We start from the raw sequence: 288,358 nt of genomic DNA on the forward strand, positions 1-288,358 counted from the left end.
TAATGTATTGTATCACGTTGATTGATTTGCGGATGTTGAACCAACCTTGCAGCCCAGGGATAAATCCCACTTGGTCGTGGTGAATAATCCTTTTAATGTACTGTTGGATCCTATTGGCTAGTATTTTGGTGAGAATTTTTGCATCCATGTTCATCAGGGATATTGGTCTGTAATTCTCCTTTTTGATGGGGTCTTTGTCTGGTTTTGGGATCAAGGTAATGCTGGCCTCATAAAATGAGTTTGGAAGTTTTCCTTCCATTTCTATTTTTTGGAACAGTTTCAGAAGGATAGGTATTAATTCTTCTTGAAATGTTTGGTAGAATTCCCCTGGGAAGCCATCTGGCCCTGGGCTTTTGTGTTTTGGGAGATTTTTGATGACTGCTTCTATTTCCTTAGTGGTTATAGGTCTGTTCAGGTGTTCTATTTCTTCCTGGTTCAGTTTTGGTAGTTGATACATCTCTAGGAAATCATCCATTACTTCCAGGTTATCTAATTTGTTGGCATAGAGTTGCTCATAATATGTTCTTATAATTGTTTGTATTTCCTTGGTGTTGGTTGTGATTTCTCCTCTTTCATTCATGATTTTGTTGATTTGGGTCATTTCTCTTTTCTTTTTGATAAGTCTGGCCAGGGGCTTATCAATCTTGTTAATTCTTTCAAAGAACCAGCTCCTAGTTTCGTTGATCTGTTCTACTGTTCTTTTGGTTTCTATTTCATTGATTTCTGCTCTGATCTTTATTATTTCTCTTCTCCTGCTGGGTTTAGGCTTTATTTGCTGTTCTTTCTCCAGCTCCTTTAGGTGTAGGGTTAGGTTGTGTACTTGAGACCTTTCTTGTTTCTTGAGAAAGGCTTGTATTGCTATATACTTTCCTCTTAGGACTGCCTTTGCTGTATCCCAAAGATTTTGAATAGTTGTGTTTTCATTTTCATTGGTTTCCATGAATTTTTTTAATTCTTCTTTAATTTCCTGGTTGACCCATTCATTCTTCAGTAGGATGCTCTTTAGCCTCCATGTATTTGAGTTCTTTCTGACTTTCCTCTTGTGATTGAGTTCTAGTTTCAAAGCATTGTGGTCTGAAAATAGGCAGGGGATGATCCCAATCTTCTGGTACCGGTTGAGACCTGATTTATGACCTAGGATGTGATCTATTCTGGAGAATGTTCCATGGGCACTAGAGAAGAATGTGTATTCCGTTGCTTTGGGATGGAATGTTCTGAATATGTCTGTGAAGTCCATTTGGTCCAGTGTGTCATTTAAAGTCTTTATTTCCTTGTTGATCTTTTGCTTAGATGATCTGTCCATTTCAGTGAGGGGGGTGTTAAAGTCCCCCACTATTATTGTATTGTTGTCGATGTGTTTCTTTGCTTTTGTTATTAATTGCCTTATATAATTGGCTGCTCCCATGTTAGGGGCATAGATATTTACAATTGTTAGATCTTCTTGTTGGATAGACCCTTTAAGTATGATATAATGTCCTTCCTCATCTCTTATTACAGTCTTTGGTTTAAAATCTAATTTGTCTGATATAAGGATTGCCACCCCAGCTTTCTTTTGGTGTCCATTAGCATGGTAAATGGTTTTCCACCCCCTCACTTTCAATCTGGGGGTGTCTTTGGGTCTAAAATGAGTCTCTTGCAGACAGCATATCGATGGGTCTTGTTTTTTAATCCAATCTGATAGCCTGTGTCTTTTGATTGGGGCATTTAGCCCATTTACATTCAGGGTAACTATTGAAAGATAGGAGTTCAGTGCCATTTTATTGCCTGTAAAGTGACTGTTACTGTATATTGTTTGTGTTCCTTTCTGGTCTATGTTGCTTTTAGGCTCTCTCTTTGCTTAGAGGACCCCTTTCAATATTTGTTGTAGGGCTGGTTTCGTGTTTGCAAACTCCTTTAGTTTTTGTTTGTCCTGGAAGCTTTTTATCTCTCCTTCAATTTTCAATGACAGCCTAGCTGGATATAGTATTCTTGGCTGCATATTTTTCTCATTTAGTGCTCTGAATATGTCCTGCCAGTCCTTTCTGGCCTGCCAGGTCTCTGTGGATAAGTCTGTTGCCAATCTAATGTTTCTACCATTGTAGGTTACAGATCTCTTCTCCCGAGCTGCTTTCAGGATTTTCTCTTTGTCTCTGAGACTCGTAAGTTTTACTATTAGATGTCGGGGTGTTGACCTATTTTTATTGATTTTGAGAGGGGTTCTCTGTGCCTCCTGGATTTTGATGCCTGTTTCCTTCCCCAAATTAGGGAAGTTCTCTGCTATAATTTGCTCCATTATACCTTCTGCACCTCTCTCTCTTTCTTCTTCTTCTGGGATCCCAATTATTCTAATGTTGTTTCGTCTTATGGTATCGTTTATTTCTCGAATTCTGCCCTCGTGATCCAGTAGTTGTTTATCTCTCTTTTTCTCAGCTTCTTTATTTTCCATCATTTGGTCTTCTATCTCACTGATTCTTTCTTCTGCCTCATTTATCCTAGCAGTTAGTGCCCCCATATTTGATTGCACCTCATTAATAGCCTTTTTGATTTCTACTTGGTTCGATTTTAGTTCTTTTACTTCTCCAGAAAGGGTTTCTCTAATAACTTCCATGTTTTTTTCAAGCCCAGCTAGTATCTTTAAAGTGATGATTCTGAACTCTAGATCTGACATCGTACTAATGTCCGTATTGAGTAGGTCCCTGGCAGTCGGTACTACCTCTTGTTCTTTTTGTTGAGGTGATTTTTTCCGTCTTGTCATTTTGTGCAGAGGAGAATAGATTAATGAGAGAACAAAATGCTAGCAGGGTAACAACGTCCCCAGAAAATATACTCTAAACAAATCAGAAAAGACCTGAAGCAGTGGGAAAAGAAAGGGAAAGAGAGAAAAAAGAAAAGGAAAGAAAAAAAGAAAAAAGAAAAAGATAAAGATAAAAACAAACAAAAGCAGAACAAAACAAAACAAAACAAAAACAGAATGTGATCAAATATGATCAGGCTGGATTATAGATCAGTGCCACACACTAGATTTTGGGTGTATTTTGGTCTGTTAAAAGAAACTCCCTCCCAAAATTTTAAAGAAAGAAAAACTTATATATGTACAAAAATAAGGGTTGATATGATGAAGGGATGGAATATGACTGTAAAGATGGAAATTATAAAAAATTTTAAAAAAGGATTTGATAAGTTGTTTGAAAAAAAAAAGAAGAGGATTAAAAAAAAAAAGAAAGAAAGAAAAAAGGGAGAGAATGTGATCAGGCAGGGGAGTAGAAAAAAACCCTACACTAGAGATTTAGAGTATATTTTGATCTGTTAGAAGAAACTATCTCAAGATTTTAAAGAGAGAACAACTTATATATATATGCCAAAAATACGGGTAACTACTATGAAGGGATAGAATATGACTTTAAAAATGAAAAATAAAAATGTTTTTTTTTAAAAAAGGGATTGATAAGATGTTGGTTGAAAAAGGGAAAAAGAAAAATTCAAAAAAAAAGAAAAAAGGAAAAAAGAAAAAAAGACAGTTAAAAAAAATAATTAACTTTGAAAGACTAAAGAATCATGGTAAAAAAGCCATGAATTCTATGTGCAGTATTCCCCTAGCGCTGGAGTTCTGCCGTTCTCATTGATCGGTAAACTTGGTCTTGGCTGGCTGTTCTTGCTGATCTTCTGGGGGAGGGGCCTGTTGCCGTGGTTCCCAAATGTCTTTGCCGGAGGCAAAATTGCCCCGCCCTTGCTGGTCCGGGCTAAGTAATCTGCTCGGGTTTGCTCTCCGGAGCTTTTGTTCCCTGCAAGCTTTCCGTACAGCTTTGGAGGCGGAGAGTGAAAATGGCAGCCTCCCAGTCTCCGCCCCGGAGGAGCCGAGAACTCGGGGTCCCGCTCCTCAGCAAGCCCCCAGAGAAAAGCTGTCAGTCACTCCCGTCTCCCCGGTCTCCGGCCGCACTCCGCGCTCACCTGGCCTGTGACCGCGCCTTTCTATCTGGCACCCGACCCCGGGTGGAGTCTCCAAACCCAGCAGATCCCCGCGGTGCGCTCCCGCACCTCTCCTCCCGGGGGAAGAAGGTGAGTCTCCCCGGATCTGCCGTTTGTTGGGTCCCTGCTGGAGGAGCTGTGGCCCGACTGTGCCGCGGATCACGGTTTATAGCAGCCCCGAGCTGAGAGCCCGCGCCTGGGCTCCGTCTCTGCAGCCGGCTTCCCTGCTCCGATACTTGGGAGCTCTGCCGCACTCAGGCACCCCCGGTCTTTCTGTGACCCCGAGGGTCCTGAGACCACACTGTCCCGCGAGGGTTCCACCACCCACTTCGCCACCAGAGTGACGTCCCTCAGCGGAGTAGACTTTTAAAAGTTCCGATTTTGTGCTCCGTGGCTCTATCACTTGCCAGAAGCGGCCGTCGGAGGCCCCTCCCCCGCCGTCTATCCTCCCGAATATCGCCTCGGATTCACTTCTCCGCACGTCCTACCTTCCAAAAAGTGGTCGCTTTTCTGTTCAGAGAGTTGTTGCTCTTCTTTTCTTTGATCTCCTGTTGAGTTTGTAGGTGTTCAGAATGGTTTGATCCCTATCCAGCTGAATTCCTGAGAGGAGAGGAAATCCAGGTCTCCTACTCCTCCGCCATCTTGCTCCGCCCGCCCCCCTGTAATAAACATTTTGACCATCCTTTCCTGGTTTTTAACCTTTTCTGAATTAGAAAATACGTTTAACTGCCATAAAGTTGGCAGGTCCCAACTTCAAAATGGTAACTGTCACCTTTATGTTGAATTCTTTTCTACTTATCAAGACAAAACTTCCCTTTGGCTGTGATAATTTGCACTTGAGTGGCATTTTCATATACAAAGACTTAAGTTTTTAAAACTATTTAATAAATTGAGAATTCAAGTTGACATCCTGAAAATTAACATAAGTAAAATGAGTAATGTACTAATTTTTTAAAAAATTTGAATTTAAACTCCAGTTAGTTGGGGCACCTGGGTGGCTCAGTCAGTTAAGCGTCTGACTCTTGATTTCAGCTCAGGTTATGATCAGGGTCATGATCTCAGGGTCATGAGATCAAGCCCTGCAGGGGCTGTGCTCAGCGTGGAGTCTGCTTGAGATTCTCTTCCTATCCCTCTGCTCCTCCCCCCACTTGCAATTTCTCTCTCTCTCTCAAATAAATAAATCTTAAAAAAAAAATAAATTCCAGTTTGTTAACATACAGTGTAAAATTAGGTCAGATTTGCAATATAGTGATTTGACAGTTCCATACATCACCCAGTGCTCATCACAAGAGCAGTCCTTAATTCCCATCATCTATTTCACCCCAAATGAGTAATGTACTACTTTAATTAATAAAAAATAATGAGAAAAGACCAGAAGCAGACTTAATATGAAGATGGCGTATTTGGGCTAGCTGAAAGCCATAGGACATCATACTGGTAGTCATTTCAACATTTCACTTGCAGATAAATAGCAACAAGGATAAGAAATTTTGAATTGCAGTTGTTTTCTAAATGATGTAAATGACTTATTTCTGGTTTTTATCATTTTCTTTCCAAACTTTGTGAACTCTGTGTTGAAACTACATTTTAAAAAATATCTATAAAACACAGAGCAGATTTAGGTATTATTTTCTTGTTCCCCCAAATATTTGATACTTTTAAAAAAGTTACAATAATAACCTTACTTTTTTTTTTTTTAAAGATTTTATTTATTTATTTGAGAGAGAGTGAGAGAGAGAGAGAGCACAAGAGGGGGGAGCGGGAGAGGGAGAAGCAGACTCCCCGCCGAGCAGGGAGCCCGATGCGGGACTCGATCCCGGGACTCCAGGATCATGACCTGAGCCGAAGGCAGTCGCTTAACCAACTGAGCCACCCAGGCGCCCATAACCTTACTTTTAAGGGAATAAAATCAACTAAGAGTTGTCAAGTGTTGACAAGAAATAACAAATGTTAGTGAAGATGTGGAGAAAAAAAGAACCTGGATGCACTGTTGGTAGGAATGCAAATTAGTGTAATCACTGTGGAAAACAGTACAGAGTTTCCTCAAAAAATTAAAAATAGAAATACCATATGGGGGTGCCTGTGTAGCTCAATCATTTAAGCGTCTGACTCTTGATTTCAGCTCAGGTCATGATCTTGGGGTTGTGAGATCGAGCCCCCGCATCAGGCTCTGCACTGGGCATGGGGCCTGCTTAAGATTCTCTCTATTCTCTCCTTCTCCCTCTCCCTCCGCCCCTACCCCACCTCACTTATATGCGCTCTCTCTCAAAAACAAAAACAAAAACAAAAAAAACCATGTGACCCAGTAATTCTACTACTGGGTATTTATTCAAACAAAGCGAAAATACTATGTTTATTTCAGCATTATTTACAATAGCCAAGATATGGAAGCAACCCAATTGTCTATCAATAGATGAATGGATAAAGATGTGGTATATATGTACAATGGAATATTACTCAGCCATAAGAGAATGAAATCTTGCCATTTGCAATACCATGAACTGACCTAGAGGGTATTATGCTAAGTGAAATAAGTCAGTCAGAGAAAGACAAATACCATATGATTTCACTCATATGTAAAATATAAGAAATGAAAGAATGAACAAAAAATAAAGAGACAAATCAGAAAACAAACTTTTAAAGACTGAACAAACTGGCAGTTGCCAGAAGGGAGGTGGGTTTGGGGATGAGTGAAATAGGGATTAAGAAGTACAAACCTCCAGTTACACAATAAGTAAGTCACGGAGATGAAAAGTACAGCATAGGGAATATCATAAATAAGATTGTGATAATGTTGTTTGGTGACAGATGGTGACTACGCTTATTGTAGTGGGCCCTGAATAATATATAGAATTGTTGAATCACTATGTTTTACATCTGAAACTAATATAACACTGCATATTAATTATATTTCAATAAAAAGTTTTACAAAGAAAAATAGTTATCAAGTGTCATATCATTAAAAATTGATCTATAGTTTGGTAAAATGTGGTCTGATAATCTTGAATTTCAAATACAGACATGAAGTTTTTAATATTTTTATAACATAATAGCAATACACAGAGTATTACCAAAGTCAAATGCAAAAAGATTTAATATAGACTTGTACCCTTCTACAATTCTTTCTTTCTACAATTATATTTCATCAGAGATCTCATATCAGTATAACAACATCATCTCTCAGTTTAAGTTTTAATTACATAGAATTTTTTGGCATTTACTTTATAAATTGCCTTGGGTTTATATTTTTACTAATGCTATAAGGTTCTGGGATCCTCTAGTTGATGCTAAAAGCACAAAAAGTACACTGATTTCCATACTTATACCTATTTTAAGTAAAATTTAGGATTAAAAATTTTAAGCTAATAGTCAATAACCAAAGAGCTATTTCCCTTTAAAGGATCCATATATTACTCAAATTTGAGAAATCCTGGCGTAAGGTTAAAACAATTTTTTGAGTATATACATATACACGTATACATACATATATATGTATATATGAATTGGGTAGTATTCTCATGTAGGCAAGAGCCTCAAATAATTGCAGACTTCCAAACATATTTTACTCTGAGCATTCTTTTTTGAAAGAAACAAAAAATTATGTATATACATAATTATATTATGTATATATACACATACATAAACATATATATACATACAAGTATATGATTTTGTTTCTTTCAAAAGAAATGTATATACATGCATATGTGTGTATACATATTTACATGGTCTTTTTATATCAATGAAATCCTTCCACATATGCTATTCTACAATTGAATTTTTTCTGAAGATTTATCCATTTATTTGAGAGAAAGAGAGAGAGAGAGAGTGAGTGAGGGGAGGGCAGAGGGAATCTCAAGCAGACTCCCTGCTGAGCACAGAGCCTAATACAGGGCTCAATCCCACGACTCATGAGATCATGACCTGAGCCAAAACCAACTGAGCCACCCAGGTGCCTCTGTAACTTGAATTTTTACTTAATGTCACAGACCTCATTCTTTTTAATGACTATAAAGTATCCCATTATGTGACTGGTTAGCCAGTCCCTCCTTAGGACAATTTTGTTCCCAGATTTCAAACTCTCCTAAGGAATGTTGGGATGAACATCATTGTGCATTTTGTAATCTTGTGTAGGGTAATTTTATAGAAGTGGACTTGCTGAGTCAAAGTGAATGCATGTTTAAATTTTTGATAGATATTGCCCAATCGCTTTCCAAAAAAGGTGATATTAATTTTCTATCCAACCCACAGGGTATGAAGTTTGGCCACACTTTCATCAACAGAGTGTCACAGAACTTTTAAATCTTCAGAAAACTGATGCTTAAGAAGAATTGTGAGTAAACTGAGTCAATGGTATTTTAGGTTTCGAATGTATATAATGCTGCTATGATTGTTCAAATGCAAAATCATTGGAAAATGTTACTGCATTAACATATCATTGTGCATTCTCAGTAACAGCTACTTAAACCACTATCATGCAGGCGTTTATGATTTTGTTTCTTTCAAAAAAGAGTGCTCAGAGTAAAATATGTTTGGAAGCCTGCAATTACTTGGGGCTCTTGTCTACATGAGAATACTACCCAATATAATGCAGAGAAAATGGCAGAGCAAGGCCTGGGATGGGACAACTGTGGCAGTTGTCCTTAACCTTTGTCCTGCCACAAATACCACCTAGCTGTCCCTAGATTCAGAGGGGTCCCAAGGAAAGATCGGGTTCTTCTCTAAAAAGTTTTTTTTAAAAAAATTATTTATTTGAATTTTAGTTAACATACATGGCAATATTGGTTTCTGGAGTATAAAAGAAGTTTTTTCTTTTCTTTTCTTTTCTTTTTTACATTATTTATTTATTTATTTGACACAGAGAGAGAGAGAGAGAGAGAGCGCGCACAAGCAGGGGGAGTGGCAGGCAGAGGGAGAGGGAGAAGCAGGCTTCCCACAGAGCAGGGGGAGCCCGATGTGGGACTTGATCCCAGGACCCTGGGATCATGACCTGAGCCGAAGGCAGTCGCTCAACCAACTGAGCCACCCAGGTGCCCTAAAAGAAGTTTTTTCTTAAGTGAGGAAGAAAGATATCCTTTGTCTTTTTTGTTTCCAAGTTCCAGAGTCTTGATTTCCACTCTTGTGGAATCACCATAAGTAGACAATACCTTTTAAAAAAAAAATGCAACCCAGCTCATGCACCCAGATGATATAAAAGGCAGCTCAGTTTGTGCCGATGCACTTGAAGTTCTTTGATGGTATGCTATGCCCACTCCATCCTTGTGTCCCCCAGTGCCTGGCAGAATTCCTGGCATGCAAACGAATGAATGAATATCATGATGAGCATCCTTGTCCATTCTGTAAACCTGGGCAAAGTGACATGCTTTCTAATACCTTTATCATTCTCACTCTTACTTGGGTTTTAGCTTTTAGAGAAAGCCTTTTAGAAACTACTGGAATAGGTGCTTTTGATTTAGGCTTGTCGCTGGAATTGGTGACAAAATATTTAAAAAGACAACGACGAATTCTCTCTCAAAACACAACTAACTGACTTCTTAAAAGTGAAGCTTCCTATTGCAAGTGCAGAATATAACCTCCTACCCTGGTTCAACTGACACTATTCGAAGAAAAAGTTTATACCTCTATAGTGTTGTGGAGACTACGTTAACCACTGTTACCAATTTTACTAGTTACCTTCATTCAGAGAGGAAAGTTTTGATTACTAATAGCAACTCTGTTACTAAGTGAATTGATCATATCAAACATCAGATTTCTGCCTACCTTGAAAACTCCACAATTTAGGAGACAAAAAATAAAAAGCAAACCCAACCATAGCCAACTCTAAGAGAAGTCTCTCTGAAGTATTATCTGACTTCTCTTGCATTTTCGTTCCTTTAAAAATTTTTTAAATTGAAATATAATTCACATACCATAAAGTTTACCCTTTCAAGTGTAAAACTTAGTTGTTTTCAGTGTATTCACCCGTAACTATCATCTAATTCCAGAATATTTCATCACCCCACAAAGACATCCCCATCCTCCAGTCCCTGGCAACCACTAATCTACCTTGATCTTCTTTTATTTATCTCTAGTTGATAGTGTCTCTAGCCTGGGAGAGGCAGTGGCCGTTAGCATCAGAGGCCTTGGGAGAGTTCTGTTTCCCAAGATCCTTTTCTCTTTCTGCCACCATCAGTAAATACTATTGACCAAGCACAGACATCCCAGGGAATTCTCCATAGGGCAATTACTCTTTGTCATATATATAATAAAAAGTGTGGGGTGTGTGTGTGTGTGTTGACTGGGGAAAGATTAACTGATGAGCACATGCATTATTGCCTTTGCTGAAGTAGAGTATTGATTGTCATGGATGGTTGAAGATCACATTCTCTCAAAGAGATAACATAGCAGGGCAATTTCTTTCAGAGTTAAACAAAGACATTTGCCATCACAGAGTCCAAGACTGGGTCTTAAATTTGTGAACGTAATACAAAACTCTTAACTTGCTGACAATTTGTGTCTGGCATTTTGTCTGGAAATGGAGCAAGCTGGCTCAGGAAAGAACTACATAGGAAGGTGTAAGAAGAAAAGCAACCTCGAGACCCAGGAGTTGATGTGGCACTCACAGCTAGGTCTTGTTCTTATGTTGAACATAAACAATTTCACAGAACCCTAACAGTGGACAAGGCCATTCTCTGACCATGATGGATCAAGACAAAGACCAGAATACTATGTGATTATGTCTGAACATGGACTAAACATGAATGCTGCCCAGACTACAAAGATGGCCAAACATCCTCCTACCCTGGCTAATAGGAGTGCTGCTTCCTTACCACTCCCCGTTTTAGTTTACCTCCATTTGTCTCACCCTTGAGATAAGACTTATTAAAATGTCAAACCACAGAATTACTTTTGCTTTCTGACAGCATCCAATTCAGAGCAAGGCTCCACTTCTTTGACCCTCCTCAAAATCATATAATGCAAGCCAAATCCTATCATAAGTCCTTTTCAGTATCTTTTGCTGAGATGCCCCCACAGTTCTCCCTCATTGAAATGAGTAACAGACCCAACTTTTCATCTATAGATGTCTTCCTGTTGGTCTTTAGCTGAAGGACATTGACAGGGGTAATAGGTCATCTTCTACAAGGATGATTTTAGGGGACTGTACCAGGGCTCCTGCCTGAAACTATTTCACCTACTTACCTACCACAGGTAATACCTGAAATTCCACCATGAGAATTTATTCCTTTAGGTCAACACTTTAATGACTATTAAAGCAGAAATGCTCAGTCATAGATGTTTGACTTTGAGGAACCCACTTCCATATTTCATTTATTCTTTGAATTTCCTCACATTTTAGCCCCTTGAAATTAGGACATATCCTATGATTCATGGCATCTTAAATTCTCTAAAACATGGTGATACGTCTGATCTTCAGTTTCCTCAGTTGTGAGTTCTGGTAGTAGGTTAAACACTACTTCCCAAACCATAGTTATTTGCATAAAACTCTCACAATTTTTTCTATATGTGTGTGCTACAGTAATGATATTCATTTGTCTTTACAGCAACTCATTTGGAAAATTTAAGTAAATGTATCTTTCTCCTAATAGTATCTATGAAATCCTGGGCAAGATATGCTAGTTATAACTTTCCCTAAAACATACTAAAAACATAGAACTATAAAAAATTATAAGATGGTTGTTTATGTTCCATATCTAAACTCATCCTACTTATTCCCCAGGGGTAGCTGCACCATGCTTGGACAACCCTGAACTAGCTGATTCCTAAGGGACTTCTTGGCTCCTTTGTTTGATAGTTTTATGGTTCTAAGAGGGACACAGTCTACCCCTAATGTTTACAATCTAAGGGTCAAGACTGACATGAACAAATAGAAGAAAAACATACAATCATACATATTTTTAAACAAAAATAGGTCCTATTAACTATTTATATGGCTTTCAAGTAAGGATAATTGTGTTGGGAGTCCCTGAAGCTTTATACTGGCAAAAGCATCAGATCTCTTACTACCTGGAAACACACCTGACAAATTTCAGATATGATCTTTGTTTCAGATATTTTGGAGGAGGATATTGTTTGGAAAATAAAGAAAACAGCTTTGTTTTGGGTAGTCTGGGAAAGTCTCTTAAAGGAGAAAAGATTTTAGAAATGATACAAACTCTTTCTTTTATTACCACCAGCCCAAGGTCCTCTAAGCCCTTCTGACTCCAGGTAATGTTTGGCGGACATTGGCATGGCCTGGGAGCTTGTTAGAAATGCAGGTTCTCAGGTTATAACTGCAGGCCTGTTGAACTGAAATCTGCATTTTTCCTGATCCAGGAAGATTCATATGCATAGTAAGTTTGAGAAGCACTGCTCTAAACCACTCAAGACTACCTTAGGCACTGCTTATCTGAAAATGGTCCTTCAGTGACATATCCCAAGTCAGGTAGCAAGGAGACAAGAGATGCCTGATAGATGAAATACATTACATTCATGTGTTTCCCCTCTACCATCTTTGAGGGACACCGCATTACACATTAGACTTAGGAAGTAAACATTTATTTTATTCAGGGAGAAAAATAAACATCAGTTAAACTAAAATTAAAACCCTAAGCCATAACTTGTGGTCCTTCAGCTAACTCAGGCTAAGAATAAGATTAAAATAGCCCTCATCTACTTCCTTCTTCCGACCACTTCTACCATCTCACTCCCCTGCACTCATTGGCCCAGAACCCATCTGTCCTCCATTGTAGACTTGCAAGCCTCCGTGTGAACACCTAAGGTGATAAAGATCCATATAAAGGAAAATATTTATGGGTAAATTTATTCACACGAGAAAGAAAATGTCATTTTTTACTTGGGGTCGTCCCAGGCATTTCTATGAAAAAACATTTTCCTTGGAAAGCATTACCCCAGAGGACTCCTTCATTGATCACAAGATCCCTATTCCTTCCTTCATTGGTTGAGACAATAATCAACAAGTATTTATTGAATGAATGAATGAAATCATTTCCCCTCATGGGCAATGGTTTAGAAGGCCTCCTTCCCCTCTCAGCCTCTCTGGAAATTGGATTTTTGCCAAAGGCCATGTGATAGCATGTTTTCTGCCATCCCATCAACAGAATAAAATCAAAGGCATTTTAGAGGCACCTGGGTGGCTCAGTTGGTTAAGCGGCTGTCTTCGGCTCAGGTCATGATCCCGGGGTCCTGGGATTGAGTCCCACATTGGGTTCCCTACTCGGCGGGGAGTCTGCTTCTCCCTCTCCCGCTGAACCCCCCCGCACACTCGTGCTCTCTCTCTCTCTCAGATAAATAAATAAAATCTTTTTGAAAAAAAAAGAGTTTTAAAAATTTTTAGTGACTAAGCAGAACTTGTTTATTAAGAAGGCCAAATGAAATGAGCCAATCAGAAAACAAACAGCCAATGGCTGCACAGATTCTTTTTAAATGAGCTACGTGCTAATATTTAGATATAAGAGAAAATTGTTTTATTTTTAGTGAATTCAAATTCTTTATTCCTAGGTTTCCATTCTGAACCCAAATATACCAGGCTCTAATACTGTCAACGTTACAGTTCTCTGCCATATTTTATCAGCATATTCAAAAGTTTTCCCAACGAGCCTCTGTTTTCTGTTGGGGGGTGATAAAATATTATTGTCTGAATATTACCTCATGTAATTATATATGATAATGAACCTTGATATATCCATATGAATAAGAGGACAATCATTTATTTGAGCTTAAAGCTCCCTCGATATGGATATTTTGGCATGTACATTTCAAACCCTAAATATTCCTCTACTTTAGTTTTCTCCAGGTACTTTCTAGCAAGAAGGAAGAGTGAAAAGGAGTAGCCAATTACTGTGTCCCCATTCTGTGCCAGGCACTCTGCTGGGAGCCTGGTAAGAAATAAAGGTGAACAAAATATTAGAATGAAAGATATTGTTGGTGGTCTACTATGTGCCAGGCATTGTTTCAGACTTGAAGTGCCTAAGGCAGAAATTCTAATGTAATGGTTCTCAGTCCTGGCTGTATAGTAGAATCACCTGGAGGCTTTAAAAATATATAAGGATGCCTGGACCCCATTCCCAGAAATTCTGATGCAATTTGTTGGGGTGGGGCTGAGTACATCAGGGTTTTTTTAAAAAACTCCCTAGTTGATGTGCCTGTGGGCCAAGGATGCAAACCACTGCTTTGAAACATGTGTATTATGATACTATATTAATATCATCCATATGTAAATCAGAGTGGTAAATTGATTGAGATTTCGGTGTAAATAATAGATACAACATTTTTTAAAATGATTCTTGGGAACATGGGCCAGGTCTTTTATCTCCAGTACCTATCACAGTGTATAAAAAATAAATGTGTTTTAAAGATCTTAACACTGGGGCACCTGGTTGCCTGCCTGTCTTTGGCTCAGGTCATGATCCCAGGGTCCTGGGATCGAGCCCTGCATTGGGCTCCCCTACTCAGCGGGGAGCCTGCTTCTCCTGCTCCCTCTACCCCTCCCTTCGTTTGTGTTCTCTCTCTCTCTCTCAAATAAATGAATAAATAAATAAAATCTTGAAAAAAAAAGTTCGTAACATTGATGATTGGAAAGCTTCTTGAAGTCATACTCAGACTGCCTGGCCCAGCTCAAGCACTTAACATATGTTTATTAAATTTAAAAAAATGCTTCAATTAATGAAGGAATGATGATGAGATGACATGGTACCACATTACTTCCTGGAAATGAGGAAGACAGAAGTTCTGCTAGCTCCTGTTGCTAGCTCTGTGGAACTTTCACTACCCACGTCCTCAGCAGCAAATGGATAGCATGAGTTCTTCGCCACAGAGGGACTAGGGAGCCCTAGCCTGTCTCTTGGACCCTCCCTGCTTCATCGGAGGCTCCTCATTGCCAGAGTCAAGTTGTGATCAGGCAGGGAGATCACGTAAGGTGTGTTTCTGTGGGGGGATTAGACAGGGGCATTAGCACCACAGATGAAGAAAGAGTTCCATTGACTTGGGTAGCTAGTAACTGAATTCTGCTGTGAGAGTATCTCTTTTACTTTCTTACTTGGAGTCAAACATTTGTCCTTTTACAAATTCTTCCCTCTTTGATATAACTAACTACAGTGGGACTGAGCTCTCAAGCATTGAACGAGATTCAGAAGATCAAGGGATATTATGCATGTACGTGGTCTCTAAGATAGGCTTAAATGTCACCTCCTATGGAATGAGTCCTTTGAGCGATTTGTGATGCCAGAATCTAACATGTCTTGCTGCCTTAGTACATACCATGTAAGATGTATCATTGTGCTGTTCCCAGAGGAGCATCCCACTACATTATGATATTTTATTACAGTCTTGGGGATACATTGAGAATGAATTGTTTCATGAAGCCCATAATACTATAAAAGACATGTTCTAACACCGTCAGCCTCTTTGGTGGATGATAGTCTCTTTCCCCAATATGAGAACTGCCCACTATGGGACACTAATCTATGTATCTGGTGTGTGAGGCTCTAGGTAGGATATTCTAGGAGGAGGTCACTTGCTGCAGCACCAGCCATTGCAAATGTAATTAGAGCTTCCAATTGTCTCACCAGGGAAGATACCATCTCAAATGGAAGCATCCCCTGTGGGCTGCAAAGAGCAACCACTGGGGATACACACAAGGGCAGCAAGAATTTCCTCAGGATTCTGGGAGCCCTGACTACACACATATCTGTTCCATGATACCATCTGGAAAGGAAGTGAGGACATGGGCACAGAGAGGATTCACTTCTGGATGGTACAACTGCAGGAGAAGGATTCTATGAACAAATTAAACAGCATCTCTCTAGCTCTTGCCTCCTTGCTTGGTCCATTTCTCACAAATGCTCTTACCCAAACCTTCACTGTGTGTTCTTGATTACATCTAAAAATACACCTGATTTCTAGAATGAGGAGGTAGAAAATGAGTATGTATCTATATTATACAACATATAAAAATACATAGATCCAAACATCTCATTCTTTGAAGATTACTTGTTATTATGGTTCATGCCATTTCATGGCCGAATGCCTCTTTATCAACTTCTCTTCTACCACATTTCTTTACTCCTTCCTCTTGACACTTTCCAATAGCCATTCTCTTACTGTTCCAGCATCTCTAAAACCTTCCACCACCCGTTTACCAAACCAACTCTTTCCATCTCCCCCACTAATATTTAACTGCTACGGAATAGTTACGATGAAGAAAATTAGATAAGGTGCCAGCCATATGGTTTTCATTTTCCTAACAAATCTTTCCTGGGATTTTGTTTATAAAAGACTAACCACATTGTCTATAGTCTGATCTTTTTTTTTTTTTCTTTTCATTTCACATTCCTTCAATTTCTGTTTCTTTACTAAAAGGAGATGATGGCAATCACCAAGGGAAATATGTCTGACGTTAGAGTTGGACACCAGAGGGGATATAATAGTTTGCTAGAGCTACCGTAACAAAGTCCTGCAAACTGGGTAGCTTAAACAACAGAACCTTATTGTGTCATAGTCCTGGAGGCTAGAAATCCTAGATCAAGATGTTGGCAGGACTGCTGCTTCTAAGGGCTCTGAGGAATCTGTTTCATGTCTCTCTCCTAGCTTCTGGTGCTCTGCTGGCAATCTTTGGGGTTCCTTTGGTTTATAGAAGCATCACCTCAGTCTCTGCTTTCACCCTCAGATGGCATCCTGTATGTGTGTCTATCTCTAAATTTCCTCTTTTTGTAAGGACACAATCATGCAGAGCCCATCCTAATGGCCTCATTTTAACTGGATTACCTCTGTCAAACCCTATCACTAAATAAGGTTACATTCTAAGGTACTGGAAGTTAGGACTTCACATTTTGGGGGGATTGCAATTCAACCCTTAATAGGGGATTACTTTTTTTGTGTTGTGTATGGCTGGACTGGGCTATGTCTTGCTTCCTCAACAGCAGACTTGACAAGACAATGGGCAGTTACTCCCAGCTTCCTTCTGCCTTTTGACCACATGACATTGGTCTCACTTGGTATCATCCTTCAGAGGAAATAGTTTTCCTGGAGAGAGTGAAAATAGTGACTTGGTTTTAAAGAACCTGCCCATCATCCCCATGGGAGAACAAAAACTCATTCATACTCTGCACCTCCTTGTTCCTGTCCCTCCTCATCCCTCCCCACTGCCCACTCCTTCTTCCAAGCTGTAACCCCACCTGACATTTTCTTCTGACCCCCCCCTCAGAAGTCACTCTGGCTTAAGACACTACCTGCCGTTGTGCAGAGAGCCAAAGCGGCAGCCTAGCTGAGTCTCTGTCTCAAATAGCAGAACTGCTGAGCCTTCCTGCTGGGAGCGCTTTGTCCCTGTCAGCCATTACCACAGAGAAAGACCTTCTCTGACCCAGAGATCAGCAATAGGGCTTATCTGTGAGTAAAGAGTTCAGTGGGATGAGCTGAAAATGCCACACCTGGGGTTCAGTGGGCCTTATGCGTTTAAACAAAAATAACTGGAAGAGTCCACGTAGCCATCCAGAAAATCCGCCAAGTTTTGGATCATTTTCTCCCAGCCCCACGATGTTTCCTGTTGGCCTCCTCCTTCTTTCTGAAGAGAGCGTACCCCTTGGCCCTCTCTCAGGCCTAAGGGAAGGAAGCTGCAAAGCGGAGTAGTGGTTCAGATAGTTATGTTTTTGTTTTCCCAATAGAAAAGCTAGCACTTTGGTCACAACTAAACTATTTGCAATCTTTGTGTTCTTCTGATGCTTTGACATCAACTAAAATAAACGGTACTGTTGCCTCAGGGAAATTTGTAAGCTGAGTTACAGAGATCGGGAAAGCTTATTGAAAATCATCTCCCGGTACATCTGGGTATTAGACCTTCCAGAAAGGTGATTAGGAGGGGAGTCAGAGAGACTAGGGAGAGATGAAAGAGAGAAAGCACCTTTTGTTTGAGAAGGTTTTGACACAGGCCTTAACCTGGGTGTGGAGGAAAGGGTGACCGTTTTGGAGAAACGCTTCTTAACAACTCTGTGACTTAAACTCTCTGAACCTCACTGTGTACATTTAAACTCGCCAAATCAGGAAAATAGTCCTGCCTCACGGGTGAATATTGAGATGATGCAGAATTACAATGTCTTTGCCTCAACAGGCAAATTGGAGGCAAATTCTTCTGCCCATTTCACTAGAAATATCTCATTATAATTTGGATTCCAAGGCAGGAAAGGAACGGATAGGAAAGCAAGAGAAGGAAAGCAGTGCGGATGCAGAAGCATGCCTCTGTACGGGTCTTGCCTATGCGCCCCTCTTTAGCCGCCGCACCAGACTGGCCAGAGCCCGGCTGAGACACCGTGCACGCTCTCTGTCACACACTGCGCTGGCCTCAGGCTCCCCGTCCAGACTCGGTCTCTCCTAAAAGTGCGTTTCTGTGCACAGAAACCCATCCACCTGCAGGCACATGAATACGGACTGACAGGGAGACTGCATTATCGTTCTGGCGTGGGAGCGGAGGAGCAAAACGACTCTGGTGACTCCAGCTCGCTCTCGTGTCTCCCTCTCTCCCAGTGGTGTTCTCTTCCCGTAGTATGCTCCAACCGTTCCCTGTGTTGGCCCTTCTCCCCACCTGAGTGGAAGGCAGGGAACATGTCTTTTATTTCTCTTTTATGGACTGAAGCGCCACGAGGCCGAGCAGATAGTAGATATTTAATAAATGCTTTATTAACTGGATTTCCACTCGGGCTAAACAGTCAACTTGTATTAGGCCAACCCCGCTGAACACAACTAGAATAGCTGGATTTTTAAAAAAGATCCATCTGTTGGAAGTCATCAGAGTTACCAGTGCAGGCAGCAATTAGGACCAGGGTCCGGGAAAGAAAGGAAATTGTACGGAGGGGAGAACCAGCATGGGGCTCCTTGTCCCCTCCAGGCACTTGCTGAAGCACAGGAGGGATGGGGCTGAGAACTGAGGATACAATCAGCTGGGAGGGAACCCCCCCCTCGAATAAATGTTCCTAGAACTCTAAGAAGCATTTTTTTAAAGGAGTTGGCTAAGAGAGAAGCTGAGCAGTCTCACAAGGTTGAGGAAATAAAAATTGGAGCTGTGAACTCATCAAGGAAAAGGGGCCTGGGTAGACACTTCAGGCTCACAGTTGTGATCGCTGAAGGGTTGCACCAGGGAGTAAGGAAGAATGAGAAATAGCTCTGCTGTCGGCAAGACTGCAGCCCTATTCAGTTCAGATCAGTCTGGGTCTGGAGTAAGGCGGACAGCCCTATTCTAACTGCCTTCCAGAAGCAGAAGTAAATCCGCTCTGAAGGAAGATAACATCATCTGGAACTGCTATACTTTCCCATACAGTCGTTCAATGATAGGTAGATAGATCCAGAGTCGCATGTTCAAAGGTATATTTACCTTTATATACCTGCTGTATACTTAGCTTTCAAATCCTCCTGGTGAGGCATGGAAAAGGTATGGGGAGGCAGAAACCCTGGCCTCAGGTCTGTTTCCTTACTCACAGGGTGAGACAGGTTTATCCAGCTTTGAAGTTCTCTGTCTCTATGTGTGGAACTGGCCTCTGCCTCACCCTGCTCGTGCGGCCTCCTCTTTGAATCACTTCTTATTCACCCGGCTGCTGAAGGAGGATTCCTGCCGAGGGTCGTGGGAATGACTGAATAGGGGATACCCAACACACATCCACCCAGAGCCACATAGACTCACGGCTCAGGGAAGAAAGATGCTGCGTGCCATGCAGGGCCATACATGGGCTGCTCTTCGAACAGAGGGAAAAACCAGGGCTGTGAGCCATTCTGTGGTATTGAATGGGAGGAATGACCCTGGTTCCCACGGAAAGATGTGATTGGCTTGTTTGAAATGTCCCGTGGGCTGGTAGGGAACTGGAACCCACCTGTGAGGGATAAGCAGGAACTGTGCCTGGTCCCTTTGATAAGGAGGGCTGTTTGCCAAGAGAATCCTACCTGTGGGAGCAGAGTGCGGAGGGGAACTTGCAGTTGGGCCATTTGAGGCTCTCTCGATGTTACCAGTTGTCAAAGCAGCACATAACACTGAGTCTTCATTTCAGGCCTTACAGCACGCCTCCGAAGGAGACGGCCCTATACCCACACCCTGTGCCCGGCTTCTGCTCCTCTCCTTCACTGGCTGGACTTTTCACTTCTCCTTGTACCCCATACTCTTTCCTTGCATGCTGTGGCTCTCCCCAGACTTTGGGTCCTTGTTGTTTCCCATCTGTTGTGATAACATCATGTAATAGATTTCTCCGCCTCTGTTTTCCCCGATTGAATCTATTCTTGTCACAGCTGACACATTAATCTTCACAGAATACTACTTTAACCACGTCGGTTCCCAGTAGCTCCTCACAAACCTTCGATCCCTCCCTACTGAAGCTGTGATTTCGCGCCCCCGCTGTGTGAGAACACGAGTGGTGAGCACGATGGCAGGCCCGCTGGGCTAACTGCAATCCATGCGTGTCGGAGGCCAGTTCTCTGACTTTGGGTTGAAAAATTAGATACCTGCCTCTATGTTGTTACTTTCTAAACATGATCACATAATCAAACTTAAGAAGTTCGGTTAGTGCCAATTTTGTTATTGACATCTTTTTCAGTAAAATAGGTTATCCTGGTTATAGGAATATGCTTTTTGCTTACCAGAGTCCAAAAGGAGCTATTTTCTCTAATTTTTTTTGGAGGAGGGAAGTGCTTTTTATTTTTCATTTAAGTAAACTCAACCCCCAACATGGGCCTCGAAGTCACGACCCTGAGATCCAGAGTCGCATGTTCAACTGACTGAGCCAGCCAGGTGCCCCAGAAGGAGCTACTTTCATTTTGAATGATTAAAAAAAGAAAAAGATGTGGCTATTAAAATTTTAAAATTTTTAAAATTTTTCCTGAGTTGATTCTTTGCAAGAAAAGATTAGGGAAGATAGGCCCATCATAAAGACTTTCATTTTCCCTGCTTACTCCCTGGATGCATTGCCTGTCACAGGGTCCACACAGGATCCTCATCACATAAATCCATCACTCATTCATCTGGCTGCCTTTTTTGAAAATAGAATTTATTTTTTTAAAGTAATTTTAGGTTCACAGAAAAATCGAACAGAAATTTCGCACGGAGGGTTCCCATATCTGCCCTTCTTCCACACATGCACACCCTCCCCGTATGTTCCTCCTGCCCCACTGTGGCACATTTGTTACAACAGATGAACCTACAGTGACACATCCTTATCACCCAGAGTCCACAGTTTACATTAGGGTGCATACTTGGTGCTGTAGGTTCTATGGATTAGACAAAAATGCATACTGACCTATATCCACCATCCTAGTATCATACAAAATCGTTTCACTGCCCTAAAAAATCCTCTGTGCTCTGCCTACCCACTCCTCCCTCTCCACTAACCCTTGGCAACCACAGATCTTTTTACCGTCTGCATAGTTTGGCCTTTTCCAGAATGTCAGATAGCTGGAATCCTACTGTATGTAGCCTTCTCGGTTTGGCTTCTTCTACCGCATTTAAGTTTCCTCCACGTCTTTTTTATGGCTTGATAGCTCATTTCTTTTTAGCGCTAATAGTCCATTGTCTATTATTTACCCACAGTTTATTTATCCATTCACTTACTGAAGGACATCTTAGTTACTTCAAAGTTTGGCCAATTAAAAATAAAACTGCATCTAGCACACTTTTTGCTTTGTAAACAAACCTACCTAGGTTGTCCAGGCCAAATAGGACTGAGATGGGAATCCCAATGAACAGCAGCTTCATTAAGTGCTGCTGTATAATGGGCTTGTGTTCGAATGAGATACCTGCTAACTACACCTGTGCACAGGGCTGCATCATAAAATTCAGGTCTGGGTATTTTTCAGGGATACTGTATTTCCCCAATAGAAATTATTCGGTTAACCTCCACAGACGTTTATACTCAATGTTTGGGGTGAGTGGGGGAGCATAATGAAATGACTTAGATGACTGTCTGCCCTCAGGATGGCTTGCAAGTAGTGTAGAGAGCCCATGATGACCATAATGTCCATAGCAATAAACATTTATAGGGCAGGTACTAGGTGCTGGGCTCTGTGTTTGGTATTTCATTTAATCCACATAGTGACCCAGCAAGGACACTTTATATAACAGGGAGTTGAGGTTTAGGCAGATGAAAGGAAAGCCCCCTAGCTGAACTGCAGAAACTTGAAGAGCATTTAGGACAACCTGGATCTGCCCCTGTCCATTTGTTGATGTCCATAGGAAGCTGCTCCTTGGACCCTAAGGTCCAAGATTATGTTTTCTATTACTTTCCTTCTAAGCCAAGGGCAGATTCAAGGATGCATTGGAAAACCTCCTTCCTTGGATTCCACACACACACCAAAATCACAAAAAGCACAATAGGCCTCTTATCCTAGGAAGGAAACTTGATGCCTTCCTGACAAACTGTTGGGTGTCCCTGAATTGGAGCAAGATGAGGACATCTAGCCAAGAATGACTACCCACCTCAGCAGGTGAAGGAAAGAAGGGAAGTCATCATGAGCCTTTGGGGCAGACTCTGCAGACTCTGCAGTTTTTGGCCAATACCAGACCCTAAATCTTTCTGTGATAAGCCATTCAAGAGATACACTGATTTTTTTGAAAACGATAGGTAGGGAAATTCAGAAAAAGAACCACCACCACAACAAAATAACACAGCACTAAAGCAAATCAAGAGAAGAAATTAATAAAAATATAAAGAGAAATTAATGAACTGAAAACAGTAAAACTAATATAAATAAATGCAAAAGCTGATTATTGAACAACAATAAAAAATACAATAGGTAATCTATACTTCTACTCACCAGGGCTGGTCTAGCTACTGCCACTCCTGAATGTCCAACTACCCCAAGAGGAACAAAACTAAGTCCCTAATAAAACACCATCCCTCGATGGAGTCCAACCAACCAATTGGTGGTAAGCTGGTTACATTGGAGTCCTCCCACCCTGCAACGGTCAGTGATTCCTCTTGACTAGAATGGGCACATATTACAGATTTTGATTTGCCTTTACAGCATCACTATCCATCTACTGTCCTCTCAATGTTTTGTCCACTTACAGAATCTTGCATAGTATCACAAAGGATCAAGGGACTCACTTTACAGTCAGGGAGGCATGCTGTGGGCACATCATGGGATCCACTGATCCTATTACCCACCACTCCATCCAAAAGTTGTTAACCTGATTGAATAATGGGATGACTTAATGCCGAGGTGCCTCAGAAAGACCATCTTCTAGGATGCAGCATGCACCTTAAGATAATGACTGTTATGAAGGATTGTGTCCCCAGTAGGTAGAATTCATGGGTCCAGGAGTCAAGGGGCAGGGGGAGGGGTGGGAGAAGAGGGCTGTGCTCACCATCACTCCCAGTGATCCACTTGGGGATTTTATGCTTATAGCTCCTACAGCCCTCTGTCTGCATGTTTAGAGGTCCTGGCTGCCAGACAGAGAAACCCTTCCACTAGGAGTCACCAAAAAGTCCCACTCAACTTTAAGCTATGATGGCAGCTTGTTCACTTTGGGTTCCAGGAACAGATAGACCAGACAGCTTTTACACAATGGGGCAGGGTGGATTATGTTTGGCACCCAGATAACCCACTGGGCATCTCCTGATACTCCTCTGACCAATCATGATGGTAAATCAACAAGGTAGCAGCTCTGGCCAAAGGAGGACATGGCAACCAGGGACTCAGAAAACTTAGGGCTGAGGACCCTCATTCTCCCGCAAGAGGATAGCCACCTAGACTAGGAGAGGTGCTAGTGGAGGCTGCGAAAAACGGAGAGTAGACGGTAGGCAATGAGCACCAGTTATATCAAGATCAGCTATAGCAGTGGGGGTGTAACTTGTGCCACTAACCTTATTTTAAGTTTCCCCAGAGAACTGAGGAATCCTGGGGAGCAAGCTTCCAATGAGATGCGTTTCTTATGCTGAAGAGTAGATCTTAATGCACAAGGGGTGGACTGTAGCACGCTGCCTAGAATCCCCGTGCAGGGCTGAGGCCCTCACTCCACCAGCTGCTCTGGGAGGGTCGTTTGCTGAAGGCTTGGCTCTCACTTGAGTCTCTCCCCAAGAATTGCCCTTGGCTGAAGGGACATATCTCACCCACAGTTATGCCTCTTGCTGGTCAGCCAGGATCTAACTGACATGAGGGCCTCAATTTGAGACATCTAGAGAGCCACCCCAGCTTCAGAGCCGAGGCCTTCGTGGTGACTGCATCACAATACAACTTCTCTCTCTGTCATCCTGTTTCCTCCATTCCCCTACAGTGTTATTCCTGAGAGCATATTCCAACCACCTACCTGCTCACAAAGCTCCACCTCGAGCCTGTTTCCTAGGAAACCCAACTCACAATACTGGTGACTGGGACATTTTAGAAGCTGATTCCACCTGCTCTTTGCGGATACCCACAAAAGGGAAGCTGAGGGTGGGGAGTGCAGAGAGGCGACAGAGAAATCTCGGAGATAGCCCCTTGCATCCACGGCTATTGGGTGGCTCTTGTGGCTCTTGATGGCAACAGCAGCGGCCGGAGTGAAGCCAAGAGTTTCACAGGCTCGGACATTTCCCTTTCCTCTCATGGTTCTCACAGAGCCTGAAGCCAGGGGACCCGGCTCACTGCTCTTTTGCCCTTGTTATCCTGCCTTTCATGGCATCCTTGAGAGGCCTCCTGTTAAGCAATCAGCAAAAGAGCCAACTACTGCCAGAAATGAAAATAAAAGTGCTCCTTCCATTCTGTTCTTAAATGTCTCCTAGAAGAGAAACTAAGGGATATTTCCTAAACAGGATGTGGCTTAACATCTTCCTTTTTAAAATACATTTTTAGCAGCCTACACTAAAAGGTAGTCTTATCCAAAAAGAAGCTTTATCAACCTCAAAACCATCTCTTCAACTTTTAAAAATGTGTCCTTAAAGGCTATTAGTCATCAAAAGGACATTTTGAGCAGACCAGAAACAAAGTTAGAGAGATAATGAATGATTCAGAAGATAGTCCTTGTGGTTTGGGGGCCCAGCACAAAGTGAGAATTTGGCTGCCTACGTGTTAACAGATTTTCCCCAGTCCCAATGTAGAAGTCTCCACGTTTTAAGCTCAGCGCTGGAGCGGGCACAAACGGCAAGCCGAAGAATGAAACAATGGTAAATAGAGGGGTGCTGTGCCACCATACAGTCCTACAGGGGGACACAGAGGTCCGAAGACAGCCGGCTGCCGGCATGCTCTACCGCCTTCCCCGTTCCAGTGCCTTCTCTGATGCTCAGCCTGCAGGGCCGAGGAATCAAGGACAGGAGACTGTCCCTTGGTTTGGATTATAATTCTCTCCTCTCAGGCAGAAAGTAGGGGGTTGTGAGGGGGCGCCTGGGTGGCTCAGTCGTTGGGCATCTGCCTTTGGCTCGGGTCATGGTCCCAGGGTCCTGGGATCGAGCCCCACATTGGGCTCCCTGCTCAGCCAGGAGCCTGCTTCTCCCTCTCCCACTCCCCCTGCTTATGTTCCCTCTCTCGCTGTGTCTCTCTCTGTCAAGTAAATACATAAAATCTTAAAAAAAAAAAAAAGCAAGTAGGGGGTTGTGAATGCCAACTGGTAAGTGGAAGGGATGGTTGGAGGTACTTACTTCGGCCTCTCCCCGATGCCTGTCACACAGGGAAGGACGGATGCTGTCTGTGCCAGCTGAGATTAGTGACCAGTTCAGGTCACTAAAGGGCCAGTTTACCACAAGATGCATCGATGCAGCATTTCACTGGCTGCAGTCAATTTCCTAATAAGCCGACTCTCCTCCCCTCTCTTACAAAGACTGAGCTACCAGGTGCTCTTTTCCTGCAGCAGACGACTCTACATCTCAAGGCTGGAGTACGCAGTTACAAGGACAAGCACCAGCAGCGTGGAGCCCTGCCCTGCCTCCTGCCTCCTGCCTCTTGCTCTCCCTCTGTGGGGTCCCCAGCCTCGGCCCTCCTTTTTACCCCCTGGTATCATTCTCTGACTCTTGGCCGGAAGCTGGGGAGGGGATGTTTCCAGAAAGCCCAGGAGCCTTCTTTTATCAGGCCAGCCCCCTGGAAGAGTCCCTTTGTACCTATGAGCACTAACAAAGCCAGGATGTGGTGATGCTGAGAAACGCCACCATGCACAGTGCTCTGGGTGGCTCGACCAGGCGGTGTGTTCACAGACGCCCACGCTGCTTCCACCAGCTCACTGGTCTGGGCCACATTGGCCCCACAGGTGACATTTGCCACTGCCGCCCAGAAAGCTTTTATTTTGCGTTCATTTAGAAACTGTTTTAATCCTGAGGATGGTCACAGTCTAATACCATGCCCAGCCTTGGGCTCAGGAAGGTTTCTGGTTCAAAAGAAAAACAAAGAGGACCGTGATCCACTGTGGGCACAGATTTTTTTTTCGCGAACATTTTTTTCTGTGTGTTTACCTCATTTGCCACGTCCTTCCATCAGAAGCCTTTCCTGTGGGTCCTGCAATCTCTTTCAGTCTTGTGGCTTCAGTCAGCTGGCCTACGAAAGAGACGAAACAAGACCATGGCTGGGGTGGAATGGCTTGGCAAGGATCACTGTAATTAAGCTGTTTCTAGAAAAATCTCTCCACCTTGACAAACTTCTCTGTGCTAGTTCAGAAGAAGAAGATGGCTGAGAAGGCATGGTTCTCAAGTCCTGCCACTGAGGTCTGGCACAGGCGACAATAAAAGTGTGTACAGAGACAGCACGGAGGAAAACCGCACTATCCTTTCTCAGGTTTTCTTTCTTCTTCTTGTTTTCCTTTGAAGGAGAGGTGGTCAGGAAGCCCCATAGGGGAGACAGCTGTGTGGGATGTTAAAGTAGAGCCCCCAGAACTGTTGCAGCACTCACTGGAAGGAATATGACCGGCTGGGCCCCGGAGTCTCACATCGACGTCCAATTCTGGCTCTGCTGCTGGCTAGATGTGGGGCCTTGGGTAAGTGACTTAACCGCTCCTGTCGGGGTTACCTCAGCTATAAAACTGGGGGAAACAGAAGTTCCTGACTCACAGGCTTCTTGTGAGGATGAGTTAACACATGTGAAGCTCCTGGCACAGTCCCTGGCATGTATTTAAGTGCTCAACAAACAGTAGCTTGTAGACAATTTTAGGATATCTGCCTTCACCCTTCCTGTGACAAGAGTCTTTTCATCTGGCCAGGCAGATAATAGAAGTAGAGAAAAAACAGAACCCAAGAGATGGGGAGGGAAGAGGAGAGGACAAAAGATGGGGCTGGGAGAGGGGTGGGAAGGGGAGAGGCAGCAGGCTCATCCCGGAGGTGGACGGCTGGGGCCCCCACGGGCCTCTATGGGCTGAGTGAGAGGCTTCTCCCTGGAGAGGGAGTGACTCATATATTCCAAAGAAGATGCACTGCCCAAGCTTTCACAAGAACCCAAAGGAGATTTTTGAGAAAACTGAGAAGCTTTGAGACCACAACTGTAGAAGATATACACCCCACAATTTCACATGTCAGCCCAGGATCACGCAGTAACAACACAGGGAGAGAGGCGATCAGGTGCCCAGGGAAGTCAGTCCATGCACTTAACATTTGTTTTCACATGTGTTGTTAAATGATATACAGAATTTTCTTTAAATTTCTTGATGTAGGGTTGTCTGGGTGGCTCAGTCGTTAAGCGTCTGCCTTCGGCTCAGGTCATGATCCCAGGGTCCTGGGATCGAGCCCCGCATCGGGCTCCCTGCTTGGTGGGGAGCCTGCTTCTCCCTCTCCCACTCCCCCTGCTTGTGTTCCCTCTCTCACTGTGTCTCTCTGTCAAATAAATAAATAAATAAATAAATCTTAAAAAAAAATTTCTTGGTGTAATTATGACACAATGATCCAATAATTCATATATTCAAGAATGCTGGGGAAAAGGGCAGAAAGCACTGTCATCTGACTACATTCCATGCCATTGATGACCTGGTGGTAAGTGTATGTTTAAAAAAATGCCTTGAGGGAAGCCTGGGTGGCTCAGTCAGTTAAGTGTCTGCCTTCGGCTCGGGGTCATGATCCCAGGGTCCTGGGATCGAGTCCCTGCATCGGGTTCCTTGCTCAGCAGGGAGCCTGCTTCTCCCTCTGCCACTCCCCCTGCTTGTGCTCTCTCTCTCTCTCTGATAAATAAATAAAATCTTAAAACAAATTTAAAAAATTAAAAATAAAAAATGCCTTGAGGGGTCTCTGACTCTTGGTTTCAGCTAGGGTCATGATCTCAGGGTCCTGAGATTGAGCCCCACCATCAGCTCTGCACTGAGCTTAGAGTCTGCTTGAGACTCTTTCTCCCTCTCCCTCTGCCCCTCTTCCTGCTCGAGCTCTCTAAATAAATAAATAAATAAAATCTTAAAAAAAAATTCCTTGATGTGGGTACCATGGGGGGATGAAGAGGGGTTTCCAGGTAGATAAGCAGGAAAGGGACAGGCATACCAAGCAGGAGGAAGAATGTGTCTAAAAGTCCAAATATGAAGAACAGCTTGGAATGTACCAACATTAAAGTATTACCTGAGGATAAAGTGCAAGGAGAGGGAGATGAGGCTGAGAGCCAGGGCGAGGCAGGATATTGTGGGTCTTGCCTAGGCACTTGGACTTGATCTTTCTGAGCTGTGAGAAATCACTGAATGATGTTGAGCCTGGGAATATCAGCTTAGAACACAGTGAAGAATGGTTTCAAAGGGGCTGTGACTGGACAGTAGCAACAATATAAAGGGACCCCCTCAATAGTTCAAGCGGGACTGACGGACTGATGAAGGTCCGAGCTGCAGCTGGATGCCAGGGCATGGGGAATTTACCCTCTGGAAGTGCAATCAGTGGAACTTGGAGAAATTACCAGCAAGAGAAGGGATGACTCTCTGGGTTCTGGTTTGGGTGATCCAGGGGATGATGGTGGTTCAAGAGACAGTGGGGAAGAAAACATCCTATGTGGATGCAGGGTGGAGTGGAGGGGCTGAGCGGAGAGGGCAATGAGTGTAAATATGAGTAGGAGCAGAGTTAGTGAAAGTCGCCTTCCCAGGCTAAATGGACAAGACATTCAGCCTACTTGCTGTTTTATATTATCTTTGCCACCTCTCCTCTTCTTTAGAGAGGGAATATTTAAAGACACTCCAAGGGCAGAGCAACTAACATTCACTAAGTGCTTCCTTTGTGACTTCTTTGGGTGTTAGGTACTTTGCCTGTATTACTCCATTGATCTTCAAAGCAGTCTTATAAAATGAATATTATCATTTCTAGTTTACAGATGAACAAATTGAGATTCAAAGGGATTAAGTAAGGCATTAAAAGCCTCACAGATAATAAGTGATAGAGCTGATACCACTCTATAAGAATAAAGACAATTTCAGGAAAGAAGAAGTAAGAATTTTTCATTGTTCATATTTCTGAGGGCGGGGGAAGACAGGCAGATGAGAAATTTAGATGAACAAATGCACTTTGGCAATTTTATTAACACCTTACATTAATATGTTCATGCTTTCAAGACCTGATCTCAGATGTCTCTCAAAATGTCTAGATGAAGCAGCCAGGGAAGATGCTACCATCTCTATGAATCAATGAAGCAAGTAGCTAGTGAGCTAGTCTTTATACCGATCAATCTGCGGGGCATTGCAAGTCACCATACACAGGGTGTTTGCTGAAACTCCACTCATGGTCCTGCTCACAAGGGGTTTACCATCTTGTAAAGAGTTGCTGCAGGGGGCTGTAGGGAACACATGATAAGTGCTAAATGGAAAACCATTAGCTTTCAAAGGACATTCCCCAGATCCTCCTGCCTCTAGAGCAATGGTTCTCAAAGAGTGCAATGATTTTGCCCCCAGGGGGATAGTTGGTAATATCTCGAGACTTTTTGGATTCTCCCAACTTTGGGAGTGGTGGTGCTGCTAATCTCTAGTGGGCAGAGGGCAGGGATGCTGCTCCACATCCCACAAGGCACAGGACAGTCCCCGTGACAAAGAATTATCCAGCTTGGCGTGGCCGTGGTGCCAAGGTTGAGAAAGGCTGCTCCAAGGTAATACAATTACTAGATTTGAATTGCATTTTTAAAATTACATTTTATTTTTAAAGAGTAATAAAACAATAGATATGCTGAAAGTTATTACATACTAAATTTTAGCACATTGTGCTCACCAAAGGATTAACTTGTGCTGCCAAATTAAATGCTTTTGTGGAGACTTGGACTAAATCTTCCTGGCGTGGGGATTGTGAAGGAGAACGATTTAACATCACCTGCTATCAGGAGTATCCTACAATTTCCAGATAAGTAATTATTTTCTTTTAAAATGTAACCATTTCTTTTTTTTTTTTTAATTTTATTATGTTATGTTAGTCACCACACAATACATCATTAGTTTTTGATGTGGTGATCCACGATCCATTGTTTTCGTATAACACCCAGTGCTCCATGCAGAACCTGCCCTCCTTAATACCCATCACCAGGCTAACCCATCCCCGCACCCCTCTAGAACCCTCAGTTTGTTTCTCAGAGTCCATCCTCTCTCATGGAAAATGTAACCATTTCTAATTATGTGTATGTACCAGAGTTTTCTCAATAAAATACAGAAATAAATTTGGAAGCCGAGGCTGACACGAGACAAGCTGTCATCCACAACACTCAACTTCATATTTTTGTATTTATCAAACAGCCCAAGCGACTGACTTTGAAAGCAAAGGTTAAGTTTGAACTTATAAATTGGAATTAATGAAATACTGAGCTCAGTTGGGGAAAGAAACCAAAAGGCCTGTGTACTAAAAAGAAACCTGGGAAGCACTGGTAGGGGGCATAGGATTCGTGGCCAGGCCCTCAGAGCGCACTCCTCAGCCCAGCAGCAGCAGGCTCACCTAAGTAAAATGCAGAGTCTCAGGCCCCGCACCAGGCCCTCTGAATCGGAATCGACATTTTCAGCAAGACTCTACACACATCGGAGTTTGAGAAGCGCTGGGCTGTAGGACTTCACAGAAAAGGAATCGAGTAGGGCTTAGGGTAGAAACAGACTGCAGACAAGGTGGGATTTCAGCAGGGCATGACTCCAGTTATGGAGACAGGGGAATGTGGGGAGGGCCTTCCAGGTGGGGGAAGGGGCAGGACGAGAGGCCCAGTAAGAGACCGCCCTGGCCAGACGGAGGGTTCTGCGAACAGAACACTGAGGAACAGTTTGAAGAATTTGGGGGCAGAGGGGACCTTGGGGCTGGAGAAGGCAGGCAGCCAGCCAGCCAGCTCCCCTGCTCGGAGCTGCTTCTTCACGGGCTGCTTCGGCCCCCTTACCTTGTTGACAGAACAGCTCCGGTTGAATTCCGGGACAGGATCGCCAACCACTTCGCCACCATGAATCAATTAAACCTTCAATAGCCCCAAGAAGTTGGGGCTCATTATCTCCATTTTCTGGATGGGGAGCCAACCACTTCCGAAGCTGTAATTACTGAAGGTCAGAGGGCACCTGAGGCAGGAAGTCTGGTCTGTAACGGCACATTCTTGGCCCTCCCAGGTTCTCCCTCTCCAGGGGCACGGAGGGGGGGCGGCTCACAGCTGCTGGGAGCCCTTCCAGAGCTTAAGGGGCTTCAGGGAGCCCTGGCAAGGAGCAAAGGTGCTATTAACGTCTCCACTCAGGCCCGGCTCTGGGGAAAGAACAAGACTAATCTCGGGTCAGGAAGGGGGAGGCTGCTGAGAGGGTTTGCTGGAAAGACGCTTGGACACGGCAGCCTTGGGGAGTGAGGGGGCTGCTGGGGAGGGCGGAAGAGAGGCGGCCGCAGGGGAGAGGCCTGCCGGAGGAGGCCTCTAGTGGGGCTATTCCTGAGAGGAGCTGGAACCGTAATAGCCCTCCAGGCCAGCAGCAAGGAAACTGCAGTTAAGAATCACTTATTTTTCTTAAGAATACAAATAGTCTTCACCGAAGCCTAGTGTGTCAGCTGAATTCTTTACAGGACCACATATAAACCCTGGGAAATAGAGGGACCAGCTTGGCTGGTGGTCTGGAGTGTTGATTCTGACTGGGACCCCCCCCCCCCCCCCCCACCAGCCCTGGTTTTGCTAGGAGTCAGCTTTCTCTTGACCTCTTGAGAACCCAGTGAGTTTTCTAAGCCAAAGCAATGGACTCGACACTCGTAGAAAGACAAGTGCCCAAGGGTAAGGAGATGTGTCAGGGCAAGCTAGCCCATCCCTGAGGGCCCTCTCAGCCACCCTGTCCTGAGCATGGAGAACTTGGGACGACGCCCCTCTGCCCTGCCGCACACTGCTCGGGGCCATTTGTTGACATCTAGCAGGGGCCCCTTAACTCTGCCTTGAGGATGATTCATCAACTCCTGGAGGCTGAGTGTGTTGAGGCCCTGCCTCCCCCTGATGCTGCCCTTTGATTCCTGGTTAATGACTCCCAGCTGTGCGGTCCTGAGTTTGTTCAGACCTTCTGGGAAGAAACTGCTCTGAAACCTGAGCTCTTCACTAGGTGACTGCGGACAGGTTTGGGGACAGAGCAAATGCTGCTGGTCCCTGGTGGAGGTTGCCCTGTGGCCTGGGGCGTCTCCATGAAGTGTGGGGAGACAGAGGTGAGATTGCCTTGGGGGAGAGCAGAGAGGTCATCCCCACCTCCTGGCCTCTCAGGCCTACTGGACTGGCCTCAGGCACGAGGTGTGTCTAATCACAAGGAAGGGTCTTTGAGACAGGTCTCAGCCTAAAGAGCCTAGGACTTCACCAGAGCAGGGGGACACGGATTTCTTGCCTCTCCTCCAAATTCCTGAAACGGACTCGTCTGGGATATTAAGAAGCTTTCCTGATGGCTGCAAAAACCCAGGGAGGGGGTAATCTTAAGCTGAGAGCGCCTAACTAAAAGGAGCCTGTCTGGGACCTTCTGCAAGGTACACCTAGCAGAGAAGTTGGCAAGTGAGAGGAGAGTCTAAAGATAAATGGGGAGGCTCCAAGTTCATTATGCGTTCAGTTAAGGGTGACTTAGGAGGGGTGCTCCTCAATCGGGAGGCAGCGTGGGCACATGAGAATTCCAGGGGAGTACTTCAGGGTAAAACGGGGGCAGAAGAGAGAAAGGAAAAGAATAAAACCCGGGCGCCTGGGTGGCTCAGTCGGTTGGGCGTCTGCCTTCGGCTCAGGTCATGATCCCGGGGTCCTGGGATTGAGCCCTGCATTGGGCTCCTCGCTCAGTGGGGAGTCTGCTTCTCCCTCTCCCTCTGCTTGTGTTCCCGCTCTCGCTGTGTCTCTCTCTGTCTGTCTGATAAATAAATAAAATCTTAAAAAAAAAAAAAAAAAGGAAAAGAGTAAAACCCAAAGCTGAGCGGTGAGCCCAGTCCCAGGCCAGGTCCCGGTTCCTGCCTTGAAGAGGAAGACAGGCCTGGGGCTGGGCTGTATGGAGGATGGGGAGACCAGACTCTGTCACTGCTGACAGCCTGACCTCTCCAGGGGCCAGGGCGGCAGCGGGGCTGGGTGATTGCAAGACCTGAAGCCCTAGGCAAGTGTAGGATAGCCAGATACCCTTCATATAGAATTACATATATTTATATGTATGTAAATTACATATGTATATCTATGCTAAGTAGCTACTACAAATCACAGTACTCTTGAAGAATATTTATATGGGGAAATTCTCATGAGACGTTTGTAAGTGAAAAGAAGCTAGTACTACAAATAGTACATACAGATTCCACTTTCTTTGCCGAATACACACGTAGACACACGTACACACCGGAACTCCACCAACACATCCACACCGGTTATCTCTGTGTAGTAGCACTGCGAGGAGCATTTATTTTCTTCATGTTTTTCTATACTTCCCAAATTTTCTATAAGCAGCATGCCTTGCTTTTGCAAACAGAGAGGACAGTAACTGTTTACTTCCACGAGAACGCTGGTTCTGTTTAAACTGGCAGGTCTATATAAGGTGTCAGAGAAAAAACAAAAAGGGCGCCTGGGTGGCTCAGATGGTTAAGCGTCTGCCTTCAGCCCCAGTCATGATCTCAGCATCTTGGGGTTGAGTCCCACGTCCCATTCTCTGCTCAGCAGGGAATCTGCCTCTCCATCTGTGCTCGCGCGTGCTCTCTCTCTCTCTCTCTCAAATAAATAAATCAATAAAATATTTAAAAAAATAATAAAGTGTCAAAGAGTCGGGGAACTGTGAGCCAACGTGACGGGGCCTTAGTGGACACTGTTTGTTGCCTAAAAGACCATTTCCCCTCCGTCCCTTCTAACTCTGGCCAAATCAGAGGGAACCCAGGGGCTTCTCGGGCAGTTCCTTACTGCCGTGAGAGAGTCACCGGAAGAGATGGTCCTTCTGTCCCCCTCCTCCTCTGGTCTTGGGCCTGTCTGGGCACAATGCCTACAAGGGCTGGCGCTGTCAGCGAGTGAGCCGGCGACTCTGCTGGAAAGTGGTCCTGCTCTGGCCTTCCTGTCGTGTGAAATACCATATTTCCGTATGGCGTGTTGTGATTTAGGGCTATGTTATTAGTGGCTGGAAGCCTACTAAATGGTAGAGAATTAGATTGGTCATGTGTGACCTTCAGCAGGGTTGGTCTAATGGTTTAAGTGTCCCAGCACCTAATCAAAAAACTTTCAAAAGTTGAAAACTCTTGATAAAAAAAGTCATGATATATTCAATGTGCTTACACTTGGTTGTCAAATAGTAGGAAAGCAAAATGGGTAGAGATTTATAGTCAACCACCGTGTTAAACAGGGAGAGGGGCTGAAATAACAATAAGGTCAAACAAAAACAAATCTGTGTAACACAACTGGACAGTGAATTCAGCAAACAACTATGGAAACAGCTCTATGCTTGGCACTTAGCACAGGGGTATTAAATGGAATGAGACACTGGTCATTTTCCTTGCAGAGCTCATAGGTTATTTAAAAAAAAAACCATTTTTTTTCTAGGTTATATTTTATCCAAATCATGGAAAAATAAATGCAGAACTATCCCTCTAGCAATATTTGTACGGCTCACCTCTACTGCTCTTGATTATATACTCAGTAAGAAATGGACTGTTACAGTAAAAATGAATGCAATTCAGAGGCAGAAAAATAGGAAGGAATTTGATTCAGAAGGATCACATAAACAAAGTATGAGAACAACACCGATCTTTACCCCAAAATGCAAAAAAACTATGTTCTGCTGACAAAGTATTACTTGGAACTGTTACAGATATTTCCCAGGGCCCAGTTTGAAGAGAGCTGCTTGCGGCTTGGGGGGGCAATGATGGCGTGCCGGGCCGACCCACTACACTTCACAGAATAACGCAGGGAGCCACGGAGCCCTGTCTCCACCAGCTGACACCCCTGCCCCCTAATTCCAGGCCCAGGAAATAGATGTCCCTCAGTAAGCATAGAGAGTTCCTCAATCAAAAATGCTCCCACAAATGTGATAGTTCAACAGAGAAACTTTCCTTTGGATCAAGTAGGATGGCTCCAGAAACCCTTTTCAAGATTCTAGTACGCTTAGGAGGGGTATTCAAATTAATTCACAACACTGGCTGATTCAGTTTTTCTTTCTTTTTTTTTTTTTTTAAAGATTTTATTTATTTGACAGAGAGAGACACAGCGAGAGAGGGAACACAAGCAGGGGGAGTGGGAGAGGGAGAAGCAGGCTTCCCGCCTAGCAGGGAGCCTGATGCGGGGCTCGATCCCAGGACCCTGGGATCATGACCTGAGCCGAAGGCAGCCGCTTAACCGACTGAGCCACCCAGACGCCCCTGATTCAGTTTTTCAACAGTGCTCTGAGCGAATGGGACACCAAGGATGAAGAAGAGAGAGATTAAGAGACTGTCGTTTGGGACGTCTGGTACAGGTAGGACGTTCAGATGGGGGATCCCTGGCAGGCAGGAGGCTGAGTGAGGGGCCTGGAGACAAACCACCTGCTTGTTCCTCTCTCCAGGATCCTATTTCTCCTCTCTGCTTAGCCTTTCTCTTTTGAGGAATGCTTAAATAGAAGTCATCCTCAACCAGTAAACTTTTTCAAGTTTCGCTCCATGGGACACTGGTTCTACCAGATACCCTTAGAAAATGCCACGTGCTGAAAGTCCTCGGAGAGTTACAAATAGCTCAGCACATGGATGCCTCTGCCTCTGGTTCCTGAAGTGAGGAATCCTAATCTGTGAATATATAATCCAGCACTTTCCAAACTTTTTTTTGATCAAAGAAATCTTTAGTGCATGTGAATTACCATGACGTAGCAACATATTCCGAGAAATGCTTCTCTGATGCTCAATGGCAGTGTTTGTCACCTGAGTTTTCAGATAATCTAGCCCTATACTTCCTTCTTTTGCCATTTCCCTAGCTCATTGCATTGTGAGCCGGAAAGAGAAGAGGACAAATGCACACTGGACCCTCAGCTATTCCTTGTTTGCTTTCCTCGTAAACAATTTGGTTGGAATAGATTTAAACAATTCCTTACTTTAAAGTTAGCATATTAGCTACAGATTGCAATGATCTAAACTCTCAGTTCTTCATTAACCTGGAAGAATTAGAAGTTGGCTTTTACTGAGTTGTTCTCAGCAAAACTTGGCTTCTTTAAAAGCAGTAGCCTCCCTTAGTAAGCATCTTTTCATTATTCTGTAATCTTTGGAAAGAGCCCAAACACCTCTCCTCCCCAAGGAGAGCTGGTTCAAGAAAACTACTATTATTCCTGGACTGAACTATTTCAAATAGAATCATCACAGACATAACTGTGTATTCAGGGTGTTGCCTGGAAGCCACCAAACTACCAAGTATTTGGGACCATAAGAGACAGAACCAAGGGCTCACTCTAAGACTTTGCTCCTCAGAGTGGTCTCTCTGAACTAAATGCTGAGAATCTGTTAGGAATACAGAATCTGGGGTCCCACCCCAGACCACAGAAGCAGATTCTGGTGGTTCAGATTCTGAACAGATCCCCAAGTGATTTGTATCACTTGTCCATCAGAGTCTAAGAAATATCAGGACTCATCCATTTATTTCTCATTTGCTCATTCATTCCACAAGGAATTACTGAGTACCCCACTATACAACAGGCTCTCTTCTAGGTATTGAGGATGTAGTGGTTTAAAAAAAAAAAGCCAAAAATTTCCCAGTTCTCATGCAATTTACAGTCTAAGGGGGAGACAGACATAGACAAGATTAAAATGAAGGATCTCAGGAAGCAGTAAATGCCTGAAGAAATAAGCATCATGGATTAGAAACGGAGTGGGAGTTGGGGGTGAGATGAGTGGTCAGGGAGGGTCTGTCTGAACAGAGACCCGCACCGTGAGAGGGAGGGGCCTCCCCATGGTCTGGGGCAGGAACATTCTAGGCAGACGGCAAGTTGGAGCAAAGGCCCCTAGGAGAGTAGGAGCTTGGAAACAGAAAGAAAAAAGGCCAGTGTGGGTAACGCTTAGTCAATTTGGAAACTCAGAGGTCAGAGAGGTAGGGAAGGGCCAGATGATCTGTACCAGTGATTGTCAAACTTAGCGTCTGAATCACCTGGAGGAGGGCTTGTTGGATACGGATTGCTGGGTCCCAGCCTCGGAACTTCTGACTCAGCACCTCTGGGGAAGGGCCCAAGAATTCACATTTCTAACAAGTTCTAGGTGATCCTGATGCTGCTGGTCCAGGGACCACACTTTGAGAACCACTGATGTAGAGCCCTGTGGGGCCTCGTAAGGAGCTCAGTTACATTCTAAGTATGATGGAATGCCACTGGAGGATTCTAAGCAAGGGAGTGATAAAATCTGCTTTTCATTTTCCCCCATCACCAGCAGAAGAGGAGCAGACCTGGCTTGTCATCCATTATCATCTGGACTTGCATCCCTTTCCTGCTTTGCTCATCACCTGATTTAGTGGTTTGTTTTTTTTTTTTTAAGTTTTTATTTAAATTCCACTCAGTTAACATACAGTGTAATATTAGTTCCAGGTATACAATATTATCATCACCTGATTTGACCCAATTTCCCACCCTTCCCCTCTATGTCCTCCCAAACATTTCCACTGTGTCTTCTGGAACCTCCCCGTCCCCTCATTTCCTGATCTACACAATTCTTACACACGCTCAGCCTATAACTGCCTTCCCTGATACTCCCTGCCTTGGTCAGAGCCAGGCTGGCCCCACGGCCCCTGTATTCCTGCAGTTCTTTCTGGCAGAGGTGTTTGCTCTCTCAGAGTGCACAAGCTTCAAGGCCGGAAGGGAGAGCTGGGGCCTGCTTGTTCTCCATCGTTGTTCTCAGACATAACTCTTGTTCCCTCTTATAAAGCCCCTGTCTGTTAGAAGGTCCTCCTGCCTGACTCTACCACGAGGTCACATGTCCTTGTTCACTGAGGGCTACAGTCCCTGCTTCTCCACCTTCCTCTCCACACAGCTCCTTTTTGTCAACCTCAGTGAGGTTAACCAGGTTGATGTCCATTCCAGCACCCTGGCTTCTCAGTTTCCTTGACCTTTTCATCTCTAAAGGTCTTTTCTTCCTCCATTCCACCTCAAGGTTATAGTCTGAACCTCGTCCCCACCAGAAACTGTCAGTCCTCTGCAAGCCCACATGCTCACTGTCTTCCCCAGCTGCTTCTCCTTCAATGCACTGGCTCAATCCACTGCAACAGTTCTTCAGCTCTGTCGAGATCTCCTTTCCATTGGCTCCAACAATTTTTCCTCTCCATCAGCCACCTCTTCTGTTCAATCTTCTTTTCCAGCGTAAGGTTCATCATCGTAAACACTCCCATCAAAAACTCTCATCCGCATAATCCCCTCGTCTTCTAGTATAGAACCCTACAAAACGCCAAATGGATCCAACCGTCTCTTGCTCCGTACTTGCACTCAAGTAATTAAATGTTGCTATGGAAAACCATGTCTGCCCCGTAAGCAGACTGTTTTCACTTTAAGTTCATGATCACAGACCTCAAAGGAGTACTCAAAACTGCTAGGCGATATTACTGTTTTTCTGGTAAACCAGCATTCATATTTTGTATAGCAACTTTTTCATACCTTTTTTTAATCTTTAAAACTCCTACATCCCTTCCTGCTTCTTACTCTCAGCTGATGAACCCTTCTCATATTTCATTGAAGAAAGAGAAGCGATCACATGTGAACTCCCTCACTTCCCATTTTCCCTGAAATTGACACAAGTACCCTTGTTGGTCTCTTCTCTTTCCCTCTAGTCAGATATGTCTGCCCCATTAAAGGGCCACCAGTCCACTGGTACTTAGAGTGGCCTCCCCTCATTCATGCGGTCACCCTCCGCAGTGCTTCCCCCTCCATTGGATCATTCCCACTGGTGTACACACATGCTTTAGCATCTCCCATTTGTTTCTTCTGTGATTTATATCTGTACTTCTAAATAATACAACTATTTTTAGCTTCTTCAATTTTAGACATTTTCAATTGCTTTCCTGCACCCCCTGGTACACATTTCCCCTCCTTCCACCCCCCCAGTGTAGTTATGTCACCGTTTTTAGCTAAGTCAATGTTCAGTATTTGCATTACTGTCACTTAAGTACTCACAGTTGAACCATTATAAGATGTTATTCTTATATGGGTTGACTTTGTTTTTCTCGGGGTTACTAATTACTTCATTTTCCATTGCTTAGTTTTTAAAGTACCTATTACTAAGTTTTTGTACTAAACTTTCCAATCAAATTATAACACCCCTCTCATGAGTCACAGGTCACCAATCAAGATGGTTTCTTCAGTCTTGAGTCTGGAGCCTTGGTTGTTAGGGCTAAAGTACGCAAAGCTGGGACTGTCGACCCATGGGCTTACGTGTGGTCTCTCCAGCATGGCGGTCATAGAGTAGCTGGACTTCTCACATCATAGCTCAGGACTTCAGGAGTGAGTATTCTGGCAAACAGGGTGGAAGCCATATAGGCTTTTAGGACCTTGGTTGGGAAGTCATATTGTATCGTCATATTGTATTGGTTGATATAGTCAAAGGTTCACCCAGAGTCGAAGGGAGGGGGCATAAACCTCACCTCTCAGTAGAAAGAATGGCAAAGAATATATGTGGCTATACTTTAAAACTGTCACAGAGACACAGACATGCATTTGAGTAGAATGTCTTTGGAGGGAAGCACAAGAAATTGGTAAGGGGAGAAACTGGTTGACTAGGGAAAGAAGCAGGAAAGAAACTAACTTTGTCCTATAAGCCATTTTGTATCTTTTGAATTTTGTGTCATGTGCCTGAACTACCTTTTCAAAAAATTAAATATTGTTCACCATGTCACAGCTTTGCCTCGAGCCGCATCTGTCTCTAAAGGTCTGTCATTTTCTAGGGTACTCTCGACCAGTGCTGTTCAATAGAACTTTCTGTGATGGAAATATTCTATGTTTGCACTGTCCAATATAGTAGCCACTAGCCACATGTGGCTATTAAAATTAAAATTAAACTAAATTAAAATTTAATTCCTTACATGGTAGCCACATTTCAAGTCCTAACCACACGTGGGCAGTGGCTGCATATTGGATGTCCAGCTCAGGAGAATGGGAGGAGCTTATACAAGTGGGATGAGGGTAGGGAGCATGAGATTCCTTGGGTCAGTGGTCTCACTTTCACACGTGTACTTCCTAAAACAACTTTAAGAATATTTGTAATCTCTTGCAGAAATTAAAGTTGACATCTACATGCTTTACCCTTAGTTTAAAAGTTTATTTTTGTTAGGAGTTACAAAATATTCAACATTTTATAAGATGAGAACTAACTATAATTAGAATAAATATTTCATGAGATGGTTTGATAAGATAGGTTTAATTACTGAATAATGCAGACCGAATCCGAGAGAAATCGTGTAAAAAATTTAGCACCACTAACCTATCTGCTTTAGTTGTGCTAAATTTAGAGTATCTCAATGTGGGCCATGCTTCACCCTTAACAGAAATACATGCCAGACAGGGAAAGACAGGAAGTCCTAAGAGGCGAAGATGCCTTGATAAATCTTTAAAGAGACTCTCCAGAAAGCAATATATCAATCTTCCCTTTCTTTGGCTTGAGGAGGTTTTTATACCCCAGAGCAAAGCTCTTCGGTGAGATTATCATGGGTGAGGGGGACATGGGAACTTTTGTGAGGCAGTTTTAGAAATCTGTGCTTGGAAGTTAAGACTCTGGAAATGAAACCTCTTTGAATCAGTCACGAACATTTACCCCCTTGAAAGTAGACCCTCGGGTGTACTTGAACCCTGGCTTGCAGACAGCTGCCCTAGGAAGATGGAAGCTGGGCTTGGCACCCGGTTGCCTGTTGCTGTCGTGAAAGTTTCCATCGAAGCCCGCCAACGAGTAAAGATGACGACAGGTCCCTGGTGCCCCTGAAGCTGACATGGGTGGTCCTGTCGGCGTCACTGCCATAGCCCCCCTGCCTGCTCTCCAAGGCTTGCTTGTCACTAAGGCGGAATGAGTGCCTGGGTTTCTTCCACAGGAGCTCCCTTTTCTTGTCTGGAATCGTTAAGCCTGTTCCAAGTAGAAAGGGCCAAACTCACGGCTTCCCAGGCTTGGGAAGAATGGGCAAGGCCAGACTTAGTTTCTTTTTACCAGTCAATTCTGCTCCCACACCTCCCTCCTCACCACTGCCCCTCTTCCCCTCTCCCTCTAATTATTTCAGATGGAGTATAGCCTGGAGATGAACTTGGAGAATCACAGTTCACTAGAATAAGGGGAACAGGAACGGGGGTGGGGTACTGACCAGTGCAACAATGTGGACCGTAGTCTGAGGGCTGATGAGAGCATCTTCCTCACAGTGCTGTTTATCTGACCTGGGGGTTGCTCATAAGATGAAAACCTCACATAGTCAAAACTGCTCTAAAAAGTCTCTGAAATCAGCATCTAATAGAGCTCACACGGTGGTATTGACGTGCCATGCTGGAGATGAATACAGCCTCTCTCGAAACGTCCAGTATAGAAACCCCTTTTTTCTCCTGGCCAAGGAAGGAGAAATCAGTGTTTCTTTGTCAGTTACTAGATGTGTAACCGGCTTACACCTAAGAATTACACTGTGTGAAACATATATTTCCTTAAACCCAGGAATCACACCAAGTGTGTGGGGTGTGGACACCGTGAGAGGCCGGAGGGAGCCAAGACCCTGAGGGCAGCACAGAGCTCTGTTCTCACACCTCCCTCACCCCGGGGCAGATGAGCATTGCAGGAACTTGAGGGCAGAAGCACTGAAAGCACTTTTACGGCCATTTAAAAACCTTCCCCTGCCCCTCTTTCTTGACCCAGCAACCTGCAGTTTTGTAATTTTATAAGTCTGCATCTGTATATGGTAAGTCTCTACTGTATTCCCTCACTTCGGCACCATTTTTGGTCATCTCAGGAAGGTAGCAGGTACTTCTGGATTGCTGCTCCATGCCAGGCGCTGCGCTGAGCGGCCTGTGCCCATCTTTCAGACAGCGGCTAGGATGTGAGCCCCTCAAGCTCAGCCCCCCACACACACTTAAGGGAGACCCTCCTCTATCTACCTGCAGAGCCATAAAAGGTATGGATGACTAGGAAGACAGACATGTTTGGCCCACTTCCTCACACACGAGGGCCCCGAGACTCCTGCAAGTGGCGGGAATGTCAGTGAGTAAATGCTGAATGCTCCAACGAGAGGAATGGAGCCTGCCATGGGGGGTGGCAGAAGCTCCCAGACCCACAGTGGCTGAACAATTTGAGTTGAAAATGAAGACAGATAAGTGAAGTCTGGGAAAATGAAGGCCCTTCATTTGCCAACAGGGGTGACATCCAGATGATCTTCAGTGGAAGAAATTTAAGCCAGCAACATATTTCCTCTAGTTTTCTGCTTTGGGGTGACGTGTAAAACATCAATTAATAACTTCTACTGCATGCTATCAATGGACTTGTAAGTGTCATAAAGAAAAGCAATGGCCTACTGTGAGCATGCTTGGTTCAGTAGCTTGTAAGACTTGTCTCCGTTTATTCCATCATGTTAGTGTTGGTCGTGGATGCTCGTCTCCTCTTGGAAGTTGATTCCACAGTAACACCACCACGAGTTTTCTCTTGCTGTTTTCTCTTGCCGGAGCGCATCCCCGTCATGAAACTTACAATGTCCATTTCCCGAAGACCTGTGGGAAGCTGTGCTGAGGCAAGCTCTCAGCAAGGGCCCCCTTGGTCAACTACCTAAATAGCCGTCTCACCCTGCAGATGCCAGGGAAGAAACAAGGACAAAGCAGCCAGAGAGCAAGTGACGGGAGCTCCTCAGGGGAATCGTATTTCTGGTCCAACACTACCAATGACTGCTTCCTTGTATTTTTAATAACTCGGCTCTATTTCCTCTGTCACTGTATTTTATCTGAAGTACTCATTACCACACTATCAGGATACTATGTATCCGAGTAGAAAATAGGCTGGTGTTTCCCTCTGTAACTCGGAGCCCCGCCCTTCTGCCTCTGGGTCAGTGTCAGGGCATGAGAGTTCCTGAGTCAGAAGGCCCAAGCACCATCCATGTGGGCATGTCTGCCCTGGAATAATGAGCTGGCTTGTGCACTCTCTGCTCACATGTGGTCAGAACCCAACGATCTTTTAAACCTGTCCTCATGCCCAAATTCACAGTTCTGCTCACACTGTGTCCCTGTGAGCGCCCTTCCGCTCCTCTTCTTCCTCCAAGGCCTAGTTCTAAGCAAGGGCATTCTTAGCTCTGACACCCACCAACTGTTCTCTCCCTCACCCATGCTGACACCTTTCTCTGAGCTCCAGCAGTCCTTCCCAGCTGCCCAATTCCACAGCACCTTGTTCTGCCTTGGAGCTGCTAATGCATTCCTATGGACGAGTCTTAGCTTCCTAACCAGTCGGGCTTTCACCTTCTGCAGAGCACAGACTTTGGTTCATTTCTCTTGGTATCCCCCTCACGCTCCTTACCAGCATGGCTGGCCCCGAGCCTCACACAAGTAAGGGCTCTGGCCACTGGCGGAGCTGTGTTGCCTGGGCACCCCCCAGGGCCAGAGCTTGAGAGAGAAGAGACACTTCGGCCTCCAAGCATGCAACTTGTGGGGCTCCACAGCTCCTCCAGCCTTCAGCCTCCTGGTTCCATTCTGGAACCAAACAGATCCTCTGATTGTGCAGGCCAAGGTGACGCTTGGGGACCCCATGCCAGAGCATGGGGTGGCAACCACCTGAGTGGGCTCTGTCTATTAGGTGGGATCACATGGAGAGTCCACACTCGGGAAGCCCTCAAGCAGAAGGGAACTTGAGATCACAAGATAGAAAACCAGGGTAGGCCCTGCCTTTGCTCTATCTCTTACTTGAATTCCTCAGATAAATGAAAAACAATCTGTTTATTCCCTGCCACCTGACCGCTGTATTCACGTCCTAGCCCTGCCACCTTCCCTCGGTCCCCTGCAAAGGACCTTTAGCCCCTCCCTGTGAGAAGGGGTGGAAAGGTCTCGGTTCAGTTCTTGATTCAACAAAGGTTTATAGAGTGCCTCCTTTGTGTCTGTGAACAAAACAGACCCTGCCCTCATGGAGCTCCCCAACAAAGCACCTGGAATAAGGTAGGAAAACATATTTGGGCAGTGAGGGTCAACAAACCACCCCAGATTTCGTGTGTCACGGAGTTCCAACATCCGGACAATTCTTTCATTTACAGAAACATCACCCTTAGCAGCAATGAGGCGGAGATTTCCAGTTAGGAACTGGGAGCCTAGGAAAGCCCAGGGTCGGTGGTAGAAAAAGCGCACTCAGGAGTTCCTGGGGTCTTCCTGATGGTCTTTGTGCTAGTTTCCCAGGGCTCCCAAAACAGAGTGCATGAGCTGGCCAGCTTAGAACAACAGAAATGTATTGTCTTATGGTTCTGGAAGCTAGAAAGATGTGTTGGCTGGATGACGCTCCCTCTGAACATGTAGGGGAATCCTTCCTTGCCTCCTCCTAGTTTCTGGTGGGTCCTGGCCATCTGTGGGGTGACTCGGCTTGGAGCTGCGTGACCCCAATCTCTGCCTTTGTTGTCACAGAGTGTTCTTCCTGTGTTTCTGTGTCTTTACATGGTTGTCTTCTTATAAGGACACCAGTCATTGTATTGGCTCCTTAAAAGTAGGGCCCATCCTACTTCAGTACAATCGTATCTTAACTAATTACACCTGCAACAACTCTATTTCCAAATAACATTTTGAGGTACTGGGAATTAGGACTTCAACATATCTTTTTTAGGGGGACACAATTCAACCATAACAGCAATGGACTGAGGAGAAATAGAGCCAAAGGTAGATGTGCCCTCAGAGTTGGCAATCCGACAGGAGAGAGAGCCAGGGATGGCCACAGGACTCCCTTGAAAGTGGAAATATTTTCAGAAAGCAGTCACGAACACAAGGGCATGGGTTAGGAAGAAAATAAGTCTTGCAGAGCAGAGTGAAGGGGAGAGAAAGTAAAGCAAGAATAAGGAGAGAGGAGGTTGCGGGAAGGAGGGGGCACCTGAGTCCAAAAAGACACATAGGCAGTGAGAGGCATAGGAAGGGAGGGCAGAAAGAACATTCTGAAGGACAGGAAACCACAGACGCAGTGTAAGAAATCTCATCTTTGCAAGTAATTATGCTGGAGGTCATTAAGCAACTTCCTGCACGAAGCTAGAAGGGCAGTAGGTATTGTGTCCGGCGAGCTGATAATCTTGCTTCATCTTGGTTTAAAAGGTGGAAGAGCACAGGGGAGAAGCCCAGGATCATGGCCCTTTGAGCCAGTTCCCCTGAGCTGTGGACCCGAGACCAGGCTGACAGACACCCCAGCGAGGGGCCTGGCAGAAGTGCCTGGAGGCGCAGAGCCTGGCTGGATACTGCCTGCCCCGCCCCACAGCACGGAGGCCCCGCCCCCAGGTCCTCCCACTTCTCTCCACACCGGAAGAACGCCACTCCCAGCAGCCAGCTAGACTCCCCAGTACCACGTTGTCGGTCTCTGCTCCGAGGGCAGTTGGCTGTAGTTCCGGCTGAGAACGAATGAGCTGGGACGAGAGGAGCAGATTCCTCCATGTGGGGTTACAGGGAACCACATATCACCTCCTTCCAGACACGGTCTGTACAAGGCACAGATCTTTGTGGAACACTGATCTATTCTTCAGGGTCACCCCTCAGGTTTAGAAACGAGGTGGCGGTTCCCCCACAGCCTCCAGCCACCCAGCATCCTGAGCTAACATACGGGACTTCCAGGTCCTCATGGTGGGTTCTGAACCTGTCATGTCCCCCCCCACAGTGTCCCTCCAAATGTCCCTACCTTGCATTCTATTTTGTTTCCTAATGGTTGGCAAATATTTAATTTGATAAGGCAATGTTATAAAAGGCCTAACATGTTAATGGATTAATGTATTATTATTATCAACTGACTCTCTTAGAAATTTTGCTTGCCCAGAGCAGGAAGTGACTCTAGGCATGTAGTAAACATCACTTACAGAAAGGACAGGCAGAGCGTGGGCAGAAAGAATGGATTAGGCTGCTGTGGGAAGCATGGCTGAGCAGAGGTGACTCTTGGAAAGAGGTCTTCTTGGTTATCACCCCGGGGGCTCTGGATGCTTGGCACTGTGCTCTTGGACTTGACTAGGCTGTACTACCTGTGGATAATCTCCAGCTGGCCTGGGCCTCTGGTCCTGGGCTGGAGCATTTCGTTGGAGGACCTTCCTAGGTCTCTCCAGCTTTCTGGAGGTAGGGAAAGACCATCCATAAATTCAGTTTCTGTGGTAGAAAGTAGTGCCCTTTTTCCTATTTTAGGATTCTTCCAAGATAGGAAGAGTGTTCTATGTGGGCAGCTCAAAAGAACAACTGTCCACTAAAATAATATGGTGAATATTCAGAAGGGCCTCCCAAGACAACACCCAAATCCAAAAGAGTGCTTCTCCTGGAGATTTCAGGCACTACCATGGCGGATGGGGAGACTTGTGTGAGTGATGGACGGAAGCGCTAGGAGTCAAAGTTCATTTCCTCTGATTACAGATCCGATTGCTGGTGATGCACTGACCTCATTAAGTGCCTTGCACACAGCTGATGCTCAACCAATATTTGTTAAATGAATGAATGAATTGTTGGATCTCTCAGTACGTAACCACCTGCCCCAAATACATCAAGAAATGAAGCAGGGTAGAATTATCAATCAATAAAATAAAATCTGAGGGCCCTGGGGTAAGTTATTTCATTGCTCCCACACCTCACTCTCCTTATCTTGCAAGTTCAGAAGGTTAGCCGATCTCTAAGAATTTACCTTGGAACAAACTGAAAAAAGAATCTTTGTCATCTGTAAGACAATTAGGAATTTAAATACTGACCTGATAATTTGATGATGTTAAGGAATGACTGTTAATTAATCATTGTTTAAGAAGAGAAATGATGATAATGGTTTGGTTTTTAAAAGTGCCCTTCAACATGGATGGACTAAGAGGGCATCATGCTAGGTGAAATAAGCCAGACAGAGGAAGACAAATCCCATATGATTTCACGTATATGTGGATTCTAAAAAACAAAACAAATGAACAAACAATAACAACAACAACAAAGCAGAGAAACAGACTCATAAATATAGAAAACAAAATGGTAGTTGCCCAAGGGAAAGTGTTGGGGGGATGGGTGAAATGAGTGAAAAGGATTAAGAGGTACAAACTTCCTGTTATAAAATAAATAAATCACAGGGATAAAAAGTACAGCATAAAGAATATAGTCAATAATATTATAATACACTTATTGTGGTGAGCATTTTGTAATGTATATAATTGTCGAATCACTGTTATACACCCGAAACTAATTTTTCATGCCAACAATACTGCAATTAAAACTAAAAACAAAATAAAATAAAAGAAAAGGGTTCTTGTCTTTTAAAGATACATGCTGGAATAATTTTGGATGAAATGATACAATATTTGCTTAATATGGAATTTGCTTCATAATGAATTAGAGCAGGAAAGCAGGTTGGAAAATAGATGAAAAAGGCCCTGAGTTGATCATTGTCAAGACTTAGCAATGCGGATGTGGGGGTTGGTTGCACTGTTTTGTCTACTTTTTATATGTTTGAAAATTTCCATACTGAAATGTTTTTTAAAAACTTACAATTCTCTTTTCCTGCAGCTCCTGTGGTGCCCATCCGAGCCAGAACTCGTGGTGGACCCTGGTCATTGCTGTCCCAACATCTCTGGCTCCCTGGCTCTTTCTTACAAGAACCTTCAATTCTATCCACGTGTCCACTCTTCCACACAGCCCCTGTGACTCAAGGCAAGATGACCCCATCCCACCTCTAGCCCGAATTAGTCTCAACAGATCAGGGCAAGCCTGCTAAGTGAAATAAGCCACACAGAGGAAGCTATCTGACAACATTCTCACTAGTGAGTGCTTCTGGAAGGACAAAGGATGAAGGAGAGCTTTGCCGGGACTCCCAAGAGGTTCCTTCCTACTCCTCAAGGGCCACTGGAAGCATTTTTCTCCTGCTGGAAGGAAGCAGATGGCCCCAAATGCCCAGCAGCCAGGCTGCATCCTAGAGGAAACCAGGCCCAGGAAGAAGCCAATATGCTGAACAGCAGAGCAGAGAGATGAAAAAAACCCAAGTCCCTGATGAGCGTCTTGAACTGCTGGATCAAACAAGCCTGAAGTCCACCCTCTCTCATGATTCACCGTTATATAATATAATAAATGTTCTTATTCTTTTTTTGATTTTTACAACCAAGAGTATTTATAACCAAGAGAATCTTAACAGAACCAATGCTCAGGGAATACTCGTCTTGACAGTGCTGGAATGAGGACTGTGCTAAAGGAAGGGATTCCACCCCCCACCCCGCAGTCACCACCATTGTTTGGGATGCAGGAAGCAGTCAGTGAAGGAGAAAAAAGAAGAGCGGTGGTTGGAGGGGTCTTTCAGAAGGTGGAGACATTGTCATACCCTCTACCATTTTCATCCCAGATAAACTGTTCTTCCTAATGTCAGGTCATCCTGCTTTGAATGATAGTCCCCTAAAGCTGCAGACACAGATCAAGGGTCACCTTTAGGAAAGTTATGCCCAGCCCATGCTGCTGTGGATAGCCTTTGGAATATGATGGCGCCCATTCCTTGGCAGAACATTCATCACAGAAATTATGCAGATCTGCTTTTAATTGTCACGGGATGCAGAGAAGAGCCCCCTGTGGAAGGCTCTGCCTTTCCCCACATGTCAGAGATGGAATTGTGGGTCTTCTCCTCATCCAAGTGTTCTCTCTTTCTTCTCAAGTAGATTGAAATCCAGTGAATGGTGCCCTCGAATGGAGCCCGGCATGATTCATAAAGCAGAGAGTGTCTCCTCAGTTTCCAGTGGGAGCTGGTGTTGAACAGTTCCACCCTGTTACTCCTTGCTCTGTCTCCTGTTGATTCATCCTCCCCTTTCTGCCTTCTCTGCCACAGCCCCAGTGCAAATCAGCGCCACCTGTCACCTGAGCACCGACTGCAGTGGCACAACGTCTCCCTGAGTGGATTCCTGCCTCTTCCCGACTCCACTCTTCCCCCAACTGCTAGAGTGACCCTTTAAAAATGCAAATCTGATGGCATCTTTTCCTGTCCTAGAACCTGTCAATCTCATTCCACTGCCACCCGTGGTCTCCATGCCTCTGCCTCCCTCCCCTCTGCTCCCTCCCTTCTTTTCCACTCCAGAATCCTCGACATTCTCTTACCTCAGGGCTTTCCACGTAGGCTGATCGCCCCAGGTTGGAGCTGTCTGTACTCCATCCTTCCATCTCATTTGCACATAGGCAACTCCTTTAGGTCTTATCTTAATGTCACCTTCTTGGGGAGAATGTTTCTTACTCTGTCTCTTACCCCCAGCCAAGTTACATCCTCTTTATTTGCACCCACAGTACCTTGCCCTTCTCCCTCACAATATTCAATGTAATTGGAAACTTTGCTTAACATCTCTTTTCCCCATTAGACTTTAAGCATAAAGAGGGTAGAGATTTTGTCCACATTGCTCCACAGTCCATCCCAAGGACCTACCAAAGTATCTGGCAACATAATCAATGATTAGTAAATAAATATCGTTGGCTGCCTATCAGGTGTAGCCACTGCTGAGGTCCCCCAAAAGTACGGTCCCAGTGACCCCTGCGGACCCCGTTTGACCTCTTGTATCCATGGAACCTCACACCTACCAAGTTCCTGCTCTAGAGGACAGAGCACGGAAAGGGACAAATGTAGACAGACTAGAGTCCAATTTGGAACCTGAAAGCAATGTTGTTGCCTTACGGAGAAAATGGCTTATTAGAATTCAGGACATTCCCCTCCCAAGTACACTTGTTTCTTACTGTTTGCTCTAAAATGTTTTGTGTGACTCAGAGATACAGACTAAAAACTTGAAACAGAAAGTGAAGGCTGAGAGGAAGAAAAGTCAGAGCCATTTCCTGTTCATGGGCAGTACACACCACGGGGGAGGGTGTCCTTGTCCTCCTCTTGCCTTGGCAATAAGTAGAAGCCTTTAAAGTCTCCACATCACATCAGTGCTGTCTCCTGCAGAGAGCTGGTGGGAGAAGCCACAGGTATGATGTCCAGGGGGTGGGGACCACATGAAACACCATGGCTGGGAACTGCTTGTTCCTGTCCCTGGGACACTCGAGTAGCTCAACTTCCTGAAAGGAGATGTGACGGGGGTTGGGGGGATGCACTCTTCTTCCTCCACGCAAGGCTGTCAGGCTTCCCTTTTCTGGATTACATAAGCCTCATCTCCACCCTGGGCAGGAGAACACCCCATTTTTTTCCGAGTCAGCCACAACCACTAGAAATTCATTGCCAAGTGTCCCTCTGGGAAAATCATGGAGTCATTTTATCCCAGAGTCAGATGAGGAATGGTTGAGACTGTTCTGTCAGGAAATGGGTTTAGTTGAGGGTCAAAAGAATCCAGTGGCAGTTTCCTGGACCCAGCCAGGTGACTAAGGCATCATGGCTTCCTATAGGTGGGCTTGGCCTCAGGGACTCTGGAAGCCTGCCATACTGGAGATGGGGAAGGCCAGAAGGTGGGAAGCATGGGGATGGTTTTCAAAAGGTACAGTGGTGGTGAGATGCAGCAAGCCTAGGCTTGAATTCAGGCCATGCAACTGAGAGCTCTCCACCTCTTTGAGTCTCAGTGTCCTGTGATAGTTTAGGTCTTGCTGGAAACCTGAAGAGAAATGCAAGTGGATGCCGTAGCACACAGAAGGCTCTAGATTTGAGAGGCAACTTGTATAATTATTACACAGGGGCTGAGCTCAAAAACCTAACCTCCATTCCCTCCACCTCACCATGCCTCCTTCAAAGTGATTTTCCCAACACACGAGCTGACTGCCAGTCCTCAGTGAGGGAGCTTTCAGGGCCTCCCTGGGGTCCACATCAGAATTCTCAAACTTTTCTGCTAAAGTGTCCCTGACAAGAGTGAATGCATGCCTCAGAGCTGCACAGGTGAAATTTCCTTTAAGTCCCTCATTCCATTTTAAAAATTCATGAGAATTAGGGGCACCTGGCTGTACAGCATGAGACTCTTGATCTTGGGTTGTGAGTTCAAGCCTCACATTGGGTGTAGAGATTACTTAAAATCTCTTTTAAAAAAGTCATGTAAATTTCTGTATCTTAATTTGTAATATAGTCAGGCTTATTTAATATAAGTATATTATTTTCTTTAGCTATTCAATTAAAATGTACAGTTCTAGGAAGTTGCGGGGAGAAGGAGAATGGACAGTGAGGAAGTCAGGAGGACTTGACCCCTCACATCCGAACCCTTGTTTCATTCTCCCCATAATTTTATGAGGTAGAAACTTTTAAAAAAATCTTTATTTATTTGTTTGAGAGAGAGAGAGAGAGAATGTGAGTGGGGGGAGGAGCAGACAGGGAGGGACAAGAAGGGGGAAAGAATCTCAAGCAAACTCTGTGCTCAGCGTGGAGCCCAACGTGGGGCTCAATCCCATGACCTGAGCGGAAACCAAGAGTCCAACGCTTAACTGACTGAGACACCCAGGGACCCTGAGGTAGAGACTTTTAAAAAAGAATTAAAACATTACAGCCAGTACAAAGCAGAATGTGAGCATTCCCCACAGGGTAACTCCCTAAAAGAAACCCTCTTGAACAGTGCCCGTGGCATCTCTCTTTCCACTGGCCTTGCGTGTTGTTGGACGTCCCTGCCCCCTGCAGTCCATGAGGTGTGTCTCGATCGTACAGTCACTCACAGATACTGTCCCTACCCTGTCAAAGGAGAGCAGCAGTGTCCTGCCCAGAACCCATTCTGTTAACTCAATGTAAGCTTTGGCCTCAAGTTAGCTCTGTCAGAGACCAAGAGAAGTGATAGGAGGGACACTAACTTCTTCAGGCTCCTGCCAGATCTTTATTTTAAAAGTAGCTGAACCCGATGGGAACGTGCTGTCCGGTGGGTCGTGAGCTGGTAGCCAGCTACTCAGGGATCAGTGTACATAAAGAAAGGTGGTGATGTGGACTTCAGTTCAGAGCCTGGTGGGGAGAGGGTGGAGCTGGATGTCATGCCATCTGGGACCCCTGCCCTGTAGAGGAGGGGCTGGGATTGGAAAGAAGCTACGGTCAGGTCAATGACCCGCTTGCAATGGGGGCTTCCAAGACCCAGGTCCTGAGGACAAAATAAAGCACAGGGTTGGGATGAAGGTCTATCTCCCCATGTCTATAGTACATCTGGGGCTTCAAGAAGGAAGGCACTGCTCCCAGAGATCCTGGCCAAAATGGCCTCGAGTGGCTTCATGGGCAGCAGTCAACAGTGAGGGGCCAGGCAGGAGGGCCTGAGAGCAGGAACTGTTCTTTCACACAGAGAAGTCTCCATCAATACCCAGCAGGAGCTTTCCAGGGGATGCCAGGGCCCAGGCGATGGGCCAGTATAACTGAATGTTAATGCTTATGTGACCTAATAAGTATTCACATCCAGGGAAGGCTTGAGGAAATTCAGTTTAGAGAAGAATTCTGTTGACCAAGCATTTAATCATGGGATCTTTTTTGCCTATATATGTTTGAAAACATCACCAAAAAGAAACAAACTGGAACTTATACGTGGAATGAGTTTGCCCCTTCAAAGTGGTACCTCAGGAGGTTACACACACATTCTAAGATGCTCATGATGTTTGCAGAAATGATCTTTGGGAAGCGACTTCAGAGCCATCTTACGAGTGAGACCTCAGAGTCAGCTGGTTTGATCACTCAACTTATTCTTCAGGCTTGTCTTTGAATAATTTTTGATTCCAAAGATAAAATTGTTCATCAAATGATTACGCTTTTTTACCAAGTCTGTTTCTCTATAGACTGTAAATTTCTTAAACCAATAGAGTATGTCTGGTTCATCTTTGGCTACACAAGACCTGGACAGGCACTTGAGAAATGCTTGATCAATATTTAGGTCTGTGCTTGTTCACTCCACTCCATAGACCTATTTCTGCCACTGTTGTGTCTTGGACACACTGCAGACATCAAAACGTTTGACTTCTATTCTCAGGTGGCTTTTTGGTATTAAATAGTTAATATTTATTCCAGAAAAGGAAGGGTTGTTCTAAATCTGCACCCACCAAAACCCACAGTAGAAATGCCTTCTGGAATGAGCATCAACAACGTAGCTTTTTCTGTTGGTTGACGTCACAGAGAACAGTCTGTCAACATTTTTCCCTATGATGCTTTTCTTTTGGGGGGCATAGAATAAAGATGAAAAATCACAGCTCTGGGAGCACACAGAACAGAGAGCTGGCACTCGAGGGATTGATTATGTATTCACTTATTTATTATAATTTTTTAAAAAATGGCCCAGCTGCTTCAGCTTACACAAGCTGGGCTGAAATATTTCACTCGATAGTATTCTCATCTGGTGGTTATAATACTGGGTGATTTAATGCAAAGGTTTTTTAACCCTAGAAGGAGAAAATCAAAATTGAGTAAAAAAAATAATGTTAGTGCTTTGAACTGAGATTCAAACATTCAAGTATTTTCAAGAAATGGCCACTACCTTGCTCTCCCTTCCCTGTGAGTTGATCCATAGTAGCCACACTCTCCAGTGGTACATGTGGAAACCAGCTCACCTGGGAGAATTTTCCAGTTGCTCACATGTGTCTGTCACTTGTTCAGTTGTACCTTGTAAAATGCTCCCAGGTGATTCTGATGCAGACCTGTGGTTGGGAAGATGTGATCTCTAGCCATCTGACCACTGCTGCCCTGTTATTTCTCTCCTGTGGTCCCCATTATGCCTGATAAGTTATGTTTTGGTTAAATGATGGACTAGCTCAACTCTGTCTCAGATAAAAGGAGGAACTTATTGGCTCGTGTAACTGGAAAGCTCAGGGATGGTTTTGACACAAGACATTGCTTGATTCAGCTACCCAAATGGTGTCAGGATCAGGCTTCTCTCATCTCTTGGCTTGGCCCCCTCATGTTGGTGCTTTTCTCAGACAAGCTCTTTTGTGAAGGCAAGATGGCTGCTAGCTGCTCTGGCTTCATAACTTCCAACTCTATTGGAAAATTAGCCTCTATTTATCAACTGTTGGAATGAAATTCTGTGCTCTGACTCCCCTTGGTCCACTTGGGGTCCCAAGTATCCATCTCTTCTGTACCAGGTAGGATTCATTTGTAGAATATAGAAGCCACTCTAGATATTTAAAGCAGAGAGGGATTTAATTCCAGTACTGAGTGCTTGCAAAATTGTTGGATGGTCTGAAGGAGTGAGTTTTGTTTTATTTATTTATATTTTATTTATATTTATTCATATTTATTCATATTTTATTTATTTATTTATTTATTTATTTATTTATTTATTTATAATGGTAGCACTAGGGTTTATTAAGCTATGGTTTAGTATGGGATCTAGGGCTTGCCCATGGTGCTCTTAATGTATAAAGCCTGGATGTTCTGCCAATTCTTATTGAGCAGTGACACCAGGAAATTGGTAGCCAAGTGGATGTTGTACACAAGCTCATCATCTGTCATCTCGTGGCCATCAGCCACTGCCAGATACAGCACCTTCTTCATCTGGAATTTGATGAATTCCACTCTGGCTGCCATGTTTTCATTGTGGGTCAGCAAGGAGGGGAACTTGCCAGTGTATTCAGGCCTGGGCCCAGGATTTGTGGGATCTGCTTGATTGGAGATTCTGAAGCCAAAGAGGCATCATACTTCTTGGCTACCTTCTTGACTAATTTTTTATTCTTATTGAGTTTCTTCAGTGCCTCAATGTCCATTTGGGGAATATACACAGTCTTGGCCTCATCATAGTGCTGCTGGCCCCCCAAAACACAAATGGAGAACTTGGGGCAGGGAGTGGACTTAAGCCTGACAGTGCCTCAGAAGCGTTTGTCCTTCTGATGGTCATAGTTCTTCAAGCTGATCCGTCTTCAACCTCCACTGTCTGAAGAAGTGAGTTTTAGATTGAAGCTTTAGAAATGACTCCCAGAACACAGCAGAAATAACTTGCTGGGGAGAGCTATGACTCTTGAAACACTCAGGAAGGAAGGGGAATCAGGAGGCCACCATGAGAACAGTTGAATTCAAGACCACATGTCATATTTGCGATTTGGGGATCAGGAGGCCAGGAAGCTGGTGACATTGCCTCCAAACTGCTTCTGAAACCCAAGACGCAATTGACCAGATGTTGAACCATTGCTTCATGGGAAGTGTCCTTGAGCATGCGTGCCTACGGAAAATGTGAATGTCGTAGGGAGACTATCTCTTCTGCACTCTTGCCTTCCAAATCTAGTTTGGAAAATTTTGGATAATAATTTGCATTTATATCATTGCCTGTACAAAAGTCTAGAAAGGTGGTTTTTAGCTGTATAACCACTGCAATATGGATAGCACAATGGGGGGCAGTTGGAAAGGATTCTGAGGACCAGTCCACCACAGGAGGAGGCTGGGAGGGTGCAAGGCTCTCCTAGGGAAGGAGCCACACCCCCAGCTTCTGGGACTGTCCAGGGTCAAGTACACCTGTAGACCAGGGAGTAATCATGGGATCAAGTTAGTTGTCCAGAGGAAATTTAGGTTACAGGTTATGATTCAGGTTATAATATGTTGTTACTAGGAGAGGTAAAAGATGCTGGGTGACAAAACCCAAAGATGTCCCCTGCAAGGTATATGATGCTTTATCATTACAAGTACCTTCACCTACACTGTTCCATTTGATTCTCACAAAAACCCCATAACAGGAGGAAGGTGGCTGGGGGGTGGGTGGTTAGAGGGGTCCATCTTACAAAGGAGAAGTTCAGACTCAGAGGTTAAGAGCCTGCCCAAGCTAATCCCTTACAGCTGGTGAGAGGCAGTGCTTACATTCAGACTCAGTCTCCTGACTCGAATCCCATTCCCTTGGGCTAGAGCAGAATGTGGAAGAAAATTCTTTCTGAAACAATGGTTCCAACCCCCCCAGGCTTGTTCCAGGGGCCTTGAGGGAAAGCATTCCTCTGCTTTGGGGCAGCTATGGCCAGACTGGAGCACAGGGTCATGGAAGACAATGGTACAAGAGGAGAGGCAGGAAACTTGCACAAGCGCTTGGATGCTCAGCACCTCCCTTCATTTGGTCTTTATCTGAAGAATGAAACGGGGAGTTTCATGTTTGTTTGTTTAATGCTGGGTGTTCCAAGATGCCACAGTATCATTTAAAATATCTGAATTTAGGACATAGATAGGCTCACGTTTCTCCCAAACAGCAATATTTTTAGCATTAGCCATTCCCATGTAAATGCGAAAACTTCTTTGATAATAGATCAAAGCAAATCCCTCCTCCTAGCCTTCCTTGTGGGCTGCAAAATGACTGGGTTTGCATAAACCAGATTAGAGCCACGCAGAGCTGCTACCAGCATTACAAATGCCTCCTGGTGTCAGCACCCAGGAAAACCCCTGTTGCCATATCAGCAAGAGCTTCCTCCCGTGAGTCTCGGAGATTCAGGCCACCACCGTGACAGACATCTCAAACTGGACTGCACAACATCCTAGAGGCACCGCATTTCAAACAAGGGGACTTGCCTTGGGGCCGGTGGGTCACTAAGAATCCAGGGGCACGAAGAGCGAGCACCAGGGCCTACCCCCTGGAAGTTCTACGTCGAAGTCAGACCCCGTGGGGCCTGCGTAGCTGCTACCTGCAGACGGTTCCGTCCCGCCGGGCAATGCAGCCAAAACTGTTTGTGATCAAGGAGGTTCTCCCTTTACACACGTGTGGTTGGGTCATCACACTCCTAGAGTCCTCACCATCTGTCTTAGCTCAGGTGCTGTAACAAGTTCCCATAGACTGGGTGGCTGAAGGAACAAATACTTACTTCTCACAGTTCTAGAAGCTGGAAGTCCAAGATCATAATGCTGGCAGTTTCTGTTCTGGTGAGAGCCCTCTTCCTGGTTTGCAGATGGCCTTCTCATGTCCTCACATGCTGGAGAACAGAGAGAGAGCAAGCTCTTGTGTCTTTTATATATATATATAAAAACACGAATCCCATTCACGAGGGCTCTACCCTCATGGCCAATCACCTCTCAAAGGCCCTACTTCCTAATACCATCACACTGGCGGTTGGAATTCCAACATATGAATTTGAGGGGAATACCGATATTCAGTCCATAGCATCATCTTGTTATAGAGAAGGCTTTTGGTAGCAGCTGGTCTCTCCTGGGGTCCTGGCCCAAAGTGGCCCAGTTGGGTCAGTCTTCGCATCATTCATACCAGGTCTTGGTGAAGCCTTTATGACATTTCATACAGGGAGCTGGCTAGTTCTTTTTTTCTCTCATTGCTTCATTTTTAACAAAGTTAAGAAAACACTTCTGTTATGGGCTGAAAAATTATGTCCTCTTCCAAATTACATATGTTAAAGTCCTAAGCCCCAGTACCATAAATATGACTACATTTGGAGATTGGGTCTCGAAAGAAGTAATCAAGTTAAAATGAGGACATTAGGGTGGGTCCTAATCCAGTATGACTGCTGTCCTTATAAGAAAAGATGAGGACACAGACATGTACAGAGGGAAGACCATGTGAGGACACAGGGAGAAGTCAGCAACCTGCAAGTCAAGGAGAGAGGCCTCCCAAGAAAGCAGCCTTGCCAACACCCTGATCCTGGACTTCTAGCCCCCAGGACTGTGAGACAATCAATTTCTGTTGTTTAAGCCACCCAGTCTGTGGTACTTTGTTGTAGCAGCCCTAGCGGACGAATACACCTTCCTCCAGACCAACTGGTAGTATGATCTCCTGCCTCTTCTCCAGGCCTTTTTCTTGATAGCACTGCTGATAATCTGTCCTCTGGATGCAGAGATGGCAATGAGGCCATCACCAGTAGGTGTGTGCTTGGAGTCCTTTCCCAAGTATGATCATGGAATCATCCACTCATGCTTTCTTTCTCTGGACCCTCTCTAGGGCCGAGGAAACAGCAAAGGCTTACCAGGTGCTTCTGGCTGGGGACCATTTCATGGAGGGGAACTTCCAGGGGGAAAGGGCCCACATGTATTCAATGCACCTCCTTGGTCCCCACATTTACCCTTCTAGGCACCTGATGCACCAAATATTTATACCTCCATTTCCTCTCAGCATCGGTGGTTTAACCCAGTCGGACCTTGCCTTCCTAAGTTTATTTCCAGCTACATTGGCACAACACACAGACACATGGATTTCCTGGGTTGGCTTATGTTTCCTAGACAGGTTTAGTGCCTTGTCTCATGCAGGCACGATGGGCCCACACATGGGGACTCATCAAAATGTTATCGATGATGGCAGTTGATACACTGTCTTGCTTTCAGCCCTTTACGGTATAGCTGTGTTCTTGCTACAGTATGTTTGATAAGCATTGTGAACTCGTAGTTAGGAGAGTAAGGATTAAGCATATCACTAATGGTTGCACAGGTCACGTTGCCTCTCCCCCTCAAAAGTCTCAGAGGACCCAGTGTTTTAGCCATCCCCGTCATTCCATCTGCTCTCCAGACAATCATATTTGTATCTCCCGTGTCCTTAGCGATCGCCCCTTTGTGCACAGGCTCTTGCTGAGACTATCGACGACCTCCCATTGTACTCAGCACAAGTCCTGACATGCATAGGGGCTTAATTGATATTTCCTATAAGAATAAATTCTGCTTTTGATTTAGATTAATTTGCACTTATTAGTCATTTTAATTTCAAAGTAGTTCTCTTTTTTCATCCTCACTGTACCCATTGTAATAGTTAAGGAATCAGAGACATGTAACCCGATGTGATTAGCAAAGGCTTAGGCCAGGGTGCATAGAAAATATTAGAACTCCTACTCCTCTGTATTTTTAATTTTATAATTTAATGTATGTTTCACCTACATTATTAATGTATTATATGGTAGAGTGTATAATATACACATACCAATAAACAAATACTCATTGCAGGTGCCTGCTGGAGAACGACTAAAGGAGTTGGCATTTTCAGGAATGTTTGGAGACTGAGCCAAGACTAAGAACCAGCCATTCCTGCCCCTCTGAGCCTCATTTCCTTCCTTGTGAACCAGGACGTGAGGCAGGGCCTGGACCTGTGACCGGGGCACCCTCCTGGCTCTGCCAGTCACTCTGCACAGACTTTTCTAAGGGGCAGATTCCCCTGGAGAAAGAGAAGTTCCTGCCTCCTTGGATAGTTTGTGGACTCCCGCATGATGATGCATGTGATACATTAGCCCTGCTCCTGTCCCACAGAAACCCATGTGTGATCCCTGCCTGAGAGAGTATTATTCTGAGAGAGCCTCCGGAGCCTGCCTTATAGTCAGCACTAAATAAATGTTTGTTAAATGAACATGTGAGATGCTCTGAAGACCAAGTCCCTGCCCTGGTGCTCGAAAGGTGCATGTCCTCTGTACCCTGCTGCTTGGCAGTAGGACCAGGGGTGAGCAGGGCTGTGAAATCTCTAATTGGTTCATGTCTCCTTCTGCCTTTAGGGTCTGGGAAGGGCATGGGAGATTGAGAGTCTTTGACTTCATGAAAAGATGCAGAGAGAATTCTCCATTCTTCTTTTGCCTGATGAGTTGCTGATTTAGGGCATCCCCCTGGGATTTCTAAGGGTGGCACTGCTCTGCCTTGAGCCTGGCTGGCAGCAGGACCCCCGCCCCCTCCATCCCAGCCCCCAGTCTTGGTAGACAGAACTGAGGAATGAAAGTACTGCTGGGCTCTGGGGCCTGGAGGAAGCAGGGCCTGCTGTCTGGTACTCAGAGGTCCCTCAGGGTGGTGCTTGTTAGACCCCCTCAATCCATCTGGAGCTTGCTGGAAGGAGAGCTCTTTTCTGAGAGCATCGGCAGCTATAGAAACCTGGCTTGTAGTGACATCCAGAGGTCATGGAGAGAGGCAGCTGACTGGCAAGGGAATGCATGAGGGTGGCAATAGTTTAATCTTAATTTGGGTGCATCTACAGTTGCATTTTTAGCTGGATATCAACAAAAGCCTGGAGGCACAACCTTCCCTATGGGCACATTCCCAGAGTGCAAACAAATCCAGCTCGGGCTGCCGAAGAGAGGGGCGCCAAGGGGAAAGAGATCTGAAACCGAATAGCAGAGACAGACACACAGACACACACACAGCGGAACCAGAGAGTCTAGAGAGCTTCCTGCAGCTTTCAGACGTCAAAGTGCATCAGAATCACTTGGGCTGGGCAGCTTGTTACAGACCTAGGTTTTGAAGCCCCGCCTCAAGGATTATAGCTCCGGGGTGGGTCTAGGAAATTTGCAGATGAGTTCCTCAGGTGACGCTGATGGGGTGATCTGTGACCCACGCTTTGGGAAAAGCTTTTTTAATGCCCACTAATGAGAGTTTGGATTGCAAAGCCTGAGAACTAAATGATTTTGGAGGCTGGGTCACTTTTGTGGGGAGGCAGGTCTGTCCCCCACCCAATTGTTCTAGAACATCGGGTAGGGGAGTGTGGTTAAGGAAACAGGGTGCCAGGAATGAATGAAGGTGGGGATCCCAGTTTAACAAGGGAGGCAAAGGATGTAAAGACTGGCCTTCCTGATCCTTCCATGTGTACTGCCCTTTTTTACCCCCTCCTCTGGATCCTGGACCACTGTTGGGGGCAGCAGGGCAAGGACCAATCAGCCAGTCAACTGACTCTTTATAGAGGCCAGGCTGGCCAGCCTCCGTGGGGCCCCACTGCAGTGCTTCCTGCTGTCTGCCCTGGACCTGCCAGGCTCCTCTAGCACCCCCACACCTTCTCCCCTTTCCCCCACCCCAGTCTACATGGGCCTGCCCTACGTACCATCTTCTTCCCTAGGAGAGGCTTCAGTGAACACGTTTGGCCTGGCTCTCCTCTTGAGGACAAAGGCAGGTGGCCATCACTGGCTCCATCTCTACTAACTGCCCTCGGAGGTGATAATAAATCGTTTTCAAACCCGCTTTGGAAAGCCCCACCTTGGTGGGCAAGATTCTAAAACTCGCTCCTCCCCTTCGGATCCCAGCAGCGGAGCTCACACGTACCTCCTTTGTTTCTGCTTGCCCGCAAGGCTTCTTTTGAAGACAGGCTTCTCGTGGTTTAAAGAAAAATAATTTTTCAACCACAAATCTGGTGTGTCTGCCTCATTTTTCAGATAAGGAGGTCCAGAAAGTAAACTCTCACCTTCCTAGTTTGCAGTTTTGATTTGGACATTGGATATTTTCTTAAAGGGGGTCATATTTTTTTTAATCCAAGTTCCAAAGTGGAACCAAAAGAATAACAGGGTAACAGAGGTTTTTGGAGAGCCGAATTCAGGCCAGTGGCATTGGTGATGACGAGCAAACAAACAAGGAAGCGGCCGGAAACGAAGGAGGCACGAGTGTGAGCTGCTTCTCGTTGCCGTCCTTCCTCAAGTGCGTGCAGCTGGGAACACCAGGCTGGAAGCCGGTTTGCAAAGCAACCCAGGAGGCCCTGATTTCTCGTGTTAAATGTTTGTGTATCCAGAGTCTACATGTAGCCTCTAAACAGCACTCTGCCAGGTGTCCCCTGGCCACTCACCAGTCCCTCCGGCGTTGGACCGTGCGAGGCAGGACGGAGAAGAGGGAGAAACAGGAGGGCACACAGATGGGCTCTGCTTCCGGCGCCAGCCTCCTCAGCCCGTTGCTTGCCTGGTTGGCTAACCGCACCCCCGTCTCAGTCTGCTCGGGTGGCCGCAACAAAGCACCCCAGGCTGGGGGGCTTAACGAACACTAATTAATTTTCTCACAGTTCTGGAGGCTGGAAGTCCATGATCAAGGCGCCGGCCGGTTTGGTTTCACCTGAGGCCTCTCTTCTGGGCGTGCAGATGGCCACATTCTCGTCGTGTCCTCACATGGCCTTTGGTGCGGGTGTGCGTTCCTGCCCTTCTTCTATGGACACCAGTACTATTGGATTAGGGTCCCACCCTTCTGAGCTCATGAAAGGTGCTATGTGCCCGTCACACCGGGCAGTAGGGCTTCCGTATATGAATTCTGGGGGACATGATCAGTCGTAACAGTCCCTCAGCTCCTGAAGCGAGAATGCTTTGGGCAGAGGCTTACCCTCTCACACACCTTGTCATGTGTCACTTGAATCGGGCCCGGTACACTCTCAGTAGCTCTTTCAACAGCCAGCTATGGGCTGGGAACACGTGCCCCACAGAGAGCTGTTTCCTTCTATTCTGCTCTTGGAGATTCTGAGATCCTCAAAATTCAGCCGGGTGCTAAGAAATGTGCTCTTGTCTAAGGTGACCCACGTGGGACCTCCCTGCCCTTTGGAGATTTAGGTTAAACTTGGCTTGAACTCTATGTGTGTGGCCTCCCTACAATTTCCTTGCCTCATTTTCTCCAGCTTCTCTCTGACCCCTCACTAAATTCCTCGGGCTTCTTGGCCTCAGACTGGATGCAGGAGTCTGCCCCTTTACAGTTCCCACACACATCCGGACTCATGCAGCATTTTCCATGGTCACTTACTTCCCTGATTCCAGGCAGGGACAGAGTGAGATTATACCTGTAGGGAACAACCTTCTGCAATCCCCTCCTGGCCCCTCTCAGCGCCCCCTCCTTTCCCAAAGTCCAGGCTCCCCTGCCCTACTTGACCCCTGAAAAGTGGGGTTCAGTTCTGGTGCCTAGGGGATGCTCTGATGTACTGCCCAGATCTTTCCTTTCAGGCCTGAGTCACACATCCTCCATCCGCAGGGGGCGTTGCTTCCTGAAACGCTCGGAGCTGAGCCTCTCACCGGGAACTGCCCTTGACTCAGGGAGCTGCCTCACCTAACAGGACATCCTAGGCCCGATGACTTCTCTGTGGGGTGGGGTACAAAGGCGCAGCCCCATGACTCCATTTGGGACAACTCTGAAGAGCTCAAGCTCCCCATGGAATTGGCTGCTGACTTTGCTGCGACTTCTCCCTGGGCTCCGTCAGCAGCACTCAGTCCTCACAGGTGTCGCTCCTGAGCGGACTCCCTGATACACTTCCTGAACCCGCACCTCCATCTCAGAGGACGTCTCTGGGAAACCTGACCCAAGGTGCCAGGTCTGGCTGCCACAGGGTGATCTGCACCTTCCACGAAGTCCTGATAAGTCAAATTCTCTCCTTTTTTTTTTTTTTAAATCATCGTTCCCTTCTTATTGACAGAGAAACCAAGGCCCAGAAAGGAGGAGGCGTGCGAGCCCAACCTCACGCATTGTGTAAGTGGCTGAGCCCCCCAGAAAGGTACAGCCTGAATTACGTGTCAGTCCTGTTTGGTTAGTTAGCTGGCTGCCGTATGGCACTGTGGGTGCCTCATGGTCAAACCAAGCCATATGGTCCTGGCTATGGGAGATGGAAAGTCTCTCCCTTGCCCGAATCCCATCCCTCTGTGCTCCCCTGTAGGTCTGCTACATTGACACTCCTTTTTTCTAACATCCCTAGGCTCTCTTGCTTGGAAAGCCCAGACCTCCCCATCTGGTTTGGTTTGGGTTATTTCGGTTGCCAGGAGCTGAAACTCATTCTGGATGGCTTGGATGATCTCAGGAAATCCAATAAAATGAAAGTGCCTGAGCTTAGGAAGAGTTGGCCCCCAGAGGCTGCAGGGAGTGCCTCTCACCTCTCTTTTGAGGGGCGGTAATGCATGGTGGCTACAAGCAGGGAGTCAGCAGTCAGCCTACTTAGCTTTATATCATGGCTTTACTGTGAGTCATCTTGGGCACCACTTCTTGTGTCTTGGGTTCCTCATCTGTACAACGAGGATAATCATAGCACCCATCTCCTGGGATTGTTATGAGAAATAAATGAGGTAATATCAACATAAGGGACTTAGGACAGCGCTTGGCATATATGAAGCACCATAGTTTACTTACCGTTATCTCTTACTCACGGCTTCTCCACTTTTCTCCCTGTATCTGTTGTTCTCTTATTCTTTATTTCCCAACCACTTCCTATGGGCCTTCGTGACTTAGGTATGTACACTACCCGATAGTAGCCTCTGTATTCTCCTCTACTTGATTTTCAGCTCAAGCAGCCATTCCCAAGGAGCATCTTTCATCTGTACCTTTTAGTTTGGGGCTCCTTGAGATGGAATGTGATTGTCCCCAGTCATATTTTTGAGCCTGTCTATTCAAATGCTATGTCATTGGCAACTTAGATTGGCTCTGCTCAAATCAGGTGCCCACCTCAGTCCAATCATCTGAGGCTGGGAGCATGGGGCTAACCAATTCCCTCTCCCTCAGCAGATCCATGGGGCGGGGGCAGGCTCTATGGGAAGGGAATGAAGGAAGGGCAGAAACCCCAAATATGTTTGCTGCATTACCCTGTGAAACTGCTGCAATCTTTGATTTCCCGCATGACCACAGTTCCTCTCACCACACGTGTTGGAAGAGTAATGTTTTATGATGGCTTTGCTTCCTCTCTACCTCCTCAACCCCTTGCATCTGACGGTCCCCTCACCCACTCACCCGGAAGCAATTCCCTGAAGACTCTGCTCAACCCTTTTTCTCCTTGCAGTGCCTGCATCATTGAGCCTCCCGATCACCCCTCCTTTGTGAAATTCTCCCCTCTTACTTTCCATGCTGCTAACCAGCCTTATGGTCTTCCTGCCTCACTCATCAGCTTAGCCACTTCTGCTACTTTAACAGATACTGGGGCATCTAATCTTCTGTCTTGGACTGTAAGCTTCTAGAAGGCAGACACTGTGCCTTGTACAACTCCATATTCCACAAAGGCTTCCATACAGTAGGCACGTAGCTTACTTTACAAGTGTTGCAGTCAGCTTTTGCTGGGTTGTGCTGTAGTAACAACCCCCAAACCCTAGCGGCTTAAATCAACAAAGGTCTATTTCTTGCTCATGTTTCATGACTCTTGCAGGTCGTCTTCAGCTCCATTCTTCATGTCTCAACCACTGTGGGATTGAGAGTGAAGGAACACTCCTCATCTAACATCTACATTTGTGGATACAGAAAACTGCAAGAAACATGACAGAAACAATGACTCTTGAGACTCTTGAGACTCCTTCTTGGAACAGGCTCTGTCACTTCTACTCACAATCCATTGGCCAAAACTAGTCCACAGTCAAGTCTGATTATCAGCAGGGTGGAGAAGTAGGAAGATACCACAAGTATGTAACAATGAAGTCCTTTTATAGAAAGTGTGTTGTGAATAATTGGGGAAATGATACAACATTCTACAAAGCAATGAAACAGTACTGTTTAAGGGAACCTTGACAAGGAGAGACTTAAAAGTATTGCAAGGGAAGTGCCATGGTATCCACATTTCTATACAATGAGGGATCCATTTTAAGTTATGACTCCAATCAGAATATAACTAATCCCTTCCATGAGAAGGGGCATAAAGCCTTTGCTCTTATTGGTTGTTGCTATGAATGTTTATCTATCTCCACAGGGAAAACACAACAACCATCAGAGAGTACAGGTGCTAGTGACAGGAAGCTACAGAACTCACAATACCATGGCCAGATTTTTCAGAGCTTGATGGAGGAAATGGAAGCATTTTGGAGGAAACAATTGACACTTAGTAGTCAATGACTCTGTTTTGTGCCAAGGCTGAGACTTACCACCAAGAATCTGTGGAAAGAGGCAGCAGATAACCGTGGACAAGAACAACACAGGAAACCCAAAACTGGCCTAGATCAGATGAGCCATGCCTTCAGCTAGGCAGGTTTAGAGTTATTGTCACTTCCCTAATGAAAGGGAACTAGAGACAATCCTTGAGGTTCTTTGGTGTTGAGCACAAGGAATAACATTTATTTGGTTCTCACCACAGAGTGTTGGGTTAGTCTTAATGAGTACCTGGAGTTGGTTTCATAGACTTATTGCAGAATTGTTAGGTATATCTGGCCCAAGTGAGACCTACCTTCCTAGTAGATTCCTGGTAACCAGAGTGGGCAAAACAAGGTGAACAACCCCTCAATCCAGAATTTAGTCTTACTGAGGTCTGTTCATATCTGGGTATGACAAGTGCTGTAGGCACTTGGTAAGCATATGCTCAGTGAAGAAATTCATTCTTCCTGGAACAGATTGGGCTTGATGCCAATTACTGGGAAGGATGAAGAGGCCCCTAGTGGGACTGAAACTAGTTAATGAATTCCATCACTCTGTCAAGGACATGAACTACTTGTTATAGGGCACAATTTAAAAACCCAGAGGTTAGTGCCCTCCTTTATTAGCATGGGCTAATTCTGAGCAATCCATGATACAAAGCTCAGCCTCTAAACTAGCTAAAACAATAAATCCAACTCCACCAAACCTACTGTGATTTTTTGCAATTTCACTGAAGATTTTCAGAGGCTTGGGGGTGGGGGGAGTTTAAATAAGTCTCTTCTTCTAAAATCTTCTGATTCTCTTGTGGGAAATGGGGTAGGTTGGAGGGTCACCCTGTTTCTTTAACCTTCTTCCACACCGTCAATACCTCTTCCTTCAACAAGCTCCCTTCTGCCCAGCAGCCTGGCTAGGGAGGCTCCCTTTTGCCCCACAAAGGGGTTATCACAGCATCTTTCCCTCAAATCCAACCCCCTCCCTCCAAAAACCTTCACACAACAGTTATCAAGAAGATATTTTCTCCATATCGTTAGGAGCTGTACAAGTATATTTTCTTGTGTGAGGTTGAATACAGTTATACATTTACTTATTAACTTTGAGAAATTTATTTCATGTACCTGAAATTCATCTTCTATAGATAAAATAGAGACTGAGGAAAGGTTGACAGTTTGGCTTAAGTGACAATCCTGTGCTGGGATTGCCACTTTCTACCTGGGTACCATGGACAAATTACCTAGGATCTTCAAGTTTTAGATTCCAGAGTGATGAAATGGGGAAATAAGAGTACCTGTCCCACAGAAGAGAGGATGGTTTGTCATGTAACTCTTGCAACATGGAGAGGGCTTTGCATTCTTCCTGGCACATGACAAGTGCTCCAAAAACATTAGCAATTATTTTTTATCTTAGCAATACTTAACAGAGCAAGGAGAATATGTTCCAATCACATATTTTGTCCCAAACTTATGTAGTGGTTTTAAATGTGTCTGCCAATTTTTGTCACTCTATCAAGAAAGGCAGTTGAATTTCCCTTTTCAAGAATATGGGCTGGCTTAAGGGCCTTTTTTCTAACCAGTTAAACTGGGCAGAAGCAATGACATGTGACTTTGGAGGCTACGTTAGAAAAGGCAATACAATTTCCACCTGGCTCTTTCTTTTGTGTCTTGAGACATTTGCTCTTGGAAGCCAGACATAACGCTGTGAGGAAGCCCAGAGCACACAGAGAAGTCATGTGTAAATGTTCTGCCAACAGCCCCAGTCGAGGTTCCAGCTGATGGCCAGCAGCAATCAGCCACTGGACCTGTGGAGGGGAAGCCTTCATCATGACTCCTCAGCACTGTTTGACTACAACCAAGATCTCAAATGATAGCCATCTAGCTGAGGTCGGGGTAGGCACACACAGGTGATGGGTACGTGGTGGTGGTGAGTCTTGACAGGAGTTGCCATTTATGTTCTTTGTTCTTATCTCCTAGCTTAAAAACTGAGTAAGTTTCATAGATGTAGAACAACATATGAGTTTCATGTCATCATCTAAGTGGCATCATTTTCAGGCATGTTGACAAGTATACCACCATTTTGTTCCCTGAAATGACAGAATGTGACACTGGGATACTCCACCCCCATCTTTCCTGTCATCCTCGCGACAATTATCAAGCTGTCAGGTCATTTCTTTGATCTCACGGGGATGTTAATCTTGGCCATGGAAATTACAGACACTGAGGATGGGCTGGTAAGGGGTTTTGGTGCCCATCAAAGCTCATCCTATGTAGCTTGTTGTTCTGGTCCTGGAGAAAGCATTATCTTCCTGCCTCAGGAGTTGTGCTTCATGTAGTCTTTTGTAGTGAAAAAAGAGAAAGGCAAAATCCAGAGCTAATAGCCTGCTGTGAGGTATAAGGACAACATGTACACATCAGTTGGATTGTTCCTTGTAACCCCATCTTTTTTATTTAATTCCATCCAACAAGAAGGACAGTGTGAAGTGCAGGACTGTGTTGGGGGTGGGGGCAAGTTATATGGAGAAAGTGCTTCAAAATAAAAACTTAAATTAAAAAATAAAAATTATATATTAAAATTAAAATAAAAAAAAAAAGAGAAAGTACTTCAAGAAATTGTTTCCTCATTGTCAGTCCATGGGTAGGTAGATCTGACAAAGATTAACACAGAAAGCCCTAGCCGAAGTCTCCTTTGTAAACATGAATTAGCTAGAACATGCTGATTACCAGCCCTCTTCCATAGAGTCTTAGAACATTAATCTGAGAAGAACTCTATTATTCCCTTAAAATTATTAAGCCCAGTGACTGGTGTGACTTGCCCAAAGTTACATGGGCAAACAGGAACAGAGCTGAGAGCTACAGTACAAGCTTTTGATTCCAACCTTATGGCTCTGGGTTCTAAATGTAACCCTTTTAAGTTGCTGACCTTAACCTGGCCATTCCCCATGCCTTAATTCTGGGGGTCAATGGTATCTTGATTGAGCTTCTCAGAGAGTAGCTGGGTTCTTACTTTGAGGTCAGTAGAGAAAACTTGAGCTCTTGGCATTTTCCAGGAGGATAGGAAAAATTATCTGACCTATGCTGTGGTCAGAGTGACCTTTCTAAAACAACATTATAGGGTGGCATAGAATCCTATGGCCATTTTAAAACTCATTACACTTTAATAATTTTTTGGTGTCTGTCTTTGACCCTGGGCTATCCACTCTATGAGGGTAGGAACATGGCAGTCATATTGACCCTGGTATCCTAGAGTAGTGCTGGCATATGCTAAGTGCACAATAAATATAAATATTTGTTGATATGTGTATAGATAAATGGTTGTTGCTCATCTGATGTAAAATGTTTCAAATAGCTTTCCATGTTCTGCTGGCCTAGAAGATCTGCCAGTACCCCACTTCCACCATGAGCTGGCTTCTGCTTACTTTCTGGGCTTATTGTCTCGTTCTCTCCTTCCTGGAAATTAAGTCAAGACTTACTGAGTGCCTCACAGCTCCCAGAAAATCATGTTGTTCGCTACCCCTTTCCATCCTTCACCCAACCCCTGGCCTTCACTTCATTCCCTCTCTCTTAATGTCCTTTACCCCTGCTGGCAATGCCTGAATTTCTACTCTTCCATAAGTCACTTAACCTGATTCCCCAATATTTAAATCTCCCAGTATTCCAAAGCTCTTCCTAATTCACACCTTGCAGCGGCTCTTGTCAATGTATGGCAATGATTGTTTACAGGCCTTCCTCATTCACTGGAACAGGAGCCTTTGAGGGAGGGGCCTTTTTAACTTTATCTCAGAGATAAGACACTCTATAAATACTTGATGAATGAACAAAAAAATGACATCTCTTTGAATCTTGGCATTATCTGGAAGTATGGAAATGTATCCACATTTTTAGAAGTCATCATTGTCCATTTGGTTCATTCTTTAGGCTTATAAAACCTCTACAGCTCTGAGTTCAGATGAGAAATCCACCATGAGCCAATTTCCCTCTGAGCTGGGCTCCTCAAGAGAAAGTTCCACAGGATAGTTCAGTCCAAGATTACTAGGAAAAGTTTGTCTTTATGCCTTGAAAAGACCTTAACACTTGGATCTGAATACCTTATGACTTCATTTGTACAATGTTTTGTTATTCTCAAAATGCCTGCATAGGTATGTTCATGCAAACTTTGTGTTAACCCTGTGGGGCAGGTGGTGTGATACCAGCTCCCCTGGGGACAGATGAGAAAACTCAGGTTGAAAGAAGTTAAGGCACTTGCCCAAGGTCACACAGCAGAGCTGGGACTAGAACCCAGTTGAGCTCCTTTTCCACAATATCATAACCTTATGAACGGGCTGCCTAGAACTACACACCTTGGCTACTTGTCAAGAAAGCCCCAGAACATTCCCGAGCCTGGGAGTGCACGGAGTACATGTGCCCGTGCACAGTGAAGGTGCCTGGCCCAGGTCTGTGAGCATGGGTGTGCCCTCTCATTCCACCCCAAGGGGTACAGGCAGCACTGGGCCTCCAGTCAGGCCCTTGCACACCGGGTCGGCAACTGTCCTGAGCTGGTGACAGAATCGGGCAGTGACTTGTCTCACATCCAAACAGACATATTTAATAGACACTTTGAACTTATAGAAAGATGGAGGTTATTCACCTAACAAAAACATGGATTCCATGTTAGTTATCAGATACCCAGGAATGCTTTCTTTCCTTTACCAGTTAAGGAGGCTTGAGCACACAAAGTTAAAGAAGAGAAACTGGGTCCCCCTTCAGGAGCTCCCTGTGATGGTTCAGTTCCATCACTGTCTTTTGCTCACTGAAGCAACATATTCTGACTTCCCAGTATTTTGTCACTTAGGGTGATCTCTGAAGGTGGATGCTTACGCCCCAGGCATAGTGTCAGAAAATCCGCTGGGGTGAGAGAGGGAAAAAGAAAGACTTCTATTTCTGTTCAGTTCATCTCAGTGTTTCTTAATTTCAATTTTGTGTGTTTTATAACACACATATGTAATTCAGTAGTACACACAGAACACACAGACACACACACACACATTTGTATATAGTATGTCCTCAAAGTTTGGAAACCACTGCTTCACAACAAGGAAATCTATGCCACACCTCTCTGGTATTTTGTTCTCCACTCAGAAAGCTATGAGCTCCTTGTGATGGCCGTCACCATGGCCTGATCTCTTCTGGCTGACCTGGTTGCCTTGTGAAGCACAGAAGCACAACGCACACACTTTCTCTCCTCCCAGGATGCCCCACCTGCTCTGTGATCGCTTCGGACATTTGGGAAGAGCTGGAAAGCAAAGAGAAAGGGGAGGGAAGGGTCTCTCTTTGCCTTTGGTGCCTCTTGCTCGGACCGACAGCTTATCCAGAGCGAGCCAGTGCATTTCCCCACTCCAATTCTCGCATGCTTTCTTCTCCAGCTCCTGTGAATGTTTGCTTCCCACTCTTTGCCAAATAAACCAGAACAGTGAGACTCAGCCTGAAATCACAGCCTCCTGAACCTCCATGCTTGTTTTGAAATTTGAACGAACTTATTGATTCTAGATAATCTCCATTTGATTGGAAAAGGGGGACAGAGCCTGGAAAAGGTCACAGAAGATTGCCTAAGGATATCTTCCCTAATCATTAAAGCTATTTAAGATTAACTTGGCAGGGAAAAACTATGTTCTGGGGTGAGTCAGTCACAGCCCAGGGACCAAAGCCCCTGGCAACTAGACCCCCTAGTCCCTTTCCCACATGCGTTGTTCTGCAGCGGCCCAGGACGCTGAACAGACCGGAAACCCTAAAGAGGCCCTGCCCCTGGGACCTAAGTATTTAGCTAAATCTACTCCATCCGTGTTTAACAAATTCTGCCCCTTCTTTTAGCAAGCGATGACTAAGAATTCATAGTCCTGAAAAGTCTAGGTACAGTATTTAGACCTAAACTTCCAATTTAAAAATAAATAATAATTCTTAATAGCACTTGAAAATACTACCACTTCAGACTATTTGTTCTTTCCTCTCCCCTTTTGAAAGCACGCCTCAGTGTATTATTTCTTTTCATTTTCTTGTTAGTCCTCCGAGTACAGCTAACTCTTGGATAGTTACAAACACCTTCCTCCCACCCTGCATATTCTCAAATCTTTTAAGAACTCCCTGAGTCTTGCTTGGTTCAAAGTCTTGCTCCTCTCAAGAGCACCCATGTTTAAATCAGGGAAGACAAATAAATGGTTAAATGTGACTAGCAGGACCCTCGTAAGTGATCATCCCACAGAAGACTGGATCTTTCTTTAAGACAAGTAAGGGCTCAGTCATTCCCAGTGAGGCTCAGCCCATATTATTAGCAGTAATAATAATGACAATATCTAGACTTGCATAGAATTTACTCTATGCCCGACACTCTTCTAAGTGCTTCACAAAGATTGGTTTATTTAATCCTCAAGCACATTGATGATTCTATTATCCCTTAGTTTTCAGATGATGAAACTAAGGCACCAGGAGGGTAATTTGCCTGAGGTCGCACAGCCCCTGAATAACTGGTTTCTCATCCTAGGAATCTGGCCCCAGGATCTTTTTAGTGATTTGTCTTAAATCATGGAGTCAGTGGTAAGGACTGGGACCCAAAATTTTAGTCTCTTAAGTTAAACATGCTCTTTCTGTACTAAGCTCTGCATTCCCAGATTCGATGGATTTTAAGTCATTTAAACGTTTCATACCTTGAGCTACTTATTTGAAGAGCCGGTCCTGACTTCACTCTGAGGCTGAGGGTTAGAAGTTCTCTTTCTGCTCTGATTGCCGCAGTCAATGCAGTTCACTTCTCAGAGAAATCATTTTCTAGACCAGTTTATTAGAAAACCATTTTGTAGGTCCATGTCTGCATGTGGCGTTTTGGACAGTCGAATTCATCTAAGAAACACCCTGGGCAGAAGCTCCAGAAGCTCAGGGCTGGACCGGGAGAACCAGAAAAGGCCCCCATGACAGTTTGCTTTGGGCAGAGCTGCCTCGGAGGTAAATACCACTCTCCTACCTTTAAGGGCTTCCTGGAGAGACACAGCAACTCTAGACACAACTCCTCCTTACGTGTGACACTTTTCATTGGCAGGAAGTTCCCTTTCCTGATCTAGATCTTTCCTGGGTCGGCTTAACAATGACCATTCTCTGAGGGCCTGCTCTGTGCCAGCACTAAGAACTTTGTCTGCATTATCTCATTCGATCCTCAACCCCATGAGGAAGGTGCTACTATCATCCCCTTTTGTAGATGAAGTTAAGCAGAGGTAGTTTAAATAACTTGCCCAAAGTTCAATGAGTTAGTGGCACAGTCTAGATTTGACTGTAGATGATCCCTCTCCAGGACCCAGTTTGTAAATGTTACAACGGGCTGCCTCCCTCTTGAGGGTCCATCTCCTGTGTGCAGGACCCCGTGCTCCTGGGAAGGGCTATTTGCTGGACTCTGGATCATAGGATTGAATGCCTGTTATTGCACTGCCTCTGTTGTGTGATTTTCTTTTTTTAACTGATAATTAGCTTTAAAAAGCCCTTATGTTCAATGTTCATTGAATGTAGGAGGTGATTAATGTGGTTGGGGATACTTTCAAGGGTATGTGCATAATAATGGGCTGGAATGGATGATGAAAGACCATTGTGGTCTCTCCTGCTGTGGGGCAGAGGTCCCCGTAGCCAGATGGCCTTGTCCCGGCCCCCAACTCCCTGTAGTCCACTTTCCGGTGCCTTTTCAACCCTCAGTGCTTCCCTGGCACGTGTGGCACCTCGTGGGCTCCCGTGCAGCTTCCTGTTTCCTGGCGGAGGTACGTCGGAGGCGGTTGGCCTGCCGAAGATCTATACCTGACCTACACTTACCTGTGCATTCTGGTTAGCAGGCCTTACTTGCTAACACTTTAACACTTTTCAACACTTCAATGCTTGGGGATTTTAAACCTCCCCAGCCCCGGATCATCAAAGTAGAACCATTATTGGTCTGCCAATACAGCGCTAATTCGTGGGAAGGAAACAGGGAATTGATGCTGTTGGGAATAACTATAAGCATGCTGAATAGCACTTATTTAGGATTATTAAAGCGAATTTACACACATAGATTTATATACGTACCTCAAGACTGGGATGGAACTTGCTCAACAAATGTAATATGAAGTATTATGGTGGGCCCAGAACACCAACACACTCCCTTACCCTTCTCCAGGACACGCACTTCTCCTTTGCCTGAATCCTATTCCTCTTTCCCGGGTCCTCACTAAGCTAGGTCAGGGGCCTGCCTTGGGCTTCCCAGCCCAGGCCTGGTCACACTTTATCGTACTTACATGGACCACTGGCCAGCATCTTGGGCTGCTCTGTGCGGGCAGAGAAGGGGGTCTGTCTTATTCACCACTGTATCCTTACTGCTGCACACTGGGTGTGGCATAGGGAGGAACTCAAGAATATTTATTACATGAATAAATAGACCAATGATATCTCCAAGATCTACTGAACTGCTTCCATCAAAACTTATAGGAGGATCATGCAAAAACTACTGCTACCTGAACCAGCTGCTAGAGAGCTGTTAAAATATATACATAGCACGGTCCCCCGCAGCCAAAGTCCTCATTTTGACCCAAGGCAGGCAACTATACTATTGTCAAGAAGCCTTCCGCTCACTGAAGCTCCTTACACACAACCAAAGTGGGTTATTAATCTTCTTGTAAACTGAACCAGGATATTTAGGTAACTTTCCTAAGCCCTACATGGGACTTCTCAAAACATGACTGTCTTGAGGCTTATGAAAGAGAGTATCAAATGTGCTCAAAATGAAGCTGAAGCTAACGGATTCACTTCCTTAATGATGGACTGAGAAGCGCTACTTTGGCGTGGGTTTTGTTTTGGATTTTGATCTAGGAATCAGTTTCCTGTTGATTACAGCATGCAAAACATGCCAGTATTTCACACAGACATATGTTCCCTAACTGATTCCGTTAAGGCAGTGTTTTTTAAGTCTCACTTTGTCCCCTCCTCCCACCCTCCACTCCCCACACCCCACCCCCAGGAGACATTTGGCAATGTCTAGCATCATTTTTGATTGTCACAATTTGGAAGGGATGCTACTGGCATCTGGTGGGTAGAGACAAGGGAGACTGCCAAAGGTCCTACAATGCACAGGATAGCCCCCACAGCAGAGAATGATCTCACCCAAAATGTCAATAGTTCTAGGGTTGAGAAGCCCTGCATTGAGGTCACTCTGTAGACACCTTGGTGCACAAGAACTAGGCCCTGTTTATCTGTGTAGTGCTTTCCAAGATGTGTGGAAACAAAGCAGAAAAAAAAAAAGTTAAAAAGCAGTAAGAAGGCTGTGGCTCTTCCCCAGCCTATGATTTAGAAACTAAGATGCACAGCCTGTTTCTAAAGTAGAATAATTCCATTTGGGGAGGTTTCCTGGGTAGATCCCAGTCCTGGATCAAAGAATCTCCTATGGAAATATAATAAATGGCATTTAGATGGAATTGAACAGACCCCTGCGTGTGAAAAGTTTTGGTGAATTCAAAACCGTATTTGTTTTCCACATTGAATATGTTCAGGTCATTTTCTTTTCCTAATAAGATAACCACTTGGACAAAAATATCCACTTGAAATGCAGGTGAAATGTAAACTGCTACTCTTCTACACAGACAATCCAGTGTATTTATACTTAATCCATAAAGGCATGATGTTACAAAACACATTTGTATATTGTGAAGCCATCTGGCATCAAATTTTCCAATTTATAGACAACTTTGTATTTACATAACAAATTATTAAATCAACCATTTTTCCGGTTTATAAAAGGTCGCTGAGGTACACACACAGTGTGTATAAAAGCAGATAAGGCTGATAATACATATTTACAGTAGATACAAATTAATCTTTCATATTTGAAGATAATGCTTTTTATATATTTTTTCTGTATCAGACTCCCCACTGTTAGCAGGATTTCCCATGCTTGAGTTGTTTATTGCTTTTTGGCTCACTGATTTAATATTCACTTCTGGGTTGTTTACACGTATGAATTACTAATGTTCTTATCTCTTTGGCTAATGCAAATGTGATAGAGTGAATGAAAGAAAAAGATAAATTAATTCAATATTACAGTTCTGGCTGGTTGATATCATTTTTTCATAGCCCCCAAATGAGTCAAGTAATGCACAACTCATTTTATACACTACATTTGAAAAGTCTTGAGACTTGTGTTACACCATTTGGGCATAAATGGGCAAAGTAAACAAGGTATCAGATTTTCAGTAAGGTCTAGAATCTTGGCTTTCTCGTCAGAAAGAGCAATGTCACCAGCATCTTAAGCATCTTAGATTTTTAAAATCTCAGTACAAAACCGCTTGTGACTTACAAGGACACATTGCAAACTGCAGAGAAGATTACCAAAGTTAACTAAAATGTGTTATCACTGTCTGAAATGAAAAAGGAGTCACCTCATGGGATAAGTCAGTTGGGAATCTTCATAAAACTTACAGAAAACAAAATAACAGCCCTCTGCTGTTCCCACAATTGTGCAGTGTTATGTTAAAAAAAAAAAGAAGAAGATTGTGTTTACTTGAAAAACAGACATTGCAAATAACTCAAAGTCAGGGTCCAAATACAAGACTAAAAGTGGCCCATGATCTCACAAGGGATGAATATTTTTAAAGCATTTACATTCACAATGAGACTGAAAACTACAAACCAAAAAATATTCCTTTAAATAAATAAAAACCCTGATAGCTTTTAATGCTACAAATGAGACAAATCAAACAAGAGCTGTTCGGTTAATTTTCATTCATTTGAAATAATCTTTAAAAACTACTTAAAGGTGTAGTTTATTCTCCTTGTGCTTCCTAAGACTGTTAAGGGACACAAAATAAAATCAGATTTTCTTTTCCAAGAGGGATATTATGTTCTTTAAAGGAGCAAAAATTTTTCATTATTTCCATTGTCAGATTTGTTGGGGAAAAAAAGAGTTTGTTTATTTTAGGGAATAAAAAATGTAATAATGTAGAAGGGCTAGCCTTCATTTTTAAAAAATGAATTGGCTTCAATACAAAGAGAAAGAAATGGCTCTATGGGCAAAATTCAAGTATGAGTGACCAATTTTTTAATTGTAAAGTAGGTGCAACATTTAAAAAAATGTTACAGCACTGCATGACCTGTAATGCTAACAATATTTACATTAACTGCTTACATGAAACCATAGAACTGTAAAAGAGAGGGGAAAAAAGCTCATGTGGACTGAAACAACAACACCTAGCATCCACATCAAAGCCGTAAGGAACCAGTGAAATCATGGGCACAAACATACTTTACATGGTCTACTGATGTAAAGCGCACATGGGTGGGGAAGCACACACCTAATTAGCTTGAACTATCTAAAAGAAGGCTCGGTGGACACAAACTCAGTCTAAAGACGGACAGCAACGGCTAAAAAAACTTCTACATATCAACACACACACACACACACAGACACACACACAGACACTGCAACACACAAACACACATATGCGTCTACCTGGGAGTAAAAACAACCATGTAGACGAAACAGTAGAAAAGCAGGTTGGTGGCAAAAAATTAAAAAAAAAGGACATCTATGGTTTAAACATACCGAACACACAAAGACATATCAACAAACTACACGAAAGATGACTTGGGGTGACTGCATGGGAAGGACCGGCAGGCTATGCCACGGTTACATGAAAGACACAATGGACCTACCCCCAGAAGGAAGGGCTCCTGCCTCCAGGCCGAGAAGCCCAGGGTAGCCGGTTGCATTCCATCAGGCTTGGGGGTAGGGGTGAGGGTGGGAGTGGAAGGACAGCGAGACACAGGAGACCGGGGGAAGAGCTGAGAGCTGTTGCTATCAAAAGTGAGCCCAGATGGAGTGCTCTGTGCTGTGGCCCCAAGAAACCAACTGGAAGAATGACCTTGGTCTCCTTTTTCCTGAGTTACTGGAACTCTGCTACATCGTGGGACTGAGGAGTATGGGGGGTGGATGAGAGAGGAGAGATAACAGAGGTGGTGGGCATTTGGGGGTCCGGAGCCTGCTATCGAAAGGCTCCCAGTAACTGGAGGTTTAAGCTGTTGAGTGAACCCCAGGCTAGGGGACAAGGCAGGGAGTGCTCTTGGGGGAATTTAAGGGTTTGGGGGTGGGGGCTGGTGATTCTAAGAATAAAGGGATAATGGATCCCTTCTTTTGACAATCCATTAATGGAAGTCAGGCTGGAGGCCTGAAACTTCACTCAAGTGCATGGGAGATAGGGTTAGACCACCACCACAAAAATTGTGAAAAAAAGACGGAAGATTATGTTGTGCTACATTTCTTATTAATAACCTTGTACTTTACAATGGCTCACAGTTTTAGGTTTGTATACTTGTAATGTAGTATTTTCTCTCTACATTTGTTTCACATTTTTTTCTTACTTAATATAATATAAATAATTTGGTTAATAGATTTAACCTGCACATTTCAGCCACATTAATATATATAAGAATCTGTTAATGGTATAAATAATTCTTTAAATAAAATAAATCTGATATGTTACATAATACTGATAAAAAATTACCATTGCTAATAATTTTGTAAGCCACCTTCACTTCTGAGTAATACTGATGAATGGCTATGAAACCTGCTTTGATGATTCGTATTTCTTCTTGCCACTACAAAAAAACTGAATTATAATCAACCTTACTTCTGATAATGGGTTCGAAGTGGGGCTTTTGCCTCCATGTATGGAAACAGAGAGTTTTATCTTGTCAGGTCCTGTCTGCAAACAGATTCCACTCTGAGTGTCAATGGTGGTGCAGCATAAGCTAGCTAGATCAATAGGTGGCTATCAAACGTTAACTACAGAAATGACTGAGTAAAATATTCCATCTAAGATTTTTTTTTTTATAAAACCTATTCTACTTTAAAACTTAGGTAAAAAAAATATGCAACAAATGGTTGCAGTTTCTGAATTCTTAATTTAGACCTGTGAGCCCTCATCCCTTTAGAAATCTGCAAGGTTTTGATTTCCTAGGCACCCGAAATCGAGTCCAGTGCTGCCAGGCAAGGTTCATTCCAAACAGACAATATAAATGGACACTCGGTGGTGTGCAGTGTATGTCATCATTCAGGTACTACATCATCATGCCTTTTCTCTGCTGTTAAATACAAAAACAGCATCTGTTACATTATCATAGAAAAGCCTTTAGGTTGTATTTTTATTTATCACTTTACACTGGTAGTCTCTGGTAGGTGTACTCCATAGAAACCAAAGAATTTTGTACACTATTTCTTTGTACAATAAAAGATAAAGTGTGCATTAGGTACGCTTGTACATGACAATATTGTACAATATTTACACTTCTGATATCACCATGAAATTCTGTATTTTCTATATACAACATTGAAAAGTCTTCCGAAACATTTGGACATTTCTTATAATCACAATTTTAGCATTATAGAAAAAGTTTTTCAGTAATCTCTTGACCGTTTATCATTCTCATCAGTCAGGGGTTTTGATTGGTTTTCCAGCCTTCATTATCTTTCCTGTTCAAAAAAATATTGTATCACTGTTTCTTTTAGCACCCTGTGGTGGTGGTAGCGATCTGCTATAGCATAAATACTGATATAACAGTGGATATATCAATACCTATCTATAGATAGATTTATCTGTGCACGTTCCTTTAATAAACACTGCGCATTGGTGGAGTAGTCCCTGTTATCTGGAGATCTTCCTCCTCTTGGGTTTGGGGGGTCTCATTTGTCTGTCTCCCTGTGGGATTTGGTGAACCTGGAAATAAAGAGGTGGAAAAAAAAAAACAACAACAACAGAGGTTGAAAGTACAAACACCATACAATTTCTGACAAAGAAACAGGGGAAAGAATAGAGTCCACCTTTCCTTTTCAATCACTGATATTATGGGGCATTTACGTTTTCTGTCAAGACCCCAGATCTCAGCATGCCCATGGTCACTACAGAGAAGGAGGAATCCTAGGAACTGATAAGCAGAACAACACTGTGGGAACCCCATAAATGGTGGGACTCCCAAGAGGAACCGGAGAAAATCAAGTGTGGGAAATGCAGTGTGCCTTTGCTACCCTTGCTGCCCATTTAAGACAGAAATAAAGCCTTTCCTGTTAGCGATCCCTAGACCACCAATTTCAGTAGAGTCTAGAAAAGTGGAAAAATACATACCAAACATGTTTTCTTCTTTCCTTCATCACCCGACTTATTTTACCACTACTAAGGAGGGTCAGAACCGTGGTAAGAACATGCACACAGCTCAGCCCAAGGAAGTTTATTCCCGAGAAGACTTGCGGAGTGAAAACGAGAAAACCACTACCATCTATTGGCAGATCTGAGCTTGTATAGTCTGGGACGAGCAAGTAGTACAACTCATCTGTAGATGCTAATGCAGAAACTGTAGTAATTAGGGCTGTGTGTCAGACTGAGCAGGGGTGGAGCATGGCAGGACACGATCACCAGGTATCAGACAGCAAGTATGGTTCTGAGGGGCAGAGGACAGGTACTAGGGAGGTGATCAGGTGCCCCACATTGTATGTGGCTACTGACAGGAGAGGGCAAGATCAAGACCTAGGAAAGGCAGGCTAGTCCCAAGGCAGTGGTGTAGCTAATGCTTAACAACCAGCTCCCTATGGAGGGACAAAAGCCTATTGTAGCATTTGCCAATTTCCATGGTGTAAATACTTCCACCATAGCCAATTTCAAGGCTACCAACATAATGTCACAGAACTCATAGTTAGGAGATGTGCCCAATCAGTTCTCAAGGTCCACTACAAGTTGGCTTAATTGTACATTTTAAAAATAATGTTTAGATAATAGCAGAGGCCAATGCTACTCAAAGTCAAATGTAAAAAGCTTTAAAATAATTAAATTTTGAAAGTAACATTTATAAGTTTCTCAAACTGCCTCTTCCTCCTAACCTGTCCATATACATTTTTTAAAACCACTAGTTTCTGATGAAAAGCCATAACTGAAAACTTGTTATAATTGAGGAAAGAAGACTTTATTCAAGACTGCAAGCAAATCTTGGTAATCTGTGGACCAAATGTGGCCCGAAAAGGTATTTTGTTTAGTTGTATGATGTTTTAATGCTTAAAAAATCGTTGTCAACAGTAAAAAAAAAATGGGGAAATTTCAATTCCAGACTTTTAGCATCTTATGAAAAATTGGAAGAGCTTGCAGCTCTGGCATAATTTCCCATACCGTTGAGATCTGCTGGAGCGTGGAAGAAGGAGCTCCTTCTGGAGAGAGCATGGTCTCCAGGTTGCCACAATTCCCACCAGTCCTGACTGCCTGCTGGCCACAAAGGCCAAATGTCCTGCAGCAAAGACCAGCAAGATGCTCACCAAACCCATTTTCTCTTCTTCCTGAACAGGCATATCGTCTATTACATTTCCCAGTTCATTTGAGTTAAGAAACCCATATAATGGGTTCAGACGAGGGAAATCAGCAGAAGTGATGAGCCTATTGTGGCAGCCCTCTGCATATACTCTTCTCCCACCTGCTGGATGGATGCATTGTGATATGAAGGAACACTCTGAGGTCCTAAGGAATGGTGGGCACTAGATGGAGGAAGAAGAACCTGAGTCTCTGAATGACTGTGTGCAGCAAGCCCTTCCCCAACCAGCACCACACTGAAGTGAGCAATAGCCTTTACTGTGTGGAGCCTCTAAGGCAGCCTACCCTGACTTCTTGGATGGCATTTCTCAATCCCCTTGAGTTGCTGTTTTTCTCACAGCTGACTCACTTTACTTATTGATAGTATTTGCCTGGCCTTAGAAGGTGTTTTAGACCTTTCCTAAATTCTATCAGGACATATAACATCTTAGGGTCTTAATTCACCCATCTGCAAAAGGATGGGTTGGATCACAAAATCTCTAAAGCCCAAAGCAACCCCAACATTCTGTGAATCTATAAACTATATCTGTCAATCAGTATAGCCACTGAATGGGTTGTTAGGATCCAGATAACCTTGTTAACACAAAGTGTTGAGTAAAAGAAATTAGCTTTCATTGCTGAATAGCCTTAGATAATTTACATTTTTTTAGAAATTACCAAAATTATATTTTGAGTGTCTACACTGGCCAATATGTGAATTAAAGGACAATGATTAAACTTCTCACATGCAATACTATTGTATGAACAGTTCAGTAAAAATGTAAAGAAAGAATAGACACAACCTCTCAAAAACCAGAGGTTACAGTGTTCAATAATTTAACAATAGGATTTTGTGCCAAATATTTTCCTTTTTAGCTAACAGTAGAAAGGAAACAAGAGGTCTGAGAGGTCCATCCACTCTTGATCTTGACCCTATTGTTCAATTTCCCTTTTTTTGTTCTATGGACAAAGGAAAATTTGCATTATTGACAATTTAGGCAGCAGTAGTGACCACTGTTATTCAGAGTCAAACACAGAAACCTGTGGTTTGAACTCGAATATTGTGCTGCTCACATTTAGAAAGTATGTTATGTGGGAAAAATGAGTTATCTCAGAAAAAAAAGACATAGTTAATACTACTAGGTTATTTTTTCTTAAATTACTTTGAATCTTTTCTGATATCAGTCTTTTTTTGAGCCTAGTAATTTAGTATTGCTATGTGAGTTGCTTGTCAATATTTAAGAGACTTTACCAAAAAGTGTAATACAATTTATTTTCAAAGAAACACAGTATAATGGAAAAATAAATTAACTTACAGTCCCAGACATTTTGTCCAGTTCACTCATGGCCTCATGAATAGCAGCTTCTAAATGGTTATTTAGCTTTCCACTTCTGGAATTAATGAAAACAACACACCAGATTAATAAATTAAGGAAACAAAGTCTCAATTTAATCCCCTAATCAGAAAACAGAAGTACCAATTCCACCAAAGAAAGTCAATTTATATTTACATATGAAAAAGTCAGATGACAAATGCTCCGGGATTCTCACCACTGAATATTAATAATAAAGTCACTGAACAAGGAAAAAGTGGAACACATGATAGGGGACAATGGATTCTTTCCCCTTCCACATGCTCCTTCCCCCGTCCGATGCTTTTGCAAGAAAACTGGGCCACGGGTCTCCTTTCCCGCAGATGCAGCTTGTCCGCCAGGATTCCAGCCTCCCTGCATTGCCTCTTGTTCGGGCTCGTCTCTTTCTCAGGCAGCCGGGCGGTGCAGCCGCGGGGAGGCTGGAGGGGCTGAACTGCACACTCTGGCCACTAGGGAGCTCCCTCTGCCCTCTCTGGCGCATCCTGGCTTCCAGAGTTGAGCAAGTGAAGGCTGAAATCTGGTGTGCCTAAGCACGCACGTTGCACGTTCTAGGTGGGAAACAGCTTCGCTTGTCATGCCCAAGGCTCCCTCCATGCCTGGGCCCACCACATTTCCCCCCAAACCGAAATGACTTAAGTATTTGAACAGATAAAGAATGACTATCTCAGAGTATCTATCACTCTGAATTTTTTTCTCTACTCAGCACGTGTGGCCCGAATAATACAAAAGGGTACCTCTGCCACTATTGAAACTATAGGAAGTTGTTGAACTACTTAAAATCGGGCAAATCCACACTATCCTATCCCCTTCTGTAGTTATGTACCCTTTGTCTACTCTAACTTATTTTTTCCATTTTTATGCATATAAATAATAAATAAATATATTATCAGGTATTCTGAGTACTAAGGTGATTCATTTCATTTATCTTGTCACGACAATTACTAGAAAAGGTGCAGAGATAAACCTTTTCATAACAGGCTGTCAGTGTGGTTTTCCAAGAGTTAAGTCCCACCTCAGCATCTCCACGGAGATTGGAAATTTGCAGTTGTGGAGGAATTTGGCTCATAGTCCCATTTAGTTTGGCTCACATCGTGTTTAAAAACATATTTGAACTTTAGTGGAATGCCTTTAGATGAGGCCTTTCGGTTTACCACAGCCCCCACCAGGTTTTACCCTCATACGCCGGGACTGGACAATTCACACATTTAGTTTCTGTGTACACCCTGAGGAGTATACTGCCAGGCACATCATGCATGCTCCACATATTTACTAACTAAAAATTTTGTCCAAAGCTAACACGACGTCTTGATATTTTGGGAAACATACATGAATTTAAGTCAGTTTAACTGAAAAAAAAAAAAAAGGTTATTGTAATGGTTTTAACTAAATTATGTGGGCAATACAGCACCAACTCCTTCTTCCCACCTTTTGCTGGCCTGTAAGCCAGCCTCCAGCTTTTACATTCTTCCCATTTATTTTTAGAAATATAAACAATGCAGAAAAGTGCATAGAATAAATTAACCCCTAACAAACCCACTTTGAAGAATAAACTGATAATAAATTACCTACTTTCTTTAAGTCTTTTTAATAAAAAAAAAAAGCTGAAATTCCCATTTGTCATCAATTCCTAGTCCCATTCTCTCCTCCCCTCTTCCCCAAAGGCAACTATGTTGTGTATCTTTCTAGTATGTTTTTATATTTTTAATTTTTAATTTTATTTATTTATTTGAGAGTGAGTGAGAGCACAAGCAGGGGGAGGGGCAGAAGGACAAGCAGACTCCCCACTGAGCAGGGAGCCCCAGCAGGGCTTGGTCCCAGGACCCTGAGATCATGACCTGAGCCAAAGGCAGACATTTAACTGACTGAGCCACCCAGGAGTCCCTGTTTTTATATTTTATATGTCCACGAACAATACCTGGTATTGTCTTTTTTGTGTGTGTGTGTTTTTTTTTAATATACACACAAAGGTGTCCATCAGGTATGGTATGGTATATATGCTATTCTGCAACTTGTCTCTTTCTCACTTATTACTGTCCAAGCACTGAGCACTGTCCAAGTTGATATTATAACCTATTCATACACTCTTTTATTTACCTACCCATTCCAGTTTTAAGGGACCATGAGCATCTTGTGGATTCAGTCTGGGTTGCTTTCCCAGTGAGAAATTTGCTATGCCTGATGCTGAGTGACGTGAGGTGGGGGTGGGGAGCAGTCTGATCCCAGAACTCCGTAGGCCATGTAAGCTTGTCTGGGGTTGGGTTGGGGCCCCATTTATGGGCTGTTTGGCAAAGGTCTTGACAGTATCACACATCTCAATAGTTGCCTAACAATATTACACCTTGAGTAATGTGTTAAATAGATTTATCTTTACTATTTCTTTTGTATTTAAAACAATGCTGCTAAATTTCAAAAGATATTTATGTTATGGATATTTATTATAATATGGGTTTACAATCAACTATGTAAAGTTCTAAATGTCTAAAATGAAGGTAAAACATTTCAATGAAAAACCATTAAAGAATTTTGGTTTTCACACTTAATAGCAAAAATAGCTACAATTTATTGAAAATTGTCTAGGTGCCAAGAATTGTGTTAAATCTTCATATATATTATCTCAATCCTAACAGCAAGCTTATGAGGTAAGCATTATGACAACTGTTTATATGCAATACTTCATGACTTTTTAGGAGAGCTGGTGAAACCAATTCTAACTTGATAATGAAGAAGATGGATATTTAACTACAAATAGTTTTTAAAAGTAATAAATTCAAAGAGGCATGAAAAAATTTTCCCTATTTATGAAAAATTGCAATAACATCACCATTAAAGTATAAAAATAATTTAATATTACTTGCTGAATAAAAAGATAGAATTTAGGACTTTGTGATCTCCTTCTTCAACAAGATGTTTAAAATGTTTGTAAACAGCTTGTATTAATTTAAGCTAAGTTAATAGTGTTTTTCCTTTAACAAACTTAAGTAGTTAACAGAGGGAGAAGTGACTACTTGTGGAAGAGAGAATAGATACAGAGAGGTGGGGCATGAAATTGCTTGAATGCATCGGGAGATTCAAGAGGTAAAGGGAGATGCTCCCAGGTGTTAAAGCTGCAGACTAATTTTTACACTAGCTGGTCAGGTCAACAAAGAATGAACTTAAAAGAAGAAGAAAAATTTCCATGAGTTCATGAAATGAATAATTAGTCAAAATTCAGTCTTGCAGTACCAAGGGCCTCCCTGTGGAGTCTTTTCCACTATTTTCGATTCCCTGCTGACATTTAATAATAAACATTTTTACTAATGGACACTCTAAAACCTACTTGATTAAGCAATAGATGTTCACATAATCACATTTCTAGTTATTAATGGAGATAATTGCCACTTCTATTCTTCACTGCCTATATTGTCACACATTATCCTTATCTTCACTAATTGAGAAAAAAAGGCAGGTACACATCTGTGAATGGTATAAGAAATGAGGGAAATGAAAAATTGCATGTTGCTCTACACTTTCAATTTAGAATTTAAGCAACTCACTTCATGTAGAACAGAACAAATTTGGGTGACATCTAAATGTCAAGAATCTTAGATTCTGAAACCTAATTAATAGAGAAAGTATGAAGATTGAAGAAAATTTAACATGCTGGGGCAACTGGGTGGCTCAGTTGGTTAAGCGTCCGGCTCTTGGTCTTGGCTCAGGTCATGATCTCAGGGTTGTAGGATCAAGCCCCACTTTGGGCTCCACGCTCAGTGGAGAGTCTGCCTGGGATTCTCTCCCTCTCCTTCTGCCTCTCTCCTCTGTGTGCTCGCACGTGTGTGCTCTCCCTCTCTCTCTCTAATAAAGAAATAAATCTTAAAAAAAAAGAAAATTTGGGGCACCTGGGTGGCTCAGTCGGTTAAACGTCTGCCTTTGGCTCAGGTCATGATCCCAGAGTCCTGGGATCAAGCCCCACGTCAGGCTCCTTGCTCAACAGGGAGCCTGCTTCTCCCTCTCCTTCCTACTAGAGCTCTCTCACTATCTCTGTATCTCTCTCAAAATAAACACATAAAATCTTAAAAAAAAGAAAAAAGAAAATTTAACACGCTAAGAATAATTTCTTGCTTTTAAAGTGAAAGTATGATTTATTTTATCACTTTATCCCTTTCCAGCTTCACAAAAATCAGATTACCAAATTTTAAGTTTATATGTATGTATAGATAGAAGATTTGATCCTCATTTCAGTGAAAATCATAACAAATCTAAAAGCTATGGAATTTTTTTCTTTTTTTTTTTTTAAAGATTTTATTTATTTATTTGAGAGAGAGAGAATGAGAGACAGAGAGCATGAGAGGGAGGAGAGTCAGAGGGAGAAGCAGGCTCCCTGCCGAGCAGGGAGCCTGATGTGGGACTCGATCCCGGGACTCCAGGATCATGACCTGAGCTGAAGGCAGTCGCTTAACCAACTGAGCCACCCAGGCACCCCGGAATTTTTTTCTTTAATGGAGGCTCTCTTTAAATTATCTATAACAATGCTGCTAAGAGGTAGATATTAATATGCCCATTTTAGAAATGAAGAATTTAGGCTCAGAGATATCAAGCAACATGTGCAAAGGCACACAGCTCTAAAGTGGTGGAAACAGGATTTGAACTCAGGCCCCAAACCAACCTCTTAACCATCTTATTCCAAATGCCGCCTTCCTTTTTCAGTTGTTTCTTCCTTCCTTTTCCTCTGTCTACAAAAGCAGTCAAATCTTTGTCATTCTCATGTTATTTTTCAGGAACTTTTCATATTAAGGATAGGAAGAAGCCTAATTAATTCATATCAGCTCTCTCTACTGCCTACTTATTTGCTCTTCAACCATGGACGCTTTGTTTTTACACCTTCCACTTTATTGGAAATTGTTTTCACTAAGGTTGCCAATAGCCTCTACATTGCCCAGTCCAAAGGAGATTTCTCAGTTCTTGTTTTAGTGGACTGCTGTTTATCATTCTATTATCCTGGAAGCTTTTGGTCTTTGGTTTCTAACACCTACTCTGCTGCCCTCCCCGCCCCCCCATTCTCTTCCTCCTTTTTGATTTTTCTCATCTTCTTCATTATCTCTAGTAAATGTTCAAATGCCCAAATAGTTCAATCCTTAGCCCACTGTTCAAATGGGCCAAAGGATCTCTGTGTGATCACAGCTAGTTTTACATCGTCAAATACCACTTCTTCCCAGTGTCAGACAGTCCATGGGCACCCCACATGTATCCAACAGTCCCCCCGTATTCTCCACTTCAGTGTTTCTACCACCCACAGGGCCACCCCCGCTAAAACCCTGAAAGTTGTCCTTGATTGCTTACTCTCCACATTCTAATCAATCACCATGACGTTCTGTGAATTTTACCTTCTAAATATTTCTTGACTGCATTCCTTGTCCTCCATTCTCATTGCTCCAATTCTGGTTTGAGTCCTCATCCTCCCTTGACTTCTGCCACATCCTCCTAACAATGTCCTGTCTCCAATATGGTTCCCCTAAAATTCATCCTCCATATAGCCATATCTAAAGTGAAAATCCAACCACCTGTCCCCTCAAGCACTTCTAATAAGATAAAGGATCCTCTGGGCCCTCACTAAGCTCTTCATGATCTGATTGCTGCTTACACCTTTGGCTGCATCTCTTACAATTTCCTGTCTGAGGGTTTATAGTGCCCCAAATCCAACTGCTGATCTCATCTAAACACTACCCCACCCCATGCCATCTTGGTCCTTATTTCCTTTGTCTGGCTATGTAGTGTGTAAGGCTTGGCTCAGATATCTCCTTTAGAAAGTCTTTCTTTTCCTGAGTTTAATGCCACTTCTCTATGATCCCCAAGTATACTATACATTTGCTGTCATTGCAATTTTAACATTTTAATTGTTTCTGGATCTGTCTCCTTTGTTCAACAGTGAGTTCCAGGGACTGCAGCACAGATTTTTGCTCAATTAGCCTCCTTAAATTAGGGAATAACTAAATGATTAAATAAATAAATACCTGATTGGGTTCAATACATCATTTGTCACTCATGTAACCTTCAACTAATTATTTAAGCTGTTTGGGTCTGAGTGTCCTCATCCATAAATGGGCTTAGTAATTCTGGCCCATTTTGTGATTGGGAGAATAAAATAATGGATTTTAAATAGTATATGCAAAATGTAAGGGATTCTACTGGGCATTTATAAGGCAAGTCAGTCTGCATAGACAGTAGCATGATAAATAAGGCTGTTTTTACTAAAGTTTGCTTCATAGTTCCTTCTTTTACATCGCCAATCCATATTCTGAGCTTATGGTTTCATGACAGTTCCTTTAGATAATGCCACTTAGGACCCATGTAAATTCACCGTAACTAGTAAACTAGCTTTGAAGAAAAAAAATTTAAAATTGCTATTTATTACTTACTACCTTTCAGAAATTGATTAATACCAAATTTATGGGTGAAATACAGCTCATTTAAAGGCAGTATATTTAAATATTTGAAGGCATTATTTCATTTCTGTGTTATCAATCGTTTTGGATATTTTGCACATCATTCAACTAACTGGAATATCTCACTGGAGGAAAGATTTTAGGGATCTTTTACATCAAATAAACAAGTATTGTTGAATATTCCATAGCAAATGGCCCATTGCAAATTTGTGATGTAGGTAATTTTCAATTTCCCTCCTTTCATCCAAAACTAGTTTTGTGGGCCTTATCCTACTACAAAGCTCTGCATGGTCAGAGTAGAGGGGGCTGGCCTCGTCCGTATTCCTTGTTGTATCTGTAGCAAATCTGGCAATTCACTCAGCCATCACGACAATCAGTGCCAACTTGCTATCTTCCGAAGAAGTCCCCAACATAGGGGCACAGGAGTTTGTCTCTTGTGGTTGGCATCTTTCTGCGAGGCAGTTTATTGAGATAAAGAGTCTCCTCCCCCAAGAGTTGTTCAGTTCTGAAATTTTATCTCTGGCACAACTATGAGAAAGAGTGCTCTTTAATAGGTAGTACTGGTATCACTATGTACACAAGATACACTACTAATCATTCTGATCTCATAATTCTTAGATGTTCGATAATATGAACATTTTAGTAACTGAACAGGCATGTCAATTATATGTATTTTGAATAACTTTCCCTGTGCCTATGCAAAAGCACATTTGTATGTCTCTACCTTAAAATGAAATAATAATTATGATACACAAAACTACATTGTATTACAGTGGAAACTGTGTTTCAAACATTATCTACTTGTCCATACAACATTTACCCAGAATGTAAAGATCTAGAAATACTTGAATAATAATGTCTCAAAGTACAACTTCTTGTCATAATTCCAAAGAAAACCTATTATTCCTGCCCTAAGAAAAAAGAATTACTTATCATCACTTTGACTAACAGTTAATCTGCCAAAATTATTTACCTGTGTACAATTGGGGCCATCTCCCCATTCCTACTCCCAAAGGGATAGACTTCAGCTACATTTTTATTTTTCTATTTTATTTATTTATTTTTAAGTTTTATTTTTTTTAGTAATCTCTGCACCCAACAGGGGGCTTGAACTCATGACTCTGAAATCAAGAGTCCCATGCTCTTCTGACTGAGCCAGCCAGGCATTGCTTGCTACACTTTTAGAGACTATTTAATTGCTACGAGAGGGTTTCTTTCCCAGTAAATAAGAGGGATGGAGATGGAGGGAGTGAGGAAAGAGCTCATGAAGAGGGAAATCCCACACAACAGTACAGATTGTTAAGAAAAGAAAATATTTTCTATAATAGCTGATTTGGCTTAACTATAATGGTCCTCTTGGGTGATAACTATTAAACTGTACTTAGGCAGGCCCTAAGGTGGACAAAATTAGTGAGATTTTCTTGTCCCTATGAACAAAAACCAGTAAATTATATCCGTGGAAAACAAAATGGCAGAAAAAAGAATCGGTGCTTACTTTCTGTTCCTTTTCCGGGCTCGACTGTAGGCTTCTAAACCTTCTGTTAGTGTCTTCAACTTCTCGGGCTCCACCTGAGTGAAGGCATGAAGACCAAACCATATTACCCAGACCTGCAATTGTTAACATCATTTTTACTTTCCTGCTGGGGGAAGGGAGGCTTAACTTTCACTGCCCTGTCAAATGTCCTGTCCTTGCTCAAGCAGAGGTTGACTATCTGGCTCCAGGCTGTAACATCAGTGGAAATGAAAGATCATTTGGCTTTCCTATTGTCAACATTTTGAAAATAACATTTTAAGAACAAAATTTGGACTTTAAATAACCTTCAATTCACAAAATCATATAAATCAGAGATCCCTGGTTTGCTTTCTCTACTGCCTGATACTCAGCAACTGCAAATCTATACTCCATCAGGGGAGGACAAGAGCAGTGGTGAGTGAAAGGGGTGAGCTTTGGAGCCAGCAGATGGAAGTTTGAATCTGACCTCCTCACTTTCTAGCATGAATAAAACATCCAAATGTTCTGGGCCTCAGTTTCCTCTTTAAAATGAGGACAATAATACCTACCCTCCTGCTAGAATTGCTGAGACAATCAAAATGCAACAAGTCAGGTTGAACACAACTAAGCATAGAACAGCTATTATTCCCTAGTAGTATTAGGCTCTGCAGAGGCCACAAAATGAGTGGGCAGTAGACCACCATAGTCCTTCCGGTCAAGGGAAGAGAGTCTGGCTACACCTTGTGTGAGTGTCCTTTCCCTTCTTGCTTTGTTACCGCCAAGGATCTTGCTACTTCATCACCCTGTGGCCACCAAATGGTGACTGGGGGACTTACGGAGGTAGGGAGGTGCAGCCTTTACCACTTTCCCCCAATAATCTCTATCATGGTTCTTGAAGGCATCCCTCCAAGATAAACAATTAATAAATAGAAAAACTTGTATGTGACTTGTGAATAAAAACACCTTTAGAAAAACATTGCTATTTTTATTGATCTTAAAAAAACAACACCACCAATTTAAGTAAAAACAGTGTTGCTTGCTGTGTAAACACAGCTTCAAGGCAAGTGTCCCAGCCATCCCTTAACTCAGTTTTTTCCCCAACCCTATGCTACTTTTATATAAAAATTTGAGAGGTTGCCAAAATGCCTCAGGGGTAAGAAAATAAATACTAAGAAGCAAGGAAATTATTAACTTTTCTCTTGAAATCTTCCTGACTCATGAATATAATTTATAAATAATTTTTCTCTGACCCCTTCAAATTGAGTACTCAGTAATGAGTAACAAAGGGTTTCCTTTTTCAAGTTTGAAAACAAGCATTTCTAAATATTCAATGAGAAAAACAGTCGAATAATGAAAACATTTTCCTTTTCACTATTTTTGTATTTTGTCCTAAAGGATGCAAATATCTAATTACACAAGTTCATTGGGGACACCCAATTTCTTGTGTGCTAGAACAAGAGACAATTTTGTTCAAATAACACTTCACAGAAGCCATGAAGAAATGTGTCTTGCTGAAATAACTGGAAAAGCTTAAGATGAGTATATCCACGTGTTGTTTTTTTAAAAAAAATGGTGCCTGTATACATTTTCACATTTTATGTTAGAAAAGAGGTTTCATCTTGTATTCACTCACATGAAGAGAAAATGAAAGATATTTCACACATTACATTTATGTAATCTATGGCTAATTCCACTTATATTTAAATGACCTCCCCCCCCTTGGCAGTAGGAAGGAAGCTCTCCTGTAACATAAACTTATAGTAGACACAAATTGATGTAGTGAAAGATCTCAGAAGGGATTGATGCAAGCAACAGAAAAATTCACAGTGACACAAAGCAAGACATTAATATGAAGACTTACCCCACTGGTCTTAATTCTTAAAAACTAAGTTAGGTAAAATTATTTTTTTAATCTTCAATTTTTATTTTTAATTAAATAAGGAATAAGGGGCAATAAAAACATTTCTTGTACATTTATTATAGAAAAGTCACTGTTTTATCATTTAATACAGTAATACTGCAAACTAGTATTATTTTTGTTATTTTACAGATGGGACTCAGTGAATTTAAGTAACATGGCCAGCACTGAAACTCAGGTCTGACTCCAAAGTGCTTGCTCAAGCTCTCTTCACCACACCAACTACAATATACATTGAAGTATACATTTTACACACACACACACACACACACACACACACACATATACTAAAAAAATTAGGTCAAATTATTTTAAAACAAATTAGATTTTTACAGAAATTTAGATAACACATGCCCAAAATTATCTTTAAAATTTTTTTATCCTTGGATAATTTTCTGGTGATTTTTCTGAACTAATCCTCTACCGCAATTTTTTTTTTCATTTAAATTGCCTCTAAGGCTGTAAGGTACTCTATAATGAACTATATTATTTATAAAGGATTCAATGACCTTGAAAGAGAAAGCAATGATGGTGCTTTCTGAAACTAAATACAAATAAGACACACATAACTGTTTATTTCTGATATGACAAGATCATACATATCCAGAGGTAAATGTTTAGCTTATTTTGTTTCAGAATTTTAGTACTCTACTGAATTGTGAAATATATGAAAAGCACATGTTGTTTATAGGGAATTATTCATGCACTTATGCAATATTCAAGAAACTCTTTAAAGATACCAGCACCCCCTAAGATGGTATCGGAGAAGAACAAAATAAATTCCATTTCTAGTCAAACAGAAATCATATTTAATGATTTAATGAATACTTCCTCATAAATTACTTAGCTAACTTGTAAATGAAGAAAGTACTGAGAAATCAAATACATAAATGTAACATTAAAAAGGATAAACACACAAATATTTCTATAAACCTTACACTGAAGGAGCAAGTAATTTAAAACACTTAATACTTTGATCTGTAATTATAACCTTATATTCCTGTACATTCATAAGCCAGGAGTTCCATAAATTATTTAATTCCTATCTTGGTGAGAAATTATGGGAAGACTTTATAATGTACCTTTACTCATAACTGTCCCATAGTCTCACTCTAATAATGATGATGCTAACAGTAATGACCAACATGATATAACTCCTTGCACCTATGTCATTTAAGAATTAGAAAAAATTACCAGAATTTATATGTATTTATAGTTCACATATTATCTCATATGCAAATATACACATATAATGAATATTTTTTTTACTCCTAAAACCCTCTTTCACTCATTCACATTCTTTAGGTATCAACAATTCTTCAACATGCATAGTCCTATAGCCTGTTCAGTAGGGTTGGCACCATACCCAGAAACATACCCATATACTCTTACAAGGTGGAAGTTTAAGACTTTTCTGAACAAGTCTGAATCTCTGGTTGTCTATTTTGTTCACAAGGCACATATTAAAATTTGGTAATTTTATTAAGTTTGATTTGGGGTCAACGCAGTAGCATGTAGTCTATCTTAGAAGTAACTTAAATCTACCACAAAGGGAGACGCAAACCTTTCAGAGAGCCAAACTGACCCTCTGAAAGTGAGGGAGAGTATATATTAGAAGAGCCTGGATCAAAGATCCTAGATCACTGCTGAATAGAACCCATTAAGTAAAGACGATGTCAAAAGTTCCTGCAGGCATTAAACCTGGTAACGGGATTGAATTTCTGGGTGATTTACTTTGCCGCTACTTAGTTGTGAGGCAAAGCTGTCACACGAAGGTCAAAGGACTGAGTACAAGCCACATCCCAGGTTCCATAAGAGAGGCAGGACAGCTGAACTCAAGCCGCCTTTTCATTCTTCACGCCTTTTTTCATGTCGTCAGCTCCTGTTGTTGGGGGAATGGCACTGTGCAGAGTACTAAGCTTAGAGTTAGGAGACTAGGGGTGGGGCTTGGTTTAACTGCCTGTCACTGTGTCCTTAGGAACACTACTTTGCTGAGCTTCAGCTCCCTCAGCTGTAGAATAGGGATGGTTGGGTGCTTTCTAAACACCAAAGCACCAAAGGGTCATTAGTGGCATGTGATACAAGGACAGACCTTTAAACATTTTTTTTTTTTTTGATTTTTGATTTATTTATTTATTTATTTATTTATTTATTTATTTGAGAGAGAGAATGAGATAGAGAGAGAGCATGAGAGGGGGGAAGCAGACTCCCTGCTGAGCAGGGAGCCCGATGTGGGACTCGATCCCGGGACTCCAGGATCATGACCTGAGCCGAAGGCAGTCGCTCAACCAACTGAGCCACCCACCAGGTGCCCAGACCTTTAAACATTTTTAATCTGTTTATAGTCACAATCAGTTTATATATACTCATATAAGTTTATATTAGAAAAATACAAAAAACATTACACCTATGATTTCACACGTATTATATCTTAGAATAAGACTGAAGGAGTTATTTGAAAGTGGCTTGAATGGTGCCTAGTTCATAGTATGAGTCCAAAAAGTCTTTGTTGAATGAATAAATAAATAAATAAATAAGTAAATGAATCTGAATAAAATTTTCAACTAAGTAATAGTACAGGCAAGCACGCAACTTTATTTTTGGTTTTCATTGGCGGGGAGGGGCAGAGGGAGACGGAGAGGGAGAGGGAGAGGGAGAGGGAGAATCTTAAGCAGACTCCATGCCCAGTGCAGAACCTGATGCAGGGCTCAATCTCACGACCCTGAGATCATGACCTGAGCTGAAATCAAGAGTTGGACCCTTAACTGACTGAGTCACCCAGGAGCCCCTAAAGGAACATTGCATGCATTTTTTTCCTATTTTTTTTACAGAGAGGTAGCAGGGGGTGGGGGGGTCGGGGGGCTGTAGGGAGCAGGCAACTTCAGCTGAAGCCTGGGAAGTATAGCCCTGAAGCAATAAGCAAACATGAGGCATTTATTAGGTTCATTATTGTCAAACATTAATTAAACAGTAAATATTTAAAAAAATCTTCCACCTGAAAAAGTCCTGTTAACTTAAGGGCAATATTGCAATATTTTTTTAAAAGTGGGAATTAATGATAAATAAATGATTCAAAGAGTTGACTCGCCTGTGCCAATAAAGGATGAACCTAATTTTCCATCAATAGTACTCACGGAAAAATTCCTAAAGTGAATCCCATTTTTCTTTTCAAATGAACTAACCAAATACACATTAACGATTTTTGTTGGTGACATTATGTGAGGCTTTGTGTGCGTGTGTATGTGTGTGTGTGTTTCCTTTCCTCTTTACTTTGGAAGCAGGGTTTTAAGTAGTAGAAAAGTATACTACAGGACTAGAATAAATCTATTCTAAATGTACAACAGATTTCATATTGATCCACAACCCATACATGCAATTAAATGTTTTGGGTAAGCTCCTACTTCTAAACCAGCACTGCTTAAAAGTTCATGAAGCATGTACCTGCCTCAAACCAAACTCCAGTTGCTACTATCCTTTTGAAAACTGTACCGACAAGCTCAAGAACTCCGTGTGGGTCTCAGTTTATCTGTAAATGGAGATAGGCCTCCTTTTCCTCTTTATCCTTGTTCCGGGGAAAAAGGTTACAATATTTCACAATTCACTTCAGGGACATTCACAGTCTTACCTAAGCTTTTACTCCGTTTAGTCATTTTGTTAATATTCACATTTTTGGTCTTACCCAGTTTTTCATTGTTATTATCTTCCAAATTTTGATCAGGCACTGACTTCGTCAGCCTGGCTTTTATCTTGCACATTACTTTTCAAAAACTATTTTCCTCCCATTTCAGGGAGATCCTGTTGCTACAGAGCATTGATTGCCCCTGCCATCCCACCAGTCACAGTGCAGCCCAAATACTGTGGTTGGTGATCAAATGTAGAGACAAGGATTCATTCCCAACAGTAGTTAAGGAGATACCTAAGGCAAGGGCAATACACAAAGCATACTTTCAACAGAGAATTACAGTACCAAAGAATACAAACGGCTAATGCTGATAATCAAGCACAGAAAGAATGTTCTTGAAAGTAGAATGTTTAAACATCACAAGAGAGCTCATACTTCAGTTATACATCCTTAAAATGCGACGGTCAGCTCTCTCTCGTTATGTTTCACACTGTCAAAACGTGTGTGTGTGTGTGTGTGTGTGTGTGTGAGAGAGAGAGAGATACTCACCTGACACATAGAAAGTGTATTGTCCCAAAATAAGTTTGGTTATGAGTTTTAATAATGATGAATTTTGTCTCATTTGAATGACTGACTATTCAGAGAACTATTTTTATCTCTACCTGCCAAATACAACCACACATAAAAAGGCAAAGTGTGATTCTAAAGAGAGAGTACCCTGCCCACTACTTTTAAAAACATGTCTTCATTTATTCATGTGGTGTTGCACTGAAATGTACAACTTTTCTGGGTAATCAGAGGTCTCTACCTGTCCAACAACAACCAGTGTTTCCCTGAAGAGAAACATTGTGGTGCCAGTCCAGAAATAAATCCTCTCCTAAATTTGGCTCAAGTCAGAATACACATTGAATATACAAGCAATGAAATATGAAGATCGGGGCACCTGGGTGGCTCAGTCATTAAGCATCTGCCTTCGGCTCAGGTCATGATCCCAGGGTCCTGGGATCGAGCCCCGCATCGGGCACCCTGCTCTGTGGGAAGCCTGCTTCTCCCTCTACCACTCCCCCTACTTGTGTTCCCTCTCTCGCTGTGTCTCTGTCAAATAAATAAGTAAATAAATAAAATCTTTAAAAAAAAAAGAAATATGAAGACCAATGGGAAATGTTCAAAAAGAGTAAAAATTATGTACTCAAAAAAATTTTTTTTTGATTATCACTTGAGTGTCAATCAATACTCTTAGGCTACTTAATGTAAGATCAGAGAGGGCAGATGATAATTACAAAATATATTTTAGAAAACAGGGGCACTTTTCCTATTTTTAAGTAATTATTGAAACAAGTACATAAAGATAACCATTTTCCCCCACAGTTGCATCTGCTTAAAATGTTTGCACATTGGGATGCCTGGGTGGCTCAGCTGGTTAAGCAGCCAGTCTTGATTTCAGCTCAGGTCATGATCTCAGGGTCCTACATCGGGCCCCGTACTCAGCAGGGAGTTCGCTGGAGACTCTCTCTCTCTCTCCCTCTGCCCCTCCTCTCCACTCTCTCTCTCTCTAAAATAAATAATCTTAAAAAAAAATGTTTGCACTTTATGGTGGATAGGTGTAATGCCAGTGGAAGCCATTTCCCTTTCCAAGAATTCCCGAATACTGTGCCAAAATCTGTCAGTGCATTTCTCTGGCTGTGATGATGTACTGGAACTCAGCACTGAGGTCTTATTCTTGGCCACTGAACCTTAACTATAAAGGATTCATGGTTCAGAGAGAAACTTGCATCATTTATTTAGAAAAAGTATAAATACCTTTCAGACCATCCTTCATTAGAAACTGGTAACAAAAGAAAGGAATGTATTAGAGAGTAAGGAGATACTACTTTTGAAACGGTGTAGTACCAGACACATAATATTCTTTAGTGTTTCACATAGCTTCAATATTGGGACAGCATCCTATAGGGGTGATTCAGCCCAACTTTTCATGGACTGTTAAACATCTCTACTAATTAATATTGTTGTATGTGTGGGAGTGGTGTAGGAAAATAAAGGAAGAAAGTCTGAGTTGGTATTCTTTAGAAACATTGTTGGGAGAGGGACTTTCAGGCTCACTGAACAAAGTGCTTGAAAATGCTTTCAAGTAGAACTCCTGCTTGAAATGAAAAGCTAATAATAATTTATAATCAGATATGCCAATTTGTATGCGATGTGCCGAACTTCATTAAAAAACGGTCATAAACTATTTCATTCATTAAATATATTCATTATAATCCTCTCACCCTCAACCTGGTTGGTAAATCCTTTATTCATGGATGATGCATAGGTAAACAATAACTAAACTCAAATTACCACAATTCCAGAGTGGTGACATCCAAATTAATAAGGTTGTCTAACATAAAAAGAACAGGGGCAAGGAGGCTAATTTTTACTGAGCCTCTTTTGTGTGCTGGATAATCTATTTATGGTATCTCATTTAATTCTTAAAACATCTTCTGAGTAGGAACTGATATTCCATTCCCACCTGAGAGGTGAAGAGATTGCAACTCAGGGAGATTAATACACCTACCCAGGAGCATTTAGGGAATGGACAGAGCTGGGATTAAGCTCATGTGAGAATGTCCAAAGCCCATGCCTCTTTCTGCCACACTCTGTGTTCTCCCTAGTTCTCTGTAGACTATGTTCATACAGTGTTTGATGTTTTGAAATAAAACCTCTTAGGAAGCAATCTCCAAAAATGTAGAACTGTTCTAATGCATTATTAGTAATGCTGCTACACTTAATACCCCACCAAAGATTAACAATGCCTTCCTAAGATCATAAACTGACCAGGTCATTTACTATCATGACAGCTGGCTAAAGTATCAACTTAAGGACATCATGGACATCTCAGCCCGCGGCCGATATCAGTGCTCCAGCCAGTCACAGCATTGATCTGTCAGTCCAGAGACCACCCATACAACCTGAAAACAAGAGAGGTGCCCAGCTTACTTTGAATTAGAAACCTGCAATACTGCTAATACATTGCTTTTTAAAAAAAATTTTTTGCCTACTTCTGAAAAGAATTTGAAGTGGTTTGCTGATAACAAAGACTGCAACAGAAAAATAAATGATAGGTTTTTGCGATGTGGGGGGTGGGGAGAGATAAGATGATAAATCTATTCTAACACTTGAGTTACATGGATTTTATCTGGAGGGATCTGACAGAATCTTGGATTGATTTACTTTGTGGACATGGAAATAGTATGAAAAACGGAGAATCTAAGAAGGTTTAAAATGATAATGTGTAAGAAGATTGTTTACTAAACCTTTTCTTCTGAGATACTACAAAGATAAACACTAGGGGGATGTGGTCCCACATTCCACATTAGCAAGGTGGAATTAATTAGATTTTACTATAATAAACAAATTGTTTATGGAGTCAGTCTCTTTCTTTCTCTCTCGACTTTATTAAAATGTCAGCCATTGCCACAGTATATAAAAGAGACCCTAATGCACAGCTTACCTTTTTAAAAGCAGAAATCTGATTAGTAATGCACAGACTTTATTTATCCAACATTGCTGAGGACTAAGGGGTTCTATGTAAATAAAATTTACATCATGACTAGTTTGTTCACCGGACTGAGAGTACAAATTTTAAAAATGTATTACTGGATATCTTTTCAAAAAGACCATGCTTTGTCTTACACAGATATTGAATATAGTTTAATTTTTTCTTGATGAACCAGGATTACCAAGACATCAAGCAAAGGCCATCTGGCTTGAAGTCAGACAGACTTGTGTTTGAAATTTCACCTTTTCTGGTCTTCTAAATTGAGAAAACTGCTTGGCTTGCTGGGCATCATTAAATAAGGTATGAGGAAGCCCTTCCTTTGTTTTGTGAACTATAGAAGAAAAAAGAGTGCTTGTGAAATAGTACTTTGTTTTGTTTTTTTAATGTGCAAAAGTGAGGTAGGTCCTGGGAAGACCAGAGGTTTTTTAAAAATGTTAAGTGCCCTAGAGCTTTTAAGCTGTTATACCTTCCTTTTTAATGATAGATAAATATTTCATGTGTTATCAATATTTTATTATATGTTTTCAGTTTTGCACCTCTAATTGTGTGCTTTAAATTATTTTTTTTGAATTACTAAAAATATTTTTAGTGTGTCATGATATCAAGGTTTTGATACTAAGGCTGTCAGAATGCAAAATTACAATGTCAGATGGTGGGGGGTGGTGAGGGGAATATTTGAGTTGATAGAAACAATTTTATGTTCCCTGTTAGAAATTCATCTATTGCCTCCAATAAGGAAGAAGAATCTGGATTTTTTAAAACACTTATTATTGTATAGTGAGTGAAAACCAGTTGCTTATTTAAATGAAGCAAAATAAATGTTTCTTGGACTCTCAGATAATGATTTTTTTTTAAAGTGTATCTCCCCAAACATCAGTGAGTAACTCAATTCCAGGAGTTTGCAAACACAGACTAATCAGAAGATTAGGACCATTGTTTAATGTGAAATGTGTTAAAAGTACATGCCTTTATTCTCCTGAGGACATAAAAAGATATTTAGACAAGGCATTTAAGATAGGAAGAATGATTCCAGGAAAGGGAGGCCATAATCTTTTCTTTCGTTAAGCTTATTGTAAAATGGCACTTAAAAAAGACTTGGTTTCATTTGCACAAAAATTGTAAAATAGTTCAGTGTCTACATCTTATATTTGGAGCAGTCCATTTATATCATAAAAGCCCAATTTTGCTGTTTCTAATTACTTTTTGAATAAACTGTCAAAAATATTTAGGTTTATCAACCTAAAGAATGTTTTGTCTGGTCTCAGAGAGATTAGAGAATAAAATGTTTTGTGAATAGGGGTATGGAATTCATTTTCTTATCAAACGTAGAAACACTATGCCCAGAGCGTATCCTGACAAGTATATATTAGGCATTATAAGCAACGGGTTTAAGGACCTCCTGGTCATTTGGAGAAAGACAATCTTTTTATTGTGCTGGCAAAAATGTTTTTGGTTTCCTGCCATTAAACCTAAGTGCCAGTGGAGGTATGAACAGAGTTGAAATAGCTTTATGTAATATACTCTTTAAGAGAATAATATATATTTGTAAGAGTAATTTTTATTTCCTAAGGAGATGAAAAATTGTTTCCTCATCGTATGTGGAGAATGTGCATAGTTATCTCGTCCTGGTCAGATATAAATTTTTCTATCTGCTTCAAACATTCTGCATCTTTCTCACCTAGTGAACCAATTCTACCAATTGTGGGGGAGGGGGGGAACCCAGAAGACCCCTACTAATTTCTTCTAAATTGAATGGTAGTCTCATGGAGAAGTTTTCATTTAATTTATATGATCAGATTGTGTTAAGTAGAACCAGACTGCGGGGTTAAACGTTTCCATATGTTATAAAGGCCCAGAACTTTTCCTGAAAGGAGACACCATTCTGAACACAGACGTCACCGGCTGCTTCCAGAAACGGCTGCAGTTGCACTGGGTTTTACCCTCTCCTCAGTTCTGTGTGTCCTGTGTGATGCCATCCCCCAGCACTTCCTGTTACCCTATCTCTGCCACACTCCTGGACTCCAAAGGCCACCAGATTTTTTCCCAGTCCTTGCCACTTGCCTTCATCCTCTGTGTATGGAATGAAGAGTTAGGTACATGCAGGGAAGGAAGGCAGAATTAACAAAATTCGGGAAATCTGGTTCCTGGGTTAGAGGCCCTAGTGGGATCTACAAAGGCTTCACAACTCACCCCTTGATATGACATTTTGGTGACTATAACCATCCCCTCTTCATTTTATGCTCCAGAAGTTTGTGAGACCTCAATGAGTCATGAAGAATGCTAATTTCAAATCCAAAGAATCCAAAGTGATGACAACAAAAAATAACAATTGATATCTGAACAAAGGTTAGTATTTGACAATGGATAAAGATTGGTATACCTTCCCTTCCTCGGGGCTTTGTTGACATGAATTGTGAACGTCGTCTTCTCTTACTAATTTTCCAGGCCAAGAAGTAAGTCCTTTGATTTGGCCCCAGACCAAGTCGCCAACGTTGAACGTCCTTGGCCTATAATGCATTAACTCATTTGAAGAAGGGGAATCTGGATTCCTTAGGTCATCTTCACTACTAATGCTTTTAGCATCTGAAGGGCTAGGCACACACCCATTAATGCTTTTGGCATTAAAGTCTCCATTGTAATGGATGTAGTCTTTGACTAGAGAACTTTCCAAACTATTTGAGGAGCTTGGAGACTGTTCCTCTAGGACCAGGTCTTGCCTTGTGGTGCTCAGCAGCTCTCCAAAGCCCCGACTCTGTCGAGGTCTGTTCCCATTAATGTGTGCGCATCTTTCCACAGTGTTCTCTAGTCTCTCCTTAAAACTCATCATAGTTCTTTTGTAGTTATTATACCTGAAATTTTCCTCCAGAATTTTATCCCCTTGACAGTTTCTTGGTGGTAACAGTACTGGGTGCTGTTCCCCAGGCAGAAATGGCAGTGTAGAGACATTGTTGGACCTCTCGTGACAAGGACTACTGTGGATATGGCCTGGATGGTCTAAAAATTCCTCACACTTCCACCTGTTTCGCTCCCCTCCAGGGCTTTGCTCCCCATCCCACTGTTTTTTGGATGTGTGGCAACTTGCTGACTTGAAATATTCAAACCCATCTCCTTCATTTGAGTTTTTCCCATGGTCCAGATTCCTGGGCAGCCGAGCCCCTCTTGCATTCCTCAGCCTACTGTCATGATCGACACTGCCCATGTTTCGTCCATGAATGACCGCACTGACAGCACTGGGGAGACTTAATGGGTCACCAATCGAGGCAGTGAAGGCACTCATGGCACTCAGAGCTGGAATGGGGCTGATCTGAGTTGTACTGTTGACTGCAGTGGTGATGACAACCTGCATTCCTTTGCTGGCTGCATCCACAACTGCTTTGTAAATGGCATCTACAGAAGCATCACCTTGGCCACCCACAACGAGGCCATCCTTCACCTGCTGACCAAGAGATGGGTCAATCCTCGGTTGCAACTCACAAGATGTATCTTGGAAAGGTGGAAGTGTAGTGTTTGGATTCTCAGGAAGTGCCGTGAGCCCCGGCTGAGTGCTTATTCTTTTGTTTAGGAGAGCTGCATCTTCCTGCATTCTCACCTTGAAGAAACAGACAGGAAGCAGTGAGAGAGAGAGAAAAGTTTTTAAAGACCTCAAAAAGAAAGACCATAATTTTAAGATTTACCAAAAGGCAAACAAATGTAGCAAGGAGAGAAATATAAAGAAAGGACAAGGCTCAAAATGAAATAAAAAGTCACTCTGCATGGAAAAGTTTGTGTCTTGATTATATTTGGGTAGTTTCTTTGGTTGAAATCATTTCACAGATTTTTTTTAAAGAATTCATCATTGGGGCACCTGGGCGGCTCAGTCAGTTGAGTGTCGGATTCTTGGTTTTGGCTCAGGTGGTGATCTCGGGGTCTTGGGATCAAGCCCCTGGTCAGGGCTCTGCACTCAGTGAGGAGTCTGCTTCTCTCCTTCTCCTTCTGCCCCTCCCCCTGCTCATGCACTCTCTCCTTTCTCTCTAAAATAAATCTTTTTAATAAATACAAATAAATGATATATTTCTAAAATAGATAGATAGATAAAAAATAAAGAACTCATCATTACCAAACATTCTCTAGAAAAGTTAAAGTTGAGGTGGTTGTACACAAACTGCTTTCAGGTAATGACTCCACATATTTTTAAAAAATATTTATTTATTTGAGAGAGAGAGAGAGAGAGAGCGCACACACACACAGAGGGAGAGGGAGAAGCAGACTCCCCACTGAGCAGGGAGCCCGATGCAGGGCTCAATCTCAGGACCCTGAGATCATGACCTGAGTCAAAGGCGGCCACTTAACAGACTGAGCCACCCAGGTGCCCCATGACTCCACATATTTAAGTGTCATTGCAGGTTTTACAACATTGGAAATCAAAGAGAGAAACAAGTCAGTCACCAGCACTCCTCAAATTACAAAGGGAACCAAATTTTGAAAAGGAGTTCTAAGTCACTGATATTTCTACTGAAATACAACATAAGCCAAAAGAAAATTCTCGCTCTCTCTCTCTCTATATATATATACACTCTTAATGATAAAATATTTCTGATACAACACTGTATTTTTGAAGAGTTCAGATAGAATAGTGACACCTACTCTTTAACCTTACCAGGCTACTGACTGGGGGACACCCCCATGCTGTCAGCAGTGACAATGGCTCTCTATAGAAGTGATTCTTAACTGGGAAGAGAGGCAGGGAGGGAATGCCCAGCAGGTAAGAATATCAATGCTCAGGACAGGAAGGATGAGTGCAGTTTGGAAAAGTCCCTAAGGTTATTCTAATTGCACCAACCCCACCTAAAAATTGCTGCTCCAGATCATTGCTACTTTGGATTTTCTCCTCAGTGATTTCTCCCTTCTTGTCTTCGCATCCTTTCCCACTAAACCAGAACCTGGGATCCATCAGCACATCAACCACTCTCTTGTTATTCTCCCACTGTCCACACCTACCAGATAAAATCTCAATCTGGGATCAATTTAACTGCCTGCTATCTTTAGACACAGTGAGAATGCTGAGTATCTGTCTAGGAACTTAAGGCTTTCAACTACAGCAGGGGGCTTATTGTTTCCATCAATCTGATGATCCTCTAGTTAGGTAATATTCTCCTTCACAACTATTCAAATCTTTATCCACTTCTTCCAGCTGGCTGCTCCACCATCTCCAGCACTATTCTTAGTGGATAACCTTACTTAACAGAGAAAATGGAGTTGATAGGTTAAGAATTCTCGTAGTTCTTATACTCTGCTACTCCCTACCCCCTCACAGCACATACTTCTCTGCAACTATACATGCCCCAAATCCTGCCCTGCTTCCCAGTGTAAGAGGGGTCTCTTCGGCTTTCTGAGGGTAAGTCCTCCATTTATGCTCTGGATCCCAAGGCACTCCTCAGGGATTTTGCCTCATCTGTCATCCCTTCTCTTCATTATGTTCAATCTTTTCCACTTTTTTTTGGGGGGGGGGCTCTTTCCTTTAGCATACAACATGTGCATAGCTTCCATATTTTAAAAGTTTGCTTCAACCTACATCTGCCTTGGGGCACCACCCTTTTACTCTTATGTTCTTCATAGTTAAGTTTTTGAGAGTAATCCACACTCTTTAATTCCTAACCTTTTTATCCTTCCATCCATTGCAATCTGTCTTGTGCTCCTACTACTCCACAAAAACTGAATTCTACCTGTTAGTGGTGATGTCCCAAATCTAGGGGATTCTCTTCAGGCTTTATCTACTTGCTTGAAATTCTCAGTGACATGGCTGGGCACTTCCTCCTCCCTTCTAAATTATTTTATTACATAAGATGTATCTGAGTATTTTCTCATTGTCAAAAAAGATAAAAATGTTATTTACCACTACTCCCCACCCAAACCTGACTTTCCCATCCCACTCCCAATTCCATTTCCTTTCTCAGAAATAATCAGTGCTGGAGTGCATCCTTGCAGACACTTACGTTTAATACATTAAGGTATGTAGGTATATATCTAGTTTTCTCTCCTTTCTTCTTTCACATAAATGGTATAGTATTTTAGTACTGTTCTATAATATCACAGTATTAAAGTCTTGCATTCTTGTGGATCTTTCCGTATCAGTTATGTAAATCTACCTAGACCTTTTAAACTACTAGAAAGACAGATATATCATAATATATTTAACTATTTACAGACTGATGGACACTTAAGAGGTTTCTAATTTTTGCTGCCACACATCATATGTAATGAACATTCTAGCATGTGCCCTTTTGTTCACATTGGAAGATTTCTCTAAAAATAGATACAAAGAGGCTGGACTTCTGCATCAAAAGATACGTATATTTAAAAACCTGATAAACTATCAAATTAACCTCCAAAAGAACTGTATCAGCATACAATCAGACCAACAATGTATCTAAAAGAATCCATTTCTCCACACTACTGTCAGTAAGGGATATCAATCAATCTGATGGACACATTAGTGTTGTAATCTGTATAACTCTGATTACTCTTTTCATATGTTCATTAATAATTTATTTTTCATTTTCTGTGAATTTTCTGTTCAGATCTATTGCTCATTTTTTTAATCAATTACCTTTTTTTTTCCTGATTTGTAGGAGCTTTTTTTCTATGATGGATGTCAATTATTTGCCATTATTATGCAAGTATTTTTCTGCCAGGTGCCACTTGTCTTTAAGTTCATTTACAATACCCTTATCATACAGAGATGTTAAAGTTTTAAATATTCAACCCTATTACTTCTTTTTGACTTCTTGATTTTGTGCCTTACTGAAAGAACCTTCTCTACCTCAAGGCTATTTAAAAAATACTTGTATATTTTCTTTTTTTATTTATTAAGTGTTACTCTTTTCATCTCCTTAATCTATCAGGAATGTATTCAGCTTGTAGAACTAAAGAAAGACTAAGTAGTGGAAGCCAGGGTGGGTCGTAAGGGCTGGGGCTGGTGACTGAGGCCGAGCCAGCAGGTGAGAGATACGGATTTCAATCAGGAGAGCGATGGAAACCGCGAAAGGGTTTAAGAGGATCCTACGATCAGTTTTTACTATCAGCTCTGAAAGGACCACAGAGATACCTCAGACAAAATAAAATAACCTCCATGAAAAGACTAGAATGTTGAACAATATTCATTATCGGGAAATAATAGTAAATGGAGGTGAGAGGACACATGACCTCCTTCTCCCGTCTCTTCTCTTCTCCCCAATTAAGTGTTTCAACAGACCTAGACATTATTTGCTATTCGAGGAACCCAGCGAAGGAGAGTACCTGAAAGTTCTGAAACAGACAAGCCATGGGGTTACTGTTAGCCGCACAAGGAATTGTGGGCTGTCCTTGAAATGCCTGCAGGTTCTGGTACCCCTGAAGAAGTTGCTGTTGCTGCTGCTGATTTGGAGGAAACATCTGATTGTTGTTTAACAGCGACTGCAGATGAGTCAGTTGATGGTTATTCAAAGTATTGTTTATTGAGGACATGTCACCTATAGTTTGAAAGACATAAAATGTAAGTCAATGTGACTCGTTGGAGATCCTATGCCTATCTTTGCACCTGAGGATTCCTGCAACAAAAACTGAAAACTAGACCTGATGTGGTCATTCTTTTCTCTTTTTCTCCTCAAGGTCTTCCTAAGTGGTAAATAAAGAGGAGTTTTATTACTTAATTTTGTCTTTCATAATCAGTTTTTCTAATTTTATATCCTGGAGACACTACTTAGTCTTTGCTCTATCCATTAGCCAATCCCTATATGTTGAGCTTCAGTGTTATATAATTCCTTGAAATTATTTTTTCTAGAGCACTTGAAACTAAAGGTTGAAATTAGTCCTAAAATGTTTTAGTAATCATAAGTCTTTGAGCAAATTATTAAAATGAATGGGTCTGAATAGGCCTTATTTACAAAATTTAGTTCTCAAGCCACAGTCATCAATAAATACCACCAAATAAAATCAGATTTGGCCTAGAAATACATATTTTGTTTTTAAGAAAAAGGTTGGTCACCTAAAATTAAAATTGTAACGAAAGCTAACAATACAAAAGAATTCATTGTAATCATTAAAATAAATGTTATACAGACGGGATTAGTTAATGACTACGTTTATATTCATTCACTTGTTTGGAAATTATACTGAAATGCTCTTGAAGATGATGTCATTGAAATTGTCTCGTAACTTGAAATATGTAAATCTGTAATGCTTTTTAAATTATTTAACTGTTGATTTCAATGCCAAATCGAGCTTATAAACTATAGCAACTAGTAAACCATAAAGTTAGTAAACTGTATTATAAAGGTGTCCATAAACTCAAGAAATATATTATTATTAGTTTTTATGTACTGAAGATGCCCTTGTGGCAATATCATGTATATTTGCCTGTTTCCAGACTTTATGGACACCATCTCGGTACTTAATATTATAGTTGCCTGCATGAGTCAGTTGGACATACTTGACATTATTTTCTAACCTTTTGGTGATAGAATACTCTACATGAAGGATTTTGCTTGTAAGCCACAAAGTTCTAAAGAATTACACTCTCTGAGGCAATCTAACCGCAGCTATTGAGACTGTCTGTTTCCTTGAACTTGGGCAGAGTTTATCTTTGAATGTTTTTATGCCTTGTTTCTTATTTTGCTGGATAAGCATTTCGTTTTGTTTATTAGGGATCACCTGGACAAAACACTTCCTCAAGCTGTTTCCATCCACAGTGCAGCTGCTCATACCAACCCTGTGATGCCACACCAACTAAAGTTCAAATAAAAGTTATTTTTAAGATGGACCTGTGCTTTATTGTTTGAAAAATAAGACTCTACTTGGCTTAAGAGAATGATAGGTAGGTTAGGTTTAAGTGGCATCAGAATTAGAAGATCAGAGAAAGCAGATTAAGGTGATATTTAGTACTGCTAGAGTAGGGGAAAAGGAAAAAAGTCATTCTTGTGTTTGTATAACTATGGATGTGTGGGGGTGTTATTATATTTAGTTCCTTAAGCAAGCTGTGACATACCAAAAGCATTTTTAAAAAATAGTGTGACAAAATGGAGTTTTTAAAGGAGGAGAAAATAGAATTAGAAAAACGTTTCTTTTGTAAAAATTTGTGAAACAATTTAACTTACCAAGCAGACCTGTCCCCAGTAGAGGGTTAAGTAGCTGTGGCACCACAGAGTTACTGTTGAGTTTAGCGGGACCAGGTGTACTCCCAGCATTATTAGATACATTCAGCAATGTTTCTGCCATTGACACCACTGCTGTCCCACCAAGTGTTGAGACAGTCAGTGCTGCCACTGCTGATGATGTAGTGGTTGTGGTAGTGGTTGCCTGGGAGGAAGTTGCTATGGAAACCTCTGGATGATTAGCGGTGTTGGCCGATGCTGAGTTCAGGACACCTCCCAACAGCTGGGGATTCAAGGCCATTAATCCTGAGGCCCCAGTGACAGCTGGGAGGAACAGGGGGTTAAAAGTAGTGTCACTGCCTGCAAAGCTTGGTAAAGGGTTCCCCAGGGGGCTGGCTAAAAGGGTCTCAGCTCGGCTGCTCTCGGACTGATTGCTTGGCAAACGGTCTGGTGGGGCTGTCATCTGTGTTAATGAGGGTAAAGGGGTATTTTGCTGTTGCAAGAGATCTGAGATGGTCAGATTGAAAGATGGCAGGGGAAGCATGGCAGCTGCTTGGGCTTGGTTCTGAAGCAGGGCCGCTAAGAGCTGAAAGTGAACGGGCTGCAATACCTGCCCATCCATGTCACCAGAGAGGAAAGCTAAAGCAGCGTTTACATTCGGGTTGAGAAAACCTAAAGGGTGGAGGTTGATCTCAGACTTGCCTTCTCCTGCTGAAGGCTGGAGGATATTTAATAGATTCTGGCTTAGGAGATGCTGTTGATTCACTGGCAAAGAGATAGGTAGAGGACTGAGGAGGCTGGGGTTCAAGGGGTGTGGAAGATGGTTGTTTGAAGTGCTGTTGGATGGAAAATGAAGTGCGTGCTCCTGGCCAACATAAGGAAAGTCACTCCCAATAGGCAGCTGACTCTGCAGTGGGTTTCCAGCTGCGGTGGTAACTATGACACCATCCTGAAGAACAGATGTTGTCTTGGTGATGGCGGGGTGGCTGGTTCCGGCTATGGCTATGGAGGACGACGATCCTGAACCGCCTGGAATGAAGAAGGAAACAAACCAAACCACTTATTAATTGTGGGTGTTAAGGAAGATGACCCCATAAAGATACATTAAGATACATTTCAATTAACTCCTGACGTGTCATCTTTGAGGATTTACATCAGGTTAATTATAATCAGAGATGAGTCGGAATCTGTTAATAAAACTTAAGTCTAACATTATACTTCCTAATCAGCTTGGAAAATACGTATATTGAAGAAGTTTAGAAATATTAAAAAAATACAAAGAAATAACTGTTTCTAACTAACAAATAGCTTGTTCTTCACAAGCTGGACAAAGTGAGGATAGGGGAATCTGTGTTGTAGTTCATTCAATTGGCTAGATAAAGGTAACAAGGCTTTATTTTTCAAAATATATTTTTTATTTAAGAAAATGTTTTTGGTCTTGATTTATAATATTACCACTTGCTTTTAGTGAAAAAAAATAACTGGAATATGCATGAGAGTACAAAACAGAAAATAAAAAATACCTATGGAGATAACTATTACTGTTAGTGCGTAGTTCCTCAAGCTTTTCCCACCTGTATGTTTATACACATGCAGACATATATACACATATTACACATTTTAACAAAAATGGAATCATGTTGTTTTGTAACTTTTTTCCTTTATCAATATGTTTTGAATATCTTTCCACGTTAACTTGTGTTAACTTCAGAGCCATTTTACTATTATCATGTATCAATATACCAAAATTTAATCAATCCACAGTTGTGGATATTTGATTGTTTATAATCAAATTACAATTACTATTGTAAGCAACACTATGATAAACATTCTTATTAACTCATCTTCGCCAATATGCTCAATTATTTTCTAAGGATAAATTCTTAGAAATGGAATTCCAGAGATAAAAGGGTTTTATATATTTTTAGAGCTTTGGATACATATTGTCAAACTGCCCTAGAGTGAAGCTGATCAATGCACATTCCATTTACATTTTTATAAACAGTGTATAGCAGTGCTCATTTCTCACCAACACTGTATTTTATCATTATTTCTTAATCTTCGTCACTCTGATAGCATAAAGATACTCTGTACTTAGGATTCCTTAAATCAGACCAAATGCTACCATCCAAATAGCATTCTTAATCTTGAAAGTCTTACGCTAGAGATGAAAACTCAAGGAACTTAACATTTAAACACATAAACTTTCAGTTGCTTAGGATTATAATCGTTTTAGCTGTTCTCAATCCAAGCTGCACAATAGAATTACTACCTGGAGAACTTGAAACAAACAAACAAACAAACAAACAAAAACCATGCCTGGGCCCTATCCCAGACCAGCTGAAAACTCATCTCCTGGGGTACAGCCTGAGCAGTAGTATTCTTTGAAATCACCCCTGGTGATCCAGATGCACAAGGGATGGAGTGGGAGAATCACGTTCTGTTGAAAAGGAACCTACAATCATTTTTTCTAATAAAAGCTCTTTCCCTAAAGAGATGCATTATGTAATATATGCATTCAGCAAATACTGTTACAGGCTTATGCATTTAATTTTATATTAAACACGTATATGATATAATGAACAACACCAGTGTTATTGAAACTCTAAAGTAGTTCAAACACTGTACTGCTGTGCTATGCCCTAAGAAACTTTATATTTGACCATGTTATCATTGAGGCCTGTCCAAATACAAATATACAGAAATGTTTCCATAGTCGTAGTAGTACCACAAATATAATTTTATATTCCTCTTGTTTTCTTCTAACAGAATAACACCAGAATTTTTCCATTTTGATATACAGACATTTGTATTAATCTTTTTAACTTCGTATCATATGGACTGATCATACTTATTGAACCATTCTGATGAAGTTTGGCATTTATATTTTCATGTTTTCATTGTTATATATAACACAGGGATGAACATCTTCCTGCATATGATACTTTGCTACCTTTGAATTTTTCCTCAGGAAAAACTGGTATGATTGGCATGATTGTTGTGAGAATCAAAGATAGGTAAGTGAAAGGCTTGTAATGTGTAAAAGTCTATACAAATAAAAGAGCTATCATTGTCAGCATTATTATTTACATTAGTAGTTGTAGTTAGTAGTGGTGATGTAGTAATAGTAGTAAGTAGTAAGTATGTATATGCAACACACCTTCTAGAATATCTCTATATTGTACGACTTTGCAATTTTTCCCAGCTGTCATGTCTGTTTTTTTAAGTTCTCAGTGTTTCATTTAAAGAATGAGATTAAAAAAAAAAAAACTCTGTTTAAAAATATATAAATATTTATAAAATATTATCATGAAACAATGACTATGTTCACAGAGTAGAGTAAGAACACTTCGAAAGCTGAAGTAGGCATATGGTGTACAATTCTTTAAATGTTAATTCACATTTGTAGTAAAACAATCAACACCTTGAACATTTCATTGCTTCTGAAAGTTTGCTGCTATTTCCATAAATAGGCACTATGCTTTATTTGCATTTGGAAACCATCTTTTTAAACAAGCTAATAACAACTCTTATTTACTGGTAATTGCTATCTGTGGCCTTTTTTCCTATCTGTTAACCAACAGTGACATATTTAAATGTATAGATCACCATTCCTCTAACCACAGTCAGAGCACAAATTTTCCCAAAATACTCTAGCAAGGCTTCATAGAGGTAGGGTTTCCTTAGAGGTCTCTGTTATTAATATTTTTGTCTTTTTTTATAAGAGAGAAGCATCCATATTTAGGATGCAAGAAAGTAGACATTTGGGGACATTATTCTAAAAGCTCTCCATCTATAAATATTCGTGAGGAATGACAATAAAGAAATATGGTTACTCTGTGTGTATTTTTATATTACAAACAAGAAGGTGGTGAACACCACAAGCTTCTTAAGGGTAATATGTAAATCAAGGCCTGTTTTTTATTTTCTCTAATTTTCAACAACAAACATGAATGCTCTGCTGAACAAAAGGATAGAAATGGTGATACAAAACAACAACAACAAAAACAGCATGCTGCCCTTTTCTTGCAGGAAATCAAAGTTTAGGAAAAGTGATAAACGCACAAATCTCCCTGTCTTTCTTTTTCCTCTCTCAAATACACACCTTTTGAGAGCTTATATGAATCAGGAAATTTTAAAGCTCTGTTCATATAGCTAGTGTAACTATAATGCAATATGCTAAGAGATTTAACAGGTATATAACTGGAGGTGTTAAAGTAAACTAAACAAGTGGTAACATTTGATCCGGATTTGAGAGTAGAAAAGGAGATAGAAAGGGCTTCCAAGTAGAAATGAGGTCATTAGAAAAAAAGACAAGGCGATAATAAAGTGCATGGAGGTTTTTATCCTGAAAACAAAGAAATGTGACTGAAAATATTGTAGGCTGCCTTTCCACACACCCCTACCTTCCCACCATGGTTAAACCTGCTGCCTTAAAAAAGCAGCACAAAAATTTAAAATCATCTTTCTAAACCATTAAAGGCAAGGATCACTTCTTATTTCCAAGACCTAACATGGTCTCTAACACGCAGTTGGCATTCCAAAAATGTTGGTTGAATGAATCTATTAAGATCGTAAAACCTGCATTCAAGTTCTAGAAATCAGAGCTTTCGATGCTGTGTGTGTAGCATATATGTATGGGAAGTAAGGAAGAGCATACCACCCATTTGTGGAGAAAGTGAAAACTGATTCTCCAGTATTGGTCCAAAGCCAGGAGATAAGGGACAGGAAAGGAGATGATTAGAGGAGGACAAGTTACTTTAGACTCTCGTGTGTTCCAGAGAGTTAAAATCCCCTTACACAGGAAAAGGTCCATCTCCAAGTACTCTGAGATCTTCAAGTCACTCAGTAATGCTTGGGGTCATCCAAAGAGGACCTTGAATTTTTATATCTGAAGCAAATTGGAGCTTGCTTATTTCTGAACCACTTAATCTTGAATAGGCACTCTCTGGCAAAACTACTTCATAGTTCTGCACAAAAACCGTATGGTCTCTTGAAGCTTGTGGGGAAAAAGGTTTTCTTAAAGCTGATTTTTTTTTTTTTTCCAGCCAAGATGTTTTGTGCTTAAACTAATGAAAGGGACAGTTGCTAAGTTTTTTTTTTTCTTTTTAAGCAAACTATTCACTAAACATTTAGTAGTTAAACAACTAAAAGGCAGCTGGAGCCTGGAACAAGTTAGTAAGCTGGAGAAGTCCTTTAATTGGAAAAAAAGTGATTATTTTACACCAGCCAGCAGCAACATGAACTGGCATAATTTCTCTTTCTCACTGTCTCTGTTGCTTTTAATGAAATCAGAGATAAGACTCGAAAGCCATCCAAATAAACTTTTGGTGTGAGATCACGTGCCTAGACACCCAATCAGAGATTGAGATAAACCAGGACAATCAGGAAACGACAGTGGTAGCTTGCCCAGTGGGGTAGATCCCTGGATATAAAGAGTACTCTTTGTCCACACATGTAATTTATGATGTGTGTGAGTGTATATGTGTCCGTACATACCGAAATAGCACCAGTTAATTTTTTTTTTAGGATTTTTAAAGGATATTTTCCTACGATTACTAGTTTCATTCTTAAGATTTTTTTCTGCCTCATTTAAAAAAAATTTGTCTTTTAAGACAAAGGTAATATCTACCCCTTTAGATTTATTTCTCTTCTTTGTCACTGATATTCTTTAAGAAAAGTCATTGTTTATATTATGCTAAACTCTTCTATGGTTGGTTCTTAAGTGTTAATATTGTTGTACACATCTTTGTATGTGCACAGAGATGACAAATGGACAAATAAGGTGTTTTAAAAATGTCATTATACCAGTTTGATCTATATTTCCAATTTAGAATAAATATTACTTTATGTTAGAAAACTTTTTCTAAGTGAATATGCCCAAATTCTAAGTTAATATGCCCAAATACTGATTTTTATCCATAAAAAAATTCAAGAACTAAGAAACGAGTCATATAAAAGATACACCTTCACCATTTGACCTTTATCATTTGCTTTGACAGTTGTACTTTAAATGCAAACAAGGTCAATGGTAATCCTTAATAAAAACGAATGCTTGTAGAAGCAAGAGAAAACATCATGCCCTAGTGAGTCTAATAAATGTAATTCACTTTTCAATCCCATGGAAATAGTAAAATTTTCTCTATATTTAAAGGATTGATTTTAAAGAAATAAAAAGATAACCTGTATGAGAAGTCTAGATCTTCCAACAAGACATTATTTTAATGGCATGGTATATGTATTTACAAAAACACATCAATTTCTATCCTCATGCTTTGGATCCTGATGTAAATTCTTAGCATTCCCTTACCAGAAGTAGGCAGGAAGACCTAGGGACTAGTGGCTATTTGTTCCCTAAAAGGAAGGAGGGAGGGACCCCAAACCAAAGCACTCAGAGAAGGGGAAGAGGGGGAGGAGATTGAATGCAGCATCTAAGGAAATGTTCTCTACCCTTAACAGGACGAAGCTGCTGGGAAGGTGGAAAACCAGTGGAAGGGATGCAGCTTGAATACTGGAATATGTTTGAGTCATCATCAACATCAGTCTTGTGGTGGTAATGGAGTCAGACAAAAAAAAAAAGAGAGCGATGTGAATTTTTTTTTTTTTTTTGCTACTGATCATGTCTGTTTCCTCTCTTAACACACAGAATCACTCTGAAAACTGTTACTTGCAAAAATGCTTGAGATTTTCCATTGTTTACTCAAGTAACAAAGTTTTGGGTTTTCTTACAAATGCTTTCTATCACATTTTAAAAAATATTGTAAGGAAACAAATATTGAGAAATTAGGTTAAATCCCCTTGCTTGGTGGGATTTCTGCTCTTTGAATATGGGGGTAGAGTCAGTTAAAATGCTTCAATATTCCATTCAGAACTTCTATCTCCTTGTTTTGTTTAATGAGCAGAGCAAACTGAGTTTCTGAGTTATAAATACAGTTAAATTTGTATTCTTCCATTATATACTACCTTATCTTTATAGTGCTAAAATAGTGCTTAGCACATACTAGGTGCTCAATAAATATTTGCTGAGTTAATTACCTCAGGAATATTCTAAGACAGTTTAGGCCTATCTGGGGCTGCAAAACCAATTTAGTATGCCCCATTATATTTTGATAAATGAAATCAAAAAATAAAAGAATACATTGTATAACTAGGGTATTATTTTGTGCAAAATGTTATATATGAGTGCTGGGTCATGTTCCATTAGTGGGTGACAAAATCATTTCAGTGGGTCATGACTGTCTTAGAGAAAAAGAATAAGATAGGGTAAGACAGAATGGGATCAAAAAGCTCAGAGTATATCACATATGATAAGAGTTTTTTTAAAGAGACTTTTGTTATACATTAAAAACATATCTCTAGTGGATTATAATGCAACTTAATTTCTCACTGTAGGAAGAAGTACCAAAAGGTTGAAAAACACTGCCTTAGAACCAGGCCTCTGAGTTGCTCAACTTTGTGGGGAATGGTCTATGGAGTTGTGCTCCAGGAAGCATGTTTATTAGGCTCTCTAGTGTGAGAGGTGTCCCTGTGGAGTTGCAGCACAAGAGTCCTGCTCTAGGGTCTCTATGATAAATATGCTCCCTTATACCTGTACCCATGGGTCTTGGACAGACACTCTGAAATTTCCTGGAGCAGCTCTCCCCCAGGAGTATCTCAGCAACTCCTTCAGACTTCTGTGTTTAGTTCCATTTTTAATCTGTAAGAAGGTGAGTTGTTACTTTGAATTTTCAAGAAGTATAGTTCTTACAAAATAATTTTTACTCTACTCTTTACTTGATTGGCATTAATGTTGTTTTGATATGAGTTCCTATAAAGGAAGAACTCTATGATTTATCTAGTACTATATGCATGTGGAAATTAAATCTCTTTTGATGATGCCATAGAAATATTTTTAAGCATAATTTTAATGAGTCAAATTCTTGTAGAGTTAACATTTACTGCCTAGAATTTGGGTACTTTTAAAGCTGCGTCAATGTTTTCAGACCACTTGATTTTAGTAAACAGTAGCTTAGGCATGTCCTAGAGAACTCAAGGATTTCTAGTGACTTCATAAGTGAGTTCAGTGTATTGCAATGGAATAAAATTCTCCCAATTTGCACACTGGGACAATTTATTTTTTGAAAGGTACAAAATAGATCATTGAATCAGCAAACATATCACACCACTGAGTTCTGTCTTCACCTTTGATTATACAGACTCAATGTCTAAAGTCAAACGTATTTTAACTCCTTCTTTTGTACACAAGGAAACATTAAACCTGGAATATGTAAACAAAACAAGTGGTGCTACCCTGATAATCGGAAACCTTCTTAAACAGCAAGACATTGTTGTTAAAATATCTTACAGCAAAGAAGAAATGGCTCATTTTGCGAAAACTTAACTGAAAGAACAGACATAGATTTTTATCACACAATCAAGAATTTAATAGAGTTTTGGTATTTGGTTAAAAAACAGAGCAGAAGGCAACTTTGAACCTAGAAGCCTTGTGCATCAGATGAGGGATAAAATCTAAGCATTTAAAAATTTGGGGTGGAAATACTTTTAATAGCAACTATTATTAATTCAGCCACAACCTTAAAGGAGCCTTTGCCCTTCTTCCCTCTACATTAGTCTCTATAAAACTAGAAAATTATTTCTACACAAACTTCCTGTATCCTGAGACGGCTAACTTATATAGTACAATCCATTCTTGAGCATTTTTATCCCATAATCTTTTTGCACCTGTAACTTCAAATGTAGGGAATGACAATGTCCCTTTATTTATTTATTTTTTTACTGGCATGTTCTGAGAATAAATAAACACATAGAACAAAAAACCAAGCTCATTACTTTGCAGTCTTTTACCCAAGGTGTTCTTTTGTGGTCTCTATTTCATTTTCTTATACCTACCATATCAATGGCTGTACTGAGTTTCAATCAAATGTATTTTGTGCTGAAAGAAAAACTCTTTCTTTTCCAGAGTTTTTAAAAAATATGTATAAATATCCATGAACATACATTTACTCATAGGTTTATTTATATTCTTGTTAGTCCATGTATCTCTAAGAGTTAAGGCAAATCAATGTTTGAATTATTTTCTCTTCTGGTACAAACTCATACTCTGCCTCTTCAGAGGATTCTATTCGCATGTGTTTAGAAGAGTTGATTAAATATTTTTTTATTAGAAAAAATAAAAGAATATAAAAGGGCTTTCAAAGTGAAAAAGTTGTATTTCATGATTATCACAATGGAGAAGGTAAGGTTCAGTTATTAAATTGGTGAGCAGAGTAGTCTAAATCTTTTTTCTTCTTTGAAAATTGTAAAAAACCCCAGGCCACATGGACACTGACAAGACTAGGTCCTCTGCAGAGGCCGAGGTTCCTGGCACGTGTGGTTTTGTTCTCTGGCCAGCAGGCAGGCGGCACGGGCCTGATAAAATTTGCCAAGCAAGGGTACTTGCTCTTGGATTCCTCCCTAAACCAAACACCACAGGACACATGCTGGAACCACTTAAATGCTGAAACTTGGCTCTCTTCATAAAGGGAAAGTTGCTTTAAACGTACACTACTGTTGGATTTCAGAACATACCTGCATTCAGCAGTTTGAATGTTTGGACTGAGAATCAGGAACTTTGGGGTTTGGTTGCCAGATCCACCAGAACTTTGCTTTACAACTTGAGGAATGTCAGCAAGTATCCTACTGGTCATTTTCTAAATCTGTTACATGGAAATATTAAACTTTACTTGTAATTTGATATCCAAAAAGTTAATAGAAACCTGTAAACGTTACAAGCAAAGTGCTCAGAGAGCTTTCATGGGAAGGCAATTTCAAAACACCAAATAGAATTAATAAAGTCTTGTATAGTCTTTAATTTTAGAAATATTTTCTAAGCATTTTATATCTTTTATCTGATTTTTTTTACTACCTCTGCCTCCCATTCCCATATTTGAGATGTAATACATTTTAGAATTCACATATAGGCCTAAAAAAAAATCAGTATTTGGGTTGTTTATAATAGAAAAAAATTTTTAAAGAAGTGTCTGAAAATAAATTACCAATCAAATTAAGTGTTCTCAGAGCAAGTGATTTCTTCTCTTAATCGAGGTCTTACTGTAACATTTTTGAGCTGCTTAGGAGAGTGGAAAAGGCACTGGATTGAGCAGGTCACTTGAGTTCTGTCCAGGCTCCGTTACCATAGAGAAGAGTAGGACCATGTTCCTGTGGGGCTCTTCTCCCCCCTGCACTGTGTTATCATGCTCGGAAGGGCAGAACTCATATCTACATAGTTGCTTCCTTCAAAGATCTACTGACACGTCACTCACTAGGAAACACATTCTTATCCGATTAAGTGAGGTGATACAAATTCATTAAAATAAAGGTCACCAAATGTGATTCACAAACGAGGGGCAGTTCTCTTGATAAGTTTGGACATTTCATCTGTGTTGACATAAATATCCTAATCATTATATACTATGATATCAGAGTCCAGAGAGAAGGCAAAAATAACTGACTTTTGTCTAAAAGTGCATCAAAAGTTTACAAATGTGGCTTTTAACACGCACTGATGTGCTTTAATTCATGACCTGTTGGGCATTTTTAAAGATTTTGCAAGTGAAAACAGCATTTTTGACTACTAAATGTTTTAGATGAAGAACTTGTACAGCTGGGAAGAAAATGGATTTTAGGATCAGATGAACCTGAGTTCAAATCTTAATTCAGTTATGCATAATCTCGGACAGTTATTTAAGTTCTCTGATGCTCAGTTACTCATCTCTAAAATGGGGGCAATAATACCTTATACTTTGGGAAACTACACAAATTAGAAGTAATATAGGTAAATCATCTGGCACATAATAAGTACTCGATAGCTACGAGCAACATTTTAAGAGTAAAATGCATTTTTCTTCTGATGTCTTACTGGTATGCTAGGAATACCTAGCTGAACTTACAGGGATAGCTGTGATTGTCATCTGCTGGCTCACTCTGCATGCCTAGCCTTGGTACTTATTTGATGGATGAATAAATGTCAGTGTAAATAAATATTTAGGCTGAGCAATTATAATGACAGTACATTCAGTTGGCACAGTTTACTGTGTATCAAAAAGAAACATGGCATTAGAGACTTCTTCAATATTCAACTCATCAAAAGAGATACATTAATTAGTAAATCTACCCATTTTCACAACCAGCTGCACATCAGATCTATGTACATTAATTAGTATTTAATTTTATTAGGTTTAATATTTTAAAAATTCTTACTGACCTAGATTTTCATCAAGTATATGCTTTCTGTTAGCTTACACATGATTGGTCACATCATATCATTACTAGACATTTATTCTTGTCCCATTTAGCTATTTCTATGCTAACACTTTTCTCATATTAATAAATTTTTCAACCTGCGTGTTTGACACTCCCAGCACTGTCAATCCAGATCTGACGCTTTACAGAGGTTCATGGAACAAAAAAATACATGTCCAAGACTATATAAAATAAGTCTATAAACTTAACATTCAGAAGAAACAAAAATATAAATAAGTGTTGGTCTTTTCCATTATGGATGAACTGAAATACATCATTAATAAAATATATACACTTTGCAATATGAACTCAGACCTGAAACAAAGTAAGTTGAGGTAAGGGGTATCAATTATGTAAAGATATATAATACAAGGAGACTAACAATGTCTCATCCAAATGACTGAAGGCATGCTTAATAAATACGGTATATCTTAAAATAGTTACGGATTTTATGTGGCTTTAATCTGCTAAAAGCATAAGATTAAATTTTCACTCGTGTAGAATTATTTAAAAAGGAATATGAGTCATTGAAAAGTTGGAAGCCCCTTTGGAAGAAGGATCCTGTTAAACACATACAAAATAGTTTCATGAGATTCTTTAGGTTAAGAATATCAAGAAGGCACTAATCATTTCGATTATCTTCTCCATCGTATATTCTTTTTCACAAAAGAGGGTCAATGAGTAGTTCTTCATTAAACACTGACATCCAGACATAGAACATAACACAAGTTGTGGAGGAGGGCAGGTGTTAAGTAGTGACACCAGGAAGGAAAACACTGGATTTTACTATCAGCAACACAGACATGTTGGTTCTAATGCTTTTGCAGCATGATGGTATATTACAGTCTACACATATCTACACAGTAGCTTATTAGTAAAAGCCTAGCAGTTTTCTCATTTCCAGTAGCAATCTGGTCTGCAGAGCCCGCTGTTTTCGTATCTGAGTAATACTGTCTCTACAATTACCTTTTGTTTCCTCCCTGTCATTTCCTACAAACCTCTCAAATCATTAGTGCTGGGTTCTGGGTATTGGTTCTAATATTTTCACGGTCAGATTATCTGATGTCTCAATGAATTTACCTCTTTAGTGCTTCTTTCCTGATTTTTCTAACAATTTCTGATGAATCTATTGCACAAAACACAGTTCTTTCTAATGGGTCTACTTTTAAATAAATTTGTCTCCATTATAGTGGACGAAGAGATATAATTAAATTTGGGTTCAAAACCTTAATGTCAATGGTAAAAATAATGGTTAACTTCTACAAGAAAATTGTAAAACAATTTCAAGATCAAAAATTCTGGAAATCAGGTTTTCAAGCCTTTTTTTTATTAGAAAACTTAAATTATTACCTTTTTTTAAAAGGGAGGAGCCAATATCCATTTTTGAATTTTCTCAAACAAATAATAATAAAGGATAGCAAACTAGGTTAAGAGAACACATTAGAAGGCAGCTTTCTACTTCATACAACTTCTAGTTACCTTTTCCTATCCATTCACCTATTTCTGGTCAGCAGCAAGAACAAAAAAAAAAATCCATTTATTTTTTCTTTTTTGGGTTTTCCAAGATGAGCGTCATTTACCTGAATACAAACAAAAGCTAGGGGAAACGGCTTTTATGTTGGCATAGACCAAGTAAGTACATGTCTCACGAACCGGGAAACCCTGCCTTCTATGGCTTCTTTTGCAGTTTAGAGTCCAATGGTTATATAACCAACTGAAAGTCAAACAAAATTCAAAATGACACAGATTGACAACAAATAACGGAAACACACAGAATCCCCTTGGTTGTTCTTTTTTTCTAATAGACAAATCCCTAGCATTCTGTAAATAAAGTTATAAATACTAAAGAAATGATGACAATTTCACAACGGGGAAAGGATCATTTCTTATCATAATAAATATTTTGGTACAAATTTTAAAAAAACGTAGAAAAGTTTAGTACCTTGGGGTACTTTTCTCTAGTAAAACCATACCTGCTTCAGAACTTGTTTGATTATAGCTGCTAACAATGCTGTTTGGTATCACTGGAGTGGAGGACGTTGAGATTCTTGACTGAGGTGGATTGGGATGTAATGAGTTTCCTAAAGCCACGCCCGACTGACTGAGCATCCCACAGTTCCCGCTAGCCTGAATCTGATTTATTAAACCTGCAAGATGGTGGTTTGGGACTGGGCTGTTACTGTGGACAAAGTTAGTGTTTGCACTGTGGCAGTGCACGGCTTCCCCTCTCAAAGGTATGTTCTGTGTCAGTGAGTTCTGAAGAGCACTGGAGTTCACACTGGGCTCTGTAAAATGCAGCTGGTTAGCAGAGCAAGGCAAAGCAGTATTTGAGCCCCCACAACCCGGGGTACTATTGCTACTCAAGTGAGAGCTTTGACAACTCATAGACTGTAGTAACTGAGACATTGAACTGATGGGAAAGGAACCCTGACCCTGCTTTCTCAGCAAGTCGGGTCCAGGCTTAGGAACTGCAGAACTATCCATTTGAGACTGTCTGAGCAAACTCAACACTGTGGTAGGTGGCTGTTTTCTTTTCCGCAATGAGTCTTTTTGCTGAGACATCAGCTTATCTCTTAGTGCTGCTCGGCCACTTTGCCCTTCCCCTGTCGGGAGAAGCATGTTGGCAGTAGGAGGGAACATGGTGTTTAAAGTGCTATGTCCTTCAGTGTTGCTACTGCCAGCGACAGCTCCAGAATTGCTACTGCTGCTGCAGTTGTTACCAGCAAGTTTGTTTTGATTTGCTAGCTGTGCTTTGGCTGCTGCTGAGAGTAAACTACTTGCTGGAAAGGAGGCAGCATTGTGCTGGTTCAAGATCTGATTTAAAGGCATTCCCAGCAAACCAGGCTGACTCTTTACAGAACCACTTCCGGCAGATGCAGTAGGAAAACCTGCACTGCTTGGGGTACTTAGTACATTACTCATTCCAGCAATTAATGGGTTAGGGATATCCTTGTACTGATGATGTCCATCGGACTTGGTAGAAGGGCTTGATGGCATTGATGGCCTTGGGGACCCTATCGTTGACCTTGGTGACCTGGGTGGAACCTTAATACCACTACAAGTGGCCTGGGGTCCTAGAGGTGGCATCATGAAATTTCCGTGATCTGATGATGTGGAAGATGAGCGTGATCTTTGGGGCGATGCCTCAATCCTTCCAATTCCAGTCCCCATCATGTGCACTGGGGATGTCACTGGAGAAGGGGACAGGGAGGTTGAAGCTGAATGCTGAACTCTTTGTATGTGACTCCCATGATTCATATGACCAGGTTTTACGGTTGGCAAAGGGAGATTACTTGGCAAAGGAACAACAGCAGGAGGCATGCTTACATTCATCACAGGTACCTGAGAGTGGACATTTGAATGGAAACTAGTTGGATTAATGATAACAGGGTTCTGATTCACCGGTTTACTAGGAATAGGGTCAAGAATGCCAAGTGGATCTTTCTCGGATGTTAATGGCTTTTTCTGAAGAGCACAAGAAGGTGGAGGAGGGGGAGGTGGGCCTTGGGGTGGTTTGTGGTGGAACATTGCTCGTGGTATTTCCATATTAGTTGAAAAATTACACATTGGTTTTTTCATTACTGGACTCTTTGTAGTCAAGGTTGGGGAAAGAGGTATATTAGTCCTTCCAGCCATTGCACAGGATGACTGTATAGGAGAACCATGTAGCATTACTGAAGGTGGAGAAAGAGGAGTCCTATTCAAATGAATAGGACTAGAATTGGGAGCTCCATGGAAACCAGGATTACTTCTTGTGAAAACATCTGGGCTTCCGAGTGGGTCAGTCCTTGGAGAGATTGAGCCATCTCCATATATCTGGGAACCTGACGATGCTGGGCTGGGCAGGCCTCCGTGGCTACCACGGAATGGAGATTTCTGTCCGTGTTCACTGCTGCCCAATCTCTGCCGGGGGTAGACAGGGTGGAGTTCTTGTTGCTGGCTTCCAGGCAATTCTTGTACATATAGCCTTCCCATGGCATTTGATGATCCAATCATTAACTTGAAAGGATTCTTACATTCAGGCATTACAGAATTTGTAATTCCTTCATGCGACTTATTTCTTACGGATCTTGGAGTTGCTGCCCGTGAAGGTACTACTGGAGTTGCATCTAATGTGAAAGACAAACAAAAATTCCGTTAGTACTCTCAATTCTTTTGTGTTGGCATGGGGGGGAGGGAAGGAAAGGAAGAACCGAGGAAGGGAAGGCATCTGGAAATAGAAGTTTGCAAATAGAAGCTGTGACTCTATGCAATTAAAAAAAAAGTTCTGTACTCTACAGTAAACTTTGATGGAAAAAATACACATTATTCTCCCTCAGTTGACCAAAGGTTCTCAATAACTGCTCGTTATGCTTGTTTACTTCTTATCGGTTGAGGAAGGATGGGGAGCTGAATCAGTATGTACTCACATTAGCCATTCTAACAGTATTTATAATATGAAACGTCAAGATTGACAGCCTCTACGGAAATGGTGATGTTATTATCTTGTCGGATTTGAATTTTTTAAGAACAGGGTTACAATAGCAAATTATAATCTATATGGCATATTTTCTTATAATTTAAATGCATTGCTATTTTTTTAAAATTTAAATTCAATAAGCCAACATACAGTACATCATTGGTTTTTGGTGTAATGTTCAATGATTTATTAGTTGTGTATTGCATTGCTATATTCACCAGAAAATTTGTTACCCTATAAATGTTTCTGTTACCTTACTGAAACTTCCTCAGGACAGGAACGAAAACTCTTCCTTATCTCAACATTCTCACTGGGAGAGCAAAAGAGCCTTAACTCTAGTGAATTAAGTGAATGGGATTTTGATTCTTTTAAAATGGGAGTGATAACAATAGTAAGTGCTGTGATATCACAATCATGCTTAGCTTCATCAAGTCTGTAACAGGATAACATTGCAATCTCTTTGCCCTTGATCAGCCATTATTGTAAAAACAGCCTTGGTCAACCAACTTAGGTAAAAGATTGTGACTCTTTTATTAGGATAGAATTCCTATGCAAAATTTACTCAGAAGGCTCAAATCTTCAGTACTGGGTTCCAATTGAGTATTCTCTTTTTACAGCAAGCATTGCTCCCTCCCTGGCTTTTTGGAATCCCTTCAGTTCTTTTGGAGATCAGACAGAATACAGGCAACAAAAGCAAGCTGGCTCATCATACAGAATTTTCATTCTATCATGTCAGAATTTTAGGTTTAAGTTTTTTAGCCCCTGAGGATGTTTAACAATTTATAAAGTTGTGCCTTCTAAAACAGATATGGCAAATAAAATCAGCTTCATATGCCAATTCCCATCAACTGGTGGTGGCTGCTTAGAGAGCTACGTTGAAAGGATGTTGCACCCTGGCTGGGCTCTGTGAGAAAATGCCAATGAGTCTGTTACAGGCACAGGTGAGGAAAGTGGTACCATTTATACTATATATTGCCCACTGGCAATATATTAGCAAGTATACTTGGGTTCAGTTGCAATCAGAGGTATATTTACTTAAATAGATAATCGCACACTTAAGATAAATATACTTCTCCTACCTGCTACATAGTATACAGGTAAAATTATATCATAACAATTTCTAAGACGGTAGTTCTCAACCTGAGATATATAGAAGTCTAGGTAGGCTGCATTAAAGAAATAAAAGAACGAAGTGAACATATATTTTTCTTGGAAAAGTGGGCTTTCTGTTTCTGGTATGGTAGAGATTATTTGATAGAGTGGTTTCTGCACATAATATATGAAAAGTTGAGAACCAATGATACAAGAGAATTGCAGAAGATAAACCCAAATGAACTTATTTTCTTACTAAAGACAGAATTTTAATATTTGGGGCATTGCACCTAGCATCTAGTGAGAGCACAGAACACATAATCATTAGCATTATTACATGATGAACTGTGTCCTTATTAGTAACAAAACCATGGAGTTGTGTTTTTTTTTTTTTTTGGTTATTTATATAATTATGTACAGTTCAATGCTTAAAAATATAGACACTGGCATTCTTTTTTTTTTTTTTTTTTTTTTTTTTATTTGAGAGAGAGAGTGAGAGAGAGAGAGAGCACAAGAGGGGGGAGTGGGAGAGGGAGAAGCAGACTCCCTGCCGAGCAGGGAGCCCGATGCGGGACTCGATCCTGGGACTCCAGGATCATGACCCGAGCCGAAGGCAGTCGCCCAACCAACTGAGCCACCCAGGCGCCCTAGACACTGGCATTCTTATATTCAACAGAATTTAGAAAACAGCTGTGGTTTGGAAAGGATTTCTTCCATACATGGGGAAAAATTGTTACCATCTTTAAAATGACAGGAATACTGAATAAACAAACAAAAGTCATGCCGACATTGTGTTACATTTAGGAACTAAATTATTACAAGAGTTGGCAAATGTAAATGCTGGGCACTCATCAAGTGCTTTCATGTATACTCAAGTAGACCTTTCAAAAGAATAGACAGAAACTAAATATACCCGCATGTATGTAAATAAAGAGGGATGAAAACTACAACCTGAGTCTCCTTAACTTTTATTTAAATCCCAACCCTATAATATAGTTTAATATTAGGAAATTAAAATAAATGCTATGTCTGAAGCTAGTAAAAGGGTAGCAATTAATCCAATAAAGCATATCATTTTAAAAGGGGATGGAGATATACCTCTTATACCTATACTGGTTAAAGATTTACCTGTAATTTCAATAATGAAACTTGTACGTATAGAGTACAACAAAGGACCTAGATCAAGATTCTGTTAGGGTCATTAAAAAAGTGACAAGGCAGACTTTGCAGAAAGAGGTAAGTAAAATTGATATAATGTGATATGAGAATGACAGCAGGTACATGTAAGGTAATATGCAAAATGAAAACGTAGTTATATCAAGGTGGCAAGATAATGGTAAATTTCAAATAATTTATTACTATTAAATGTGTCTTTAAATTGTTGCAATATCTTTTAATTTAAGGAAATGTAGCTCATTAAAAGAAAAAGAAAAATTCCCTAAATTTTTTTTTCTTACATACCTTAGTGGAGCAATTTTTTCTGATCATTCCTGTTAAAGTTCAAAGGTTAGAGGGTTATTGAAGAGGAGCTCTCTACTAATAACTGCCAAATTTGTCTCCTCCTGCTCTCTTTGCATGAGTTCTAAGTGTGACTCTTCAATTACCTGTATGATGTCACAACTGGTCCTTTTGTATCTAAAGCTGTTAGTAATTTGGCGCCAACTTACCTACACAAATTTAATCTATTCACTCAAGTCAGGTTAGTGTCCACATCATCTCTTAGTTATGCTATACTCATACTGAATAAGAATTTTCTTATTTCCCTCATATGTCTAAATCTTACCATTTTCCAGGGCTGGTTCAAATCTGAGGTCTACCATAAAGCCTTCTCTGATCACTACAAGTTATACCCATTGTTCCTATTTTTTAGAACTCTGCAGAACAATATCACTTATTCTTCATAAACAAATGCTTTGGTGCTCAGCCATATTTTATCTTGAATTATTACTCAACCGTTAAGTTGATCGTAATATTTTGAAGGGAGTTCACATCCTAGCTCATACAAAAAGAAGTTCCTGAGTCTCAAAGTATAGTTCCACAAATTACATATTAGTTATAAAGGGAAAAGTTACCTTAACAATGGAGAAATTGGATATACATAACTTTAACCAAGCACTTAAGCTTAATGTCATCAATATGGGATAAATTGACATTATGTGCCTCCTAATGAGGACATAACATCACCTATGCAGTATTCTATCAAACTGTGTTTAACCTGAGTATAAAAAAAATATGAAGAAATAATCAGGCAAATCTAACTTGAAGAATATTTGTAAAACTGACCTGGACTCTTCAAAAATAGATTTTAAAAGATGGGGAAATTGGGCGCCTGGGTGGCTCAGTTGGTTAAGCGACTGCCTTTGGCTCAGGTCATGATACTGGAGTCCCAGGATCGAGTCCTGCATCGGGCTCCCTGCTCAGCAGGGAGTCTGCTTCTCCCTCTGACCCTCCCCCCTCTCATGTGCTCTCTCTCTCAAATAAATAAATAAAATCTTTAAAAAAAAAAAAATAAAAAAAAATAAAAGATGGGGAAATTGGTGTAGGTTAAAGAAGTGTAACAATTTAGTGCGGTTGTACAATCTTTGATTGCCTCCTGGGTTTAAAAATTGAAGAAACTATTAGGACAACTGGAATAATTGGAAATTATTAGGACAACTATTTTTTAATTATATACACTGCATTTTAGATAATAAGTGTTAAATTTTTTGAATATGATAATTAGGTCATGGTTTATATAGGTGAACATCCATGTGTACTGAAATATTTAGGGATGAATTGTCATAATATTTGCAACTTTTGCCACAAAATGTTAATTGTCAAATCTAAGTGAAGGGTACTTGGGTGCTCAGTGAACTGTTTATGTAATTTTTCTGCAGCTTTGAAATTAAAAAAAATAAAAGCAGGCATGCGTGTGTGTGGTTTCTGTGTGTGGTGGAGGTATGAAAAGTTTCTGATTAGGTGATTTCTCTTAGTAGGTGTTCAAGAAATAGCTATTAAGTGACTGAAAGAATAACACTGGGGGCACCTGCGTGGCTCAGTTGGTTAAGCATCTGCCTTCAGCTCAGGTCATGATCCCGGGACCCTGGGAATGAGCCTTATTCCCTGCTCAGCGGGGAGTCTGCTTTTCCCTCTGTCCCCCTCACTGCTCTCTCTCTCTCTCTCTCTCAAATAAATACATAAAATCTTAAAAAAAAAACAACAAAAAAACAACTAACACTGCTAACTCTGGACAATATTGCTGGTTCTGTTTGAGGACTTGATACCACACATCTAAACCAGCTCGGAGAAAGGTTACATTTGTTTCCTAAAAACCAATGGTACTTTCGCATTTGTTAGCTCAGCTCTGTGTACTTGCATAGCATTTGTATGTGTTAATTGGTGTTTATTCTGCTCAGTTAACTCAGTGATTTAAATAGAAAATTTGGGGAGACAACTTCATAGGAATATTTCAGATTAATTTACTATTTGTAAAAAAATGATAAAACATATATAACTTTAAAAAGCATTCTGCATATTTAAAAAGGGGACTCAGAAAATGTTTAGCAAGTGATTTCCAGTGACTCCTCTAGGAGAGAAGTTGGGGAGGAAAATTTCTAAACCTTTCACCACATTACATACTTGTTCCTCCCCCGGGACTGGTGAGCACCAGAGAAGGATGTGGGGCTTCCATGCTTTTGTGAAGTGTAGCCACTGCAATGATTTTTCTTTTATGTATGCATAGCTTTGTGACATCTTCATCTGCTTTAACATCTTCTGCAGTTCTCTGTTTCACAGCAGCTCCAGGATCAAAATTAAACACCTGGAAAAAAAAATTCTCTGTTTAGAATGTCTATAAAAACATCAAATTAAAAAAAAAAACTCCTTGTTATAAGACAAGTTTTGCATAGATTAAGCAATAAATTTGAGTAAAACTGTCTCAAGTTTTTAAATTTAAGAAAATAACTTTATATATAGTATAATAAATATTTCTGCTGAACTCTTGGTTTTTAGTGACAAAGTAAATAATGAAAATAAGACAACCAAGATAAATATATGGAAAGGTATAATACCTGATAATGTTTCCAATTTTAGATACTTCCTGATGTTACAACAGTACAAAAACAGATGAAGTACAGTTAAAAACCCGTAAGAGCTGACATTTCTACATGCTAACTTTGTCTTTGGCTTTATATATTATTATATTAATATTACTTTTTCATGGATTTAAAAAGTCTATTACTCTATTTTTAAAAAATCTTATTACTTATTGTGTATACACTTATAGACCGTTTCAAATGCTTTTTTTGGGGGTGAATGAGGTGACACAAATAAAAGGAAAAAACTATTTATTAAACTTTAGTTCTAAGATTAGCACGTAATATTCAGAGAACAATGACCTGTTCCTATTCTATTCTAAAATATTTAATTATTTAAAATAACTGTATTTTTTACCTAGCAAAGGACTAAAACAGCTTTACTTTTGGCTCGGAGGGTTCAGCTTTGTGATTTTAGAAATATTTGTGGCAAATTTATCAACACCAGTGCAAAAAAATCATATTGCAGATTGAGCAGTTATAGTAGGGGAAAAATACTATTAAACAGTGAGCATGGGTGTAGTTCAAATAAAAGGGTGCTAAAAAGATTCTGATGAAATATTTAATATGAATATAGTTTGTCACCTTTGAACATGACTGGGACTTAACTATTTCCTGCAATTTTAAGCATTCCAGAACACATGCAAAAGATATCTAATTAGATAAAGACTTTAAAATGCATATATGATTGGAGAAGTAATATAAAAATGAAATGCCAAATGAGAAAAGCAAATATATGAAACACCTAAAAAAATACAAAACTGCCAATAGATCTATTGTGAAATGGTTACCTTGGGAAGAATAAGAGGACATTCCAAGCCACACTTGCATGTTCCGTCAGTAAGCAGGTATGTTTTAACCTGCTCCAAGCAAGATAACAAAGACCCACTGGGACTGTAAAAATAGTTTAAAAAAACATCAGGAAATAATTCCGACTGTACATATTAAATGAAAAAAGGCATAATTCATAGTCTTACTGTCCTTCACAAGATAACATTTTCCTACTAAGGAAAAACATTTGCTTTGTCAATATTATGTTATCTACTAAATTATAGCCTTTAACACTATCGCTCTTTCTTTTAACCAAACTATTTCTCAGAAAAATAGAGATTTTCATAGAAAATTAAATAAAAGTATTTTGAAAACCAAGAGTGGACTAAGGGGATGGGAAAAATGTTATTCTTAAAAAAGTACAGAAGCAGGCAAGAAAGGACCAAGAAAACTACATGAAAGTAGTTATTATTTTAAACTAGAAGATCTACCTTTAAAGCTGTTTGAGGAAAGACTGAAATTTAGGAACATGTTGGAAGTCAAACCAGAAAGTCACTAAGTCTATAAAAGTTGGAGCTAACACGTTCTTGCCTTTAGTCTTGGAGTCTAGAACCAAATTGCCCCAGTGTAAAAGCAGATTTCTCTTTTTTTCCCAATCCATGTGTTTCTTTGAAGATAGACAAGTGTGGCCCAACTCAAATTGTACTGAAGAACCATACCCTATTGGTAAGGAAAGAGGAGCCATGCAGAACTGACAAAGGATGGGGAACTCCTTAAGAAAATAGGGTTTTACATGGCAGAAAAGTGCCTTGCAGGTCTTCTGGTTGGTAATTGGGGTAGTTCTCTCAATGTTACTACTCTGTGGGTCAAAAAGTCAGTATAATACATGAATACTGATCAAGTTTAAGCTTACAGATTAGGTACTAATTCAGATGACAGGATAAGTCTTTGATTTTTATTTACAATGAGGGTTAGTTTAAAATGGGCTATCTGCACCTTAGGACTTTTACTATTAATATGTTGATTTTACAACTTAAATGCATATTATGCTTTGAAAATTATCATATATTTTTCATTCAAGAATATCTTTTATTTATGACTATTTACTGAAACCTTCACTTTAGCCTTCTGATTAAATTTATCCAGAAACTATACTCTCCATTTTGTATACAAAGCATTACTCTACTGGGGGCAGACTGCCTGTACAAAAACAGAGGTAATAGTTTTAGATCTATAAATAAACCAGCTTTAAAATGCAATTCATATTTATGGACAATCATATAAGTGACTTACGAATGTAGAAAGTCTCAATTAAAATCCTCAACATTGTTGACTCATTCTTTTGTTTAGACTAACAATTTTTTACAGATGATATGCAAAAAATACTTCCTATGTTACAGATTGAGTTCCACCCCAGTGGTAGGGGCAACCAGATGATTTTTGAAGGTCTGGTAATTTTTATAAAACAAGATTACCAATCAGTTGTCATATGAAGAATTCATGAATTTTGTGAAAAGAAACTGCCTAGCATTTTACAGTTAAAGAAAGCATACGGACTGAATCCTAGAGGAATTTAATTGTAAAATGAAACCTGAAGACAAGAATTCCTGAATTCTATTAGAGTACTCTACTGTAGATACTTTAAAAACATTTCCTCTCAATCAGTCAGTTGAGTTCTTCTCTTCAGTTGTAGCTCTTTAATTAACTTTTGGGAGTAATAATTAATATAAAAAATAGTTACAAGTCTTACGGCACAGATAAAGCTCAAAAGATTGGAAGCAGGTGGGAAATTTAATGTGCAGCCTCAATGCCACCCCCAGGCAGGAGCAGCTGGAGACTAACCTAAAAATTACAAGCAAACTGCACATTGAGAAGGGAGCTACAGAAGGAGGGCTAGCCTCCCATATATGTTTAAGTAGTAATTTTACCAGTTATATATACAAACAAATAAAAACCATGCTGACTTAGTTTATTTGACGGTGCTTAATCTTATCTAGCAAAGTTTGTTTCCAAAATAATTCTTAGCGTATAGATCTGGATTTGGAGAACTCACAGTAACAGATAATGAAGTCTACTTACACTTGGAAAATCATAAATGAACAAGATGAATGACAGATTCTTAGACTTAACTTGGTTTAACTTAGTTCTCAGCAATCTGAAAAGCTGATATATCTTTCATAGGGATGGAGATGAAGTAAAAAAATTAAATTATTAAGATTTTAGACTCATTTGCTCTAAGTTGAATATATATTTGCTCCTTACAGGCTAGACTAACCATAAATATAAACAGTAACACTGATATCTTGCTATATTATACTTAGAGCAAAGTATTTTTAGCAGTTTTTAAACAACATTGGCAATAGGAACACTTCAAAAAAGTTATGTGTCCTTGTCCATCTTATCTACTGTGAGATGAGCTCCATATTCCCTGCTTTCTTTTCTCTTCACTCCAATTAATATAGAGCACATCTTTACTATTACAGAAATAAAATACTTATGTGCAAAACAATTTCAATAGGTAATTAAGTTTCCCTCAAGAAACAACTTACACAAAGCAAACAGATCTGAGATAAAATCTGAACTGACTTTTGAGTTGTTAAGGTATGAAATCATTTGTATTTATACAATAGAAAAGATCTCATTTATATAAATACATCCTTGTACAAATAGAGAATTCCACTGAAGTGGGATACAAATAACCACATTGAAAGAAATAGCATTAATGTAATGTAATGTAACCACATTAATGATGCAATGTTATATCTTTTAAAATGTAATGATGTAATGTAATGTAATGATGCAATGTTATATCTTTTAAAAAGTCCTAAGTCTGTTTCTGATAGTATTTTTATTACATCACAAAGAAAGATTTACGTTATCATAACCTTTCATATACTTCCTGAAAAGCTACAAAATAAGTAACTTAGGTGGCATTTGTTTAATAAGAAGACTAAAACTTGGTTAAGCATTCAAGATGAATAGTGTAGGAAAATCCTGAGCTCAACTCCTCCCATGGACATAATAAATCTACAACTACATATGGAATATTGCCCCTTAAAGACCTAGAAACTAGATGAACAGAGAGCCTCCACAACAAGGGGCAGCACTGAGATGGGTGGAAGAGGCAGAGATACAGTCTCAATAAGGAAAAAACCACACCCGAGGCATGAAGTTCCACAGTCAGGAAGGATCTCAAAGGTATGGAACTCTTCCCTAAAAAACAAATGATTTAAGCTCCACATCAGGCAACCCAACCCTTAGATCTTGCACAGGAGGGACAAGCCCCCAAAATAGCTGGCTTTGAAAACCAACAGAGAATATGTCCAGAAAAACTACATATTTATAGGAAAAAAAAAAAAAAAACTGCTCTAAAGGGCTCATGCATAGACTCGAAACTAGAGCAAAAACACTAGATTGAAAAGTGCATAGGCCACAGTGAAGAATACCTACTTACCAATCTTGGAGTGCCTGCTGGAGAGGCATGAGGCGGCAGGGCCTCTCCCCAAGGACTAAGACACTGGTGACAGTCATTTCTGCTACCTCATTCTGCCATGCTGATCCAGGCACTGGATCCATTTTGGAATCCTCCTACTAGACCACTAATGCCAAGGGTGTGCCTTGCTGAGAGCTCTACACAACCTTGCACCTCCACCAGGCCTTGCAGCCAACAAGACACTAATCTTGCCCACCAGCATGCCTGCAGCAGTTACCCCCAGGCCACAAGCCAACCAGGCCAGGGGTCAGCCCTGCCCAGCAGTACAACCACAGCAATTGTGGCCCCACCACAATAGGAGGGTACACAATGCCCATACAAGGGATACCCCTGTAGCAGCTGACTCCGGTGGTTAGGGAGGATTGCACTTTTGGCCCCATAGGACATCTTATATGAGGCCACTCCTTCAAGACAGGAGTGGTAGCTGAACTGCCTAATACATAGAAACAAACACAGAAAGGTAGGCAAAATGAGGAGACAGAGGACTATGTTCAAAAGAACAATCACAAAACCTCAAAAAAAAAAAAAAAAAGAACTAAACAAACAGAGATAAACAATCTATCTGTTAAAGAGATCAAAGTTATGGTCATAAACATGCTTACTGAACTTGTGAGAACAATGGCTGAACAACACATTTAGAACTTCAACAAAGAGATAGAAAATAAAAGAAAGTACCAATCAGAGCTGAAGAATACCATAACAGAAGTGAAAAATACACTAGAGGGAATAAACAGCAGATTAGATGATACAGAAAAATGGATCAGCAATCTGGAAGACAGGGTAATAGAAATAGCCTAAACTGAATGAGAAAAGATAAAAAATAATTTAAACAAATGAGGACAGTTTAAGAAACCCCTGAAACAACATCAAGCATACTAACATCCACATTATATTTAGGGGTCACATAAGTAGAAGAAAGAAAGTGTTGGAAACTTATTTGAAAAAATAATAGCTGAAAATGTCCCTGACCTGGGGAAGAAAAGAGACATCCAGGTTCAGGAAGCACAGAGAGTCCCAAACAAGATGAACCTACAGATCTACACCAAGACACATTACAATTAAATGTCAAAAATTAAAGATAAAGAGAGAATCCTTAAAAAAAAAAAAAAAAGAAAAAAATTAGTTACTTATTAGGGAATGCCCATAAGACTATCAGCTGATTTTTCAGCAGAAACTTTGTAGGCCAGAAGAGAGTGGCATGATAAATTCAAAGTGATGAAAGGAAAAAGCTTACAACCAAGGATACTTTACCCGGCAAAGTTATCAATCAGAATTGAAGGAGCGATAAATAGTTTCCCAGACAAGCAAAAGCTAAAGGAGTTCATCATAACTAAATTGGCTTTATAAGAAATATTAAAGGGACTACTTTAAGTTGAAAAGAAAAGGCCATGACTAGAAATAAGAAAATATATGAAAGAAAAAAAAATCTCACTGGTAAAGGCAAATATACAGGAAAGGTAGTGATCAACCACTTATAATGCTAGTATGAAGGTTAAAAGACAAAAGTAGTAAAATCAATGATATCTGCAATAACTAAAAGATACACAAAATAAAAAGATGTAAAACATAACATCAAAAACATAAAATGTGGGTAGAGGGAAAGCAAAAATGTAGTGCTTTTAGAATGCTTTCAAACTTAGGCAACCACCAACTTAAAATAGATTGCTATATGTATAGGTTGTTATATATGAACCTCATGGTAACCAAAAACTAAAAACTAAAATAGATACACAAAAAATAAAGGGAAAGGAATCCAAACATAAAACTAAAAAACATCATCAAATCACAAAGGAAGAGAGCAAGAGAAGAAAGGAACAGAGAATAACTACAAAAACAACCAGAAAACAACAAAATGGCAATAAGTACACACTTATCAATAATTACTTTAAGTATAAATGGACTAAATGTTCCAATCAAAAGACACAGAGTGGCTGAATGGATTAAAAAAACAAAAACAAAAACAGAAACAAGACCCATCTGTATGCTGCCTATAAGAGACTTACTTCAGATCTAAGGACACACACACAGACTGAAATTGAAGAAATGAAAAAAGATACTCTATGCAAATGGAAACAAAATCAAAGCTGGGGTAGCAATACTTATATCAAAAATAGACTTTATAACAAAGACTGTAACAAGAAATAAAAAAAAGAAATCACAAAATGATAAAGGGATCAATTCAACGAGAAGATATAACATTTGCAAATATTTATGTACCCAACATAGTAGCACCTAAATATATAAAGCAAATATTAAGAGACACAAAGGGAGAAACTGACAGCAATACTATAATATTAGGGGGTTTTAACACCCCACTTACATCAATGGATAGATCATCCAGACAGAACTTCAATAAGGAATATTGGCCTTAAATGACCCACTAGACCAGATGGACTTATTAGATATGTATAGAACATTCCATCTCAAGTGCAAATGGAGCATGATGTCAGGGTGCAGAATAAGTAAATTTAAGAGATTGAAATCATATAAACCATCTTTTCCAACCACAACAGTATAAAACAAATGTAAAATCAATTACAAGAAGACAAATTGAAAAAACACAAACACATGGAGACTAAACATCATGCTACTGAACAACTATTGGTCAATGAAGAAATCAAAGAAGAAATAAAAAAATATTTTGAGACAAATAAACACAACATTCTAAAATCTATAGGATGCAGCAAAAGCAGTGTTAGGAGGGACGTTTATAGTGACACAGGCCTGCTTCAAGAAACAAGAAAATCTCAAATAAATAATTTAATCCTACACCTAAAGGAACTAGGAAAAGAACAAATAAAACCCAAAGTTAGTAGAAAAAGGAAATAAACATTAGAATGGAAATAAATGAAATAGAGACTAAAAATAAAAAAAAATAGAAAAGATCGATGAAACTAAGAGCTGCTTCTTTGAAAAGATAAACAAAATTGAAAACATTTAGCTAGACTCATTAAGAAAAAAAAAGAGAGGACCCAAATGAACAAAATAACAAATGAAAAAGGAGAGAAGACTCTGAATAGCCAAGTCAATCTTGAGAAAGAACAAAGCTGGAGTTAATCACAATCCCCATTTCGAACTATACTACAAAGCTATTGTAATCAAAACAATATGGTACTAGCATAAAAACAGATACACAGGTCAGTGGAACAGAATAGAGAGCCCAGAATAAACCTATGGTTATATGGTCAATTAATCTACAACAAAGGAGGCAAGAGCCTACAATGGGGGAAAAGACAATCTCTTTAATAAGTGTTGCTAGTAAAACTGGACAGCTACATGCAAAACAGTGAAACTGGACCACTTTCTTGCACCACACAGAAAAAATAAGCTCAAAATTGAAGACTTGAATGTAAGATCTGAAACCATAAAACTCTTAAAAGAAAACATAAGCAGTAAGCTCTTCAACATCAGTCTTAGTAATATTTTTTTGGATCTGCCATGTCAGGCAAGGACAGCAAAAATAAAAATAAACAAAGGGACTATATCAAACTAAAAAGCTTTTTACACACTGAAATAAATCATCAACAAACAAAAAGACAAATATCCAATAAGGGGTTAACATCCAAAATATATAAAGAACTCATACCACTTAATATCAAAAAAACCAAACAATCAGATTTAAAAAATGTACAGATGACCTGAATGGACATTTTTCCAAAGAAGACATAGAGATGGCCAACAGGCACATGAAAAAATGCTCAACATCACTATCTATCAGGGAAATGCAAATCTAAGCCACAACGAGATATCTCCTCACAGGTGTCAAAGTGGCTGTCATTAAAAAGATAAGAAATAACGAGTATTGGTCAGGATGTAGAGAAAAAGGAACCCTGTGCACTGTTGGTATGAATGTAAACTGGAGCAGCAAGTTTGGAAAACAGTATGGAGCTTCCTCAAAAAATTAAAAATAGAAATACCATATGATCCAGTAATTCCACTTCTAGGTATTTAACCAAAGAAAATGAAAACACTCATTCAAAAAGACATTGGCACTTCTATGTTCATCACAGCATTATTTGCAATAGCCAAGATATGGAAGCCCCCTAGATGTTCATAGATAGATGAATGCACAAAGGAGATATGGTACACACACACAGACGCATACACAAACACACACACTGGAATATTACTCAGTGATTAAAAAGTATGAGATCTGGCCATGTGTGACAGCATGGATGAATGGAGTGGGTAGTACGCTAAGCAAAATATGTCAGACAGAGAAAGACAAATACTATATAACTTCATTTATATGTGGAACCTAAAGAACAAAACAAATGAATAAACAAACAAAATAGAAACAGACCATAGATATAGAAAACAAACTGGTGGCTGATAGAGGGGAGACGGGTGGAGGGATGGACAAAATTCATGAAGGGGATAAGAGGTACAGTCTTCCAATTATAAAATAAGTAAGACACAGGGATGTAATGGACAGCATAGGGAATAGTCAGTAATTATTGAATAATTTGTATGATGATAGATGGTAACGAGACTTATTGAGATGACCATTTCATAATGTATACAAATACTGAATCGCTATGTTGTACTAATAAAACTAATACAATATTATAGGTCAGTTAAAAAAAACCCTGAAACTTCTTGTCAACAGTTGAGTTATTCCATTCAACTTGTACACAAGATACATGTTACCAAAATTAAAAAGAGCAGGCATTTGCATTTTATTTGTATGATTTTTACTTGTGAGAGGAACAGCCATCTCCGTCATGACTTTTTCTTTTTCACTATTATATGCAATGGAATAGATTAAAAACTGCACAGAAAAAAAATAGGGAAATTATTTTTAATTAATATCAGGAATTAAGAAGACTCATAACTGAAACTGCTTATAGATAAAAACACTCAATCTTACATCAGAAAAGCCATATGAAGCACTAGAAGGACAGGATAATATTGTCAAGAGATATCAGGTCTCTTTCCAGTATTTTACATTCTCCTGTGAATGTGGTAATGATGCTTATATGTTTCTTTTAGAAATCTTCATACTTTTCTTTATCCTTGTTACAGAGATAAGCGGAATGACATCTTATATAAACACAAGTAATGCATAAAAAATCTCTCTTGTAACCTAAGGCAATTTACATTGCAAAACAGTACAGAATGAAACACTCGAATATTTCTAGCACGAAGGTCATTTACTCAAATTTATGTGAAATGATGTCAGTGATGGTATGTTGCTCCCTCAAAGGAACAGACTCTACCTCCTTAATTACGGGATTGCACACGTGGAGGTGACAAAGGTAATAAGGTGGCTCACCTGACATAAAGCACTCCATTTTGATCCACACGACGCTGCCAACCCACAGGAACTTGTATAGCTGGAAGACCTCCATCTTTGTCCCCTCCGTCACAGTCCTTGCCTCCATTCATTTTCTGTGTCTGCTTGGGACTCTCCAAAGATATCAGCAATAAGATGATATCCTTATATTACAGGGCATGATGGCCTTCAAAAATGGCCAATGCAGCACAGTTTTTCCCAGACTGTACAAAATGCATTGGGAAGCTTCGGCTCAGTTTGGAACCAAGTCCTTGAAATCTGCCATTGTGGAAAAAATCAGTTTCCCATTATAATCTACATTAAATAAACAATATTTAATTCCTAAGGATGGTCTACATGGGTAAAAATGAGTGCCTCTGACTAAGGAAAATCATATTCACCAATGCTGGTACCTGCCTGAATTGGGGGAGGGGAGGAGTGTAAAGTTTTTAGTTCAACATTTTGTCTTGAACCTTGATGTCAGACTAAAATAACCTCTATGGTCTAGAGAATGGTCTCATTTTTACAGTGTGAGTCGGTTAATATTTCCAGGTACTACCCGCCTTTAGAGGCCACATTCTTTAAATTTTCTCTTCATCTTCCAATCTGAATCCAAGATGTTGTAGGTTGGTTCATCTGATGTTTTCATGTCTTCAAAATTCCAATAATGTAGCCTGAAACATATATAAATGTGTAAACTTTATATTTAATATTGAAAACTGGGAAGCTGCACACATTTAAAAATAGAATAAACTGCTAAGTGCACCAAACCACTTTGATGTTCTCTGCCATCAAAATCGCATGTCAAATTTGTCTTGTTTTCTTCTTCCAACTTGATCCACTTACTCCAGTTAACCAATTTGCTTGCTCTTCACCACGTGTAACTTTCTAATTATTAGAGATAGACATAATCGTGGCATTTCACACACACACACACACACACACACACACACACAACCTCCTTCTTACTCACAATAAAAATGCATCTATCACCTCTTATGTTCTGACAGCTGGAACGTTTTATACTAATCCAGTTACATTTTATCACTCTTTAATTGTATATGCCCTTATGATTTACTTTTCTTTTCTAGTCATCATATTGGCCTAAAGAAGAAAAGGTGTTTTTTTTTTAAGAAAAAATTAAAAGAAAATATACAGTACACTTCTAAGTACAAGAGATTCCCCCCCACTGTTCTTGAATATAAGAGTGGGAGTTGCTTTATAGTTAAGATTTACAAATTCCTGTCTATTATGGGGTACTCTCTTAATTCCTTTATTAAGTCACAAGGTGCTGCTTGGGGAAAATATACTGGCTTGAGACAACAGCAATCAGTGCTACCGTGGAAAGCTTGAAAGAGGTCATCTTAATGGAATTGTTAAGTAAAAAAAGAGAGCAAATAAAATTTTTAAAAGATTTAGTACTTAATCCTAATGGAGAATGTGATATAACAGTTGCTAGCCTTATTTCTGGTGGTATACAAGACTTTCTATAATCAATTTAATATGTAGTGTGTAATTACATTGTGGGACTCATGAAACTATACTAAAGGATGAATAAAAAAATCATTCTAGTGTTATATGAGTGGGACATGTGGCTTGGGATAAAAATGTCCAGTGACAGCATTATCCACAGATTCAAAAATGCTATACTCAAACAACTTAACTAAAGGTGAAGATGATATGCTCTGGAAGACTGTGTTAAAGGACTTAAAATTCATATGAAAATATTAAAATCGTTTCAAAAGTTAAAAAAAGATTTATATTTTACTTGTTTAAAATATGTATGCATAACTTAACACATTAAACAGTGTAAATAGACACATAACTACTTTATCTACATTCCTAAAAGCCTACAATTTAAGTTAGCCCCAAACATTTTTGGGGCTGTCTTTATTGAGAAAACAGGAGAATGCCTTATATTAAAAGGCATCATGTATTCGGGCATATGCTCTATTTGCAGCCTGGACTCTGAGACAGATAAAGGTCATTTAGCTGAAAGTACAAACCTTGCGCATGGGTGTTGTAAACATCCACAAGCAATGGGAAAAGTAGCAAAAATTTATTGGGAAAAATGTGGGGTATAAAGAAAAGTGCCCAGTAGTGTGATTCCCAATGCTGTCTCAAGCTGCTAACTTAACATCGTTGGGGCCACTCCATTGTGTCTATGCTTCTCACAGAAATGACCCATTTGTCTCCCATTCACTGCACCTTAACCATGACCCCTGCTGATCATGTATGTGTTTATTCATGTTTTATTTGACAGTCAGCAGCTACTAGGTACAGGGTACTATGCTGTGGCTGGAGTACAAAGAAGGAGGCACCTCTTTATCCATAGCCCAGTGTAATGTTTGGCATTAAAGAGCTGTTCCGTGTGGAAGAATATAAAGAAAAGAGGGAGGAAGGATAAGAAAGGATGGAGAGAGCAAGGAAGGGTCAGTCCTGCCCAGTGGAGTTCCTAGTGCTAATGAAAGATGGGAAAGAGACATGAATTTCATACCATCCTGGACTCCCAGTTTTGTCAAAGAGTAACAGACCCAGATTATTGAACCTGTTTTTTTTAAACAGTCCTTTTTCATGCTCATTTTATTACCGTGCTTTTCCCAATAAAATGCCTTCAGTGGTCTGTGATCATTAGATTGGACCAGCTCTCATTCTCCCTACTTTTGAGCTTTCTGATCATTTGATGCCTATTTTCTTTTTTCTTTCTTTCTTTTTTCCTTTCCTTTCCTTTCCTTCCTTCTTTTTTTTTTTTCCTGTTTGTTTGCCTGCTCTTGCATGTGATTCCAACTTCCCTGAGACAGGCTGGCTCACTCCATTAAGTAATTTGTGGATCTGCCAGATAATAACATTGGATTGATTCCTGCCAAATATGTCTCTCTCATATTTCATTAATGAAAAATACAAATATCTGATGGCTGGGTTTTGCTTAGACCAGCAGTTCTCAAAGCATGGTCCTGGGACAAACATCATTATTGTCAATAATGCCCAGGAACTTGTCAGAAATACAAATGCACAGGCCTGGCCCCAGACTTAATGAATTAGAAACTCTAGGGGTCACTCTGTTCTTTAAGAAACCCTCCAGGTGATTCTGATGCATGCTCAAGTTTGAGACCCACTGGCTTAGACTAATGCCCCTGCCTCCTTCCCAGGACATGGCAGTTTTATATCTCCATACTATGTAGGCAGCCAGCCCTCTACTCCCTTTTGGCCCTGGGAGGGTCATCCTTTTTTTTGCTGATACTTCATTCAGCCTTTTAGAAGCAGCTCAATTGCAAGGGCTTTAGGGACTCCTCACAGAGCAAGGTCCAGTAACTACACAGTTCTCATTTATTTATCTGCAAGTGGCCCTGATTTTCTCAACATTCATTTTGTGAATTTGGAAAATTCAGAGATGTTTGAAGGTGAAATTAAAATTGAACTGTAATCTCACTGTTGAATAATAACCGCTGCAAACCTGAACATACTTTCTTTCAATCATTGTTTTTAGAAAGTTTTAAAAGCACACTTTAAAAAAGAATTTATAATAACAAACAATAAACCACCACTCCAAATTCACAATGTAAGCATTTTATCAGTTTTGCTTATTTTTAAAAATAAAGCACTATTACAGATAGAGTTAAATACTATCTCCCTCCCCTACCCCATCTTCCTTTAGTCCTATTTCCTTCTCTTCACCTTAAAGGCAACCACCATTATGAATCTGGTCTTCATTCTTCCAGGCTATGCATTTATAGGTATACTCCCTATGTGTATATGTAAACAATATCTGGTATTGCTATATGCATTTTAAAATTTTTATATAAACACTATTACACATATATATCATTCTGCAACTTGCTTTTTAAAATCCAACACTGTTTGAGAGCTATCTCAATTGAGATACATAGATCTATCTCGGTTGCAGATATATAGATCAAATTTGTTAATTTTTAACATCTGAATGGTATTGTATCATATGATTATAGAACTACTCATCTATTGGTATATTTATCATATTAATGTTAAGTTGTGGGGTCTGCACATTCTCTAATTTTCAGATACTGCCAAATTGCTCTCCAAAGTTGCACTGATTCCAAGTTTTTTCCATGTTATAAACGCATCTTTTTCCTTTTAATACTGAATCATTACCACTTTATACTTTATTTTTATCCTGAGCATTTTACTATGGCTTTAAATATTTTTTCCAAAATATGACTTTTAATTGCTGGATAGAATTTTTGGGGATATATCTATATATCTATAATTTATTTACTTCCCTTTTGTGAACATAGATTTTCTCCTGAATTTTTGCAACTACAAATAAATCTGAGATAAATATATCTATCTGTACATAAATCAATAGCCATTTTGCTAATTTACTGAGAATTATTTGCTAAAACAGAGTTGCATAATTTTAAGACCCTTGACAAATTTTTTAAAGTGACAAAAGGGTAGTTTTGGGAAAGCACTTCAGGCCATAGTTCTCAAACTTTTGAAACCCATGTATGTCCTCTTCTGCTAAATATGAAAATCTTCTCTTTGCCTCTAAGATTCTGATAATTTTATCACTTACATGACCCATCATTCAAGATTTAGTCAAGCTTTATTTTTATAGTTGATATTATAAAAACAATAGTTTCTCCTCTTTTCTTAATTTAACATAGAAAACTACATATCCACAACATTTTTTCTTCATCTCCCCTGGAAATTCCATTATGACCTTGTTTATATGGCTTGGTTTAAGCCTAATAGACACAGGTTAAAACAGAAAAGATATCGTGATATGCAAGGTACCTCCATCTCACTAACACTCAGATCAAGGATCGATCTTACACTTAGGACAGGATTTAAATTTATTTCACAAACAATTCTGGCAGCAACAATAACATAACTCAAAAAGTGGTGTGTGTGTGTGTGTGTGTGCACGTTCTGAGGAGATTTACCACAATTTTACCAACATTTTTATTTTCCTACTTCCTTTCAATATGTAAATTAGTCTGAGAATTGGCTTTTGGTGAATTGAATTTAGTGGCTTGATTTACTTCTTTGCATTGGCTTCTTCTGACCGTTCGGAATTCAAATTAGATGTCACGTCCTGGAAGAGACTACACTATATACCATAGGTAATCTCTCAGACTTTAAGTCACTGATAACTCTTGTCATCCATTTGTTTGTCATCATTTATTTGTTTGTTTATTGGCTATCTCTTCCCAGCGGAATGTAAACTCCCTCACAGCAGGGACGTGTCTCTCTAGGTCCTTCCTATCTATATTCCTAGTTCCTGGTACCTGGCCTGCACTAGGTGCTTAAGTGCTTCCTGAAGACTATGCATATTCTAATTAGTCAACATAGTTTTATATTCTGATTTTTGCCATGTAGGCTTAGTAAGATTTTTTAGCAATACATGCATCTAAAATGAAAGAGATTTTTAAAAGAGGCTAGTAGAAGCCAATGAGTATTAATGTTGACAAAATATACAAAAGATTTTTTGCTCTAGATCTGTCCCTGATGATCTCATAATCTCCGAGTGATAATTTCTGTGTAGAAAGTATGATAGGGCTTTTAAGAAAGTTAACAAACTGACTTTATGCTTTATTTGTAAAGTGCATCAGTTTTATTTATGAAGTAGTTTATATACACATTTTAATTGGATTAATGAAGAAACCATTAAATGAATCCAACAATATAACAATTAAACTTTTATTTCAATAGGATGCTAATTAATGCAACAGACCTTTTTTCTTCATCTGCTTTACTGACATTCTTGTCAACCTACGAATACACTCACTACTTAATACGGTATTAAATGTATACCTTAAAAGTTTTCTCAAGACATCATGAAGACTATCAGATTATGACATCATGAAAACTAATAAGTAGCTATTCTTCATAAATCTTTCCGAATAACATCAAACATTATAAATCTTCTGAATTATGTCACACAAACTTGACTAATGGTAAAAATAATAAATTGATTTTTCAGTCATGTGATATCATGAGTAAATTCTATTAAAATGTGTAAAATGACATCACACATTGCTCTTGTGCCCAGTGGAGTTCCTTGGATGCATAGTAGGATAGAATGAATACCAGATGAACTGCTGATTTATCAAGGTAAGACTATGTAAATCAGGTAAAATACCAATGTTTCATATATTATATAATTCTAAGCCATCATTTATACTTTTTATGCTATGATTATCATCTTAGCCCTTGAAATATTTAAAGTTAAATAAGAAGTCTGTTCCATTCCAACATTTGCAAGTGAATGCCTCATGTTCTCCGACTGAGAACAAGTCTCACATAAAACCTATCTCTATACTTCAATTCCAAAATAATACGTAAATACCACAATAGGTATGATTGGATTAAAAAATAACATCAGCATTAGCATTTTGGAAAGTAATGTCTGAGTGGCTACAACATTATTATCATTTGACTGGGTAATAAATGGATATACTCATAATCTTTCCATCATTATTAGTTAAATTGTGCTTGTTAGAGCAGCCCTAAATCACGTTTCTCCTTTCCAATTATCTTTCACCCTCATATCAATTAGTCAAACAGCTCCTTCACAGCACTTAGCCAGCCCTCCCATTCAACCTTCCCATCTGTTTCACCTCTCACCTATTTATTCAAGCTATATGCACTTTTATTTATGAGCACACTTATCTTGCAGTTACATATTTTTATCATTTTTAAAAAACTTCCCCATAGATTATCCCTATATTCATTCTGGTTATTATTGTCATTTGGTTCTTATCTTCACTGTACAGCCACTTCTTCTAAAACACACTTCTTAGATGCACCCGATGTAAGGCTCTATCAGGCTCTACTATCCTTCAGGCTCTACTTAGCCCAAACTACCTCAGCACATTTACATTTGTTTTATACCGTTGTGTCAGGGTACCATGAGCACATCTTTCCTCACCTGATGACTGAAGCTCTCTAGTTCCAAATGTCTTTGCACTTTTAGTGCAGAAAGGTGTAAACGTTCACAACCTATACCTGAGGGATCATATTTATGTAGGAAGGTTACATTTTTTCACAAACTCAGTACGGGGTTAGGTTCCTCAGAATGAGGCCAGTTCTTAAAGTCAAGGTAACAGGCATCTTGGCCTATGCCCATCTATGGTTAGGGGAATTATTTATATCCATTTCTAGCTACCAATGTTAAGCAACTTATACATTCTAGCCTTCAGAGAGCTAAATGTTGAGTATAGTAGACTGCAATTGGCCTGAAATACTTTGTAGCTCCTTTTATCAGGAGGTAGTATTTATTACTCCACACTTTGAATCTGGGCTGGCCTTGCGACTTGCTTTGACCAATGGAATGTGATGGATGTACTACTGTTCAAGTGCTGAGTTTAAACCTTGAGAGGCCTTGCATCTTCCACTTGCTTCTTGGAATGCCATTGTCACAAGAACAACCTGAGCTAGCCCGCTTAAGAATGAGAATCCAGGTGGAGACCGACAAGTCCAGCTATTCTAGCCAGCCCAGCTAAGGGCTTAGACATGTGAGTACAGTCAACACCATGTGGAACAGGGATGAGCTGGCCCAGCTGAACCTAACCTAGACTGCCAACCCACAAAATCATGACTATTTTTTCAAACAGCCAAAAATTATACAGAAAACAACCAGAAGGTCTAAAAACAGTGTTTTATGTAAATTAATTACCGTATTGAGAAGCTATGTAGGTCTACCCTTTATTAGCTTGTGACCTGGGGCAAGTTTTAAAATTCCTTTCCTTTATAAAACAGATTATAGCCCTATAGAATTGTTCTTAAACCAATGGCCGGCACACAGTAAGTATCCAAGTTGTTATTATTTATGCATGCTATTAAAATCATGTTATGGAAAATTTTATAGCACTGGAAAAGATCTGTGATATTGTCAGGTGAAAAAACATACTACAAAGTTGCATGTATAATTATAAATCTTCATTTACAAAAATGCTGTTATATATGTAGATGGGGAATAGAGCAGCACTACCCTCTCAGTGGTTGTCTCTGGCTAGCAGGAATATGAATGATTTTTATTTTCTTCATTGCTTTTCTGTATTTTCAAAATTTTCCATAGTAAAAATGTATTGGCTTTTCAATCAGGAAAAATATTATTTCCAAAAAACTAAATATAATATCCATAGATCAGCCAATTAATGTTTTCCTAATCTTTAAAAGCATTAAGGAAACTTTTTATTGGAAATAGTCACAAGCTTTGTGCCTAGTATTATGCTATTATTTCTCCTTCTGTTTTAGCCAATTAGAGAAAAAGATATAAAATGCTACATTAACCTGGATGTTCTAAATACTAGAAAAAAAATTAAGGTTATCCCTTTGATTGGTTCTAAAATGCTTCAGAGTGTCACTCCTAATTTTCTGCTTGGAATACATCTCCCATCCCCACATTCTTGTTCTTCATTAAACCAACTTCTGTTTATCTCGGTTTAAATGTCACTTCCTCAGAGAAGCCTTCCCTGGTTTCCCCAATCATTATTTGGTTTTCCAAGTCTAAACTGGGTACCCCTTGTAATTCCTCCTTATAATATCCAGTAATTCACATATATTACTATACATAACTGAGCTTTCTTTTCACCCTTGCCATTCTACATAACTGTAAAGAAAGAGCAATTGAGAGAGTTAATTTCAAGTTAAAGCTTCCCTTTGTGCCTTTAAAAATATTTAAGGAGGGGCACCTGGGTGGCTCAGTTAAATGACTGACTCTTGATTTTGGCTCAGGTCATGATCTCAGTGTTGTGAGATCAAGCCCTGCGTTGGGCGTGGAGCCTGCTTAAGATTCTCTCCCTTTCCCTCTGCCCCCATGCTCATGCAGTCTCTCTCTCTCTAAAAAAATAAAAAAAAAAATGTAAATAAATAAAATAATTAAAATAAAAATATTTAAGGAAGTGGAAAGTGAGGGTCGTTATACATATGTAGAAAATGCTTACTATGCATTATTTATTTGAGAGAGAGAGAGAGAGTGCGCACAAGCATGGGGAGGGGCTGATGGAGAGGAGAGGCAGAGAATCTCAAGCAGACTGGTGCTTAGTGCAGAGCCCAAGGCGGGGTTCATCTCATGAACCTGAGATCATGACCTGAGCCAAAACCAAGAGTTAGAGGCTTAACTGGCTGAGCCAACCAGGTGCTCTCATTTTACTTTCTTAAAAGCTAAAAAGTATACAGTCACTAGCTCCCAAATATGTATTCTGTAAAAAAAAAAAAAAAAAAAAAAAATTAGAGAACTGTTTTAAGTATAATAGTAAGTTATACCAGCACATCTATAAGCTAATTGATAAACTCACTATACTGCTGAGGGAAATATTATTTATGATTTCTTTCTGTATATTAGCCACCAGCAGAGTTTGCTATTTTTGTTTTTCTATAGTATAGTGAAGTTTCTCCTAGAGAATATTTATAAAAAATACTTGTCTGCATTTACATAATATATTTTAGAGTAAACTGAGCACGTTTAAGGAGTAACTTTCACATTTTATCTGTACATTAATGTATTGTGGCTACTCCAGGAACAGCTCAATATATACAGGTCAAATATTGCTGAGAAATGATGTATATCAATATTGTTTTTTTCCCAAAACTGTACTAATAATGAGACAATTATGAAAACACCAATTTGAAGAGATATACGCACCCCTATGTTCTTTGCAGCATTATTTAAATAGCCAAGATATGGAAGCAAGCTAAGTGTCCATTAATGGATGAATGAATAAAGAAGATGTGGTATATATATATATATATATATATACACACACACAATGGAATATACTCAGCCATAAAGAAGAATGAAACCTTGCCATTTGTGACAACATGAATGGACCTAGAGGGTATTATGCTAAGTGAAGTAAGTCAGATAGAGAAAGACAAATACTATAGGATTTCACTTACTTACGGAATCTAAAAAAACATGAACAAACAAAAACAAAACAGAAACAAACTCATAGATACAGGAAATAAACCTTTGGTTACCAGAAGGGGGAGGGATTGGAGGGTAGGCAAAATACATGAAGGAGACTAAGAGGTAAAATCTTCCAGTTATAAAATAAACAAGTCATGAGGATGTAATGTACAGCATAGGGAATATAGTCAATAATATTGTAATAACTTTGTATAGTGACAGATGGTAACTAGATTTATCACAGGGATCATTTTGTAAGGTATGAAAATATTTAATCACTATGATGTACACCTGAAATTAATAGGATATTGTATATCAGTTATACTTCAATTTAAAATTAAATAAATCAGTGTTGGAAAAAAAAAAAAGAATGAGACAATTACGAATTGTACCCATTTGGGGTAGTATAACATATTTAAACAACTAATATTTATATGCTCTTTTACTTACAAGTGTTTAGCACTCCTCATTTCATCTGGCAATGGATACCCAGTTACTACTTGGAATAATCAGTTCTGTAGAGAGGTAATAGTGCCCCCTAGTAACCTTCAAAATCAGTTTACTCAAGGCGGAAATAGGAAGACTCCTCAGCCATTGTAGAAACTCACCCAAAGACACTGTCTCTAAATATTTATCAATACGTAGGAACACTCAGGTCCAATCAATGCCTCCAGCAATGTAATTAAATGTAAAAGAGAACTAATAAGGTCTCTCAAGAAGGAAGAGGAGGACTATCGTCTCTGTGTGGATTCTAAAAACAGAAGTCCAAAGCATACAATCTCTCAGTCCCATGAAATAAGTGAACTTTCACTGTGCTTATGTAGCTCACAGATCAGGAACAAAATGAATGAGTAGTAATACCTGCAGATGTTTTGTGGTGTCATATGAAAAGTGTCTCAAGGAAACTCCATTTAGCATTGGACTGCCCCTGGAATGCTGAGGGAGGCAGAGAAAATGGGGCAGCCAAAGAAAACAGGCACTAAGTATTCAGGTTGGAGAGGGAGGGAGTTTCAGTACCATAAAACCAGGCAGAGAGTATATCTTAGAGAACGTGCTGAAGAAAAGCAAAACCTGTAGAAAATAAAGTCTCTAATTTAACAAATAGTTAAGTAAAGTACAAGACCAAGTTACAAACAAGAGGACTCTGAGCCAAATCCCACCTGTGGCAGTGTTTGGCACATACACAGTTCAAGAATAATAATAAAAGTGAATTAGTTGACAATATTTAAATTAAAAGATTTCACATGAACATTTGCATTTCCTGCTTTACCTGAGAACCTGGACAATGTGGTAACACTAGGTCAACATGCCCGCCTTGCAACAATTATCTGGAACGGAGCAGTGGCTGCTCCTTCCGAAAGGACTTGGCTCTCCAGTTCAGTGCAGTAGCTTTCTGCTTCATTCCCACCAGCCTGGCCCCTGTAGGCACTTGGGTTTCCAACCTCTGGAATAGAAAGGACCTTGAGATAAGGCTTGAAGGACTCATTGTAGCCCTTGACAAGAAGTACAGCTTACTTTTTTTTTTTTTATTTAACGACCACTTAACCTACACTTCATAGTTTCTTCACAATGGTGGAGAATGAACTCTCGGTGGATCATCATGCATTATTAGTATGTGAAGGAGTGCTAGTAAAGCAGCTAAAACCAAGAGCAAACAGTTAATTTTCTTGATAAAATTGAGAGGACTGAAACCATGGTGATTTTTGAGTTAGAGGAGGTAGAGGGTACACAGAATTCTCACCCAACTTTAATCTTCTATCACCTCTTCTTTCTTAGCCCCATCATCAGTAATACCACATTAGCATTATCTCAAGAACTCATCTTGGGATCAAAGAATTATGGAAGCAAATTGTACATTACCATTATTGAGTTATAAAATGCCACCCCTCGACTTTTAACATTGTTTCCTTTCAGCAAATAAGAAAAAAAAAATTATAAGGACTTTCAAAAGTGTACTTGAGACCTTATCACTCCTTACTCTATTTTCTCCTAGCCATCAAGGAGACATTGACAAGGTTCTTTCTCAGTCAGGGCAAAATAATCCTTGGGACAGTGTAGCTCATTTTGTTCTCTTTCCACAGGTAATGAACAACCTTCTGATTTTTGTTGGATTTCATAGGTGCTTTGATATCATTAAGTTCATAATTTGGGTATCAGGTACAAGTACTTCAGTCAATGAAAGCAAATAAACAGACAAATGGGTTATGTTTGGCTTATAAGTTAAATTCTTGTAAATACAGGTGATCTGTATCAGAACCTAGAGGCCCATCACCCATGAGAGCAATGGCAAATGAACTTTTTCTTTATTTTCTTTATTTTTTAAAGTAATCTCTATGTCCAACATGGGGCTTGAACTCATGACTCTGAGATCAAGAGTCGTATGTCTACTGACTGAGCCAGCCAGGTGCCCTCAACTTTTTCTTTTAATTGGAAGAGTAAGGACCACATCCAGGACCATAATTACTCCACAGGGCGCTCCCCCATCTTTGGGTATTTCCTGATAGCCAGCCTACTTGTTCTTTTTTCTTTTCAGTTTTAGGCCAGAGCAGGACAGGGGAATGTTTATAGCACATGGTGTACATATGCTTGAGCATCACTTTTCCTCAGAAAGCAGCCAGGAGGGACAAAGGAGCAACTAAGGGATATGGAACCAAGATTAAATAACTATGTTCCTATAATCCTGATATATTAAAGGTACTCCAGACATTAGATTAAGTGTTTTAAGTATTTACTGGGTATCAACTACATGTGAAGCACAGTAATGGATACCAAGGAACTGGACATAAAGAGCATATATGCCTAAGAGGTGGAGGGCAGGGAGTGGGGCAATCAGGGAAACAGGTAATTACAACATTGAATGACACTGGCTACAATAGGGCTAAATATGGAGTGCTAAAGGAGTACAAAGAAAGAGCTAGTTTAGGGGCGCTTGGGTGGCTCAGTCGTTAAACATCTGCCTTCAGCTCAGGTCATGATCCCAGGGTCCTGGGATCGAGCCCCATATTGGGCTCCTGCTTGGTGGGGAGCCTGCTTCTCCCTCTCCCACTTCCCCTGCTTGTGTTCCCTCTCTCCCTGTCTCTGTCTGTCAAATAAATAAATAAAATCTTAAAAAAAAAAAAAAAGAGCTAGTCTAGTTTTCAGGGATCAGAGAAAGGGGGACACAGGATACATTTAAGGATGCACTGAAGTTAGACAAAGAAAGGTAGTAGGAGACCTGCAACTTCACCTCATCCATGCAAATGATCTTAGTTCCAAAAGATTAATATTAAAGATTTTACATTTCTGTCTGATAATAACAATTCCAATATTATATATATATTTTTTAAGCTGGTAAGCAAGCATAGAGGTCTCATTTTGTCAGACCTTTTAACCTTGAGATGGGATAAGTGATAAAGCATTAATGAACATTTTCCACAGGAAGATCTGGATGCCTGCCTCATGCCTGAAATAGAAAACGGTGACCTGACATCCAGATAAGCAAATACTGTTTTCTAGAAGAAATACTATCGAAGGACAATGATTCACTTCAATAAGAAAGTATTATTAGATGTGAATGCATTGGAAGCAGAAGCTAAAAGGAGCAAGATATGGATGAGGGAGTCTTAGCCTATATATAAAGTAGTTCAAAGCCATTTGGAAGTATATCCGTCAATAAAAGAAGTTCGTAAGTGATGAAAATAAGATGACTACTCTTCTAAAGCTATTCTAGACAAATGTATGAATAATATTAGCTGACTTCCTACCATCTTCTGGGAACAGCATGGAGCATTTTATACATACATATGTTAACTCGTTTAATCCTTGTCACAACCCTATAAATAAGTACTATTATTTTTTCTTTTTGAGAATTAAGGAAATGGAGGCAAGAGAAATTAAATAACTTTACTTTCTCTTTTCCTCTCTGGTAATTTATATCCCCCTTTCCTATTATATTGTTTTTCTCCTTAGTGTTTAACTTATTTTACATTTACCCTATTGTTATTTCCTCTATATTTTTAACATTTACCCTCTTGTTATTTCCTCTGACAAGAACATAAGCTCTGTGAGCACATGGCCATATAAGTCATCACAACAGACAAAATTCCCTATAATTTTTTGCTTTAGGTTCAATACTCCTTGAAAGCTGGCTGTCTCGCAACTTTTTTACTTCCCATAGCACAAAGTATAGAACCTCACACATGATGGAGTCAAAAATATTTGTTGAGTGAATGATGAGCATAATTGATCAGTAAGCATGTACTGAGTCCTTGTCATGCTCAGCACTGCACACGTCACTGTCAGATCGGGAAGTACAAAATACCATTGATATTCTCAGAGAACTTAACACCTAGCAACAGAAGTAGGTAGAAGCATGAGGAATACCCAGGGTACAAAATAAGAAGGCCTCACATTTCCTTACTTCCATTCTTCAATGTAATGATGTCTGAAAATGCTTATTCACCACTCCTCCCAAGACACCCTAGTAGTTTGCTGCATTAAACTTTCATGGAAATGCCAGGACTGTTCACAACTCCATGCCCATGCACATGTTGTTCCCTGGACATAAGATTTCTTTCTGCATTCTTTTTTTTTTTTAAAAAAAAACACACACACACACACATACACACACACATACAGAAAGAGAGAGAGAGAGCACAAGTAGGCAGAGTGGTATGCAGAGGGAGAGGGAGCAGAGCAGGGAGTCCGATACAGGGCTTGATCCTAGAACCCTGGGGGCTTGATCCTAGAATCCTGAGGGCTTGATCCTAGAATCCTGGGGGCTCGATCCTAGAATCCTGGGGCTCGATCCCAGAACCCTGGGATCTGACCTGAGCCGAAGGCAGACACTCAACCGACTGAGCCACCCAGGCGCCCCTTCCTTCTGCATTCTTAAAGCAACCTTGTGCTCTTTAAACTCTAGGGTCAACTACTCCATGAAGAACCCTCTAGCCTCCTGCTCAGAGTTACTTATTCATTCCTTTCTCATTCTATAGTGCTGTTTACATGCTGACCACACTGTTTTATGTACACACATTCCTTGTTTCATATAGCTTTGTTTTTGTGGTTCCCAAACACATTACCAGGTACATGGTATGCAAACAATGTGCTTTGAGTTGAATTATTTGTTTTTCCCACCTTTCAAAATGCTAAAGAACTTTTTTACTCCCCTAAACTATAATCATAAAATAGCAAAGTTCTTGTTTAGTAATATGTTAAAACCACCCAGTGATATATAAAGGTGGCTAATTGCAGGTGTGTATTCAACCAAAATCAAATGGAGGCTGAATAGAATCTACTTTTCTCTTATTCTATTTTCAGTACAATTTCTAAATTCGGGGACTGTCTGCAGTGCCTACAAGAGTGCCTGGCACACAGAGAATAACTTGTTGAGTAAATAAAATGAATGCTTATATACAAACTAAATGTACTATAGAAACTCAGAGATGAGGTAACAAATGATAGAACAGTGAGCTAATGGTTAGGAAGTGTGGAATCTGAAACTTTCTAGCTGTATATAACTTTGAGTAAGACACTTAACCTGAGCTTTAATTTTTCAATTTGTAAAATTAATGGCTTGGACTAGATCAGTATTTTTCAAATTATTTTAGGTGTAGGTCTCTTTTATCTAATTTATCTAATGAAATCTAATGAAATCTCCATTATATAAAACAGAAAAAAGACTTACTGGTAATAATTCATTGTGTAAGACCAAATTATAATATTACTTATTAAAATCCATCAATAAAAATAAGGCACTATTTTGATTAGTAAAAAGTATGAAGTCAAGAGATACAGGTGACAGTTGCCATTTTAAATCATCTTCAAAAGCGTCATTTTTGTACTTTGTTTTGGCTTTCTAATATTGATACAATTCTGATTACCACAGAAAAGTGATTGCCAAAGGCAACCTTTCTTTTTTTTTTAAATAGTGAATTTGGGGGCGCCTAGGTGGCTCAGTCATTAAGTGTCTGCCTTCAGCTCAGGTCATGATCCCAGGGTCCTGGGATCGAGCCCCACATCAGGCTCCCTGCTCTGCAGGAAGTCTGCTTCTCCCTCTCCCACTCCCCCTGCTTGTGTTCCCTCTCTCGCTCTCTCTCTGTCAAATAAATAAATAAAATCTTAAAAAAATAAAATAAAATAAAATAGTGAATTTGGCTTTGGCAACATTAAGATCTCTGCAATTAAAATGGTCTAGAAGCTTGAAGGAAGGAAGAGTAAAGAAAATCTTGTTTCTAAGACTGAATGAGTATATCTCATCATTACTCATGTTTCTGGGCATAAATGTGAAATATGGCAAGAAATACTCAAAACTAAAATTAAGCAAGAAAACTTCCTTAATACAATATTATCATATTAATTTGCCATTGCAAAACTGTTAAGGAGTGATAAGGATACATGGAAGAGAGATGCCCCTACGTCGAGTCTGTAATTATTCAATGAGGCATACATGCTACAGCAATGCTCTTGCTTATATAACCTAATTTGGACATATCATAATGAACTCAAGTTTTTAAAAAGCTCAGCTAAAAGCTTAAAAATAAAAATGCATACTCATAAGAAGTTCAAATATGTATATGAATATTGGTATAAAACTTCAGTCAGCAGTCCATAAAAATATAAACTAATAGCATGGTTTATTTTTGTTTCATGATGTGTTTATGTGTTTGTTTCATGATGTGTTTACAACTTGGTATAACACACTTTGAATGCACATGCTACTTTTATTACAGTGTTAATATATTTTTAAAATTTAAATTTGCATCCAACATTTGGAAAACTTTGAAGAATCTCTTCTGAGCTGGATATTCTTCTGGTCCATCCAATTCTATCATTTCTACCTAAGCTAGAAAAGTGAGAGAGACTTCATAAAGATGACTTCAATTTTTTCAACTCAATCTCATATGTGTTTACTGAGGTAAGACACTCATGGAACAGGAAAAAGCCTGATTAGATTGAAGTGGAGAATTGTGTTAGGAAGTATGAATATAGCTTTTAAAAAATATGTCCATTTTCCTTGTATAGGGTGAATCTCTATGTATATAAGCTCAAAAAAGTTTTGGTATCATAAATCCATGACATTCTAACATAAGAATTGCTGGTCTATAGGTATCTATTTTTTTTTAAGATTTTATTTATTTATTTGACACAGAGAGATACAGCGAGAGAGGGAACACAAGCAGCGGGAGTGGGAGAGAGAGAAGCAGGCCTCCCGCTGAGCAGGGAATCCGACGTGGGGCTCGATCCCAGGACCCTGGGATCATGACCTGAGCCAAAGGCAGATGCTTAACGACTGAATCACCCAGGTGCTCCATGGTCTATAGGTTTCTTAACTTATAAATGCAATCTCATTCCTATGTAGTCATTTGCTGACAATGACATCTGTCAGATGGAGATTAACTTGTCAGTAATTTTGCCATTATTTACTTGAGGAACATATTCTGATTTGAACTACAGAGGAAACTCTCTTAACTGACCTCCACTTAAACAAATCAATCAATTAATCAAAACAGCATTTCTATTTGAAAACAGACAAATGTTTACCTCTGCTCTTACCATTTGAGTTGTATACTTTCCAATATTAGTTGTGTTGTTTCCAAAGCTGTCTGAGTTAATAACACTTGCTGGTGTAATTTGGGAATTTAAAAAAATATTTTGTAGGGCGCCTGGGTGGCTCAGTTGGTTGGGCGACTGCCTTCGGCTCAGGTCATGATCCTGGAGTCCCTGGATCGAGTCCCGCATCGGGCTCCCTGCTCAGCGGGGAGTCTGCTTCTCCCTCTGACCCTCCCGACCCTCCCCCCTCTCATGTGCTCTCTCTCTCAGTCTCTCTCTCTCAAATAAATAAATAAAATCTTTAAAAAAAAAATTTTGTAAACTAATGGAATGTAAGTATAAAAAGAGAATGACTGTTTCTGTGAAAATTAAGTTGAAGGCATAATGTTTAATATCAGCCTCCTAAAAATGAGGTCAAATAGGATGAGAGAGTGGAGAATCTTGGGTGTGGGGGGGGCAACCCTAAAAATCTTGAGTAATTCTGTATTCAGATTATCTTGCAAGTGTCTTTGAATTCTCGTTCCTCTCCAAAGTTAAAAAAATAAAAACAAAAGCAAACCACATTGGTATAAAGACACTGCTGTACTCCAACAAGTAAACTCATAGGGAAAGGTTTTGATCTAAAAAGATTGCTGACTACTCTTTTAACGATAGAAAACCAACTGATGGTTACCAGAGGGGACGGGGGCGGGAGGGGGATAGGTTAAATAGGTGATCAGATTAAGGAGCGCACTTCTGATGAGCACTGGGTGTTGTATATAAGTGCTGAATCATCAAACTGTATACCTGAAACTAATATTATGCTGTATATTAACTAACTAGAATTTAAATAAAAACTTAAAAAAATAAAAAGATTATTGACTGAATGTATATTTATAGATTACAGATTGAAATGTTTAATTGTAAGTATTTTTTAATGACTCTTTGCTTTAACACATCTTTTCAATTAATAAATCAACTACAGGTTCAGATTGTGATGGATAAGGGGCCTTCTCTATTACTGTTACAAAAGCAATATTTGTGACTGAGAGTATGAATTCATTTTGAAATGATGAAGTTGTTTGGGATTGAAGGTCTATTTTCTTTTGATTCTCATTATTTTAGAAACATACTGATAAAGAAGTTATTATATAATTATTGAATGAAGAATCTTTAGTGAGAAATAAACTCTGAAAACAGATATACTTAACAATATCCTAAAAATAATTAACACCAAAAAATGACAGAATTACAATCAGAAAGTAATCAATCCACAGTCAACATACATTTCTCAGAAACTGATAAATCACATAGGCAAGAAATTAATAAAGATATAAATGATTACAACTACACAAAATGCTCAATCTATTGATGGACATCTTGGCTCTTTCCATAGTTTGGCTATTGTGGACATTGCTGCTATAAACATTGGGGTGCCAACCCCTTCAGATCATTACATTTGTATCTTTGGGGTAAATACCCAGTAGTGCAATTGCTGGGTCATAGGGTAGCTCTATTTTCAACTTTTTGAGGAACCTCCATACTGTTTTCCAGAGTGGCTGCACCAGCTTGCATTCCCACCAACAGTGTAGGAGGGTTCCCCTTTCTCCTAACTCATTGCATTAAATTTTCCTTTTCATTAAAAAAGAAAGATCCATATGTTATAGAAAATTAGGGAATATCTTAAGAAAGTACAAAGTTAAAATCACAACATCTAGAGAATATCATTATTAATATGCCAGTATGTCTTTCCAGTCTAGATTTTCTAGAATAACTGTAAATTTGTCTTTATGTAACTGAGATTATGCTGTTATGTCCTAATTTTCCACTTTATATTATTTTTAATGTGGTATCAGGCCATTAAACATTTTTGTTTCTATGTAATAATTTTAATGAATATTATATTATTTATAACTTATTATAAATATGATATGATATGAGAATGATAAATTTATATTATTATATCATATGTGTACATCATAATTCATTTCATTAATGTTAAACTTTTATACTGCTTCCAATTTATGCCAGGTGAATAATGCTAGAACTGACAATGCTGGGTCAATTTTCTACATTTTTAGTGATTGGTTTTGCATAGATACCTAGAATTAAAATTATTTAATAAAGGAAAATAATTTTGACTAAGCAGTCTCCTATGGGTAGAACCATAGGCTAGGGGACCAGCCTCATTTCTTCTCTGTTAGGTTTATCTTGTTAGATATATTGTGTGTATCTGCTTCGAAATTATTTATTCACTAATTACAAATTTCTGTATAAACTCACAGATTAAACTCATAGCAGTGTATCTAAGTGTCAAAAAAAGCACATTTCTATGAATTTATCCTTATAAAATTTCAACTCATATTTTGAGTTATAATATAAATAGATGGAGATTGATCACTGTTTCTATTTTGTTATAGATTTTTATTTTCATAAATTAAAACTTGCATCATTTACCTCAATAAACACTTTTTCCCCATTAAAAAAAAATGCTCAATCTAAAAGAAATACACAGAAGATTATACAAATCAGTAAGAATTATAAATGCATATTTTAAAAAAGAGCACATGAGATGGAAAAAATTAGCACAGTATGGTGGTTGAGAACATAGATTCTGGACCCAGACTGGTGGAATTAAAATTTCAGCTCTCTTACTTGTGTAGACTTAGGGTATGTTACATTTCTGTCCCTCAGTTTCCTCATCTGCAAAATGAAGATAATAATCTTATCTACCACATAGTGTTGAGCAAATTGAATAAATAAAGATTTGTTAAGTACTTAGTGCTTGGACCATAGTAAGTATTATGTAAATATTTGGTAAATAAATAAAAATAACTGGCCATAAAGACAATCTCAAAGATTCCAAATAACTGAAATCACATAGAATGTATCATCTGATTAATTTTCATAAATATAGAAATTAATTTTTTATTAATTAATAGAAAATTTTAAGAAAATAATATCCCCAAATACCCCTGTGTTTGCAAATTTGAAAAACAGTGACTCATATATAGGCAGCCTTGAAAGTCAATATGAGGTCAGATCATAAATTTATAGCATAATCCAAAATGTGACCTTATTTGCCAGAACATGCCTTATTAGGCAAGACAGCAGTATGAACAGAGTTGGATTTCTGGGTTATTGAGTATAGGCATGGAAAAAGCAAAACCAGAAAATATCACATTTGCAATTTAATATCGAACTGTTCTTAAAAAATATACACAAATACCCACAAGGGGTGTGTGTGAGAGAGAATGATGAAGTAAATATGGCAAAATGTTAATTGTTGAATTTGTACATGTAGATAATAAATAGATACATAGATAAATAGATAATAGATTACCTAATAAATAGATAATTTACATAAACTATAATAACTTTTTGGTAAGTCTGAAATCATTTCAAAATAAAAAGTTTTAAAAATATAGGGAAAACGGGAGCCTGGGTGACTCAGTCGGTTAAACGTCTGCCTTTGGCTCAGGTCATGATCCCAGGGTCCTGGGATCGAGCCCAGCGTTGGGCTCCTTGCTCAGCGGGAAGCCTGCTTCTCCCGCTCCACCCTGTTCTGTCACTATCTGTCTCTCTCTCTCTCAAACAAATAAATAAAATCTTAAAAAAAAATGTAGGGAAAACACAAGCAAAAGTAAAATAGGACCAGGGTTGTGGAGATGGGTGAGCAAAAGAAAGAGGGGCAATGAAGTTTGAGATATGGCAAATGTGTTAATGAGGATATGGAAAACAGAATCTAAACTGGAATAAAGGTCTATATGAAGTTAAAGAACATGCAGTACAGGTATAAGGGAAGGAGGAAAGGAAATATAAGTAGATAAAAGGCAGGAGAAATAGTCTGACCTGAAGCAGTTAAAATGTTGGGGAGATAAAATATAGCCTCATGAAAATTATAAGGCAAAGTGATTAAATGCTTAAATAAATAAAGGGCAAAGTAAAATTCTGCATAAGGTCAGAAAAGGTTACTATAAAGGGCTACTGTACTTTTGAATCTCTTCCTTACTTTGCCTAACTCCCTCAGCCTCATATATGGGTTGGAATAACTCAAATTTAAGGTAAAGAATATTTAGAAAGAAAGAAAGAAAAGAAGGGAGAAAGGAAGAAAGAAAGAAAGAAGGAAAAGAAAGATGTGGAGGCTATAGAAATTGAGAAAAATAACTCTAATCCATCTTGCACAATGGAGAAGGACGGAATTTGAGAGGGGGAACAGCTAGAGAAGGTAAAACCTTCTGGAGAAGTTGATAGAAATGGGTCCCTTTATAGGTATTTATGTAAAATGGGATTGGTCTTGAATATTGACTAAGGAATTGGTTTTGCATATTTAGCGAGACAAACAACTACTATGTGAGATACAGTTAATAGAAATAAAGAAATAAAACTGTCAGTACTTGAAGTCAACGTGGTCATTTATTCAGAAAGCTCACACTGAAAAATTATTAGAACCAATGACAAAGATATTTAGAGGATAGTTGGGTATAAAACCAACATACAAAAACGAGAAAGGGATAATTACCCTATCTAATAGTAAATTATATTAAAAAGCTGTAGTATTGGGGCACCTGGGTGGTTCTGTCAGTTAAATATCTGACTCTTGGTTTCAGCTCAGGTTGTGATCTCAGGGTTGTGAGATCGAGCCTGGTGTCAGGCTCCTTGCTCAGTGCAGAGTCTGCTTGAGATTCTTTCCCCCTCTTCCTGTCCCTCCCGCTCCTGCCCCTCCCCCTGCTCTCACTCTCTCCCTCTCTCTAAAATAAATAAATAAAATCTTAAAAAAATTAAAAATAAATAAAAAGTTGTAGTATTGATGCGAGAATAGGTAAGTAGTGTAATAAAAGGGAGTGGCCACCAATAAACCTATAGATATGCAAATTTAGTTCATCATACAGGTGTCACTTTAATTCTGTAGGAAAAGGATGGTCAATTCAATACATAGAGTTGGGACAATTAGGTACCCACTTGGAAGAAAAATAAGTTACTTCCATGACTCATGTAATTCACAAAACATATTCCAGATGATTCAAGACTTAAATAAAAAACACTAAATCAAACTAAAATATAAATGCATTAAGACAATATAAAAGAATATGTTTATTTGTGCCATATTTATGGAGGCCTTCTAAAAGAGATGAAAACCAAATGCCATAATGAAAAGACTGCTCAATTTGACTATATTGAAATTTAAAACCTCCATTCAGCAAAAGAATCACCAAAAAACTTAAAAAATAATTGATAGGCTGAGGAAAATATTCACAAGATAGTTAACAGTCAAAGCCTTAATATCTGGAATGTATAAAGAGCTTCTAAAATCAGTAATAAAGAGATAAGAAGCCCAAAAGAAAAATGGACAGTAAATATGGATATGCTGAGAAGAGGTAAAGCAAAAGGCCAGTAAATTTAAGAAAGGATGCTCAATCTTAGTAGTAATCAGAAAATGCAAAATAAAGCAATAAGGAAGTATCACTTTTCACTCATAAGACATGTAAACATTTTTAAAATATTGGTAATATCAAGTTTGGTTGAGTATGGGAAAACTAGTGTCATAAACTGGTAGAGGGACAAACTGTTACCTCCTTTTAGGAGGGTAATGTATCATTATCGATATGAATTTAAAACATGCATATCTTTTCACACAGCAATCCTTCTTCATCATGTATGGAAAAATAATCAAATTTGTGCACAAAGAATTATGTAAGATGATATTCACAGTAGCACTAATTCATTAGAATGAAAAACACAAAACAACCTGAATGCCTTTTAATTAGAGAATAGGTAAATAAATAATATAACATTTATAATATGGAAGATAATACAACACTTAAAAGAGGTAGTTCTATAAGTGATATGGAAAGATTTCTAAGACATACTGTCAAGTGAAGAAAAGCAAGTTGAAGAACATATTCTAAGTGTAAAAACATTTAGGTGACATTTAAATATCACACATAACGTTGTAGTACTTTTAGTATCTATAGATGCTGAAATTGGATTCCCTTTTACATAAAATACCATGAATTTCCAACCTTTCCTTCCTTGGGTGGTCTTAGTAAAAATAATCTTTGTATCTTAATCTTCAGAGACTAAAATTACATGTTAATTCAAACAAACATGTATTGAGTACCCACTATATAAGTTCTCAAAAACGAATAATACATGGTACAATTCCTCCAAACCTTTTTGGAAATCACTTGGGAGCTTCACTTAAGTGGCATGAAGCAATCAAGTACTTAGAAGAGAATTATGTTTATTTTCGGCAATGGTCACAAAGTTCTACTTTCAAGAACTGACTTAGGCATAAATTTTAACACATAACAGAGGCGTATGAAGTTCAATTACTCATATTAAATACTGGTTTTCTATGTTCGTTACCATGGACTTTAATATTTTATAGCAAAAGGGCCTAAAATGCTAACATAAGCTTTTATAAAAGCATTTGACTTTGTTTTTATTATGTAAATTTCCTTAGCATTCTTTAGCTTATAATTCAAAGTTTTTCCTCGATGACTTAAAATGCTTAAAAGAATTTTTGGGGGACCAAGAATGAAAACAGGACAGTGACCTTAATACTAACAACGAACACATCAATGTATTATATTTGAGTTTTAAGAATACTCAGCATGGGAGAAACTTGGGCATCGGGACCAGCTGGGACTCTAAAACACTAAAGTTGGCTTAGGAGGCTTTAGGAACATGGGGAGATAAGATGATGCAAGCAATTTCATTTCTGGGCAAATCAATCTAATGTTAATGAAAAAATTTCCATGGCAACTTAAAACACAGGCAAAGGAACAGAATAAAAAAATAAAGCTTTTTTTAGTTCTAACCATAGGTACCATTTGAAGATTTTACTCCTTATTGTAGCTTTTTGTTTTTAAACTTCCAATTAGAATATGCTTTAATATTTTTATTTTTATAGTTTTCAAGATGGATACTAATGACTCAGATTAACCAATCAGCTAATAAACTAATGACTCAGATTAACCTATCAGCTAATACATTAGTCTCTACTGACTTACAAAGTATCTAAAAAAGGTAACATAGCTTCACGGAGCATATATTAATTTAGCTCACTAGCTGAGCAGTATTACTAGTTATTGATTCATTATATTGGTCAGAAAGATATCTAAATTAGAATCAGAAAGCAGTTGACAAATAAATCATCTACTAAGCACAGCAAACAACTACAAAATATAGCTATGAATTTTTACACTAAAAACAAGAGGGACAAATAAAAGGAGTTTGTCATATTTGTAAGAAAATAATCCTGAAACCCTCAAGCAAACTTCAAATTTAGACTACCAGGTCATTTCCTACTAGTAATAAACAATTAATAGATAAATCTGAAGATATGACTGCAATGATAATTTTAATGCTTCAAGCATGAACGCTTCAATAGACAACTGCAGTAATAATTTTTATATTTTAATCATGAACACTTCAACAGATGAAATCACTAAAAAAAATGCCAGGATATTATAATACAAGCACTATGATTTACCTGTATTATATGACTAATACTGAATAATAAAGAGATAATATTCTGTACCATTTCATATTTTCAACCATGGTTTTATATCAAACATTGCCAAACAGCTCACTACTACATAAGTTTTATTTTTTAAAGAAAATTCCTCTATCTACTTCATATATATAAAGATTCATATAAATACATTTTAATATATATAGAAGAGCCACTGAAAATTTTCATTAATCTTACAAAATACAAAAGAAGATACCATAAAAAATTAAAAATGAAATTATATTTAGCAAAAATGCATGTTTTGAGATGATGTTGATGTTAATCTTTTTCATTGTTCATCAATAGATGCACAAGGGTAATTGGGTCACAGTGAATTAGTAATTTGGATAATGAGAATTTTACAATACCTGTCTTTTTTTCCCTCATTGGACTTTTTAATACTTTCGTATTAAAGAAAATCTTGGTCATAAAGTGAATTTTATTCTGAAACTTTATGATCTGCTTTCTAATATGTTTATTCATTCATTCACTCATCCAAAAAACTCAACCAGGTATGAACTCAAATGAAATTATTTAAATCCTTCCTTGGCCTACTACATATCAGACCTAGTTCTAGGCACTGGGGACATTGCATTTGGGAGGCTTACATTGTAGTGGTGGCAACACAACATAAACCAATAAGCAAATACATAAAGTAACTGCAGGTCATGTTAAGTGCTATGAAAGAAATAAACAAGGGCCTAAGAGAAAACAAGGATGGGGGGGCTGGGGTGGAAGGAGAGATCTCCTTCAGAGACAAGGGGAGTCCTCTCTGAGGAGGTGAAATTTGAGAGGCCTGAAGGATGAGAAAGAAACTGGCCATAAGAATCTGGGGCGGGGGACACAAGTATTCCAGGCAAAGGAAACAGCATGCTGGACATGAGCTGGGTGTGTTCTAGAAGTTAAGATTGATGTCGCTGGAGTGTAATGAGGGAAAGGGGGAGTGGCACGAGATGAAGTTAGAGAAACAGGCAAGGAAGGAACAATGTAGGGCCACCTTATTCATAATCATGTTTTGCATTTTATTTTATTTTAACTGCAATGGGAAAGCAACAGAAGAGTTTAAGCAGAGGGGTGACAAGACCCTAACTGCACTTGAGGAAGGTATTTCCTTTTAGCTGTGTTAAGAATGGACTGGTAGAAGCAATCTGCTAGAAGTCTTTGTGATAAAAGCTGACAAAATTTTGGATGCCTATTCACAACAGCCTCTTAAAACTACTTCTTTGTATTTAACTGAATAATAATAGGCACAATTGGAATAATTGGAGAAATGGGTCATGTTATCTGGGGAATTGTAAGAGTCTAGGACGTGCACATTGGGAGTGGTTACCTAGGTATTTTAGACTTTGGAAAGCATATTTCAAAGTATTCAAAGAGGTAAAAGTGCATTGTAAGCATCTATTATAAGGAAGGCAAAAAAGATTTTGAAGTTATTAAAAAAAAGAACATTCTGACCATAGCCATACAAACAGCCTAAGCCCAAAGATAAGAAACCAGAGAGAAATGTGTAGAAGCTCAAGGGGTTGTACAGGCAGCTTTCTATATTGCTTAGGTATAAAGAGGCTGTGTATAAAAGGCAAAAGGAAAGGCAGATAAACCTGATTCAGCCTTCAAGACCTTGTGTGATTTGACCTCTGACTACCACATTTTGTGAGTGTCTTTCCCTGACCACATTTTATAAGTGTCTCTCCAGTCATGTCCTTTTTTCTGTTCCCTGAATATGTCAAACTTATTTTTTACTTTGGGCTTTTGAAGTTGCTGTTCTTTGTTCTAACTCTTCTAATATTTGAGCTCCAATATCACCTTAAAATGTCATCTTGTTTATTTTCTTCATAGCTTATATTCATAACTTAAATAAAATTACTGTTTATGTGTTTATTGCCTTTCTCCCATCACTAGAATTTCAGCAAGAGAGGAAGGACTTTGTCTATCCTTTTCATGGCATTATCCTCAGTGCTTAGCATAGCATGTGGCACATTATAGGCCTTCAATAAATATTAATTGAATGGAAAGAAGGAAGAAGTGTAGAAGGGAGGGAAAAATGAAAAGGCATCTGAGAAAAATATCAAAAAGTTTATCAAATCCAGAATGAAGTGGAGTTTAGAAAAATCCTAAAGATATAAAAGGTACTTTTAAAGTTATAATTGGAACATGAAGATTAAGGGATACTTGGGCAAACAACTGCAATAATAAAATGAAATTGAAAGAAAATTAAATTTCAATTTGTTTCTATTTTCTTGAAAAAAGAGAATAAATCTATGTCAAAATGAAAAAATTTATCTGATCAAGAATAAATCATAAAGTACTTTTGGCTTCCAGTCAAGATGGAATAATAGGGGTGAGATTTGCCCTCTTGCTTGAAAGAACGCCCACCCAGAAAAAAAACAGGCAAAATATATGAAACAATTTTTTTTTTTAAAGACACCAGACACCAGGCAATCAAAGGAGACAACCAGGAAACAAAGGAGAGGAGCCCTATAACTGCCTTAACTTATTGCCTTGAGTGAGTTTCCAGTCTATGTGCAGAGCGGGTGAACCCAGTTGGAGCTCAAAGGGTCAGGGGAGACCAAGGCAGTGTGTGTTTTTCAGGACAGAGTACTGGAGAAGAGTTGCAGAGAGAAAGAAATGCAGAGATCTGCAGAGGGTCCCCCCCACTTTTTAAATATAGGACTTGACCTGTACTTTATTATTTTTTAAAGTAAGCTCTATGCCCAACATGGGGCTTGACCTCATGACCCTGAGATTAAGAGTCACATGCTCTATGAAATGAGCCAGCCGGGTGCCCCAGAGGGTTCCCTTTGAATATTTAGCATAGTACTGGGCAGTGAATGCAATGAGGAAACTAACTGAGGCTGAGGAAAGAACTCCCTGAAAGGATAAAGCAAATGCACTTGACACACTGGGCTGGGAACTAAAACACTTCATAACTCATGAGATATAAGATAGAATACTCAGAAGGTCTTGCTTAGTAGTGGGGAATAGGTAGACTTAGATAAAACACTTTTTGGTATTGCCTAATGAGTTTTAAAAGCAAGACCTGAAAGGATCAAATTATTATTTCCAAGTAATTTAACTGCAATCCAGAGCAAACCTGAAAAATATTTAAATGCATACAAAAATACCCAGGACCCAACAGAGAAAATTCACAATGTCTAGCATCAAATAAAAATCATCACACATGGGGGCACCTGGGTGGCTTGGTCGGTTAAGTTCTGATTTTGGCTCAGGTCACGATCTCAGGGTCCTGGGATTGAGCCCCTTGTCAGGCTCCCTGTTCGCAGGGAGTCTACTTGTGCCTCTCTCTCTGCACTTCCCCCTACTCATGCTCTCTCTCTCTCTCTCTCATTCTCTCTCTCTCAAATAAATAAAATCTTAAAAAAATTATCACACATGGAAAGCAGCAGAAAAATAAAACACATAGTGAGGTGAAAAATCATTCAGTCTTAGATGAACTTCCAGGGAACTATATTGAGTGAAAAAAGCCAGTCCCCAAAGGTTATATATTATAGGAGACCATTTATTTAACATTTTTGAAATGACAAAATTATAACTGACTGAGCCACCCAGGAGCCCCTGAAATGACAAAATTTTAGAAATGGAGGACAGATTAGTTGTTGCAGGGGTAGGGATGGGGGTAAGGTGGGGGCAAGATAGAAGTGGGTTTGGTTATAAAAAGACAAGAAGAGGGATTCTTGTGGTGATGGAACTGTACCTTGACTGTGGTGGTGGATGAAAGAACCTAAACATGGGATAGAATGGTACAGATCTAAAAACACACAGGCACACAAACGAATACAAGTAAAATTAGGGAAATCTGAGCAAGATCAGTGCTTTGTGTCAACACATTCTGGCTACGATATTTTACTAGTTTTACAAGGTGTTACCATCAGGGAAAAGGGGGTAAAGGGCACAGGGGATTTCTCTGTATGACTCCTCACAACTGCATATGAATCTACAATTAATAAAAATTTCAATTAAAAATATCAATTAAAACTGATCCAGATTGACAGATTTTAGAATTAACAGATAAGAACATTAACACAGGGTGCCTGGGTGGCTCAGCCATTAAGCGTCTGCCTTCGGCTCAGGTCATGATCCCAGGCTCCTGGGATCGAGCCCCGCATCGGGCTCCCTGCTCTACGGGAAGCCTGCTTCTCCCTCTCCCACTCCCCCTGCTTGTGTTCCCTCTCTTGCTGTGTCCCTCTCTGTCAAATAAATAAATAAAATCTTAAAAAAAAAAAAAAGAACATTAACACAGTTATAACTGTATTCCAAATGTTCAAAAATATAATGAAATATGCAAGATAGTAAAAAAAAAGACTCAAACTTAACTTCCAGAGATGAAAATTATAATTTATGAGATGAAAAATACACTGGATGGGATTAACAGCAGGTTAGACATTGCAGATTAGTAAACTTAAAGACATAATAATAGAAACTATCCAAAATCAAAGAAAAGAGACTGAAAAAAAAAATAGAGTATCAGTGATATGTGGGGCAATTCACATGGCCTACTATATGTGTAAGTGGAATCCCTAAAGGAGGGAAGAGAGTGGGGGACAAAAAACATTTGAAGAAATAAAGGATGAAATTTTCCCCAATTTGATTAAAAAAAACCTATAAACTCAGAGATTTAAGAAGCAAAACAAATCCCAAGCACAAAAAGCATAAAGAAAACTACACTAAGGTACATCATAATCAAATTGTTCAAAATCAGAGAAAAGGAAGAAGTCTTAAAACAGGCAGAGGGGGGAAAATATTATGTACATAAGAACAAAGATAAGGATGATAGCAGATTCTTCAGTGTAAACAATGCATGTGAGAAGACTGTGGACTCTCATCTTTAAAGTACTAAAAAATTCCCTCAAACCTGTCAACCTAGAATTCTATATACAGCAAAAATATCTTTCAAAAATGAAGGTAATATAAAGACCTTGAGATATACAAAAGCTGGATCACTAGCAGACCACCAGTACAAGTACGGTAAAGAAGACTCTTCAGGAAGAAGCAAAATAATACGAGATTGAAATAAGGATCTAAGATAAAGTAATGAAGAGCATCAGAAATAGCAATTATATGACTAAACATACATCTCTCTCTCTTTCTTTTTCTTTTAAGTTAGCTCCATGCCCAGTGCAGAGCCCAGGGTGGGGCTTGAAATCATGACCCTGAGATCAAGACCTGAGCTAAGATTAAGAGTCAGACGCTCAACTGACTGAGCCACCCAGGCACCCCTAAACATACATTTCTTATATCTTACAAACATATTTTTATATTTAAAATTTAAAAAAGATATTGACAATTTAAATTTTTAAAATGTAGTGTAAGGTTTATAACACATGAAAAAGTAAAATATATGATAACTATACCACAAAAGCCAAAAGAGAAATGGCAGTACACTAATTATAAGGTTCTAATACTACAAGTGAAGTGATATAATATCACTTGAAGGTAGACGATGAGAAGTTAAAGATGTATATACTACAAACCCAAAACAAGCAATAAATAACAAAACAAAGAGTTGTATCTAAAGAGCCATTAAAGGAAATAAAAATGGAATCATAAAAAGTACTCAATCCAAAAAAGGACAGAAAGAGAGGGGGAAAAAGAAAAAAGAACAGATAGGACAAATATAAAATGGGAAACATGGGACAAATAGCAAAATGATAGATTTAAACCTAACTATATCAATAACCATATTAAATGTAGATGGTCTGAGCACCAAATTAAAAGGCAGAGATTGTCAGATTGTAGGTCTACAATCAGGCAGGAAAAAGAAAAAAAAAGGCCCCATCCAAATTGATGAGAAAGAAATAAAATTGTCACTATTTCTAGATGACATAATACTATATCTAGAAAACCCTAAAGACTCCACCAAAAAACTGTTAGAAGTAATAAATGAACCAGTAAAATTGCAGAATATAAAATTAATATACAGAAACTGGTTGCATTTCTACACACTAATAACAAAGTAGCAGAAAGAGAAATTAAGAAAAAAATTCCATTTATAATTGCAACAAAAAGAATAAAATACCTAGGAATAAACTTTACCAAGGAAGTGAAACACCTGTACTCTGAAAACTATAGAACATTCATTACTGAAGTTCAAGATGACACAAACAAATGGAACGATATTCCATGTTCATGGGTTGGAAGAATTAATATTTGTTAAAATGTCCAGTCTACTCAAAGCAATCTACATATTCAATGCAATCCCTATCAAAATACCAACAGCATTTTTCACAAAACTAGAACAAATAATATTAAATTTGTGTGGAATAACAAAAGACCCTGAATAACCAAAGCAATCTTGAAAAAGAACAAAGCCGGAGGTATCACAATCCCAGATTTCAAGATATATTATAAAGCTATAATATCCAAAACAGTATGGTACTGGCACAAAAGCAGACACACAGATTATGGAACAAAATAGAGACCAGAAATAAACTCATTTTTTTGGTTGTTTTTAAGGATTTATTTGTTTATTTGAGAGAGAGAGAGAGCATGCATGAGTGGTGGGGGGGTAGAGGGAGAGAATCTTCAAGGAGACTGCCCATTGAGTGAGGACCCCAACTCAGGGCTCAGTCTCACAACCCATGAGATCATGACCTGAGCCAAAACCCAGAGTCAGACGTTTAACCAACTGAGCCATCCAGGCGCCCCATAAACTCATGTTTATATGGTGAATTAATCTACAACAAAGGAGGCAAGAATATACAATGGGGAGGGGTACATATATATATATATATATATATGGAATATGGAATATATGGAATACATATATATACATATACACACACAATGGAATATCAGTCAGCCATAAAAAGAAATGAGATCTTGCCATCTGCAACATGTGGACCTAGAGGGTATTATGCTAAGTGAAATAAGTCAGACAGAGAAAGACAAATACCATATGATTTCACTTATATGTAGAATCTAAAAAACAAACAAATGAACAGACAATAAAAGCAGAAATACACTCATAAATACAGAGAACAAACTGGTGGTTACCAGAGGGGAGAAGGGTGGGCAGATGGGATAAAGGGGAGTGGGAGGTACAGGCTTTTAGTTATGGAATGAATAAGTCAGTAGGATTAAAGGTACAGCATAAGAAATATAGTCAATGGTACTGTAATAGCTACATTTGTGGTGAGCAAAGCATAAGGTATAGAGTTTTAAATTACTATGTTGTACCCCCAAAACTAATGTAACATTGTGTGTCAACTATACTTCAATAAGTAAAAAACAGATTGGGATAGATGTCCCCAAGCTATTTGTCCCATGTTTCCCATTTTATATTTGTCCTATCTGTTCTTTTTTCTTTTTCCCCCTCTCTTTCTGTCCTTTTTTGGATTGAGTACTTTTTATGATTCCATTTTTATCTCCTTTAATGGCTTTTATGGCTAAAATGCAATAAAATACTCTGCATGATAATAAACAAATAAATAATAAATAAAAAAGCAAAGTCCAAATGTATACGGCCTATAAAAATCACAACTTAAATATAATGATATAATAGGTCAAAAATAAAATTATGGACAAAAATAAATTCTGTTAACACTAATACAAGAATGCTAGAAGGGGCATTTGTGATAGCCAAAACTAAAAACAACCCAAATATCCATCATAGGTGGACATATAAACTAATTTTCATATACGGAGAAGCAGAATATAACTCAGAAAAAAAATTATTGACTTATGAAACACCAAGAATAAATCTCAAAATAATTATCCTGAGTGAAAGAGGCCAAATGAAAAGAGAATGTATACTATATTATTCCATTTATATAAAGTTCTAGAAAGTGCAAAATAATCTACAGTGACAGCAGTTGAGTGGTTGCCTGGGGACATCAAGGAGAGTGGGAAGGAAAGGGAAGTAGGACTGTTGAATCACAAACCTGTACCTCTGAAACAAATAATACATTATATGTTAAAAAAAAGAAGATAGTAGGACGGGAAAAACGAAGGGGGGGAAATTGGAGGGGGAGATGAACCATGAGAGACTATGGACTCTGAGAAACAAACTGAGGGTTCTAGAGGGGAGGGGGGTGGGGGGATGGTTAGCCTGGTGATGGGTATTAAAGAGGGCACATACTGAATGGAGCACTGGGTGTAATACGCAAACAATGAATCATGGAACACTACATCAAAAACTAATGATGTAATGTATGGTGATTAACATAACATAAAAATAAAAAAGAATATAAGGAGGGGCGCCTGGGTAGCTCAGTCTGTTAACTGTCAGACTCTTGATTTCTGCTCAGGTCATGATCTCAAGCCTTGCATCCTGGCTCTGCACTCAGCGGGGAGTCTGCTTGAGATTCTCTTTCTCTTCTCCCTCTGCCCCTCCCCCCACTCACAGACTGGCACTCTCTCTCATTCTCTCTCTCAAAATAAATAAATCTTTTCGGGATGCCTGGGTGGCTCAGTTGGTTAAGCAGCTGCCTTCAGCTCAGGTCATGATCCCAGGGTCCTGGGATCGAGCCCCACATTGGGCTCCTTGTTCAGCAGGGAGCCTGCTTCTCCCTCTGCCTGCCACTCCTCCTGCTTGTGCTCTCTCTCTCTCTCTGACAAATAAAAAAATAAAATCTTAAAACAAAAAATCTTTTTTAAAAAAAGAAATGAATATAAGGAAACTTTTGGTGGTTATGGATATGTTAATTTTCTTTATTGTGGTGATAGTTACATGTATGTTAAAACATCAAATTGTACTCCTTATATATGTGTTGTTTATTGTATGTCAACTATATCTCAATAAAACCATTAAAAATAAATAAATAAAAGAAGGAACAACTCTTCCTTACAGAAGTATTCCAATCAATAAATGCAGAAGGAATAAGGGAGATAGAAAATTACTATTAGAACACCACACTAGTAATTGAGGCACACACAATGGAATATCACTCAGCCATAAAAAGAAATGAGATCTAGAATGATCCATCAATAAATTCTAAAACAGTAGGTGAATGTTTAAGAAGAAGATAATTGCATGGTATCAAAGGATCTCCTTGCAAATATTTATTAATTACAAAGGGGGAAAATAGCAACTTCACAGTGGAGAAACCTGACACACACACCCTAAACCAAGTGATCAAGGTTAACATCATCAATAATAATATATATCAACATCATGTGCCACCTGCTATAATGCCCTGAGGGGGGTACATCACTTCCAATATTTGTTCCCCAAATGAATAATCTCAATTTAATCAGGACAAAATATCAGATAAACACAACTGAGGGACACTCAACAGAATACCTGACTAGTAATCAAAATGTCAAGGTGATAAAAAGATAAGGAGAGACTAAGGAACTCTTACAGATTGGAGGAGACTAGGGAGACATGAAAACTAAATATAATGTGGGATCCTGGACTGCATCTTGGGGAGAAAAAGTACATTAATGGAAAAAGTGGTGATATCAGAATAAAGTCTATGGTTTGGTTAATAATATTGTAACAATATTAATTTCTTAGTTTTGATAATAGGATGATGGCTATTCAGGGTGTTAACCTTAGGGGAGGGTAGGTAAAGGCTATATGGAAATGCTCTGTACTATTTTTGCAATTCTTCTACAAGTCTAAAATTATTGTAAATAAAAAACTTTAAAGAATAAATCACAAGCTTGGACAAGTGAAAAAGTAGTAACAGATCTCTTACCTATTTTAGCAGATCTTCTATTTGTATCTTGACCTACATAATTGCCTGAAAAAAAATGAATGAGGGAAACCTGGAGATGAAATGACTAGATTGATGGTAATTTTGAAGAACTATAGAGAATAGAAGAGATGCTAGAAGACTAGATAATGAAACAGTTTCTAATTTTTTTAAAAAGGAAAACAATGTGGACATCTCAAATTATAAACCAATCAGGCTTTAAATCATGCTTTTTAGCCTTGTAAGATTTTAGAAGGAATTAATGAAAAGACAGGTTTACATGTATTTAGGAAGGAAGATAGTAGTAACTATGAGCTAGTTCAGCTTCACCAGGAACAAGTTATGTCAGACCAACCTTAATCACTTCTGAAAGGATTGCTTGCTTGGCAGATATAAAAAAAAAAAAGCTCTACTCTAGACCTAGTAACTTTGATTTCAAGAAGGTATTTAGCAAAATCACTAGAAATCTTGTGGACCAGATGGTAAAATAAGAGCTAGATGGTATTTTAAAAGTTGTATATACTTGTTATTCACTGAATGACTATTTACAGGTTTAGGACTCAATCTCTACACTCAATCTCCTATTAGAATTCTCTACTGGCAGATCAAAAGGCTTTCTCTGCAGTCCTACCAGATAAAATTTTCCATTAACTAGGATGAAGATAAAGTGAATTGGAAGAATGGTTGATGACTACAGAACAGAATTAGGATCCAAATATTCTGAAATGAATTTTGAAAAAAAAATCTTAAAAAAATAAGATTAAATGGAAGATAGAGGAGATATAATTTACAGTATATGATATAAATTTTTTTTTTTTGGCTAACTGCAAGTTCACTAAGTCTTTCTGTACAATGCAGTTGGTAAAAGGGTTAAGAGCATCATACTTATCAGAGAGTAATATTCACCCTAAATCAGAATGTGAAATTCTTCTGATAAACTGGAAGCATTTTCATATTTCATTCATCAAATTTCTTTAATTCATAGAAAAATGGGAATAAATAAATCTTTGTGAAACAAGAGCTATGAAAACAATGAGCTAGAGAAAATAAACAAGAAAAGACAAATCCTTTTAATCACTGGTAGATTGTGACGTCACATTCCTGTTATATCTTAAGTGCTAGCCTTACTTTAACTAGAACCGGTTCTACCTTTATTTTATATATTAGGATCCTATAAAATCAATCTTTTAAAATATAAGGATTAGAAGACAGAAGAATAGGGGCCACAGGATAGACATCCATGAATTAACCAGAGAATAAAAAGCCAAATATAATCAAGTAGGCCATGTAATCAGCTTGCCAGGATTGTCAGTCTTTGCTAAATAGTTTGCTTCAGCATAAATACTTTTCCATTTCATGCATTTATTTCACAGAGAGACACTAAGGGCCTGAACTAGAATTCTGAGAGTGAGAGTAGAGAGAAGGGCTAAAATTGAGTAATATTTGGGATCTGAAATAAGCAAGTCTTAGTAAATATATGGATGTGTGGGGCCTGATAGTGATGTAGGAAAGGGATGACAAATAGGTTTTAATTCACATGCTATATCAGTCAGGGCCTGGCAGAAAACAAGACAGTACACTCAAATTGGGTAATCTGTGGAAAACTTTACCTACAAAGATGTGGGAAAGATTTAGGGCAACTGACAAGGGATAGTGTATGATCCTAGGGCTAGCAATAGGAGACCTATTATCACCCCTAAGTCAGAAATGACCAGTTTCTGGAATTGAAGAGCTTGTTGATAGAAGTTGTGTCTTTCAGTAAAGAAATGCAGACAACCCGTGGCAACTCCTGTAAGAATAAATATCCCAACATCACTCTTGTCCCACTTTCCAATTTTCTGTGAATGCCTCTGAGCAAACCCAATTGGAAGAAAGAGGGCAAGAAATCTCTTGAAATAGTCTTGCACAAAGGTGATTGCACAAAGAGCAGGTTAGAGAATAAGCAGGTACCAATCTTGATTGATAGTAGTTGCCTGAAACACCGTGTAGAAAAGGATTCTGTGATATCATTCAACCTCATTAGGACACATAAGCATGAAAGGCATATGCCCATTATGAGAATGGGATGAGGCAGTGTTAGCATGTGTGCTCATGAGTCCTATGTCTGTAATAAGCATGGGATGGAGGAATGACATGTGTGTCATGTTTTCCAACCCTGGACTATGAAGACTTTCACACTTCTAGTTTGCCTGAATGGTAAATGGCCATACCAACAGTGAATAAAAAAAATACAAGAGAACAAATTTGGGAGTGGGAATGATAAATTCAGTTTGGGTATGTTGACTTTGAAATGTGTTGACTCTGAGATACTCAAAGATCATCTATAGATATATGAACCTGCAGTTCTACGGAGAAGTTTAGATTGGAAATAGGAGTTTTGGAATCAGTAGTTTATATGTGATAGTTGAAACCATGAAAGTGAAGAGAACACAGAGTAAAAAAAGTAGTAGTTATGTATGAAATCAGGGGAAAATCAACATTTTAAGCAAGGGGCATAGAAAAAGCCCACAAAAAGAAAAAGAGCAAGGAAAGTCAAAAGGTTACAAGCAGCACCAAAGAAAAGTAGATTCATAGAAACCAAGAAAGCAGAAAATTTATAGAAGAAAGTTGCCATGAATGTCAAATGTCAAAGAAAAGGCAGTGAAATATGGACTGAAAACTTTCCACTGGATATAACAATTAGAAGATTACTGGTGGCCATGGTTAGAGTAGTTCCAGGAATATAATAAGAAAGGAAGCCCAATTTCAAAGGGATGAGAAGTTAATGAGAGATAAGAATGTAAATACAGCAAATAATAACCTTTTGAGCACAATGGATGAGGTGAAAGGGAAAATGAGTTGATGATAGCTAGATGAAAACAGGATTAAAAGAGGAATTTTTTTTAGAGTGACAAAGCAAATAAAATTAAACTATGAGGAGAAGAAACTAATGGAGTAAAACTGAATATATTAGAATGAGAGGAGTATAGTTTCTCACCCCTCAATACAGGTGATTGACTGGGGTAAGCACATTAGTTAGTTATCTATTATGAAAAGATGAGTTGAGCCAATTGGATTCTCTTTGTTAGGAGTATGAACTAAGAAATATGTAAATAATTGGCTGATCAGCAGTATAAAGACAGATGTAAGGGTGGTGATACAGAAAGAAAGGATACTGTACTCAATCAATACCAAAGAAAACCCCAAACAATCCAATTAAAAAATGGTCAGAGGACCTCAATAGACAATTTTCCTAAGAAGATCTATAGATGGCTAATAGACACATGAAAAGATGCTCAACATCACTAATCATCAGGGAAATGCAAATCAAAACCACAATGAGATACTACCTTACACCTGTTAGAATGGCTAAAATCAAAATGACAAGAAATAACAAGTGTTGGTGAGGATGTGAAGAAAAAAGAACCCTTTGTGCACTGTTGATGGGAATGTAAATTGGTACAGCCAATGCGTTAAATGGTATGGAGTTTTCTCAAAACATTAAAAAGAGAAATACCATATGATCCCAAAATTCCACTACTGGGTATTTATCCAAAGAAAATGAAAACAGTAGTTTGAAAAGTTATATGTACCCTATGTTTACTGCAGCATTATTTATAATAGGCAAGATATGAGAGCAACCTAAGTGTCTATCAATAGATGAATAGATAAGGAAAATGTGATGCATACACACACAAACACACACACAGGAATATTACACAGCTATAAAAAGTAAAATTGTGCCATTTGAGACAGGGATGGAGTAAAATAAATCAGACTGAGAAAGACAAATACCATATGATTCCATTCATAAGTGGAATCTAAAAAAAATAATAAACAAAAAGCAGAATTAGACCTATAAATATAGAGAACAAACTGATGGTTGCCAAGGGGAGGGGGTTGGGCAAAATGGATAAAGGGGAGAGAGAGATACAGCCCTTCAGCTGTGGAAAAATAAGTCACAAGGATAAAAGGCACAGCATAGGGTTATAGTCAGTGATACTGTAATAGTGATGTAAAAGGTCAGATGACAGCTACATTTGTGGTGAGTATAGTATAATATATAAACATACCAAATCACTAAGCTGTACACCTGAAGTTAATGTAACATTGTGTGTCAACCATACTAAAAAAAAAAAAAAAAAAAAAAAAAAAAAGATAATGTAGCAGTAATGAGCCATGTTAAAACTAAAGTTAGAAATAATAAAAACCATGAGTGGCTAAAGAAAGCATCTATAAGGTCTAGCTCTTAGAGAAACAGAAGAGGACAGAGATGTATGGAGAGAGGCAGAGTCTCCCTGAGAGACCATGACCCTCTAAAGGAGATTCAGAGAGAAAGAGAGCTTCCCTTATATCTTTCAAGTTATGGTTTATTGATGTCCTTATATTAGCTCCTCTTTTCTCTTAACATGAATGGGTTTCTGTTCCTTGCATCCTAAACTCCAACCCTAAGACAAGGACTAAAGTAAGTCATGGAGGAGTCAAAATGCAAAGGGTTGTCTTAAACAAGAAAGGAAAATCCAACCCTCAGTGATCTTAAGAAAGAAAGTAAGAAAGAGTGTTAATGCAGGAGTCAGAAGGAAGTCCAAAGCTCAAACACATTTCTCAAAAAAAGTGAAAAAGATTAAAATTAAATGAGTTGGAAAATAACCACAAGGACTCATATTTAGGTCTTTAATCCATTTTGAAGTTATTTTTGTATATAATGTAAGAAAGCATTCTTTTGCATGTAGCTGACCAGTTTTCCTAACATCATTTGTTGAAGGAACTGTCTTTTTCCCATTGGATAATCTTTCCTGCTTTGTTGAAGATTAACTGACCATATAATTGTGGGTTTATTTCTGGGTTTTCTATTCTGTTCTATTGATCTATGTGTCTATTTTTGTGCCAGTACCATAATGTTTTGATTACTACAATGAAGGAAATAATCAACAAAACTAAAAGGCATCCCATGGAATGGGAGAAGATATTTGCAAATGACAAATCAGATAAAGGGTTAGTATCTGAAATATATAAAGAACTTATACAACTCAACATCCAAAAAAAAAATAATAATAATCCAATTGAAACATGGGCTGAAGACGGGAACAGACATTTCTCCAAAGAAAGCATACAGATGGCCAACAGACACCTGAAAAGATGCTTAATAGCATTCATCATCAGGGGAATGCAAATCAAAACCACAAGAAGATAGCACCTCACATCTGTTGAATGGCTAAAATCAAACACACAAGAAACAGCAAGTGTTGGTGAGTATGTGGAGACAAAGGAATCCTCTTGTACTATTGGTGGGAATGCAAACTAGTGCAGCCACTGTAGAAAACAGCATGGAGGTTCCTCAAAAAGTTAAAAATAGAACTATCCTACAATCCAGTAGTCACACTACTAGGTATCTACCCCCAAAATACAAAAACACAAATTCAAAAGATACATGCACCCCTATGTTTATTGTAAAATAGCTAAATTATGGAAGCAGCCCAAGTGTCCATTGATAGAGGAATGGATAAAGAAGCTGTGATATATAGATATATCTCAAGTGGAATATTATTCAGCCATAAAAAAGAATGAAATCTTGCCATTTGCAATGACATGGATGGAGCTAGAGAGCATAATGCTAAGTGTAATTAGTCAAAGAAACACAATACCATATGATTTCCCTCATCTGTGGAATTTAAGAAACAAAACAAATGAGCAAAAAACAAAAAACAGAGAGAGGGAGGCAAACCAAGAAACAGACTCTTACCTATAGAGAACAAACTGGTGGTTGCCACAGGGGAGGAGGGTGGGGAATGGGTAAAATAGGTGATGGGTATTAAAGAGTGTACTTGTGATGAACATTGAGTAATGTATAGAATTGTTGAATCACTGTATTATAAGCCTGAAACTAATACAACACTGTATGTTAAATAAACTGGAATTAAAATAAAATAAAATAAGACATATTTGAAAATAGAGATGAAATGAATAAATTCCCAGGAAAATGTGAAACATCACAATTATTACAAAAAGAAATGAAAAACTCAAATAAGTAATAAAGAACTCAAATAAGTAATAAAGAAATTTAGGGATGCCTGGGTGGCTCAGTCAATTAAGCGTCTGCCTTTGGCTCAGGTCATGATCCCAGGGTCCTGGGATCGAGCCCTGCATCTGGCTCTCCCTGCTTGGCAGGAGCCTGCTTTTCCCTCTCCCAGCCCCCCTGCTTATGCTCTCTCTCTCTGTCAAATAAATAAATAAAATCTTAAAAAAAAAAAAAAAAGAAATTGAAGTGGTAGTCAAAGATCACTTTTTTTTTTTTATCAAGTAAACACTACTCCCAACATGGGTAGAGATCAAATATCATGACCCTGAGATCAAAAGTCACTGACTCTACTGACTGAGCCAGCCAGGCACCCCAAAGACCACTTCTCTTAAGAAACCCAGGACCAGGTTATGCTGGTAGGTTTTACCAAATTTTCAAGATATATATAATTCCTATTTCATGTAAGTTGTTTCAGAAAATATGAAAAGAGCAAAAGGTATCCAAGTTATTTATAAAAGCTAATATAGTTATACGCAAACAATGAATCATGGAACACTACATCAAAAACTAATGATGTAAGGTATGGTGATTAACATAACATAAAAAAAAAAGCTAATATAATTCTGATCCTAATACAAGATAAAAATAATACTGCAAAAAAACAATCTAGCCATATGGTGAACTTAGTATGGCAGAAAATAAGAATAGGACCTCATCTGTTTGTTGATGCAAAAACGCATTTGCTATTTGCAAAATCTTAAATCAGATTTGTAACATAAAGCAGTAAAATGTATAAGTAATATACTAGACAGTAATAATAACATTTCCTAAATTTCTTCCTTAAAGTTATAAGCATGACCTTTTCCTTCCAATTCAGAATTATAATACACTTTCAGTGATTTTTAACAACTCCTCTTCTTACTCCCAATCTGTCAATTTCCCTTCCTTGATCCCTTAGGTGTGTTAGGGTTGAACATGAACATCATGAACATCAGCTCTGTCTCCAGTTTATTGGGGAGGAGGCTGGGCTTTCCTTTCAAAGTTGGTGAACTTTAGGTTAGAAGATCAGGATAAAAGTGAGAAGAGATCAGTGTCCTGAACAAGAGAATGTCAGCTACCAGTCCCTCCCCACCCAATCTGGTATGTCTGGTTAACTTGAGTTAGAATAATTTAGAAGCACTGGTTTATAAATCATAGGAATGAATGAAATTAGCAATATGTTCTCTTCTTTTGATTTTTGGGGTGTACAATTTTTCCCATTATGGCTTCACCATCTATTTCCTGCTAATCTGTGAAGATGACATAAGGCTAGAGATGTCTTTGGAAAAGAGATGTCAATCACAAACCATGTTGCTTTTCTGTTTTGTTATTTTAACTAGTAGGAGAACCAGAAAAGTCTGGTTAATGTACTGTTTGCTTTCCTTAATTCTAGACTTTTGACTTGAGGTGATTTATTTCTTTACATTAGTATCCTCGGGGTTAAAGAGGAGATTCTGAAGCCTACTGAAAACAGTTTAGGTGGACATAAATTTAAAAGATTAGATAGGAATATTTTCCCATAGGATTGTCAAACTTCTCAGCTCCCTAAAACATGCAGGTAGTTTCTTTTTCCTTTTGTCTAGAAATTCTCACAGGAGTGAGAGCTGAATGATTTGTTAGAAGGCCTTTATATTTACCCTCTTTGGTTTCTATATGACCAAAAGGATATCAAAAGGTCTGTGGCTTATATTGTTTCTGGAACTAACGACATCCCAAATGCAAAACTAAAAGAAATATACCATAACTCCTAGTAGAGAATTACAGGATATATAAGAGGTGGAAGGGCAGTGAATTTTTTAAAAGATTTATTTATTTTTAGGGGGAGAGAGAGAGGGAAAGGGAGAGAGAGAGAGAAAGAGAGCTTGAGCAGGTGGAGGGGCAGAGGGAGAGGGGAAGAGAGAACCTGCGGCAGAGTCTCCACTGAGCGCAGAGCCCGAAGGAAGGCTTGATTCCATTACTCTGATATCAAGACCTGAGCCCAAACCAAGAATTAGATGCTCAACCGACTGAGCCGCCCAGGCGCCCTAGCAGTGAATTTTTTTTAAACTTAGTTTTAAACTGCTTCAGTTTGCAATTACATTGAATGAAGAAATGAAAATGAATCTCTCATTGTAAATATTATCCCATAAATGAATACCAGACTAAAGTATTTCTTTAAATACATCAAGAGCTGATAATTCCTAAACTCATTGTAACAAGAAAGAATGGGGCAGATTTTACAAATGCTATCTATACTCCAGGCCTGACACAGACAAACACAGGGCAGCCATCCTGTAAAGGATGAAGAGAAGTTCCTCAGGTAAACTAGTGTAGGGCAGACCATTTAGCACAGAGTCAGAGCTCAGGCTAGTTCTTTTTGCTTTAAGCTGTTGTTTGATTTTTTTGATTTAGAGCCACAATATAGATATAATACTATTAAGAAGTAATTTGGAAAGATGCTCAATGTTATTAATCTTCATGGAAATGCATATCAAAAACACAATGAGATATGACCTCATATTTGTTAAAATAGCTATCTAAAAGACAAGAAATAACAAGTGTTGACGATGATGTGGAGGAAAGAGAACACTCGTGCACTCTTGGTGGGAATGTAAATTGTTGCAGCCGTTATGGAAAACAGTATGGAGGTTCCTCAAAAAATAAAAAATAGAACTACCATATGATCCAGCAATTCCACTTCTGGGTATTTATCCAAAGAAAACAAAAATATTAACTTGAAAAGATGTATGTACCCCCATGTTCAGTGCAATAATATTTACAATAGCCAAGATATGGAAATTACCTGAGTCCACTGATGGATGAATGAATAAAGAAAGTGTGGTATATATAAAATACTATTCAGGAATAAAGGAGAAAAAAATCTTGCCATTTGCAACAGCATGGATGGACCTAGAAAGCATTATGCTAAGTGAAATCAGTCAAAGAAAGACAAATGCTATATGATTTTGCTTATATGTGGAATTAAAACAAAAATCAAGTTTATAGATACAGAGAACAGACTGACGGTTGCTAGTGGAGAGGTTGGGAAGAAGGCAAAATAGGTGAAGGGGGTCAAAAGGTACATATAAAAGAACAAATAAGTCATGGAGATAATAATGTACAGCATAGTGATTACATGGAATTGCATATTTAAAAGTTGCTAAGAGAGATCTTAGAAGTCCTCATCACAAGGAAAAAAATTTTTTGTAACTATGTATGGTGATGAATGTTAATGAGAATTATTGTAGTGATCATTTCACAATATATACAAATATCAAATCATTATGATGTATACCTGAAATTAATATAACGTTATATGTGAATTATACCTCAATAAACAAAAAGTAGTAATTTGGAGGATGAAACACAACTCAAAAGGCAGGGAACAAAGCTCTTTCAGTACTCAGGCTATGGTGAACATCAGTGGTTCCTGAACTGTAGAGTGCTTAAGAATTACCACTGTCATTTGTTAAAATGCAGATGTCCAGGCCAGACTGATGGTATTCTGATTGAGAAGCTATAGCATAGCATCTAGGCATCTCTATTTTTAACAAGCACCTCCAGGTAATTTTGATAGAACAGAAAGTATGGATACGGTATATTGAAAAACATTGGTCGGACACCTGGGTGGCTCAGTCAGTTAAGCATCTGCCTTCGGCTCAGGTCATGATCCCAGAGTGCTGGGATCGAGTCCCCCATCAGGCTCCTTGCTCAGTGGGGAGCCTGCTTCTCCCTCTACCTGCTCTGCCTGCCACTCCCCCTGCTTGTGCTCTCTCTCTCTCTGACAAATTAAAAAAAACCTTCAAAAAAATAAAAAAAGAAAGAAAAACACTGGTCTATAACATAAAAAAGGAATAAAATATTTGGCAGTTCTCCAGTTGATTTTGTCAATAAAAAACAATCAAACCCCATAACAAAGACTTGGAATTTGGATTTATGCTGTGTTACTGTGTATTGTTTACACTGCTCTTATTATAGAAATAGCTATAGCAATAAAGAAATGCGATATCATGTCTTCCAGAAGGCCATTCTAATATGAACTTTGTCTACATTATTAGAAAAATAGATATTTTCAATAAATAGCACCATCTTTATATTCAGAAAAAAAATGAAGTAATTTCTACTTTGTGAGAAAAAAGTAAAACAGAAATTTACATAATGTAGTATACCAGACTGAAGGAGGCTACAGAAAAAAATTATTAAATGTTCCATTTGTTTTTTAATAATTCAAGTCAGAGAGCAGAAAAAATACATATAAAGGTCAACAGAAATATTATTTTATAGAATACATGTATATTTATATTCCTTGAGGAACAAATGCAAAACCTAAGACAAATGAATATTAACTGTTTTCAGAACAATGACAACTTCATCAATATGTCTATTAGCTTTCAGGCTATTAAGCTTTGACAAGATACAGACTAATTGAAGAAGTATGACTATTGGAAAAATATCTGGAAGCTTCCATTAATTATTACTTCCATGCTTACTAACATCAGGCAGATGAACACATTAGACGGGAATGCTGTCTGCTGATAAGAAACTTGTTCTTTGTTTTGGTGACGCCCAAAGTACATTACTTATGATATATATGATGTCAAAAGAAAAGCATTCTAGAATCAAAAATTACTTTCAGGCTGGAAAAAGAGATTTAAATAGTATAAATTACATTAAATCATCTGGGTATTTGCTAAAATTCATTGCAGAGAAATATTAAGTCATTGAGTCATTCAGTCTGAGCAAAGCAAGAATATGTCAAAAATATAGCTGGGCTGCAAATGAAACCTGAACATTTTTGTTTGTTAGTGTGCTAAAATATAAACTCATGTGATTCAACTATTTTTAGATATGGCTTTTTTTTGTGCCTAGTAAGTACTGCTCTTTAACATTGTTTTCTGAAACTTATTTAAAAAGTAATCAACATTTCTCTAAGCCCTTTATGGAAGATAAAAAACAACTTGAAACATACCTTGAGACTATCTAAGATTAAATAAAATATTCAGAAACCTCAAAACATTTTCTTCTCTGGTCTCTTCCATTATAAAAGAGTCCTGGGAGTTTCAATTTACTGATTTGAAATGTAGACTTTACGACTTATGCAGACTGATTTATGAATATGCCTGTTAAGGGATATAACCATTCCTATCCTAATCAGGCTCTTTTATTTGCTTTTCTCAGAGAAATACTAAAAGGAATTCCCAAAGAGGTTACTATGAAGAACTTCTGAAAACCAAAAAGGATAAGAGTGTGGGGTGCATGTTCTATTTAAATTTTTTAATTAAAAATTATTGCTATGGACTGAGTTGAGTGCCCCTACAATTCTATGTCGAAGTCCTTAACCCACCCCACCCCCCAGTATGACAGTATTGGAGACAGGGCCTTTCAGGAGGTAATTAAGGTTAAATGAAGCCATAAGGGTGGGGTCCTCGTCCAATTGACTAGTGTCCTTATAAGAGGAGAAAGAGACATTAGGAGTGGGACAGCAGAGAAAAGGCCATGTGAGGACATAGCAAAAAGGCAGCTCTCTGAGGCAAGCCAAGGAGAGAGACTCCAGGGTAAAGCAGACCTGCAGCACTTTGGTCTTGGACTTTAGCCTCTAGAACTATGAGAAAATAAATATCTATTGTTTAAGTCATGCAGTCTGTGGTAGTTTGTACAGCAGCCTTTTAAAACTAATATAATTATAATTATATTATGTATATAACGTATATGTCATATATGTGAGTTATAAAGCATAATAATAAACGCCCACGAACACATACCTAACCTCTAATCTCAAACTCACTGCCCCAGAAGGCATCATTACTTTAAATTTTGTATTCATTATTTCTTTTGCTTTTGAAAAAAAAGTTTTATCACATATTTAGCAATCTCAAAACAACATATTTTGTTCTGTTGGTCAAGTTGTCTATCCCTCTGCCAATACCACACCTTCTTAAATTCTCCACTTTATAACAAATCTTGTTATCTGACAGAACAAATTCATTTACTTATTCTTTAGGAGTCTGTTGGCTATTCTAGGCTCTTTGCTTTCCCATGTAAAATTTAGACCCAAGTAGAGTTCTTCAAACACCCTGTTAGGATTTTTCACTGGAATCACATTGATCTATAAACCAATTTGGAAAAAACTGACATCTTGTCTATATTTAATCAAAAATATTAGTGCAACTCTCCACTTAAACTTAATGTTCCACAATGAAGTTTATAGTTTTTTCATAAAGATCTTGCACACTTTTATTTCTTTGTATTTTACATCTTTGTGGATGTAGTAAATAGTATCTTTTCTAACTTTTTAAATGTTAGAAATGTAATTTATTATTGTGTATTGATTTTATAGTCAGTCTCCTTGCTAAACTCTCATTTTATTTCTAAAATGAGTTTACCTGTAAATTATTTTGAGTTTTCTATGTAAATAACATGCGATCTATAAATGAATGTAGTTTAATTTCTTCTTTTCCAAATGGTTATACTTGATATTTCTTTTCTGTTCTTGTTGTGAGGACTCTGACCTCCACTACAATGTTTAATTGTCTTGTTCTAATTTTAAAGAAAATGCCTCTAGTATTTTATTGGTAAAAATGGTATTTGCTGCATATTCTTGATAGATACCCTTTATCAAGTTAGGGAATCTTCCCTTCCTTTCCAGTTTAGTTAAGAGGTTTTTTTCTCCTCCATGAATGAGTCAACTAAAATTAAAAAAAAAAAAAATCTTTAGATGCATTACTAGGTATTTATCCAAAAATGCTGAATTGAAGGGATACATGCATCCTGATGTTTATAGCAGCACTATCAACAATAGCCAAATTATGGAAAGAGCCCAAATATCCATTGACTGATGAATGGATAAAGAAGATGTATTGTGTGTGTCATGTGCACACACACACACACACACACACACACACACACACACACTGGAATATTACTCAGCCATCAAAAAAGAATAAAATTTTGCTATTTGCAACATGGATGGAACTAAAGTGTATAACGTTAAATGAAGTAAGTCATTTATTAATTAAGACAACTACGATTGTATTGATTTCACTCATATGTGGAATTTAAGAAACAAAACAGATGAACATAGGGGAAGGGAAAGAAAAATAAAATAAGATAAAAAGAGAGGGAGGAAAACCGTGAGAGACTCTTAGCAACAGGTAACAAACTGAGGGTTGATGGAGGGGATGTGGAGGGGTGGGCTAAATGGGTGATGGGTATTAAGGATGGCACTTGTGATAAGCACAGGGTGTTACATATAAGTGAAGAATCTTTAAATTCTACTCCTGAAGCCAGTACGACACTATATGTTAACTAACCTTAATTTAAATTAAAAAAATCTATTGAGATGACCATGTTTTTCTCCTTTAATTGCTATGCTAAATGACATGCATACATCCCATCCCTTTGCCATCAGTGTTAAACCATACTTGCATTCTTTTGATGCCCTTCTTGATCATGATGTATTTTCCTTTTTAAACATTGTTATATTATGTTTGCTAAAGTTTTGTGTAGGATTTGATACTAACATTGATAAATAAGAATGAATTGTACTTTTCCTTTCTCTTGCTGTTTTTCTTTGGTTTAAATATTAAGGTTTTGACATAGATGTATATAGCTGAGTTTGGGAATAATTCTTCCTTTTTCTCTTTTCCATTAAGATGAGTAAATTTGAAATATCAGGATATTTGAAAGACCGAAGGTCAGCTGTAACCATGTGAGACTTGTGTGTGTGTGTGTGTGTGTGTGTGTGTTTTTAATGAGAAGGCTTTAACAAAATATTTAATTCTTTAATGGTTATAGGAGTAACTTGGCTTTCAATTTTTTCTTGAGTCATTTCTGGTAAGGTATAATTCTTAGGAGTTCGTGCATTTCACCTAAGTTTTCACAATTTATTGGTATAAAGTGTCCATAGAATCCTCTTCTCTTTTAAATATCTACTTGATTTGTAAATAGAGTATTTTTACTCATAATATTGTTTATTTCTGATTTTTCTCCTTAATTTTTAACTGATTAAATTTCCAGAGGTTTATCTCTTTTATATATCTTTTTTAAAAAAGCAATTTCAGGCTTTGTTGATCCCACGTGCTAAATGTACATTTTTCTTTTCACAATTTCTGCTCTTTGTTATCTCATTCTTACTTTTATTTTTTAAGGTGTTGTTCATTTTCTAACTCATTAAATTGGAAGTCTATGTCATGAAATTTCAGCCTCCCTCCTTTTTTAATATAAGCATTTAAGGTTATGTATCCTATAAATTCAATATGTTTAGCTTTTGTCTAGTTAAAAGTACATTTTTTTTTGGTTCATAAGTTATTCTTTTTTAAAGCAAATTTCCAAATTTATAATCATTTACAAATTTATCTTTTTGCTATTGACTTTTATGTCAGAAGATGTGGTCTGTAAGACAATTCTTTGAAATTTATTGACCTTTTGGGCTAAAAATATAGTCAATTTTTATAAATGCTTAATCACTTAAGGATGCATATTCTCTAATTGTTGGGTACACAGTTTTATGTAGACAAATGTACATTAAACTTTATTAAGATATTGATAAATTTCTTCCTCTAATTTTATTGAATTTTAATATATTTTGAGGCTAAGTTATTATGTGTATGCAGGCTTAATATTGTTTTATTTTTCTAGTGAACTGAACCTTTTATTATAATGTAGGAAGGTCTCCTTATCTCTAGTCATGCTTGTTAAATTAAAATTGATACCCCAGCTTTTGTTCATTTGGTGTTTGCCCAGCATAACTTTTTACTATTCTTTTATTTTCATCCTTTTCATGTCTTTATGTTTCTACAGTGTCACTAACTATATTTGCCCATGTATTTAGATTTGTTTTGAGTATCTTACCTTTTGCATTTCATTTGTCCCACTTTTCCTACACTTAAAAAAGAAAAGCTCTCTGCTTGCCTTAAACAATGGATTAGTTAAGTTTTTATTTGTTTGAAACTTACTCCATTTTCTCCCTTCTATATGATTGGGCATCATATATTCCTTTTATACTCTTTTAGTGAGTGGACTACTTTAGAAATTTTACTATGCGCTGATAATCCTGCTGAATCCCTCCCCAGGTTTTTATGCTGTTGTCTAACATTATATTTCTGTCATTTTTCTCAACCCCTGAAACCTTTAATAATAATACCTATTATTAGTAGTAGTAATAATATTTATATACCTTTTATTGGGTTTACTCCCGTTTGCCCATTTTTTCGCTCATTATTCCTTCAAGTTATTATCAGTTATTCGCTCTTTAAATATTGTCTGCCCTTCATTTCCTCTATTATCTTGGTGGGAGTGTTTGATTAGTCCCAGAATTTCACATTTTAGCCTATAAATCTCTACTTTTACTTCACGTTTTTCACGTATTTGTCTTTCTCTCTTGTATTCTGTCATTTAAGAATGTCTGTTCCAATCCACTAATTCTCTCTTCAGCTGTGACTATACTGATATATAACCCACTCAGTGGTCTACTTGTCTGTTGACTCTTACAGCCCTCATTCCCACTCTTCTCTGTTCTGCTTTGTATCACATGAGATGAGGAGTCTGCAAATGTCTGCCCCCTCTGACAAGTTTCCTAATTAAACTCTTCCAATAAGAGACACTGGTGGAAGATTATAAGGAATGAATTGCTAGTTGGACAGTAGGGATAAGGTGATTCTGGAACCCAGTAGTTTGAGAAGAGGCAGTGACTTTTTGGTAATTCCAGCTCTTATTGAGGTGATACCACTTTGGTGGATCCAAAAGTAATTACAACAGCATCTCAGTGGATTTAGGCTTGCAGGCTCCAACCAAGGAATGTTAGCAGCTTCTGAGCACTAAACATTACTCCTTTTTCCACTTTATTTGCTCTGCCAGTTATCCTCCCTTCATTTTTCTAGTTCTTTCTAATAACCTGTGTAGCCAATTCCCTGTATTAAATTGTCCCTTTAAGATAATTGGAATAATTTCTATTTTATTGACTAAATACTGACCAATATATCTATTTATTAAAATTTTATTTTTCATTGGCAATTATATATTCTACTGCCAGCTTAATTTTTAAAACATTTCAAATTTGTTCTTATATATTTTATATGAGCTAATTGCAATACCTTCAGTCTTTGGTGGGGGTTTACATCTGAAATTTGTCTTTTCTGCTCTCACTCATGGTGGCTTATTTCCATATGTGTTTGCTGGATTTTAATTATTAACTCATTTTTGGTTGACAAAATCTGTAAACAAAATAAAACAAGAGGACGAAACCCCTTACCTTAAGTGAGAATTATTTCTTCCAGCTTCTCTGTCTTGCTATTGGCCTATAATTTTCTTCTGGAATAATTGTTGTTATTCACATTTACCATTAAGAAGACCCCACCTGTCATATGTTTATTGCTTATACTTTAGTTTCAGTCCAAGTTTTTTTAATCCTTGCTTAAGATTTTATTTCTACCTGTGGAACTTAGCAATGAAGTAACATTAAGTTTTATGCAGGATTTGATTATTTTGTATTAAGGCAGCTCTTCAGAGTAATCTGTTACACTGCTAAAAATAGATGTCTTCATACTGATTTTCTAATTATTCCACTTCTGTGCTATTTGAATATTTTCAAATTGGTGTTATTTTTATAATAAAAGCTCTAGTTCCTAAAAAATTTTAATATAACAATGCAGTCTTTAGCAAAAATGTATTATTTTTTCCAATTAAATATTTTATTTAATTTTAACAATAACAATAAAGTATTAATATCATTTTCTTATGTTTAATATTTTTATATGTTTTACCTCAATTTCTCTAAGTCCTTTTCATTTGGTACAATAATATGTAAAATTTAAATCTCACAAATATTAAAAATAGGAAGATGTAAGCCACAAAAAAATTTACTTTCCAAATAGGACAATAGATAGCCAATAATTATATGTTTGTAATTACCTAGTCACAAATTTGTAAAAAAGTGTTTTTCCTATATATATATGAATTTCCTATATATGAAAATTTCCTATATATGAAACTATTTCCTATATATGAAAAAAATATATATTATTAAAATATACCTAAGCTATATCAAATTCTAACTGAATTTTAATTAGATTAATGGACACTATGGAGATGCATTACAGTAAAGCTAGCCAAAATTAATAAATAAAAATGTATTGATTAGAATTAGTGAGTTATTTCAAGATAATATAAGATAAACATTTCTTTTTTAATAATAGAAAAACCTTAAGTATTTCTGGTAAGGAAGAAAGTTCTAACACAGCTGAAGAGCTATTTATGATATAGTATAAAAACTGAAACTATGCTGATAAAAAGTTGAACTATTTATTCTACTTAAAAGCAATATGAAAAGAAATTTAATCATGCCCTCATACTTGTAAAGCTATAACTTATTAAGCTGTAAAAGAAATGCTTAATGTAAGGAAATTAGATATTACTCTTCAATTTTGGAAAGGTATGCTCCTAAACTCTTAAAACAGGTTAGCAATTTTGGAGGTTAACGTGAAAAAGTAGCAATATGATTCAGGTCAACTTTGAAATTTATCAAGAAACCAAAGGTCATTAAACTGATTTTTTACTCTTTTATCTTTGCTTAGAATAATTAAGGATTAATATATAAAACCATTTCACTTACATAAACTATCATTTTTTAAGGAATGAAAATATATATAAATTAATGAATACTGCAGAATGCATTAAAAGAAAAAGACAATTTATATGGCTTATCTATAGTTCATTGAAATGCTCTGAATTTCAAAAGGAAATGCAGGAAGTTTTTTAAAAGAGGGTTTTCAGGCTCAATCCCAAATCCTGACTACATAATTGATAATTTCTATATTGTGGGAACATCTTTTCAAGTAAATTTAATGTAATGACAAAATGGATATTTTAGTTCATTTGTTCCTACGATAACCTTAAGAAATATGTACTCAATTCACCAAATTTCTGAAGCACAAAGTTTAAATTCAAACTATGATCCAGCTTTGTTTTTCTTCCCTTCTTTCCTTTCTATAGGTACCCACTATCAAGACTATCCTTGGAGAAGGGAGAGGATACAGAATATTTATACTGACAGAAAGGGAAGAAGACAAAGCAAAAGGGAAGTACTAGAGGAAGCAAGTGAATTACTAGAGGCCTACAAAGAAGAGCTAGTTTTTCAACCTCCTTTTTAGATTTATATAATTTCATACATTTTGAGAAAAGAATTTAGAGGAAGCAGTGAGACACCTATAATTACAACATCAACGGTCAAACTCTAAGAAGCAGAGAAAAAGTAGTCAAAGATGGCATCTATTTATTTCCATAAATTGTTCATAAGCAAAGACATACTTGCATTTTAGCGGCTTTCACCTGGCAATGATTTAGTATCCTAGGGAACATCTGTCAATGTCTGAAGACAATTCTGATTATCATTATGGGGGTGTGTGCGTGTGTGTATATGCGCTTGCAAGCATGCTACTGGCATCTAGTGGGTAGAGGCCAGAGACGCTGCTAAACATGCACAGGACAGCCCCCAACAACAAAGAACTCTCCATTCCAAAACATCAATAATGCTGAGGGTGAGAAACCCTGCCTTATAATTGCAGATGTGCTCCTCTCTTTCAGCTCAAGCATGAATGATGGTTAAAAGAGCTAACATTTGGTAGAAGTGACTCACTAAGAAAATAATTTAGGTGCTTACTGAAGGCAAAAATTGGGATAAATTTCCCAGAGGAAGACAATGACCTGTACCTGAACTCTAGAAATTTTAAATGATGCAATGAAGATTTAAGATGAAAATTAATCTAGTATACTGTTATTTGTGGATACTGGTTACCTATGGTTTTGAACGTTTTCCTTATACAGGTAGATTTTGTCTTATTGTACTTTGTAGATACTGTGTTTTTTCAAATTGAAGGTTTGTGGCAACCCTACACTGAGCAAGTCTATCAGCACCATTTTTCCAACAGCATTTGCTGTTGTGTGTGCCCACTGTTCTAGTGATGGCTGTTTTTCTGTCTCTTTCCCTCTCCTCAGGCCTTCCTATTCCCTGAGATACAATAATATTAAAATTAGGCCAATTAATAATCCTACAGTGGCCTGTAAGTGTTCAAATGAAAAAAGGAGTCAGTTGATGTGGAAACTTCATTGCTGTCTTGTTTTAAGAAATTGCCACAGCCACCTCAACCTCAGCAACCACCACCCTGACCAGTCAGTAGCCATCAACATCCAGGCAAGACCTCCAGCAAAAAGATTACAACTTGCTGAAAGCTCATATGATGGATAGCATTTTTTAGACCTACAGTATTCTTAATTAAGTTGTGTATATTGTTTTTTTTGGACAGAATGCTATTGTACATCTAATAAATCATAGCATAGTATAAACATAACTTTTACATGCATTGGGAAACAAAGAAATTTATTTGACTTACCTTATATTGTACTATTTGTTTTATTGCAGTGGTCTAGAACTAAACCCGAAATATCTCTGAGGTACGTCTGTATTTTGTGAATTTTCTATAGTATGATTTCAGTTTTCTTAAGGCAGAAATCCAAAAACTAGCATTCTCAGACTGTCTTACAGCTAGGTAAATAAATACCTTAGGTTCCAGCAATCGAATTCACAGAGTATGATTTGCAACTGGAGGTAAGCAACCTGAGGATGCAACTCCTCTTGGAGAATTTGATTTGTTGGTGGAGACATCAGGTTCTTTGGGGATGATAGTGGCATTCAGACTGATGCATCTTAAGTGCTTGGTGCCAGTAGAAACAGTGTTTTGCTACAAGAGCTTCTGGAATATGCTTGTACAGTGTTACTTAATGGGTAACTTCAGAGCTGATCTCTGGTCCTGCTGGAGTCTATTAGCTACCTAATTAATAACTTTCAACATGTCTCCTTTATTGTTAAACTGACCAGAGAGGATTATATTATTTGTAATAAAGAATCTTGACTGAACAAAAATGTATGATTTAAAAATATTTCTTCCTTAAACTCCTTAGCTGCTAATAAAATTACTAATGTATTAGCAGTAAGCCTAAGACATGCTATTCAACTATGGTTATTTTGGATCTTGTGCTTATAGTATTTTCATTAATAACATGTATAATACTTTGGAAAGGATGCTAAAATAAGAAAAAAGTCCAAGGCTGTGGCATTCAAGATCAATATTTAACATAATATTTATATACAGCAGGCATTAAATAATGTTAGCTAAGAGGTTACTTTGAATTCAAAATAAATTCACTATATTGGAATAGCGATCAAGTATTTAAAATAGTATTGTTTTCTAGTACATCTGCATGAGAGATCATCTTTTTCAGTATCCCAGCATCCTGAGAGGATGTACTCTGTCTTCCATACCTCAACCCCAGGGCAAGGGAACAGAACGGTCACCTTCAGGCTCTCCTACTATGGGAAAACACTGAAATGAAAGGTCAATAGGGGCTAAGCTTTCATTTACTTCTCTTTAACATCACTTTAAATTTTAGGTTCCACTTAGAAAGTGTTCAATAGGCACTTGCTAACTAATTGTAATTTATGGAGGTTAAAAAATATATATATAAAAAAACAGGACACCTTAGTAAGACCGGTAAAAAAGAAAATACAGAACCTGGTATCATATTGCTTATTATGGCTCCAAGGGTTTTTTACATTGTAAATGATAAGATGATTGAGGGTTGTTAAATACCTACATATACATTCAGAATTATTCTATCTGACTTTGTAATAAAAAAATACATGAGCACATGCAGGTTCATCTGTGTAAACACATTCACGTATATAAAGATTCTTATTTCTTTGCAACAAGTAAACAGGCTGTGCGCTATGTACTAAGCTTTGCAACATTCTGGTGTGGCAAACTGGCATCTAATAAGGTTCTCCAACCCAATAAAATATTTCAGTATATTATGTCAGTAAGGTAATCAGCTAAGCCTAGATTCAACATTTAAAAGGAATCTGTGTACTGAAAAAGGAGAATGGAGGAAAGCCACAAAGTCAATAACAGTATTATGAATAATTCTAACTAGTAAGTATTAAAAAAAGAAAAAAAGGACTGAGTCACCTGATCACTACTGAGAGCTTTTTATTTGGTTCATGTTTTTATTGAGTATCTTCCAATAAACGTAACTGGTTTCAGAGTCTCCAAAAAAAAGTGACTTGCATATATATACCACATCTTTACAATGGAATATTATGCAGCCATCAAAAGGAATGAAATCTTGCCATTTCCAATGACGTGGATGGAACTGGAGGGTATTATGCTGAGCGAAATAAGTCAATCAGAGAAAGACATGTATCATATGATCTCACTAATATGAGGACTTCCTAATCTCAGGAAACAAACAGGGTTGCTGGAGTGGTGGGGGCTGGGAGGCGTGCGGTGGCTGGGTGCTAGACACTGGGGAGGGTATGTGCTATGTTGAGCGCTGTGAATTGTGTAAGACTGTTGAATCACAGACCTGTACCTCTGAAACATAATACATTATATGTTAAAAAAAAAGAAGAAGATAGTAGGAAGGGAAAAATGAAGGGGGGGAAATTGGAGAGGGAGACGAACCATGAGAGACTATGGACTCTGAGAAACAAACTGAGGGTTCTAGAGGGGAGGGGGGTGAGGGGATGGGTTAGCCTGGTGATGGGTATTAAAGAGGGTACGTATTGAATGGAGCACTGGGTGTTATACGCAAACAATGAATCATGGAACACTACATCAAAAACTAATGATGTAATGTATGGTGATTAACATAACATAATAAAAAAAAACTAGAGGGGAGGGGGTGGGGGGATGGGTTAGTTGGTGATGGGTATTATAGAGGGCACATACTGAATGGAGCACTGGGTGTTACACACAAACAATGAATCATGGAACACTAAAACCAACAACAACAACAAAAAACTAATGCTGTAATGTATGGTGATTAACATAAAATAAAAAAAGTTCACTATAAATAAAAAATTTACTTACATTTAGATGGAGACTTGTCCATCTACATTCAGCCATCATCAATATTTATATTTATATTTATATTTATATTATATATTTATATAATATTTATATCAATACTGTTTGTTTGAGATTTTCAAACCTTGAAGGTTCTAACACACTTTGATCCAGAAAGTCTTATGGTTTATCAGTTATTGGAAAGATAATGGATATAATGTATAATAAATGAAAGCAAAAATGGCATTCGTATAGCCTCTCCTTTCAATAACAAATACAGAAGAACATGTTTATTTATTTTCCTATGTCAGAAACAAGTCAACAAGGATCATTACTACATTAAGTCATTATCTTGTTATTCAATATGTACTTTTCACCATAATGAAATACTATCATTGAACAAGAGCTAATACAGCCTGAGTTGACTGAAATCTACCAAAGTCATGAGTAGAAATACAAAATAATAAACAAGAAATCTTATCAAAGATACTCTTTCGAAAGATTTAGTTGAAAGATGGTTTCTACACAGACTAGATTCTTTAAGTATATGCTCTTTCCTTATGCTTCCACACACTTTTGAAAACACTTCTTTTTCCATGAATAAAGATGTTAGTTGAAAAAAAAAGATACTATCTCTTTCTGCCCCTGAAAAATTTATATATATGTGTATTTTTAAGGAAGTATTTATTTATTTATTATTATTATTACTTTTTAAGTAATCCAACGTGGGGCTTGAACTCATGACCTTGAGATCGAGTGTCCCAGGCTCTACTGACTAAGCCAGCCAGGCCCTCCTGCTCCCTCAAAAATTTGAATAGGTAATCCTATTCAAAAATTAGGTCTGCTTGCTTTCTTGTGATACCATAGATCTAATTTTCAGTGTTTACTAAAGTCTGTTTTTACCAAAGTTAAAATTTAATTTTGTATCCATATCAACACATAATTCTTTTAAAAATTAGGTAAGGACTATATACAGCTAAACTATGTGTTTATTCCAGTATGCAACTACAGGAGGTCTTCATTACACTAGAGAGAGCTAATTAGAACAACGGCTCAAAGGCTAAACTGCTGTTCCTCAGTTCCCCGGCTAGCAGAGCTGCTGGAAATCAGAGGCAGAATTGTAGGAAACAACAATGGCTGCCCAATCTCTCAACCTCAAGTACCGGTGACTTTCCACTAAGTCTTTTTGCATGATATTTAACCATCAAACTCCTCAAAATTCTTGAGCCCACTATATTTTCTTTTATTACCTATTTCATTTGAGTTTTATGTTCTCTTTGCTAATTTTTCCCACCTTCTTACCTTTCATCTTAATTTCTGTGTTCCCACTTTTTCTTGTGTTTAGAAATCTCTCTCTGTTCAAGGCTGTTTCTCTAAATTCATAACTACTACTTTTCAGAAACACTGCAAAATAACGCTTTTCCTACTGGTGATGGCTCACAGTATACTAATGATTTACTGTCCTCCACACACAAGGATGAAGGTAATGATCCAACTATATTAGTAGGCCATGAGTTGGTGTTGGCTTTTTAGTAGTAAAGGATAGATTTTCATTAATGAACCCATAATGTTCTCCTTGGTTACCTCAGAATGCCAATGGTACGTATGAGTGGTATGACCTGAATTGGTGTATACCAGTTAACCAGAAAGAGCCTAACAATCAGAAGAAATAAGGCAAATATTTTCTTAGGAAAAAAAGTCCACTATTATTATTTTAGAAATTTAATACAAATGACAAGATCATATTTGTTCTAACATTTAGCATATCACAGACATTCAATAAATTGCTAGTGTTAATGAGACTAATGTTTATCTTGAAATATACTGATTTGGATCACAAAATTCAGCTCATATTTTTCTAATCCCATCTTTGGTAATCAAAATCACTGACTTCCCAAACTACCCAGTATAGGTTAGGAACTCTTACTACATATCTTGATAGCACATCATACCACTCTTATCACATCTACTATACTGCATTGTTGTGGTTCAGTTTGCTTGTTGTGAGCAACTTGAGAATGGGGATATATCTTCTATGCCTGCAACTTTAATCCAACCATAGTACTTAGCACAAATGTATGTGATTTATGCTGAATGAATGAATGAATGAATGAATACAAGCCAAAGCAGCTTTTTTAACAGGGCATTCAATCACTAGTGAATTTAATACATTCTTTTTTTTTTTTTTTTTTATAGGAAGTTCACTAGATGAATGAGAGTCTTAAGAGAGTCTTAATACTGGTATTATGGTGAAAAATCATTGGGAAAAAAAAATCACTTTTATATTCCCAATTGAGCTATTTCTTTGGAACCAAACCAGTTAGGAGATTAAAGAACCAAAAGTGGCCTTCATAGGAAGTGTAAGAAGATGATAAAATCATCTGAAGTGACACAGACCTTACCTTGAGATTCTGTGTCTTTCTTTCCCACTCTAAATTATGAATTTCTTACTAAAAGATCAGACAGTTTAGAGAAGCTTTAGCAAAATTTTGAAAATCTTTAAGTTCTGGAATAAACCTAGTATTCATAGCCTAGCTTCCTAGAGCACTTTTCCCTCCATCTGCTGGTTGTTAATATCGTATAATCTTATATTCAGATTACAGAAACACAGCAAGAATGAGCTTCTCTTTTTTAATATATTGCAATAAAATTCTCGCTTCAAATCTTGATGTGAGACACTCACTAAAAAAATCTGAATAAAAAAAAGTAGGTCAATATTGGAGGTAAATCCTTTCTTATGTAAATAAGAGCTCTAAGATTTAATTTTATAAAATAATTTTACATGATGCCACATGACCATTTTCTCAGATAAATTATACAGTCATTAAAAGGGCAAAAGTATTATTGACATGTTTTATATGATACATTTTGAATGTAGACTATAAAGTTCTTGGTGGAATTAAAAAAAATAAAAACTTAGTTTATTTGCTGAAATGGCTTATATATTTACCTTTCCTTAGAAAGCTATTAAATTTTCCGTGAGGAAACAATCTTTCATCTCTTAATATTTATAACGCTAAGAGTAATAATATTCCTTCCTACACAGAAGCATCAAAACAATTTTAAAAGCCTGCTTCAGGGGCGCCTGGCTGGCTCAGTCAGGAGAGCACGTGACTCTTGATCTTGGGGTTGTGAGTTTGGACCCATGTTGGGTGCAGAGATTACTTAAATAAATAAAAAACTAAAAATAAAAAAACCTACTTCAAATATACTTACATGTTCACACATACATAGTCCTTCTCTCTTACTTACATTTTCACTTTTGGTTTAGACTCTTGTATTCAAAAATGAATCAGGTGATATCTGAATCTATGACAGTCTTTGCCTCTTGACTGTCTATTAAAGGGTAAATAACTTCAAAAAGTTGAAGTACAATTTAGTCCTCTGGATTTTTCTTTGACTTGCCAACTCTCAATGTCAAACAACTAAAAAGTAGTATTTGACTTCTGACTAGAAAAAAATACTGATTTGTTTATAAAGACTATATATCTTATGAATACAAAGAAGGCAGAATTTGAGAAAGATAAAGGAAGTAAAATTATGTTTATATGTATATATGTATAAATATATACATAATATATGTGAATAACATGCACACTATAAATATATAGTGCCTAGTGAAAAAATTGTGATGTACTCAAAATATTAAAAATTGAGGTTATTTTAGTAATTATCCCCCTTTCGAGATAAAATATACTATAGTAATTTGTGACACAAAGTATAAAAAACTAGGCAATTTCTGAATAGAAAGTCTTTTTAAAAAACATGTTTCTCAATTTAATACATAATCTATAACCTTTATAGAGTGGTGACAATGATTTATTATAAACTGTAGAAGGCAAAAAAGGTTCCTGGACAAAGCTTTTGTTACACTTAAATTAGCCAGGTAAAGTGGGGCATGAAGAATAAGTAAATGTGTGGCAGGTGGGATGGAGGTTGGGGAGAGAATAGATGTAGTAGTTTTATGTGTCTCTTGAAATAGCTGTCTATTGTACATCCTCTAAGTGCATTTACTTAAAATATTAATATCCTGAGTTCAAATGGTACATTTAACATAAAGAATTTAACATGCTCACAAATATACTATAAATGACCTTTTCTTGAAGGAGGGGGATTATTAATTATATTAATTTTGCTTCATAATTTTATCAATTTGGACAAAGAACAAGGGATACATTTCTAAGGTCTGGCCTTTTCCCTTACATACTTAGAACAATTTGACCCATTATATTGAAGTAGGTTTTAACTCTCAGTGGGCATACTCAAACTCAAAGAAAGTATTGCAACTTTTTATTTCAGTATAAATCAAACTTAGAGAAATGTTACAAGAATAGGATGAGGAACTCTCCAGAAACTTCATCCAGATTCCTTGATTGTTTACAATTTGCCCCATTTACTTTGTCATTTAAGTATCTAATTTCTTCTTTCTAGAGTAAATTGGAACAATGTGCCAATTTACCTCTAAAAACTTTGATAAGCATTTCCTTAGGACATGGATATTCTTTTACATAACAACAATACAATTTTTGAAATCAAGAAATTTAATATATCCAATCCACAGTTCATATTCAATTTTCGATAACTGTCCTGTAATGCCTTTGTAGCATTTTATGCTTGTTTTTTTTTTAACCTATGGGCCACAATCCAATCCATTATCACACATTACATGTAGCTGTTAAAATCTCTTTAGTTTCCTTAAAAATGGAACCTTTCTCTGCCTTTCTTTGTCTTTCTTGATCTTGACATTTTTCAAGAACACAGGCCAGTTATTTTGTTTAATATTCCTCATTTTGAGTTTGTCTGATGCTTCCTCTTGATTAGATTTAGGTTATGCATCTTGGTAGGAATACTATAGAGGCAATACTTTTTCCTTTTCAAGTACATCATATCAGGAAGCACATGAAATGTTAGTTTAATCCAATATTGGTGGTTTTGATTAGTTTGTTAATGTGACATTCACCAGTTTCTCCACTGTCAAATTACTAAATTTCCTTTAAAATTAATTTGTGGGAGTAAAGTAATTTGTATAAGTAATTTGTGGGAGAATATTTTGAAACTATTTTATATAAAATTTTACCCACTAATTTTAGCATCTCTTGATGATTTTTTAACTCCATTATCCCTTGTATTAGTTGGCATAAGGAAGAGCTTTCTCTTTTTTTCTCTTTCTTTCTTTCTTTCTTTCTACTTTCTTTCTTTCTTTCTTTCTTTCTTAATTAGTATGGGCTGATGGATTCTTATTTTATTAAAGGTGTTATAATTCATTATTATCATTATTTATTTTGATATTCAAATTGTCCCAGATTTTGCCAGTGAGAGTTTCTTCAAGCTGACTCCTACTCCAAATACTTAAGGAAGTAAATTTTCCTTAAAAAACTCCCACATTTCACTCTATCCCTAAGGAAATAAAATACTCTTCCATCAGTTTTGGTTTTTCTTTCATAGCAGAAAGTTACTATAATGTCAAATTCAAAAATGTTCTAGAAGAACATGCTAAGGATATGATACTGATGATTACTAAATTAAGTGATGAAAACAACTGTATTCATATTTTGGAAAAAGCTCTTTCTTCCTTCTCTATTATTTCCTTAGAGTTGTAATGTGTGCAATTTTTAAAGTAAAAAATAGTATTTGCAGGATTTTAGAGTATTTTGTCTAGAAACTGTAATGACTAACACTATATAACTACCTTAAAAATCTTTAACACTCTACCCTAAATAAAAGATACACATATTATTTTTAATTAATTAAAAAGATCTAAATAAATGTGTAGTTGTTATAATGCTGCAACCTAAGACATTTTGCAAATAACACTGGTCCTTCACAAGCACACAGTTGGTTATAAATGTACATCTTTTTCTTTCCTTTTTTTTTAAGATTTTATTTATTTATTGGACAGAGAGAGAGAGAGAGAGAGTACACAAGCAAGGGGAGGGGCAGAGGGAGAGGGAGAAGCAGGCTCCCCTCTGAGCAGGGAGCCCAATGATGCGGGGTTAGATCCCAGGACCCTGTGATCAAGACCTGAGCTGAAGGCAGACGCTTAACTGACTGAGCCACCCAGGCACCCCTTCTTTTTCTTTTATGGGTTAAAAATGTAAATAGATAATTTGAAAACATTGAATATAACATCTCAGAATTACAAGGAAGCCTGAAATATATTTAGTCCTTTGTTTCCCAAACTATGCTCTGATAATCACTTAATACACATGGTATAGACATAGGGTAACACAGAAACCTTCAATACTATATCCATCTTTTGGAAATTCACAATACACATTGGGTATGAAAACTTGCTTAACTTTGTTTAATCCAGAATTACCCAAATTTCAGCGTGGAAGTTAGAATCTTTTTAGAAGTTCACCCTTAGTATTTAGCTGGGAAATGGTAATCTCATTTTTCAGAAAAGAACTATCTTTTATAATGTCTCATATATAGCAGATCTAGAACAGAAAATGCAAATCTTCTGGTACTAGCAGTTTTGTTGTTGCAACATACTGCTTCCTATATTAACATAAGATCACTTCCAGATCTTTTCAGTTGGATTCCTTTACCAAGAATTAATAAGAGCAGAATATACTTATTATAAAACATGCTTTGAAGCTCTTATTAACGTCTAGTCACTGCTGTCCAAAATACAGGATCAGTGGTTCTGTGTTGTGGAGTCTAGCTTCTATGACTTAACACACTGTGATCTTTAATAATAAGTAGCTATGGTACTTTCTTATTTGTCTGACTATGTAAATAATGTGAGCCCTTCTTGTATCAAAGACTGGATCCCATGCAAGGGTGCAATAGCTATACTAGTAAATACTATACAAATTCATTCATTCACTCAAGCATATATTCTACCTTTCAAAAATGGTTTTGCAACAATTTGGCTTATTGAAACATTAACTAAACAGGACAGTTAGTTCCCAAACTGGTGTCATGAAGAACACAGCTCCAAATGATGGGATTTGATATGATGCAAAATAGTGTCAAAGTAAAACAAGTTTGGGAAATGTTGGGTTCACAGAATTTTTTCCCTCCAAGGTTTTATATGATTAAGGGCATTGTGAATTTTCAAGAGAGAAAAATATGAAGAATGTGTGTGTGCACGCATGATTTTAATTCCCCCAATTTACTTGACAACTGATATTTTCTCCCCACCTTCATGATAAAGCTTTTAGAAGATTGTTGTATGAAATACCAGTTTGGGAAACACTGATTTGATTAAAAAGGAAAAAAAAATCATCTAGGAACTGGAGACAAATCAGAGCTAGGTTTACTGTTCAGTCATAGTAAATTTTTAGTCTTGATAAGTCTCTTATGCAAACTCCCCAAAAAAGGTATTAATATGCTCTGCCCACACTTTCTGTTCAGAGTCCTCTTTCTGGGCCACTCTTTTATACCTGTTTATGGTTTGTTTATTGCATCTCATTCTGCTCAGCTTCTGCCTCACTTAGTTGCAGCTCTTACTTATTCTTGTCTCTCCCTGTACTTCAGATTTGATTCTCAGCACTGGGTTTCCAGATTATGGCCTTAGACTCCTTAATAAGGAATCTGGCCATCTGCCCTGGTACTTTGTAGTTCTCCCTGGCTATATAAAAAAACCTATGACGTAGTTTGGCAAGCAAATCTTTTTATCATTAAGAGGACACACAAAACTACATGGTAAATCCTTAGCACATCTTTGCTTTAATTTTATTAGCTGAGAATTGTGACGTAATCTGTTATTTTTCCTACTTTATAATATTTTTACTATGAGGAAAGAGAAAACAAATGAGATTCTTATAGTATATATCAGACTCTCTACTTGAAAGTCAGTCATCTGTGTACATGCTTTAACACATTCAGTGCTTTCCTTTCAGGGTTTTATGTTTTAAGCAGAAGTATTAAAGGGTGAACTAGCTTTCTACACTTGGAGAATATGGCTTCCTGAATGTAAAAGCTGACTTTTTGGAAGAGATGCTCTACACCAAATTGACAGATGATAAAATCAACTTCTCCTGATGAATATAATTTCATAAGGCAGACTCTAGATACTATTTTATTTTTTTAATAATTTAAAGAGTTTACCCAAAATTAGGAAATGAAAACTAATTGCACCTTATTGGGGTTAGATTTCAAAATTAGCAGATTACTATAGTGGGTAAATAATGGAGGGAAATCCATAAAGAGTCATATCTAACATGATTAACATTTAAAAATGAACAATGATTATGTGTGCATTTTTAACTGGAATATAAAAGCATTATGTTTTATTTGAATCTTTTTAAACAATATTCTAATGCCAGCTTAAAAAATGATTGTGCAGACTTTCAGATACTTTTTAAAATACCAGCAATATTAAGGAGTGTGCATCCTATAATTTTAGCATGTAGAACCAGATGTTTCTGAGGTTTCACAGTAAATATCAGCAATGCAGCACACTCTACCTCGATTTTCAATATCTAGGTCACATGGACCACTCTGAATACTGTGAATAGGAAAAAAAACAAGCAGGAAGATTTCTGTAGAGCTACTAAGAAATCATAACAACATTCAAATTATGAAAAAAAAAAGCATAACATGGATTTTAAAATAATAATTCCTATATAAAATAGAAAATAGTGCCTTAAAATGAATTTCTGATCTATTATGTAAACTGAATAAATCCTTTGAGGAGTGTTATTTACTTAATAAAATATGTTTTGTTTTTACTGCTCCCGCAGATGTGTGTGTGTGTGTGTGTGTGTGTGTGTGTGTGTAGCCAGGAATGGAGAAGAAGAAAATACTGATAATAAATTTGTTGTTAATCAAAAAGCATATGCAATTTAGGAAAAAAATCCTGCAGTAGTTAGCAGTCATCAGAACCTATAGCTTCCATTTACAATAAAGGCAAATAAGTATGATAATGGTATCTGAAATTACAATATTTATATGAAAGAGACATAGAAGGTTGACAATATATTTTAATTATGAAAAATGCACAGTGGCTTTGTAATTTTTCTTATCCATATACATATACTTGCATATATTTAGAGCCTAGAATTGTCTTTACTGTAGTTTTTATTATTTTCCTTGAAATCTACTGAATTTATTAGGTTATGAATTTAAAATTCCCCTTGCCCCTTCCCCAAGTTATTATGTGAAAAACAGGAAGTAAATGTTTCTCAGTAAAACGAGAGACTCTAATAATCTATAATAAAGCTCTGCTACCATTTATAATTTTTATACACGTATAGTTCTTTTTAAGAGAGGCAGAAATGAAAGCAACTTGACTGAGTGCATTTTTCTTAATCTATTCGATAACACCAGAGGGAAATCACATATGCGTCAGCACAACAATTAAGATGGGAAACATTGAAAAACTACATTTAAATGACTAGGATATATAGAGATAGAACTTTGATAAAGAGATTATTCATGTTGTAAAGACTTGGCTATAATCAATGTATATTATTTAACAACATGAAGCTTACAAGTATCTTTTAATCAACCACACAAAGAAGCTGCTTAAGACTGCATGGAAGAAAGCAGGAAAAACACTTTTTACATATTGCATACCATTAGTTGGCAGCAGTTTTCTTTAAGGCACCAAAATTTTCATACAGATACAGGTTAGGGGATTTGGATTAGAAAATTTACTCTAGTTATGGAGCTATTTTAGAGGTGGTTTAAAAATGGGTCCATAGTCTTTATATGAAAAACCTACAGTGAACATCACACTCAATGGGGAAAAACTGAAAGCTTTTCTCCTAAAATCAAGAACAAGACAAGGATGTCCATTCTCACCACTTCTATTCAGCACTGTACTAGAAGTCCTAGTCTCAGCATCAGACAACAAAGAGAAATAAAAGGTATCCAAATTAGTAAGGAAGAAGTAAACTTTCACTATTTGCAAATGACATCATACTATGTAGAAGAAACCCTAAAGACTCCACCAAAAACTACCAGAACTGATAAATGAATGCAGTAAATTCTCAGGATACAAAATCAATGTATACAAATCTATTACATTTCTATATACTAATAATTGAACAGCAGAAAGAGAAATTAAGAAAACAATCCCTTTTACAGTTACACCAAAAATAATTAAGTACCTAGGAATAAATTTAACCAAGGGGGTGATAGACCTGTACTCTGAAAACTATAAAACACTGATGAAAGAAAGTGAAGAAGACACAAAGAAATGGAAAGACCTTCCATGCTCACTGATTGAAAGAAAAAAAACATTATTAAAACGTGTACAATGCCCAAAGCAATCTACAGATTTAGTGCAATCCCTATCAAAATACCAATAGCATCTTTCACACACCTAGAACAAACAATCCCAAAATTTGTATGGAACCACAAAAAACCCTGAATAGCCAAAGCTATCTTGAAAAAGAAAAGCAAAGCTGGAGGTATCACAATCCCAGATTTCAAGTTATATTACAAAGCTCTAGTAATCAAACAGTATGGTACTGGCACAAAAGTAGACACATAAATCAAGAGAACAGAATAGAAAATCCAGAAATAAACCCACAATTATATGGCCAATTAATCTTCAACAAAGCAGGAAAGACTATCCAATGGGAAAAAGTCTCTTCAATAAATGGTGTTGGGAAAACCGGGCAGGTACATGCAAAATAATGAAACTGAACCACCTTTCTTACCCCATATGCAGAAATGAACTCAAAATGGATTAAAGACTTAACTGTGAGACCTGAAACCATAAAAATCCTAGAAGACAGTATAGGCAATAATCTCTCTGACATCAGCTGTAACAACATTTTTCTAGATCTATCTCCTGATGCAAGGGAAACGCAAGCAAAAATAAATTATTGAGATTACATCAAAATAAAAAGCTTCTGCAGAGTGAAGGAAACAATCAACAAAACCAAAAGGTATCCTACCGAATGGGAGAAGATATTTGCAAATGACATATCCAAAAAAGGGTTAGTAATCAAAATATATAAAGAACTTATACAGCTCAACACCAAAAAAACAAATAATCCAATTGAAAAATGAGCTGAAGACATGAACATTTCTCCAAAGAAGACATACAGATGGCCAACAGACACATGAAAAGATGCTCAACATCACTCATCATCAGAGAAACGCAAATCAAAACCAGAAGGAGATATCACCTCACACCTGTTGAATGGCTAAAATAAAAAATACAAACAACAAGCGTTGGCTAGGATGTGGAGAAGAAGGAACCCTCTTGCACTGTTGGTGGGAATGCAAACTGGTGCAGCCACTGTAGAAAACAGTATGGAGGTTCCTCAAAAAACTAAAAACAGAACTACCCTATGATCCAGTAATTGCACTACTGGGTATTTACCCACAAAATATAAAAACACTAATTCAGAGGGATACATGCACCCCTATGTTTATAGCAGCATTATTTACAATAGCCAGATTATGGCAGCAGCCCAAGTTTCCACTGATACATGAATGCATAAAGGAGATATGATATATATATTTTCAGCCATAAAAAGAATGAAATCTTGCCATTTGCAACAACATGGATGGAGCTAGAGAGCATAATGCTAAGTGCAATGAGTCTGTTAGAGAAAGACAAATACCATTTGATTTCTCTCATATGTGGAATTTAAGAAACAAAACAAGCAAAAGAAAAAAAAGAGAGAGAGAGAGAGAGAGAGACAAACCAAGAAACAGACTCTTACCTAGGGAGAACAAACTGATGGTTACCAGAGGGGAGGTGGGGGGCAGTGATGGGTGAAATAGGTGATAGGGATTAATGAGTACACTTGTTGTGATGAGTACCGGGTGATGTATAAATTGTTGTACACCTGAAACTAATATAGCACTGTATGTTAGCTAAAGTGGAATTACAGTATATTTTCATCTTCATAGCTGTCAATTTACTGAAAATAAAAGATTATAAGCTTCTAGAAGTTAAAGGTTGGTTTAAGACTAATTTAGTGCTATTCTATGCAAAATCACATTTACATTCAATGATAAAAGATGGAATGGTCTGAAGTGATAGATGGAAAGCACTGCTAGAGTAGAGATTTGATTATTTCTGAAGAAAGTCACTTCTGTTTTGGCCTGGGGAATAGTATATTATATAGATATATATACTTTGTTAATATATTTTATAATATAATAATACATACATTTTGCTTTTATAGGAGAAAGTATTTAACTTGTTTCTAGATGATTATATTCTATTAAATATTAACCCATTTATTTGTATCTAAGAATGGACTATTTATATTAGTATTTTAATAAATAGTTTTATTACCTATATCTTTTGCTAAGTGTAATAAGAATCACTTATAATTAAATCAGGAAAACCTAGTCAGTTAGTTGATGCTGCTGTAATTTAAACTTCAGCTAGAGTGGATTTTTTTAAAATGACATTTGATCTGGTCATTTTTCTGATTAGAAATTTGCAAGGACTTCTAAAGATGGTAGGTAGACCATACATGTTTTTACTTCTTTTAAGACCTACGAAAATGATAGTACAGGAATAAAAAATAACACCATAATGGATGGGCCATTAACAGATGAAAAATTCCAAAAAATTAATGTAAGCTAGAAAACAGAAAAACTGCAGCCTTGGGCATAGGAACCCACAGCCTGTAGACATGGAGTGGCAAAAGCTAAGATAGGACCCATGGATCTGTAGAATCACAGGCAGATTCAGAGGGTGAATTTCACAGAGGCCTGGTGAGAGGACAGTGAGAGAAGGAGGCAGAGGTGGGGCTGAAAATGGAGATTAACTCCATTTGTATAAGGAACAGTTGGTATCCATATCCACTGAAGGAAGGCGTTCCTTTTTTTTTTTTTTTTTTTTAAGATTTTTATTAATTTATTTGACAGAGAGAGAGGGTGCACACAAGCTGGGGGAGTGGCAGGCAGAGGGAGAGGGAGAAGCTGGTTCCCCACTGAATGGAGAGCCTGATGTGGGGGCTCGATCCCAGCACCCTGGGATCATGACCTGCTCTGAAGGCAGACCCTTAACCCACTGAGCCACCCAGGTACTCCTGAAGGAAGACATTCCTAAAGCAACAATCAAAGGGTTCTTCTTGGAGGAAATCAATCCTAGAGTAAAGAATAGCTTCAGGGTCTGGCATTTAGGGGATGCCCCACTGCAAAGGCTAGTTCCCTGGCCTAATCACCCTAAACACCTGAAATCAGGAAAAGCTGTCTTTGTGTATAAAACACCTACTCAGCTGTTTATTGTCTGACTGTTAAATATGAATCTTTAACCAATAATTGCCAGGTATTTAAAATAAGCTTCCTGTGTAAAAGAGAAATAAAAATAAGCAAACAGAAAAAGAAGCTGAACTGGAGGAAATGGGTAATTTAGTGAAAAAAGGGAACTTTTTTTTTTAAGATTTTATTTATTTATTTGACAGAGAGAGACACAGCAAGAGAGGGAACACAAGCAGGGGGAGTAGAAGAGGGAAAAGCAGGCTTCCTGCAGAGCAGGGAGCCTGATGTGGGGCTTGATCCCAGGACCCTGGAATCATGCCCTGAGCGGAAGGCAGATGCTTAATGACTGAGCCACTCAGGCGCCCCGAAAAAAGGGAACTTTAAAAAGACTGATAGCTAGTGTCCTCAGGGACAGTAAGCAGACATCATATCTGCAGAATAGTAATAATAACAATAACTATAATAGTAGTGATAATAGCAAATATGTATAATGCTTACTCTATTCCAGATTTTGTTCTCAGTGTTTTAGGTTTAGCAACTCATTTAATCCTCAGAACTCTGACATAGGCATTCTATCATTATCTCCATTTCAGGTTAGGACAGAGACGCAGAACTTAAAATTGCTCAAGATCACAGAGGTAAGTGTGGGAGACTGGGATTCAGACTCAGTCTGGCTCCAGAATCTGTGTACTTAATTACCACCCTTTTCAACTTAAAATAAACAAAACCCCGAGAGAATATGAAAGGCTCTTGGAAAATAAAAACAAAATTTTGTATTTCAACCCTCCTACGGATCTCTTTTTTAGGAAAAGAGAGCACTGCATGGAAGTAGATTTAAAAAGAAAGTATCATAGAAAAGATGAGACATTAGATGTTCAGCCATGTGGTCCTTTATAGAATAATAGTATCATATGTTCTCACTGATATGAGGAATTCTTAATCTCAGGAAACAAACTGAGGGTTGCTGGAGTGGTGGGGGGTGGGAGGGATGGGGTGGCTGGGTGATAGACATTGGGGAAGGTATGTGCTATGGTGAGCGCTGTGAATTGTGTAAGACTGTTGAATTATAGACCTGTACCTCTGAAACAAATAATACATTATATGTTTAAAAAAAAAAGAAGAAGATAGCAGGAAAGGAAAAATAAATGGGGGGACATCGGAGGGGGAGACGAACCATGAGAGGCTATGGACTCTGAAAAACAAACTGAGGGTTCTAGAGGGGAAGGGAGTGGGGGGATGGGTTAGCCTGGTGATGGGTATTAAAGAGGGCACGTACTGAATGGAGCACTGGGTATTATATGCAAACAATGAATCATGGAACACTACATCAAAAACTAATGATGTAATGTATGGTGATTAACATAACATAATAAAATTTAAAAAAAGAAGAAGTTACAGAGGGAAAGAAGAAGAAAAAATAAAGAAGAAAAGGGTAGAAACTACTAAAGAAATAATACAAGATAATTTTCAAGGAATGAAACTCCTCAGATGAAAATGCTCACTGAATTCAACAGAAAAATATGAACAGAAAAAAGTTTACCCCAAGACACATCATCAAGAATTGAAAAGCACCAAGAAAAACAAAGATGGTGCCCAAAAGTTGCCAAGCAAAAAACGATGAGTTGCAGGCTCAGGCTGGTGTTGATGAATTTTAGAAGACTGTGGACCATCATTTTCCAAGTTCAGAGAGAAAATTATCTGTGCTCTAGCATTTCAGAGAAACTAGAATTCAGATGGGAGCAGTTAAGTAGGCAGCAAGAGTTTCTCTTCAGCATATTCTTTAAAGGTGGTGCCTTCCTTACAAGTTTTAACACAATGATTGCTAAGACAAGGAATTAGTAGAAGTGGAACAAAATGTCAGTTTTTAGACAGTGTCTCATGTGTAGAAGGCAGTCAAAACATGGCACCTCCCAATGTATTTTCTCCCTTTCCAATACTGATGCACACACACCCACCTCTCCCCTTTCCCCTGAGTGGGGCCCTCCCCCAGACCTGCACCTGGTGATGTTAGAACCTGGGTATATCTCTAGTAAGGACAAAATAAAAAACATTTTAAACATGTGAAAGTTAAAAAAATTAGTCATTCAAATATTTTTTCATAGAAAGTTGCTGAGGAACATGCTTTATTAAAGGAGGATGTACACTGAAAAAGAGAAAAATGTAGCTTGTCTGTTGTAGTGCCAATAAAAAGAGCAGGAAAAGCAAGCCCAAGAATGACAGCTGTGCGGCCAGAGGATGTAAGCCTCCAGAAGAGCAGTTCCCAGGGAAAAGGACAAAAAGAGAGAGAGATCACCAGAGTGTTTTATATAATGGAGATATGGAAAGAATTGGGAATATGATTAAAAAAATAATGAAAAAAAAAACCAAAAAAGGAAATTAGAAATTTTAAGAAAACTGAAAAATTGCATGAGTATGGACATAAACCAAAGAAGACCACTTGGGACTACAACCAGTCATTAACTGAAATGATTCTGTATCAGGTACTGTTTTAGCTGTCGAAAATATAGCGAGGGGGGAAAACAACAAACAGAAAAATCAAACAAATTAAAGTAGATAGTAATCCTTGTCTTCTTGAAGCTATAGTCAAGAATGGGGAGAGTGACAGTAATTTCGAAAATTAAGTGAAATAAAATATATAATTTGTATTAACAGTAAGTGCTATGGAGAGAAACACAACAAGGAAAGTACAGTAAGAATCCCAGATAAGGGAGTTGTTATTTCCAATAAGAGGGCCAGGAATGGCCCTATTGAGAAGCTGCCACTTGGGTTGAGTATTTATGGGAGGGAGGGATCAGGCAATGTAGTCATCTGGGTGAATGGAGTTTCCAGGTGGAGGAAGCAGCAAATGCAAAGGGCCTTTTCACACAATAACATACTTAATTATGATTATAAAATAGATGTGAATGGCATCAGTTTTAGAGATACAAAAACGAAAGAAGTAAGGACAGAACCACGGAGAAGGTGGGCTCACTAATATCCTCATCTGACAAGAGGGGACAATCCCAAAGTAGCATCCATAGTTAAAGGTCTTAGTTTATTATCCACAGTTACAACAGAGGAACCAAACATAAAAATGAAACTAACTGAAGAACGATAGAGAAAAGGTAGAGGTAGAGTGAGTGAGTGAGTATATAATGTCTCTTTTATTTATGTGTATGTTAACATATGATGCCTAAAAGTGATAAATAAAAAATCTGAGGTGAAAGCAAATTACTTTTACTTGAATAAATGAAGATATCAGAAGGAAAAGTAGAAAGAGAAGTGAGGCTTAAGTGGGAGAAGTTGGATCACAGAACTGATTTTAACCATGTGCTCAATTTGATTTACACACACACACACACACACACACACACACACACCCGTTTGGAGGTCTTCTATTACTCTTAGGATAAATATCAAAATCCTAAGCAAGGCCTACAGGGCCCTTGCTGTCTCATCAGCCTCACCTCATGCTCCCTCCCCGGCACGCTCTGCTCTAGTCACAGCTCCATTCAGTTTCCTGAGCAAGCAAGGACCTCTAAGCTTCTGTCTATGCTATTCCTTCCATCTGAAATGTTTCTGGCCCAATATTTTGCACTTCTAGATTGACTTATGCATTAGGACCAGTAGTCACAAGTGTCTAGGGCCTACAATACTCTTAGGGGTCCATGAAAATGTTTTCTTTTAAAATAAGAAAAACAACCCTTTTAGGTCAAAGAAAATATTTTAATATACCATATTAACATATTTATCTCTATACCAGTATAGTTGCAAAATACAATTTTTAATATTTTTTATGGAGGAAGGGGCCCACAAAAGCAAAAGTGTCTACTTAAGTTGTTAAAACATCATCAACAACTCTTTTAAACATATTTACATAATAGATAATAAAAGGGAGGGAATTAACAAAACAAAATATTTACTTAATTTACCCAGTATATGGAATACTACTATACCATAGTATTAATACCAAGGTCATAGTGTGGCCCCTGAATCTCCCATTCCCCAATTCTACTGACCTTGTGACTCCTACTCATCTCTCAGATCTCAGCTAAGTTGACCCTTCTTCAGGTGAGTAAGGGACAGGTGTGGCTAGGCAGGAAGAGATAGGTAAGGGGGCTACGTGATCAGGCTCACAGAAATCCCAGAAATGCTGAGGCATAAGAAACCAGAGATAAGGGAACAAACCAGACCACCCTGCCCTGGGCATAAGAGGTGGGGTCTTTCTATAGCAGTCACATTGTGACCACAAAGAATGACCAGACCCCACAGAAGAAGTAAGCCATTAAAGATGTTATCACCAGTCCTTACTCAAACTAAGACATCACAAGAATGATGAGGCCACAAGCTCCCTGGTCAGTTCTAAATAAAAGACTGTCATTGGAGGTCCACATTGGCAACCCCATCGGGACCCCTCTCATTCCTGAGAGCTTTTTCTCTGTATCCTTGCTTAATAAACTTCTCTCACTTTATTAACTCTCCTTTGTCCTCAAGATTCATTCTTCCACTCCGTGAGACAAGAACCTCACTCTCCCGCTTCACAGGGACTCTACCTGATTCTAACAGACAATATGAGGTCCCTATATATGTTCTCCCATCACCTTGTAATACAGAAATGATATAAATAATTGCGAAATTTTGCCTTTAATGAAATCAGGAACTGTGTCTACCTCATTTACCACTATATCCCCAGCATAAAACCTTGTATTCAGTGACGTGAGACACTGAAGGACTCAGAATTTTCTACTGTGGCTCTCTCAAGTCCTTGTTCAGTAGATTTACTACTATTTAATCTCTTATTGACTGTTTCTTCATTTTAAAAATGGGAATAATAATGGGAGTTATGAGTTAGAATGAGTTAGAACAGTGCCTGACACATAGTAAAGCCTATTAAAGCCCAGCTATTAAAAAACAACAAAACAACAAAACCTAGTTATTCTTCATGTTATTAGATTATTAGTACTACACTACTATTTTTTATTACTATTATCATCATCATTATTATTCCATATGCTGGGTGAATTAGGTAAATATTTTAATTTCCTCCCTTTTACTACCTATTATGTAAATATGATTAAAAGAGTTGTGGATGGCATCTTAACAACTTAAGTCCCAAGTTTTTAGGAAAAAGTTAGAGCAAATAGCTATAAAGACAGAAGAGAACTGAAGTTTTAGTTACTAAAAATACATAATTATCCATGAATTCAAGACATCAGGGCTTTCAAAATATTCATACCCACCAATTCATAATTTTACATGATAAGATCAGGCTAGAAGAACATTTTTAGCAAAGAATAGTAAATCTGAATTCTCTCAAACATAAATTTCCATGAAAATCTAATAAAAATGAGAGGTAGAATTTATTATCTTAAAAAAAAAACTTACCTATTTCCCTTAAATAGATGCTCTACAGAGTTGAACACAATTTTCAATAGTGATATTACTTTCTTGGAGTTATAATTTTTTATACATAATTCCTTCTGCAGGTAAATAAAAATACATACCCCAAAGCAGTAAAAATAAAATAAAGCAACAGTAACTGAAAAGCCTACCAAGGGTTTTCATTTTGGCAAACATTTATCTTACCATCTAAGCTTCAGACTCTTGAGATGACCCTTGGGATAAAATGACAGACTTAGGTTTGATTCCCACTGGTATTTCAAACAATACTGCACAACCTGAGGACCATTTTTTTGAGGATAAATGACTGGCTAGGAGCACTACAGTCCTGAGGCTTTGCCTGGGGCCTATAATCTTACCTAATCATTATTCACAATCCCCCAGAAAAGCCTCCAGCTAAAATTGTGATTGCTATTTAGGACTAAACTTGCAAATTCAATTTTGAAAATCCTTTCTTCTTTTATGATTTCATTTTTTTTGTTTAATTCATGTGCACCTTTAGATATCAACTATAGCAAACACTAAAACCTAGAGCAATAGTCCATCTGTTTTGAATGTTGCTTTCTTTACCAATTTACAAAAAAAAAGGATATTTTAATAGCAAAAATGCTGAAGGACTACATTGCATAATACATGCAACTAAAAATGTAAAGTCCTTACTTAAAGGGGGTATGAAAAGCCGTGGTAATGGAGAAGAGTTCTATAAATTTAGAATTTTGTAATACAGTTCTCATAAGCCATTTTTTATTAAAAAAAACCAACATAGTTTTTATAAATGCAAAAATGAATTGAGGGATACAACAGTCTCTGAGAATCAGGGAATAAGCTAGAGTCAAATCATACCACAAATTTCTTTAGTTAGATCTTTCACTTTTTTTTTTGCTTAGGTTGTAAAAAAATATTTCTTGCTATCTGTCCTGCCAAAATGTTCCACTCTTGCTTTATTTCTAGAACTGACCATTGCAACCCTCTCTCTGTTCTTCCGGTAATTCTGTCTGCTTTAGTTGATAGCTACGTATAATTTCTTACTGATTATAACACTTAAGAGTCTCCTCTCCAAAGAACAGCAATTAAGAGTGAGGGCTATCTGTCTCAGACTGCTGGACTAGAGTCAGATTCCTTATCTCTATAAAGGGGAAATAATTGTTACCTCAAAGTATATTGTGAGGATAAGTGAGACAAATGACTTAGGGTACTTAGTAGATTGTCTGGTACATAGTAAGTACTCAGTAAATGTTAATAATGAAATTTTTAGAAACTTTTCTTTACTTCATAGAGGTCTTCTGAGAAAATTAAAAAAAAAAAACAAAACATTTGTGTGACTTTGGACAAAGTTGAGTTAAACTCTCTGCCCTTTTGTTTTCTTATTCATAAAATGAAATAATCTGACAATATTAATCCAAAGGTCTTTCTTAACTGTAAAAACTTACACAATTTTACTTAGCTATAGCTAAGGTTCAGACTTATTTTCCTTCTCTGTTTTTAATGTGTATTGACAATTCTGTTTCTTGTTGAGACTAACTTGCTTTTTGTATTCTTCTTCTTTGAATAAGAACCACATGTAATGATATTCTGTACTCCTACTGGCCTTAGTCGTCATGGGATATTTTCCTAATTGCTTATGATGATTACTACACTCATTATCAAACCTCACAGAAGACCCTAGGAAGGTATTGCTTCCTTTTGAACTGATACCTTAAAAGTGAATCAGACATTAATTATATATAATATGTAAAAATTTGTGTTCTATCTAATCCAAGGATTTAAAAAAAACTTGTTATGTTTCTGGAGAGGTATAGGTAAAGTTTTACTTAAAACTGCTAATCCTATATGGCAAAAATGAAGCAGATAAAATAAAAGCAAAACATCATATTAAAACATCAAAAACTGAAAAATTAAGTAAACATAATTGTATCACATGTGATTTGTAGTGTTAAAATTCTTAATATGACTCTTGATTCTTATCAATAAAGAAAAAAACATCAAAGACGCCCAAGAAAAGCTTGGAATGGGGCATAAGTGAGATAGGCATACAAGAAATATAAAGGACAAATAAAAATATACAAAGATATACATCTCAATAATCAAACAAATGAAAATTAGAATGCCATATATTTTTCTCCTTTCAGATTTATTTAACAACAAAGATAGTTAATACCAATGAAAAAACTATAGAGAAAGTGCCACTCTGATACACTGTTGGTGGAAATGCAAATTGGGAGAGCCTTTCCATATATTTCCCCTTTGATCTACCAATTCCATTTTTAAGAATATACCATAAGCTAGCATTTTCCAAAGTGTTCAGTGGGATGTTGACATGTTCTGATGTTATTTTTTTGTGTGTGTATGTAAAAGTCTAAATTTAATTTTAAATGTAAATGTATACAATGGCATTTAAAAACTTTTCTTTTCCTTTTTTAATAAACTTTATTTTTCAGAGAAGTTTTAGCTGCCCAGCAAAATGGAGTAGAAAGTACAGCAATTTCCCATATTGCTTCCTGCTCCCATACATGTACAACTTCTCCAACTACCAACATCCTGCAGATAGATGCTATTTTAAGAAAGGATTCTATAGTCAAATACATTTGATTACTAAGGCTGTTGTATATGACTATACATTGGTATTCTCCAAGATGGAGATTAATAGATGGTGGTTCTTTATGTTATAGGCCACGGAACCCTTTTATCAGAGAGCATGCTTAGGGACTAAGGCTGTGCAACACTTACTTTTGGAAACTGTCCTAAAAAAATCACTAGACACAAGTACAAAGATGTATATAAGAGAATGTTCACTGAAATCATGCTTAACACAGGGAAAAAAAACTGGAAAGATCCCATATACTAAATAATTGGAAAGTGGTTACATAATTTATGTTATATCCTTAAACTGGAATATTATATAACCATTAATAATGGAAATGCAGATAATATTTACGGACATGAAAAATACTGCAATAAACTGCTAAGGAAAAGAAGCAATCTAGCCAAAGAGCATTTATAATCTATTGTTCCTAATTCTAATCATAATAACTAGATAGATACATATATTATGCATTATACAGAAAAATATCAATAAATTCAAAAAGACATACAACAAAATATAAAGAGTAGTTATCACAGGGTGGTAGGATTACTACACTTTTCTGTATTGTCTTATTTTTTTTTTAACAATGAACATCTATTAATTTTATAATAGAAATATTTTTTAAAGGCTATGTGTTTATAGGTCTTAACTGTCTGGGGACATCTGCCATTTTATTCTATAGGTTTCAGATGCTTTTCATATTTAATAAAAATTAAGTTTACAGTCAAGAAAACTATAATTATATAAAGAATTCATAGAGAGAAAACACAATTCCTACCTTCTGGAGAGAAACTGATAAAAACATAACAAGTGCTGTGAGAGCCAGCAGCGTAAGGGAGGCAGTAAATCTCTAGATGCTCTATGCCTTTACGAGTCCCTATAAGGGAGTACCTCTTCTCTCTGTAACAGAAATAACATAAACACACACATTTATTTAAAGAAGCAGCTGAAGGAAAATCATCCTTAAGTATAGCGTGGAGCTATCCAGGCTGCCTGTTTTCAAGGAGGATCTCACAGGTAAACAGTTGCAAATATTACCACCTACTTCTGTATGACCTTGGAGAAGTTACTTATTTTCTCCATGCCTCAGTTTCCTCATCTGTAAATGGGTATAAATGATATTACCAACTATAAAGACTAATATCATGAAGTGCTCAAAACAGTGCCGGATACAGTTGCTATATATGTGGTTTTTAAAAATAAAAAGTGGGATTGATTATATTAATAGACATCCTTCACAGAGCACCTTACTATCAGTGATATTTTACTTCTGTTACCATCTCAAGGAATTCTCACCTTGATCCTGTGAGGTATTATTATTATTACTACTTGGCCCTCAGCTGTGCATACCAGAAACAATTTTATCAGCTCCCTAAACTGATACAAACTCACAAAAAACTGATCAGTTTAAAAGGGAATATATTTTTTGTGTTTCCAAAATGATATCCATTGGATAAAAAATACTATGTACTAATATCTGGTCTATTTAAGTACTGAACCACTTAGACATTACCTGATTAGTATAAAATTAAAGCAAGGAGAATTGAAAACTTGTATCAGACCTTAAGCCATAGTAGTATGATATGTTTTTCTACTGTTACAAATTTCCTCTTACTCTTGATATGATACCTTGAGAAGGCACAGCATCACCAATGAAATATTCTTGCCAAGAATATTTAATCTGAATCTAGTAATAATAAAAATTTCAGGAAAATCTAAAGTAAGGGCCATCTTGCAAACATGGGCTCAGACTTAAAAAATATCAATGACATGACACAAAGAGGCTGGCAATTTTTTCTAGATTAAAGGATATTAAATGGATATGATAATGGCATACAATGAATAATGCTTAACTGGATCTGGGCTTAGAGAAAAAAAGACAGCCATAGTTACTGGACATTTGGGAAATCTAACATGCAGACTCCAGAAATCTCTATCAGTGAATAAATTTAAAATTAACTTAAGTGGTTTGTACCTACAGATAAAATTATTCATTTATGCATTTATATTCATCACAATTTATTAAATACCTATTCATTGTGATAGGCCTGAAGATAACAAAAGTTCCTGGGAGTAATAAACACTAAAATATAGACATGGCTTAGCCAAAGATGTCAGGTGAAGGGTACTGAGGACCTTTTTATCTAAGTCTGGCAAGTTAGCAAAATAGCCAAACTGTATTTGTTATATTTGAGACTCAGGCCCTCTTTCTACTGAAGTATTTTCCCTTCTAAAGGAAGGGAAAAATTAAGAATGTTGGAGCAGGTTGCTAGTGCTTCATGCAGCCTTCAGTAAAGTCCTACAAGAAAGGGCAGCACATCTGGAAGCAGAGAAGGGAAAAAAAAAGACAGCTTTGCCAAAAGAGCTACTTTCTGTCTGTGGCTGAGAATCAGATAATCTGAAGCCTGGCAGGTTGATAAAGCCAAATTATAGGTGTTTTATAATTATCTTTTACTTATTTTTTAATAGGCTATTTTCATGATGCAGAATTTGAAAGATACGAAGGGGCAGTGAAAATTTCTCTTCCAGTCTTGTCCCCCAGACAAGACTGTTTTCCCTCCTCAGAGGTAACCTCTGCTAACAGATTTCATGTATTCTTCCAGAAATGTTTAATGCATTGCCATATCTACACTTGTGTTTACAGAAATGGAGCAGGTTATACACACTGTTCTACACCTTGCTTTCTTCATAGTATGTTTCATCAATGGGTCATTCCAGGACCATTGCCTTATTTTATATTATTATTATAAAGCTATATCATAAAAACTATAGACAAGAATACAGGAGGACATACAGATGTTTTCTCAATGCAAAGGAAATAAAGTAATGGCCACCAGGAAGAAAAGAACACTGAGGTGTCTGAGTGTATAGTATTGAAGACAATAGCTAAGGAGGATTTGTCTGAAGACATCTTTGGATTCTAAGCATGCTAGTGTATTGTGACACAGCATCTCAAAAGCTGCTGAAGTCTCTGCCATGAGAGGGGTGCAAAAGTGGCTAAGACTGAGCGGGCAGACGTTAAGGGAGACCGAGGTTTGAAGAAACAGGGTGAAGAGTGCACGGTCCTTACAACTGAAGACCATGGCAAGAATCATGGCAGTAGATCCAGTATATGAAGTCCAGAGGCCAAGCAAGAGGAATTATGTGTTTGTGGATGCTGGCCAAAATGTCAAGGGTCAAGCAATAACTCAGTGGAGACAAGCAAGCAGAGAGAAGAGTATGGAAACCCACACTCATCCATTGATGCCAGGTATATAAGTCTCCCAGGAACTTGGAGAAGAGTACAAGGGATGGAGAGACTCCTTCTAAGCTAAGGGGAAGATCTTGGTTTAAAGCCTAAACTGACTCAATTTTACTTAAGAAGTAACCAAGCAACTACCCATTGGTAAGATTAATTTTTCCTTTATCTGTGGACATGGTGGTGGTGGGCGGTGCCAAGAAAAGGGGTTTGTGAGACAAGTCAATGTTTAGATACAGGCAAACTATATTTTACACATTTGAGATAAGACACTACAACATTTAAATCTACATAGCCAGCTTATGTGGCTGTTACAAAAATTAAATGAAATGGTTGTGTAAAAATGTACAAATAATAAAGGGGGTGATTTTCTGGTTATGATTTCTGATAGTAACTTTCCTGTAACTTCTTCCCAAGTTCTGGGAACCTTTAATGCAATCCCATAATGCCAGATTTTGTATACACATTCACTTCCAAAGAGTATTAGCTTTGAAATAAATGAATCCTGGCTTCAAACTCTACCTTTGTGACCCACTAGCTGTATAAATTTGAGGAAATATCTTAACTTCTCTGAGTCTTGGATGTTTAGTTATAAAACAGTATGACAGCATAGAAGATATAGTCAATAATATTGTAATAACATTGTATGAGGAGTGCCCAGTAATGTACAGAATTGCCAAATCAAAACATTGTACACCTGAAACTAATATAACATTGTATGTTAATTATACTTCAATAAAAAATATATCTCTTCTCAATATTCTCAATACAAACCCATCCAATAAATATGTATTTTCAAAAAAATGTGTGACAATCAAAAATTATTTCATACAGGTATGTGTTAAGTATAACACATTGTTTGGCCCATGGTTGGTGGACCTACTATTTTCTCTAAAGTTTAAACTGTGTTGCCCAGTTTTTGATTTGGAAAGTTTGATCATGTCGTACGTCCTTACTATACAAGATTGAGCTCTGTAAAATAAGGCTCCTCGTTATTGTTTTCAGGCTGATGGAATAATAAACATCCTCACTACCGTGAAGGAAGCAGGTCTCTGTCATAATAAAAGCATTTAAATATAAAATATAAACACAAACAGCAATCTTCTTAAATCTTACCCTGAGACTGAATATAGGGATTAGCTGTAATTATTTCCCATTTCCTCTAAAGAGAAATTGTCTTTTTAAAAAAAGGTATTTATCTCAAATCTAACAAATGTTAAAAAGAAACTACTCAGTGGATAATAAAATCAACAATCAATATTGATTTCTGATTAAAGAGGTAGATCGGACATACACATTTAACTCCATTCCTTTTCATAACCATACTAAAATACAACATTAAAATTTCTGTTAAAAAGCATAAACCAAGGGGGGGCGCCTGGGTGGCTCAGTCGGTTGGGCGTCTGCCTTCGGCTCAGGTCATGATCCCAGGGTCCTGGGATCGAGCCCCGCATCGGGCTCCCTGCTCAGTGGAGAGCCTGCTTCTCCCTCTCCCTCTGCCTCTGCCTGCCACTGTGACTATCTGTGCTCTCTCTCTGTCAAATAAACAACAAACAAACAAACAAACAAACAAAAGCATAAACCAAGGAAGAAAAGGAGAGTGAGTAATGAATGAGTGAATGATGGTAACCAAAATTTGGAAGCTAGAAGACAGAAGGATGATAGCTAACTGACAGCAGATTCAAACAAGTTGAATCCTAAGCCAGCAGTAGGTAAAGCCAGGAAGCAATTTTATTTGCACTAGTTTCCAAAAACCTTGGGAATTGGTGGCACCTAAACTTCTGGAAGCAGGTTAAATAACAGCAAGCCTAGTTAGAAATTAATTTAAGAATTAATCTCTTGCAGGGCACCTGGGTGGCTCAGTTGTTGGGCGTCTGCCTTCAGCTCAGGTCATGATCCCAGGGTCCTGGGATCGAGCCCCACATCGGGCTCCCTGCTCAGCGGGAAGCCTGCTTCTCCCTCTCCCACTCCCCCTGCTTGTGTTCCCTCTCTCGCTGTCTCTCTCTCTGTCAAATAAATAAATAAAATCTTAAAAATAAAAAAAAAAAGAATTAATCTCTTGCATTCCCTCTCTACCATTCACAATTAGACAAGTACTCCTCCCTCTCTTATCCTGGCAGAAGACGAAATGTTTATTCTTTGGAGTATGTAAAACAGAAGATTCCCAAACTGGGAAATTTTAAAGAATTCTGGAGGGCAGTTTCAGTAGTCTACTGAAAACAGAATTGAATGAAGTTTTACATGACAAATACTGAGACTCCCAAGTCCTCTACTACTGGGTTTGCAGAACACTAGAAGCTCATCATAAAGCCTCTAGGCAGGAGAGTGGAAGATTCTGCTTTGGTGAATATAAGTGGGATAAAAAAAAATGGGTGTTCAATGAAATGATACTGGGGGTTCCCGAACAAAACGGCATGTTCAGATCTAGGGAATTCACAGCCATTAAGCTCCAGTTATGTGTTATCCTGGCATCCCCCTTTCTTACTATCTGAAATATGAACTGACAGCCAATGACCGCTAGAAATCTGGGGAAAGCCCCTAACAGGAAAGATGGAACCTAAAACAAACAAACAAACAAACAAAAAAACCAAGCAAACAAACAGAAAATAGTACTGTTCAGGAAAAGAGAATTTCAAAAAAATTATCTTTTCAAAAAAATTATCTTTTTTTAAAAAAAGATTTTATTTATTCATTTGAGAGAGAGAATGACAGCACAAGCAAGGGGAGAGGCAGAGGGAGAGGGAGAAGCAGACTCCCTGCTGAGCTGGGAGCCCAATGCAGGACTTGATCCCAGGACCTGGAGATCATGACCTGAGCTGAAGGCAGATGTTTAATGATCTGAGCCACCCAGGTGCCCCTCAAAAAACTTATCTTTAAAGAGAGAAGAGAAGAACTGAATCCATGAAACAAAAACAGACTGCTTAAAAAAAAAAAGAAAAAAAACATTCAGGAAACAAGAAAAGTGCTGCTGGGAAACAAAATTATGATAGAAATGGAAGGTTGGAAGATCTCCCAGAAAGTGAAGAGATTGAGAGAAAGAACATAGGAGAGACCAATCTAGGAGATTCAACATCCAAATAAGAGAAAAAGAGAAAACAGAGAAAAAAAAATTACCTAAGAAATAACTCATGAAAGGGGCGCCTGGGTGGCTCAGTCATTAAGCGTCTGCCTTCGGCTCAGGTCATGATCCCAGGGTCCTGGGATCGAGCCCTGCATCGGGCTCCCTGCTCAGTGGGAAGCCTGCTTCTCCCTCTCCCACTCCCCCTGCTTGTGTTCCCTCTCTCGCTGTGTCTCTCTCTGTCAAATAAATAAATAAAATCTTAAAAAAAAAAAAAGAAATAACTCATGAAAATTTTCCTGAATTAAAGAACATGAATTTCTAGATTAAAAGGGCTCACTGGGTGCTTAGCCAAATTAATGAAAATAGATCCCCTACAAGGCACATCGTAACAAAATTTCAGAACTCTGTGACAAATAGAAAAATATAAAAGCTTCCAGAAAGGAAAAATATATAAAACAGAAAGTAGAATATCTTTCAGCTTTTCAACACTGGAAACTAAAAGAAAATGGAGAAAGACCATAAAAACTTTGAAAGAAAATAAATTCCAAACCAGAGTTCTGTATTTAGCCACAATATCAATCAAATATCAGTAAAGCTGAAAGACATTTTCAGAGAGACAAGATTGAAGCTATTGGTAGATGTGCTCCATCTAAATGAGGGTAAATGAAGAAGGTAAAGACATTAAAAACAGGAGTTTCAACTCAAAACAGGAACAAAAGAAGCCCCAAGGTGATAATGAAAAGTAATCTGTGCTGTGTGGGACAGAGGTTACAGCTGAATCAGAAGCAAGTACATAGGACCAAGCAAATGAAAAACAAGACAATTATTAATTTTAGGGAAAACAGAGAATTAGAAATATGATGTGGTTCAGTCATAAATTAATTTTATATAGTTATAAAATGTGCTTAATTGAATGTTAAACATCAAAATCATGATATAACTATATTGAAAAGACAGTGTATTTGGATTTAACTCTATGGCTTCCATAGTGAGAAAATAATAGATTAGAGGCACCTGGGTGGCTCAGTCGGTTAAGCGTCTGCCTTCGGCTCAGGTCATGATCCCAGAGTCCCGGGATCGAGCCCCACATCGGGCTTCCTGCTCGGCGGGGAGTCTGCTTCTCCCTCTGCCCTTCACCCCACTTGTGCTCTCTCTCTCACTCTCATTCTCTCTCAGATAAATAAAAATCTTTAAAAAAAAAGAAATTAATAGATTATATGCAAAGCTGAAAAAATCAAGAAGTAGAAATAATCATATTATTTAGAGATATTCTTTTTAAAAAATATAAAAAGAAACAGCCAAAAATGAACTGAAAATGATTGCTTCTGGGAATTAGAAAAATGGTGGAAGGTTTGCAGAGCCGGGGACTGCTGCTGTTTTTTTTAAGTTTCATAGGGCTACTTGATTTTTTAAACCATGTCCATGTGTAATTTTGATAAATACAAAACCGACCAAAAACAGCATAAGATTGCCATTAACAATAATCTGTGGAAACTTAGTAGGCATTAATAAATTCTTAAGTGTCACTGTAGATGAATTGTTTTATTATAGAGCCTTACAGGGTAAGTTTCTGGAAAAAAAAATTGTTGAGGCAGACAAACATCTGCTTTGGCAGCCAGCCCATGGCAGGCATCTAGGCATCACTACTTTAGTTGGTAACAATGAAAAACAAAAACAGGCATTGTACAGGGTCCTAGACTTTCTAGGTTCTACCTCTTTTTTAGTTATATAATCTTGGACAAGATATTAAACCTCTTTTTGCTTAAGATTTCTTAAGTGTAAAATCCTTACTTCACAATAAAGTTGTGAGTGTTAATTGACATAGGAACAGTACTTAGCACAGTGCCTGAGACATAATGAACGGTTAATAAATGTTTGCTATTTTAATTTTAATCCCAAATTCCTAACTCTGGATTGTAAGGATCACATCCCCCGTACCTCCTTCCACTCCCTTCCAGGGACTTTGGGACAATTTATGCCCCATGTATGTCTTGTTCATCTACCCCACAGAGATCAGACTCAATTATTACCCTAAAATCAATCATGTCTGGTCTACTTTGAAACATAGACTAGAAATAAATGTCATACCTGGAACCACCTCTCTTTTCTTATCCAAACTGCGTTCCCTTTCTTTTATAGCAGCCAGGAGTAGGATTTGTAACCAGAAGACCTAAATTTGGGTAGGTCATTTAACCTTCCAGAGTATTGCTTCTCTCGCCTGTAAAGTGGACATGAAAATGCCTGCTGGAAAGGACATTTGACGTTTGCCTCCCTACCATGCTTTCCTTTTACTTCTGGTAACTGTATCCTGATTTTCCTTTGGACAACTCACCCATTTCCCAGCTCTGGAGGAGGGTCTAAGTGGAGAAGCAAGTCAGCATATTACCCTATCCCCCGTCCACAGTTATGTGTTCAAGGATGAGCACTTAACCTAAAGGAGGACCAGTGACACTCAAAACTCTCAGTGTCACCAAGTGTGGAGCCAACAATGAAGCCAGTTCAGCTCCAAATTAGCCTCGCTGAAGACCATTCCATGCTATGAACCAAAATATCCTGTTTTAGTCTAAGCCAGTGTATGTGTGTGTGTGTGTGGGGGGGGTCGGAGGGGGTGGGCAGAGAGGGAGAATGTTCTTCACTGCAATCAAATGAGTCTTAACTCCTACCTACCTTATAAGTATTATCTCCACTATTTCTAGGATCAACTGAGATGATAAATAAATTAAAAATTTGGTAAACATAAAGCAGTATGCAAATGTTAACTGTTATTACTACAGTTTTTAAGAACATAAGCCCAACTTCTTCACAAAGCAAACTATGTCATGGAATGGTCTTGCAAAAGATTTTTCACAAAAACCAAAGTATACTATTTAAAGTCTGGATGTGTTGGATATTATTTGTGAATGTATATTTTGTAGAAAAACATAAGAATATGCAATTGTTCAAATCATTCCAGGTCATCCATGTGACAGCAGCTCAGACGGCTTCCTTATTCATCAAACTTAAAAGTTTAGGCTAGTAACCCCCAAATCTCTATTTTACCCTTTGATATTTATGGTTGTATGCTCCATAAACCTGTGTGAATCCCTTTGAAAATATGTATTCTGTAGTACTTTCTGAAAGCTGAATTTTATCAGATAATTAGTCAAGTATGGAGTACTTTTGTTTTATTATTTATTAAAAAACACTAATTAAAGGGAAATTGAAAAATGGTACCTACTTCCTATAAAACCTGTAAAATAAAATACTTTGAAGTCAGAGCAGAAATTGGAAGTAAATGGGTATTTCAAATGAGCTCAAAGGCTTTAAAAAGGCATTTGTTTTCTTAAATAGATCTATCTCTTCATGTCTACAGGATTAATTTGACTGGCAATTCTTTTCTTTCTGGCTAAAGCAAAAGTAAACTTTAGCTCAATTCCTGTTTCATTTCTCAGAAACTGAACAAGTGCAGTTGAAATAAATGCCGTTTTAAAGTATTTCTCCATCTGATGTGTCCTTGGTCTTATTTCCAGATTAGGTTCCTTTAGGTAAAGGATCAGCTAATCAGGTAATGAGGGTGATTTTTGGTCTCACCTTCCATTATCGTTACCTGATGACAACAATGAATATAATGATGAGAAAATCATGAGCACGAATGTATACATTTTCTTAGGAGGAAAAAGATCTAATAAAAAATGAAAAAAATTAAGCTATAATCGCATTTTTACAGAATTAAAATGATGAGGTAAGAATGATTTTCTCTAGTTAAAAATAAATTATAATATCAGTATCGCTGGTAAAAGTTTCATACCAATTCAAAATAGTATTAGACTGATTATTAGTCAGAAAATAATAAAATGCTTAAATTCCAGTTCAGTTAAACCAACAACTCTTCTTAATAAACCAGAGTTATAGATTGGGCCTATGAAGCGTCTGGTATTTTAATAAATATACTTTAAATCAGCTGTGTCTTTCAAAATGGCTATTTTGGGAAGTTATAAGGCAAGCCCAGAAATTCTGGAATTGTTAGAAGTATTTTTGGAATTTCTGTTTTGTAATTGCCTTTACAATTAGCTTTTGTACCGCATAAGATCTCTTGTTTTTGACCCTAAAAGGCATACATAACTTTTGATCCACTAAACTTAGTTGGAGGTGACATTTAGTTGGTTTCAGAATTCAGATGAAACTAGTGTGTATATTCAAAATACTGGTCACAGAACAAAAGCAATCCCATAAATATTTTGTGCAAAGGCAGTGCCCATGGAATAAGTTTATGGTTTCAAAAGTTCTACTGAGAAAGAGTCAAATAATAATCTAGATTTAAAAATTTTGTGTTTGTCACCTTCCCTACAATCACATCTTAAATTAGGAATAAAACAGTCTGATTATGCAGGCATAATAAATTGTAGACCGTGCAATAAAGTTTTTTTTAAAAATGAGCCACTCCTGGAAATTAATTCAATTTAACAAACATTTATTGAATGTATTTTATGTATCTGTAGTAGTGCCAGGTACAATAGGAAAAAAATAAATAATACAAGGCCAAGTCCTCAGGGCACTTATAAGGTAATAGAAGAGGAAGTCATGTACAATAACCACTACAACATGTACTTCATTTAATTCTAGACTGGACTATTCTAAATGAAGTTAAAATCTTATTTGTATAAGTTAATTTACAAATGTAAATATTTTCTCGTGTCTACCTTATTACCACTACCATTGTGTACCTTTATAAATACTTATCACAATAAATTGTATAAATTTGTTTATATATTTGCCCCGTCAGCTAGCCTATGAGCTCTGCCACAGTAAGGACTAGAGGTCATTGGAATTCTAAGCTTTTGTGGTTGAATGACAGATGTATTAGAGGTATGAAGAGGATTAGTGGGAGAAACACCAAGACAAGTCAGTAGCGATCTGAGTGGGTTTGTTTTCCCATACCTGTACAACTTCAGGGCCAAAACAGGTGTCATGAAAATGGCCTTTGGGAACCTACCACATGGCTGGACACAATTCAGCTGTCTATACTGTTTTAGAATAATGTAGGGCACTGTTTACCAAATGGTATTTCATGGAATAATACACTCAGAGAAATGTAATGCATGCTTGCAGTGCCCAGTTCAATCTAGTGTATTTTCCCAAATAATCCGACCATGGAAATTCCATGGTCAAATTCCTATTAACATCTCAGTTTGGAAAATATTATTGTAATTACCCTATGTTTAATATATATGGTATCATAATACTTTAACTCAAAATTTGAATCATCAGCTGGGTCTGTTTCAAGCCTTTTGATGCTATATTACTATTGGGAACAACTCCTAAATATCCACTAATTTTGTAGCAACACAGGATACGAGATAGGATCATAATAAATAAGATTATCAACATAAGTTTACTTTTGTCTTATATATCCAAACCTACCTGAAATATTTAATAGTTCATGATAGATTGATCAAGACTACAGTGAAACAGTGAAATAAACATAAAGTTTGACTAGATATAATACCTTAAAAATATCAAGAAACTGGAAACAAAGTGAATGTCCATAAACAGAGAAATAGTTGAATAAATTTTGGTACATCCATACTATACAATATATTACAGTCATTAAAAAAATTAGAGCTATTTCTATAAAGTATTGTAGAGCGAAAAATGCAAACTGTGGGGCTGTGTGTGTGTGTTTGTGTGTGTGTGTATATGTGTGTGTGAGATCCCATTTTTTAAAGTAATGAACAAAATTCCTGTCTATGTGTGTATCCATTGAATACAGAAAAGATATACAGTGGGTTAAGTTAAAAAAAGACTTCATAAAGACATGAACATAATTTTACATAGATATAAAATAAAGATCTAAGAAAATGAAGAATATTAAAAACTCTAGAATTTACATCAAAGTTCATTATGACCAATATAATAAATTACCACCTGTTTGAATTCTTTGCTGGTTTCCCATTAATTACAGTGGGAGCTGGGGTGGGTGGGATGTCTATTCCTTAGCATGTATTATATATCCCTTCATGATCTGGTCCCTACTTTTTTTTACATTACCAGTGTATATTCTACATTCTGGCTATTTGAAACAACCTAGCATTTACTGGGATACCCTGTGCTATTTCATATTCCTGTGCCTGTGCCCTTTTTTTGCTTCTCTGCATGTTGAACTCTTACTTAAAAACTTTATGTGTAACACCTAGTCATACAGATATAAAAAACACAACATATTATATAATAAGCACTAAGTAAGTGTTATAGGAATTCAGAGTCCTGAATGGGATAGTCAGGAAAAGCTATTCGAATTAGGTTTTGAAGGATAAGCACTTAAATAGAAATAAGGTGAGAAGGTATTCCAAGCAGGGGGAAAGGACAAGAGCCAAAATATACAGGTGGTATACAGTACAAGACATCTTTAGGAGGCGGAACCTGGTACATAGTGGGTATGTGGTAAATAACTGGATGATTAGGCGGATGGATTTACCAGAGGATTAACGCAGGGAAATAGCAAGTTATAAGGTGGGAAGGTTGGGATGGGACCAGATAATTGGGTCTTAAGTATGTAGCAAAGACATCCAAAATCTATTCTGTACACCCGGGCTCTTCAAACAGGAGTATGTATACTTCATGTGACACTAGAAAGACCAAGGTACACATGAAGCATCTCTCTGACTCATCAATTTTCTTTGAAAATTTAGAATTAAGTTATTATATGATATCTAATTTTAAACATTATTTTTATGTTAAAACAAACAGATGTATATGGATATAAAATTTGTGTGAATTTTTAAGATAAAACAAAAACTTCAAAGAAACGTTGAGCTTGTGGTGAAGGGCTTTCAGTTTATGCTACCAGATCCTGGTGCATGCTTCTTTACATCCTTTCCTGGCAGTGGAAATACAGAGTCATGAAAGGGATGTGAGCAAGGTAGTGACACGATTTAAGTGATGATTTATTTCTATTAATCTAGCAGTAGGGTGTCGGCTGGCCCAGAATGGGGAGAAGATTAGAAATCTGTATCCTAGCTAGAGAACTACTGCAACAGTCTGGAATGGCAGCTACTGGAATGGAAAGAAGCATGACAAGCTCCATTAAAGAATTTAGTATTTCAACCAATATTGCAACTCCTGCCAGTGTTCAAATTGATTCAGTGATACTAGACCTTCTTTATACTGAGAGGCAGTTTATTATTGGTTAAGTAGCGACTCTGGCGCCAGGATGCTTGGGTTTAAATTTTGGCTCAGGCATTTACTTGTTGTGTAACTTCATACAAATTGTTTAATTGTTCTGTATATTTTCTCATTTGTATAATGGGGATAATGATACTTGCTATTAGCTACTTCACTAGATTGCTGTGAGGTTTAAATGAGTTAATATATGCAAAGCACTTAAAATAGTGCCTGGCACAGTAAACACTATTTAAGTGTTATCTGCTATAATTATTATTATTATTTTAAAAAATTACTTATAGTGACCTTCATCTTTCCTGAGACTTTAAGTTTCTTGGATTAGGGAGAGCTATAGTATAAGTATGTATTATCTAATTCTGTGATGGCTCTGGAAAATCCCTGGATTCTAGAATCTCAACCAAGAGGGCATTAAAAACATTATAGGCTGGGTCAATTCACCAGTATATTTGTACCATGTTGCATGTTGCCCCTCTTTACAATTAAAAAGTCTCTTTTGAATTTGATAACTTGTTTTTAAAATGGACATAGGAAGTGTTTCTGGTACCTAATAAGATTACATTTATTTGAAAAAGTAGATATTTTCTGTTAAAATTAATTGTTGATAACAAAAAATGGAGAAAAAATGTATTCAAATCTATTCAGAATGAGCAAACTCAATGATATGCTGTATGTTATGGTATGTCATAGTGCATTGATAGGTTTTATTAGGTTGAACCAAACGAAATTGCCCATATTCAATCATTTCTGACTAGCAGAAATGACAATTTCATATGGGTCAACCTAAGGTTCCTTAAATATACTTTGGACAAAGAATATATACTTTTATTTTTCTTAATCAAATTCTACAATCTTCTTTGTTAGTTAAAATAACCAAGAAATAATGTGGACAAATAAGATTAACAAACCACTTATATAAGGTAACAGTCTGGAATTTGGAAAACTCTTGTCCTTGCCTTGAACCTCTGATTCCTGTCCTTGCCCCTCCTGTTCTGTTGTGCTACAACACACATGGTTGGTCCCATGGGTGCCTTACAGTCTTGTTCCTACCAACTTTGCATATATTAGCCACCACATGCCTTGCCTTTGTTTGGGATATTGCTTTTTAAGTATGCTTAGAAAGATTCTCTGGAATTCAGAAATTAAAGGCCTTTGACTATACTAATGAATGAAAAACCAAATTGTTTGATTTACCACTGAATGCCTTTTGTAATGATTTGGGGGATTTACTAAAATTCAGAAGGTCATACTTATAAAAATCAGTAGCAGCTCTAATTATTTGGCTGGTCATCTGCAATCTGGCCATCTGCAATCATTATTTGACTCTCCGAGACCAAATAAAAATACAAATAGTATCTTCAAACTTAATTTTTGTTTTGAATAGCTCTTGAAAAAAGACATTAATATGTATATATATAATATATAAAATAATATAATATAAAGCATTATTAGCATATGTTTTGGTGTGGTATATCCTTTTTTGGTTTTCAGTTTTAGTTTTAAAAGAATAAGATGGAAGCTACTCCAACTCTTCAAACAAACAAACAGTCAAACCCAGAACTGCTTAAATACCTGGATATCAAAAGAATCCAATGTGAGTTATAGATCTATGTGAAATTAAATGGACGTGATAAAAATTAGAGTCTCTTCATTAGCAGCTATTACTAATAACAGTAAGAAACATGGAAAAAATATTGCCCTAGCCTGTTCTGCATATCTTCAAAGATTAAAGGACTGAAAGATGAGAGAGGAGAGATCTTCACCTTGGAATCCCCCAAGAGAAAAAATTTAGGATGAGTAGGAGGACATGGCCAGAACGCAGTGATTAGCTTGGAAAAATATAGACCTCTAAATATTATGAGCAAAACTCAAATCCAAGTAAAATCACCAGCATTTCCCCACCTCCAATTTATTATTCATGCCACAGAGGAGGTTTTTTCAAAATACAAATCTGAGCATAACATCTGCCATTTAAAATACCTCAATAGCTTTACACTGTTATTGAACTTAATAAAAATTAAAATGTTTTCATATGGTCTTGTAGAGCTACTGTGATCCAGTTATTTAATTCCTCTAACAGCTTCCTATTCATTGACACCTCTCACTAATTTTCTACAATCTTCTTTGTAGAAAATTTTATCTTTTAGGCAAAGGGTCCCTTTAGGTCTTGGTATTCTCTATGTTTCTTCCAGACACATGGCTTCCTGCTAGGCCTTCTGCCTAGAATGTTCTTTCCTTCTCTTTTGACAGTTAACCCATATTCTACTGGCAATTAACAATAAGACAGTATGATTTATTCCCATTTGGCCTGTGAATGAAGTGGTGTGGGGGCTATAGAAAGGTGATTATTTTATTAAGTGTCTCTGTATCTTAGTTACCAGTGATAGAAACCAACTTGATGTAATTTCAGCAGAAAATAAATTTATTAAAAGATAGGAAGGATCTCGCAGAATTCTCCAGGAAGCTGTAGAATCAGATTTGGAGGCTACCAGGCCAGGAAAAGGGGCCGCAGTGTACAATGCTTCTGCTTAGAAGCTGCAAGCTAGATGCTGCCACTAGAATAACTTCTATTGTATTTGGAAACTGGAAGTAGCTGCCCATTGCTACATGTTTACCTTCTCTAAAAATGCAGTTTATGGCCTGTTTTCTCATGTCTCTAGTTCTTGCTTCAAAGACTGTGGTGTATATGTCTGAATTGGCGAAGTCTTGCTTATAGACTCATGTGTGAGGGAGGCTGGAAAAGTAAGTAGTTGGCATTTTGAGCCTCTAAAGTAGGAACTCTCTTTAATTCAGAAGCCAAGGGACCCCGTAAACACAGAAAGAGGGCTCTGATATTAATTTGTCAAGAACAACAACAAATATCCACTAGATTAAAAATGGAGATAGAAATGAGGAAAATTTTTCGGGAAAGTAGTATTTTAGTTGTATCTCTCGCTCTCTCTCTCTTACTCTCTTTTTCCTCCTCTCTCTTTTTTGGTTGTTTTTGAGCAAGATTTTGTCAGACAAAGTGAAAGCAAGTGATAGGGAGAATACTGCAGGGAAAGAAAAGATTATAGCAACCGTTCTTAAGTAGCTTTAGAATCAACTGAGAAGCTTTTAAATAAATCATCACACATAAAAATTCTGATACAATAGGAGTTGACTGAGGCTCTGGCACCTGACATAATTATCAGAAGATTGTTGCAATCACTTGGTTAAGCATTTCTGATATCAAAAGCATGGACATGTGAAATAAATGGTATGTTTAGAGAAAGTAGTAAGTTGTTGGCCCAGTATGAGTGGAACACAGGCAGAAGATCAGAGGTGAGGCAAGAAAGGGAAGATTATGAGGTTTGTTTCACAGGCCATCAGACATTCAGACATTTTTGAAAATAGGAATGATACAATATAGAAACTTATTAATCCTGCATGTGGGAGAAATACAATATAACAAATACTTCAGTAAATAATAGGAAATGACTGCACATCAGTTAATAAACAGAAAAGAAAAATATCCCTAAGAAAATGGAATAAAACTGGGATTTTATAGGGGCACCTGGGTGGCACAGTCAGTTGAGTGTCTGACTCTTGGTTTTGGCTCAGGTTGTGATCTCAGGGTCATGGGACTGAGCCCTGCAGCAGGCTCTGCACTCAGCATAGAGTCTGCTTGAGATTCTCTCCCCTGTTCAAGAATCTCAGGCTATTTCTATGTAACCTGGCCCTCCCCCGATGCTCTCTCTCTCTAAAATAAATAAATAAAATCTTTTAAAAAACCCTGAAATTTTATATATCTTATATGTAGGTGTCTGAAAGTTTAGTCAAGCAATAGAACCAGAAGATGTTTTCTCCAGTTTTGGTGGGTGAACGAGAGTAGATGATTAGTCAATGGAGATTGGAAGGGGACAAGTAAGAACTCCTAAAATTCTTTAACTTTTTAGAGTTAAGCTTTTAAATATTAGAACACTTAAAATTCTGAACCTTAGACAAAGTTCTTTAAACAGAGGACAAGCCAAGATCACCTTTTGCCAGGGACGCTCTGGGAAGAGAATGGTTGCTGTAGAAGGAAGGAGAACCCAGCCGGTATTAGTGTAGTTTGGTTTAACTGGGGGATAGTCTTCTGTCAGAGAAAGAGAAAGTTTCCCTATCCTTGCTTTGTCACACTGGTATGGATGGAGGCAATAACACGATAAAAACTGACACTGGCTATGACACAGAATTACGTATTCCCTTTCCTTGCAGATGACCTACAGAGTATCATCTGCATAAACAGATGACCTTATGTTAGGTTGCACCTATTCCCACATGTTGATTTTATTTATTTATTTTTTTAAATGTTTTATTTATTTATTCATGAGAGTCAGAGAGACAGAGAGGCAGAGGCAGAGAGAGAAGCAGGCCTCCCTCTGAGCAGGGAGCCCGATGCGGGACTTGATCCCAGGACCCTGGGATCATGACCTGAGCCGAAGGCAGACGCTTAACCATCTGAGCCACCCAGGTGCCCCCCACATGTTGATTTTAAGTCTAAACATGTATTATTGACATTTAGGGATGCTATAATTCATTGCCCTGTAGTGTACAAAGTGGTTTGTGCCATGATGATGCTGATTTTTGGAGGTAAAACCAATAGATTTTTTTTTAAGATTTTATTTATTTATTTATTTAACAGGGAGAGACACAGCGACAGACGGAACACAAGCAGGAGGAGTGGGAGAGGGAGAAGCAGGCTTCCCGCAGAGCAGGGAGCCCGATGCGGGGTTTGATCCCAGGACCTTGGGATCCTGACCTGAGCAGGCAGATGCTTAACGACTGAGCCACCGAGGCGCCCCACCAATAGATTGATAAATGATAAGTCACACAGTAACAAAGATCCTTCTGAGATCAACAGAAACGTTGATGGGATACCATCCAAAAGTTAATGGCCCAGATCCACTTCTGGAATGGATGAGGAGTAAGGAGCTTACCAGAGAAACAATCAAAACCAGAAAAATTATAAAAGCACAATCATTTAAAATTTCTAGAAATCATCCTCAGGGCAAACGAACAACCTTTTGCAACTGTAATTAGTTCTTACTTATAGAGCAGAGGTTTTACTCCAGGTGAGGAACGCTGAGAACAAGTGGCCCCAATCACCCTTGCCCCAGCTCAGTTTTAGGGTAGAAGTTCCACATCAGGAGGGGTAAGCCAAGAAGATCAGAGACTACTGTTCCACCAATTGCCCTACTCATAAAACAGGGGTGTCACTCCAAAAAGAGTGGGCCGCCATCCCTGTCCTTAGCTTCAGAGCAGTGGCTCAGAGATTTTGCCCAGGGATAGATGCAGGCCATGAAAACAGAGTTTTAAAGCTCTCTCCAAAATAAGTAATTTTATTTAGAACACAATATAGAAAAGTTCAAGATTAAGGGTGCTCTTGAAACAGGTAAGAAAGTAAGAGGAGGCTCATAACTCTCCATGAGAAACAAGATAAATGGCAGGCCACATCAGTAAAGAATTAGAAATGACTGGATTTATCAGTTATCAAACAAAACAAAACAAAAAATACCCCAGGAAAATGGGATTTTTTACCAGAGAGAACCAAGGAAAGAGACAGCTAAGAAGAGTCCTTCTGGGGTAAGAACAAACTTCAAAGAATGGCCTCAAAAACCTACTCTAGCAAAGGGGTCAGAATTTAATTGGATCAGACTATGGAATAATTTGTGTCCTTAAACCTTATCAAAAACAACAGAGCATTCCATTGGCAATCGGTGAAGCTCAACAGATGTGTGGTGTGAGACACCAACAGAGGCAGACAGCATAACAAAGATCAAGGAAGACAGTCAAAAAGAGCTCTGCTATAAATACTGTTATTACATGGTGACCATGTGCATGGGCAAATCCAAACCCTTACAGGAGTATTATCAGAGGCTTGACACAATGGGGGAAACAGACCTCACTAAAATAGTCTAGCTATATAATTAAACAAATAAACAGGCAAACAAAAACAAAAAGTCCTGGAAGAGAGGATCAGTACCTAGAGTTGATATGCTATTGAAAATGGCAAGTTTTCAACAACAAAAAAACTACAAGACATGCAAAAAACATTAAAGTATGCCCAAACACAGGGAAAAAAAGTGAATAGAAACTAACTTGTGAGCGAGCCCAGATGTCATACCTAATAAAGACTTCAAAGGAGCAAGTAAAATATGTAATATGTTCAAAGAACCAAAGCAAAGTATGATGACAACATTTCAACAGATATAGAATATTAATAGATAGAAATTATTAAAAAAGAACCAAATGGAAATTCCAGAGTTGAAAACATAATGATTGAAATGAAAAATTCAGTACAGGGACTCAATAGACTTGAACCGGCAGAAGAAAAAAAATAAATGAATGTGAAGATAGATCAACAGAGATTCTGTACTCTCAAGAATAGAGAAAAAAATAAAGAGAAATTAATAGAGCCTCAGAGAAATGTGGGACACCACCAAACACACCAACATATGCCTAATTGGGAGTAACAGAAGGAGAAGGAAAAAGGACTTGAAAAAATATTCAAAGAAACAACAGCTGGAAACTTCCTGAAGTGTGCATGAAATAGTCTCCAGGATAGACCATATCTAGAGAATAAAAAATCCTCAATAAATTTAAAAGAACTGAAATCGTACAAAGTATGCTCTCTAATCATAATGGAATGAAATTAGAAATCAAAAACAGAAAAATTGGTAAATTAAAAAACATGTAGATATTAAACAACACATTCCTCAATAACCAGTGGGTCAAAGTAGAAATCAAAAGGGATATTAGAATATATTTTAGGATGAATTAAAATAAGATACAACATACCAAAACATATGAGATGAAGATAAATCTGTGCTTTGAGGGAAATTATAACGATAAGCATCAGTATTAAAAAAGAAGAAAGATCTCAAATCGATAACCTAAACTTCTACCTTAAGACACTGGAACAACAAAAGAAACTAGGGGTGTCTGGGTGGCTCAGTCAGTTAAGCGTCTGCCTTCGGCTGAGGTCATGATCCCAATGTCCTGCTTAGTGGGGAGCCTGCTTCTCCCTCTTTCTCTGCAGCTCCCCCTGCATGTGCTTGCTCTCTCTCTCTCTGTCAAATAAATAAATAAAATCTTAAAAAAAAAGAAACTATACTAAAAAATAAAAATGAGAGTGGAAATAAATGAAATGGAGTATGGACAAAATAGAGAAAAATCAATGAAACTAAAATTTGGTTTTTTGAAAAGATCAGCAAAATTGTCAAGCCTTTAGCTAGAATAATCAACAAAATAGAGAGAAGACTCAAATTATCATGGTGGAAATGAAGGAGAAGACATTAATACTGACCTGCAGAAAAAAAGAGTATAAGGGAATACAAAGTCAAAAAATTAGGTAACTTAGATGAAATGGACAAATTCTGAAGAGACATAAACTTATTTCAAAAAGAAATAAACTGACTCAAGAAGAAATAGAAAATCGGGGTGCCTGGGAGGCTCAGTCGTTAAGCGTCTGCCTTCGGCTCAGGTTATGGTCCCAGGGTCCTGGGATCGAGCTCCACATTGGGCTCCCTGCTTGCGGGAAGCCTGCTTCTCCCTCTCCCACTCCCCCTGCTTGTGTTCCCTCTCTTGCCGTGTCACTCTCTGTCAAATAAATAAAATCTTAAAAAGAAAATTAGAAATAGAAAATCTGAATAGTTCTACAGCAAGTAGAGATTGAATTAGCAATTTAAAAACTTCCCACAGGGGTGCCCGGGTGGCTCAGTCATTAAGCATCTGCCTTCAGCTCTGGTCATGATCCCAGGGTCCTGGGATTGAGCCCCACATTGGCTCCCTGCTCAGCGGGAAGCCTGTTTCTCCCTCTCCCACTCCCCCTGCTTGTGTTCCCTCTCTTGCTGTGTCTCTCTCTGTCAAATAAATAAATAAAATCTTTAAAAAAATAAAAAAAAATAAAAACTTCCCATAATATATCAATGTAAGTTTATCAATTATAACAAATGTACAATTCTGGTGGGGGATGTTGGTAATGGGGGAGCATATGCATATACAGGAGCAGGAGGTATTTGGGAAATTTCTGTATTTTCCCTTCAATTTGCTGTGATATGAACCTAAAACTGCTCTAGAAAAATTAAATCTAAAACAAAACACTTCTCACAAGTAAAAGCCTAGGCCCAGATGGCTTCACTGGTGATTTCTGCCAAGCATTCAAAGAAGAGTTTATACCAATTCTTTACAAACTCTTCTAAAAAGTAGAAGAGGAGAGAGCATTTTTCATCTCATTCTGAAGCCATTATTACTCTGATAAAAATTAGACAACGACATCACAAGAAAAGAAAACTACAGATCAATCTCTCTTATGAATATAGACACAAACATCCTCAATTAAGTAGCAGGAAACCAAATCTAGCAACATATAGAAAGGATCATACACCATGAGTATGTGGAATTTATCCCAGGAATGTAAGGTTGGTTCAACATCCAAAACCAATTAATTTAATATACCATATCAGTAGAATAAAGACAAAGCACTTGTCATTATCTCAACAGACACAGAGTAAGCATTTGACAAAATCCAACACCTCTTGATGATAAAAATACGCTACAAACTAGGGGTGTCTGGGTGGCTTAGTTGGTTAAGTGTCTGCCTTCAGCTCAGGTCATGATCTTGGGGTCCTGGGATCAAGCCCTGTGTAGGGCTCTCTGCTCAGCGGGGAGCCTGCTTCTCCTTCTCCCTGCCCCCCATACTCTCTCCTGCTATCTCTCTTTCAAATAAATAAATACAATCTTTTAAAAAATACTCTACAAATTAGAATTAGAGAAGGGAGCTTCCGCAAACAATAAAATGCATCTCTTAATAACCCACAGCTCATATTATAATTAACAGTGTAACAATGAGTGCTTTCTTCCTGTATTAGGAAAAAGACAAAGGATATCCACTCTTAACACTTCTATTCAACATTGTACTGGAGGTTCTAGCCAGGAAACTAAGTAAGAAAATGAAATATAAGGCATCTAGATTAGGCATAAGTAAAACTATCTGTATTTCAGATGATATGGTCTTATACATAGAAAATCCAAAGGAATTCTCTAAGAAACTATAAAAATTTATAAATGAGTTCAGCAAAGTTGCAGGACAAGATCAATTTAAAAAATCAGTCACTTACTGTACATTAACAATGAACAATATGAAATGACATGTACAATTCCATTTAAAATTGTATCAGAGGAATAAAATATTTAGGAATATATTTAGCAAAAGAAGATAAAATTACATTCTAAGAACTACAAAAGATTATTGAAGAGAATTAAGACTTAACTAAATGGAAATACATGTCATGTTCATGGATGAACACGAGCCTTAATACTGTTAAGAGGCAACATTCCCCAAATTGATCTTTAGAGTAAATTCAATCTCTATCAAAATCACAGCTGGCTTCTTTGTAGAAATTGACAAGCTGAACATAAGTTTTTTGGGGATTGAAGGGACCCAGAATAGCCAGGACAAACAACCTTGAAAAAGAAGGACAAAGTTGGAGAACTCAATTCCTTATAGTAATCATCACAAAACTGCAGTAATTAAGACAGTGTGGTACTGGCATAAAGATAGACATAGATCAATGGAATCCACTTGAAAATCCAAAAACAAACCCTCATATTTTATGGTCAATTGTTTTCAACAAGAATGCTAAGGAAATTCAAAGGTGGAAAATAAACTTTCCAAATGGAGCTATGACAAACAGATACTCATATACAACTGTATATTATTTTATAGGATTATTAGGGAATACAGGTGAATTCTAAGAATGAAAACAGTTCTATCACTCAAACACAACTCACTGTTAAACTGTTGATTTCTGCATATCTTCTTCCAGAATTTTACCTATGCTTTTTCTTATAAAGCACTGATAATACTGTACCTAAATTTTATGCATTTTTAACAAAAAAGCCCATGTGTCTACAAAGTCTTTGCAAATATTATGTGTAATAATATCATAATATTGCCCTGTAATTTGCTGATTACCATTCACTACTCTTTATCATTTAGGTTCTTTCCAAATTTAATTATTATAAAAAATCTTGCAAATTTCCTTGGGATAAGGCTTTTTCTACACTTCTTTGGAATGATTTTTAGAAATTGGGTCAAGGATAATAATATCTTCAGGCTTCTGGTATACATATATATCTTAACTACTTTCTAAGAGTTGTACCAATTTACATCTACCAGCAGTGTAAAAAAATACAGTTGACCCTTGAACAACATGAGGGTCAGGGGTACTGACTCCCTGCATAGTTGAATATCCATTTATAACTTCTGACTCCCAAAAAACTTTACTAATAGCTTATTGTTGACTTGAAGCCTTACAGATAACATAAAGTCAATTAATACATATTTTGTATTTTATGTATATTATATACTGAATTCTTACAATAAAAGTAAGCTAGATAAAAGAAAATGTTATCAAGGAAATCATAAGGAAGAGAAAATACATTTACAGTACTGTACTATATCAGAAACAATCTGCATGTAAGTGGACCCATGCAGTTCAAATCCATTTGTTCAAGGTTCAATTGTTCCTGCTTCTACACACCTTCACAAACATACCTCATTTTCATGAGCATTATCATCTTTAAAAGTATTTAGAGCATGAATCTCAAATACTACTTACAACCTATATTGGAAGAAGAACTCATTAGAAGTTTAGTGATGGGGGTAATATTAATATTTGCTATAAAGGTTTTACATAACAGCAAAGGAAACAATCAACAAAACTAAAGGCAACCTACAGAATGGGAGAAGTTATTTGCGAATGACATATCAGATATGGGTCTAGTATTCAAAATCTATAAAGAACTTATCAAACTCAACACCCAAAAATTAAATAATCCAGTTAAGAAATGGGCAGAAGACATGAACAGACATTTCTCCAAAGAAGACATACGAATGGCCAACAGATACATGAAAAAATTCTCAACATCACTCATCATCAGGGAAATACAAGTCAAAACCACAATGAAGTACCACCTCACACCTGTCAGAATGGCTAAAATTAACAACTCAGGAAACCATAGATGTTGGTGAGGATGCAGAGAAAGGGGAACACTTTTACACTGTTGGTGGGAATGCAAACTGGTGCAGCCACTCTGAAAAACAGTATGGAGGTTCCTCAAAAAGTTAAAGAGAGCTACCCTATGACCCAGCAATTGCACTAGTAGGTATTTATCCAAAGGATACAAAAATACTGATTTGAAGGGGCAGGCACATGCAGTTCAGTGTTTATAGCAGCACTATTAACAATAGCCAAATTATGGAAAGAGTCCAAATATCCATCGACAGATGAATGGATAAAGAAGATGTGTTTATATTACTCAGCCATAAAAAAGAATGAAATCTTGCCATCTGCAACGACATGGATAGAACTAAAGTATATTATGCTAAGCGAAATAAGTCAGTGACAGAAAGACAGATACCATATGATTTCACTCATGTGGAATTTAAGAAACAAAACAGATGAACACAGGGGAAGGGAAAGAAAAATAAAATAAGATAAAATGAGAAAGGGAGTCAAACCCTAAGAGACTCTTAATTATAGAGAACAAACTGAGGGTTGATGGAGGGGTGGTGGGGGTGTGTGTGTCTAAATGGGTGATAGGTATTAAGGAGGGCACTTGTTGGGATGATATATGTAAGTGATGAATCACTACATTCTACTCCTGAAACCAATACTGCACTATATGCTAACTAACTTGAATTTAAATTAAGTATTGGGAGAAAAACAAACAAACAGACAAAAAGCAAAAGAAAACAAAAACATAAAACAAACAAAAAAAGGTTTTGCATAGTTTTATGAGATTAATGTACCATACCTTAACTAAGAGTCAAGGTAATTTTTCTTACTCTGGAAAAGAATGTGTTTGTATCAGTCAGATCAAATAAATATTTTGGCCATGTCTACAAGGCACTGTAGTAGAAGTGGGAGAATATGATGGAAAGATATAAGCACAAAAATAGTTCAATAACAATATGAGACTTAAATAAATTTCAGAAAATAGCATAAGGTCTCAAGGTTGGTACAAAATTATTTGTCAAAAAAGCAACATGTGGGTGTTTATGTAAGTGACTAACCACTAAATTCTACTCTAGAAACCAATATTGCACTATATGTTAACAAAATTTAAATCAAAAACAAAAGCAACATGGAAAACGAAGCTTCTAGAAGTTCAGAGGAGAGAGAAATCACTTCAAGTTAGGATGAGATTTATTTTCTAACCACAGAACTTGGTACATATATAGGAAACCTAGAAAAGTTTTTGTCTTAACATCATTCAGAAGTCTTTAAACAATAAATGTCAGAATTTTAAAAATTCTGATGTTTAATTAATGTTTCTAACATTTGACCATTAATATGCGCATTAATAGCTTTCATTTCTAGATTACTGTTTTTTCTCTTTTCATTATTTCTACTTCAAGACTCACTTCTAACAAATTAGCTTGTGATAGATGGTACTGAATTCACCCCTGCAGGGAGTGGTTAATTGTACCTGTGGTTCATCTAGTCCTGTCATCAGGGCTTTCTTTTCCTTGGTATGGATTTGTGCTTGGGGTATCTATTATAATGTAATAATGAGTCGACTGGCACTGCATTCTTTAGTCTAATATCTATCACACAGAAAAATATCTTTCTTGGGAATTAGAATATTATTTATGTTAAATAAATATCACTATCAACACTGATGGCCCAGTTTAGTCAATGCTCTGGATGAATTTCCATCTTACTACTTTGAAGAAATCAATTCACTTTTATGCAATGTCTGATGTTTACACACACATGTGCACACACACAAAACACATTTTTATGGTACTTCTAAGAAACAGTTGATGAGTTTTTTTAAGATGGGGAAGCTTTTACATTAAACTTGAAAAGCTTCAGAATTTGCCACCCAGAATTTGCCCAGCCACTATTCTATATCTGAATACAAAAGACAAAACAGAGAGTTCCCATTATCTGAATATTCATCATGCAAACAAAAGTTCTCATATCATAAAATACTGATTAATTTATACATCACTCATTAATTGTTCTTACTCAATTATTCTTCCCTCCTCAACACTAAAAAGCCTGTCTTTACCTATTATGATAAAAGTTTTATTAGTTGGTCTTTCCTTCATCATTGGATGTTGCAAATGTGTCTATTCTTTCAGGATTCTATTTATGGCTATAAATAATATAATGAAATTGACCATAATATAATATAAATTGACTCAAAGTGAATATCAAGGAAAAATGCAGGATTTCATGAGGCTAGCGAAAGTGATATTTGAGTACTATTCAAATTGTACATAAAGCCAGTTGGAACAGTTAAGAAGTGAAATAGAGAAAATCAGCAAGGATTATGACTCAACAGGTGCTCCAAAGGAGAATAATTTGAGTATCAAAGATTGGGGAGACTCTTGGGAATATTGAAAAAACAAACAAACAAAAAAAGACCCTGAATATTTTTACAAAAAAGAATCCTCTTTAAAATCATCCTAGAAAGTTAAACATTAAGAGTTGGATGTTATATTGTGTTATCAACTGCGTTAGAAATAACAAAAAAGAAAATTAAAATGTCATTCATTCTTTATTGATTTTCATTATTCCTACAGTTAAAATTATAACCTGTATTTAAATAGCCTTTGGTTTAACACTTTTCATAATAAAGTCTCACTAAACCTTCCCTTTCTACTCCCATGCTCCTACTACTTACTACACATCTTTCATTTCTACTTCATTTAGATTCCTTGTCCTGGTATTAATTATTCTTAGACAACAACAATAATAATAGAGGACAGTCATAAAAAGAATTTTGATTCTTAAAAATGAACAAATAGATTAAATGAATTCCTTCTTAACATAGATGTGAACCTTAATTTCACGTGCCTATAAACAAAGCATTCCATAGTTCTAGTACAGTGTTAACAAAGAAAGCAATCATCATCCTCAATCTTTGTTTATACCATGAGAGATTTCAATGCAGAATATAGGGTACTGGATGAACAAAGTAATTAAAGCTCACCTAAATAAACAGAGGTCTGCAAAGTCTGGGAGATTAAAATCAATGAAAAGTTATATGGTAAGTCAGCTCATCAGCTTAGGGATCAAAATACAGAAGAAGTATGATCATAACTCTGATTAACCTTGCCATAATATTTCTCAGCAACTAAGTCTTTTTAAAGATATATATATGAAAAGTCAAATGACATGGATATGGAATAATCAAACTATCACATGAAAAGCAAGGATCATTTGGAAAGTGACAAAAATCAATGATAATTTTCCAAGATGATAGGAAAATATATTCATTTATTTAGAGGAGAAAAAAAACTATGTTAAATAGTCCAACTGTTAAATAAAATGTCAGATTTCATGTCTGTAAGAACAAATACTTTAATCATAATTGTACTTTTTTATTGAAATATTATTGGTACATACTATATGGAAACTTGAGAATATGGATAATAGAAATAAATGTTGGCTGATGTTTAAACAATTAAAACTTTAACTGAAGTATATAGTATTCAGAAGAATAAGTAGGAAAAAAATGAGTGAAGTGGCCAGGTATAAAAATGTAGTGAATCAGATAGAGTATATATACCAATTAACAGTTGCCGTACGATAATATGGGTGATTGTGGCCAGATATTCTGATTATACAAGCAATGTCAGATGTGAATTTTAATGTAAAATTTCCTAATTTTGAAAGATTATGTGACACAAATGACATAAGTCTGCTTGCTGAATCTGACTTGTAGGCCAGTGGTTTTGCAAATCTAGAATAAAGTAATGCTATTTTGGTTATGTATAGTTGATTTACATTTATAGTCAAGAAAATGTTTCAAATACTTTAGTCCAATTTTCTCATATCAATCCTATTAATATTATTCTTTCTTTTAGTAAGTTTACAAATGGAAATACAAAATTTTAAGATCTTCTTAATCATGCTTTCATTTCCAAATGTCTTGGCATTGGATAGGAAGCAGAAAAGAGAAGTTAAGTATGCATCCAGACTTGTGAACATTTAGTGAAGAACAATTACAATCTCAAAGATACACAACTACAATCTAGGCTTCTTTTTTTTTGTTTTCTTTCAGTTATCCCTTAGTTATTCAGAATGACAGAGTGCTGTAAACTGAGCTGTCTATTTGTTTCAGGAGCAGATGGGAAAAGTAGCTGCTTTAAAATGTGATTAAAATATGAGGCCTCTGTTTAGTATTTATTTTTCTTTTTAAGCTTCAGATTTTAGGCTTAAGCAACTTTAATCAAGGGAAGAAGGACCAGACAGCTGCTCTAGCCCTAGTCTAATGCTTATGTCTCTGCATGGGAAATGCTGTAACAACAAACAAACAATGACAGCAAATAGACAATCGACTCTACCTTTTGCCAAAGCTGTGAGAAGTCACTCATATATTGTTGGGGGGAGTCCAGTGTGGGTGTACAATCTTTATGGAGAGTAACTAGCCAATACTTATTAAAATTAAAAATGCATTTGCTATTTTGTATTCTGGTTATGGTGATGGTTATGCAAATCTATGAATGTGTTAAAATTTATAGACTGGTACATCAAAACAAAGAAGTCAGTTTTACTGTATAATAATTTTTTTAAAAGAGCAAGTGAGCCTACTATACTAGTATAACCTAGTAACAGGGCTGTGGCCACTTTCAGGTTAATAATTACAGCGCCTTAAAGGTGGGCAATGCTGACAGTTCCCATCCATTATCTCACCTGATTTTATAATTACCCAATTAACATAGAGACTGGTCTCCAATATTTGCAGGAGAGTACACACCAAGGCTCCATGAGAGGGGAAGTGACTTGCCTAAAGCCACATGGCAATGGAATAATGAAGCCCAGACCAAATCCAGGTCTGTCTGCACAATTTGAAACTGGCTCTATCCCTAGTGCCCCCACGCTCTGTTGCTCTGAGATGGTTGAAACAATAAAGATTTTTTTTTTAACACATTAACTCTTTGACCCAGTAATCCTGCTTCGGAAATTTAACCTACAGATATCCTACACATGCACAAAACAATAATACTCAATTTTTTCACTGTAGCAGTGTTTATACCACCAAAGATTGAAAGTAACTCAAATGTTCCTCCACAAGGGGCTGATTAAATAAACTATGACATACTTCCAATGGAAAACCATGTGGCTCTAAACAGGAATAAAGAATATTAAACAAAAACAAAACAAACAAAAAGTCCCTTAGAACTCCAAGATAAGTTGTTCAGCAAAAAAAAAAAAAAGCAAAGTACAAAACAAAATATATTGTATGCTACAATTTGTGTAAGAAAGGTGAGAATATATCTGTATCTGTATCTATCTGTGTTAGTATGTTGTGTGTACAAACAAACGCAAAAGAGTACACAAGAAACTAGTTAATAGATTTGACCAGAATGGGCTGGTGGCAGGAGAAGATGGAGACAGGGTGGAAGCAAGATTCTCGGTGAGTTCTTTTTACTATTGATTTGAGTTTTGAACCATATGTGAAAAGTTAAGAAGACAGTTAAGAAAGAAAGGGATTATAGGCAGCTGAGTGGAGCTGTAAGTTTATGTGCTAACCTTTTGCTTTGCTCCCAGAAGCAGCAATTTTACTTTAACCTTTCTCCTGGCTCTAGCAAGAACAAAGCTTGTTCTACCTGGAGTAGTTTTTGCTACATGTGAGTCTGACGAAGGAAGGGAAATCTGTATTGGGGACTTAGGTGGAGAACACATTTATTGTGACTTAAAAAGAGCCATCAACTAAGGATAAGCAGCTTAGTTCCTAGATTTGTTCAGCACAGTCCGCTAAAGATATGTATTAATTTTATCTGAATAGGGAAGGAAAAACTTGCTCAACTGACTTCAGAACTAAAATTAGGATTCCTTTATTTCAGTTTCAAATTGCTAAGAACTAAATATTGTATGCTGTGTTTGAAAGAGCAAAGGATTCTAAAACCTTGGTCTCAGCAGTTAAACTGTCAAATACAAATTCTAGATAATCTATATCTACTTCACTGCCATCCCCGAAGTATCATTCTTCATAGAACCCTCACTGAGAATGTTTCCTTATTGTAGAAAGTACAGAATGATTTGTAAGTGATACAAACTTTCCAGGCTCAGGGTTACCTGCTTTCCATAGAAGCTCTGTAAAGCTGCTATAAATGGTGATAAGCAATCATAGCTTATATTTCTAGGGTGATTTGCAGTGTACAGACTGAATTCTCATATCTTATTTCATTTCATCTTTACACTCTGGTATGTGGGTATTATTAGCTCTGTTTTATAAATTAAGAAACTGAAGTTCTGAGAAGTGAGGCCATTGGATAAGATCCTACCTGCAGGGGCACCTGGGTGGTTCAATTGGTTGAGCATCCGACTCAGGTCATGATCTCAGGGTTGTGGGATCCAGCCCCACATCTAGCTCTGCGCTCAGCGCAGAATCTCATTGTCCCTCTCCCTCTGCTCCTTCCCCGCCGCTCGTGCTCTCTTTCTATCTCTAGAATAAATAAATAAAATCTTAAAAAAAAAAAAATCCAACCTCCAGAGATTGGCAGAGGCTAGACTGGAACCCAGATCTGATTCTGAGATCAACTGTCTATTTTCACACAGTTTTATATATATATATATATATAATTATCAATGCCTGCCATAAATACATACATGACTAGTTTAGAGATAACTAATGATAGTTATATCTGTTGAGAAGGTTAAGTCTTAAAGTTGGTCTGTAAGGTAAAAATATCCAATAGTCAAAAATACCTTTGGAGATAATTTAAATCACCCATCAAATAAAAAACATATAGTGTGGGTAGCTTAAAAACCCTGGTTATATTAAATTTCAAAGTACAAATTAATATATCACATACACTAGAGTATGTACCTAAATATAATATTACATTACATGTATTTCACAAAAGAGAATGATAATAGGTGAATAGGTGAATTTCTACAACTAAATGTAAATATAATGCAACTCCATTGTACAAATAATAGCTAACATTCACCGAGAGCTTATTGTGAATCACATATTACACTAATGTTTTATATATTACCATATTTAATCCTTTACAGATGTGTACGACGTAGATCCAAACTCATAAATACAGATAAGGAAACAAAAGTCTTTGAAAGTTTGAGTCACACAGGAAGTAAATACCAATGCCATGATTTAAACCCATTCATCTTGAGTCTAGAAGTCACACCCCTGGAATATGAATTGGTGTTCATATTCTTTTTTGGATGAACATAACTGTGCATTAAGCAAGGCAACAGAAAGAATCTTATATATATCAAAGACAATAAGTTTGACAAAGATTTATAACCTAATTTCCAAATTCTTTTTTTTTTTTTTTTAGATTTTATTTATTAGAGAGAGAGAATGAGAGAGAGGGAGAGAGAGAGAGCATGAGAGGGGGGAGGATCAGAGGGAGAAGCAGACTCCCCGCCGAGCAGGGAGCCCAATGTGGGACTCAATCCCAAGACTCCGGGATCATGACCTGAGCCGAAGGCAGTTGCTTAACCAACTGAGCCAGCCAGGTGCCCCTAATTTCCAAATTCTTATGTGAAAACTATGGCAATAGGACTTCTGGTCAAGATGGCAGTGTGAGTATACATTTTAGAGACTTGTCTGTTTCAAATACTTAGTATTATAAAGTACAGAGAGAAAAAAATTAAAAGATATATGTGTACTAAAAATAAAAATCCCCATGTAACAGAACACAAAGCAGTAAGTGAGCTGACAGTGTAGACTTGTTAGGTTCCAGGTTTGGTATCAGTCAGAGGCACAGTGGCTGACAGTACACGGTAGTAGAGATTAAAAAGAACCACCTGGCAAAAGAGTTCAGCCAGTCTTACTGCATAAAATCTGCACTGAGGTATGATTCCCCCAACTCTGAAAAAGAAGTTGGAAAAAAGCTCAGTTAAAGCTTTTATAAACCCAGGGAGCCAGAGGATGTAGACAAAGCCTACCTCTTTTTTTTTTTTTTTTTGATGTGTGATAGTGCCCATTTATTTTTTTTATTAACATATAATGTATTATTTGTTTCAGGGGTACAGGTCTGTGATTCATCAGTCTTACACAATTCACAGCGCTCACCATAGCACAGCCTACCTCTTAAAACTCAGGTCAACCTCACCCTCATCCCCCCACCTCCCTGAGTCAGTGAAAAAAGATGAGATAAGAGAAAAAAATTTCCCCTCAAGATAAGCCTGCAACCTAATTTTCAAAGCACATGAGGAAAACTTAAAGCCAAGAAAGACAAAACCTCAACAATTAGTAGAGTATGTAAACTTAAAAAAGAAAGAAATATGCAAAACAAATACATACACAGAACAATCAGAAAACATCTTAAAATTAAGGCTTTAAGATTCTCAAAAGAAATAGAAGAATAGCATCTATAAAAAGAACAAGAAACTATGAAAAAATCAAAAGAAAAGAATAGATGTAGATGAAAATACACAACAAAAATTTTTGAAAAAGATTTAATTAATATTAATAAATATTAAATATTTAATATATTTTGAAAAATATATTAACTGGAAAAGAAAACCCTATAAACACCAGAAATTCTAAACTGGATATAGTAGAAAAGACAGTAAACTGTAAAACAGGATTGAGAAATTCACAAAGAATAAGATAGTCAGAGGGTCACCTGGCTGGCTCAGTCAGTAGAGCTTGTGACTCTTGATCTTGGGGTTATGAGTTCGAATCCCATGTTGGGTGCAGAGATTACTTAAAAATAAAATCTTTAGGGGTGCCTGGGTGGCACCTTTGGTTAAATGTCTGACTCTTGGTTCTGGCTCAGGTTGTGATCTCAGCATCATGGAATTGAGCCCTGCGTTGGGCTCTGCCCTCAGCAAGCAGTCTGCCTCAGATTCTCTCTTCCTTGCCCTCTGGCTTCTCCCCCTTGTGCTCTCTCTCTCTCTCTAAAATAAATAAACAAAATTAAAAAAAAATAAAAATAAAATCTTTAAAAAAAGAATAAGATAGTGAGATACAAAGAGATGAAAACTGGGAAAAAGTAGTTAACAGTCATGGGGGATAGATGCTTTAACATATATCCAAACAAAAATTTCAGAAATAGGAGACAGAAGCATGGCAGTTAAGCAATGTTTGAATGTATAATGGTTGAGATATTTCCAGTACAAAAGGTCAATATGATATCTATGATAAAAAGCATCATAATCATTAAATCTATAGAAAGATACATGAAAATAAATCCACACCTCAAACTTTCATAGAGCAAGTACAAAAGTCAAGGTTAGTAAGAAAATCTCAATACCATAAGAGAGAGAGAAAGAGAAAGAGAGAAAGAGAAAGAAAGATTACTTGTAAAGGAACAATAATTAAATGGCAGACTTCTCATCTATATCCAAAGATTCTGGAAGATATTAGAGTAATATCTCCAAAGTACTGATGGAAAAATAAGTGCAACCTAAACATTTAAAATGAGCTAAACTACCATTAAGTAGTGAGGCCAAAATAAAGATATTTTTAGGCCTATAAAAACTAAGTTATCACTAGACATGTTTGTTGAAATAACAAATTGTTTTTTTTTTTAAAGATTTTATTTATTTATTTGAGAGAGAGAGAGATAGCAACAGAGAACACGAGTGACAGAGATAGCTTGAGAGAGCATGAGTGGGGAGGAGAAGGAGAAGCAGGCTCCCTGCTGTCAGGGAGCCCAATGTGGGGCTCAATCCCAGGACCCTGAGATCATGACCTAGCCAAAGCCAGATGCTTAACCAACTGAGCCACCCAGGCAACCTGAAATAACTAATCGTTATAGCAAAAGAAACCTTGGACATTGTGGAAAGACATGGGATGTAAGAGATAATTGTGAGCACGGAAATCAAACTAATGTCTCTTTTAAAATAAAATTAACAAAACACAAAGGTGGAATTACAATTCTAAACAAAATTGTTAAGAAAGGTGACAGATAAAATGTGGAGATTATTCAGGGACAGGATACTCTAAGTGTTTTTAAATTTCATGAGAAAATACTATAGTATTTATGTGTATTAAAAATTTATGGGTAATAATTAAAAGAATCGAAATGTAAATTTGTAGCTTCCAAACCAGCAAAGTGAGGGAAAAAAAGGAGAAAAGGAAAGAAAAAATAAAACCAAAATAGAATGGTAAAAATAGGTCCAAATGTATCTGTGACTATAATAAGCATAAATGTATTAAATTAACTTCTTAAAAGAAATATACTAACAAAATGGGATTAGAACAATGAACCCAGCTTTATTATGCTCAGATGGGACACACCTAGAAACAAGTGGTTCAGTGGTATAAAAATAAAAAAAGAATGGAAAAGATATTCCAAGCAAGTACTAGCGCAAAGAGAGTATGAATGTAGAAGACTTTAACAAAACCATTAATAAGCTTTTCCAATAGTTGCATATAAAAAACCCAGCACCAAAAAACAGAGCATTCCTATGAAGCATACATATTACTGATGCAATTTCTTTGCTGTTTATTGGTCTGTTCAAGTTTTCTATTTCTTCCTGTTTCAGTTTTGGTAGTTTATCTAGGAATTTATCCATTTCTTTCAGGTTACCCAATTTGTTGGCATATAGTTTTTCATAATATTCTCTTATAATGTTTGTATTTCTGTAGTATTGGTTGTTATTTCTTCTCTTTCATTTGTGATTTTATTTATTTGGGTCCTTTCTCTTTTCTTTTTGATAAGTCTGGCTAGAGGTTTATCAGTTTTATTAATTTTTTCAAAGAACCAGTTCCTGGTTTCATTGATCTGTTCTATTTTTTTTTTAAGTTTCTGTATTATTTATTTCTGCTCTAATCTTTATTATTTCCTTCCTTCTGTTGGCTTTAGGCTTCACTTGTTGTTCTTTTTCTAGATCCTTTAGGTGTAAAGTTAGGTTGTATATTTGATATTCTTCTTGCTTCTTGAGATAGACCTATATTGCTATATACTCCCTTCTTAGGACTGCTTTTGCTGCATCCCAAAGGTTTTGAACAGCTGTGTTTTTATTTGCATTTGTTTCCATGTATTTTTTCATTTCCTTTTTGATTTCCTGGTTGACCCATTCATTGCTTTGTAGCATGTTGTTTTGCCTTCATATATTTGTGTTCTTTCCAGATTTTTCCTTGTAATTGATATCTATTTTCATACCACGGTGGTCAGAAAAGATGCTTGATAGGATTTCAATCTTCTTAAATTTATTGGGACTTGTTGGTCTAACATATGATCTTTCTTGTAGAATGTCTCAAGGGAACTTGAAAAGAATGTGTATTCTGCTGTTTTGGAATGGAATATATTTTTAAAAGATTTTCATTTATTTATTTGAGAAACAGAGAGAGCAAGAGTGGGGGGGGGGGCAAAAGGATAGGGAAAGGGAGAAGCAGACTCCCTGCTGGGCATGGAGCCCAATGCGGGGCTCCATCCCAGAACCCTGAGATCATGACCTGAGCCAAAGTCAGACGTTTAACTGACTGAGCCACCCAGGTGCCCCTGGATGGAATATTCTGTATATATCTGCTAAGTCTATCTGGTCCAGTGTGTTATTCAAAGTCATTGTTTCCTTGTTGATTTTTTGTTCAGATGATCTTTCCATTGTTGTAGGTGGGATGTTAAAGGCCCCTACTATTATTGTGTTATTATCAATTAGTTCCTTTATGTTTGTTATTAATTGTTCTATATATTTGGATGCTCCCATGTTGGGTACATAAATATTTACAATTGTCATATCTTCTTGTTGGATTGTTCCCTTTATGATTATATAATGCCCTTCTTTGTCTTTTTTTATAGCCTTTATTTTATTTATTTATATTTAATTTTTTAAAGATTTTATTTATTCATTTGAGAGACAGAGAGAGTGAGAGGGAGTGCGAGAGAGCACAAGTAGGGGGAGGTGCAGAGGGAGAAGCAGACTCCCTGCTGAACAAGGAGCCCAACATGTGGCTCAACCCCAGGACCCTGGGATCATGACCTCAGCTGAAGGTAGATGCTTAACTGACTGAGCTACCCAGGTGCCCCAACAGTCTTTGTTTTAGAGTCTATTTGTCTGATACAAGTTGCTACTCTGGCTTTCTTTTGATGTCCATTTGCATGATAAATGTTTCTCCATCCCCTCATTTTCAATCTGCAGGTATCTTTAGATCTAAAAAGAGTCTCTTGTAGGCAGCATATAGATGAGTCTTGTTTTTTTATCCATTCTGACACCCTATAACTTTTGATTGCAGCATTTAATCTATTTACCTTTAAAGTAATTATTATACATATGTATTTATTGCCATTTTATTACTTGTTTTGTCATTACTTCTGGAGATTTTCTCTGATCCCTTCTCTTTATCACTTTTAGTCTCCTTTGCTCTCAAAGAGTCCCCTTTAATATTTCTTGCAGGGCTGGTTTAGTGGTCATAAGCTCTGTTAGTTTTTGTCTGGGAAACTCTTTACTTCTTGTATTCTGAATTATAGCATTGCTGGATAGAGAATTTTTGGCCCAGATTTTCCCCATTCAGCACTTTGAGTATATCATGCCACTCCTTTCTCACTTGCCAATTTCTGTTGAGAAATCTCTAGTTAGCCTTATGGGTTTTCCCTTTTAAGTTAAAGACTTCTTTTATGTTGCTGTTTTTAAGATTTTTCTTTATTACTGTTATTTTGCAAATTTAATTACAATATGTTTTGGTGTTGGCCTGCTTTTGTTGATTTTGATGGGAGTTCTCTGTGCCTCCTGGATCTGGAGTATCTATTTCCTGCCCCAGATTCGGAAAGTTTTCTTGAAATAAATTTTCAGCCCCCTTTTCTCTCTCTTCTTTTTCTGAGGCTCCAATAATATGAATGTTATTATGTTTGATGGAGTCACTGAGTTCCCTAAGTCTATTCTTGTGTTGCATAATTCTTTCTCTCTTTCGCTTAGCTTCCTAATTTTCCATTATTTTGTCTTCTAAGTCACTAATTCATTCCTCTGCTTCTTCCAGCCTGCTGTTCATTGCATCAAGCCCATTTCCAATCTCATTTATAAGCATACATGAGACAATCATGAAAAATGATGACATCCTAAACCTCAAAATAAGCCTCACTGTCAAAGATTCAGAATTATTTGGAACAGACCTCTGATCATAATGAGTTAATGACTTACATAACAATATAGATGAATCTTGAATGTATTATATTAAGTGAAAGAAGACAAAATCGAAAGGCTATACATGGTATGATTATATTTCATCATCATTAATAATATGAACTACACTCTAGAAGAAAAGGCAAAACTATAAAGACAAAAAACAAACCATTGCTTGCCAGGGACTAAAGGAGAGGGGTTGACTACAAAGGGCACAAGAAAATTTTTGTGGGTGATGGAGGTTCTATAAATTGACTAATGTGGTGGTTGAATGTACAGGTAAATTTGCCAAAACTCAAAACAGCAGACTAAAAAGATGATTTTATTTTATGTTAACTATATCTTAATTAACTTGATTTCAAACACTCTGCTTAATACTTAAAAAAATGATAAAGACATTGCCTCAAATGCATTTATTAAATTAGAAAAATGATTAAAATTGATGAAATGTTTTAATCAAAGAAGTGAGGAAAAAACAGAGTAAATACAGGAAACAAGGAGAGAAATGATGAAGATAATAATGTAAACCAATCTCTGGCCAGATTGATGAACAAAACAAACAAAAAAACATTATAGGTGAAAAGGGGGCCTGATTAAAATACAGTGTATATATAGACCCAGTCTATTAATAACAACTTTAGGACATACTCGATACCTTGGATTAATTAAACAATTTATACATATATATGCATGGGTTATTACTGGTAGAATTCAAGTAAAGGAATGGGTTTTATAAAATGCTTCATAGTGTCATACTAAAACCAAATTTCAATGATCTATATTTGTCTTAAACTCTCACTAGGAATATTTTCCTTATTATTCAAATCTTATCCATCTTTTCAGTCCTAAGGCTTTGAGCTTTTCATAAGCTTTTATCATTTCTCACAACTGCTCTCTAATTGGCTTACCTATATGATTATTGTACATTCAACCATAGCTTACATTTACTTTGTATTTATTCTCAACTGGATTTAACACAATGCTCTATAAATATTGTGAATGACAAATAAAAATTGTTTCTTAAGAGTGATATTGAAAAAAGGGAGACACAATTGTTTTTTGAAGTTTTACAGCTAAGAGTACTTCAGTTGAGTATATTAAAACTAGAGAAAAAAACAAACTTTCCCTTTCCTCTTCTCTGGGTTTAAATTTTTAAAGGACCAATACAATCTTAACCAAAATTCTGAATTCCTGATACTGGATACTTATATAACTGCTCTTTATGATGAGAAAACAAAGAAAAATCATATAAAGAAGGCGTTCCCTCTAAAGAATCATATCAAATATTTCCCTATGAAACAGATATATGTCAAGAAAGAGCAGACCACTTCAAAAAAATCTCTTACATGATAACTAAAGGCAGTGTATAATTCTTGACTGGAACTTAGATTAGAGAAAATAAATTCTATAAGAGGATAGTATCAAAATAATTGGCAACATTTGACTAGAAGACTGCATATTAGATGATAGTATTGTATCAATGTTAAATTTTTTGAGTTCAATAACTAATTTATTGTTGCTTTCTATGCTGCAAAAAATGTCATTTAAAATAAAAAAACATCAGTTTGACACCAGACTTCTCTCATACAACCATATGTAATAGAAGACAATGGAGCATGCTCAATTAATTTTTAGAAGTAAAAAATTTCTACTCAAGAATTTAAAAGTAGTCTAGATCTATCATTCATTTATAAAGACACAAAAGTATTTCCTAGTCATGCAAGGACCCAGAAACTTTACTATTTATCCTGAAAAAAAAAAAAAATAACCTTACAAAATGCAAAATATTTTAATTAGGAGGAAGCATCAGTAATAAAACAATTAAAACTTTAGGTTTTATGCCTAAGTTAATATGGTTCTAAGATAATACACATGTGAAAATAATCATCTAACAAAATTTAAATAATATAAAAAATAGCAATCTAAATCTAAAAGTCAAAATAGTGCATACATGTGTGCATGCATGTGGGGGGGCAATGTTAAGAATGGGAGGAAGTAAAATTATGGTGAGTCTCTTATTGTACATACAGGGAATTATTACATAATTTTATTCATGACACTGAAAGAAGAATGTAGTACTTGTAGAATGAAAATATAATATAAAACTTCCAAATGTGAGTGAGAATAAAGATCAAGAGAAACTTGGCAGGTGCAGCAAAATATAGGAAGAGAAAAAGAATAGGAAAGACCAAAGAAAGTATTAAAAACAAAGTCCAGCACTAAATACATATGATGAAAGTGAACTTCCCATATCCATAAGGAATATAGGCAAATTAAGTACTTTCACTTTCCAGGGCATGTATGAGATGAGATAAAGAAAGATAAGAGAAATTTTTTCTAAAAAGAAGTATAAAAAATAGCATAATATAAGAACAAATATATTTTTTCCATACTAACAGTGAGTTCTTGGTCTAAAAAATAAGACCCTTATTAAGCTTATCTAAAAAACAAAATCCAATTCTTTGCTGTTTTCTGTAAGAAAGCAATTCTATGTTATATAAGCAATTCTATGCTATAAGACTCACATCTTAAAAATTTGTAAGTAAAGTTTAAAATTAAAGAACAGGGAAAGATAAATCAGATGATACAAACCAAAAAGCAAGAGTAGCAACATTAATTGCATACTTGTAGAAATCTAAGCCAAGTATATGATACGGGCAGAGTGAATTACTTTTTTAACTGATTAAAAAGTATAGATCTAAAGTAAGAATATATATTTTATGAACTTTATATTACAAATAACATAGAATTGAAATATGAAACAAAGCCTATTTGAAATTCAAGAGGAACATGAAAATATGGAAAATAATTGTTTTGGGAAAATAACTTTTCTCACCCAGTCATTATTACTAATCAAGCATTGAGAAGTAAATTAAAGAATCAACCAACACAATGGATATGCATAATTTTGTATATTACAGAGAACATAATTTTCTTCAAATGTCCATGTAATGTTTATCAAAATTGATTATATTCGATGCCACAATGACAACTTCATTCAACTTCAAAAATTAAAAAATTTATAGGCCAGCAACTAATCAAAAGACAATAAAACTAGGATCTACTGACTAAAGATAAAAAGAATAAATAACACTATCTAGAGACTAAAAATCATTCTCCAAAGAGGAAATAAAGCCATAAATTAGAGATTCCATATTTTAAAAATAACAGTAAAGGTAGTCAAAAGCTCTTGAGATAGGTTTCTGTTATGAAATGATAGGATGAACTCATATTTCTATCTCCTTTCTCTTGAGATCTCATTAAAATACTAGTAAAGAAATAATTTTTAAAGGGAAAAACATAAAATAAGGAAAAAGGATGAGAGGCCACCTATCAATGGAAAAGGGAGTTTAACAACTTCAGAGAGAAGGAAAGTAGAAGGAGTTCTAAGTGGTAAAGCAGAGCAGTAGAGCAGGGGGCCAACCCACTGGAGGAAGCCTGGAAAGGCAGAAAACACCAAGCATGATGGACTTTAGTAGAGAGAGACATAGGGCTGAAAGCAGGAAATAATTGAAAGTCAGAAGACAAAGCTGTGGATTTCCCAACCACTAGTGACCCTAGGATATTCAGCAGACAGTCAACTTCCACCTCTATTTCAATTAAAAAAAAATGAGTTTTCTTCTCCAAAGAAATTTCACACACCATCTGGTATGAATCAGGGTGGCTAGAATGAGAGGCAATGCTCCCTATCAGAGACATCAGCATTTTACATCTAAGGTTTCTAAAACACAACTATTTTCATGAATATTCAGCCAAAGTGAAGCCAGCCAATAAACTAGTCTACACAGAACTCAGAGCCCTTCTATTACTCTATTTAAAATGTAAAGAGGAACCAAAGATCACCAAATACTTGAGGTATATTAGCCACAATGAAGAGAAAAATAAAGACAACAAAAGTGGGGAAACAAAACACTATGAGAAAGTGGAGAATATTTACAGAATATAAAGTAACTTTGAACAACTGCCAATACATCCATAAAATAAAAACAGGATATCTTTAAGAAAGAATAAGAATGAGCCCTCAGAAATTAAATATATGATTACCAAATTCAATAGGGAGTTTGGAAAATAGAGTTAAGAAAAAATTTCAAAAAAGAGAATAAAAAGCACAAGAGAGGATATGAGAAAGAGTTAAGAGTTACAGAGGATTGATTCTAAAGGGTTAACATTCAACTAACAGAAGTCTCAGAATGGAAAAAATAGGGACATATACAGGTAAAATTAATCATAGAAATAATAAAAGTAGCTCCAGAAATAAAAAAGGATATAAAACTTCAGATTAAAGGATCCTGGTATGCCAAGTACAAGAGATTAAAAAAATCCATGACTAGACATATCTTTATGAAATTTTGGACCACTAGGCAAGGAGACCTTAAAGGCTTCCAGTAAGAAGAAACAAGTCACATATCAATCATCTGGTCAGCAATACTGGAAGAAACGGAGCAATGTCTTAAAAGTTGTGAGGAAATGATTTTATTTTATTTATTTATTTTTTTTAAAGATTTTATTTATTTATTTGACAGAGAGAGACACAGCGAGAGAGGGAACACAAGCAGGGGGAGTGGGAGAGGGAGAAGCAGGCTTCCCGCCGAGCAGGGAGCCCGATGCGGGGCTCGATCCCAGGACCCCGGGATCATGACCCGAGCCGAAGGCAGACGCTTAACGACTGAGCCACCCAGGCGCCCCGAGGAAATGATTTTAAATTTCAGTATCTAGCAAAAGCAGTTTTCAAAGATGGAAGTAAAATAAAGACAGATGTACAGGTATGCAAGGACTTAAAAAGTTAATCTCCTATATATCCTTTCTTGAATGATTACTTGAGCTTTTGCATCTAATCTGGCAAAAGAAGAAAGGAAATCAAGAAGGAGGATGACTTGGGGATCAAAGAAATAACTCTCACTCAGGACACTTGACTAGACACATGTTTAACTATTAGACTAAAATTTAGCCTAGCAAATGCAAAAAAAAAAAAAAAAAAAGTGACTGAAGGAAAGAAGAGTAATTCAAGGAAGAATATTAAGCAAACCACATGCAAATTATAGTTAAGTTGAATTGTTGATGTATGTTGTCAAAGGAAAATTTAGTAATAATCTATCATGGTTGTGGTTGTACAGAAATGTAAGAGAAAATTCAAGCACCTTAAGGTTTTTCTTTTGTTAGGATGTACTGATTACCTCTATATTTTATTAGAGAATAAAAGTTCATATATGTGGATGTAGACAAAAATTAAAACAGGAAGCAAAATTTCCAAACCATCAAAAGAAAACCAGGATATAAAAGAAAATTAGATCAGTTCAACAGAAAGCAGGAAAAGAAATAAGATGAACAAACATGCAAGAAAGTAATAAGTAGAAAACTAAATAACTACAGGGCAGGAAATAGTGAAAATATATCAACAGTCATATTGCATCCTAGCAAATTTTATTCTTCCATTAAAAGACAAAGACTCTGACTAAAAAGAAAGAAGAAAAGGAAGGAAGGGAGGAATGTGGATGGAATGAAGGAAGGAAGGAAGGAAGGAAGGTAGAAAATCCAGGGACAAACTAGTTTAAAAAGGCACACTTAAATCAGTATGATGGAGAAATGTTGAAAATCAGAGGATAAAAGAAAAAAAGAGAAGCCATAAAAATGCTAATAAAAGAAAGCAGGTATCAGAAAAATACTTTTTAACTGAAGACAAAATCCATTAACTGGAACAAGGATATTAAATTGATAAAACTCAAATTCCAACAAAAACGTGTAAAAACATAATAATCTTGACACCTTGGTCATATTTAGAAAAATATGTTCTCTATATATACACACACATGTATACTATTAATATCTATATAAGCAGATACTATTAATATATGCTTCTGTTTATATAAAACTCATTTGCTTATTCTTATTATGCTTCTGTTTATATAAAACTTCTTATTCTATATTCTTATTAAAAATATTAATAGTATATATACTAATATATACATATAACATATTAATACATATAATACATATAATATTAATATATATTACTAGTATATAGTATATATACATAATAGTATACATTATATACTATTATATATATATAGTTTAGTATATATTATATAATATAGTATATAATATATATTATGTAGTATATAGTATACATTAGTATATAATAGCATATGATATAATATATAATATATATTCTAGTCATAGTATATATCTGTGTAGGTATACACACACACAGATATTGCTTAATAATATAAGGAGAAATAGTCATCTACAACCACAGTAGAAAATGAAATAGAGTTCTCTCATAAATTAACAGTCAAGTAGTCAAAAATAAATGACAGAAATACCAAGCTTCATCAACAGAAAATATGTATTGTTTTTAAATGCCCAAAGAGAATGATTATGTATTAGCTTATAAAGAAAATTTCACTAAATTTCCCAAGTAGAAATTATGAAGACCACATCATCTAAACGAAGAAATAACACTATAAATCCACAATAAAGGAACAGTTAAACCCATATCCTCTTACAACTAAAAAAAAAAAAAAAGTATTTTCCTAAATAATGCCTATATTAAAGAGGAAATAAAAAATACATTACAGACTATTTAGAAATAATTGATGTAAGAAGAAAACCTACAGCTTTAAGTCTATGTATTAAAAAAGACCTAGTTTGAAACATATGAACCAAGCATTTAATTCAAGGATCCAGAAAAGAAAAATAATATATACCTAAAGAAAAGAGAATAAAGAGGCAGCGATAAAACAGAAATAAAAGAAACAAAACCAGGATGGTAGACTTGGACAACCACAACAAAAGTGGCCCTTTCTGCAGTCCAGTAAAACAGATAGTTCTGGTGCTATTTCAATATTTCAAATGATCTCAGAGAAAGAATAAAAGCCTTTAAATTCATTTTATGAAACTGATGTACTTTGCTATAAAAGATGACTTGACAAAGCAAAAATAAAAACTGAAAACTAATCTTTTATTCTTTCATTCAGTATATATTGACTGTCTATTCTACTACAGGTATTGCACCAGGCAATATGGATAAAGCAGTAAATAAAAAGACAAATCCCTACCCCACCTCCATGGAGATTAGATTTTGAAAATAAGCAAATCAATACATGACCAAGTATAGTTTATAAGAGGAATATGAGATATGTATGTTGGGAAATTTAATAAAATATATTATTATATTAATAGGACAAAAAACCCTTATGATTATCATCATAAATGATTAAAGTTATTTGATAAAGTCCAGTATCAACTTCTGTTTAAAATACTTTATGTAAATTAGAAAGTGTACAGGATACACTTATTTACATTATTCTCCAAGAATTAGCTAACATAACCAGATAAAATTAGATGAGATGCAAACATTGGAAAGGATTTGGAATTATCATTTGCTAATGGTAAAATTATCTACATGAAAAAAACCCAAGTGTACTAATTAAATTAGCAAGATACTTCATGAAGTAAGAAAGTTCATGGCCTGTTAAAAAATAAATGTACAATAAAAAAATAAGAATAAGAAGAGTTTTATACAAACAGTAGTAGAACATGTAATAGAAAAAAAGAGATAGTTCAAAACAGCAACAAAAAGTATAATACTTAGTAATGTAAGAAATCTCATAGAAGTTGCACTATTAAAATCAGTGGGAATAAGAAGAGCTTTTCTAGACAATATGTTATTTATATGGAAAAATAAAATTACATCCCTACCTCAAATTCATATCTAAGACAAATTCTGGGTGGATTAAAGACCGACACATGAACAGCAAATTTAAATACAAGATTATTAAAAATTAAAGAACATTATATATTATTTATTAATAATACATATATTTAGTAAAAATATTAAATTATCCATGCATATGAGCCCATTAATTTCACAACAGTGGTTACCTTTGGAGACAGAGGGCAGGAGGGCTAAAGTGGGCTTCAGCTTTGTCAGTAATGTATCATTATTTGAATATTTTTTTAAAGATTTATTTGTTTATTTTAGAGAGAGCGAGAGAGGAGGCTGCAGAGGGAAAGGGAGTGAGAGTCTCAAACTAACTCTCCACTGAGCATGGAGGCCTACGTGAGGCTGGATCTGGAACGGGAGATCACAACCTGAGCAGAAACCAAGAGTCGGTTGTTAACCAACTGTGCCACCCAAGTGCCTTTATGTATCATTACTTTTTTTAAGAAGTGGGAGTTAAATCAGGATTAAGTGTTTAGTTTGATTTGAGTTTTCAATTACTTTCTGTACTTTTTTAGTATGTTTGAAATATTTCATAATGAAGAATAGAAAATTTATGGCATCTATAATCCATTTAATCTTTATTTTGGTGAAAATTGTGAGATTAGTGGACTTACTCTAATTGTCACACTATTGAATAATCCATGCTTTCCCTGTTTTAATTTGAAATGTCTGTATCATCCCTTTGCGGTCTTTTGGCTAAGATCAAGTGAAATGGCTGTATCATGCTGTAAATTTTTCTATATTTGGGCCTATTTGTCTTTTTTATCCTGTTCTTTTTTTATCTATTTTGGCCTCAGGACCACAATTTTAGTTATTAAAACTTTTACAATAAGTTTACAAATGAATAGATGGCCAAACCTGCATTACTTCTCTTCCCCACCCTTCTTTCTCTCCCAAATCAGTATTTCCCTGGTACCTCCTTAGTGTTTATTGTTCCTCAGTAAATGTTAGGAATAGCTCCTGATGAAGCTTAGAATCCTTTATGTCAGCTCCATAAAGACAGGGATTTCTATTTTATTCTTTGCTGTATCCCAACAGCTTCCACAGAGTTTGACATACAGTAGTCTCTGAATATTTGTTCAGTGAAATCATTCATTAAAAAAACCAAAACAAACCAAACATAAAACCCCTGAAAATCTAGCATTATATTATATTTCTAGACTAATGTGGAGGAGAATTTGCATCTTTATTGTACTTAGTCAAATGAACATTTATCTCTTTGTTAATGTGATTTTAAATACCTCTCAGCGAAGTTTTATAATTTTCTTCAGCTAAATTGTACATGAAATTCCTTTTATGTTTATCCTTGATATGATTTTTGTTATGATTGATATCCCTTTCCCTTATTGGCTAATAGGGGAGTAACTGATTTTGTGAGTTTCTTATCCAGCAAACTTGCTATCTTCTTTTAATTCTATATAGATAATAGTAACATCTGCAAATAATGACTTTTTTTTTTTTTTTAAAGATTTTATTTATTTATTTGACAGAGAGAGAGAGAGCGAGAGCAGGAACACAAGCAGGGGGAGTGGGAGAGGGAGAAGCAGGCTCCCCGCCGAGCAGGGAGCCCGATGTGGGACTCGATCCCAGGACCCTGGGATCATGACCTGAGCTGAAGGCAGACCCTTAACGACTGAGCCACCCAGGCGCCGCTGCAAATAATGACATTTTGTGTTTTGCTAGCCAATCTGTATATTTCTCTTCTTTTCCCTTTCTTCTTGCTTTGGGTAGAACTTCTAGTATGTTGAGAAGCTGGAATGACAATAGGCACCTTTTTTTTTTTTTTCAGATTTTCAATGGAATGCTTGCTATTTTATAAATTTTATTTTTAAGATTTTCATAGGTACTTTTTTATCAGATTAAGAAATTTTCCTTCTATTTCTAGTTTGTTAAGTATTTCATATAATTATTGTTGAATTTTATTGAATGTTTTTTATACATCTATTAAGATGAACACATGGTTTTTCTCCTTTAATATTCAAGGTACTAGATTACCTTGGCATTTTTTTTTTTTTTTAAATTGAACCATTCTTGAATTCCTTGGATAAAGCCTACATGGTCAGGAGATAACTTTTACACACATAAACATTATTCACTTCAATTTTCTAATGTTTTATTTACAGTTCTTGCATCAAAGTTTCCATGTGAAACTGGTTCATAAGTTTTCTTTTTTTATTGTCTTTGCCTGATTTTGATATTAAAATCAAAAGAGAGATGCTTTCCCACTTTTCCTGAAACATTTCTTTTCCACTCTAGTCCAAGCTACCATCTGAATTATCCTCTAATTCTCCCTTCTTTTCAAATTTATATTTTCTCTTCCTTGACCCCATCTTTTTTTCTCGCCATCCTACCACCTCACACATGCTCTCAAATGTAAGTTCCAAGAGCAAGGAGCTTGCCTCTCCCCAGAAATTTGGCCTCTGTCAAACCTATAACAAAATATCTGTTGAATAAATGAAAGAAATAAAATCCTATTTTTCATCTATCAGACTGGCAAAGACAAAAAACTTGAAATGTCCATATTGACACTTTGGGGAAAAATGAACACACATTTATATGCATATATTCTAAAGAGTAATTTGAAGATATTAACCAAAAGCCTTTAAAACATGATACCTTTGACCAAGCAAGTGTATTGCTAGCAATTTATTTTTTTTGATGTAATCTAACAACGTGAAAACATTTTTTATCAAAATGTTGTTCATCGGGAAAAATGGTAAACAACCTAATTGTTCAATGATATGTGATTTTTTAATAAATTAATAAATTATGACATCCATACAGTAGAACAGCATGTACTTCTAAAATTGTCACAGAAAGATGTTTTGGACAAATTGTAAACTTTAAAAAGATAGTAATATAATGTGTATTATCATACTATTTTGGTAAAAAAGTTTACTTCTATGCATTGAACAAAGCCTAGAAGTATATACACAAAAATATTGCTGTTATTTACCATCAGTACTAGGATAAACAAAAGTTTTATTCTTTTCCTTTACCTATATTTTTCTACCTTTCTATCATGAACACTATGTTTTGGACACAAAGCATAAATTTATTTATTTATTTATTTATTTATTTATTTAAAAGATTTTATTTATTTATTCATTAGAGACAGAGAGAGAGAGAGAGAGGCAGAGGGAGAAGCAGGCTGCCAAGGAGCAGGGAGCCCGACGCGGGACTCGATCCCAGGACCCTGAGATCATGACCTGAGCCGAAGGCAGACGCTTAACCATCTGAGCCACCCAGGTGCCCACAAAGCATAAATTTAAAAAGAAAAGAGTTCTAATATCATGCTGTTACCAATTTAATGAAAAATCTCTGGCACTGGGAAGTAATATCAAATATTCAAGCGTGTGTGTGTGTGTGTGTGTGTGTGTGTGTGTGTGTATAAGTGACATCTGTTGAAGGCTGCCCAGTATTTGAACACACTTCTTTGGGGGATCTCGAAACTAATTACTAATGAGCAGTAATGTGACCTAGGTTCAGCCAAACTAACATTTCCATTCAGAGCTCTGAATTCGGTGAAAGCAATGCAGAGACACAAAAAATCATTAGAGATTACTCCTTGAACCTGTGGCCAAACTGAGACACCAAACTCCAAGAGTGTCCAAGGGTAGCAGAGCACAGCAGCATGACAAAGAATGTCCAGTGGTACATTAACAGCAACTTCTAAAGCAGAATTTTCTTATGGTATGATATTGGCTAGGCTTTGCCTTTTTTGGTTTCTACTATGTTCTGAAGCCTGTTTCTCCTGTGCCCTTATAGATTCTGTAGAGCTCTATTATGGTATTTTTTCAAAAAGGTCCTTTTCTGCTTCAGACAAGTTAGATTCTATTTAGAATGAAGAATCCTGGTATAATTCTCAATTGGCACAATTGGTGACTGGTACAACAGCCTAGCAATTATCACCAATTATCCTCAATTAATGCTCTTGCATTTCAGAAATTGCCACTATTTTTCTAGTTAGGTCAAAAGGTTACTAGAGAGTGCATGGGTATAAATACCAGAAAGATCAGGTATGAATACCAGCCATGATATTTACTATTTGTCTGAACTCAGACAATAGATCTAATCTCTGTAGCCCATAATCTCTTCATTTGTAAATTATTTTGAGGATTCAATAAGATCATGTTAAAATTTCACATATCCAATATTTATCTTAAATTCTTAACTCTGCTTCCTTATTTCATGGCTCACATTATACCTACACTTTTAATTCATGTATACTTCCACCATAAACACCACTTGCCAATATGATCAACTCTATTTCATCAGACTGTGAAACCTATGCATAAATCTAAATGTCTGCTTTCTTCAATACATATTGTTGACTTGTGTATTGGTTACTGCAGTCTGGTAGAGAAATTAGTATGATCCATATAAAGTCAAACTGCCTTGTGGCCAGACTAACAATGCTATATTCAGATAAAAACAAACAAAACGGCAGCTCATATCCAAAAAAGCACTGAAAAGTGAGAAAAAGAATTTGAATCTTTACTGAACTCTCATGAAGAAGAACTAATGTAAGATTCCATTGCTAATGCATAGTAAAAAATCTTAAAATTCTCTTTTGTCATCTCCTTAAATTACAGGGTAGGGCAGTTGCCCCAGAATCTCATCTCAGACCCCTAAATCTTCCTCAAATTCTCTCTCTAAGCTCCATCCAATATAACTTTTTCCTTCAACACATCCCTTCCTCTAGTCTTTCTGGATTGACTATTTTCTCCCTCTAACTTGCTAATGTAAATCAATCAAGCTTTCTCAGCTTCTTTCAATTCTCCACCCTTCCCATATATATAAAACACAAAAAAATGGCCCTGAAGCTGAGCAAATAGGGAAAGATTTATTAACTTTTAAGTACTGATAATCTTTTATCCTCCCCCATGCCTTCCAACATTTCTCTTTTTTCTCTTCTTCTCTGTCCCTCTTCTCCTGTCTCTCTTTCTTTCCCTCCCTCCCTCCCTCCCCCTGCCACCACAACTGTATAGTTTTGAGCCATGATATATTTTGATCTGAAACCACAATTATGTCTTCACACGTGCTTGGCAATCCTACATTTTCCTGCTTGGACTTTTCCTCTATTTCTCAGCTCTGATCTTTTTCCTGAGCTCCAGATTCACAAATGTCTCTACCTTCTGGACATCTTCATTTGTGTGCCTTAAGGGCATGGGCATTTCAAACACAAAATTTAAAGTGAATGAAACACTCAGCACCTTTCTCCTTAAATCTTTTTTTCTCCTGTATTCTCCAACCCAACATCAACGTGCACTTGGTCAAACAAAAAGCCTCAGTGTGATTCCTACTTTTCTGCTTCCTTCATACTCTATATTCATTAATCACCAAGTCCTGATCTCTCTAATTGTTTTAATCTCTTGCATTTGTACACTATTGTACACATTAGTTGCCACTACCCTAGATTAGACTAGCATCCACATTTTCCTCTATCTGGTCTTCCTGTCTCCTGGTCTGTCTTATTTCAGTTCATTGTTTTTACTATTGTTAAAACAGTCTTTCTAAGATGTCAATCTCATTCTGTCACTTAACTACATGGGTTCTGGAGTCTGACTGCTAAGTTTTGAACCAGATTTAATGATCAGCTAGGGAGGAGGGAAAGTGTATGCTACACAGACACTACACAGTTAAGCACACAGACACTACAATCTATTTGCCTTGGTTCAAATGTCAACGTTGTCTTTATTAATATATGACCTTGGAACAATTACTTAAATTTGTAGGACTCAGTTTTCTTAACTGTGAAACTGAAATAACAAAAGAATCTATATTATAGAGAAGTTATAAGGATTACGTTAAACAGAAAGCTCTAACAGAGCCATGTAAATATTTGCCATTATTATTATATGGCCTTACATAGATTATACAGCCTCTCAGTACTTCAGTCATCCTATCTATAAACAGGAGTAATATGTTATGACATAGGTTTTTTGCTATTAGACGACATAATGGGACTCAATTAGATGTCACATCCTCTGTTAAAACATTCTCTGATCTCCCAATTCCCAAGGCAGGAATAAATGTACAAGACCCCACTGCACCAGTCTGTACTCTATACCATAGCATTTAACACAGGTAGTTACAACTGACTGCTTCTCTGTCTCCTTCCCCAAACTGGATGTTCTTGGATTGCAGGAGGTATGCATCCCCCAGTGGTTTTTCTTTTTTTTTTTTTCTTTTTTTTTTTTAAGATTTTATTTATTTATTTGACAGAGAGATAGAGAGCACAAGTAGGCAGAGAGGCAGGCAGAGGGAGAGGGAGAAGCAGGCTTTCCGCTGAGCAGGGAGCCTGATGCGGGGCTTGATCCCAGGACCCTGGGATCATGACCTGAGCCGAAGGCAGCCGTTTAACCGACTGAGCCACCCAGGCGCCCCAAGTGGTTTTTCTATTATACATCAGAGCAAAATTTTATTGTACAAATGAATGAATGAATATATATAATATGTCTTTCCCAATGTCTAGCAAATAACAGGTGGTCAATATATATCAATTTTCTTTATCAATTTTCTCAGTCTGTGGTGGGGATGGTGGTAGGACAGTGTCCTACTAGAGCTCTCTTTCCTTTTGGTTTTAGCCTCTACCAAAGTACCAGGCCATTTGGTGATGAGCCCTTTTATCTGGATCTAAGCCAACTGTCATTGCTGAGTTTCAGTATCCCAACCTCAATGATCTCATAAGAAATTAAGTCACTATTTCCATATCTGGGCCTTTTTCTGAAGGGCCAACAGTGAAGAAAAATGTCTCTAACAATGTTAGAGTCAGAGTACATTCTTTTTTTTTTTTTTAAAGATTTTTATTTATTTATTTGTCAGAGAGAGAGAGAGAGAGCACAAGGATGGGGAGTGGCAGGCACAGGGAGAAGCAGGCTCCCTGTGCAGAGCTCTATCCCAGGACCCTGGGATCAAGACCTGAGCCGAAGGCAGATGCTTAACCGACTGAGCCACCCAGGCATCCCAAGTCAGAGTACATTTTTCAAACACTACAGTGCCATGTGACATCGATAAACTTGATTTTTTTTCCCCACGAAACATCTTCACGGACTAGATGAGGTTTGTTAAGTTTAAAAATTTTGCCATGGAGATCCCTTAACTCTCAGAAATTTCTCATAAAGATACTTGGTATTTTATACATATTCATAATTAGAATATGAATATGAATCATTATCTTTCAGGGTTTCTTAATGAGATACCTCTTATCATTTGATATTAAAAATCTTGGTTAGATGGAACTGTTCCATGCTCTGCAAGAAATGTGAGGCTCCTGGACCCTTCTAGTAGCACTCTCCAATGGCAGTAACTCTTTGCCATCACTGTGACAGTCGACAATGCCTCTAGACATTTCCAAACTTCCCTTAGGGAGTGAAGTCGGAGGGAACAAAAATGATCATCACACTTAGTTGAGAATCATTTTCAGTTAGACCATTCACCTGACCTTTAAAATATATCCATTTCTCTAATATACTTATTACTTTGCCCTGATATCTTGCTGATGAAATCAAGGCAAAGGTAATGGTTACTTATTTTCTCTCTCAAGAAATGAATTGTACTTTTGACATACAGAAGTAAGATGTTAGGGGAAATCAACACTTGCATTAATTGCTGAATAGGTATACATTTGCTAAACATTATCTTTGAACTATTTTCATTTGTACTCAGTTAAACCTACAGAACTTGGCACTCCCTCTGAAAACATGAAGGAATTCCTCTGAAAAATGACCACCACTCTTTAAGAACCATGACGAACAAATATTTTAAATTGAATAGAAATTATGTAAAATGTTTTATTTTTTAATTTTTTTAAAGATCCTATTTGTTTATTCATTTGAGAGAGAGAGAGAGTAAGCAGGGGGAGGAGCAGAGGGAGAGGGATAAGCAGACTCTATGCTAAGCGGGGAGCCTGATGTGGGGCTCGATCCCATGACCCCGAGTTCATGACCTGAGCCAAAACCAAGAGTGGAACACTTAACCAACTGAGCCACCCAGGCGGCCTTAAATGTATGTTTTAAATAAATTTATATGGACAATTCTATCTAGCTTGTTAGGTGTAGTATGCTACTGGGAAGTTTTTTAAAAATACTATGAATAGATATTGAATACTTTCAAGTACCTTTCTGTCATTTTCGTCAAAATGGTCATACAAACTAAAAATATTATAAAAATGAAGACCAATCATTTTTTGAAGTTGGGACACCTGGTGGCTCAGTCGGTTAAGCGTCTGCCTTCAGCTCATGTCATGATCCCAGGGTTCTGGGATTGAGTCTCACATCGGGCTTCCTGCTCAGTGGGGAGTCTGCTTCTTCCTCTCCCGCTCCCCCTGCTTGTGTGCATGCTTGCTCGTGCTCTCTCCACCTCTGTCAAATAAATAAAATCTTTTAAAAAAATAAAGAAGTACAAAATGCATGGGAGTTCTTGCCTTTCTTTTCTTTTTTTAAATCTTTATTGGGTTTCCTAGTTGTTAGGAATTGAAAGTGATTTTTTTAAAAAGATTTTATTTATTTATTTGACAGAGAGCATGAGCAAGGGTAGGAGCAAGGGGAGAGGGACAAACAGACTCCTTGCTGAGCAGGGAGCCTGAGGTGGACCGATCCCAGGACCCCGGGATCATGACCCGAGCTGAAGGCAGACGCTTAACTGACTGAGCCACCCAGGCACCCAGTTCTTGCCTTTCTTTACCTAACGACATTTAACCTCACTGCAACAAGACATAAAATCAGTGAGATATATGATCCAAATACATCAATAAAGACTTCTGAAGTACAGTATTTCTTGTATCAAAAGGAAATATAAACAAAGTCCTAATTTATAATGCAAATCTAACCTTTTCTGCTTTGAAATAATTGCTCTGGCAGATTTCTTACATTGTTTTAAAGAAGTCAGGCATTCCTACCTTTCCCCTTTGCACCCATCTCACCACTACTTTTTTTCTTTTTAAAGAATATTTATTAAGCATTTTTTTATACCCACAGCACTATATTAAGTACTCTGAATTATGTCAGGGTAAGAAATAAAGGAAAGGGGAAATGCGAATTAAAACAGTGAGATACCACTACACACCTATTAAAATACCCAAAATCTGGGACACTAACAACACCAAATGCTGGCAAGGATGTGGAGGCAAAAGGAACTCTCATATATTGCTGGTGGGAGTGCAAAATGATACAGCCATTTTGGAAGACAGTTTACAAAACTAAACATACTCTTACCATATGATCAAGTAACTGCACTCCTTGGCATTTACCCAAAGAAGCTTAAAACTATGTCTACACAAAAACCTACACACGGATGTTTATAGCAGCCTTATTTATAATCACCAAAACTTGGAAGCAATCAAGATGTCCTTCAGTACATGAATAGATAAATAAACTATGGCACATCCAGACAATAGAATATTATTCACTACTAAAAAGCTATCAAGCCATGAAAGCATGGAGAAATCTTAAATGCATATTACTAAATGAAAGAAGCCAATCTGAAAAGGCTATATAGTCTTGGATTCCAATGATATGATATCTGGAAAAGGCATAATTACGGAGACAGTAAAAAGATCAGCAGTTTCCAGGGGTGGGATGGGAGTAGGGATGAATAGGCAGAGCAAAGGACTTCTAGGGCAGTGAAAATACTCTGTATGAAATTATACATTTGTTCAAACCCATAGAATGTACAACACCAGGTTGAACCCTAAGCAAACTATGGACTTTGGGTGATTATAATATGTCAGTGTAGGTTCATCCTTAATAACAAATGTACCATTCTGGTAAGTGATGTTAATAATGGGGGAGGCTATGCATGTGTGGGACTAGGGGCTATATGGAAAATCTCCGTGTTTTCCTCTCAATTTTGCTGTGAATGTAAAACTGCTCTAAAATAATAGTCTTTTTAAAAAAATTAAGGAAAGCAAGAAAAAAGGACACATTTTTAAAAACACTATTTTTCAAATAGCTTATTTTCTAGACAAAAAAATCTAAAGCCTTAAAAAGAACTACATGAAACAAGCATGCTGCAAGCAATAAAGTATAAAGTGGCAGAGTGGAACAGTAGAAAGAACACTAAACTTGAGTTAGAAAACTCGGGATCAAATCAAATTTTTGTGTGAAACTGGGCAAGGCATTTACATTTACTTTTTCTAAGTCCCAGTTTTCTCTATTGTAAAGTAAGAATAATCACATTTCTCTTAGAATTGTTTTGAAAATTAATGACCTAAATCTCTGAAAGTACACTTAACTAGCCAACCATTAAATGTTTCTTTTCCATAAAGTCTAGGAATGAAAAACAAGATGGGATCATTACCTGGTGTGATTTTTTATAGTTTCGTTAATTTGCCTAAATGTCATAATCTACAGGGAAAAACACACTGTTATAATCTATAGAAGAGCAGGAAAGCCCTAGCTGTCTTCATTCAAACCTATTTCTGTCAAGTCATTCTCCACTATCTGCACTATTCTATGGGACCCAATGAAGAAAAAGGTATATCATATGGAAAAATGTTAGTTGTAGTAGCAGAATTCAGAACATACTGTTTTTTACATTGGGAAAATGGTCTACAAGGGCAAAGAATGTCCAGAAAAGCCAAAAATAGAAAGTAGACAAGCATGATAGGAAAGTAGCTAGAAAGGCAGTTACAGAGCAGGGTTCCTCACGTATGGCACTGACTGCATTTTGGACCCCATAATTCTTTGTTGTGGGGGGCTGTTCTGTGCATTGTTAGATGCATAGGAGCATCCCTGGCTGTGTGTCATAGTCCACCAGTAATGACAACCCCAAATGTCATCAGATATTGCTGAATGTTCCTTTAAGGGGAAAAACTGCCCCTGACTGAGAATCACAGATTTAGATGGTAACAATGGAAGGGGAAAAAGAGTGAGATGATTAATAATACTGGCCAAAAGATTCACAGTTAAAACAGGCACAATTTTAAAATATTTATCAACTCAAAAATGATATATGTTTATATGAATCATGTCTGGGGAGAATTATCAGCAGTAGCTCTCAAGTAGATAATGTAATGAACAGAAGAAGAATAAATGTAATATAATGACTGTGTCAAAGGTCAGAAGGTGAGAGAAGGAAATAATGAATTGATATGGCAGTGAATCAGGTTAGGGGTAATTTTTTCAGTGTGCCAATTTTAATTTTCTTCTTAATTTTTTTTCCAAAACTGTAACTGAGGAAAACATGGTAGTTGATTTTGCCCTTTTAGGTAAGTGGGCAGGTGGATAGACAGGTAAAAGGATCAGAAATAGGCATTTGACAAAATACAGCATCCTTTCTTGATAAAAACCCTCAAGAAAATAGGGATAGAAGGAACATACCTCAACATCATAAAGGTCATATATGAAAGACTCACAGCTAATATCATCCTCAATGGGGAAAAACTGAGAGCTTTTCCCCTAAGGTCAGGAACACAACAGGGATGTCTACTTTCACCACTGTTACTTAACATAGTACTGGAAGTCCTAGCCTCAGCAATAAGACAACAAAAAGAAGGCAAAAAGAGGCATCCAAATTAGTAAGGAAGAAGTCAAATTTTCATTCTTCACAGACGACATGATACTTTATGCAGAAAACCTGGAAGACTCCATCAAAAAATTGTTAGAACTAAATCATGCATTCTGCAAAGTTATAGGATATAAAATCAATGTACAGAAATCTGTTGCATTTCTATACACCAATAATGAAGCAGCAGAAAGAGAAATCAAGTAATCGATTCCATTTACAATTGCACCAAAAACCATAAGATACCTAGGAATCAACCTAACAAAGAGGTAAAAGATGCTCAACATCTGAAAACTATGGAACACTTATGAAAGAAATTGAAGAAGACACAAAGAAATGGAAAAAGAAAAAAAAAAAGACAGTGTCTTCAACAAATGGTGTTGGGAAAACTGGACAGCAACATGCAGAAGAATGAAACTGGACCACTTTCTTACACCATACACAAATATAAATTCAAAATGGATGAAAGACCTAAATGTGAGACAGGAAACCATGGATTGGAAGAACAAATATTGTTAAAATGTCTACACTACCCAAAGCAATCTACACATTCAGTGCAATCCATATCAAAATAACATCAGCTCTTTTCACAGAGCTAGAACAAACAATTCTAAAATTTGTATGGAACGAGAAAAACCCCAAATAGCCAAAGTAATGTTGAAAAAGAAAACCAAAGGTGGAGGCATCACAATTTCGGACTTCAAGCTGTATTACAAAACTATAATCATCAAGACAGCATGGTACTGGCACAAAAACAGACATATAGATCAATGGAACAGACTAGAGAACCCAGAAATGAACCCATAACTATATGATCAACTGATTTTCGACAGAGCAGGAAAGAATATCCAATGGAAAAAAGACAGTCTCTTCAACAAATGCTATTGGGAAAATTGGACAGCCACAAGCAGAAGAATGAAACTGGACCACTTTCTTACACCATACACAAAAATAAATTCAAAATGGATGGAAGACCTAAATGTGAGACAGGAAACCATCAAAATCCTAGAAGAGAACACAGGTGGCAACCTCTTTGACTTTGGCCACAGCAACTTCTTACTATACACATCACCAGAAGCAAGGGAAACAAAAGCAAAAATGAACTACTGGGACCTCATCTAGATGAAAAGCTTCTGCACAGTGAAGAAAACAATCAACAAAACTAAAAGGCAACCAACGGAATGGGAGAAGATATTTGCAACTGACATATCAGATAAAGGGCTAGTATCCAAAATCTATAATGAACTTATCAAACTCAACACCCAAAAATTAAATAATCCAGTTAAGAAATGGGCAGAAGACATGAACAGACATTTCTCCAAAGAAGACATACAAATTGCTAACAGACGCATGAAAAAATGCTCAACATCTCTCATCATCAGGGAAATAGCAAGTCAAAACCACAATGAGATATCACCTCACACCGGTCCGAATGGCTAAAATTAACAACTCAGGGAACAAAAGATGTTGTCAAGGATGCAGAGAAAGGGGAACCCTCCTACACTACTGGTGGGAATGCAAACTGGTGCAGCCACTCTGAAAAACAGTATGGAGTTTCCTCAAAAAGTTAAAAATAGAACTACCCTATGACCTAGCAATTGCACTACTAGGTATTTATCCAAAAGATACAAAAATACTGATTCAAGGAGCATATGCACCCCAATGTTTATAGCAGCACTATTAACAATAGCCACACTATGGAAAGAGCCCAGATGTCCATATATTGATGAATAGATAAAGAAGATGTGAGATACACATGCATACACACACAATGGCATATTACTCAGCCCTCAAAAGGTACGAAATCTTGCCATTTGCAACAACGTAGTTGGAACTAGAGTGTATTATGCTAAATGAATAAGTCAGTGAGAGAATGACAAATACCATATGATTTCACTCATATGTGGAATTTAAGAAACAAATCAGATGAACATAGTGGAAGAGAAAGAAAAATAAAATAAGATAAAATGAGAGAGGGAGTCAAACCATAAGAGACTCTTAACAGTAGAGAACGAACTGAGGGTTGATGGAGGGGAGGTCAGGTCGGGGGGACGGTCTAAATGGGTGATAGGTATTAAGGAGGGCACTTGCTGGGATGGGCACTGGGTGTTATATGTAAGTGATGAATCACTAAATTCTACTCCTGAAACCAGTACTGCACTATATGTTACCTAATTTGAATTTAAATAAAATCTCCGAAGGAAAAAAAACGATTAGGAATAGTTACCTGAAATTATAATCATATTAAATGTAAAAAGTCTTTTGTCCATTTTTCTTTTTTTTGAGGGGGTACTGATTTGCGATAATTCTTTTTCAATTATATGTGTTGAAATGTCTTCTCCAGTTTGTAACTTGTTTTTTTCATTCTTTTAAGATGACTTTTGAGAGAAGAAACATCACAATTATAATGCAATAAAATTTAATAATCTTTTCTTTAATGACTTTTTAAATTTTGTATCTTAATTTTTTCCCTATTCTGAATAAATAATCAATGAACCCAATACCATTTATTGAAAAGTCAACCCTTATCACAATACCAGCTCTGTTAAATAAGTTTCCAACCACAGAGATGTCTCTGGGCTGTGCTATTTCACTCCATTGGCCAATCCATCTATCTTTGCACCATTATAATATTGTATTAATTACTAAGGCTTTATATCAAATTTTCATATCTGGCAGCTCCAGTCTCCCCATCTTATTCTCCTTCTTCAGGAGTATAATATCATTGCCTTAATTCCATCTTTTATTTATTAAACAGATTTGTTTTATATTGTTTAATAATTTTAATATGTGAAATGTTTGAAATCTTATTCTTCTATTATTTCTGATACTCTTTCCTGATACCCTATATTGTAATTTTTTATTGTAATCTTGTTATTTGTGTTTTTTTGAATTATACTTGGGGGAATTTTTTGAGTCCTGTATTCAAAGTGGATTCCTTCGGAGAGAATTTGTGTTTGCTTCTACCAACTACTTGGAGGATTTTAAACTTGGGACCACATTAAATTCTTGGCTTTAATTTTCTTTTTCATATCATCTATATAGTGTGAAGTTCAGTAGCAAACCCACAAGACCAGCTTGTGGTTACAAATGATCAGGGAGATATTTTACTACGCTCAGCACCAAGATGTGAAGCAGTTAGTTATTCTTGAAGTGCTGTGGGAGGTGATAGGCTGATTTTATTATGCACTCTCACAATGAAGGTGCAGAGATTTGTAAGTCTGTGCTGAGGGGAACTTATGTTTATAAAGAACCTTGTGTTTTGACTCTTGTTCCTCTTTCAATGAAGAAAGAGTCTGTGAAAACCTTAGCCAGGGTTTACCAGGCTCAACAAATACTCTAAAGCTTCCTGCTCTGAATGGCACTTATATTACATTTGTTTATTGTTTTGTTGTTTTATTTTTTTAAAGATTTTATTTATTTATTTGAGAGAGAGAGAGAGAGGGAGAGAGAATGAGAGCACAGAGGGAGAGTGAGAGGGAAAAGCAGACTCCCCGCTGAGCAGGGAGCCCTATGTGGGGCTCGATCCCAGGATCCTGGGATCATGACCTGAGCCGAAAGCAGACACTTAACCAACTGAGCCACCCAGGCACCCCTGTTGTTTTGTTTTAGCCTTGTAGGATAAACAAATCATCACCATCTTTCACACCATCTTTCCAGTTCATAAATGCATGCAATACTATTTTTATATCTAGCATATCATTTTTAGTTGTTTACCATGAGATGTAGGGTATCTAGTTCACCATACTAACAAGACACAAAGGTTAAATTTTATTTTCCCCCCATCTTTATCTTTTCTTTACTTATTTCTTTTAAAATGTCTCTATTCTATTTTTTCCCTTGTTTTCAAAAAACCAGATACTCATTTTGAAAAAAACCTGAAGTGATATGAAGTAGAAAAGTAAAAAGTCACAGCCCCCTAATCCACCTCCCCATAACTCTAAGGAAAAGACACTGTTATAGTTTGCTCTTATATAATATATATTTTTATTTTTAAAAAAATAGTATTATGCCTATAAATATTCCCCTATTGTTCCCTAACACGGTTTAAAAAAATAAATATATATCAGGTAGAATTTAACATGTCATTAATTATAGATCTACTTCATGAATATTTTCAAAAGAAAACACTGTCTTGCAAATATTGAATTTTTTTCTCTTTTCTTCAATTTAAAATCCTATTTTCTGAAAGACATTCTGAAAGTATATTTTAACTTGTTTTATTAAATATGCAATGTTTCATTATAGATCCACATTTCATTTATAACTATGTTATTTATCAATAAACAGATTCACCATGACATATTTTCAAAGTTTGATATTCTCATCTCTCTTTATAAAACTGCATGATCAGAAGTTATTAACCTCAATGGATTTAGAATTTTATAAGTCATTAGGTACAGTGGGCTTACAAAATATTCTCAACATGCTAAGCAAGTGTTATTTCAAATGACTCTAAGCAGATTTAAAGTAGTTGTTATACTCCTGAAAGGGACTCAATATTCTAACTGGCTTTGAGCTACCATCTTCTCTGGCCGTTCTCATATGCTATGACAAAATAGCTCTTCTGATGGATCAAATGAACAATTAGTGACATTTGCTATCTTCAATATTTTGAATGTCCACTATCCAAGAAAGGTAGATGTTACACGTATTTTTAAGATATGCTGAAAACCTATATTAATTTATTCAGAGAACTTACTGATTAAAATAAAACATTCCCCCTACTCTACAAGTTATTTATTGTAGGAAAAAGATCAAAGATCTTTGTTTCAAATTTTGTCTATTTTATCAAAAGAGGTTTTAAACAAGGCTTTTGGGGGTGCCTGGGTGGCTCAGTCGTTAAGTGTCTGTCTTCGGCTCAGGTCATGATCCGGGGGTCCTAGGATCAAGCCTGCATCGGGCTCCCTGCTCAGCCAGAAGCCTGCTTCTCCCTCTCCCATTCCCTCGGTTTGTGTTCCCTCTCTCGCTGTGTCTTTCTCTGTCAAATAAAAAAATAAAATCTTTAAAAAAAATTAACAAGGCTTTTGGAAAACTTTTGGAAACAAAGGAAAAAGCTCCTTAAGAATTAAAAACTGATTTCTGGCAGGGATGGGTTGCAGAGGCTGCAACAAAACCTGCTACAAAGTTTAGCAAAGAAAACAATTGAATAGGGGCGCCTGGGTGGCTCAATTGGTTAAGTGTCTGCCTTCAGCTCAGGTCATGATGTCAGGGTCCTGGTATTGAGCCCCACGTTAGGCTCCCTGATCAGTGGGGAGTCTGCTTCTCCCTTTCCTTCTGTGCACTCTTTCTCCCTCTCTCTCGTTCTCTCTCAAATAAATAAATAAAATCTTACAAAAAAAGAAAACAACTGGATAAAAATTAACATTTATACCAACCATGGTTTCAAAGAACAGTGGCAGAGATAGGAAAACAAATAGGTAGAAAGGAAAATTCTTTCTAATTATAAAAAGCTCATGACAGAGAATGAGAGAAAAACTCTAGACCATAAAAAGTGCTCTACAAGAAAGGAAATGTAATTATGGTATACTAGGTTTTGCAATGAACAATATTTACATAACATTAATAAGCTAAACATTTATTTTTTAAACTATATTGGCAAGATGGGGGGACAGAGAGCTACAAGTAAGCTAAGTCATCATCTAATGATAATAGATTATGTTTATAATTTCTATAATTCCTATCTATAATTTCTATCTATAAACAATGTCTAAAAATGGTAAACCTAGATATAGCAGTAAAAAAACCCCACATTATTTACAAATAGGTAGCTTAATTACTTTGGGAATTAAAAGGAAGTAAAGATTAAAGCAGTTAAATATTAAAAGCAGTTATCTCTAGATCTAGGTGGACTCATAGGGAGGGGACACTCAATATTATTTGACTTAACATGTGCATATAATACATTATTTTTTTTTTAAAGGAAAAGAATAAGATCATAACAGGGACTTTAAGGCTGTATATATGTTCTCACTCCACTTCTGCATTTTAATATCCAATGGAGAGGCAACATGGTGTGATGGTGGTTGGATTTGGATCCACACAAATATGGGTTTGAATTCTGACTCTGCAACTGACTGATTCAAATGTCTGTGGGGAAGTCAGTTAATATTTTTGAGACCATATTGGTTTTGTATACAATTAGGCAATAATGATTTCCAGCATGCAGTGTAAGGACTACTAATAATCTATGTGAAGCATATGGCACATAGAAAATGTTTATTTAATAGTAGTCGCTATAATTAATCATTATTTCTTACTAATGAAAACAACAGCAAACTATCAAAGTTTATAATTTCTTTTTTTTTTCAAGGATTTTTATTTATTTATTTGACACTGAGCGAGAGCGCACAAGCAGGGGTCACAGCAGGCAGAGGGAGAGAGAGAAGCAGACTCCCCGCTGAGCAGGGAGCCCGATGCAGGGCTCGATCCCAGGACCCTGGGATCATGACCTGAGCCGAAGGCAGACGCTTAACCGACTGAGCCATCCAGGCGCCCTGAAGTTTATAATTTCTAAAGCTACAATCTTATTTTAAAATCTGAATCATATAACTATCAGGTGAGTTTTATTATCTGTATTTTATAGTTGAGCAAAAAGGAAAAGCGTACTTGCCCAAATCTATTAGTAGGAACTTAAACTTGAAACAAAACTGCAAATGCTCAATCTCTTTCAAAAATAATTCTCATTCAAACAATAAATAGGAAAGCAGAGAAGGGCTTTTCTGAGTAGAATGTTTTAATCAACAAAATTCTTTCATTATAGTTAGCAATAGGGTGATTAATGGTGGGGAAGATATAAGAAAAGTTTTAAAGAGAAAACAGCTGTGAATCTAGATATCAGTTCCAGGCCCAAGGTTTCCTAATACTGGAAAGATAGAAAGAAATTTAATTATTTTTACCTAAAGTAGCTACATAATAGAACTAAGAGAACTCTAATAGTAGAGTTAGATTCAATTGTGATCATGTACTTCCTGACCTAACTTTGTTACTCATTTGTACCTAAGCCCTCATAATTTTGTAAAGCATGCTCAAAAATTTATCATTCCTTTAAAATGACAGACTTTCAGGAAGTAACTTTTCAGGTCTTACACTGTCCTGCCTTGTTATAATTCACTGAATCAAAGAAAGAAACATGACATCTACTTCCTAGATGTAACTTTTCAGGTCTTATGCTGTCCTGCCTTGTTATAATTCACTGAATCAAAGAAAGAAACATGACATCTACTTCCTAAATCTCAAGCACAGTGTCTAGGACACTGTCAACTACCTGAGAACCACTTTTGAAGGGCTGGACTTGCAAATCCAGGTCTGTGAACAATGAACTAGAATTCCAACTAAATTTAAACTTTGATGACAGGGAAGTTGGTCAGCCTTATTCACCACTGTATCACCAGTGTTTACCACAATGCCGGGCAAACAACAGGTGCTCAGTCAATATTTGTGAAATGGATAAAAAGTGTATGAAAGAGTTAATAATAATTACTAAGTGATTATTTGAGTTTTCATTCTGCAAAGATAAAAGGACCAAGTACAAAATTAATAATAAATTTATTTTATTCATAAATCATAAATTATTTTTCCTTAATTAAAAAATAAAATAATGTAGATTAAGTGAAGTGCCACTTTTTGGAGTAAAAATTCTGCCACTTGCATACACATAAAGTCAATATTATAGTTTCACTACTTCTGTTTCATAATGTACTTTTACCCATCCCTTAATAGCAAAAATAATGCCAACAGTCATAGTAAATGCAACAGGATTTTCTAATCTAAAATACTATGGTCACTGTACTATAGGCCTGACATACATTATCTCATTCACACTTTACAACAAACTTATGAAACAGATATTATCACCACATTTGACAGATGAAGAAAATGGAGTTTAAAGAGGTAATCTGTGCAAGGTCACAAAGATGGTAAAATCCAGATTTAAGAAAAAAAAGTCTAATTCTAAAATAACTGGTTTAGCCATAGGGACAGTTAACACATACACACAGTCACACCATATCTAGCCTGCTATCCAACCCCAACCATGAGAGAATATTTTATCTATTCTTTCAACATCTATTGTATACCAGTTATGCTCCTGGTGCTATGCTAGGCTCTCCTAATGATCACTTGTAATTCTGAAATACAACAAAAAATGGCACATACCAACACTGCTCCCTGGAACCATACTGTTGAGAGCCATACTCTGAAAGTTTACACACTCTGTTCATATGCATGTGTGACATGTGTGCTTTTGTTTGTCTTACTAAGCTACACACTTCTTTTAGACAGGGTGGTACCAGGTTTATTTTTATATCCCCTAAAAATGCCTAGCACAGTGCTTTGCTCATAAAAAGTTCTTAATAAACACTGTTCAAAAATAACACTGTGTAAATTGAACTAAATTTCTTTGGCTGAGAGAAAATGTAAATGAAGATTTTATCTTCAAATCTTCTGTGCAATTATCTTATACTTAAAAAAACCATAAATTCCAAAAACAAGACAGTTTTATTATTTTAAATATTTCATTGGTAAGCTTTAATAAAATTGTTAAATTTTCATGGAAACAAATATAAAATCTATTCTGATAAATCTCATTTAGTATGTAAATAGACTTTATTTGCTTTTCATATATTATAACCTAGGTAATGTTCTTTTTATAACGTGGTCTTCCCCTACAATCCAAGTTAGTACATATGATTGCACAAGGATAAAAAGATTCCATTTTAAAAAGGATAAATAATAATTTTTCTATTTTTTCTCAGAGCCATTATTATGATTACAGAACTATATGAATACATGATTCTGTAAGAATTATATATAAAAAAAGAAACCACATCCTGGCAGGAATTATTTTATTTCCTTTTCTGACATTGCATTTTGCTTCTTAGTCTAGATAAAAATAAAATCAATTTGAAAGGACAGATTTTAATCTCAGATGATACTGAGCATTTATTTATTTATTTTTTTGGTGGAAAAAAAGATATGTGGCAATTCATACTATGCATTAGAGATCAGAATCTGGCCCTGAGTTTACATGATTGATGGGTTTCTATCCGAATAGGCATAAATGTGAATAGTAACTGTAATAATGCTTACCAGAGAGAGTGGATGTGACCTCAACCAGTTTCCCTTTTTATCTTTAGCATTAAATCGCTTCCTCTATAGTGAAATGTTTTTGAAAAGCACACACAAAATCCTATGCATTACTTAAAATATAACACATATTAACACATATACACATCCATAACTAGATTTCAGTAGACAAAACAAACAATGATGTTAATTATTCATAGAAAACCTCATTCAATAACCAATTTCTGAAATTACATGCTTGCCCGGGGTACAAATCATTCATTTGTGAGTTACAAGTAAATCTAGAGGACGGAATAGTTCATTACCTAGTGGTATATTTTTTTACTATTTTCTTTAATTACCATATACACAAACGCTACTTATTTTACTAGGCGTGAGTATTCTCACTGAATATTCTGTCTGGCTCTAAAATTGAAAACTTACTTAGACTCATTCTTCTCTGATAGGGAAAAAAAATACTACCATGGTTATCTTCTGGTTACCAGTCAGTTGGCTGGCTCCTAGGGGCTCATAGAAGAGAAAAGGACATCACTCAGCACACTGACCATGTAGCCTTATTGCTAGTAATCTTTGTTTTGTTGTTCCTCCTCATGGAAACAAATATAAAATCTATTCTGATAAATCTCATTTAATATGTAAATAGTTTATTTGCTTTTCATATATTATAACCTTGCAATTACAATCAGGCAGTTTCTGCTTCTTACATGGGATAATATTGAAACTGGAACTCCTGGGAGGCATAAACTTATCCTGAAGAACTGACTTAATTAATCTGTACTCCTATTATTTAGTAGTAAAATCTTAGGTAAGTCATCCACATTCCAACCTTATAGAATAATTATGGTAATAAAGGGTAGCAGCATTTATGAATGCCAATGAAGTTCTAAGCTCTGTGCCACATGTTTTACATATATTGTAAATATTTAATATTCAAAAGCCACTAACCTTATAACGTAAATATGATCACTTCCATTTTATATATAAGGACACTAAAAACCAGAAATTTGAAGTAATGCCATAATAAATGGCACAGCCGGGAATCAAACCTAAGTCTAAGTGACTAAAATGATCATGAAATGAAATAATATACATGAATATAAAATAATGAAGTAAATAGGTAAATATAAAAGTAAAAAAATCCGAGGAACTGCAATTCCAATAATGGTGGAGTAACTTGAACCAGACTTGTTATCCCATGATAAGAATTTTAAACTGTGAAAAAATACTAAAACAAATAAATAAAAAACAACTATTTGGAGATCGACCAAAAGTAGGCAAAAACAGAAAGAGGCTCAGACCCTTGAAAGAAGAGAACATTGCTGGACAAGATCTGTATTTATATAGCTCTTCCTTTGATGTAAAAAAGTTGTGGGAGTAGCCAGAACTGAAGCAGAAAGCCACATTCCTATTGGCTTGAGGTAATAAAGACCAGAGTTCAGGGCTGAAAGAATGGCTGATAACTGGGGGCTGGGGGAGGTAGATTTTGGAAAGTGGGGAAGTGCAGAGGGGGAGTTAAAAATTTGTATATACATTCCCACTCCTGAACTATATATACATGGGGAAGACTCCAAAGAGCCTACTGGAAAATAATAGCTGAAAGGCTGAAAGGGATTTTTGCTGTTGCCCATTGCATTAGACAGAGTTTGGAGTTTGAATTGATGCAGCTTGGTGAACAACTTAGGCTTTCCATAGAAATCCCCAAAGGGCCACATTTTAGAAGTATAGACTATTCCTGTATTAAAAGAGTCACCTGAGGATTTAAGGCAAAACCAAAAGAGACCCACTCTAACAAAACATAGAACCAAGCCTTTATTAGACAAAGATAAGCAGCCAGTAATTTAACTGTTAGATAAAAAAAAGTCATATTCTTCAGAGGAAGATAACAGAATCCAGAGTCTCAGAAGCATATAATATACCCAATATAGAATAAAAAATTTCTACAAATGAACAAACAGGAAAATTTGATCCAAGTTCCATAGAAAAAACAGCAATAGAACAGATTCTGTAATGACTCAGAAAGTACCTCCATGCAAGTACTTTATTATCAAGAATGTGGGGCACCTGCCTGGCTCAGTCAGTCAAGCATGTGACTCTTGATCTTGGGATTGTGAGTTCAAGCCTCATGTTGGGTGTAGAGATTACTTAAAAATAAAATCTTATAAATAAATAAATAAATAAATAAATAAATAAATAAATATTATCAAGAACATTAAAAAATCATCATGATTGGGCACCTGGGTGGCTCAGATGGTTAAGCGTCTGCCTTCAGTTCAGGTCATGATCCCAGGGTCCTGGGATCGAGTCCCACATCAGGCTCCCTGCTCAGCGGGGAGCCTGCTTCTCCCTCTGCCTCTCTCTCTCTCTGTCTCTTATGAATAAATAAATAAAATCTTTAAAAAAAAATCATCATGATGAATTCACAAAAAGAATCAAGAGAAATGGAAACAAAAAAGAATCAAATACACTTAAAAATGGTTAAAATTATGAACTTTATTATGTATATTTTACTACAATAAAATTTTTCTAAAGATTTAAATTGAAATTATAGAACTGAAAGTGCCATATCAAAATAAAAAATTCACTGGATGACTTAACAGCATATTGAAGGTGACAGGGAAGCCAGCCAGAGAACTTGAAGACAGATAAACAGAAATTTCTGAAGAGTCTCAGTGACCCACATAGCCAAGAAACAATACCAAGTAATTTATTATACATGTATATGGAGTCCCAGAAGAAAAAGAAAGAGAAAATGGGGCAGGAAAAGATATTTGATGAGGTAATGAGTAAAATTCCCCATGTTTGCTGAGAAAACATCAACCTACAGATCTAAGAAGCTCAGCAAAACTGAAGAAAGAAACACACAAAGAAACATAATCTAGGTACATCATGTCAATTGCTGAAGAACACGGATAAAGGGTAAATCTCAGAGTAGCCATTGGGGGAAAAAAGACAATTCTGTCATCAGAGAATTGATTCTTATAATTCATATAACTCTAGAAATTCAACTGTTCATTCAGTTCTGTTTCACTTTTTTAAAGAATTTTTTGATTTGCAATTACCTATTTTTCCTTTCCTCAGAGTTATGAGAGCTGTAATAGTATGTATTATATCTATGGTGGGAAAAGTATTTGTGGGCCAAAAAAAATGTTAAAACAATTATATTAATATTGTTCTGGATGTATTAGCTACTTATATAGGAGAAAGAGATATAAATATTAGAAAGGAAGAGACACTACTCTCAACAATGGACAGATCAATCCAAACAGAGACTTAATAAGAAAATAGTGGATTTGAACAATACTATAGACCAAATGGACCTAACAGATGTGAAAGAACATCCCATCCAATAGTAGTAAAATATACATTCTTTCCAAGCACATATGGAACATTTCAAGGACAGATCAAGTATGAGGCCACAAAATAAATCTCAACAAATTCAAGAAGACAGAAATTATATAAGTATGTTTTCTAACACAGTGGTATGAAATTAGAAATTATAACAGGAGGAAAGCTGAAAAATATACAAATACATGGAAATTAAAGTGTACACTACTAAATAGCAAATGGATCAAAGAAGAAATCAAGAGAAATTTAAAAAATATCTTGAAACAAATGAAAATGGAAACACAACATACCAAAACATATGGGATACAGCAAAAGCAGTTCTGACAGGAAGGTTTGTAGTTATAAATGCATACATAAAGAAAATAGATCTCAAATAAACAACTTAATATTACATCTCAAAGAATTAGAAAAAGAGCAAACTAAGCCCAAAGTTAGCATAAGGAAGGAAATAATAAAGATTAGAATAGAAATAAGTGAAATAGAGAATAACAATAGAAAGGATTAACGAAACTAAGAATTGGTTCTTTGAAAAGATAGACAAAATTGACAAACCTTTAGCTAGACTAAGCAAACGAAAGGACTCACAAATAAAGCTATAAATGAAAGAGCAGGGGCGCCTGGGTGGCTCAGTCGGTTAAGTGTTTGCCTTTGGCTCAGGTCATGATCCAGGAGTCCCAGGACTGAGCCCACATCTGGCTCCCTGCTCAGCGGGGAGTCTGCTTCTCCCTCTGACCCTCCCTGGTCTCAACTCTTTCTCTCTCTCTCTTTCTCACTCTCTTTCAAATAAACAAAATCTTAAAAAAAAAAGAAAGAGAAGACATTACAACAGAAACCACAGAAATACAAAGGAAAATAAGAGACTACAACAAATAATAATATGCCAATAAGTTGGACAATCTAGAAAAATGAATACATTCCTAGAAACATATAACCTACCAAGACTAAATCATGAAGAAACAGAAAACCCAAACAGACCAATGAGTAAGACGACTGAATTAATAATCAAAAACCTTGTAACAAACAAAAGCCCAAGATTAGATGGTTCCACTGGTGAATTCTACCAAACATTTAAAGAAGAATTAATACCAATCCTTCTCAAACATTTCAAAAAAATTTAAGAGGGAAGATTTCTAAATTCATTTTTACAAGGCCAGCATTACCCTACTACAAAGGCAGATAAGAATGCTATAAGAAAAGAAAACTACAGGTCGATATACCAGCATTGTTTACAATAGCCAAGACATGGAAACAACCTGTGTCTATCAATGGATGAATGGATAAAGAAAACGTGATGTGTGTGTGCTTATAACATGAAATATTATTCATCCATAAAAAGAAGGAAATCCTGCCATTTGTGACTACATGGATGAACCTTGAGGGCATTATGCTAAGTGAAATAAATCCAAGAGAGAAAAACAAATACTGTATTATCTCACTTATATGTGGAATCTAAAATAAAACTGAACGTATAGAAACAGAAAGTAGATTGGTGGTTGCTGAGGTGGGGTGGGAGATAAGGTGGGAGAAACGGGTGAAGGTGGTCAAAGGGTACAAACTTCCAGTCATAAGATGAGTAAGTCCTGGGGATTTAATGCAGAGCATAGTGACTATAATTAACAATACTATATTGTATACCTGAAAGTTGCTAAGAGAGCAGATCTTAAATGTTCTCACCACACACACACACACACACACACACACACACACACACACACCCCTTCCCCAGGGTAACTATATGAGGAAGTGATGGATATGTTAACTAATCTTATTGTGGTAATCATTTGCAATATATACTTATATCAAATCATCACATTGTACACCTTAAACTTATGTTATGTGTCAATTATTACTCAATAAACTTGGTTGGGGGTCGAAGAGACAATTCTGTCCTTATTTCCATGATGATATGCATGTAAACATGCATGAAACCCAAGAAAATCAATGGAAACCGCCCCCAGAAAAGAGTTTAGAAAGGTAGCTAGTTACACAGTATATGAAAATAAATGATTCTCCTATATATAAGCCATGCCCAGTTAGAAAACAAAAACTAGAAACAAACCCATTTAATATGAAAAACACAACATAAATATATAACTCAGAATAAACAAATCCAGATATCTATAAGACATGTAATCTGTTTTCAGGACAGATATAATCAATATTCAAAGACTCATTATTCCAACTAAATTAATCTGTTATTTTAATAAGATTCCTATTAAAATAGCAATAGGATTTTTTATTTTCAAAACTTGAGAGATGACACCAAAGTTCATCTGGTTAAAAACATGTCATTATCTACAAATATTTTGAAAAAGAAAAAAAAGAGGAGTACAGAGGAGACCAGTCCTTCCAGATAGTAAAAACACTGTAAAGATAACAGCAGTTAAGGAGTTTTATACTAGAGAAGAAAATAGACAAATAGAAAATGTATAATGGAGAATTCTGAATATACTCCAATATACATAAGATTTTTATATATGATAAAGGTGACTAAAAAAAGGATTAATCAATGCCCCCCAAAATTAAAATTAAAATAAAAAGATTAATCAGTAAAAGCTGCCGGTACACTAACAAGATGCCAGATGATTTAAAAATTTAAATATAAAATATTTTATTTAAAAAATTGGAGGATGAATAGGCAGAGTAGAGAGGATTTTTAAGGCAGTGAAACTACTGTATCGGATACTGTGATAGTGGGTACATGCCTTTATA

The 288,358-nt window shown here is 37.6% G+C and overlaps 1 protein-coding gene and 1 pseudogene across 3 annotated transcripts; both read right to left on the reverse strand.

Annotated features, from left to right (window-relative positions):
- Positions 1-54,533: 54,533 nt before the first annotated feature.
- LOC116631938 lies at positions 54,534-64,627 on the reverse strand (annotated as a pseudogene).
- A 14,085-nt stretch (positions 64,628-78,712) lies between these two features.
- MBD5 (methyl-CpG binding domain protein 5) lies at positions 78,713-217,351 on the reverse strand. Of its 3 annotated transcripts, none has more exons than XM_032410845.1 (12): positions 217,234-217,351; positions 150,033-150,206; positions 138,871-139,544; positions 130,123-130,225; positions 128,877-129,057; positions 121,681-123,816; positions 109,130-109,456; positions 106,596-106,807; positions 101,701-102,909; positions 90,246-90,319; positions 82,275-82,350; positions 78,713-79,347 (listed from the first exon to the last, which is right to left on the reverse strand). In XM_032410845.1, the coding sequence occupies exons 3-12, from the start codon at positions 138,981-138,983 to the stop codon at positions 79,276-79,278; spliced, it is 4,503 nt and encodes a 1,500-aa protein (XP_032266736.1). In that variant the 5' UTR covers positions 138,984-139,544; positions 150,033-150,206; positions 217,234-217,351; the 3' UTR covers positions 78,713-79,275. The 3 variants fall into 3 exon arrangements, with proteins under 3 accessions (XP_032266736.1, XP_032266718.1, XP_032266727.1); XM_032410827.1 differs by having other exon boundaries at positions 108,431-109,456; XM_032410836.1 differs by lacking the exon at positions 150,033-150,206 and having other exon boundaries at positions 108,431-109,456.
- Between the last annotated feature and the right edge of the window lie 71,007 nt (positions 217,352-288,358).

This window comes from Phoca vitulina, unplaced genomic scaffold (assembly GCF_004348235.1).
Source record: "Phoca vitulina isolate PV1807 unplaced genomic scaffold, GSC_HSeal_1.0 scaffold1, whole genome shotgun sequence".
NCBI classification, from domain to species: Eukaryota; Metazoa; Chordata; class Mammalia; order Carnivora; family Phocidae; genus Phoca; species Phoca vitulina.

Coding starts and splice junctions, on each gene's coding strand:
- MBD5 (XM_032410836.1), bottom strand. CDS start 138,983: ATGAATGGAGGCAAGGACTGTGACGGAGGGGACAAAGATGGAGGTCTT. Junction 130,226..138,870: donor AATGGAGTGCTTTATGTCAG/GTGAGCCACCTT, acceptor CTATTTTTACAG/TCCCAGTGGGTCTTTGTTAT. Junction 123,817..128,876: donor CAGTCCCGGGGGAGGAACAA/GTATGTAATGTG, acceptor CTTTCACATTAG/ATGCAACTCCAGTAGTACCT.